Source organism: Myotis nattereri (assembly GCF_964212035.1).
Source record: "Myotis nattereri genome assembly, chromosome: 10".
Lineage (NCBI taxonomy): Eukaryota > Metazoa > Chordata > Mammalia > Chiroptera > Vespertilionidae > Myotis > Myotis nattereri.
Window position 1 is genome coordinate 22,418,354 of NC_138085.1, and position 245,373 is coordinate 22,663,726.

Genomic DNA, 245,373 nt, shown 5'->3' on the forward strand with positions numbered 1-245,373 from the left:
AGTGTACAGAAACATAACTGAATTTGTGCTGCTGATCTTGCATCCTGCGACCTTGATGAGCTCACTTATTAAGATACTAGAGGCCCAATGCATGAAATTCATGCAAGAGTAGGCCTTCCTTCCCCCAGCTGCCGGCCTTCCTTCCCTCCAGCACCCGGGACCCAGGCTTCCCTCACAAAGGGATGCCCCGGCCACCCACCACAGCCCGCTAGTTGGTGGCCTGGGCCTCCCTTTTTGGGGTGATCATGGGGCGATGGCCAGGCCCCTGGCCAATCATATCCCACCCACCTTGGCTGGCCTGGTGCCAGTGGGTGTCATAGCGTGGTCCCGGATGGTCGTCCAGATGGGACAGTTGTCTGGATGGTTGTCCCACTGTTTGGCCTGTTGGTCAATTTGCGTATTACACTTTTATTATATAGGATGATCCACATACATACTAATTCACCCTTGTAAACTGTAAAATTCATTCCTTTTTAGTATATTCACAAAGCAAGCACATATCACCACTATCTAATTCCAGAACATTTTCATCACCTAATAAAGATCCCCCTACACATTAGCAATTACTTTCCACCCCTTTCTCCTCCAGCCTTGGCAACCACTGATCTACTTTTGTTTCTGTGTATTTGCCTATTCTGAACATTTTATGTAACTAGAATTATACAATGTGTGCCCCCTGAATCTGGTTTATTTATTTCAGTCATATAACAATTTCAAGGTTCATCCATATTGTAGCATGAATCAGTGCTTCATTCTTTCATGGTGGAATAGATTCCCTTGTATGGATATGCCCCATTTTATTTATCCATTCATTGGTTGATGAAAATTTTGATTCTCACTTCAGGTTATTATGAATCATATTACTATGAACATATGTGCACATTTTGTGTGGACATATAAAAATGCTGCCGAAACCGGTTTGGCTCAGTGGATAGAGCGTCGGCCTGAGGACTGAAGGGTCCCAGGTTCGATTCCGGTCAAGGGCATGTACTTGGGTTGCGGGCGTATCCCCAGTGGGAGATGTGCAGGAGGCAGCTGATTTATGTTTCTCTCTCATCGATGTTTCTAACTCTCTATCTCTCTCCCTTTCTCTCTGTAAAAAATCAATAAAATATATTTTAAAAAAATGTTTGCTTTTAGTTCTCTTAGGTATATTCTTAGAAGCTGAATTGCTGGGTCATATGGTAACTCTATATTTAAGTATTAAAGGAACCACCAGACTGTTTTTCAAAATGGCTGCATCATTTTACATTCCCACAAGCAATTTGTGAGAGTTCCAATTTCTGTACATCCTCTCTAACGTGTGCTATTGTTTGTCTTTTTCTATTTTAGCCATTGTAGTAGGTCTAAAACCATTATTTCATTGTGGTTTTAACTTTCATTTTCCCTATGACCAATAATGTTGAGCACCTTTTCATGTCTTTATTGACCATTTGTATATATTCTTTGAGTAAATGTCTCTCCAAGTCATTTGCCCACTTTAAAATTTAGTTACTTGCCTTTCATTGTTGAATTGTAATAGTTATTTATAATTCAATAGTTAACTTCTGCATACTAGATCTTTGTCAAAAATATCTCCCATTTACTGGGTTGTCTTTTCACTTTTTTTTTTTAATATATTTTATTGATTTTTTTTACAGAGAGGAAGGAAAAGGGATAGAGTTAGAAACATCGATGAGAGAGAAACATCGACCAGCCGTCTCCTGCACACGCCCCACTGGAGATGTGCCTGGAACCAAGGTACATGCACTCCAGTCCGCAGACCAATGCTCTATCCACTGAGCCAAACTGGTTACGGCTCACTTTTTTTTTTTTATTGAGATATAATTAATATATAGCTCTGTATAAGTTTAAGGTATACTGCATAATGACTTGACTTACATATATTGCAAAATGATTACCACAAGTTTAGTTAACTTCCATCTCCTCATATAGTTACCAAAAAATTTTTTCCCTTTTGATGAGAACTTTTAGGATCCACTCTCTTACCAACTTTCAAATACACCATGCAGCAGCATTAAGTACAGTTATTATGTTGTACATTACACCCCCAGGCTTATTTATTTTATAACTGGAAGTTTTTACCTTTTGGCCACCTTTATCCAATTGCCCCCACCACCATTACCTGCTTCTGGTAACCACAAATCTGATCTCTTTTTCTATGACTTTGGTTTCTGGGCGGGTGAGGGGTTAGATTACACATGTAAGTGAGAGCATACAGTATTTGTCTTCTTCTGTCTGACTTATTTCACTTAGCATAATACCCTCAGCGTCCATCCATATTGTCCCAAATAGCAGGATATCTTCTTTTTTATGGCAGAATCGTATTCAGTGGGACGTATGTACCACATTTTCTTTATCCATTCACCTGATATTGTCCTTTGAAGCACAACAGTTTTTGGGGTTTTTTTTTATTAAGTCCAATTTATTTGTTCTTTGGTTGTTTGTGTTTTTAGAATTATAGCTTAAAACAGTGTCTAACCCAAGTCACAGATACATATGCTTATGTTTTCTTCTAAGAGTTTCATAGTTTTAGGTCTTAGATATGGGATGTTGGTGTGTTTTTTTAGTTGATTTTTGTATCACGGGTGAGGAAAGGGTCCAGTTTCATTCTTTTTGAATGTGATTATCCAGTTGTTTCTGCATCATTTGGTGAAAAGACTCTTCTTTCTTCCTTTGAATGGTCTTTGCATTTTTGTCAAAAATCAATGGATAATAGCTGTATGGGTTCATTCCTGGACTCTCAATTCAGTTTCATTGAACTATATATTTATCCTTATGCGATACCACACTGTCTTGATTATTGCAGCTTTATGGTAAATTTTGGAAATAAGAAGTGTAAGTCCTTCAACTTTGTTCTTCTTTTTCAACATTCCATAACAATTCTATCTTTATACATTGTGTATCTATCAATATGGATTTGCAATTATTGATTTATGCAATTGTCTTTTAAATCAAGTAGGGGGAAAGTAAGAAGAAAAAATACATTTATATTTTCTTTTATATTTACCTATATAGCAACATTTACTGGAATTCTTTTTCTTCAGATGGATCCAAGTTACCATCTAGTGTTGTTTTACTTCTGTCTGAAGGATTTCCTTTAGCATTGTTGATAAAGCAGGTTTGCTAGTGATGAATTTTCTGGGTTTTTTTTAAATTTGGTAGTGTCTTAATTTTGCCTTCTTTTTAAAAGATACTTAGAAATCCTGATCAGTATTTTTCATTCAGAACTTTGAATATTTCATTCCATTGCCTCTTGGATCAAGGGTTCTAATCAGAAATAATCACCTAATCTCATTGAGGATTTCGAGTATATGATGATATGCTTTTTTCTTACTGCTTTCAAGATTCACATTTGTCTTTGGCCATCAATTTTATTCTTTGAAGCAGGCTGAGATTTTTGATGTATAAATTAACGTTTTTCATCGAATTTGGGAAATTTTGAGATATTATTTCTTAAAATATTATTTGTGCCCCTTTTCTCTTCTGGGACTTAAAAAGACTCTGAAAGTCTCTGTTCATTTTCCTTCATTCTTTTCCCCCTCTATACTTGAGACTAGATTATCTCATTTGATCTGTCTTTAAGTTCACTTAGTCTTTCTTCGGCATGCTGAAATCTGTTGAGCCTTCTAGTGAATTTTTATTTAAGTTATTGTACTTTTCTATGTGGTTCTTTTTATAATTTCTCTTTATTAATATTCTTTATTTGGTGAGACATCATTGTCACACTTTTCTTTAGTACTTTATGCATGGTTTTCTTTAGTTCTTTTAACATGTTTAAAATAGCTGATTTAGAATCATTATTACCATGATTCTGGGTAGTTGGTTTTCAAGGCTGCAACAGAGCTGGGTTGGAGAGAAAGGGGGGAGGAAGAATAAGTAGAAGACAACTTAAAATGTCAGAAAAATCACTTAACTTACTCTAATTCATCTATTGAATGAACACTTGCTCTTGGGGTGCCAAAAGCTGTTGGTTAGTTTCCAAAATTCTGAAAATTTTGCCATTTTTCTTATTGTTTTTATGGAGTTTTGCCAATCCTTACCCTGCTATTTTTATTGACATTGCTTAATTTCATTGATTGCTGGTCTTATTTTGATTATTTATTTTTTCAGCACCATTTTAAATGCATCCCCAATTACCAATATATTGTATTTTATTTTCATCCAGTTACATCTATTTGTTTCCTTTGAGACTTCCTCTGTAGCCATAGATAATTTAGAATTCTGTTTTTGTTTGTTTTTTATATATTTTTGTTGATTTCAGAGAGGAAGGGTGAGGAAGAGAGAGGTAAAAACATCACTTCTTTAGGCCTCCTCATGCGAAATCTGCTGTCATTCAAATTGTGCTTTTCCATCTAAGTAAAGTGTCATTTCTCTCTGGATGCTTCAAGATTTTTTTTATTTGTCCTTAGGTTTGACTATAATGTGTCTTGCTGTAAATCTCTTTGGGTTTATTCTGTTTGTGGTTCACTCAGTTTCTTGAGTGTGTTGTTTTATATTTTTTCTCCAAGCTGGAAAAATTTCAGTCATTATTTTTAAATATGTTTTCATCTCCATTTTTTTTTCATCTCTCCTCCTAGGACTCCACTAACATGAATGTTGGATTCTTTTCACTATCATCCCACAGGTCATGAGACTGTTCTTTTTCTTTCAGTGTATTTTCTTTTGTGACCATAGTATTTCCATTATATTTATTTTTTTCTTTATTGATTAAGGTATTACATATGTGTCCTTATCACCCCATTGCCCCACCCTCACACCCCCTTTCATGCCCTCACCCTCCTGTTGTCTATGTCCAGTGGTTAGATTTATATGCATGCATACAAGTCCTTTGGTTGATTTCTCCCCCTTACCCCCACCCTCCCCTACCTTCCCTCTGAGGTTTGACGATCTGATCGAGGTTTCTGTGTCTCTGGATCTGTTTTTGTTCATCAGTTTATGTTGTTCATTAGATTCCACATATGAGTGAGATCATGTGATATTTAAATTTCTCCACCTGACTTATTTTGCTTAGCATAATGCTCTCCAGGTCCATCCATGGGGTTGCAAACAGTAGGAATTCCTTCCTTTTTACAGCAGCATAGTATTCTATTGTGTAGATGTACCACAGTTTTTTAATCCACTCATCTGCTGATGGGCACTTAGGCTGTTTCCAAATCTTAGCTACTGTAATTTGTGCTGTTATGAACATAGGGGTGCTTAGATCCTTTCTGATTGGTGTTTCTAGTTTCTTGGGATATATTCCTAGAAGTGGGGTCACTAAGTCAAATGGGAGTTCCATTTTTAATTTTTTGAGGAAACTCTGTACTGTTCTCCATAGTGGCTGCACCGGTCTGCAGTCCCACCAGCAGTGCACGAGGGTTCCCTTTTCTCCGCATCCTCGCCAGCACTTGTCGTTTGTTGATTTGTTGATGATAGCCATTCTGACAGGTGTGAGATGGTACCGCATTGTTGTTTTCATTTGCATCTCTCGGATGATTAGTGACTTTGAGCATGTTTTCATATGTCTCTTGGCCTTCCTTATGTCTTCTTTCAAAAAGTATCTATTCAGGTCTGTTGCCCATTTTTTGATTGGGTTATTTATCTTCCTTTCGTTAAGTTGTATGAGTTCCCTGTAAATGTTGGAGATTAAACCCTTATCAGAGATAGCATTGGCAAAAATGTTCTCCCATGCAGTGGGTTTTCTTGTTGTTTTATTGATGATTTCTTTTGTTGTGCAAAAGTTTTTTATTTTGATATAGTCCCATTTGTTTATTTTCTCTTTAGTTTCCATTGCCTTAGGAGCTGTATAGGTGAAGAAATTGCTTTGCATATGTCTGAGATTTTGCTGCCTGTGGATTCTTCCAGTATTTTTATGGTTTCCCGTCTTATGTTTAAGTCCTTTATCCATTTTGAGTTTGTTTTTTGTGTATGTTGGTGGCCTAGTTTCATTTTTTTGTATGTAATTGTCCAATTTTCCCAACACCATTTACTGAAGAGACTATCTTGGCTCCATTGTATGTTCTTGCCTCTCAGTGTTTATTCTTTAAAAAAATTTTTTTTATTGATAGAAGGGAAGGGAGAGGGAGGAAGAGATATAAACATCAATGTTGAGAAAGATTAATTGATCAGCTGCCTCCTGCATGCCCCCTACTGGGAATCTAGCCCACAATCTGGGCATGTGCCTGATGGGAATTGAACCATGACCTCCCAGTTCATAGGTCAACACAAAACCACTGAGCCAGTGTATTTTCTTTTGTTGTTCACATTGGTGGGTGTAAAATCTGACTCTCCATCAAACACATCCCATCCTGGTGATTCCCTGAGTACTCACCCCAGCCAACTAGTGCACAAACTGGAACCTCTCTCAGTATCTATCACTTTTAAGGTTGGCCTTGGCCTGTAGACTTCCCTGAAATTTCTGAACGGTTGACAAACCCCAAACAAGCAGTGGCTGGCCTTGGCATGCCCTGTACCTCTTGCTAGGTGGCCCCAAGCCCAACACTAGTGGCACCCAGACTTGGTTCACAGCATAGCCTCTCCCAAATGCCTCTTAGCCCAACTTTTAACTCCTACCAGGTTGCCCAAGGCCAAGCAAAGCAGCAACTGAACTGGGCCTGTACCAAAGCTCCTCCCAAGAGGCCCCAGAACAAACACACCCAGTGACTGGCTTCAGATCACACCAGAGCACCACTCAATTAGCAGCTACACAAATGATACAACCCTAGGGTGAACTCAGCAGGCATTAGAGCCCTGCTACCGCAAACCTCACTCCATGGGGTTAGTTTGTACACAACAGCTTGTCTGCAGTAGTCATAGCCAGTTCCCACAGCCAGTCAACCTGACGGTTGGTTCCACAAATGAATGTGTCGACAGCAATCTAGGGTCAGCAACAATAGAATGTCATACACCATCCACACAAGGAGCACCCCTGGAGCACCCACCTGAGGTAACCAGAGAGACTGTGTCTCTGGGCTTCACAGGACACATACTACATAAGGACAATCTGCCAAGACTGGGATATGTAGAAGACCTACCTAATACATAGGAACAAACACAGAGAGGCTGCAAAAATGGGGAGACAAATAAACATGCCCCAAATGAAAGAACAGGAGAACTCTCCACACACAAAACTAAATGAGACAGAAGCAAGCAAGCTACCAGATACAGATTCAAAAAAAATGGTTATAAGAATGTTCAAGGAACTTAGTAAGAACTTCAACAGCATTAAAAAGGGGGGGAGGGAACATAGAGGCCATAAAAAAGAACCCAGTCAGAAAGGAAAAGTTCAATAGAAGGAATCAACAGCAGACTAGATAAAGCAGAGGACCGAATCAGCAATATGAAAGTCAAGGTAGTAAGAAACACCTAATCAGAACAGCAAAAAGAAAAGAGAATTTTTAAAAATGAGAACAGCTTAAGGGACCTTTGGGACCACATCAAAAGTACCTACATTTGCATCATAGGGGTACCAGAAGAAGAGAGAGCAAAGTATTGAAACCCTATTTGAAGAAATAGTGACTGAAAATTCCCCTACCCTGGCAAAGGAAATAGACATACAAGTCCAGGAAGTACAGAGTCCCAAACAAGATGAACCCAAAGAGGACCACACCAAGCTACATTATAATTAAAATGCCAAAGGTTAAAGACAAAGAGAGAATCTTTTTATTTTATTTTTTTTAAAGATATATTTTATTGATTTTTTACAGAGAGGAAGAGAGAGAGACAGAGAGTTAGAAACATCGATGGGAGAGAAACATCGATCAGCTGCCTCCTGCACATCTCCCACTGGGGATGTGGCCGCAACCCAGGTACATGCCCTTGACCGAAATCGAACCTGGGACCCCTCAGTCCGCAGGCCGACGCTCTATCCACTGAGCCAAACTGGTTTCGGCGACAAAGAGAGAATCTTAATAGCAGTAAGAGAAAAGCAGTTAGCTACCCATAAGAAAGCTTCCATAGGACTGGTCAACTGATTTCTTAATAGAAAATTTGCAGGTCAGACGGAATTAGTACAAAATATTAAAAGTGATGAAAAGCAAGAACCTACAATCAAGATTACTCTACCCAGCAGAGTTATCATTTAGAATTGAAGGATAGATAAAGAATTTCCCAAGCAAGAAAAAAATAAAGTAGTTCACCACCACCAAACCAGTATTACAAGAAATATTAAAGGGACTTCTTTAAGAAGAAAGATAAAAAATATGAATAATAAAATGGCAATCACTATATATCTACCAATAATTACTTTAAATATAAAAGGATTAAAGGCTCCAATTAAAGACATAGGGTGGCTGAATGAATAAGAAAACAAGATCCTTACATATGCTGCCTACAAGAGCACACACAGATTGAAAGACACACAGTCAGAAAGTAAAGGGATGGAAAAATACATTTCATGAAAATGGAAACAAACAAAAAACCTGAGTAGCAATACTTATATCGGACAAAATAGACTCAAACAAAGGCTATAACAAGCAACAAAGAAGGACCCAGTAATTCCACTTCTCGGTGTTTATCCAAAGAAAACCAAAGCACTAATTCAAAAAGACATCTGCATCCCTATGTTCATCAAAGAATTATTGTATGGAAGCAACCTAAGTGTCCATGGATAGATAACTGGATAAAGAAAAGGTGGTGCATATATACAATAGAATATTATTCAGCCAAAAGAAAGAGAGAAATCTTGCCATTTGTCACAACATAGATGGATCTAAAAGGTATTATGCTAAGTAAAATAAGCCAGACAGAGAAAAACAAAAACCACATGATTTCACTTATATGTGGAATCTAAAAAAAAAAAAAAAAACCCACACAAAACCAACAAAACAGAAGCAAACTTAGGTATAGAGAACAAACTCACCCTCAAGGCCATGTGGGAAGGGATTCAGGGGTGGGAGGGCTGGATGAAAAAGGGGAAGGGATGAGGAAATACAAATTGGCAGTTATAAAATAATCACATGGATGTATAGTACATCATAAGGAATATAGTAAAAATATTGTAATAACTATGTGTGGTGCGAGGGGATACTAGACTTATCGGGGGTATCACTTCATAAGTTGTATAAATGTCTAATCACTATGCTGTATAATTGAAACTAGTATAATATTGAATGTCAACTGTAACTGAGAAAAAATTTTTTAAGTTTTTAAAAGATAAATAGGATTAAAAAAAAAAGATAAATAGGATAAATTCCCCTGCAGGAATATATGAGTCCTTATTACTAAAATTGGGACTAAAATTAAACATGAATTTATTCTAATATATCTCAAAGAATATTTTGGAGGCTGCTAGTTTCATGGGCTGTTTAATAGTATTATGTTGAATCATCATTTGCCATACTGCATTATAATTATGTGTTTACATGTCTCTCCTTCTTGTGACCTCCTTATGGGACTGTCACCTCCTCCAGAGCAGTAATTAATGACTCATTTTGAGATACTCAACATACAATATAAGGCTAGGGGTTGGCAGCATCATAAGTATTTGTTGAGTGAGCGTAGTCTTACTTCAGAAGATGACAACCAGTGTAAAGCAATGATCAAATGACACATGGTCCAACTTTTTTGTAGCATTAAAGCAACACACTATAATCTTCTCAGGCAGAGTTAGAACCACAGACTCTGAGGCCAGACTGCCAGGGTTCAAATCTATACTTTATCTCTCGCTACCAGCATAACCCAAGGCAACTTAATCAACTTCCTTTAGCCTCAGATTTCTCATCTGGAAAATGAGAATCCTAGCACCCTCTACCCATAGGCTATGTAAGGATTAAATTAGAAAGTAATGTAATATAGCTAGCACAAAGTCTCACACATAGAAAGCACTCAGTGAGCAGTGGCTATTTATGTTATTACCTTTTCTGTTTCTCATCTGCCTCCCACCACCTCCCTTACTAAGCATCAGCCAATTATCAGTATTCTCCCTTCTAGCTTCCTTACCCACCCACCCCCCTGCCTGTTACTACCACCCCTCCTCAGTGTCTATCTACCCACTTAAACCAAAAGGGCAGCATAAGCCGTCAGCATATTTCACCTTGTATTTATACCCACTTACACCTGGAACGCTTCATGCACAGGCCCAACTCACCCTCAAGGCCAGATGATATCTGAGCCTGCTCATGAAGCTTGACTAGCACTTAATGTTTCCCTTCCCTCCTACATCATTTGCCTGGTGCACATGATTTGGCACTTGGCTGTGTGCTCTCGTTGTTTCACACATGCAAGTGCTCTTCCCTCAGAAAGACTCCATTTCCTTCTGGGATGGCCTCCTAGCCTCGAGACCTGGGAAAGGACCACTGTAGAATATTTGGAGAGCAGGAGGCCATCAGACCAGCTCTGTAGATGTCTGTGGGGTTGCAGAAACTGTGCAGCGGGAGTCACACATCAGCTTCCCAGAGTCCAGGTGGCAGTTTTGTGGGTGAGATACTCAAAGTGTGAGATAACTGAACATTATAACTCAACTAGAGGCCTGGTGCTTGGAAATTTGTGCACTCGGGGGGTTCCTCAGCCCGGCCTGAACCCTCTCACAGTCTGGGAGCCCTCAGGGGATATCCTACTGACAGCTTAGTAAGCTGCAGTCTGGCCTCCCTCTGCCGGAGGCGACCGGGCAACTGATCAGGTGACAGCACCGGCTGGAGGGGCCCCGCCCTCCCCCCACATAGTCACTGCCACCTCCCCTCCCCCCATCGTCATCCTCTCCCTCTGCCTTCTGGCACGTGCTTTGGCTGGCCTGGTGCCACCTGCTCGCCAGCCCATCCCCCCACCGACTGGTCGTTCTGCCATTCGGTCGATTTGCATATTACGCTTTTATTATATAGGATGTTACCCAAAGAGGTTTGATGGTCTTGGACTTCATGAGTAGAAGAAGGGGTCTAGAACAAGAGCAAGAGCTCCATATTCTCCCAGCTGGTGTGGCTGGTGTGGTATTCCACCCTGCACACTGATGGGTTGTAGTGGCATTAGACAACCCATTAGTTGATTATAAGCACAACCAAAAGAAGGAAGCAAGGATGTTGAGTCTAGAAAAGGCATCAGAGGGTGAACAGCTAGAAGACATGAAGATATTCAGTTGAGTGTATCTTAGTGTAATGTCCTTTAATAAAGACTTTTAGAGCTTTCTCTAACCCTTAAAATCTAGCCTTGATGGTGACATCGTTATAGCAACTTAGCAGCAGGCTTTTTATCAACTTACCTTCTCTTAAAACTATTGACCAAGTGTCTTGGAAAGGAGCTTTCTCCTTTCTTTCTCCCATCTTAACTATGAAAGAATCAGCCTACATTATTCTCCTCAGATAAGGGCTTTAAGCCAATATAAACTATCACATACAAAATGTGAGGTCTGGACACCAATGGGAACAATGCTCTCTGAGCTGACTGTTCCTTATAGAAAGATGGTGGATATTGCGATGTTGGGATTATGATACTGCAGAAGTGTTAGTCTCGTCCACACATGTCTGCATGAGATCAGAAGGAAGAGAGTTAGCAGGCACAACCAATGATAGAGTTTACACTCTAAGAACTCATGATAATAAAACATTCTGAGAGATTTTAAATGTTAAAAAAGACAAAGGAATGAATAGGACCCATAAGGCAGAAAGAAAACATTGGAGAATAGAGATAATAGAGAACCAAAGAGAAATTCTGAAAATGAAATATATAGTCATTAAAATTTTAAGACTCAATAGACCAGTTAAACAGACTAGAAGATGAGGGAGAGAGAGGGAGAGAGAGAGCTGGTAGTTTGGAGGTTGGGTCTGAGGACATTACACCAAAAAAAACAGAGAAAGATCAGAAATTATGAAAATGAAATTAACGTAATCTCATGAAAAAGATGACAAAATCCATATAAATCTAATAGGAGTTCTAAAGGAGATAATAAGAGAATTAGGGAGAGGCAACATATTGAAGAGATAACAGCAGAGAATTGACCATAATTGAAGGAGGATGTGCTCAGATTAAAAAAATGCACTGGATTATGAGCAAGATAGACAACAATAAATCTACCTGTTGTCAGGTCAGAGTGAAGCTGAGGAGCACCAAAGACAAAAAATTAGGGTCCTCTTAAGAAAAGGAACTTGCTGAAACCGGTTTGGCTCAGTGGATAGAGCGTCAGCCTGTGGACTAAAAGGTCCCAGGTTCGATTCCAATCAAGGGCATGTACCTGGGTTGCGGGCACATCCCCAGTAGGAGATGTGCAGGAGGCAGCTGATTGATGTTTCTCTCTCATCGATGTTTCTAACTCTCTATCTCTCTCCCTTCCTCTCTGTAAAAAATCAATAAAGTATATTTTAAAAAGAAAAGGAACTAAAGTAGCTTACTGAGAAGCCACATCCTATCCTACCCGGTGGTCTGGTGGTCTTTTTCAGCTTCTGGCCAGAGACAGGAGCAAGAACTGAGAAATAGCCAGTTATTCTCCAAATGAAAGATAGGAAATCTGAGAGAGACATTGGGCCCAAAGAAAGTGACGGATTAATTAAAACCATGTTGCAAGGCTTCATTGTTAAGATTTATTGATAATATTAGCTGGGCTTTCACCCATTAAGTGTGTGTGTGTGTGTGTGTGTGTGTGTGTGTGTGTGTGTGTTTGGGGTGGTGTCAGGAATCATAAATTTCCTGCAATCCATCTCCTCCTTTTTAGTACACATGCATAGAAGGACTGTGGAACTGTCCTCCCAGAGCAAGGTTTTGTTTTAGTTTTTTTAATATATATAAACCTCTGGTCACTCTTTAAACCAATCCAATCTGATTTTTGTCCAAATGATTTTATAGAAACTGTCCATGATGAAGACCATCAATGGCCTTCTCATCCAATAGTTTCTTTGCAGTCTTCAGGGTACCTGAGCTTTCACTACCCAGAGCTGACCACACTTTTTCCCAAGATAATTTCTTTCCTGGCTACCATGACATCATACCCCCAACAGAAGTGGGACAGGACCACCTGGATGACTAACAAGTGTTGAGGAGGTAGGTTAAGATGACAAATTTGCATTATTCGTTTGAGGAAATTGATGGTAAAGGGGATATACCAATATAACTGCTTGGGCACACTCTGCAGGGTCAGAGGAGAGTTTTTGTTTTAAGCTATCTGGAGAGCGACATCAATGATGTAGGTAAGTATGTCATCAGGCCTTCTTTTCTTCTCTTCCATGACCTGCAGGAACGCAGCCAGGGTACCATGAGGATGTGCCAAGTGTCAGGTTCTGTCAGGTTCATCTACGACAGAGTGGCTGGTTCCCCACTCAGTTTTCCTCTAACTATGGCGTGTCCACTGCACAGCCCTCTCTCTGTAGTAATCTCGGCCCCAACTCGCATAAGATGGTAAGGCTTTCTCTTTTCAGAGAACTTTCTGGCAAAACATAAATATGACCTCTGAGAACTGCTAACCTGAACACTTGAAGGTTGATTCCAATAAGAACTAAGAATTTCTGCATAATTTTGACTTTCATAATTACAAGGTGATGACAAAAGTGGAGTTTTATAATGAGTTTTAACTATCGTCACTCAGAAAAGCTTCACTCCTGGCTGTAGAGTCACAGCCCATTGGAATATGATTGGTAAAACTGCTTCTTTCATGCGTGTGAGGTTGGACAAATCACGTAGTATTTTTGAGCTTCAGTGTCTTTATCAGTGAAATGAATGAAGGGGAGGACTGGACTTTGGGTTGCAACAAGGATTCACACATGTTCAGACCTCACAGACGACCCTCTGACTCAGGGGGTTGGACCCAGACCAACGTATGCTAAGAAGCCTCTACAGATGATTCTGACATACACTGCTGGTTACCAGCTTAGAGTTTTTTAATTCCTAAATTTATATTAACACTCCCAGTTCACTTAAAGTAAAACCTGCCCAACAATAGTACTAAAATTTCTCTCATGAAATTTTGGTGCTATAATTGCATTTAAACTGTTGTTTTTTTCAAAAGACAGTTTATTTGATGAATAATTTACTTATAATAAAGGAAACCCAAGTAGTAATGCCTCATTAATCTCTCTGGCTCTAATAAATATACTATTTATTTATTTATTTATTTATTTATTTATTTATTTATTGTTAATCCTCACCAGAGGATATTTTTTCATTGATTTTTAGATTAAAACTCAGGATTAAAACTCAGAAAGTGGAAGGGAGGGGGAGAGACAGAGAGAGAGGAACATCACACATCAGTTGGTTGCCTCCCACATGTGCCCTGGATCGAGCTTGCACCTGAGGTATGTGCCCTTGACCGGAATGGAACCTGACCCTTCAGTCTGTGGGCCGATGTTCTATCCACTGAGCCAAACTGGCTAGGGCTATATATAGGGCCCATCATTTGAATGAAACTTAAGTACTTGATTTAGGAAGAATGTTACCACAATAAATGAGGTATTTTTATTGGAAAACATTCTATAATATTCATGATAAAAAAAGGGCAGTGTAGGCGTTTCCCGGAAAAACTACCTCATTTCATCACTAAACCTTTAGTCCTGAGAAACAGAGCAAAGTTCTTATATCAGAGATGAGAACAGAGAACTGAAACTTACCATGGAATTGAGAACAGAAATGACAGGCAAAGCTGAAAAGCAGAAGAACATTATAGGGAAATCGCCCTCTGTAACAGAGCCCAGTGGATGAGTCAGAAAGAGCGGATGAAGAAGAAATCCTGGTGGATGGACTCGGAGCCTTGCTGGGCAAGACAGGAGGCAGGAGCACAGCCTCAGCCAGCGGTGAGTGAAGCCAATGCCCCACCCACCCAGGGAACAGACACAGAACCCCACATGCTGAGCAAGGTGGGGCAGGACAGTACCTCTACCGCTGCTCATGCTCCGTCAGGACAAAAGCTAGCCTCAAAATAGGAGTTGGGTTAAGTTACAAAAAAATGAAGTTGTTTTTCTGGCACACCCAAGTTTGTAGACTGGGCTCCATCCCTGCCACAGTATTGCTCTTGTCAAGACTTTTGTCATCACTATCCCTTCATTCTGGGAGCCCTTGCACCTCTGCTCTGGGGCTCAAATGGAGATCACTGACATACCGAGTCTTTCCTGCTACAAGATATCATCTCTCCTTCCGTTCACCCAGGTCCAGAGTGCCCCTTCCCCCCACCATTAAAAGTGGGAGAATGGATTCATTCATTCTTTCATTTCATTCATTTATTCTAAAAATGTCATGTGTCAGAGACCACTTGAGGCAATGGAAATATAGCAGGGAATAGCTAAGTTCCTTCTCTTATGAAGATTGTATCCTGAAGGTGAGAGACAGACGGTAAATAAATATATACCGCAGACATATAATGTAGTGACACTGCTCTGCAGATAAATACAGTAGGGTAAAGAAATGAAGAGAGACAGAAGGCATAGACGCTATTTTGGAGATAGTCAGGGGGCCTCTCTGTTGAGCTGACGTTTGCGCAGAGAGCTCTGTGAAGTTATACAAAAGCTTATACAAATGATAACGACACAGAATCAGCCAACTGGCACAGGAGGGAGACTGTTCCCTTGGCAGTGTACAGGTAAAGACAGGTAAATGCCACCTGGATGCACATCTTTACTGGAGAGAGAAACAGACCCAAAATAAAATCTGGTAGCAGCAGAAATGGGCTTCCACTTAAAACAACATTCCTTTAAACACATATAAAAGTACTTAGCAAAAGACTACGATTATGACAAAATTTAAATATCTAAACCTATCAATTAGCATTTCCAAATAGTGTTTTTCCTTACACTGTACTGACTTGAAAATGCTGAGAGGTTTGGAGTTTGGTCCCAGCCATGCTCCAAGGTTCCTCAGAGAAACCGAGAATAAAGCCAACTGAAGGCCTTCTTGCGACTGCAAGTGAGAGACAAGACCGTGAAGGGGAGACAACACAGCTCGTCTCAAAACCAGGTGGCCCTTGGTTTGAAGCTGAGACAGAGAAGCTATGTAACTTGCCTAAGATCACACAGCCAGTATGACACAAAGCCAGAATTAAAACTCAGGCAGATCTCAAGGGAATTGTGCTGAGGGGAGCAAAAAAACAATCTCAAACCGGTTATATACGGCCTGATTCTAGTCTTCAAGTAACAAAATCACAGAGATGGAGAGCAGGTTAGTGGTTGGCAAAGGTTAGGGAGGGAGGTGATAGCTGTAAGAGTAGCACGAGAGAGCCTGGTGGTGATGGACCAGCTCTGTATCTTGATTCTGACAGCGGTTACACAAATTTGCATGTGATAAAGTGCAGTGGACTAAACACACACACACACACACACACACGCGCGCGCGCGCGCGCGCGCGAATGCATTAAAACTGGTGGAATCTGAAAAAGCTTTATGCATTGTTTCAATGTTTAATTTCCTAGTTTTGACAGTACTGTAGACTATATTTCTGTGAGATGTTGCCATTGGGGAAACTGGGTGAAGGGTACCCAGGATTGCTTCCTGGTTTTATTTTTTACAGCTGCATGTGTAAAATACACTTCAAAATTAAAAGCTAAAAAAGCATCGTAGAGCGAAAGCCTAATGTGCTAGCAATCGAGAGCTAAGGCATTCATCTGTCATTTGTGCCTATCCAAAATCTTCTAGAGCAAGGATGTCAAACTCAAAGGCTAACACTGGCCAAATAAACAAGGCTGAAGTGTATGTGGGCTGCAAAGAAACAAAAGCTTCAATTTTCATGGAAACATAGGTTTATTTCGGTAAGGACATGCTGAATACAAAGGGCTGAAATAAATGAGTAATCATTAACATCAAATAATAGAACATTTTAATAAAAATATTTTTTCTTGAATATTAACTTGGCAGACACTGAATAACTGCACAAATTAATAAGGGTAATGCAAATAAACCTATTTCCTGTTGCGCGTGGCAATCAGCTGCTAAAATATTCACTGCTGGTATTAGTGGAGAGAAATGGTGCACCTGCGCATAAGTCGAGTGAAGGAAATGAATGCAACACGATTATAGTGATCAGTCATTAGCGAACGTTGTAGTCCATTATTAATAATTATGTATAACAGGATATTATAAAAATTAAGTTATGAAATTTTTATTAAAACGTTTCTTACATACCATTATATTGGCTGGACTGCAAAAATATTAGTTGTGGGCCACATGTGGCCCGTGGGCCGTGAGTTTGACATGCTTGTTCTAAAGTCTATTTGATGATTTCCTGGATTGTGAATTCACCTTCAACTGTAGAAGCCAGATCCTGCCTTTCCCAGCCTTCCTTCCCACTGCGATACAAACATTTGACGTGGGTTCCACCTGTCAGATGAAATCAGTGTGAGACATGGTGTGGACATCCCCTGCAAGAGCCCAGGGAGCCACGCTGCTGTGCGGGAGGGCAAGGCAGCATGGTTCGGGGGTCAATGCTTCTTACCAGCCTGATTCTGAAAAGGGGTTGTAGACGATGTCCCTAAAGGCTGAGCCTAATATATCCCTTCAGCCCTTCTAAGGACATTGTGATCTTTCTAATAGACGTCCTCCAGTTTAAACTAGAGCAGCGGATACAGGATATAGAAGCTGAACTCTTAGTCACGAGGACAGAGTGAGCATCATGTCTAATAGTCAAGGTGGTCTCCAGAATGAAAGAAAAAGTGAGTGAAGCAGGAAGCCAGAAGAATGGTCAAACCACCAATTTTCAGATCAACTGATTTTTTTCTATCGTTTATGTGTTTTCTATTTCATTAATTTTCACTCCTATATTTATTGTTTCTTTCTTTCTATTTATCTGCGCTTAATTTTCTGTTTTTCTAGCTTCTTAAGATGGAAGTTTACATCATTCATTTTAAACTTTTATTCTTTTCTATTGTAAGTATTTAAAGTTATCCTTTTCCTTCTAAGCAATGTTTAAGCTTCATCCCACAAATTTCAATGTCAGATTTTCATTATCCCTCAGTTAGACATACATTCTAGTTTCTCTTGTGATTTCTTCCTTGACACATGCATTATTTAAAATCTTTGGAACAGACTGATGAATCTCAGAGGGAAGGTGGGAGTGGGGTGGTGGGTGGGAAGAGATTAATCAAAGAACTTGTATACATATATGCATAAGCCATGGACATAGACAATAGTGTGACGGAGGCCTGGGGGGTGAGGGGCCGGGTGGAGGGGATCAATGGGGGGAATAAGGGGGACATCTGTTATACTGTCAACAATAAAGATAAATTTTAAAAAAATAAAATCTTTAATTTTCAAACATGTGGGGATTTAATTTTCCTGATATCTTTTTTAAAAAAATATGTTTGTATTGATTTTACACTGAAGGGAAGGGAGAGGGATAGAGAGAGAGAAACATCAATGAGAGAGAAATATCAACTGGCTGCCTCATGCATGCCCCCTGCTAGGGATGGAACCCCAAACCCCGGGCATGTATCCTGATCAGGAATTGAATCAGTGACCTCTGGTTTATGGGTTGACACTCAACCACTGAGCCACCCCAACTGGGCTCTTTTTAAAGCTAATTTCTATTTTAATTCTTTTGTGGTTGAAGAACATACTCTATGATTTTAGTCCTTGTAAACCCATCGAGGATTGTTTTATGGCCCAGCAGGTGGTGTATCTAGATCAGTGATGGCGAACCTTTTGAGCTCGGCGTGTCAGCATTTTGAAAAACCCTAACTTAGCTCTGGTACCGTGTCACATATAGAAATTTTTTGATATTTGCAACCAGAGTAAAACAAAGACTTATATTTTTGATATTTATTTTATATATTTAAATGCCATTTAACAACGAAAAATCAACCAAAAAAATGACTTCACGTGTCACCTCTGACATGTGTGTCATAGGTTCGCCATCACTGATCTAGATGAACACACATGCACATGAAAAGAATGAGCATTCTGCTCTTTGTACACGGAGCACTCTATAAACATCAATTCAGTCAAGTTTCTGGACAATGGTGTATAGTCTTCTCTGTTTTTATGACTTCTGCCTACTTTTTCTATTAAATACTGACAGAAGAGTATTAAAATCAGCACTCTACGTTTGTATTAGCCTAGATCTCCTTTCAGTTTCATCAGTTTTTATGATTTCCTTTTTATTTTGAATACTGACAACCCCTTGTATTAGTTATCTAGTGTTGTGTAACAAATTACCCCCAAATTTAGCAGCTTAAAACACCACTTACCATCAGGAATCTGGGTACAGCTTACCTGGGTGCTTCTGGCTCAGAATTTCCCAGAAGCTGGTCATCAGAGTGTCAGCCTGGCCTGTAGCCATAGTCAACTCAAGGCTCCCAGTTAGCGTCCACGCTCACTCACGTGGCTGTTGGCAGCCCTCGGGTCCTTGCTGGCTATGGGCTAGCCTTGCCCAATGGGCCTATCCACGGGGACGCTCGTAACGTGGTAGTTTCCCTCCCCCAGGGGAACACACAGAGACTTCTGTAACCTAATCTTGAAGTAAAATAACATCACTTTTGTCATAGTCTATTCATTAGAAGTGTTATTAGATTCAGCCCACACTCAAAGGTTATCGAGGGTGGTTTTCAGAAAGGTGTGAATAACAGAATGTGCAGATAACTGGAGACTATTGTAGAGGTTTCCTACTACACCCCTCAAGGTAGTTAACGAAGAAAGAAACTCAGTCATATACATACTTTGTGATACTGGATACTTTCATGGCACCCATGAAAGTGATGAGCGACCAGTCCTCAGGAGGCTGGAACCTGAGGCAGCTCCAGGGACTCTGCAGCAGAAGTTTGGGGATGGTCGGATGTAAGCTCTGCCATTTACATAACTCAGAATTTATCCTCAATGTCCATACCTCTTAGTGAAAATTTAAAGAGAATCTGATTGGACTAGACTGGGATAGGCACCCATTGCCAATCAACTATGGCAGGGAAAACAGATCATGAAGAATAAACCCATGCCCTAACTGGTTTGGCTCAGCGGATAGAACGTCGGCCTGCGGGCTGGGGGCGTCCCAAGGTACAAGGTCAAGGGCATGGACCTTGGTTGCGGGCACATCCCCAGTAGGGGGCGTGCAGGAGGCAGCTGAATTGATGTTTCTCTCTCATCAATGTTTCTAACTCTCTATCCCTCTCCCTTCCTCTCTGTAAAAATCAATAAAATATATATATTTTTTAAAAAGAATAAACCCAGGTGCCAGAGGCCCACCCCATGGGCAAGGGAGCAGTGCTCACAGAGGAGAATAGGTTCCGTCCAGGGGTCACCTGGCAATGCTCACAGCCAGCGCCCCCGCTATGAACAGACTGCAGTGATTGGAACAGAGAGTGGGCTGGCTCAGGGGTGAAGAACTGCCTTCACCAGGGCCTGAGAAGGCAGGGAGGAGCCTCTGTAGTCACCCTTGTGTCACATCCAGGTCTGTTCGTGGCCCAGGCTCATGTCCCACACATTTTTGCACACCCCAAAAGTCTCTGTGACCCGTGTTAACTACCAACAGTGCCTGAGTGCCCTGCCAGGGTCACCGAGGAGCCCGGGAAGAGGAGTTTAGCTCAGACTGCGACACAAGTCTCACATGTTGGACTGTACAAGCAGCTGTGGCCTCTGGAGGCACTCAGCCTCTTTAGGGAGCAAGAATGGGTGGTTCTGAGGTATGAGCATTATCTGCTGCCACCTTGGGCTAGTTTGGTTGTTTCCAGTATTTGCCAAGTGCAAAAATTTCCTGGGACTCAATGATTTGCTCTCTCAGGCCAGGCCTCCCTGGTCAAAGTGATGGCCTAGGACCCTTTGTCAGCCATGTCCAGAGAAACTAGACCTGGGGCTGAAGCAGCTGGGGGCCCATTATTGCATTTAAAATTTTATTATGGAAAATTCCAAGCATACCTAAAAATAGAGAGACTGGAATAATAAACCTCTATGCACCAATCATCCAGCTTCAACAATGATCAATTCATGGCTAATCTTTCATCTATAATCTTACCCACTGCCCCCACTTACCCCGTACATTATTTTGAAGCAAGTCCCATAAATATTTCAGTATGTATTTCTAAAAGATAAAGTTTCATTTTAAAAATCTATCGTAATCATTGTTACGCATCTGATAATTAACAATTTCTCATAAAAAATCAAGCCAGTATTCAAATATCCCGTTACTGATCTTTCAATGCACAAACTCTAAACATTAAAATTTGAGTCCCCCCAACTGCTTTTAAAAGCATTCATATTTCATTGATGACTATATTCACCATAAAAATATATTAAATAAGTAAGAAAAGTATGCATGATAGAAACTTAAATTTGTTCTTTACAACTCATATTCATGAGAAACTAAAACCAGTTTCCATCATCTTTTCCCAAGCTGCTGTTTCTTATTTTCCAAGAAGAAAAGAAAATAAGTTAAAGCCTGGGGTGGTCATTAAATAGTCCCGCCTACCTCTCTTCTTCCAGACACAGGAAGGGTTACACTGCCCCAGGCCCCGGAAGTTGGGTGTGGTCATATGACTGGTTCTGACCAATGAGTTGTGAGTGGAAATGATGAAATGTCAGTTCCCACCAGATAATTCAATGGCCTTTATGAGACCCACACACCCAGGACCCTCTTTCAACTTTGCTACAGTGACCCAGGTTACCCCATCAGCCGGGGTCTCAGATGAACATGTACTGGAAGACAGAACCAAATCATTAAGCCATTATATTCTGAAGTTGTTTGTTATCACAAAGAAAAATGTTATCAGATCAAGAAAAATACTAGAGGTCACCTGGGTTACCTTGACTCATGTAAAGTGCTTATGCTTGAGTACATGACCAGGGAGGTTCAGGCTATGGCTAATGTCATTTTAGTGAAACCCTTGTAAGCAATCATTTGATTCACCTCTTACCATGTCGCTGAATTGATCTGTACTGTCATTTAGGTAGAGTGGTGGTATTCTAATTCTTTTTTTTAATTTTTTTATTTTTAGAATAATAGTTTTTCCATTTCTTTTTTTTTTTTAAGTATATTTTATTGATGTTTTTACAGAGAGGAAGGGAGAGAGATAGAGAGTTAGAAACATTGATGAGAGAGAAACATCGATCAGCTGCCTCCTGCACATCTCCCACTGGGGATGTGCCCGCAACCAAGGTACATGCCCTTAACCGGAATCGAACCTGGGACCTTTCAGTCCGCAGGCCGACGCTCTATCCACTGAGCCAAACCGGTTTCGGCAGTATTCTAATTCTTTAGCCTTGACGTTATTATAAGATTAATACAATAATTATAAGAGCACTCTGCCAAATAAAACACTGTAGACATATAAAGGTATTAAGTTAAATGGGCCTAAAGATGAAACAAAAACTGAAACTCTGGCCTGGACAGTCATGCCCCTGCCCTGCGATGTCTTGCACAGGTCCCTTCACTAACGGCCTCGGTTTCCTTCTCTGTAACGATAACCATTATCGCAACAGTGACACTACTGAGCATCTGCCGTGTGCTAGGTAGTTCCATGACGCTTAGTTTATTCAGTCCTTACAATGAGCCTTCAGTAGTCATTTCTGCCACTTTTTAGAACATGAAACGGCGGCGACAGACAGATGCTGAGAAATTTGCCCACAGCGCTGGAAGTAGAGGGGACGCTATATTTAAGGTCAACTCCTTGTTCTAAAATCCTGTGGATATTTGGAGTGAAGCTATGAGTAAAATCACATTGTCAAAAAACATTTTCTCCAACGAAAAGAATAGTTCCTTTATTTGCAATTACATCTTCCATCATGTGCAGACATATTTTATAAATATCAAGGACTCTGCTATGACTGTTCCTGGCCTGTGTACTAACAAAGGGGTTCAAAGCACCAAACCTTTGTGATGGAACACAGATGCTAACCATGATGTAGGTTAACTCCTTGAGAACTTGCATAGACTATTTCTTTGATGACATTTTTTTTTTCCATTTTTTAAAGCTCTATTTAAATGAATTTATTGTGGTGACATTGGTTAATAAAATTGTGTGGGTTTCAAATGTACAATTCTGTAATACAGCATTTGTGTATTGCATTGTGTGCCCACCACCAAAAGTCACATCTCCTGCCGCTGTATTTTTGACCCTCTTTACCCTCCTTCCCTCTAGCGACCAGCACACTGTTGTCTGTGTCTATGTGTTTTTGTTTGTTTATCTTGCTTATTCAATTGTTGGTTTCAGTTTTATATCTCACATGAGTAAAATCATATGGTTCTTGACTTTTCTGCCTGATGTATTTCGCTTAGGATGATAATCTCAAGAACAAGTCAAAGATTTGTTAATTTGTGGTCATGAAGACATTTTTACCAGCCATTTAAGTGGTTATAAAATGCCGGACTTAAAATACCAAATTTAACTTGTGTTTAAAATAACAGAAATTGAAGTGATGACATTTAGAGAAAGTCGAGGTCACTTTCTGGAAAACATTGCCCAGAGGGGTGTGTGTGTGTGTGTGTGTGTGTGTGTGTGTGTGTGAGCGCGCGCGCGCGTGCTGGGATGCCTACTTTTAGGCAGTCTGCTGTTACAGTGTCCGCACAAAACAGCCAATTGTTGATTCCTCATTTAGGGAACTCACGCCAGGCTTGGCAGAGAGAACTGTGTCTCTTCCTACCTCATCTTCATCTCAGTAGTGGCCATGATTTTACTGTTGGACATTACAGTATTAGTGTTTTCATCACTTCTGGTTTCCATCTGAGCATGTTGAATATGTTGGCCCGCCCCTTTACAGACCAGTTCTGGCATTCTTTACAGCTACAAATAGCTAAATAATAGGGAGAAGTAGAAACAACTGTCCCTCAATGCACTGTTCAATTTCCTTTCCACCCTGAGTGATTTTCCAAGGCTGCTAATTACCATCCAACCATGGCATTTTAAGTGCAAATGAATGATGGTTGAAGTAGGTTGCTTTGACAATGGTGTTTGGTAAAGTTCAGAAACTTGGGACAGCCTAAAATTAATTTTCAAAGTACTTACTGAGCACTAGAGAGGACAATGGTAGGGGAGGTGGGAGGAATTAGAAAAATACTAGAGGCAGCCTCTGTCCTCAAGAATATTATTTCCCTTCTTTTAACGGAGAGACCACCAAACAACATGAACATCTCAAAAAGTCACAAGATTGTGTCTTTCCTACCTCAGCTTCTTCTCAGCAGTGTCCTTTTATTTTCTTTTTACTATCATACATTTTAGAGTTTTAGTTGTTTTTCATAATTTCTGGTCTCCATCTGAGCATCTTGATTATGTTGTTCCTCACCTTTACAGACCATTACTGGAAGTTTTACAGTTACAAACAGTTAAATAATAAGTCTTCCAGGAGAGAGGAAATTAGAGAGGTACTGGAGCCTATTGTGGAGAATTTGAAATGGCAGGCTGAAATTTTGGTTATTTCAACCTAAACTTTTGCCATGAAAATGCTAGAAAGATGAATACAGGCGTGTAGAATGTGTCCGTTGGTTTGGAAGGGAACTAGTGAATAAAACCATAGTTAATTCTGGCATCTGAATGAAATATGCTTATTAGTTGAGGGGTGTATGCGGTAATGGTATAACCATTGATCAGGCCTTAGTTCATGTGAATTTGGAAAATGCAAAGGAGTCTCGTTTTCTTGAAGACTATATGAGTAAAGAGCTTCAAATTGGATGAAATCCACAAAGGTATCAAACTCAGCCCACCACCTCACAAGCTACTTCCTTAAGGTACAGCATGGAACTGCCTGGGGCTTATTTGTCCACCCCAAACGCTACAGCAATTTACCTAGTAAGTTGAATATTCGTAAACCTGGGGCTTGTGAATTAATTTTTTTTTCTTTTTAAGAATAATAGTTGGGGAAACCTACCAGAGAATAAGGCACACAGCAGACAAAATGAGCAGAATACTCTGTGTATTGAGGAAGATTGTCAATATGCTACATTTCTTCTCATTCACTTGATTGCTGTGGGCTTTATTCATACCCTGGACTAGATGAAAGAGACAAAGAAATAAAAACAAAGGAGAATCAGTTGAAAAGGCTGGATAAATACAGAAATTGGTAGAACCCAGAGTTGCTTTCCTTTAATCTCTCTCCTCTTTTCTCCTTCGATTCACTCACTCCTATTATGTTTTGTGCATGTTTATCTTACCCACTAGATTTTAAATTTCCTTGAGGGGAAGGACTACATCTTGCTGATCTTTATCTTTTGGTCTATTTATCCATCCATCCATCCATCCATCCACCCATCCAATCATTCATTCATATTCCACAAGTGTTACTGAGTGCTTAATATATTCTAGAAACTTGGGCTACATCAGTGAACAAAAATAGATGGGGGCGGGGGGGGGGGGGTGGAAAACAGACAGTAACAATGTATAATGATTACGTTATATGGTATTATAGAAAGTAATAAGTTTTATGGAAAAAAGAAAAATGAGCACAGGATAAGGAGGACTGGGCCTTGGGCGTGGGTATATTAAACTTTAGTATTAACAGTATTAACATAGTGATCAGAGTTTGCTTCACCAAGGGGATATCTAAGCCTAGATTGAAAAGAGGTGAGAATGTAAGGCAAGCAGAAAACGAGGAGAGGAGAAAGCACTTGAGAGAGGGAAGAGCTGGGGCATAGGCCCTGGAGCAGAAGCATACCTGGTATGTGGTGAGTTCCGCTGAGGCAGACTGAGCCTGGAAGAGTGCAGTAGAAACGGAAGGCCAAGGTCACAGTGAACCAAATCATGTGCCACAGGAAGTATCCTAAGAGCTTTGGCTTCTACCATGAGATGGGAGTCCCTGTAGGAGGGGCAGAGGATGACCTGTATGGTTTTTTTTTTCACTTAAATCTTTATTGTTGAAAGTATTATATGTCCCATTCCACCCCCCTCTCCCGCCCATTGACCCCTTCTCGCCCACCCCTGGTCCCACCCCCATCCCCCAGCGCCAGGCCTTCACCACCCTATTGTCTCCATGGGTTATGTATATGCGCATTTACATTCTTTGGTTGATCTCTTCCTATCTCCCCCTCCCCCCATGTTTTAAATGGGTTATTTTAGATACAGTGTTGACAAGAGACCATAAATGTTCAAATTTATGACAAAATGTAAAGCAAAGACCACAGGGTTTCAAAAAAAAAAAAAAATTCAAGGCTGAGTATATGTACTTGCCAGGCAAGGAAACAAACCAGTGAAAAAGTTCACTAAGTAACTCATTAGTTGGGAACAGTCAAGGTTTTAAAATTTTTATTTATTAAATTTATTGGGGGGTAACATTGGTTAATAACATTATATAGGTTTCAAGTGTACAATTCTATAATACATCATCTTTATATTGTTGTGTGTTCACCACCCAAAGTGTAGTCTCCCACCACCACCATATGTATGTTTGACCCTAAAGTCTCTACCCTCATCGTCCTCTCCCTAACCCCCTTCATCCCTGTTGTCTATGAGTTGGTTTGTTGCTTTCTATTTTATATCCTACATATATAAGTGAAATCCTATGTTCTTTGTCCTTTTCCAAGTCAGGGTTTCTTAAATGCTAGAAAGAGGAGGGCGTTCAAGATGCTTATACTAACCAAGGATTGAAAATCAGCAGTCTGGATAGTTTGGGATAAAACAAGTCCTGTGTTTGCTGGACAAGAATGAGTCTCCAGTTACGTCTAACAAGGGTCTAGCCAAGGGGGTCACTGAAAGTTCAGTCTTTCATCAGCTTTAGTTTGTTTTTAACCAGCTGAGGTATAGCAGCATTCCATTTTGATTTCTCCTAGGCAAGTGCTGTAAGTGGAAAAATTTCCTTTTGCAGTTAGAAACAAGGAAAGCTGGTAGGCAGCTCCTGTAAAAATCCAGGCAGAAGATGATGGGGCTCAGTTCAGCATGTACACAGAGCTGGTGAGAAGTTGTTAGATTCTGGATGTATCTGGAGATGAATGAAGAATGGCTTCAGGGTTTTTGGCTGGTGTAACCGATGGTTAGAGTTGCCCTGGAAATAGGAAAAGCTGTGGTTGGAGCAGGTTCCAGAAGATTAGGAGTTCATGGGAGTTCAAGATGTGTATTAGATGCCTGAGTGGGGACAGCAATAGAGACTGATTGGCTGGTAAAATAAACCTGGGACTTGAAAGAGTATAAGCTGGTGCTGAATAGCAGAAGACCACATGCATTCACCTGGGGAGCCAGTGAGAGAGCTCTGGGGACTACGATAGTGTTTTCCCCACCTCGTCCCAATGTTAATTCATATATATCCTATCTAATAAAAGAGAAACATGGTAATTAGTGTACGTCCGCTAACCTTCCCATTGGCTAATCAGTGAGATATGCAAATTAACTGCCAGCCAAGATGGTGGCCGGCAGCCAGGCAGCTTGAAGCTAACATGAGGCTTGCTTACTTCAGTGACAGAGGACACCAACGTTCCCCACCTGCCTTGCTGGCCTCTGAGCTTGCAGTTTGAAACATTGTTACAAATATAGAAGCTAAACAAAACCCCAGAAACCTGCTTTCGGCCCGTCGGGATCTCAGAGCTGGAGTTGATACAGTGTTTCGATTATAGAACCCAAACAAACCAGATACCTGCTTTCAGCAGCAGAGGCCTCAGAGCTGGAGCCAGAGCTAAAGCTGGCCCAGAATAAAAATGAAAAAAGAAAAAAAGGAGCAGTTGGAAGCTTCAGTCACCCGCCAGCCTGAAAACAGCCGTCAGCCCCTCACCCAGACTGGCCAGGCACCCCAGTAGGGACCCCCAACCCTGAAAGGTGTGTGACCAGCTGCAAACAGCCATCATCCCCTCACCTGGGCTGGACAGGCACCCCAGTGGGGACCCCCACCCTGATCCAGGACACCCTTCAGGGCAAACCAGCCAGCCCCCACCTGTGCACCAGGCCTCTATCCTATATAGTAAAAGGGTACTATGCCTCCCAGCACTGGGATCAGCAGAGCTGAGAGGCCTCCCGGCACCGGGATCAGTGTGACAGGGAGCAGCACCCAAACCCCCTGATCGCCCTGCGGCTCTGTGTGTGACAGGGAGCGGGGCCACAACCTCCCTATCCGCCCTGCTCTGTTTGTGACAGGGGAAGGCACCCCAACCCCCTGATTGGCCCTGCTCTGTGCCTAATAGGGGGGTGCTCCCCAACCCCCTGATCACCCTGCAGCTCTGTGTGTGACAGGGTGTGGTGCCCCAACCCCCTGATCGGCCCTGCTCTGTGTGTGACAGGGTGCGGCGCCCAAACCCCCCCCACCCCCCACGGGCCCTGCTCTGTGTGTGACGGAGTAGAGCCATAACCTCCCCATCGGCCCTGCCCTGAGTGTGAGGGTGGCAGTGCCCCAACCCCCTGATCGGCCCTGCTCTGTGGGTGATAGAGGGCGGCACCCCAACCCCCTGATCCGCCCTGCTCTGTGCGTGACAGGGTACAGAGCCCCAACACCCCTGATGGGCCCTGCTCTGTGAATGACAGGGGTCAGCGCCCCAACCCCCTGATTGGCCCTGCTCTGTGCGTGACGGGGTGGCGCCACAACCTCCCCATCTACCCTGCCTTGAGTGTGACAGGGGACGGTGCCCCAACCCCCCAATCGGCCCTACCCTGAGCATGACTGAGGGTGGCATCGCAACCTTCCGATCTGCCCTGCTCTGTGCATGACAGGGGGCGGCGCCCCAACTCCCCAATCGGCCCTGCTCTGAGCCTGACCAGGGGCTGCACCTAGGGATTGGGTCTGCCCTCTGCCACTGGGGAGCAGGCCTAAGCCAGCAGGGCGTTATCTCCCAAGGGGTCCCAGACTGCGAGAGGGCATAGGCCGGGCTGAGGGACCTCCCTCCCCTGCGAGTGCACAAATTTTTGTGCACCTGGCCTCTAGTTTAATTATAATGAAAGTATTCTTGTAAGCCTTCTCAAATATTCTGTGGAATGATCTTTGAAAGTTTCACTGTGCCTAATACGGTGTTTTGAGAAAAGTGGGTACTCACTAATGGCTACCTTTTACAATCCCCTACTATTTGCCAAACACTATTTTATGTTTACACATTTATTAGAAGTCATTTTACAGATAAGGAAACTGAGGCCAAAAGAGTTGAGGAATTTGCCTAGGATTATACAAATAGGTAAGAAAGGCAGGGCTGAGATTTAAGTCCAAATTCGTCTGAGTCCCTTTAAACTCGCTTTCAATAGCAGTTTACTAATCTGGGTCGAGGACAAAGTGAGCAGGAGATGAGGAGTTCCAACAGCTTGTCATTCCTGCGCATATCAATCTAGCACAACAGTCTTCAAACTTGACTATCAGAACCGCCCGCTTGTGAACACACAGACTGCTGGACCGCCGCTGTTTCCCATTGCACAGGCCTGGGAAGCGGCCTGCTGATCTGTATCTCTAACAAGGCCCCAGGTGATGCTGAGGCTGCGGGTCTGGGATGACACTGAGAACCGCGGGTTTGGCAGGTTTTTCCTGATTTTGCCAGCTAAACAGTCTGCCTCCATCTGCCAAATGCCCAGGTCTAATTCCCAAAAGGGGAGGGGGGTTCCAGAGCTAGTCAGGACGTCGTCATAAGGGCCCTTGGTGATAGTTACTTCAGTGTTGACTCCGACCTCTCTTATTCCCAAGGCACATGGGTGTTGGCGGAGAGGGAATGAAGGGGTGACAGTGGCTCAACTCCGGGTGTCTTCTAACACACAATTTACCAATCTGTTTAGTAAGAGTCCTTCTTCTTTTAGCATTATTCCCCCAGCAGCCTCATCGTCCTTTCCTGGGAACTAACTTCATCATCACCCATCTGGCTGCCATTGTCCATCAGGCACAAGGGAGGTTCCAGTATAGTGGGCCCTAAAAACTTACAAGACTATTGAGGGGGGCCCTTTAAGAACAAGAATACCAGACTATAAATACACAATTAAGTGCAGGGCCTTCGAAGGAGGGGCCCTAAAGTTTAAACTTCATTAGCTTCATGGGAAATCAGCCTCCCATCAAACATGTCTGTATATGTCTAACTCCAATTATACACATATCCAAGTTACTTCCCATGGGGCTCATGAGCCCGGGGCTAATCAGAGGACGTGGTTTATTTCTGTGTAAGAGAACCTGAGTATTTCATGGTTGGGAGGTTTGTCTGCCCTGAACATGGCAAAGGGCTGCTGACTCCTTGTATAGCACATTAGCAGGTAAGCTGGGACCCAGCTCAGGCCCTCAGTTACCTTAGCTGCCTTGTGCAGTTTTCTTGTCTCTGTTGTTTTAGGTTATACAAATATGAAAAAGCCAACTTAAGAGATAATGATTATTCCTATTTCACTACATCAAGAACAAAAAGATTACTCAATTTTAACACTAATATTCAGAAAAGTAAAATTGCTTTTCAAAGTCATTAGGGTAAAGCCACTAAAATAACTTGTAAATAAAATAAATTTAAGGGCTTGCCTACGGTAGCACTTGGAGGTTCTTTTGTCTTTCTGAAATCTTATTTTCCTATATAATTTGTTCTAAGCTGTATTAAGGGTGGACTTAGCCTTAAAATTACAGAGATTCACTCAACAAATACTTCTCAGCATAATAAATGGCTCTGGAGTTGGGGGAATTACTAAAATAGTCACTAAGTTAGGAGTTTGGGAAAGTTACTAGGATGAGTAAAGAGGAACTCCCTCAAGGAGCTTAACTTAAGTTTGGAGAGAAGAGCCACGTGCACCAAGCACCTCAACCTAAGGGCATCTAAGAGGCACGAATGAAGGCGACTCCAGGGGATGGCATTTGATTTAGGCCTTGAAGGAAATCTATACTAATAAAAGGGTAATATGCTAATTAGACCGGGAGACCTTCTGGATGTCCTTCTGGACAAAGCCATGGTGGTGAGGCTGAGGCAGAGGCGGTTAGGGGTGATCAGGCCAGTGGGGGGCGGGGGGGGGAGTTGGGGGCCAGCAGGCCAGCAAGGGGGGGCAGTTGGGGGAGATCAGGCTGGCAGGGGGGCAGTTGGGGGAGATCAGGCCGGCATGGGGGCAGTTGGGGGCAAGCAGGCCAGCAGGCAGAGTGGTTAGGGGCAATCAGGCAGGTGAGTGGTTAGGAGCCAGAGGTCCTGGATTGCAAGAGGGATGTCCGACTGCCAGTTCTAAACCGGCAGTCGAACATCCTCCCAGGGGGCCCAGATTGGAGAGGGTGCAGGCTGGGCTGAGGGACAACCCCCTCCTTGCATGACTTTCATGCAACAGGCCACTAGTCCTATCTAATAAAAGAGAAATATGGTAATTGGCATACGGCCGTTACCCTTCCCATTGGCTAATCAGCGAGATATGCAAATTAACTGCCAGCCAAGATGGCGGCCAGCAGCCAGGCAGCTTGAAACTAACATGAGGCTTGCTTGCTTCAGTGAAGGAGGACTGCAACGTTCCCCGCCTGCCTGGCCGCCTCTGAGCCTGCAGTTTCAAACATTGTAACAAATATAGACGCTAAACAAAACCCCAGAAACCAGCTTTCAGACGGCTGGGATCTCAGAGCTGGAGTTGATACAGAGTTTCGATTATGAACTGAAACAAACCAGATACCTGCTTTCAGGAGCGGAGGCCTAAGAGCTGGAGCTTCAGAGCTAAAGCTGGCCCAGAATAAAAAAAAAAAAGAAAAAAGAAGCAGTTGGGAGATTCAGTCCCAGCCTGAAAACAGCCCTCAGCCCCTCACCCAGACTGGCCAGGCACCCCAGTGGGGACCCCCACCCTGAAGGGTGTGTGACCAGCTGCAAACAGCCATCATCGCCTCATCCAGACTGGCCAGGCACCCCAGTGGGGACCTCCACCCTGATCCAGGACACCCTTCAGGGCAAACCAGCCAGCCCCCACCATGCACCAGGCCTCTATTCTATATAGTAAAAGGGTAATATGCCTCTCAGCACCGGGATCAGCGGAGCTGAGAGGCCTCCCGGCACCGGGATCAGTGTGACAGGGGGCAGCGCCCAAACCCCCTGAGCGCCCTGCGGCTCTGTGTGTGACAGGGGGCGGGGCCACAACCTCCCTATCGGCCCTGCTCTGTTCGTGACAGGTGAAGGCACCCCGAACCCCTGATCGGCCCTGCTCTGTGCCTGAAAGGGGGGAGCTCCCCAACCTCCTGATCACCCTGCGGCTGTGTGTGTGACAGGGTGCAGCGCCCCAACCCCCTCACCCCACGGGCCCTGCTCTGTGTGTGATGGGGTAGAGCCATAACCTCCCCATCAGCCCTGCCCTGAGTGTGAGAGTGGCGGCGCCCCAACCCCCTGATCCGCCCTGCTCTGTGTGTGACAGGGGGAGCTCCCCAACCCCCTGATTGACCCTGCTCTGTGTGTGACGGGGGGGGGGGGGGCGCTCCCCAACCCCCTGATCGGCCCTGCTCTGTGCATGACAGGGGGTGGCACCACAACCTCCCCATCAACCCTGCCTTGAGTGTGACAGGGGACGGTGCCCCAACCCCCCCCCCAATCAGCCCTACCCTGAGCGTGACTGAGGGTGGCATCGCAACCTCCCAATCCGCCCTGCTCTGTGCATGACAGGGGGTGGCGCCCCAACTCCCCAATTGGCCCTGCTCTGAGCCCGACCAGGGGCTGCACCTAGGGATTGGGTCTGCCCTCTGCCACTGGGGAGCAGGCCTAAGCCAGCAGGGCGTTATCTCCCAAGGGGTCCCAGACTGTGAGAGGGCACAGGCCAGGCTGAGGGATCCCCCCCTTCCCCCCAAGTGCACAAATTTTTGTGCACCGGGCCTCTAGTCTATAATAAAAGTATAATATGCTAATTAGACCGTACAGCTGAACGACCTTCTGGACAGCCTTCCGGAGGAAGCCTGGGCTGGGAGGGCCGAGGCCCTTGCACTAATTTCATGCACTGGGCCTCTACTACGTTAATAAAACCTCTGAAGACAGCGTAGGGCAGCAGGGCCCCTGGACGCTTTTCTGAAGACCAACCTGCCCTCTCCCTCCAGGGTCACTGCTGCTTTACACACACACACACACACACACACACACACACACACACACACACAGCAAAGCGGGTGCAACCCAAGGGCAGGAAGAGTCCCGCAAGCGCTCCTGACACCCTGTCCTGAGGGTACAAAGAGGAACCTCGCAGGTGCCCGTCCTCCTGGCGCGCCACCAGGCTCTGGATCAGGCCCGGGCGCCCGGGAGGCCGTGGAGGGCGGGTCCCTGCGAGGGAGTTTCCGCGCGGTACCCGGGGTGGGGCCTCCCGGGGCTCCCGCACTGCAGCGTCGCGGATGCGGTCACGGGCCCCTGTCATAGCAGCTGCGGCCGCCCCAGCGCCCCGCCCCCTCGCGCCCGCAGTCCCGCCCACGGCGGCTGCGCCGCGAGGCCTGCCGGTCTCCGCGTGATCGACGTCACAGCCTCCGCGAAGCGTGCGCCGCCATCATAAGTCCTGGCGGCCGCGCCGGGCCGCCTCTCTCCTCCTCCCCGCGGGCCGTGTAGCGGGTTGGGGTGGTGCTGCCCCCGCTCCGCTGGCCGGTGAGCCGTGGGCCTGCGACAGCCGGACGAGCAGATCGGGGCCTCGGCGTCCGGGCGCCAGCCGACCGGCGGCCCCGGTGACGGCGCGCGGGGCGGTGCCCAGGGCCGCGCCCCGCCCCTCGCAGGCCGGCGCCGTAGCCGTGGCCGTTCCCGTCTCCAGTATGGCCGCCCGCCGCGCCTGACCCGCCGCCTCTGCGCCTCGCCTCCTCGCGGGCGATGTGGAGGCCGCGGCCGTGACTGACACACTCGCTCCCACGCACCCACGGGCCCAGACCCACGCCCGGAGCCGAGGCCCTGTGCCCGGAGCCGCTCTCGTCCCCGGCGCCGCCGCCCGAGCCCAGAACACGGCGCCCGCGCCGCCGCCGCCGCCGCCTCGCCGAGAAGGGCCGCGCCGGACTCGGAGCGCGGCGGCCCCCGGCCGGCAGGGATGGGGAAGCGGGCCGCAGGAGCCGCAGGAGCCGCCGCCGCCCCCACGGCCGCCGGGGCCGGTCCGGAGCCCGCGGCCGGCCGCGGCGGGGGCCCGCGGAGCGCGGCCGCCGGACTCCTGGGAGCGCTGCACCTGGTGATGACCCTCGTCGTGGCCGCGGCGCGGGCCGAGAAGGAAGGTGGGTGTCGCCGGCCCGCGTCCCCGGCCCCGCGCTGTCACCGCGCCCTCGCGGAGGCCGCTGTCGGGCCGCCACCGGGAGACCGGGCCGCGGCGTGGGGCTCTGGGCGGCCGAGGGTGCCGGGTCGAGCCCGGTCCCGAGCGGCCCGTTGCGGTCCGGAGACCCGCTCGTGGCGCTGGCCGCTCCGCGCGGCTCGGGTCCGCGATTCCTTCCTTCCCTGGTCCTGCCCGGCCGCTGTCACTGCCATGTCAGAACTTCCTGACCCCTCGGACGTGCTGGCCGCTGGGCCCGCGGGGGGCGGGGGGGGGCATGTTTTTAGACTTGATTGCTGTTGGTAGGCAAATTTCAGGACACTTGTTCCCTTGGTCGCGGTTTTAATAACGGCGTGCACACTGTTCACTGTAGAAGGTAGTAGTGACAGTCGCGAGACGGGTGGGAAGGCTTGGAAGCACAGCCGACAGCCTTTTGCTTTGACTTTGTTCGAACGCTGCTAGGGTGGGCGTCTTGTTCTGCACTTTCCCTGCAGTGTCTGTCGCTTGGACGGTCGGACCCTTCGCCAACAGTCCTCCCTCCACAATGCCATTCTGTTTAGCGCTCCAGGAAGCCGTGGAGAGGCTGTTTACATTTTTTATTTTAAGATACGCGACTGGGTGGCATTTTCTTCAACATGGAAGTTTCTAGTTTGCAAACCTTCATGATTTGCAATCCAGGGCTGGCCCCCGTTTTAAAAACTCTCGTGAGTACTGTTTGACTAGAAACCGGCACTTTCACAGGGTTAAACGTTGCTTTGTCACCTAGAAGGCCGCATCTGTCATTTGTCGATACTGCCTGTTTTTGAGCCTGGGGAACTGAGTCACAGAGTCTTCCTGGAGAAATTACTGAAAGTGAATGGTTTGTAAAGAGCGAAGCAAAACTTGCTAGCTTAGCTTTTGTTTCACACTGAACTGCCATGGCAAGAAAACTTCATGTTCCACGTTACGTACGACCAAAGTGACTTGCTTTTTATTGTTATCGAAAGCACCAGCAAATGCAAACCAAATTAATGTTAAAGTGCAAATGTGCTTCGGTTTACTGTTTATTTTTGTTCAAAACATTACATTTCTTCACTTCACACTCTAAGCAGCCTTAGTCTGGGTTAACATAGGTGGAAAGTATTCAAAGACTTGGCATCTATGGGAAGGATTAATGGGCAGATGCAAGTTTATTTCCAGAATAAAATATTGATGCTTTAAGACCAGTCAGGCCTGGAGTGGTGTAGTTCATCACTGGTTACCGAACTGTCGTGAGTTGATTGTTTTTGTGTGTCCATGGTGCCCAGCGCAGCCTAGCATGTCGTTGGTGTCCAGTAAACCTAAAATAGTACAATAATGTAATGGGCTTCTCTCCTCGAGTTTAAAGTTGTCCTTGGCAGGCATGCGTCCTTGCTTTTCTATACCTTTGCTTACCTTGCACAGTGCCAGGCACACAGTAGGCATTTAACATTTGTTTGAGTGTGTGACTTTCTTCATGGGCCATTAGCACAGGGAAATAAAAGAATGATTGAATCGAGTAAAACATTAAGTTTGTATTATCTTACTGCTTATTTTTCTAAGAGCCATATTATACATTAATTCTTTGTGTGTAGATAAGGAAAGAAATCGCTTGAGAAATATCAGCCTAAATTATATTTGCTAATTTCCCATTTATATAGTTTATAAGTTTTAGTGCACCTCTCTGATCCCCATAAATGTAAGGGCCAGGTGAGGAGAATGCCTGCCAGGATGTAAAGTATGAAAAGAAGTCATTGAATCAGCCAATGGCCCTGGCAGAGTCAGACATCTTGTGGCCATGTGGTGTCTGTGTGAACAATTACATGTACAAGTGAGCTGTTTAATATCTTGATGGTAATTACACTTACATAGCACATAGGCCTCTGCCCATCATGAATGGGTCTGGCTCTTACCAAATATTCCTGAATGTAGTTCCAAAAATGGATTTTACTTTCAACCTTCTTGCTGATCAAATTCTAGTATTGTTTCCTTTTGAGTAGGAGAAATGAGATTGATTTTCTCACACGATTGTGATACTGCGAGTTTGACATCTGACAGGGCACAAACGCAGCATTTGCCCCAAAAGGATGCTGTTGATTTTTTTCAGCAAGTCTGGGCAGATTTCTGAAGGTAACTGAGTTCTCTTTGTCCACTGACAGACACCCTAGGGATTTTTGTGCTCATTTTAGTAATGTAAACTAGTTTTCTTTTTCAAAGTTAAGATTTACCTGTAATTGTAATGATGGTCCTCTGTGTATTTTGTAAGTTTGTATAGTTTTTCTCCATTGCCGTAGAATTTCACCAAAAAACCTTAAAAGCAAAATAAAATTCCATTGTCTCCTGAAGAAAACTAGCAGAAATAGCTAGATTACCTAATGCAGATTTTCATACTTGGATTAGATGTTGTTAATTTTCTAAAGTCAGTGAGCCATTCCTTGTCTTACCATCCTATATGTCTTAACAGAACTGTATCTTAACATCGTCGTTACTGACCTATGAGGCTGTAGTATGAATAGGCCAGAGAAAAGGGACTTGGAGAATGTTTTGGTTGTGCTCTACAGTTTGTAAGGACATTGCAAGAGTTGCCAGATGTAGAAGTTACTATAATTACTACAAATAACTCGTTTTTCTGGATATGTCAAGATTTTTCTTGACGCTAAGATCTAGCTATTGAGAATCGTGAAAGCAGGTGTGTGGGTGTGTGTGTATAGTGAAAGTATGTTAAAAATATATGTGTACATATACTAAATGTATAATTTTAGTAGTATTTTGGTTTACCAATCAGCCCATTACGACCAGCAAATGGGAGCTTTTTTAAAAAAGCATCATGTTGGGGACATGCGGGAGGCTGCTGACCAGTGGTTCTCTCTCATCATGGTTGTTTCTGTCTCTCCCTTCCTCTCTGAAATCAATAAATAAGTAAATATATATATATATATATATATATATATATATATATATATTTAAAAGCGTCATGTCATGTAATATATACTCTTGTGCGTTTTTTTCTGGCATAGTAAAGAACTCTATTTCTGATACAGAAGCCACCAGTGCATGCTAGTCTTGTAACTCCTGCCAGAGTTTGGCCTGGTTGTTTTATGGTAAAAATTGTTGTTCCACTGTCTTCTGGCCTCAATACTCTATAAAAAATTTTATTTTTCAATTAAAGTTGACACTCAGTGTTATTTTATATTTACTTCAGGTGTTCAGAACAGTGGTTAGACATTCATACAATTTACAAAGTGATCCCCCTGTATGTCAGGTACCCACCTGACACCATGCTTAGTTATAACAATATTATTTGCTATATCCCCTATGCTGTACTTAATATCTTGTGACTATTTTGGACTTCTGAAATGGGTTTATGGAAGGCATGGTTGTCTTTTTATTTATTTTATTCTTAAAATTGATTTAGAGAAAGAGAGAGAGAAAAAATACAAATACACAAAAAAACATTGATGTGTGAGAGAGAAACATTGATTGGTGGCCTCCTTTAAAAACCCCGACCAGGGATTGAACTGCAACCTGGGAATTGAAGATGCCACATTTCTAAAAATACATTTTTATTGATTTTTAAAGAGAGAGGCAGGGAGAGAGAGAGAGAGAAGAGCGAAGAGCAAGACATCAATCGGCTGCCTCCTGCAAGCCCTCTACCAGGGATTCAGCCCACAACCCAGGCATGTGCACTGACTGGGAATGGAACCAGCAACATTTCAGTGCTGTAGATGACGCCCAACAGAGCCACACCGGCCCAGGCTTCTTTTAACTTATAAATAAAACGGTCATTTTATGTCTAGTAAATATAAATTTGGATAAAATTCCAGAAATATGACTGTTTTAGTAGATGATAATTTGTATTTCAATTTTGTTTTAACAAAGCATACGAACAAAGTGTTTAGGAATAAAGGCCAAAAGGAGTTAAAAACCTAATTTGATTAGGTAATTTGTTTTAGGAAGTAGAATTGATTAGGAGTGGTATTTACTTTTTTAAAAAACTCTGTTGTTGAGAGTATTACAGATGTCCCCCATTCCCCCCCAATACCCCCCCTCCGCCCATCCAATTCCAATCCAGCCCCAGCCTTCACCACCCTATTGTCTGAGTCCATAGGTAATGCCATGCATATAAGATCTTTGCTGAATCTCTTCCTGCCCCCTCGCCCCCCTTCCCTCTGAGATTCATCAGTCTGTTCCATATTTCATGCCTCTGATTCTATTTTATTCATCAGTGTATTTTTTTTCATTAGTTTTTTTCTTTTATTTTGATTTTAGATTCAATTGTTGATAGAAATGTATTTATTGCCATTTTATTGTTCATGTTTTTTATCTTGTTCTTTTTCCTCTTCTGAAAGAATACCCTTCAACATTCCATCTAATACTGGTTTGGTGGTGATGAACTCCTATAGTTTTTTCTTGTCTGTGAAGCTCTTTCTCTGACCTTCAATTCTAAATGATAACTTTGCTGGGTAGAGTAATCTTGGTTGTAGGTCCTTGCTGTTCATCACTTTGAATATTTCTTGCCACTCCCTTCTTATAGATAGGTATGGGGCATGCTGACATCAGCTACTGCTTGTTTAAGAGATTTTAGGGAAGACTGAAGCTTGGAACAGGACAGACCATTCATATGGAAAAGCTGCTGTAAACACCTTGGGTGGGGCTGCAAATTGCAAAGGGCACGTTCTCAGGGAATCACCAGGGCAGAGCAAAAAGTGTGAGCCAAGCTTATGGAAACTCAGATATGGCTTCCAGTCAGCTCTGCGATGGGGGAGGTCCTAGGACAGGAACAATGACCCCCACACCCCCAAATCTAGGAGAAAGCCACCCCCAAATTCCTGCTCCAATGCCAGACAATCCAGTTCGTCCTTGAATGTCCCAGGTTCCTTTCCAGCCACCACCCCCAGCATTGGAGTCCAGAGGGACTGAGCCTGAGTAAGTCTGCACTGGCCTTTAAAAGGAACTCCCTGGGTCTCCAGCAGCCTCTGTCACTTAGCCACAATCCCCGCTTGTTTTTACAGCCCCTAGCGGTTGGGACTTCTCTTCCCAGCACTGGGACTCTGCTCAGGGGTCTGGTGTGGGTCTGGGACCCCTTGCTTCTCATGGGAGGCCTTTGTAGCCACATCGCTCTCTTCCGATTAAAAAAACACCACACTTGGGTGTCTGACCAGTCTGTTCTGCGCCTCCACCCCTCCTTGGCTTCCGGCCCCCCACTCCCAACCAGTCTCAGTGTGCTTTCTTTACTTCTCTAGTTGTAGGACTTCCATTCAGTTAGATTTCAGGTGGTTCTGAATGATGGTAGTTCTGTATTTTAGTAATTTTGATGTGGTTGTGAGAGGTGGCAAGTACCTGCGTTTACCGACACTGCCATCTTGGTTCTTCAAAACGTATTTACTTTCTTCTAATCAATTTATTACTTTATATAAATGTAAAAGTATTTTAAAAAGTGACTTTCCTAACAGAGGTGTTTTAATCCTTTGTATAGGGGTAAAGTGGCTACTCTACTCTGGGGCCTAGTAAGTAGAATTAATATTGTTTAAAGCTGTTCGCTGCTACCAGGAGCCTTGGAATCCTGTAGTTGGAAAGTGTCCTCTCTTCCTCTTGTTAATGGCTGTTTCCTCCTCTTTATAGCCCTTGCAGGACTCAGAGACACCTGCCAAAAAGATCGCCTTTGGGGAGGTAGATATACAGTCCTCTAATTTGTTATCATCTAGAGTAGTAAAAAGCCACACTACTCTTGGGGAAAATTAAATTATTGCTGGTGCTTGATATTTTAGAAATTCTCCTCCATCTGCATGTGGCTTGAGCTTTCTGATTGTCTTTGCGAGACTGCCACGAGGCCTGCTGTCTATGGCTGCATTTTCTCTTGCTATCTGTTGTAGCAGCGTCAGGCATTGTTGATAGCTGCTTCTTGGAACTTTCTGCCTTGGTTTCTGTGACTTTGTACTTCTTGGTTATCATCCTGCTCTAGTTGTCTGTCCCTGTCCTCTAGCTGCCCTGAGGGTGTCTTCCTTCATGTGCATGTCTAGGCGCCAACACATTGCACATGTCCAGAGCAGAATTATCTTGAGCCACCTCCAGTTTCCCGGTTTTTATTAATGCCATGATTATTCTGCCTGCCACATTGATCTCATTTTTGACTCCTTCCCAGGCAGCACCAATGCCTATTAATTCTCCTGGTGAGCTCTTTCAGCTCCCCCTGCCTGGAGCACTGCAATGGGCTCTCACCTCCCACCTTTCTCCATTTCTCTTCAGTCCTGCAATCCCCTCTGAATTTGCATCATCTTTGTTACTCATCTATCATTCATTTCTAACTTAATTATGTACTGCCTTATTTAGCTACTTAAATTATTTTATGAGTGTCATTCTTTGCCCAGATTGGAATTTCTGTGGGGCAGAACCTCTGTTAGCATCTACAGTTTATGCACAACAGGCCTTCAGTTTTAGTGGAGGTTTACCTAGATTCTAGGTCCTAAAATGACCTTCTCCCCTTCTTGAATCCGAGACCTCGATTGAGGGTCAAGAGTACATGTAAAACTCCGAACTTAAGATGTAGATGTTAGGAATTCTGCTATAATTGGACATAAGGTGACACCACTTTTTCTTCCCTAAATGAGTAGTAAACACCACCTGAATCATTACTTTGTAACTTTTGGATTTTAAGATTTCAGATTCTCATAAAACTCCAATTTATAGATCATGAATCAGGCACAAAGAAATGAAGTAATACAGGCACACCTCAGAAATATTGCAGTTGGGTTCCAGACGACCACAGTGAAGCGAGATTTTTTTTGCTGGTAGAGGGTCTTGCCTTCATTTATGAAACACCAAAGCATCTGTGAATAAAATGTATTCCCAAGGCAACAGATCTGGTAGGTAGTTGAGCCAGGATTCCATTCCAGGCCATCTGGTCAAAAACTAAGCTATCTAATCCTGAATGAGTACTTAAGGTAGTAGTAGATTTTGTTGTGTTATACTCCAGCTGGAGAGAGCAGACCTGCCAGTTTGGGCAAAACCAGTGTATGCTGTGAACATTCATATTACTTCCTATCAACTTCTTAACCATTATGATGATCACAGGCCATTCTGGACCATGCACATTCTTAAAAGGAAACCAAGGGACCCCATGAACAGATAAACCAGGGAACACACTTGATATTGATGATTTAGGTACCATTGCTTAGGTTAGATTAGGCTATATTGCATTCTGTGAATACTTCTTAATTCTAGGTTGATGTGGCAAGTTTGTCTAGAAATGTAGAATATTCTCAGAAACTGGCCATGGATTGAAAGGAATTGGAGATACTTCTGAAAGCCGGCATTGACATTAGCTTCTCAAAATCTCTGATGGACTTCCATGAGAGGCCCAGGAGCTCTAAAAGTTCATTTTCTGTTGCTTTGTTCTTAATGAAGGCATTTTTGGATTAAGTCAGTGATTTTCAACCAGTGTGCTACAACATTGGTATGCTGCAAGAATTTTTAAAACATGCAATACTGACTTTGTAGTCAGGGGCACTGACTTCTTTTCTTTTAGATGGTCAGAGTAAAAAAAAAAAAATGAGGACAATAACCATCCCATGTGAATGAATCAAATTTATACTTATATTTTTGTCAGAGCAATAAAAAATATATTTTTTGGTGTGCTGAAGAATTTTAGTAATAAGTTTATGTGTGATGAGATGAAAAAGATTGAAAAGTGCTGGAGTAAGTAGTAATTAGTTTCATCTGTAGTAATAGATGAGTTTTTCTTTCATTCCTGTGTGAGTGCTTTAGAAAGATTTTTAGAAAGCCGTAACTCTTTGATTTATATTGTCTATATCACTTAGGCCAAAGGTCTGAAAAATGCCTAAGATCTAAGAGGATCTTTTACATGGTCTGTCATGATACAGGGTCAAATCTGCTACATTTATTTGGTTATTTCCATGTAATTTTAAAAACACTTGACATAAAACTTACCATTTTAACAATTTTTAATTGTACAGTTTCATAGTGTTAAGTGTACTCAGAGGGCTGTGGAACAGGTCCTGAGAACTTTTTTATTTTGCATAACTTAAACTCTGTACCCATTAAACAGTAACTCCCCATTTCTCTTTCCCTCACCTAGCCCCTGGAAACTTCCATTCTGCTTTTTGTTTTTATGAATTTGGCTAATTTAGATTCCCATATAAATGGAATCATGCTTATCTGAATTGGTGACTTGGGCTCATCTCAAGTATTGCTTCTTCTTTTTCTTTTTAATGTTTTTTCTTGATTTCAGAGAGAGGAAGGGAGAGGGAGAGATAGAAACGTCAATGATGAGAGAGAATAGTTGATCGACTACCTCCTGCACATCCCCTACTGGGGATCTAGCCCCCTACCAGACCATGTGCCCTGACTGGGAATCAAACCATGAACTCCTGGTTCATGGGTAACCACTGACCCCCACACCAGGCCTGCTGAAGTATTGCTTCTTGATTTGCAAATGGGGCATGAACTAGTGGTTAACAATACCAAGAAGTAACTTCTGTTTTCAGAGCCAGTGCAGCTGTAGCTATATTTCCCATGTAGGGGAGTTATTTTGTATTTAGAGGTTTACCTAACTTATTAGGGGCTTTTCTTGGGTTATGGCTGGAGGAGAAAATGGATTGCTGAGAATTCTGCTGAAGAGAGAAAGCGTAAGAAGAAAGAAGCAGTTTAGATTTAATTTTATTGGAATCGTACAGAGTCTTGTAAATAGAAAATATTTTCTGAATATTGTCAGTCCCTTTTCAATTGCTTCTGGAGGTTAAGGACTGGGTCATGTTCTTCCTGTCCCTACCATTTTAAGGGGTTCAGCACATTGAATTCTGTCTTGGTAGGAGAAGCAGTGAACCATAAGCAATTAAAGATGAACCAGAATAATAAAGTATTTCTGAAATGATAATATTTATCTAAGTTTGATGTTTTTACCATTTCAGGAATACATTATGTATGCAGTTATGGCCTATATTGGTAACACCTGTAATTACTTGATCATGATGGCCAATGTTTATCAAGTACTGTCTTTGTATTGATTGAACACTGTTCTAATTGCTTTGCATTATATCTCATTTAATCCTCACATTAGCCCTATGTGAGCCACAATCCTCCTTCCCTCACTCCGCAGATCAGCTTGTTCTTGGCTGTAATTCCTCTGTGGCTGTCAGTACTGCTGGGGGGTGCTTGTTTATGATAGTATAATACTCAATTTTAATCTCTAGTAAAATGAGATACTATAATATATAACAAATATTTTATTCCCTGTGAACCCTGAAAGGCTGAAGAAAATTTTTGAAGAAAATTTTAAGTTACTATTTGCTTTTCAATTAGCATTGCATTAAAATGTTACAAATTTGGAACTTGTTGACATCCTTATACAACTTTCTATTTCCCTTACACACACACACAACGCACACACACACACACACACACACAGTTGAACTGTATGAAATTGGCCGTTTTTGTAGAAATAAAATGATTGAATGACAACTGAGTGTATATATAGTATTGCATTGCGTTGCCTAGATCTTGAGAACAAAGTTAAGTAAGAGTGGTTCAAAAGTGAACTATCCTTATCTTTTTCTGATCTTTATAGGGTAAAACCTTAAGTGTTTCATTGTGATGTATGATTGTTGGATGTAGTTGGTTGAAATTAAACATTCTTGGTAATAGGAAATTTCTTGTATATTCGTTTTAGTTTTAAGAGTTACTAGGATAGATATGACATTTATCAGATGAAATATCTTATGCTCTTTTAAGTTATGATTTAGGCTGTTTGGATTACAGCAGCAGTTATCTTAAGTCAGCACCACTGAATTCTTTTGGTGAATTAATCCATTTCTCTATCCCATCTAGCAAACTTGCCCATTGATTCACTGGACAGGGGCTGCTAGCTGCTAACAGACCACTCTCTCACACTTTGACACATTTCCTCCCTGTAGTTGATGTGTTTATATTTTTATATTGTGGGGTGTGTGTTTTTTTAACCCAAAACTCTTTTTAAAGTTTTAAAAAATATACTTTAGACATTGTCAAAAGCTATTAAAAGTTTTAACAACAACAAAAAAGTAGTTTTAAGAGTAAATTTAAAAACAAGAAATGTTCAGAACTGAGGAAAACTTTAAAACATTCTTGAAGGCAGAGAAGATTTGAACAGTGAAAAGACATTTCTTGTACATGGATAGGAGAATTCAACATTATAAAGATGTCAGTTCTAAGTTAACATTAACACAATGTAATTTAAAAATACCAACAAAACTTTTTATAGAGTTAGAAAAGTTGATGTTAAAGTTCACATGGAAAAAACGTAGGAATGTTGGGGAAAGGCTGAAAAAGAAAAGTTATGAGGGGTGAGCAGCACAAGCAACTTGTTAAAACATACTCCTAAGCCATTATATAATTGAAAAAGTAAGGTATTGGTGTGTAAATAGATAAGTGGAATAGAATAGAAATTCCATAAATAAGCCTAAGTACATGTGGCTTACGCTAATCACTTGCTTTTCTTCTGGGAGTCTGGAATGTGCTGGACAGAGGGTGCGTATGGGATCAGCCCCCAATTTAAATCCTTAGACTCAATACTAGTTTCCTATTGCTGCTGTAACAAATTACTACAACTTCAGTGGCTTAAAACAACACAAATTTATTCTCTTACAGTTCCAAAGGCAGAATTCTAAAATCGAAGTGTTGGCAGATCTGTGTTCTAGAGACTTCAGGGGAGGATTTGCATTCTTGCTTTTGTGGGCTTTGAGGACTGCTGCATTTCTTGCCTCATGGCCCCTTCTTCGCCTCACTCCACTGTCTTGCTTTATTTCAACTACTTCTCTTATTTGTCACATTCTGTCCCTCTCATCACCTGCCTCCTTATAAAGACCACTGTGATTATATGTTTTGTACATCATGATTTTTGTTTAAACTTCAATGATTTTTTAAAAGAGATTTATATTGTGTGTGTGTGTGTGTGTGTGTGTGTGTATTATTAACATGTAGTTACCGTTTCTGGAGATATTCATTCTTTTTTATATCCATAGTTCTTTTGCTTGGAGGATTTCCTTTAATGTTTCTTGTAGTGTGTATCTTCCAAGAATGAATTATTTTAGCTTTTATATGTCTTAAATTGTCTTTATTTTGCCTTTGGTTTTTAAAATGTATTTTTGCTGGGTATAGAATTACAGTTTGACATGCCTTAAATGTTTTAAATTTCTTTTAGTACTTTCTAGATGTTATTTTCACTGTTTTCTCCCATTGTTTCTCATGAAAAATTTGATGTCATCTTTATCTTTGTTCCTTTGTATGTCATGTATCTTTTTTCTCTTGATGCTTTTAAGATTTTCTGTTTTTCACTTGTTTTGAGCAATTTGATGACTCTTTATATTTTTTTTTTCATGTTTCTTGTACTTAGGGTTTATTGAATTTCTTGGATCTATGGATCTATAGTTTTCATTAAGTTTGGGAAATTTTCAACTATTATTTCTTTAAATATTTTTCCAGTTCTCTGTCCAACTACAGTTTGGGGACTCCAATTATCCATGTATTAGGTATTAAAATTGCTGTCACAACTCACTGTACTATTTAGTTTTTGCATTAAAAAATGTTTTTACTGATTTCAGAGAGAGGAAGGAAAAGAGAGAGAGAGAGATAGAAACATCAACGATGAGAAAGAATTATTGTTGGCTGCCTACTGGGGATCAAGCCTGCAACCCACTCATGTGCCCTGACCAGGAATCAAACCGTGACCTCCTGATTTATAGGTTGATCCTCAACCACTGAGTCACACTGACCGGGCTGCATTTTGGTTTTATTGCTTTGCCTTCAAGTTTCTTAATCTTTTCTTTTTCGATTTCTAATCTACCATTAATCCTATTCGGGGTATTTTTCATGTCTAGAAGTATGATTTCAGTCTCTTTTATTTCTTTCTTTTCTCAGTTAACTTTTTGAACATATGGAACATAGTTATACCTTTTTATTGTCATGTCAGCTAATTTTTACATCTGTGCCAGTTCTAGGTTGGTTTCAATGGATTCTCCTCATATTTTCTTACCTTTTAGTATGTTTGGTAGTCTTTAATTGGATGCCAGACATTATGAATTTTATTTTGTTAGGTGCTGTATTTTTGTATTCCAAAAATATTGTTGAGCTTTGTTCTAAGATACTGTTAAGTTTGACCTTTTTTGGGTTTTGCTTTTAAGATTTGTTAGGTGGGTATAGAGCAGTGCTCAGTCTAGGACTAATTATTAACCACAGCTGCGGTAAGACCTTCTGAATACTCTATCCAAAATCCTAATGATACTCTGAAGACCTACACTTTTAAAAAATGTGTTATAGTTTGTCTATCATACATAATATATGGAGGTAATTTATTTTTATTTCAGATACAATTCTGATGTTAATTTTTATTGATTTTGTCACAAAATTGTGATTTGAGAATTTTCAGCTCATTATTACCTGGCAATCTATAGAAACTTCCCAAGTTGCAACAAATGTAATTTTAGGCAGGTGTCAATCTACCTTATTTTTCAGTATTTTTTTTTCTTTTTAAAAAAATATATTTTATTGATTTTTTACAGAGAAACAGGGAGAGGGATAAAGAGTTAGAAACATCGATGAGAGAGAAACATCAGTCAGCTGCCTCCTGCACACCCCCTATTGAGGATGTGCCCACAACCAAGGTACTTGCCCCTGACCACAATCGAACCTGGGACCCTTCAGTCAGCAGGCCGACGCTCTATCTACTGAGTCAAACTGGGCCAGTATGGTTTTTTTCTTAAAATCATATAATAGTATCTTCCCCTCTCTCACTTATCACAGTTACCCTCTTGTGTGCTTTGTCACTTTTTATCAGGCAGAGCAGCTGGTCACTCCTTGTGTGTCCTTTCCTGTCAGGCCTTCAGCAGTGTCAACTCCCACATGCTAATAATTTCAGTGCTCTTTGACAAGTGTCAGTGTTGTAGACCTGTGATTTTCTTCCTGTCTGTTATCCACAATTCTTTGGGAAGGGTTGTATGTACTTAATATTGATAGAAAAACTTCTCTGAGTGATTCTCACTTTCTCTTCTGTTGTATTTAACTCCCATCTTCCTTGTATGTCTAAATAAGTATTCATGGAATTCTGAATACAGAATTTGTTTAATACAGTATTTCTTCATACTAGTTCAGCTAAAAGTCAATGCATGAAAGGAATGATAATACAGAATGATAATGCAGATTTTAATTGTGTGTCCCCCCCCCTCACCCCCCCCCCCCCGCCCCACCACACAGACACTCACATTAAACACAAAACAAAGCAGGCTTTTGCATGTGTAAGCATAGTTGAAGGTCAGTAGGGTCAGTTTTGAGCAGATTGTCAAAGCCAGTGACATTTGTTTATGAATCCTCCTGCTTTGCTGCCACTGGCACACACCCCTGGGTGAAAGTGCATTAGATGTGCCCAGCATGGGAGACCAGTAAGAAGTTGGCCAAAACACTCAGCACTTTGTCCCTGTTGCAGGAAGAAGTCTGGGGTTGTCACCCTTCTCTGGCCACAGTTCTGGGACCTGGTCCCTGATTGGCTGAGCACCTGTTTTTCCACCTGGCTGGTCTCTGCCTGGGGTCTGGTGCCTGGTAAATAGATAAGGTCAAGGCTTTGCAGATGGATGACTTTTCTTCACATATTAGTTTATCATTTACTAGCTCTGTGTGTCCTGGGGACAAATTAATTAATTGTGGACTTCTCTAGCTATAAAATGGGCATACATGTGTTAATAGAGTTGTTTGACATTTTACATGTATACTCAAATGTTAGTTTTTGATATCTTTAGAGAAGACTTTCTACCACTAATTTTTTTCCTTCTTTCTCTGAGCTATTTTCTTTTTTTTCTCATTCCAACATTGAAAGAGATTTCATTTCTTAATATTCTGCCACATGAATTCAGGTTCAGTCTAAACTAAATAATGTCCTAATATTATTTATATCCTATTTTTTTATTGTTTAAGTATTACAAATAGTAGTACATATGTCTCCTTTTTGCCCCATTGACCTCCCCCCACGTTCCCCCATCTCCCGGCACATGCCCTCACCCTCCTAGTGTCTGTGTCCATTGGTTATGCTTATATGCATGCATACAAGTCCTTTGGTTGATCTACTACCACCCCTCCCCCCCCCCCAACTCTCCCCTGCCTTCCTGCTGAAGTTTGACAGTCTGTTTGATGCTTCTTTGTCTCTGTATCTATTTTTGTTCATCCGTTTATGATCATTTTATTCCACAAATAAATGACATCATGTGATATTTATCTTTCTCTAACTGGTTTATACCGCTTAGCATAATGCTTTCTAGATCCATCCATGCTGTTGCAAATGGTAAGAATTCCTTCTTTTTTACAGCAGCATAGTATTCCATTGTGTAGATGTACCACTGTTTTCTAATCTACTCATCTGCTGATGGGCACGTAGGCTGTTTCCAAATCTTAGCTATGGTAAATTGTGCTGCTATGAACATAGGGGTGCTTAGATCCTTTCTGATTGGTGTTTGTGGTTTCTTGGGATATATTCCTAGAAGTGGGATCACTGGGTCAAATGGGAGTTCCATTTTTAGTTTTTTGAGGAAACTGCATACTGTTCTCCACAGTGGCTGCACTGATCTGCATTCCCATCAGCAGTGCACGAGGGTTCCCTTTTCTCCGCATCCTCGCCAGCACTTGTCGTTTATTGATTTGTTGATGATAGCCATTCTGACAGGTGTGAGATGGTACCGCATTGTTGTTTTCATTTGCATCTCTCAGATGATTAGTGACTTTGAGCATGTTTTCATATGTCTCTTGGCCTTCTGTATGTCCTCTTTTGAAAAGTGTCTGTTTAGGTCCTTTGCTCATATTTTTTATTGGGTTGTTGATCTTACTTTTGTTAAGTTGCATGAGTTCCCTGTAAATGTTGGAGATTAAACCCTTATTGGAGATAACATTGATGGTTTCTTTTGCTGTGCAGAAGCTTTTTATTTTGATGTAGTCCCATTTGTTTATTTTCTCCTTCGTTTCCATTGCCCTAGGGCTGTATCAGTAAAGATATTGCTATTTTGCAGCCTATGGCTTCTTCTAAGATTTTTATCGTTTCCTGTCTTACGTTTGAATTCTTTATCCATTTTGAGTTTGTTTTTGTGTATGGTGTAAGTTGGTGGTCTAGTTTCATTCTTTTGCATGTATCTGACCAATCTTCCCAGCGCCATTTATTTATTTTTTATTTTTTTTAAAAAAATATATTTTATTGATTTTTTACAGAGAGGAAGGGAGAGAGATAGAAACATCGATCAGCTGCCTCCTGCACATCTCCCACTGGGGATGTGCCCACAACCCAGGTACATGCCCTTGACCGGAATCGAACCTGGGACCTTTCAGTCCGCAGGCCTACGTTCTATCCACTGAGCCAAACCCGTTTCGGCAACACCATTTATTGAAGAGACTGTCTTGACTCCATTGTATGCTCTTGCCTCCTTTGTCAAGTATTAAATGAGTATAATGGCTTGGATCGATTTCTGGGTTCTCTGTTTTGTTCCACTGGTCTATATGTCTCTGAGCTATTTTCTTTGGCTCTGTCTCTACTTACATCTTCCCACCCTTTTCTCCCAGAGAGAAAAAGTGCCTGGAGCTTTTTGTCTGTTGGATCAGTCCTTAACACCCTCATGCTTCCTACTAAGCAGTTGCTTGGGGGCAAGGACAGCCTAAGGATACACCCAATGAGGTAGTCATTCCTTTAACGTGTTATATATATTATTTGAATAGTGAATACAAATACTGCATTTTATTTCATGCTGATTCAGTAGAAAACCAATATTTCCTAGGTGGATCCTCCTGGAAGATGTCTCAGGTGTTCTACTTTTAGTTCACAGCACACAATCCTGGAAACTATTTTTTACTGCCTTCAGCAGCCTTATTCAAGTCATTTCAGTCAGCACAGAGGGCACAGTGGAATGATGCCAGTCTGTTTGCAGAGGGGTCCCTGCACTGCTCAGCATTAGAGAAGTTGTGAAAGACTATGAGGAAAAGTTGGAGAACTGGTTGATTTTGCATTACTTAGGGAACACCAGGTGGTCCAGTATAGTCCACGATCCCCTTTGGAAGTGAAAGCTCAGGAGAAAGTGTGAGGCTTTGATTTCATGGTTCAGTTTCTGTAGATTCCTACTGCATCAGTTTTATTTTTTATTTTATTTGGGCAGGTTGTCTACAGTGATGATGTTACTGAACAGGGGCCTGCCCCTAAGTGGGTCTTCCTAGGGCAGTGATGGCGAACCTATGACACGCGTGTCAGAGGTGACACGTGCACTCATTTTTTTGGTTGATTTTTTCTTTGTTAAATGGCATTTAAATATATAAAATAAATATCAAAAATATAAGTCTTTGTTTTACTATGGTTGCAAATATCAAAAAATTTCTATATGTGACACAGCACCAGAATTAAGTTAGGGTTTTTCAAAATGCTGACACGCTGAGCTCAAAAGGTTCGCTATCACTGTCCTAGGGCCAGGTCATGTGTGTTGATTCTTGATTTTGTGCAGGAAAGATTTCACAACACGAGTCCAGGTGTTCATGAGGGCACGTTTATTAAACTTGGGGACAGTGAAACAGGGAAGGGCTTAACTAGAAGAAGCAACATGAGAAACCTAGGCTGGGCTGCTTTGCTGCTCTAGAAATGTCATAGGAAGTAAGTCAAGGTGACTGCTTTGGCTCACTGGGAAATCAGAACAAAGGGGGCCTTGGAGACCGGTTCAGTGGATTAGCCTGGAAGGAGCTGCTGTTGCCCGTTGCTTCCCTGGTTGCAAGTCTCATGGGGTCCCTTAGATTTTAGGAGATGAGATCCAGTGGGTGAAGGGAAAGGTATATGTGTGTTTCCAGAGCGAGAGCACTGCAGGGTCCTTTATCTTGAGGCTTTTATTTCTCTTTTGCAGGCAGGAATCTTAGGTGAGTTTTCAGGGAGAGGGTTTCAGCAAATTATTCATTAGTTTTCCAGGTGTGCCCTTTCAGGGTCATGGTCACCACTGATTGATTGGTCAGCGCCTGGGCGGGGGTCCTTAGTCATTGCATCTGGTTCTGGCATCACCTGGTTTTACTGTTTTTCTGGAGCTGAAATACAGGTGAGGCCTAGATGTTTTCTCTAGGGAGGCAACCTTCTGTATCAGACTGTAAATTGCTGGGGCATTTTGTTCAACTACTCATCTTAGTTTCCCCATTCCACTTGCCAAGGAATTTTCCTAGCTTTTTACCCTCCTGCCTCAATATATGAATAATCGTCACCAGATGGGTATGTAGATATATGCTGCAAGATCAGGAATAACAGCCTGGGTAAAGGAGTACCAGCACAATAAGATACATTCGAGGATATCAAAGAAGGTTTAAATTGTCATTATTAGATTCTGAAAAGGGAATGTTTTCAAAAACATAAGATAGGCATTTGGGTGTCTGCCAACAGGGGAGGAAAGAGATAATGGGCTAGCAGAGGGAGTCTGTACTGGAGGAGTTGGATGAAATGGGAGGAGGGGGAGGCAGAGAGACCTAAGCCCCATGAGCTTTGCCTGAGGCCTGGAGGAAACTGGTGAAAAAATGGTTGTGTCTAAACCTTCACCCCCACCTGGACCTCTAGGGTATCTATCGGGGGCTGGCCTGAAGATATGCATGTGTACAGGTGACTTCAGAGTCTTTGTACAGTTGAAAATAAAAGTCTTAACTTACATGTTTGGTAGTCATAACACATCAACAAGTTGTATTTTAGTGAGTGAAGTTAGCTAATTAATTACCAAGTGTTGTTATATCCTTTTTGTTCTGATGGGAAGCCTTGCCTTAGAAAACTGGCTTGGGTGGTGAGCTGGGAGGTGGGTCTCATCCCCTGATGCTGGCAGCCAGGAAGCTGTCAGGTCTCTGTCTTCACCACACAAAGACAAGTGGAAGGTGTTGGGAGTCACCGTTGCTTTGTACAGGTTGCCCTGTGAGCACACACCAACACTGCTTGGCATGCTTTCTGAAGATCTATGTTTTTGTCTCAGTATCTCCCTTCTGAGGATGGACTCCATTCTCAGAGGCCTCGTTAGGGGAGATAGGAGCACGTACTGTTACTTGCATTATGCCTGGTAACAGCAAATGCTCAGTAAATCTTGACTCAGTGGGAAATTGAATGATACACCGTCGGGCTGGTGCATGACCATCTCAGTGTTTACCTCAGAACTTCATGTTGGTGTCTTAAACTGTTCGTACTTAAAACATTAAAACACCACGTAGTTGTTTTTTTTTTAAAAGCATAGACCCTCTGAGCCCTTATCTCATAGTCACATCTCAATTCTTATTTGGTCACCAGAGAAGGCTGAACATTGGCAAGCTAATTCATTGTTATTCACTGGGCGCTATGTCTTAGCCTGCGTCTACAAAGATAAAGGCCCAGTTCTGGCCCAGCAGGAGTCTCCAGTACAGTTGGGGGAGACAGACACTGAGCTACAGGTTACAGTGGTTGCCAGGAGAGGCCAGGGCAGTGGACAGGACTCTAGTGCACTAGGGGCTTGGGAAACATGAGAAAAAAAAACATTCACTATGATCCAATGCATGCATTTCTTTTTACAAGCAAAATGTTTAGCTTTGAATAAAGCCTTTGGGGTCCATAAGTAAGCAAGCACATTGTAAACTGACCTAGCTCAGAGTAAGGAACCCATTTTGGGGGTCTTAGGCTTGATGTTCTACGATGTTATGATGTGTCTGTGTCTCAAAGAGGGGGTTTGGGTTCTCTTTCCTACTCGCTTCCTCCTACCTTAAAAACAAGCCAATAGCTGTGTATGTGAGAAGACAGTGTGTTTTGATAAAATGAAAAGCATTGAGGCGCCAGCACTTACTATCTCTGTGGCCTTGAATAAGTTACTTAGGCCGAGAGAGTGCTCCTACCAAAGGGGAATAAAGGGAGAGTTGTGGCGTTTAAACTTTTGCTTCCAGAGTACTTAATCTACCACCACCTTTTCTCCTCTAGCATTAACTCTCTTGAAAAATTCCCCATTGTCAGCTTTGGATTAGCAAGTATACAGTTTTTAATTACAGGTAATTTGTTAATTGCCTATTAAAATTCCTAATTTCCATGTGATCTTTATATTGAAAGGGCGAGGGCTACACCCTCCATCTTACCCTGGATCTTCCATTTTTTGGGCAGCAGCCATTAGCCATGTGCTCAGCAAGGAGCTTCTTCCTGGAAGCCCAAGCCTCTGCTAGCCACACCTAGGATTTCTTTAAAGTAACCAATGATAATCAAGGGAAGTGCGCGCCATAGACACAACCACATCCTGTGTAACAAGACCCAGACTTGCACCTGGCCAATCGGCAGGGCCCACAGTCCTCTCTCCTCCCCTTACTCCAACCCCCCTATAAAACCCCTCTTCCCACAGGGTTAGCTCTCTCTGCCCCCTGCCGCTGTGTCGGCGAGTGTGGTCGGGGAGCTCGACTAGCTCGAATAAAGACTCTATCTGCTTTTGCATCGGACTCAGCTGGCTCCCTGGTGGTCTATTGGGGATCCTGAAATCTGGGCTTAACAATATGTTGATTTTATTTCCTTCTTTCTGCTGGTTGGTTTGTACCCAAGGAATTTAAATTAAATGGAACCCTCTCAAACCTTCCATTTTGTAGTCACATATGAGTAAATTTAACGCTGTACTGTTTTAAGTTACACATACTGTTCTCTATCAGTGTGCGTCTCTCATGCAGCCTGTATTTATTGAGCACTTTGCTGGGCTCTGGGAACATGTTTGAATAAGACATAGTCAATAGCTTCCAAGAATTTCTTGTTAGAGGGACAGACATCTATTTATATAAAAACCCTGGGTGTAACGCGTCACAACCGAGGCTCGACCAACTGGAAGGAAGTCATTCCTGCAGGGGTCATCTTGGAAATGGCTGTGCCTTCCCCAAGCTGTTTTCCGAGAGGGCGAGGTTTGAGGCAGGGACCGGCCCTCGGAGCGTGGAGGCATATCTTTATAAAGTTTTAATACATAATATTAGAGGTCGTGGTAGTACTGTTTTACCCACAGCGTCTACAGGAATTGCTGCAAATTTACTTCTCGGTGGAAGCGCCTTTCATTCCCAATATAAATAACCCATTCCATTAAACGAAACTTCAATTTCTAGACTCGATATAAACAGTGAAGTTCCTAAAATTAAAAAGGCCCAACTTCTCATTATTGATGAATGCACCATGGCATCCAGTCATGCTGTGAACGCCATAGACAGATTACTAAGAGAAATTATGAATTTGAATGTTGTATTTGGTGGGAAAGTTCTCCTGCTTGGAGGGGATTTTTGACAATGTCTCAGTATTGTACTGCATACATGCGATCGGCCATAGTACAAATGAGTTTAAAGTACTGTAATGTTTGGGGATGTTTCAGAAAGTTGTCTCTTAAACAAATATGAGATCAGAGGAATCTGCTTATAGTGGATGGTTAGTAAAACTTGGAGATGGCAAACTTGATAGCAGTTTTCATTTAGGAATGGATACTATTGAAATCCCCTGTGAAATGATTTGTAATGGATCTATTATTGAAGCTACCTTTGAAAATATTTCTATAGATAATATTAAAAATATATCTAAACGTGCAATTCTTTGTCCAAAAAATGAGCATGTTCAAAAATTAAATGAAGACATTTGGATATACTCGATGGAGTTTTTCACACATATTTGAGTGATGTTTCCATTGATTCAACAGATGATGCTGAAAAGGAAAATTTTCCCATTGAATTTCTTAATAGTATTACTCCTTCAGGAATGCCGTGTTATAAATTAAAATTGAAAGTGGGTGCAATCATCATGCTATTGAGAAATCTTAATAGTAAATGGGGTCTTTGTAATAGTACCAGATTTATTATCAAAAGATTACGACCTAACATTAATCGAAGCTGAAGTATTAACAGGATCTGCAGAGGGAGAGGTTGTTCTGATTCCAAGAATTGATTTGTCCCCATCTGACACTGGCCTCCCATTTAAATTGATTCAACGACAGTTTTCCATGAAGCCAGCATTTGTGATGACTAAATAAATCACAAGGACAAACTTTAGACAGAGTAGGAATATTCGTACCTGAACCCGTTTTCGCACATGGTCAGTTATATGTTGCTTTCTCTCAAGTTTGAAGAGCATGTACGTTAAAGTTAAAGTTCTAAATACTTCATCACAAAGGAAATTAGTCAAGCACTCTGAAAGTGTTTTCACTCCATGTGGTGTACAGGCAGATATTAGAATAAGTTTATTCACTTTATCAGTCATTGTTTGCATCACTGTTGTTTTTATATCATGTTTTTGTTGTTTTCATATCATGTTTTTACTGTTTTTATATCATGTCTCTGTTATATCCTTTTGTTACTGTTTATTAATAAATTTATATATTATTTTCATATACATTTTACTAATTTCCTTTCATCTCTCACACTTCTATTATAGAGAAAGGGCAAATAGCAATATTAAAATATTTCCGCTAATTAATTCCCTTTTAATGTGCACGAATTTTGTGCACCGGGCCATTAGTAAACAAATAATTGCAATGTTGAGTTAAACATTCATATCAAGGTTGTGTGTGCCACAGGTAGGAGTGAGGTTGATTGTATAAATAAATCTGTGTTGATCAGCTTATATAAAGGAGAGAACACCACTAGTGAGGCCTGGATCCACATAATCCAGATTTGTAGTGAGTCAAAACCCTGCCTTATACTAGGTGTACCAGTTAATAATGCAGATTTTCTAATCAAAGAAAACAATTTCAAGAGAAACATCAAAGTGTTTTATGCAAAGTAATGTCCATTGCCAGCTACACATTTCCCCCATATTTAGGTAATTTGTGGATACCGTCCCAATAGAACTTTTCTTGTTTTGAGGCACACCATTCAGAGACCCAATTTTCCACCTCTTCGTATGTTTTGAAGTGCTGCTCAGAAAGTGCGTGTGCCATTGATCGGAACAAGTGGGAATCTGAAGGAGCAAGGTCTGGTGAATACGGCGGGTGGGTTAATACTTCCCAGGCAAGATCTTTTAACGTGTCTTTAACTGGTTTGGAAGTGTGTGATGGTGCGTCTTCATGAAGCAAAATTACTTTGCCGTGTCTTCTGGCACATTCTGGTTGTTTCACGATCAAAGCAGGGTTCAAATTGATTATTTGTTGTCAGTAGCAATCAGTATTAATGGTTTCACCTGGTTTTAGAAGCTCATCATCCACCACACCTTTCTGATCCCACCAAATGCAGAGCATTGTCTTCTTTCTGAAGCGATTTGGCCTTGCAGTCGATGTTGATGGTTGACCTGGATCAACCCATGATTTTGTGTGTTTGGGATTCTCAAAATAAATCCACTTTTCATCGCCAGTCACAATATGATGCAAAAAAGACTTTCTTTCGTGCCACTGAAGCAACATTTTACTGATGACTTTTTGGTTTCCCATTTGTTTTCCGTTCAGTTGATGTGGCACCCATTTTCCCTCCTTTACAATGTTTCGCATTGCTTGTAAACAATTGGAAATTGTTTGCTGAGCAACATTTAATCTTTCTGCAAGTTGTTTTTGAGTTTGACACGCATCCTCATCCAATAATGCTTGGAATTGTTGGTCTTCAAACTTTTTCGGTTGACCTGGACGTTCTTTGTCTTTCACATCGAAATCATCACTTTTAAAGCATTTAAACCAGCGCTCACAAGCATCTCGAGATGGAGCGTGTTCACCATAAGCTTCCCGAAGTATTCAGCAGCACTTTTCTTCAAAATAAAATAATCAACTATAACTTCCCGCAAATGCTCTTTTTTTTGGCATGAAATTCGACATTTTTAAGTGTAGAAATATCTATGATGTTAACACCTTCAGCAAATTTGAGATACGAAGTTTTGAAGCTTGTTGTCAATACAACAAAATAGCGTACATATCAAATTGCATATATATCAACAGGTGTAAATCCATCTATTGAAAAAAAATCTGCATTATTAACTGGTACACTTAGTAGTTTCATTTGACCCACTCCTGCTACCCATGTAATAAAATGTGCCCTTTTTTTTTATAGTTTCAAGGCGGGGCCGGGGGGAGATAGGTGTGGCTGAATTAAAACCTGTGTGAACCCTGGGAAAAGTTTGGTCAGAGCACTCACATCTTCCTGATGAGTGACCAGTCTTGTCATCTTGCGTAAGAAGCCTGGCTGCCTATCTCCTGTGGAGGTGAAACATACAGCTGATGTGGAATACCACCTTGATTGTGACCTTGAGTAGGTTAGCTAGCCTTCATGCCTCAGCTTCCTGATATGCTTTAATGGGGATAGTAGGAGTACCTCCCTTGTAGGGTGGCTGTGGGGACAAAATTACTCATCTGTAGGGTTTGGCATGTATTAAGTGTTATATGAGTGCTAGCTCTTGTTGTTGTTACATATTCATGTTATGTTTCAACCCTGATCACTAGTGTAACACCCAGGTAGCCAGATTGAGGTTACTCTCAGACCACCTCCTTGGTCGGAAGGAATTCCATTTATTCAGCTCCCAGACATTTACTGAGGGACAAGTAGCCTGTCAGACACTAGGTTGGTCATTGAGGCCTCAGAGATGAATAGTTAGTGATCCTGTCCTCAAATAGTTTGTGCTTTTTATTTGTATTTATTCTTTACATTCAAGATCAGGACACTTACATAATTTGAAAAAATGAAGAACTAAGAAAATTAGAAAAGGATTCTCTTTTAAAGTAAAATATTAGGTAGTTTAGTAAAATTTACCCCTCCAGACCTTATTAACCACCCCAGATCCTGTGCAGGTTTAGCAGAAAAGTCAATATACAAAGTTTACATGTTCGATGTATGCACTGTCAGCCCTAGTAATCAGAAGTTTAACAACATATCCATGACTGAAATTTGTTTTATGACAAAAAAAACTATAGACACTCCTGTCAAATTAATGATGACAATTTAAATTAAAAGTTAAAATGGATAATCGCATGTCAGTTTTTCTTTAATTTCTACTTCTGCTTTTGATTAATTTTTTCTTTAGGTCTCTTCACTCTTTCTTTTACTGAATTATTCTTACATTACTGCTCTTTCCCTACATTTATGTTTTTAGATCTAGTTGAGAACCATACTGGGAAACTTGGTTATTGCCATCTACCTTTATGTGAATTTCAAATTGTATTTGCATCATTTCTTCATGGGCAGACTAAAGAAACGTAGAAGCTAGCTTTCAAAGTTAGCCTGTATAGGGGTAGGCCAGCTTACACAATGTAAATTCACTGGAGAATTTCTTTAGATTTCCAGAAGAGTAATTTTCATTACAATGGGGCAGTGATTTTCAGCCCTTTTCATCTCATGGCACACATAAACAAATTACTAAAATTCTGAGGCACACCAAAAACATACATATATATTTTGCTAATTTGACAAAAATAGGTATAATTTTTATTTATTCACACTGAATGGCTGTTGTTGTGTTGGCTATAGTCATTTTTTAAATTAGATATTCTGAAGGAAAAGAGGTCAGTTCCCCTGACTAAATAGGTATTGCATGTTTTAAAAATTCTTTAGGCACACCAGTTGAAAATCGCTGCCCTGTGCAGTTTATGAGATCAAATAAGTTGGTGCCCAGTCATAGGGTTTGTCACACCATCCAGACTTATCATCCCTGGTTTCCACTAGGTCAGTGGTTCTCAACCTTCCTAATGCCGCAACCCTTTAATATAGTTCCTCATGCTGTGGTGACCCTCAACTTCATTGTTACAAATTGAACATAATTAAAGCATAGTGATTAATCACAAAAACAGTATGTAATTATATATGTGTTTTCCGATGGTCTTAGGCAATCCCTGTGAAAGGATCGTTTGACCCCCCCAAAGGGCTCGTGACCCACAGGTTGAGAACTGCTGCACTAAGTGCTTAGCCCAGTGACTCTATAAGTGGCACTGACAGTAGGTGCTTAGTAATTGGTGGCTGTTATGTGCCAGGTACTCTACAGTAGTGCCTGTTTTAATCAGTTTGTCAGTATTTTACAGATGATGGGTTTAAAGACCATGAGTCAGGGTTTTCCCAGACTTTTCTGATAATGGTTAATAGTATCTATCTACACAAATAAAAGAGAAAGATGCAAATTGACCATACCTTCATGACGCCCACCAGCCAATCAGGAGTGAGTATGCAAATTAATCCAACAAAGATGGGTTAATTTGCATACACAGGCGCTGAGTGGCCGGGGGCATGGCAGGACGCTTGTGCTCTGCACTGCCCCAGCAGCTTTGGGCCTCTGGGCAGTGTGGGAAGGTGGAAAGGGGGCTCCAGCCGGAGCAAAGGTGGTGCTGGCAGTCATGGGAAGGAAGGTCCATTCTTGCATGAATCTTCATGCATTGGGCCTCTAGTATATACATAAAAAGCCAGCAACCAGAACACGGAACAACCGAAACGACAGAATCACTGGTTGCTATGATGCCTACTGCAGCCTGCGAACTGGCTCGATTGGGGCGGGGCCTGCCGGCCAACCTCCTGTAGCCCCACCCCAATCGATGCCCCCACCCCGATCAGGGCCCTCTTGTGTCCTCTCCCTACAGCCAGCCCAGCCCCCAGTTGGCCTCCCCTACACCAGTCAAGGGTGGGGCAGCCAGCCAATCCCTCACTGCCCAGTCCCCTGGCCTGCCCCACCCCCGATCGCTCCCCCACCCCAATAGGGGGCGGGGCCAAATGGCCAACCTTCTGTGACCCCTCCCCCTGCTGGCCCTGCCCCTGATGGGCCCCCACCACCCCATTTGGCCCGCGGCCCCCCCCCCCTGGCTGGCCCCACCCTCGATTGCCCCCCCCACTCCAATTGGGGGCGGGGCCTGCCAGCCAACCTCCTGCGGCCCCTCCCCCCGACAGGCCCAGCCCCAATCTTCCCCGATTGGTGCTGGGCCGGCCGGACCCCACCTGTGCATGAATTCGTGCACTGGGCCTCTAGTATATTTAATAATTTTGCCATTTGATAATGTCACCCTATTTTAGAGATGAATACCCTCCTCCCCAGGATTTGTTGGGTTTGAATGCAAATAGCGCATGCAGATTGCTTAGCTCAGTGCTCAGCATGTAGAAGACATTCACTGGATGGTGTTAGACGTTTTTTTAAAAATATTTTTTTATTGAGTTCAGGAAAGAAGGGAGAGAGAGAGAGAGAGAGAGAGAGAGAGAGAGAGAGAGAGAAAGAAACATCAGTGATGAGAGGGAATCATTGATTGGCTGCCTCCTGCACACCCCCTACTGGGGATCGAGCCCGCAACCCAGGCTTGTGCCCTTGAATCAAACTTGGGACCCTTCCGTCTGTAGGCCAATGCTTTATCCACTGAGCCAAATCAGCTAGGGCTGGTGTTAGACATTTTATTCTGGCTACTGTTTTTTAACGTGTTTTTCAGTCTCTGAGTGAAATATCTATATATTTCTATCTCTATCTCTATCTCTATCTCTATCTCTATCTCTATCTCTATCTCTATCTCTTATCTCTATCTCTATATCTCTATCTATCTATATCTAAAAGCCTAAGTGACTATCACAACTGAATGGATGACTGAACAGGCTGTGTGGGGCAACCAGGCCCACAGGTGTGTCAGTGAGGAGTGACCAAACAACCGAGCAGCAGGATGCATGGGGTGACCAAAAAACCGAGCAGCAGGCTGCGTGGGGCGACCAGGCCTGCAGGGGGGTCAGTGAGGGGCAATCAAATGACTGAGCAGCAGGCTGTGTGGGGTGACCAGGCCTGCAGGGGGATTAGTGAGGGGCAACCAAATGACTGAGCAGCAGGCTGCATAGGGCAACCAGGCTGGCGGGGGGGATAGTTGGGGGTAACCAGGCCAGTGGGGGGGGGCAGTTAGGGGTGATCACATAGGCAGGCAGGTGAGTAGTTAGGATCCAGTGGTCCTGGATTGTGAGAGGGATGTCTGACTGCCGGTTTAGGCCTGAACTGGCAGTCAGACATCCCCCGAGGGGTCCCAGATTGGAGAAGGTGCAGGCTGAGCTGAGGGACTACCCTCTCCCCCCATGCACGAATTTCGTGCACCAGGCCTCTAGTGTAGTATAAGGAAGAACAATCTGATTGCAGGATTCGACTTAGTCAAGGACATTATATCTTAAGTATGCATTTAACAAGCTCTGTTCTTAGTTACATGTGATTTTTGCTTCTCTCAGTAGTATTCGACTTCTTCCTAACTGTATTCCTGTGATTTGTTTGTAGTGGGACTGAATTTACTCAAAGGGAGGTATGTGACATGCATACCAATTTCAGTAATAGGAAGTAAGCAAAAGTGCAAGGAAATGGAGGTCATAGATCGACCTTGAATAAACCTAGTATAAAAATAGAATCTATAACAATTCTCCTAATTTCCTAAATTTAATAGCAGTATTTTTGAACTTATAGATGATGGTGTCCTTTATTTTCTTTTGTCTGGAGACATAGGAGTTCTGATTGAGAAAGAAAAAGAGACCTTTGACTGCAGTTGTGTGTGGTAATGGGTGTGTCGGAATTGCTATCATCCTATTTGCAGAACATTCAAGAAAGTTTGTGAGTTTTCTTGGAAGCAGGTGGGAGTGTTGTGGAACATTACTATACCTATGTCACTTTTATGTAAGCTTATGGATCAGAAAACTGGATTGAGAAAAATGTTTATATTTGAAAAGATTATCATTCTTTTTTAAAATTTAATTTTTATATTTTTTTAAATAATTCTTGTTGAAAGTATTACATATGTCCCCTTCCCACCCATTAACTCCCTCTAGCACTTATCATTTTTTCAAACATTCATTCCATACCCAAATATTTTGAACTTTTAACAGAAATTTACCACAATATATTTGCATAGAGGAAACACTCTTTTTAATACATTATTGACTGAAAATTAATATGGACTAGGCATTTTTTCACCAAAAAGGATTTATGCAGGAAAAGGAAAAGAGTGGCAGCCCAGCGTGTGCATACATGGCAAGCCAGGTGCACACTCAGCCTTATGTGCCAATTTGGAGAGGTATTTTTATACAAGGGAAGAGGAAGTTAACAGAAGGGGAAGTTAGAACCACAGAGCTTTATTATAAGCATAGAGAGTTCTTTTGTAGAGTTCTCATGTACTCTCGTGATTGCCTAGGAGACTTCCATAAGCCCTAGCTCCTTCCATAGATTCTCTGTACTGATTGTGTTTTTTTAACAGTTCCAGTTAGTCTTTATCAACATAATGTAGTACAAACATTTTCTGGTTTTAAAGTGAAAAATCAAATTATTCTAGCAATCTTTAAAATTTTTTAAGCTGACTACTTCCTGTGACCTTTAAAAAAAACATAAAGAATCGAAATAACTCCTTTTTCTCCCCTTAATACAAAGGAAATTAATAAAAGACTCAAACTAGGTGACAGGTTTATGCCTTAGGGGTATTTAGAACACATGTAGCTATAGTAATATGCACCTAAAACAGCCCTGTTTGGTGAGTGAACTTCACTGAACTTGTGCCAGCTTTATGTTTTAACCAGCTTTATTGAAGTGTAATTTGCATAAAATAAATTGACCAATTTTAAGTGTATACTTTGATTAGGCTCACAAACATACCCAGTTATTAAACCACCACCATCATAATATAGGACATTTTCAGTCTTAGAAAGTTCCCTTGTGCCTCTTTATAGTCAATGCCTTCCCCTCATACTAGCTCTAGGCAGCCACTGGTCTGCTTTCTGTCACTATAATTTTGCCTTTTATAAAATTAAAAATAAATGGAGTCATACTGTGTGCAGTATTTTATGCCTGGTTTTACTTTGCACAATGCTTTTGGGATTTATCCATGTTGCATATATAGAACTTTGTTTCTTTTTACTGTTGATTAGTGATCTTTTATATGGATACTAGGGGCCCGGTGCACGAAATTCGTGCACTGGGTGTGTGTGGGGGGGGAGAGTGTCCCTCAGCCCAGCCTGCCCCCTCTCACATACTGGGAGCCCTCAGGCGTTGACCCCCATCACCCTCCGATCGCCTGATCGGCCCCTTGCCCAGGCCTGACGCCTCCGCCAGAGGTGTCAGGCTTGGACAGGGGACCCCCATCTCCCCCCCGATCACTGGCTCTGGCCCCCGCCCAGGCCTGAGGCCTCTGGCCCAGGAATCATGCCTGGGCAGGGGACCCCCCTCTCCCTCTGATCGCTTGCTCCACCCCCCGCCCAAGCCTGACGCCTCTGACCCAGGCTTCAGGCCTGGGCAAGGGGACCATCATATTCCCCCAATCCCCGGCTCCGCCCCCCACCCAGGCCTGATGCCTCGGCCAGAGGAGTTGACCCTCATCACCCTCCAATCACCAATCACAGGATCGGCCCCCTGACCAGGCCTGAGGCCTCCAGCAGAGGTGTCAGGCCTGGGCAGGGGACCCCCAGCTCCCCGTGGTTGCAGGCTCCGCCCCTGCCCAGGCCTTATGCCTCTGGCCTAGGCATCCGGCCCAGGCAGCGGGGACCTGCAGTGGCAGCGGGGGGCGCCGCGATCGTGGGCTTCGCTTTAGGCCCAGGCAAGGGACCCCTAGCTCCTGGGACTGCCAGCTTCGACCTTGCCTAGCTCCCATCGCTGGCTCCACCCCTACTTCCTGTGGAGCTCCCATCGCTGGCTCCACCCCTACTGGCCAGGGTGGCAAAGGCGCCTGATTCTCTGATCATGGCTGGGGGGCAGGGCAAAGGCGGCCCCAGGGCCGCCTTTGCCCTTCCCCCCAGCTCTTAGCTCCCCCCTGGGTTTCCGATCACTGTCATTGGCAGGGGGCTTCTTCCTGCTTTCCCTTTCACCTCCCTGCAGTGTGCCTACATATGCAAATTAGCCGCCATCTTGTTGGCAGTTAACTGTCAATCTTAGTTGGCAGTTAACTGCCAATCTTAGTTGGCAGTTAATTTGCATATAGCCCTGATTAGCCAATGAAAAGGGTATCACCGTACGCCAATTACCATTTTTCTCTTTTATTAGTGTAGACTAGTGCTCAGTAGATGACATTTGTGCACCAGGGGGGAGGGGAGTGGGGTCCCTCAGCCTGGCCTGCACCCTATTGCAGTCCGTGAGCCCTCGGGGGATGTCCGACTGGCTTAGGCCCTGGCAGCTGGACATCCTTAGCGCTGCTGCAGAGGGGGGGAGGATCCCACCTCCGCTGCTGAGCTTGTCAGCCACCGTGCTCACCAGCCGTCAGCCTGGCTTCTGGCTGAGTGGCGCTCCCCCTGTGGGAGCGCACTGACCACCAGGGGGCAGCTCCTGCTTTGAACGTTTGCACCCTGGTGGTCAGTGCAGCATGTCATAGCAACTAGTTGTTCCACCATTCAGTCGATTTGCATATTACCCTTTTATCATGTAGGACTAGAGGCCTGGTGCACAAAAATTTGTGCACTCGGGGGGGGAGGGAGAGGGAGTCCCTCAGCCTGACCTGTGCCCTTTCGCAGTCTGGGACCCCTCGGGAGATAACGACCTGCTGGCTTAGGCCTGCTCCCGGGTGGCAGAGGGCAGGCCCAATCCCTAGGTGCAGCCCCTAGTTGGGCTCAGAGCAGGGCCGATTGGGGAGTTGGGGTGCCGCCCCCTGTCATGCACAGAGCAGGGCAGATCGAGAGGTTGCAATGCCACCCTCAGTCACGCTCAGGGTAGGGCTGATTGGGGGTTGGGGCACCGCCCCCTGTCACGCACAGAGCAGGGCCAATCAGGGGGTTGGGGCGCTGCCTCCTGTCACGCACAGAGCAGGGCCCATCAGGGGGGTTGGAGCTCCGTACCCTGTCACACACAGAGCAGGGTCGATCAGGCGGTTGGGGATCTCCCCCCTGTCACTCACAGAGCAGGGCCAATCAGGGGGTTGAGGAGCTCCCCCCTGTCACTCACAGAGTAGGGCCGATAGGGGAGTTGGGGCACCACCCCCTGCCACACACAGAGCAGTGCGGATCAGGGGGTTGGGGCGCTGCCCCCTGTCACACTCAGGGCAGGGCCGATGGGGAGGTTATGGCTCTACCCCGTCACACACACAGCAGGGCCCGTGGGGGGCGGTTGGGGCGCCTCCCTCTGGTTGGGGCGCCTCCCTCTATCACCCACAGAGCAGGGCCGATCAGGGGATTGGGGCGCCACCACTGTCACACTCAGGGAAGGGCCTATGGGGAGGTTATGGCTCTACCCTGTCACACACAGAGCAGGGCCCGTGGGGGGAGGGGGGATTGGGGCGCCACCCTCTATCACCCACAGAGCAGGGCTGATCAGGGGGTTGGGGCGCCGCACCCTGTCACACACAGAGCCGCAGGGTGATCAGGGTGTTGGGGAGCTCCCCCCTATCAGGCACAGAGAAGGGCTGACCAGGGGATTGGGGCGCCTTCCCCTGTCACGAACAGAGCAGGGCCAATAGGGAGGTTGTGGCCCCACCCCCTGTCACAGAGCCACAGGGCGATCAGGGGGTTTGGGCGCTGCCCCCTGTCATGCTGATCCCAGTGCCGGGAGGCCTGGCGGCTCTGCTGATCCTGGTGCTGGGAGGTATATTACCCTTTTACTATATAGGATAGAGGCCTGGTGCACGGGTGGGTGCCGGCTGGTTTGCCCTGAAGGGTGTCCTGGATCAGGGTGGGGGTCACCACTGGGGTGCCTGGCCAGCCTGGATGAGGGGATGATGGCTGTTTGCAGCTGGTCACACACCCTTCAGGGTGGAAGTCCCCACTGGGGTGCTTGGCCAGTCTGGGTGAGGGGCTGAGGGCTGTTTTCAGGCTGGCGGATGACTGAAGCTCCCAACCGCTCCTTTTTTTATTTTTTTTTTTATTTTGGGCCAGCTTTAGCTCTGAGGCTTGGCTCCAGCTCTGAGGCCTCTGCTGCTGAAAGCAGGTATCTGGTTTGTTTGGGTTCTATAATCGAAACACTGTTTCAACTCCAGCTCTGAGATCCTGGCTGGCTGAAAGCAGGTTTCTGGGGTTTTGTTTAGCTTCTATATTTGTAACAATGTTTCAAACTGCAAGCTTAGAGGCCGGCAGCGGCAGGCAGGGAACGTTGGAGTTGTCCGTCACTGAAGCAAGCAAGCCTCATGTTCGCTTCAAGCTGCCTGGCTGCTGGCCGCCATCTTGGCTGGCAGTTAATTTGCATATCACCCTGAGTAGCTAATGGGAAGGGTAGCGGACGTACGGCTAATTACCATGTTTCTCTTTTATTAGATAGGATAGGATAGGATTATATAGGATACTACAATTTCTGTATTCACGTGTTGATGGATGTTTGGGTTGTGTCAAGTTATGTATGATCTGTTACGATTAAGGATTAATGAACATTCAAGTAAAAGTCTTTTTCTTTTCTTGTAAGTAAATTATGTAGGAGTGGGGCTGATGAGACTTTGCTAAAATTACCTTTATAAACAACTGCCAAAACATCACCAGCAGTGTGTGAGTGTTCTAGTTGTTCTTGCTGCACATCCTTGCATTTTTGTGGATGTGTACTGGTGTTTCATTATGGTTTTCATTTGCTTTTGCCTAATGACTAACGATATGGGTACCTTTTCATGTGGTTCTAGGCTACTTATAGATCTCCTTTTATAAAATTTCTAGTTAAATCTTTAGTCTAATTTTTATTGAGCTGTTTGTCATATTAACTTTTATAAGTTTTTTAATACTCTGCATGTAATTCTTTTATCAGATATATATTGCTAGTATGTTTTTCAAGTGTATGGTTTGCTTTATTTATTTATTTGTTTATTTATTTATTTATTGTTAACCCTCACCCAATGTTATTTGTTTCCATTGAATTTTTGAAGAAAATGGAAGGGAGAGCCAGAGAGAGAAACATTGATGTGAGAGAGACACATCAATTGGTTGCCTCCCGCATGTGCCCCACCGGCCAGGGACCAAGCCTCCAAACAAGTAATGTGCCCTTGACTTGAATTGAACCTGCGACCCTTCCGTCCACAGGCTGACGCTCTTACCACTAAACACAATTGCCCAGGGTTGTTTTTTTCTTTTTTAACAGTGTTTTCTGAGAGCAATTATTTTACATTTTAAAGAAGTCTAAATTTTCAACATTTAATACTGATGATTCCATGTTATTTTAATCTTAAAATAATTTTTGCCTACCACAAAGTCACAAAGATTCCTCCAGTATGTTTCTCTAGAATATTGTGGTTTTAGCTGTTATATTTAGGTCTGTAATTCATCTTATTTTTGTATATGGTATGAGGTAGGAGTAAATATTTATTACTTGCATATGGGTATTTAGTTGTTTCAACACCATTTATGAAAAAACTTCCTTTCCTCCACTAAACTGCTCTGTATCTTAGTGAAAATCAGTTAACCATAATAGTATATGTATTACTGGTTTTGGATTCTCAATTCTATGCCATTGATTTACATAGAAGTCTTTAAGAGGCAGTGTAAATTCTCCAACTTCATTCTTTTTTAAAATCGCATTAGCTGTTTTAGTTTATTTGCATTTCCATATAAATTTTGGACTTAAGTTGTCAATTTTTTTAAAAAGGCTGCTGGGATTTAGAATCTTTAAGTGTATAGATTAGTTTGGAGAGAATTGACAACAATGTTGAGTCTGTCAGTATACAAGTATTGTACGTATTTTGTTAAAGTTATTAAATCTGTCTCATGTTTTTGAATGCTACTGTAAATGGAATTGTATTTTTATATTCAATTTTTAGCACATAGAAATATAATTGATGTTTATGTGTTGACAGTGTATCCTGCAGTCTTAATTTACTTACTAATTCTAAAAATGTCCTTTTCTGGGTAGTTTTATTAGGATTTTCTACAGACATAAATTATGTGTATGAATAAAAACAGTTTTGTACCTTCCTTTCCAGTCTGTATGCCTTTTGTTTCTTTTTTTTTTTTTTTTTTGCCTCAGTGGCTAAAACTTTTGGAATAATCTTATATAATAAAGAGCTAATATGCAAATGGTCATCGCACCCTCGCACCAGGGCCAGGGGACCTGAGGCCAAGCTGGGGGACTTGAGGCTGTGCCCCCCACCCTGCAGGGCTTGACGTGGGTGGGGCCGGCTGGGTTTGGGTCTTGCGCAATTTCAAGGTTTGCACGGGTGGGTGGGGACTTGACTCTGGGTCCCGCGGTGTACCCCAGACTCTGACAGGAGGGAAATTTTCATATATATTTTACTAATTTTCTTTCATCTCTGACACTTCTATTATAGAGAAAGGGCAAATAGCAATGTTAAAATATTTCCTCTAATTAATTCCCTTTTAGTGTGCATGAATTTCGTGCACTGGGCCACTAGTCTATAATAATAAAAGCACAATATGCTAATTAGACTGGACGACTTTCGGGATGACCTTCTGGACAAAGATGTGGTGGTGGGGGCCGAGGCATAGGCAGCTGCTGTGGCAGCAGGGGCTGAGCCCCTTGCACGAATTTCGTGCATCGGGCCTCTAGTGTTGAATAAAAGTGGCAACAATGGTAATCCTTGCCTTGTTCTCAATTTTAGGGGGAAAGCTTTCAGTATTTCATTATTATTAGTTGTAGAATTTTTATAGATGACTAGAGGCTCGGTGCACCAAATTCGTGCACGGGGGGGGGGTGTCCCTCAATCTGGGCTGCACTCTCTTCAATCTGGGACACCCTAGGGATTGGGCCTAAACTGGCAGTCGGACAACCCTCTCATAATCTGGGATGCTGGCTCTTAACCGCTTGCCTGCCTGCCTGCCTGCCTGATTGCCCCTAACTGCTTCTGCCTGCTAGCCTGATTGCCCCTTAACCGCTCCCCTGCCAGCCTGATTGACACCTAACTGCTCCCCTGCTGGCCCGACCGACCCCAGCTGCCCTCCCCTGCTACCCATCTTGTGGTGACCTTCTTGTGGTGGCCATCTTGTGACAACATCTCGTAATGCCACCTAGGCTTTTATTTTTATTATATGGGATCATACTCAAGTTGAAGAAGTTCCTTTTTATTCTTAGCTCACTGATAGTTTCCATCATGAATTGGGAATTTGTCAAATGCTTTTTCTTTATCTGTTGAGATAGTTATATATATAGTTCTTTTCTCTTTTAGTATGGTTAGTATATTTTTTAGTATGTACCAGTATAGTGCAATACATTTTTAAAATTAAGTCAACCTTGCATTCTTGTATTCTCATTTCCACATATTAATTCATTTGTTATTTATTGCTGAACTCAATTTGGTAAAGCATTGTTAAGCATTTTTGTATCTATATTAAGGGATATTGGTTTCAATATTATTTTGCTTTTTTAAAAATATATTTTTGTCTTTTTCTGGTGCCAGAATAACGTTGGCCTCATAAAATAAATTGGGAGGCATTTTCTTCTTTAATATTGAAATATTTGTATAGAATTGATTTTACTTCTTTTAAGGTGTTTCAGGAAACCATCTAGAACGTAGACAGGAAAACTATAGGTAATTCTGGAACATTTTATTGTGCCAGAAACCAGAGGTGTGCTCAAGGACTTATGGAAACACTAGAGGCCTGGTGCACGAAATTCGTGAATGGGTAGGGTCCCTAGACCTGGCTGGCGATCAGGGCCCATCGGGGCCTTCTGGCTGCCGGCTGGGGCCTCCCTCCTCCAGCTGCCGGCCTTCCTTCATTCCACGCCGCCCCCTGGTGGTCAGCACACGTTATAGCGAGTGATTGAACTCCTGGTCAAACTCCCGAGGGGACACATTGCATATTAGCCTTTTATATATATAGAATATATATAAATAGATGTCAGAAGGACATAAGCGCTGGCTTGAAGGGACTCCAGTTGGCCACATTTGGGACATTTTGAGCAGAAAACAAAAGGTAATACGTTATATTAGGAGGAAAAGTTCATGAGTCCATAGTGACTCTCAAAAATGAAGAGTGGAAGGAAATTAAAATGGCATTACCAAAAAATGTCATGTACAAATAAAATGTACGAGGAATGATTAAATTAGAAAAATCACCATTTACAGCTACCAGTGTAATAATTGATTCAGGCAAGAATCATCAATGAATGCTAAAATCATTGGTGAAAGGTTGTTGGATAGATGCACACTATCTCATTATTCTCAACTTATTAATGACAGAGGGAAAGAGACATTTTTATGAAAGAAAGATCTTGTGGGTACTACATTAACCAAGGGATTTAATTTAGCATCTCCAGTAATATCAGACAAATCGACATCTGCCTGATGATGGGATGCACAATCCTCCTATATAATAAAACCTTAATATGCAAATCGACCAAATGGTGGACCAACCAGTTGCTATGATGCACACAGACCACCAGGGGGCAGATGCTCAACGCAGGAGCTGCCCTCTGGTGATCATTGCGCTCCCACAGGGGGAGCGCTGCTCAGCCAGAGCCAGGCTCATGGCTGGCGAGCGCAGTGGCGGTGGCAGGAGCCTCTTCTGCCTCCACTGCAGGCAGATGGTAAGGAGCGAGGGGTCCCGACTGTGAGAGGACGCAGGCCAGTCTGAGGGGACACCCCTCTCCCCCAGTGCACAAAATTTCATGCACCAGCCCTCTCATGTCTATATATTATTCTTGCCAAAAATGTTTAATGTGAATCTAAATCATGAGGACACAGTAAAAGCAAATCAAGATTGCAGGACATTCTGTAAAATATTGGTCTTGGTTCTTCAAAAATATGTCATGAAAGACAAAAAAAATGAAGAGAATTTTGATTTAAAGGAGACTAAAGAAACATTACAGCCAATTGTAATGCACGATCCTTGATTAGATCTGGACTTCAAATTGGGTGGATAATTAAAACTTAAATTTCAAAGAGGAAGGAAAAGGGAGAGATAGAAACATCAATGATGAAAGAGAATCATTGATTGGCTGTCTTCTGCATATGCCCTACCGGTGATCGTGCCCGAAACCCAGGCTTGTGTTCTAACTCGAAATCGAACCGTGACCTCCTGGTTCATAGGTCAATGCTCAACCACTGAGCTATGTCGGGCTGGACTACGTATTTTTAATACTATATCAGTGTGAGTCTACATGTATGTGATAATAGAATTGTGATTGTGTTGAATGTCATTATTCTTAGAGAATACATGCTGAAGTATTTACTGGGAAATGCTGTGGTAACTGTAGCCTACTTTTAAATGGCCAGTAAACAAATAAATATATATAGAGAGAAGGAGAATGTACAAAAACAAGTTTGACAATATCATTTTTCTGTAGGTTTAAAGTGTTCTACAGTAAAAGCTTTGGCAGAAAATGTTTTCCTGTTTGAGAGTTGAGGCTGTGCAGTCTTTACCCGGTGGCTGAAGCAGTGGTTGTACAGGCTTGTCCCTCTCTCCCTCACCCCTTCCTTACCTCCAAGACATGACCTTAAGTTTTAACTTATTGAAGACAGACCCGCTGACTTCAGTTTATGTTTCTTCACCCACATGTGTCTTTACTTCAGTCTTTAGAAAGAGCATTTCCAAGGCAAACTTTCCCCCCTTCTCTTAATCCTCTGAGGCAACCACGTTATATAGCCTGGCTTCTGCTCTGACACTCAGAAACCTGTCTCAAGACTGACCAATGTCTTCCAATTGACCAAATCTGGTGACTTATTTTAAAGACTTTGCCTCCCCTCCCCTCATCCTCTCTGTATGATAACCTTTGACACTGTTGAACCCTCCTCCCTCTTGGCTTCCATGACACCTGCTCTGCTTTTCTGTTTCTCTTTCTTAGATAGTCTACCATCAGTAGCTCCACTGCTGCCTGAGGGAGATTCTGCCTTGTATTAAATTAAACTATAGGATTCACCTCTACTATTTCTTCCTTGGTAACTTTTTGTTTTGTTTTATTTTTTTAATTTGAATTTCAGTTCTTTTTAAAAAAATTATCTTTATTGTTGAACATATTACAGATGTTCCCCTTTTTCCCTATTGACCCCCTCAACCCTGCACACACATACAGCCTTAGGACTCTCCCCACCCATTCACCCACCCATCCCCACCTTCTCTCTTTGATTTGTCAGTCTGTTCCATGTTTCTATGTCTATGGATCTATTTTGTTCATCAGTTTATTTTGTTTATTAGATTCCACATATGAGTGAGAGCATATGATAATTGTCTTTCTCTGGCTAATTTCGCTTAGCACAGCGGTTCTCAACCTGTGGGTCGCGACCCCCTTTCACAGGGGTCGCCTAAGACCATCAGAAAACACATATATAATTACATATTGTTTTTGTGATTAATCACTATGCTTTAATTATGTTCAATTTGTAACAATGAAAATACATCCTGCATATCAGATATTTACATTACGATTCATAACAGTAGCAAAATTATAGTTATGAAGTAGCAACGAAAATAATTGTATGGTTGGGGGTCACCACAACATGAGGAACTGTATTAAAGGGTCATGGTATTAGGAAGGTTGAGAACCACTGGCTTAGCACAATGTACTCCAGGTCCTTCCATGCTATTTCAAAGGGCAAGAGATCCTTTTTTACAACTGCATAGTATTCCATGGTATAAATATACCACCACTTTTTTATCCACCTACTAATGAGCACTTTGCCTGTTTCCAGATCTTAACTATTGTAATTGTGCTGCTATGAACATAGGGGTGCATATATTCTTTCTGATATGTGTTTCGGGTTTCTTAGGATATATTCCTAGAAGTGGGATCACTGGTCAAATGGCAAGGGAAACAAAAGAGAAAATAAACAAATGGGGCTACATCAAAATAAAAAGCGTTTACACAGCAAAAGAAACCATCAACAAAATGAAAAGGGAGCCCATTGTATGGGAGAACATATTTGCCAATGATACATTTGAAAAGATGTTAATTTCCAAAATATATAAAGAACTCATACAGCTTAGAACAGTGGTTCTCAACCTTGGCTGCACATTAGAATCACCTGGGAATCTTTTTCAAATCCTGATTTCTGGGCCTTAGGTGATTCTAATGTGCAGTCAAGGTGAGAACCACTGGCTTAGAAGGAAGACAATCCAATTTAAAAATGGGCAGAGGACCTAAGTAGACACTTCTCCAAAGTGGACATACAGATGGCCAAGAGACGAGAAAAACTGCTGAAAAGTCACTAATCTTCAGAGATGCAAATTAAGATGACAATGAAGTATCACTTCACACCTGTCAGAATGGCTGCCATCAGCAAATCAGCAAATGACAAGTGCAAGGATGTGGAGAAAAGGGAGCCCTAGTACACTGCTAGTGGGAATGCAAGCTGGTGCAGCCACTATGGAAAACAGTATGGACTTTCCTTGGTAACTTTTTCTTCATTTTTCATCTCTGTGGGTATCTCTATTTAGATGTGACCTCTTCCCAAGTTCAGATATTGCCCTGGGACTGTCTGCATCAGCATTTTCACTTGCATACTCCATTGTCCATCTCAAGTCCTGTATGTCCAAAGTTGAATTAAGCCTTTGCCTTCATATTCCCCTTCAAATCTGGCATCCACCTAGCTTCAGTGGAAAAGACATTTACATCACCGACCTCCAGAGCATATGTACGAACGCCCAGACTGAGTCCCAGAGAATGTGATTCAGAAGGTTTAGGAGGAGGCCCAGAACCTCCATTGTACTGAGTATTCAGGTGATTCAGTGCAGGAATCCAAGGACACTACGTTGAGAATTGCTGTTTTAATGACCTGTTTAAGGGTTAGTTATTATACTAGTTCGGCATGGGATTTTTCTTCATTCAAGCAGCCAATCTTGTTGCATGACACTTCCCCCACTACCAAAGTATGGAGGATTGTTGAGAGGCAGCCTAAGCTTGAACTTTGTAGAAAAACAGACCTGAGCTTTCATCTTGACCTGCCATTTACCAGCTGATGTGACCTGGGTCATGTTACTACAAAATGGGAAAAATAGCACATAACTTATATAAGATAGCCTCGCATGGGGTATGGCTCAGCCTCTATCTCCCTCTTCAGCTTCTTTAATTCCTCCCAGTGCTCCCTAAATTTCAGACCTACTACATGACCGTTATTTTCTGAGAGTACCATCATTTCTCACACCTCTAATTCTTTTGCCTTGGGCTTTCTGGTAATGCACATCTATCTGACTCTTGCTTGCCTTCCTCATGTAACCACTGCTTGTGTAACCGAACCCAGGTTCTGCTGCCTGCTGCCACGACAGGCAAACTCGAAAGCCAATCTAGTGAGACAGGTGCTGGTACTAAGGAATGAGGTTTATTTGCGTGCTGGCATCTCAAGAAGATGGACTTTTCCCAGTCCTTAAAAACCCATCTTAATATCTCAGTGCTGGCAGAGGTTTTTAGAAGGATGGAGAGGAAAAGCAGAACAGAGATCAGCGGGAGGGGTTGTGGGCATGCCATCTCTCCCATGAGTGAAGGGAAGGGGAGCAGAAGGGAAATTTGTAGATTTACAGGGGACACCTGACCCAGCTGGTGCCAAGCAGCTCTTCTCTCCTGGAGCAGGCTGCTATAAGCTATAAAAAAAAAAAAAAAAAAAAGAAGAAGAAGAAGAAGCTAGATAAGAAGTAAAAAACGTAGGAATTTAAACACTCTAAGAAAATAGAGTTGCTGTATCCTTGAAAGAATGCAGAATATATAGCCTTGGCCACCTCATTGAAATGGAAAATCATGGTTACCCTTGGAAGCATTCGCAGCCTCTTGGAGCTGGATTTGGGGGAGCCAGTGCACCTGGAGCCCCAGTACTTCATTTGTCTGTGTCCCATCTTAGTTTTGTGAGCTCCTCGAGGACAGGCAGTGCCCAGCCTTAACCCCAAGCACAGTGCTTATGTGCAGTAGCTTCCTGTAAAAGTTTTCTTTTGTTTTTTAAAAATAAGCTACCAGAGTACCTACTCTGGCATTAGCTAACCGTATTTTGGAGGTTTAATTTTGAAAATTTCGTTCTCACTTGTCAGCATACTTGATAGCCATACCAATCGGCAGGATAAATGTATGTCCGTTTGGAGTAGAAGTTTTAGCACTTCACATTTTTTCTGATGTCTGAAGAGGCAACTTGCTTCTTGTCTTAACTTTAGGTTTGTAATTGACTCACCCCACAATGCGATGGTAAAGTAACCCTACCCCTCGCTACGAATGAGTAGCTGGTACATTCTATTTATAGTCAGAGGTTAATGCCAAAAATGGTATCCCTAGAGCTTTGAAGCAACCAGGACAGATGAGGTATAATTAAGATTTATGCGTAGGTACTAGAGGAGTGATTTTCAAATGGGGTGCCACAAACATTTTTTAAACATGCATTACCTGACTATTTAGTCAGGGGCACTGACTGACCTCTTTTCCTTAGATTCTCAAATTTAAAAAATGACAACAATCAATACAACAATAGCTGTCGGTGTGAATCAAAATTATACTTTTTTTTTGTCAGATTGGCAAAAAATATAATATACTTTTTGGTGTGCCTCACAATTTTAGTAATTAGTTTTATGTGCCATGAGATGAAAAAGGTTGGAAATTGCTGTACTAGAGAGAAAAATATGTGTAACTACATTTTTATGTTCATGTAATAATGAAATATATAAATAAATAAACTTAAAAATTTATAGTAATGCTAAAATTTATATTTAAGTAAAACATTGAGTACTTAGGCATACTAGGATTTTTGTGTGTTTTTTGTTGTTTGGAATCTGTCAAATTTGGAGTCTTATTTTCTCTTTGTAAACATCTCACATTTGTTTGAACATCTAATTTCATTTTTAAATTAATGTTGTTGGACAATTTTATTTTTATAAACTTAGGGAATAAGCTATTAAAGACTGATAGTGAATAAAATTAATTATGCATTGACAAAAGTCATGTTTAGTAGTAAAAACAATCCAGTTTACATTATTACTGAAGAAATGTTCTTTAACTCTTCTAATTATAACATTTTCTCAATTTAATATAATTTATGTTTTCACCACAATTACTATGCCCGAGAAAATTTTCCAGATTTTAATTCTTTCTTTTTCCTTTAACCACTTATGGAGTATGACTTAAGTGTTATCTGTAGGAGCTCCTTGAAAGAAATTTGAAATTTTAATTTGTACTCAGAAACTGTTTGATTAGAATATAGGAAATCACAACCACATGAGTTAAAACAAAGATTGGAATTTTTTTTAAAAAAGTGTTCTCTTGCCCTGGTCGGCACGCCCAGTGGTTATAGCGTCGACCCCTCCACCAAAGGGTCTTGGGTTCCATTCCCCATCAAGAGCACATACTTGGGTTGCAAGTTCTAACCCCAGTCACGGTCAGGGTACATGCAGGAGACGACCAATCTTTGTGTCTTTCTCAAATGATGTTTCTTTACAGCCTTTATCCTTTGCAGTCCACTTAGTGGTGGACTCTGTTTAGAGAAATTCTTCAGCCCTCTTCCCTCTCCCCTTCTCTCTCCTCTCCCTTCTCCTTTTATCTCTTCTCTCCCCCTTTCTCGCTTCTCTCTTTTTTTTTCTCTCTTCCTCCCTCCCCTCCTTGCCTTCCCTCTCTCTAAAAATCAGTGGAAAAAATATCCTGGGGTGAGGATTAGCAACAAAAAGTGTTATCTTTATAATCAACAAATTATCTGATGGGACATTGTAACTATTTCATACTTCTACTTATCACAAGCAGAACAGATTGTTGTAAGATACTAAAATGTTTGGCATTTTTTTGCTCATGGATGTCCAATTGCTCTAGCACCATTCCTTGACAAGGCTGTCTGCCCTTCCTGGGCTTCTGCACCTTTGAAATCAGCCAGGCTTATCTGTGTGGTTCAGTTCTATCTCAGGCTCTATCTCATTGATCTGTGAGTATATGCCTCTCCTGTACTAAACTGCCTGGAGTACTCTAGCCATATCGTGAGGTAGATTACGTTTTTCTTTTTTCTTTTTTAATATATATTTTATTGATTTTTTTATAGAGAGGGATAGAGAGTTAGAAACATTGACGAGAGAGAAACATCAATCAGCTGCCTTCTGCACACCTCCTACTGGGGATGTGCTCGCAACCAAGGTACATGCCCTTGACCGGAATCGAACCTGGGACCTTTCAGTCCGCAGGCCGACGCTCCATCCACTGAGCCAAACCAGTCAGGGCAAGATTATGTTTTTCCACTTTATTATTTCGCAAGATTATTTCAGCTACTAGTGTGCCTTTCTCTGTAAATTTTAGAATAGCTTGTCCTGTGTCTGAGACATCAATAGGAATTGCATTAAATCTGTATATTAATTTGGGTAGTATTGACATTTATACTATGTTGATTGCTCCAGTATGTGTGTTTATTTATTTAGGTCTTGTTTTTTAAGTCAGCATTTTGTAATTTTTGGCATACAGATTCTGTACATATTTTTGTTAAATGTATACCTAAATATTTTATTCTATTGTGTGTTGATTGTAAATGGTGTTTGGGTTTAATTTTGGCTTCCACGTGTTCGTATATAAAACTGTTACTGATTCTTGTGTGTTGATCTTATATCCTGCTACCTTGCTGAACTCACTTATTCTAGTTTTGGTGTTTTCCATAGATTCCTTTGGGTTTTCATGTCATCTGTAAATAGGGATGGTTTCATTCTTCCTTCCTAATTGGTCTGTATGCATTTTATTTGTTTTTCTTATTGCAGTGGCTAGAACTTCTAATACTATGCTGATAGGATTTGTGAAAGCAGTACCCTCACCTTTCCCCCAGTTAGGAGCAAAGGATTCATTCTTTCGCTGTTACAGATGATATAGCAATAGGTTTTTTGGTGTTTGGTTGGTTGGTTGGTGTTTTTGTTTTGTTTTGTTTTGCAGATGTACTGTATCAAGTGGAGGAAATTCCATTCTGTTCTCTCATTTTGCTGAGGATTTATCATGCATGGGTGCCAGATTTTGCCAAAAGCTTTTTCTTCATCAGTAATTTTTATCATGTAATTTTGGTATGGTGGATTCCATTGACTGATTTCCAAATATTCGTCTTGCATATACGAAAATAATCCCAATCAGCTATCTATAATAATAAAAGCATAGTATGCTAATTAGACCGGACAGCCAAATGACCTTCTGGATGAAGCCGGGGCTGTGAGGGCCGAGGCAGCCACCATGGCTGCAAGGGCTGAGCCCCTTGCGTGAATTTCATGCATCGGTCCTCTAGTGGTATATAGTTCTCTATTTTATACACTGCTAGATTCAGTTTGCTAGTTATGTGTTAAGGATTTTTATATCTAAGTTAGTGAGGGATGTTGGCCTGTAGTTTTTGTTTTTGTTTTGTTTTTTAATTTATGTTTTTGTCTGGCTTTGGTATTAGGGTAATACTAGCCTCAAAGTAAATTGGAAGTATTTCACCTTGTATTTTCTGGAATAGATTATGTAAAATTGGTGCTAATTCTTCTTTAAATGTTTGATGAAATTCTTCAGTAATTTATGCATGAAAATTTCTCTTTTGGGAGATCTTTCGATGGACAAATTCAGTGTTTTTCATGACTATAGATGCATGCTGTCCATCTGTTTCGTCTTGGTTGAGCTTGGTATTTGGGGATTTTGGTGAATTGGTCCATTGTTTTGCAAGTTGTCGAATTTATGATCACAAAGTTGTTCATGGTATTCTTTTGTTGATCTTGTAATGCTGTAGTGCTACCCCCTGGTATTGGTGATTTTTGTCTTTCCTGGTATTGGTGATTTTTGTCTTTTCTTTTTTGGGGGTATCAGTCTTGCTAGAGGCTAGTCAGTTTGCTGATTTTTTATCATTATCACAATTAATTTGTGGCAGCAGTTTGGATACCAAGCACCTATATATCCAGTACTTGCAATGTAACATAAGTAAGGAGTTTACTATTGCTTGACAGAAGGCTTTTTAAAAGAGGGTGTTTAAACAGTCACATTTTTAGAAGTTGCAAGGTGATTTTCTTTCTTGTAAACTTTATATTAGAAATATTTTTGAACTTTCAGAAAATTTCTAAGAATCAAAATAGAATAAAAAATGTTTTTACTCAGATTGACTTATTGTTGGCAGTTTGCCCCATTTGCTTTATCATTTGCTGTTGGTTCTTCTTGCCCACACACGTGCACACTAACAAGTGACTTTCTGTAGTGAAAGAACTATTAAGTCTAAAGTTCTTCTGGAGTCAAGTTACATTTTGTTTCATAGTTACAAAGTATTTAACGTGCCATTCAGGCAACATTTTAAAAAAAGATTCAGAAAATAGAGGCATCAGCAGCATCCACAGAGCATGCGAGGCATCACAGGGTGGCGAACATGGTCCTAATGGCAGGCTAGGCCTAGGGGACCCTACACGCGCATGATTTAATCGTGCCCTGGGCCTCTAGTGGTATATAATCCTCTGCATATTTTGCTGGATATAGTTTGCTTGTATACTGTTGAATACTTGATAACCATATTTATAAGAGACTAGAGGCCCGGTGCACAAATTCATGCACGGGTGGGGTCCCTCGGGGTGGCCTGTGGGGATCGGGCCCCAGCTCGCGCCTCCAGACTCACAGCCCCAGCTTGTGTCCTCAGCCTCACAGCCTGCAGCACCGCCTGGCACCCAGCTGTGGCCTGGTGCCGCCCCCTCACCTGCTCCATCATCCTGCCTGCGGGCTGATTGATCGGGGCTAGGCCCCCCTGCCCGGCTCCCTCAGTGCCTGGGAGCTGGTCGGCAGCCCTGTCCCCTGCCACCGCTGGTCGCTGTCTGCTGGGTGATCGGTCCGGGCCGGGCCCCCTGCCCGGCTTCCTCAGCTCCTGGGGGCCAGGTGGCAGCCCCGCCACCGCCGCAGGGGCGATCAGCAGGGCAATCGGGCCCCAGCTCGCACCTGCCTTGGCCTGGCACCGCCCACTCACCTGCTCCACCATCCCGCTGTGGTCCCACTCTCATTGGGGCCGGCAGTGCCTCCACTGCCATCTGCTGCCTGCACCGTGTTGCTGATGCCCGCCATGTTCTGCGCCACCCCCTGGTGGTCAGCGCATGTCATAGTGAGTGGTCGAACTCCCAGTCGAACAATTTGCATATTAGGCTTGTATGTTATGGGATACATAATCAGTAATTTCCTTTTCTTGTGATAAATTTATCTGAGTTTGGTATCATTATTAGGGCCTCATAGAATAAGTTGGGAAGTGTTTCCTTCTCCATTACTTTTTGCAAGAATTTATAAAGCATTGGTGTTAGTCCTTTTTTAAATATTTTGTAGAATTCACCAATGAAGCCATCTGTCCGTAGGCTTTTCTTTATGGCAGGGGTGGGGAACCTTTTTTCTGCCAAGGACCATTTGGATATCTATAGCATCATTTGCGGGCCATACAGAATTATCAACCTAAAAATTAGCCTGCTGTATTTGGTCAAACATTTAACTCACCCCTAATGCCTTGGCAGGGTCAGATCAAATGATTTCACGGGCCTATTTGGCCCGATGGCCAGACATTCCCCACCCCTGCTTTATGGGCAGATATTTGATTACTAATTTAATCATGTTATAGGTCTATTCAGATTTTCTATTCTTGAGTTAATTTCAGTAGTTCCTGTGTTTCTAGTTATTTGTCCATTTCATCTAGTCTATCTGATTTATTGGTGCACATTTTTCCTAGTTATCCTCTTACCCTTTTATTCCTATAAGGCTGGTAAACCCTTTTTATCTCTGTAAGATTAGTTCCGTTTCATTCATGAATTATTTTCAGTCTACCTAAAAAGTTTGTTAATTTTGTTGATGTTTTCAAGGAACCAAATTTTTTTTTATTTTTTTCTATTTTCTGTTCTCAATTTTATTCCTACTCTAATTTGTATTATATCCTTTTTTCTACTTATTTTGGGTTTAGATTGCTCTTCTTTTTCTAGTTTCTTAAAATGGTTAGGTTAGGTTATTAATTTCAGATATTTGTTTCTTTTTAATATAAGCATGTACAGCTGTAAATTTTCTCCTGAGCACTTCTTTACCTATATCTTATAAGTTATGGTAACTTGTGGTTTTATTTTTAATACAAAATATTTTCTAATTTTCCTTTTGATTTCTTATTTGACACATTGATTATTTAGGCCTGTTTTTAATTACCACATATTTTTTATTTCTCTCTATTGATTTGTAATTTTACTCCATTGTGGTTGGAGAACATGCTTTGTATGACCTCATTCCTTTTAAAGTTTTCAGGACTTGTTTTATAGCCTAACATTGTCTGTCTTGGAGAACGTTTCATGTACACTTAGTAGAATATATATTCTATTGTTGGAGTGTTCTACTGATGATGTTAGATCTAATTGGTTCCTAGTGTTGTTCGGGTTTATTGTAATTTCATTGTTGATATTTTGCGTAGTTTTTCTATCCATTTTTAAAGGTCGGATATTGAATTCTCCAAGTATTTTTGTTGAATTTCTTGTTTCTCCTTAACATTTCTGTCAGTTTTTGCTTCTTGTATTTTGGAGTTCTCTTGTTAGGTACATACATGTTTATAATTGTTAAATCTTTTTGATAGATTGATGTCTTTTGTCTCTAGTAACATTTTTGTTGTCTTTTTTTTAATGATTGTCCTGGGCATAACAATTAACACTTTAATTTATATCAGTTTTGTTTTGTTCAGATTAATACCGCCTATTCAAATATTTTTTCTACCCCTTCTTTCCTTTTCTTCTGGGACACCAATTGTGCAACTGTTGGTGGTATTCTTGATAGTATCTCATGAAGGTCATTGAGGCTTTGTTCATTTTTTTCTTCATTTTTATTTCTCAGACTAGATAATCTCAACCTATTTTCATGTTTGCTTGTTCTTCCACATTATTGAAATATGCTATTGAGTTCCTTTCGTGCATTTTTTTTCCCCCGGTGTGGATTTTTGTCTTTATTCGATGATCTTAAACAAATGACTGTGAAACATTGAAGAAAGAACCCGCCATCGTGACACCCACATCTGGGTGTCGTTGTTGACATTCCTTTGTTGAGCCTATATCCTCATAAGCTTTTTAGCAAGAATATGTGGCACACTTCCATTTCATGGTCAAGACAGGATCAGAGGATACTGACAACAGATCGGTCTGTTTCATCCCGTCTTTTTCCGTGGTTACATCTACTGCCACGTCTCCATTTATTTATTTATTTATTTTTTTTAAATTAAATCCTTATTGTTCAGATTATTACATTTGTTCCTCTTCCCCCCCCCCCCCCATAACTCCCCTCCTCCCAGTTCCTGCCCCACCCTCGGCCCTCACTCCCCACCCACTGTCCTCATCCATAGGTGCCCGATTTTTGTCCAGTCTCTTCCCACATCCCCCACACCCCTTTCCCCCCCAAGAATAGTCAGTCCATTCCCTTTGTATGTCCCTGATTCTATTAGAATCACCAGTTCATTCTGTTCATCAGATTATTTATTCACTTGATTCTTAGATTCACTTGTTGATAGATGCATATTTGTTGTTCATAATTTGTATCTTTACCTTTTTCTTCCTCTTCCTCTGCTTAAAGGATACCTTTCAGCATTTCATATTATACTGGTTTGGTGGTGATGAGCTCCTTTAGCTTTTCCTTATCTGTGACGCTCTTTATCTGACCTTCAATTCTGAATGATAGCTTTGCTGGATAAAGTAATCTTGGTTGTAGGTTCTTGGTCTCCATCACTTTGAATATTTCTTGCCACTCCCTTCTGGCCTGCAAAGTTTCTGTTGAGAAATCAGCTGACAGTCGTATGGGTACTCCCTTGTAGGTAACTGAGTTTCTTTCTCTTGCTGCTTTTAAGATTCTCTCTTTGTCTTTTGCTCTTGGCATTTTAATGATGATGTGTCTTGGTGTGGTCCTCTTTGGATTCCTTTTGTTTGGGGTTCTCCGCGCTTCTTGGACCTGTAAGTCCATTTCTTTCACTAGGTGGGGGAAGTTTTCTGTCATTATTTCTTCAAATAGGTTTTCAATATCTTGCTCTCTCTCTTCTTCTGGCACCCCTATAATTCTGATGTTGGTACGCTTGAAGCTGTCCCAGAGGCTCCTTACACTATCTTCGTATTTTTGGATTCTTTTTTCATTTTGCTTTTCTGGTTGGGTGTTTTTTGCTTCTTCGTATTTCAAATCTTTGACTTGATTCTTGTGCTCCTCTGGTCTGCTGTTGGGTGTCTGTATAATATTCTTTATTTCAGTCAGTGTATGCTTAATTTCTAGTTGGTTTCTTTATCACAACATCGAGGGTCTCGTTAGATTTCTTGTAGATCTCATTAAGTTTATCGGCAGTTTCTAGAAAATTATTGAAAGACCTTAAAAGTGCGGTTTTGAGCTCTATATCCTCCATTTCTGTCATGTTTCTTTGTCTCCGCATTTTTTATGCTTTCTTGGTGCACCCCCTTGTGGTCTTTTTGCACAATCTTGTTGTAGTTAAGCCTTGATTGTTGTAGGTAATACTGGAGTGGATTTGACCTCCAGGCCAACTGGCTATGAGAATCAGCTGTGTCTGCAGTGGGAGAACGTCTGTGCTGGATCTCTAGGGCGGTGCTAATCTAGCCTTTGCCTGAGGCTATCCAGCAAATGCCTTTGTGCAGGGCTTTGGCGGGGCGGGGCGGGTCCCAGGGGATCTACAGGGCGGACGGAGCGAGCAGTTATGGCTGCTCTCAGTCCTGGCCCCAGGGGCTCTGCCTCTCAGAGTCCCAGCAACCGCTGCAAACCTCGGAGGGAAAGCTGCCCTCGAGTTCCAACTGATGCCAGACAGTCTCGCTTCTCCCATTTGAGTCTGGGTCCCCAGAGACTTGCCTGGATCTGGAGCTCAGAGCCTGAGACTCCCTCCCGATTGAAACAGACAACCGCACCCTCAGCCGCCAGCCCGCTCTGTGTGTACTTCTGTACCTTAGTATTTGACTTCAGCACTGTGCCTCCTCTGAGTCTCTGTATGCTATTCTCTTTCCTCCTAGTTGTAGAACTCCCACTCAGCCAGCCTTCCTGTGGTTCTGGATGATGTCTGTTCCGTCTTTTAGTTGTATTTTTGAAGTTGTTGTTCAAGGCAGCAAACTCCAGCGTTAACCTATGCCGCAATCTTGGTTTCTCCGCGTCTCGATTTATCCTTTGATGCATTTTTTACTTCAGTTATCGTACTTTTAATTTCCATATTTCTTTTAAAAAATATATATTTTATTGATTTTTTACAGAGAGGAAGGGAGAGGGATAGTTAGAAACATCGATGAGAGAGAAACATCGATCAGCTGCCTCCTGCACACCCCCCACTGGGGATGTGCTCGCAACCAAGGTATGTGCCCTTGACCGGAATCGAACCTGGGACCGTTCAGTCCGCAGGCCGACGCTCTATCCACTGAGCCAAACAGGTTAGGGCCCAAATTTCTATTTGTATTTTTTTTTCTAATTGCTTCCTCTTTATTGGTATTTTCTATTTGGTGAGACATCATTCTCTTTATTTTTTTTCTTTTATTATTTATTTACTAACATACTTAAAAAAGCTTATTTAATATTTTTATTTAGTAAGAGTTATATCTGGACTTCTGCAGGGACAGTTTCTGTTTATTGCATTTTTTCCTGTGTATGGGCCATATTTTGTCATTTCTTTATGTTTCTTACACTACTTCAGTCAAAGTTGGGGAATTTCAGTAATTATACTTTTTTATTGGGTTTCTTTCATAAATCCCTTTGTACTTTTAATGTGGGAAGTAGATAAATTAGATGTATCTTACATCTTTCAGATAAGAAAACTAGCAAGGGAAGGAATAAAATTTCAATCATAAAGTATCTTTATAGAGAGGTTCATACAAAACTAGTTCAGAATGTTTAAAAAATTTTATTATTGAGCATTTTGCTGAAACAAAATCCTGAGCAAGTATAACTATGAAAGATATATTAATGTCATTAGTGATGATTAATTTTGAAGTAGTAATGCCATTATTTTATCCAATATTTCTTATCTTTCATCTTTCAGACTTTGTCCTAGGCATAGATGGCAAAATAAGCAAACCAGGAACTAGTTACAGATTGTGATAAAATAGGGCATATGAGAGAGGCTAACAGGGAACTGCTTGAAACAGTCAGAGAGGGCCTCTCTGGGGTGGTTTTAAGACTGATACTTGACGGAGAATACACCAGCCATGAGAAAAGGATTTCAGGCAAGGTGGCTCTTTGACACAGGATTTGGGGGCCCTTCCAAGTCATGGCTTTTCTTTAATCTGGTTTTTAAAAAGATTAGTTAGATAAAGACCAGGTAGGTCTGATCTTCTAGTTTGATGATGGAAATTTATGCGATGATAGCAGCCACCAAATACAGTATGTTTCCAGTACTTTCTTCTTGGTTTTCTCTATTAAATAAATGGAAAGTTTATAACTAGGAACTCCTACTTTTTGTTGCCTACATTGAGAGCATCTGGCTAGCCAATTAATTCTTAATAGTTCCTTGTGTTCTTCTTACATCAATAAATCTGTCTTCAATAGGAGTATTAACAAAAATACACTTTCTGGATCAGCTGAAATTTCAGTTTATGTTAACAGGCGAGGAAAGGGATGAGAAATGGGGGAGCTGGGCAGAATCTTCTATACTCACAGTCCTTTCTTCTGAACAGCTTATCACTGTAGAGATGTTCTTTGCACTCCAAATGTACTCTATGTCAGTAATTCCTTTGGAGTCATTAGCTCTGACCTAAGTTTGAAATTCATCTACAATCTAGGACTAGAGACAACAACCAGAAAGAGATCATTTGCACCAGTTAATGCAAATACCAACTTATACCTGAGCAAAAAGGTGGGATTTCATTCATGCACTTAATATTCATTGAATGTTCTCTGTATACTAAGAACTGGTGGGGAATGAACAGGAGTAGAACAGGTTGTATGGAGAAGAGACTGTTCTATGATGTGACAACTGCTGGACCCAGAACAGACATCACTTCCCCTAAATCCTCTCAGAAACGGATCCCTCCCTTCTGCCCAAGGCAAGCTCCTAAGGTGTATTTTCCTTACCTGGAGCTGATCTTGCTCCTGTGCCCCTATGCATCCTGTCCTGTTCTATATAACTCGTTAGCACCTGCTACAGTTTTCCCTATAATTAACATCTTCCCTTAATGTGTACTTCTTATTACAATTAATGAACCAGTATTAATACATTATTATTAAGTGAAGTGCCCATGTTTTATTCAGATTTCCTTAGCTTTTACCTAATTTCCTTTTTCTTTTCTAGGATCCTAGTGAAGATACCCCATTACATTTAGTAGTTATGTCCCCTGAGGCTCCTCTGGTCTGGGACAGTTTCTCAGACATTTCTTGTTTTTTTTTTTATGACCTTGACAGTTTTCTGGAGTGCTGGTCAGATACTTTGTAGAATGTCTCTCAGTGAGATTTGTCTGGTGTTTTTCTCACAGTGAGACTGGGGCTAAGTGATTTGGGGAGGAAGACCACAGACATAAAAGTGCCATTTTTATTATAAAGCATTTCAAGGGTACATACTATCAACATTACCTTTCACTGTGGAAGCTGACCTTGATCATCTAACTAAGGTAATGTTCTCCATTGTGATTTACTATTTTTTCCTTCCTTTCTATATTGTTTTCTTTGGAAGGAAATCACAGTGTGTATCCCAGGCTTAAAGAATAGGGAGTTACACTCCACCAAGAGTTTCTGTATAAATTATTTAGAATTCTTCAGTCTAGGAGTTTTGTCTCTTCTCCCCCACTTATTTATTTATTCACTTATTTATTTATATTAGTATGGACCCATGGATATTTTATACTTTGGGTTATAACTTTATATTACTGCTCAAGTTGTTTTAGCTTTGGCCATTTGGGAACTCTTTCTGTTCCTATGACATATTCCAATCAATGTAGGTTTTTTTGGTTTTTAGCACTTTCTCACTGTCTGGCACAACAGGATGCTCCAGTTTCATCCTGTATTTCCCCTGCCCTAGCCCTAGAGTCAGCCACCTCTCTAGGAAGCCCTGGCTCCTTTTAGTGGAGGATGGTGTGAGAAACCAAGACCTGGGTGCTCAGTGTGCTCTTTGCTCCTAGGATGCAGTTCCTTCCAGGCCTTCTCAGCGGACAGAGCAGGGAAATGTATGTGTGTACACTGACCTGTGTACATACACACCCATAAGTTTCTGTATGGGATCATCTATATCTGTATTATGCTGAACATACTGATGTTGCCAACTCTAATCCATTATCACATAGTTTATTCTAGTCTTCTTCCTTTGCTTTTGTGTAAACTCTTATCCCAACAGTGAGAAATTTAACTCCCACTATCTTCCACGTACTTAATTAATTGTTCAATTTCAGTATACATGTATCAGCATCAGAATCATTAACCCAAACCCCTGTGGGAAATAACTTTGTCAGCTAAAATATAGTGCTTATGTAGTTTCTTTTGCTTGTAGTCTTACAGATTCCACTAATTTCCAAATTATTTATATTAGCATCCTTCCTCATCCTGCCCCCCTCTAGTGAGTTGGTTTCATACATTTGTAATATCGTTAAATTGTTTTGTTACCTTCTGCATTCCAGTATGGGATCCCTTGGTCTCCATTTATGAATTTTTAAAAATCCTCACCCAAGAATATGTTTTTATTGATTTGAGAGAGGGGAAGAGAGAAAGAAACATCATGTAAGAGAACATCGATCAGTTGCCTCCTGTACAACTGGGGACTGAACCCGAATCCTGGTATGTGCCCTGATCAGGAATCGAACCTGCCACCTTTTGTTGTACGGAACAACACTCCAATCAACTGAGCCACACAAGCCATTTCCTAAATATTTTTTTAAATTGCACACACGAGGTTCACTGTTTGTGCTGTAGAGTTCTGGTTTGACAGAGGCAATGTCATGTGTCTACATTACAGTGTCATGTAGAGTACTGTAATTTCACTGCCCAGAAAAATTTGCTGTGCTTCACTTTTTCAGCCTTTTCTTTCTCTCTCCAAACCCCTACCAACCACTGATCTTTTTACCATCTGGACAGTGTTTCCTTTTCCAGAATGTCATGTACTTGGGATCATACAGTGTGTATGTAGCCTTTTCTTTTACTTCTTATCACCAACTAGTAGTTCATTGTATGGATGTGCTATCGTTTGTCTAGTTACCTGTGGAAGGACATCTTGATGGTGTCCAGTTGTGGTGATGAATAAAGCTGCTGTAAGGAATTGCATGCAGATTTTTATGGACATATATTTTCAAGTCAGTTGGGTGAATATCTAGGAACATAATTGCTGGATTATGTGGTAAAAGTGTGTTAGCTTTGTATCTTGGCTTTGCATTGTGCTCCGTTTCTTGGAACAGAATAACCTCTCTTTGCCATTTTCCTCCCCCATTCCTACCAAGCCTGTTTTGACTTTTGATCTCAAGTCATATCATCCTTCTAAAAGAGCAGATGATATAAAATGTCAGCTTATCATTTTTTGGGGAAATACAATCCTCTAGTGATCTTTGCTATGTGTTTGTGTTATTTCTAGTAATCTATCAGTGTAAATAATCAGCTACATTAGTTGAATATGACTATTTTGTTCTTTCTGGCTGTATAGTAGGAATAGATATTTTGCAAGAGGTTTACACAGCCTGTAGTTTATTTAAAACTAGTGTCTAATTGAGTTGTGCTGTTTTATTTTAAAGCATTCCATTGTTGCTAAAACCCTGAAGTATTAGTCATATTTTCCTCTTTAACTATCGCCATCAAGCAGTATATTTTTAAAATATAAAAATTGTAGCAATTAATTTCAAGGTAAAAATATTTTAAATAAAATTTATGTTTCTTTAAATGATAGTATGTTTTGTTTCCTTCACAGCATTTATTCAGTCGGAGAGCATAATAGAAGTACTGCGTTTTGATGATGGAGGGCTGCTACAGGTAATTTTATTTTAAATTCAAGAATTAATTCAGTGTCAAGCCTTAAATGATACCTGATTATTATTTTTCTTTTAACTATGTAGCTGCCTTCTTTGAAATATATTTTATGAGCTTTATGTGGGGAAAGGTCAGTAGAATCATCTATATACATAAAAGCCTAAGTGACCGTTACAACCGAACAACCAGTCAACCAGCCACTGTGACACACACTGACCACCAGGGGGCAGACGCTCAACGCAGGAGCTGCCCCCTGGTAAGTCAGTGGGCTCCCACAGCCAACCTCCCATGGCCCCTCCCCCCGGCTAGCTAACCTGTGGTCCCTCTCTCGCCCCCCCTCCCCCAGCCAGCCAACCTCCCGTGACCCATCCCCCCCTGGCTGGCTGGTCATTCACCCATGGCTCTTCCCCCTTCCCGCCCACCTCCGGCCTGCCAACCTCCTGCGGCCACCCCCCCATAGGCCTCAATCGCCGGCCAGGCCAAGGGACCCCCCACCCGTGCACGAATTCGTGCACAGGCCTCTAGTTGGTAATAATAAAAACCTCCTTAGTTGTAGGAATTATCTTTTAAATTAAATATTTCCGTGAGGGGTAGGGAGTGAGTCAGATCAGGAGCACTGGAATCTTTGTGACCTCCATGAGGATGGAGCCAGTAAGTGAAACACTGAACTCGATGTTGGCCCTCCAAATATTTATCTGGACAAGAACTTCTCTAGAGAGTATAAGTTCTATAGATTTACATCTATATCATCCTTCCACTTGCCATCTTAAGCCCATCTTTAAATATATTTTACATAAAATTAGAAAATGTAATCTGATAAAATCCTATCTTTCAGATATTACCATGAAACCTGTTTTAGTCTTCTCAGCTAAAATCAGTTCTAGAATTTCAGAGCTGAAAGGAACAATAAAAGCTGTCTAACCAGTCCTCTGGTTTTTGTGGCTGGTGTGTTTTCTGCCTCCCCCCACCCCCAAACTTTATTTATATTCTGTGCTTGTCTTACCTCCTTGTAATGATAGCATTTGTTTTTAATACCATGTTTTTTGGCAGCATAACTGATAATTTTATGTTCATTTTATATTTAAAGGAAACCAAGTTTTAGGTTAAGAAAGTTGCCCAAGATCTTGGGACTTTGTGGTAGTGGAATTGGTATTAGAATTCTGGTCTTCTCACTCTAGGTGTGATTATTAGTCTCTGTATTATGTTGTGCTGCCTATAACGTATTTACTTGTTTATAACTAAAAACATGACAAATAGTGCTGAAAAAGTATTTTCTTTAGTTGTGATAAAGGCAGAGTTCTTGACACCAAAGACTTGACACAGAAGTACAATCTCCATAAAGGAAAAATTGATGAATTAAAAATTTGCTCTGCAAAACACCATCTGAAGTAGGTAAAATGTCAGGCTGTGGACTAAGGGACAAAGAACCTAGTTCTTAGAATATATAAAGAACACTCAAAACTCCATAATAATTTTAAAAATCTAAATTAGGAGCTAGCAAAAGACATGAGCAGACATTTTACTGAAAAGGATATATAAATAACAAAAAGGACATGGGAAGCTATTCAGCATCATTATCCATCAGGAAAATGCAAATCCAAACCACACACACAAAATAGTGACAACATTAAGTGCTAGCCAGGATGGAGACAAACTGGATCACTCATAATAATATATATCCAACATGCAGGAGGCAGCCAATCAGTGAGCTCTCTCTTCATTGATGTTTCTATCTCTCCCTCTCTCTTTCTTTCAAATAAAAGGATATTATATGTATATGTATATGTATATGTGTGTGTGTGTGTGTGTGTGTGTGTGTGTGTGTATAGCTAAAATATTTTAAAGAAAATTACGGACATCGAGACATTTTACCTTCACTCAAACATTCACTTTCAAAAATAAGGACATTTCCCACATCTGCCATATATTCTCTAGGTACATTCTCCAAAATACCATTTCAAAATAATATATATTAATAGGGAAAAATAGTGCCACAACTCTCCTGTTATTTCTATTTATAATGTAGAAGCTAACCTTTTGGGATAAGTTCACTGATGGTATTTATTTTCTTTTTTAAAATGTTTTTATTGATTTGAGAGAGAAAGAAAGGGGAGAGAGAAACATCAATGTGAGAGAGAAACATTGACAGGTTGCCTTCCATACACACCCCGATTGGGGATCGAACCTGCAACCTGAGCATGTGCCCTGACTGGGAATCAAACCAGTGACCTTTCGCTGCATGGGACAATGCTCAACCAATTGAGCCACACTGGCCAGGACACTGATGGTATTTCTTAGAGTTTGGGCGTTTGCTCACACATAATTAAGTGTTTTATGTTCTTCATTGTTTGCCTCCCAACTTCTTGCTTTCTCTCATATCTTCCTCAAATCTATCCTCTACAGTAGCCAGAATAATATCTTTAAAACCATGTCTGTGTCTGTCTTACTCCCCCAGACCTCTTGTATTGCCTTTAGAATATACACAGTTCAACTTCTTACCATGGCTTCTCACCACAGCACAACATAATCTGAATCTGCCCCCTGCCTTGCCTTCCAGCCTCATTTTCCTCTCTTCTTTCCCTTCTCTCTAAACTCCAGCCAGATAGACCTGCTGTCTTTTTTTCGAACATGCAGGCTCTTTCCTGTCTGAGGACCTGTGCACATGCTGTTTTCTCCACCACCACCCAGTCTTGCTTCCACCACTCAATCTTACTTCTGCATACAGCTCTTTTTACCCTTTAGGCTTTAGTGTAAATGTTATCTCTGCAGACAGGCCTTCCCTCATCACATGTTTAAGCACGTCACCTATTCTCTGACACAGCACCTTCCCCGGATTTTCATAGTCCTTTATTCAATGTTTAAACACATTTTTCTTTAATTTTTTTTCCCCCATCACTGTTTATCCCTCTTAAACCCTCTTCCACCTCTACCCACCTCGCTCCCACTCCAATCCCCTGAGGTCTATAATGGCAGGAACTGTTGCACACCAGCACGTGGCACACAGCGGTCACAGTGAGCAGTGAGGCTCATGGAGCCTCACAAAGTGATTGTGAAGAGGACTCTTCTCATTGGAGGTGGTCTGGCAAACTTTTAAAAATCAATTACATTGCCTTGTATTATTTTCTCGTGTGTTAAAAAATGTCATCCAAATTATTCTCACACTTAAATTATAGGCTTCTATCTGAAAGCAAAGGTTTCTGTGAAACTTCTCATAAGCCGAAATGGTGTAAAGCAGAGAAGCAGTCATATCTATGGAAAAAATTTAAGTGTTCCCAGACCCAAAATTCAACACAGGCACAGTGTCTTTATTTTGTTCATCACGATCAATATGCGTAATTATGTCCAGTTTCATGCTAAAACTTAACATCCTTGCGAGTTCTCTTAGCCTTTTCTGATACCCGAAGGACACGGCTTGCAAAGGGACACACAAAATCAAGGGAGATACGGCTAGGATGCTCTGGGTTGTTTTGGGTACTGAAAGCAGGTACTAACGTAGGTGTTCTGTGAAGTGAACTGGCATAATGTAAACTACAAAAAGCAGAGGACACCTGTACATACTAGTAGTGTGACAAGTCACTTCATATGATTTGGGCATCAGGTTTAACCTGGAAATTCAAGTGAGCATAAGATCAAGATTGAAATTACAATAAAATATTTTGGATATTTCGTATGTCTCTAGTACCAAGATTTTGTTTTAGTATTTTTACCATTGTTTTCTTCCTTTCACAGACTGAGACAACACTTGGATTCAGTTCCTATCAACAAAAAAGGTAAAGAAGGAATATATATATATATTACAATATATAAAATTCAGTAGATTTAGTAAAATACTAACATACTTTCAGGTCCTTCCGGGGGATTCCTGCAATGTTCCCCATTTCTTCCCCATACTTTTTTTGATGAAGAGGGAAAAGTATATTATAAATCATACTATATCATGTATTTCAAGTCTTGTGTATGGAAAACCAGGTTTTAAAATCTGAATTTGCATGTGATGCGTTGTGTAGTATATCATCTATGAAAGGCTTTTACTCAGAGTTGAAACTTCTTGGCTTTGTCAGAGGATCAACTTTGTAACTCCCTAGAGACTTTTCTTGTGGCTCTCGCTGCCTTTTATGGACTGACCATTGCTGCCTTCAGTATCGCCAGAGGTCATTTTGTCTGCAGGCTCCTAGAGGGGGAACTGGGAGTAGTGAGAGCCAGTCCCCTGGAAAGGATGCCTTTAAAACACAGATTCTCATGACTACAGGAGAGTGGTTTTACCCTCGGGTGTTATGAGACTGTATACACGCATGTGAATTGAAGATGCCTTTCACACCTCCAAATTTTTTGGTCTTTTGGTAGCTTCTCACATCTATTATGGAGACAATATAAAGAATGATAGTGCCCGATCCCCTTCCATATCCAGTGAGGGCCTGCAGCTGGTTTCTGGAGGGGAAGAAGAGCTTTCTGTGAATGAGAGATCCTTGATACTAAAGTACATCCAGGAGTATCCTCACACCAGTGAAATTCAGATGGCATCAACAGAACATTTTATTTTGAGACAGAAGTAGCAAATATTCCAATTAAGACTAGGACAGCTAAAAACTTTACTTTCAAAATATGTATAATGAAACTCCTTCAGTAATCACTGTTTTTTGCTCTTTCCTATCTGCAGTTAAATGTCCCTGCTCCCCTATTGCTCTGTCCTTCTCCCTAATGTTTTACTTATGCCTCTTGGGACCTGATCTGCTGTGACCCGTGCCCTAAGGACATGCCAACTGCCAACAGTGAGGTGTAGACTTCTCTGCTATTATGATTATAAATTGTAATGCTGCCTTGTGTCCTTCACCCTTCCCCAAATGTTTTTGACTCTGGTTGGAATATTTCCAGACCACTGAGAGTCTAGCTTGATGTCACCTTGGCTGGACCGTCTAAGAACCGTAGAACTCTGACCCATCTGAAGCAAAATTAGTGTTGAGAAAAGCATGCCTGATATCTTGTGCTTCTTCCTCAGTCCTTTATTCCAGCACTTAGGAAATTAGCTATGGAATTATACTGGGCTACATTTATGAAAATGATCTTATTCATCATGATCATGATCAAGATCTGGGCTTTGATTTGTTTTCCTAGTATATTGAAGAATTTACATGAATACATGATATTCTGATCTCACATTCCACTTATCTATTATCTAGATCTGTCTGATGAACTACCCTGAAACTTAACTGGCAAAAAAACAATCATCCTGCTATGCTGTCAGATTCTGTAGGGCAGGAATTCAGGCAGAGATTATCAGAGACAGCTTGCCTCTGCTCCATGGTGATCGGGGCCTCAGCTGGGGAGACGCCAGAGCTGGGAATGACTCAATGGCAAGGGGCTGGAGATAGGGTTGCTCTCACGTTGATGCTAGCTTGTTACCTGGGACTTCAGCTGAGCTCTCAACTAGAACACCTGCATGTAGGCCCCTCTGTGTGGTCTTTCACAAAGCTTTGGTCTTCTTTATAGCATGTGGCTGCATTCCAAGAGTGAACATCCCAAAGAGAGCCAGTGGGAACTGGATCACCTTTTATGACCTATCCTCATAGAGTTTTTGATCACTTAGGTTGGCATGGAATTAAGGCATTGGTGGGGTGGGGGTAGAGATTTACACCTATTGATAGCGGGAATATTGGAGAATTTGTAGATACATTTTAAAACAATCATACCTCTTTTCTCTCACCAAAACAATGAATTAGATAAACATTAGGTTCAAATTGGTATGCAGTAATACCATATGGTATGGACTGGATTAGGCAGTCAACACAGGCTGCTACAACAGAATACCACACAGATTGGGCGGCTAAGCAACAGACATTTATTTCTCAGAGTTCTAGAGGTAGGGAGTTCAAGATCAAGTTGCCAGCAGATTTGGCTCCCCAGTGGGGCTCTCTTCTTGGCATGCAGAGATCTGCCTTCTCCCTTTTTGTCCTCACATGGCAAAGAGAGAAAGAGGAAGCAAGCTTTCTGGTGTCTCTTCTTTTAAGGGCCTAACCCTGATGACCTCATCTAACCCTAATTACCTCCCAAAAGCCCCATCTCCAAACGCCATCACATTGGTGGTTAGAATTTCAACATATGAATTTTGGGAGGATGCAGTTCAATCTATGGTCATATACAAGTTTAAATTTAGATTTAGCTCATACCAACCAACTAAAAATTAAAGGGCTGGCCCTGGCTGGTGTAGGTCAGTGGTTACAGTGTTGGCCTGTGCACCGAAGGGTCGCTGGTTTGATTCTCAGTCAAGGGCACGTACCTGGATTGTGGGTTCACTCCCTGGCCTGAATTGGGACACCTGTGGGAGGCCACCAATCATTTTGTCTCTCTCATACTGATGTTTCTCTCTCTCTCCCTCCTTTCCTCCCTCCCTCCCTTTTTCCTCTTCCTTCCATTGTCTCTAAAAATCAATGAAATAAAACAAACAAAGCAAGAAAAACTAAAGAGCTGTGTTTATGAATTACATTTAATAAGTCATTTGTTTAAAACATGTGACTTGGAGAAAGTATAGTCTCTGTATTTCCCTAGCAGTAATGATCAGAACATAGCTTCACACTGGAAGAATTTAGCCAGTTCTTTTTATATGTGGCTCAGTGCTGCACAGTCAAATTAAACAGTGCCTGAACTCATTTAAATATGAATAACTTTAATGGAAATGTATATGTAAAGTAAAATATGAAATGGAAATATAAAGTAAAATGTGTAGTCGTGTAACAACAGAAATTGTAAATGTATAGTTGTATCAGAATAGAAATTGTATTTTTTCTTTCAGTTCAAATACAAACTTCTATAAAAGTGTCAGAGTTTGGGTTTGAAAATTTGATGAAAGTTGTCATATAATCAGAGATTATTCTAACAAGAGACCCCAGTGGATTGTCTTGTTGAGCCCCTTTGTTTGACACATGAAGAAGCTGAGACCCATCGAACCAAGGGAAGTGCCCAAGTTTAGTTAAAATTCATTATCTTCTTTTTTTTTAATCCTCACCTGAGGATACATGTTCACTGGTTTTTAGAGGAGGAGGAGGGACATTGGTGTGAAAGAGTAACATCAGTTGGTTGCCTCATGTCTGTGGCCAACTGGGGATCGAACCTCAACCTTAGGTATGTTGCCTGACTGAGAATCGAACCCACAACCTTTTTGGTATATGGGACGACACTCCAGCCAGCTGAGCCACCTGGCCAGGGCAGAATTCATTCTCTTCTGATTGCCAGCTCAGTGTTGCCTTCTCTTTGACTATTCTTATACCAAATACGGAATTCTTCAATATTCACTATCTGTTCTCTTTCAGCCAGCATTCCTAGAAGAGGATATAGAGAATTAGTAGGAATTAGAGGGGGAAAGGCGATGAAAGAGCAGGGATGCCAGTGGAGGCATGCAGAAGGCATGCATCAGGACTTGAGAGTACAGTGCAGGGAAGAGTGTTGAAGAGAGGTGGGAGTAGGTTCTGCTTTCAGCTTCTTACAGTATCCGCTCTGTGTGGGGGCTCTGGATATACCCCCTGCTTCAGGGGTCTGCAAGGGTCGTGGAGACACCACTTCAGATGAGGTCATCAAGCATATGTGTTGTTGAAGGGACAGGATACCTGTGGAAGGAAGCAGCACACTTGGAGAGGGTATTAGAATCAATTGTGAAAACCTCAGGTTTTAGTTTAGGGGATCAAGGTATCTAAGACAAGTGGCTTAAAATACCTATTTAAAAGCTTTTTGACATCTTGTGTCATATTTATAAGGGGGAAAAAATGAACTTTAAATTACCTCACAACATAAACCACAATTAAAAAGGACAGCAGGCATATATGTAAGAGCTAAAAGCATAAAACATTTACAGTAAGTTTAGTAGAAATGTTTGCAACCTGGACAAGCTTTTTTTTAGGATACCAAAAACACATATCATAAAAGAAAAATGATAAATTGGACTTATCAAAATTAAAAACTTCAGCTCCTCAGAAGGCACCATTTCCCCCAATTATATTAAGATAGAATTGATAAATAACACTGTATAAGTTTAAAATATATAATATGATGATTCTATTTGTATATATATGCAAAATGGCATGCAGGGAGTGGGCCTAAGCCAGCAGGCGGACATCCCCCAAGGGGTCCTTAGCACTGCAGCAGAGGCAAGAGAGGTTCCCGCCACTGCTGCTGCACTTGCCAACCGTGAGGCCAGCTTCTGGCTAAGCAGCGCTCCCCCTGTGGGAGCACACTGACCATGAGGGGGCATCTCCTGTGTTCAGCATCAGCCCCTGGTGGTCAGTGTGTATCATAGTGACTGGTCATTCTGCTGTTCAGTTGATTTGCATATTAGCCTTTTATTATATGGGAAAATCAGGTCATCTGCAAATAGAGATAATGTCACTCTTTCTTGCCAGTTTTGTTGCCTTTTGTTTCTTTTTCTTGCCTGAATACTCTGGTTAGGACTTGCAGTATTATGTTCAGTAGAAATGGTGTTGTCTTCTGATCCTAGAAGAAAACTTTTAACCTTTCATGTTTGTGTATGAAGTTAGCTGTGTGCTTGTCATGTGTGGCCTTTATTATGTTGAGATACATTCTTTCTATACCCAGTTTGTTGTATTTATCATGAATGGATATTGAATTTTGTCAAATTCACTTTCTACATCTATTGAGATGTACTGTATGATTCTTACCTTTTATTCTATTAATGTGATGTATCGCATGTATTAATTTGCATATGTTGAACCATTTTTGCATCCTAGAGATAAATCATGGTGTATGAGCCTTTTAATGTGCTGTTTTTTGTATTTATATCCATCGGGATATTGGCTTGTAGTTTTCCTTTCTTGTAGTGTCCTTGATATCAGGGTAATGCTGACTTCATATAATGAGTTTGGAAGTGTTCCCTCCTCTTCAGTTTTTTTGAAAGTGTTTGAGAAGGATTGGAATTAATTCTTCTTTAAATATTTGGTAAAATTCACTGTTGAAACCATCTGGCCCTGTACTTTCTTCCTGTTCGGAGGTTTTTGTCTGCTTGTTATTTTTGTCTGCTTGCTTGTTATTTGTCTGTTTAGGTTTTCTATTTTTTTATGATTTAGTTTGGGTAAGTAGTATGTTTCTAGGAATTTATCCATTTCTTCTAGTTTTCCAATTTGTTGGCGTATACTTATTCATAGTACGTGGTCTCTTAAGATCCTTTGTATTTTTGTGGTATCCTCTTACATATATAATTTTTATTTTGGGGTCCTGTTTTTTTCTTGGTTAATCTAGCTAACAATTTGTCAATTTTGTTTATCCTGTCAAGGACTAACACGTAGTTTTATTTACCTGTTTTTATTGTTTTCCTGTTCTTTGTTACATTTATTTCTGCTCTAATTCTTCTGCTAACTTTGGGTTTAATTTGTTCTTTTTCTAGTTCCTTGTTGTATAAAGTTACTTTGTTTATTTGTGATCTGCCTTTTTTCTTGATGTATGCTTTTATTGCTCTAAATTTTTCTCTTAGAACTGCTTTCCTTTATCCTTGATTGATGTGTTTCCATTTCGTTTGTCTCAAGATACTGTTTCATTTCCCTTTTGATGTTTTCTTTAATCCATTAGTTACTCAGGAGTGCGTTGTTTAATTTCCATGTTCTAGTACTTGTAAGTTTTCATGTTTTCCTCTTATAACTGAGTCTAGTTTTATACCATTTCTAAAGGCCCAGTGTACGAAATTCGTGCACTCGGGGGGCGTGGTCTTGCAGTACGGGAGCCCTTGGGGGATGTCCGACTGATGGCTTAGGCCCGCTTCTGGCTTAAGCCATCAGTCGGACATTGTTAGCACTGCTGCAGAAGCGGGAGAGGCTCCCACCACTGCCACTGCACTCGCCGGCTGTGAGCCCGGTTTCTGGCTGAGCGGTGCTCCTCCTGTGTGAGTGCACTGACCACCAGGGGGAAGCTCCTGCATTGAGCGTCTTCCCCCTGGTGGTCAGTGCGCGTAATAGCGACTGGTTGTTCCACTGTCAGGCCGAACCAGCTCTTCGACATCCCCCAAGGGGTTGCAAGAGGGAGCAGGCCAGGCCAAGGGACCCAATGGTGCACGATTGGGGCCAGGGAGGGACACGGGAGGTTGGCCAGGTGGGGAGGGACTACAGGAGGCCTCCAGGCGTGTCCTGCCCATCTCACCCAGTCCGATTAGCTGGACCCCACCAGCAAGCTCACTTACCATTTAGAGCACCTGCCCCCTGGTGGTCAGTGCACATCATAGCGAGCAGTTGAGCAGCCTTACCATATCATTAGCATATTATGTTTTGATTGGTTGAATGGATGACTGGACAGCTGGACACTTAGCATATTAGGCTTTTATTATATAGGACTAGAGGCTCGGTGCACAAAAATTTGTGCACTTGGCGGGGAGGGGGGCCCCTCAGCCAGGCCTGTGCCCTCTCGCAGTCTGGGACCCCTTGGGAGATAACGACCTGCTGGCTTAGGCCTGCTCCCGGGTGGCAGAGGGCAGGCCCAATCCATAGGTGCAGCCCCTGGTCGGGCTCAGAGCAGGGCCGATTGGGGAGTTGGGGCGCCGCCTCCTGTCATACACAGAGCAGGGCGACCAGGAGGTTGTGATTCCACCCTCAGTCACGCTCAGGGTAGGGCCGATTGGGGGGTTGGGGCACCACCCCCTGTCACACTCAAGGCAGGGTCGATGGGGAGGTTGCGGCGCCACCCCCTGTCATGCACAGAGCAGGGCCAGTCAGGGGGTTGGGGCATTTCCCCCTGTAACTCACAGAGCAGGGCCCATCAGGGGTGTTGGGGCTCTGTACCCTGTCACGCACAGAGCAGGGCCAATCAGGGGGTTGGGGTGCAGCCCCCTGTCACACACAGAGCAGGGCCCATCAGGGCGTTGGGGCGCCGCCCTCTATCACCCACACTCAGGGCAGGGCCGATGGGGAGGTTATGGCTCTACTCCGTCACACACAGAGCAGGGCCTTTGCGGGGGGGGCGTTGGGGCGCTGCACCCTGTCACACACAGAGCAGGGCCGATCAGGGGGTTGGGGTGCCGCACCCTGTCACACACAGAGCCGCAGGGCGCTCAGGGGGTTTGGGCGCTGCCCCCTGTCGCGCTGATCCCGGTGCCGGGAGGCCTCGCGGCTCCGCTGATCCTGGTGCTGGGAGGCATATTACCCTTTTACTGTATAGGGTAGAGGCCTGGTGCATGGGTGGGTGCCGGCTGGTTTGCTCTGAAGGGTGTCCTGGATCAGGGTGGGGGTCCCCACTGGGGTGCCTGGCCAGCCTGGGTGAGGGGATGATGGCTGTTTGCAGCTGGTCACACACCCTTCAGGGTGGGGGTCCCCACTGGGGTGCCTGGCCAGTCTGGGTGAGGAGCTGAGGGCTGTTTTCAGGCTGGGGGTGACTGAAGCTCCCAACCGCTCCTTTTTTTCTTTTTTTTTTTTATTCTGGGCCAGCTTTAGCTTTGAGGCTTGGCTCCAGCTCTGAGGCCTCTGCTGCTGAAAGTAGGTTTCTGGCCTTTGCTTACAATGTTGCGATCCTGCTGGCTGAAGTCCGGCAGGTTTCTGGGGTTTTGTTTAGCTTCTATGTTTGTTACATAGTTGCTTGCAGCTCAGAGGCCTGCAGCAGCAGGCGGGGAACGTTGGAGTCCTCCGTCACTGAAGCAAGCGAGCCTCATGTTAGTTTCAAGCTGCCTGGCTGCCGGCCGTCATCTTGGCTGACGGTTAATTTGCATATTGTCCTGATTAGCCAATGGGAAGGGTAGCGGTTGTACGCCAATTACCATGTTTCTCTTTTATTAGATAGGACTAGAGGCCTGTTGCACGAAGATTCGTGCAATAGGCCCTCTATCCCCTGGCTGCCAGCACCAGTTTTCCTCTGGCACCTGGGACCCAGACCTTCACTCTGGCCACCACCTTCCATCATCGCTCTGGACACAGTCTTCGCTGCATCTAAGCCTTCAGTCTTTGCTCCTCCCTCCGGCGGGAGTCTTCAGTCTCCGGCCAGAGCTGTCCCTGTAGCTCCTCCTGCCCCCCACCCTCCCCCTCATAGCTTGATCGCTGCTTTGCCTGCAGACCTTGCCAACGGGCTCCTGGGTTCCAGGGGGTTGCCTTGCCTGCGGCCTGGCTTTCCGATCACAATCATGATCACGGGCTGCAGGCAAGGCGGCTCCTGGGTCCTGGGGTGCCGCCTTGCCTGTGCCCGGCTTTCTGATCACGATCACAGTCACGGGTCGCAAGCAAGGCGGCTCTTGGGTCCCGTGGGGCTGCCTTGCCTGCGGCCCGGCTTTCCGGCGGCTCCTGGGGTCACACATGGGGGCCTGGATGGCGGCTCCCGGTGTCCCGCCCTGCCTGCCATAGGCAAATTCGCTGCCATCCTTGTTGGTGGTTAATTTGCATTTCACGCTGATTAGCCAATGGGAGGCGTAGCGAAGGTACGGTCAATTACCATGTTTATCTAGTATTAGATAGGACTAGAGGCCCAGTGCATGAAATTCATGCCGGGGGGGGGGGGACCCTCAGCCCAGCCTGCATCCTTTCCAATCCAGGACCTCTCGGGGGATGTCCGACCGGCAGTCAGACATCCCTCTCATAATCCAGGACCACTGGCTCCTAACTGTTCACCTGCCTGCCTGCCTGGTCACCCCTAACTGCCCCCTGCTGGCCTGGTAACCCCCAACTGCCCTTCCCACCCCCCACTGGCCTGGTTGCCCCCAACTGCCCCCCCTACCCCCCACTGGCCTGGTTGCCCCAACTGCTCTTCTCTGTTGGCCTGGTCGCCCCTTACTGCCCCCTCCCCCCGCCAGCCTGGTTGCCCCTCACTTCCCCCCCTGCCGGCCTGGTCACCCCCGGCCTGCTGTTCAGTCGTTTGGTTGTCTCTCACTAATCCCCCTGTTGGCCTGGTCGCCCCACACAGCCTGCTGTTCAGTCATCCATCTGGTCGTTCAGGTCATGACGGCCCCTAGCTTTTTATATATTAGGATGATTAGAAAAAATACTTGCTATAATTTCAACCTTCTTAAATTTGCTAAGACTTGTTTTGTGGCCTTACATATGATCTGTCCTAGAATGTTGCATGTGAACTTAAGAAGAATATGCATTCTGCTATTGTTGAACAAAATGTTCTGTGTACTTCTCTTAGCTCTGTTTGGTCTATAATATTGTTCAGTTCCACGGCTTCCTATTGATTCTCTGTCAGGATGATCTAGCCATTGTTGATAGTGGAGTATTAAAGTCTCCAGCTATTATTATGTTTCTGTTTATTTCCTTTTTAAGTTAAATGTTGATATTTGCTTAAAATATTTAGGTGCCCTGATGTTGGGGTGCATAAATATTTATACTTTTTAGGTTGTCTTGATAGATTGATCCCTTTATTGTTAAAGTCTTGTTTGTGTGATATAATTATAGCTATTCCTGCTTTATTTTAGTTATTTTTTTGAAATATTTTTTTCTATCCTGCCACTCTCAATCTATATGTGTCTTTAAAGCTAAAGTTTGTCTCCTGCAGGCAGCATACCTTTGGATCTTGTTTTTTCTTTTTTCATTCATTCTGCCATTCTAAGTCTTTTGATCAATTTTTGTTTAAAGTAATGATTGATAAAGTAAGGACCTGCTATTGTCATTTTGTTAATTTCTTTCTTTTTTAAAATCCTTTGTTCCTTCTTTCTTACCTTACTGTCTTCTCTGATTTGATGACCCTTTGCAGAAGTATGGTTTGACTTCTTTATCATAATTTGTTGTGTAACTACTACAGGTTTTCCTTTTTGTGGTTACCATTATACTAAAAAATCACATTTTTAATACTCTTTTTTAAGATAATAACAACTTAACTTTGATAGCATACATAAACTTTTCACTTTTACTCCCCTCCCCACACTTTAATGATATCAAATTTTACATATACTTTATATTGTGTATTCAGTAACAGGTTATTTTAGTGTTTATTATTTTGGTACTTTTTAAAAACTTTTAAACTGGAGCTGTAAATGAATTAGCACCATAATCACAGTATTAGAAAATGGGACTTGGTGACTATGTATTTATCATTGCCAGTGAGTTCTGCACATAATTCATGTTTTTAAATGTTTGTTAGCATCCTTTTATTTCTACTTGAAGAATGCCTTTTAACATTGTTTGTAGGAAAGGTCCAGCGAAAGTGAACTCCCTTAGATTTTGTTTGTTGGGGAAGTGTTTATCTGTCCATCATTTCTGAAAGACAGTTTTGCCAGGTATAGTATTGTTGATTGGTAGTTATTTTTCCTTCAGTATTTTGAATATATTTTCTCACTCTTTCCTGGCCTGCAAAGTTGTTTTTTTGTGGGTTGGTTTGTTTGTTTGTTGTTGTTTAGAAATCCACCTATAGCCTTATATGTAATGTATCTCTTTTCCCTTGCTGCTTTCAAAATTCTCTGTCTTTGATTCGTTTTAAATATATTTTTGTTGATTTCAGAGAGGAAGGGAGAAGGAAAGAGAGAGAAACATCAGTGTTGAGAGGGAATCATTGATCAGCTGCCTCTTGCATGCCCCTTATTGGGGATCGAGCCACAACCTGGGTATGTGCCCTAATCAGGAATCAAACTGTGAATTGCTGGTTCATAGGTTGACAACCACTGAGCCACACTGGCTGGGCTCTGTCTTTGATTTTTGGCAGTTTAATTATAATGTGTTTTAGTATAACCTGTTTCAGGTCCAACCTATTTGGGGTCGTTTGGGCTTCATGAGTCTTTGTTTAGTTTGTTTTTTGTTTTTTTTTTAATGTATTTTTACTAGAGGCCTGGTGCATGAATTCGTGCGGGGTCCGGCTGGCCTGCCCCGATGGGGGCCTATCGGGCTGGGGGGGGCCAATGGGGAGGAGGGGATGCAGGAGGTTGGCCAGCTGGCCCTGCCCCAAGTCATTGGGGGGGGGGGGCGGTTGGGGGCGGGGCCGGCCAGGGGAAGGGGCCATGGGCAGTTGGCGGGGGTCGATCGTGGCCCCCATCAGGCCCGTTGGCCGCCACAATGTGCGTCATAGCGACCAGTCATTCCATCATTTGGTCACTTGGCTTTTATAAATATAGATTGATTTCAGAGAGAAAGAGAGAGGAGAAAGAGATAGAAACATCAGTGATGAGAGAGAATTGTTGATTGGCTGCCTCCTGTATGCCCTACACTGGGTATTAAGCCCACAACTCGGGCATGTGCTCTGACCGGGAATCGAACTGTGACCTCCTGGTTCATAGGTCGATGCTCAACCACTGAGTCATGCTGGCAGAGCAGGCCTCATGAATCTTTTTTTATTTTTTATTTATTTATTTTTATTTTTTTATTATTAGTTAAGGTATTACAAATGTGTCCTCATCCCCCCCATTAACCCCTAACCTCCCCCTCTTCCCCCCGCCCCGCACACTCATGCTCCCATCCCCCTGTTGCCCATGTCCATTGGTTTGGCTTATATACATGTATACAAGTCCTTCGGTTGATCTCTTCCCCATACCCCCGCCCTCCCCTACTTTCCTTCTGGGGATTGATAGCCTGATCGCTGTTTCTCAGTCTTGGGAGAGCATTATGCTAAGTGAAATAAGCCAGTCAGAGAAAGATAAATACCACATGATCTCACTCATTTGTGGATTATAGAGAACAACATAGACTGATGAAAAGGGACAGACCCAAAGGCCTCATGAATCTTAATGTTCATTTCCCTCCCCACGTTTGTGAAGTTTTCATTCATTATTCTTTTAAATATACTTTCTTTCCCTTTCTCTGCTCCTTCTGTGATTCCCATAATATTTTTATTATTTTTCTTGTTGGTATCCTGTAGGCCAGTGATGGCGAACCTTTTGAGCTCGGCGTGTCAGCATTTTGAAAAACCCTAACTTAACTCTGGTGCCGTGTCACATATAGAAATTTTTTGATATTTGCAACCATAGTAAAACAAAGACTTATATTTTTGATATTTATTTTATATATTTAAATGCCATTTAACAAAGAAAAATCAACCAAAAAAATGAGTTCGCGTGTCACCTCTGACACGCGTGTCATAGGTTCGCCATCACTGCTGTAGGCTCCACATGATTTCTTCACTTTTTTTTGTTCTTTCTTCTGTTTGCTCTTCTAACTAGATATTTTCAAATTAACTATCTTCCAGTCCACTGATTCTCTCTTCTCCTTTGTCTAGTCGATTGTTGAAGCTCTCTGGAATTCTTCATTGCATTGATTTTTCAGCACTAGGATTTCTGTTTGGTTTCTTTTTTAGTAATTTCTATTTCTTCTCATTTTGTTCGTGCATTGTTTTCCTAATTTTGTGTATATGTCTTATAGTTCACTAAATGTATTTAAGAATATCATTCTTAATTCTTGGTCAGACAGTTCGAATATCTCTTTCTTTAGGGTCAGTTATTGGAGCTTTATTAGTTTCCTTTGGTGGTATTGTGTTTACCTGGTTGTTCATAATTCTTTATTCCTTTCCTTGGTATCTACACATTAGAGTAAGTGGTGTCCTCTTTCAGATTTTATCTCTCACTTCAGCAGAAACAGTCCTTCACCACTCAGCTTAGGATGCTTGATGGGTCAGCTGGTAGTATTTGTCCATAGCTAGGGTCTCAGTTTTGCCAAGGTCACTTCCTGAGCTCTGAGTTCAGGGGTGCTTTACCTGAGAACAGTTAGGTAAAACTACTGGCTTGTACCCTGGCCAGTGTGGCTCAGTTAGTTGGGTATTGTCCTGTGCACTGAGGGGTTGTGGTTGGGTTCCTGGTCAAGGCACATACCTGGGTTGTGGGTTTGTCCCCAGTCAAGGTGTGTGTTGGAGGCAACCAATCAGTGTTTCTCTCTCACATTGATATTTCTCTCTCTGTCTCTTTCTTCCTCTCTCTCTAAAAAAGAAAAATCAATAAAAACATATTTTTTTAAAAAACACTACTGGCTCTAGCCCAGCAGTTCTCAACCTGTGGGTCGCGACCCCTTTGGTGGTCGAACGACCTTTTCACGGGGGTCGCCTAAGACCATCCTGCATATCAGATATTTACATTACGATTCATAACAGTGTATATATGTAAATTAATGAGTTAGACACATTTACTTTATGCAGTACACTTTCCCCTTGATTGGATTAAGAGTTCATGCAAGTTTGGGTTTCACAGTTAAAACTGATGAACTTTATCAGTAGTAGTATCTCTTGTTTCAAAGGAGCCAGAGTTACATCATGTCTTAGATTCTAAGACTTAGAAGGACAGAAATTAAGAGTAGATTCTGTACCTCTTGCTGCATGTAGCAGCTGTCTTGTGAGGAATTGTGCCTTCTTTGTCCCAACATCTTTAGTTTTGTGCTTTAGTACAGTATCATCTTAATGTTGGGTGTTTTTCTTCTTATTTGTGTGTGTCATTTTTGCTGTTCCCCATATGTAGAGGGATTATCAAGCAGCACTGAGGATTGCTCTTAATGGTAGGGTTAAAAACACCTTTGACTTTAGAGCCTTTAGCTCGATTATGCCACTCCTCAGACTATTTAATCTTTATAAAATTGAGTTAAAGCTAAATTTCCTACATATTTTGTATGTTCTTGTCTATTTCTAATGTATTTTCTCTGTATCTTGAATAAAATTACTGTATCATCTGAAGCTTGTGTTCCTGTGAATTGTGGTGGTGATGGATTTTGTCATCTCACAGAATGGGTTTTGTTTTTATATCACTTCTTAAAATGCAACAGAAAGAGAAATACGGACTATTTAGAAACTTTAGTGGCTGACTGAATTTCTGACTTTCTTGGTATATAAACAGATGACTGTAGTTATGTGGACTCAAACCCCAGGTCGTTTATATTTAGCATCACCGTTAGATCGTGGTGATGTTGAGGAAGTTTGCTATTCTGAAACCTGTTCTAGTGGGAAGTACCAGTATCAAATGGGATAGTTAGACATGATACTCAAATATTTAGGCCAAGATGGCATAGATCAGTGTGTTCCAGACTCTCAGGTTAAAAAGGTATTTCAGTTCTTGGAAATTTCTGTCCCAAAATTAATTTTTGTTTAGTTCCTTTGCCATTTTATTTATTTATTTATTTATTTATTTATTTATTTATTCATTCATTCATTCATTCATTCATTCATTGATTTTTAGAGAGAGTGGAAGGGAAGGGAAGAGACAGAGGGAGAGAAACATCAATGTGATAGAGAGACACATAGATTGGTTGCCTTTCGCATGCAGCCTGACCAGGGCCAGGGATCGAGCCTGCAACTGAGGTACATGCCCTTGACTGAAATCGAACCCAGGACCCTTCAGTCTGCAGGCCAATGCTCTATCCACTGAGCCAAACCAGCTAGGGCTCTTTTGCCATTTTAGTTATAATATGTATAATGTCTTCCAAGTAAGTTGTAGTTGTATTATGTATTTATAGTTCATTGTACATGTATAAAAAAATCCAAGTGAGTATGTTAAGGTATATTATTATCAACTATATCAACCAAATAAATGTCAACATTTCATCTACCTGAGCAGTTTCTGTTTTTTACATTACCTTTCAATAGGGAAATTGCTCCTCTGGTGTTGTTTTTTATTTTGTTAAAACACACATTTGCTGATATGCTCTAATAAAATAATGCACATCCCTAATAGAACATTAGACTTAACCTTTCTTAAAGATACTTTTTTGGTGACAAAATTTAAGTGTCTGACTTTGGCTTGGGAAATAGGTTATTTGAGGAATTGCTTCTTAAGCTGTTTTCTTTTTACTTACAGTATATCTCTGTACCGGGGTAATTGCAGACCTATACGATTTGAACCACCAATGCTGGATTTCCATGAACAGTAAGTTTAAAATGTTCAGACCATAGTTATTCCTTTCAACTATTACATATATTTTATTCATGCATTGTCTTGCCTTTTGCCTGTGTTATCTATATGAGAAAGTTAATGTTCAAGTCACCAGGGAAACAAATAATGTTTAATGCAGTTTACATATGGGAAGCAATATTATGAACAAAACATATAATAGTAACTTTTGAAGTTTGAAAACTACTCACATATTTCAGTCTCTTTTCAGAGACTCTTACCTTCAGAAGCAGCATAAAATTTATAGGTTACCTTTTCTGATTAGCACTTAATTTCCATTTTTATTATTTAAATGTTTCCTGTGGATATAGAAGGATATACTATTTGTTTGATACATGGGTTTTTATTTTTATTTTTTAATCCTCACCTGAGTATATGTTTTCATTGTTTTTTAGAGAGAGAGGAAGGGAGGGAGAGAGAAAGGAACATTGATGCCAGAGAGAAACATCGATTCGTTGCCTCCCATATGCTCCCCAGCCAGGGATTGAACCCACATCCTAGATATGTGCCCTGACCAAGAATAAAACCCACCACCCTTTTTTAGGTGTTTGGGATTGTGCTCCAACCAACTGAGCCACCCGGCCAGAGAGATACATATGCTTTTAAAGTACAAACTTTTTAAAAAATTGATTTGAGAGAGAGAGAAAAAGGGATGGGGGCGGGGGGGGGGTGGTGGAGGGGAGAGAGACAGGGAGAGAGAGAGAAACAAACATTGATGTGAGAGAGGAAATCAGTCAGCTGTCTCCTGAATCCACCTGGACCAGGGATGGAGCCCACAACCTCTCTGTGCATGGGACAACGCTCAACTAACTGAGCCACACTGTTATATACCACCAAAACAATAATGTTAATCAACTACAGTAAAAATATTTAAACACATGGAAGCTAAATAGCATGTTATTAACACATTAAGCGCCCTGTCTGTTTTGTCTGCCGGACGGAAAGTATAGTGTCAGTCACCGGTGACTGACAGGGCACTTAATGTGTTAAACAATGAATGGGTTACCAATGAGATCAAGAAAAAAATCAAAAACTTCCTAGAAACAAATGAAAATGGTCACACAAAAGCCCTGTCTGTTTTGTCTGCCAGACGGAAAGGATAGCATGTTATTAACACGTTAAGCCCCCCAAAATGGAGAAACTGAATTTTCATAAATCCTTGTCATAAAACCACCACATGAATATAAACAGTTTCCTAAATTTAGAACTTTTGACTATAGGAAATCAGAGGAGATGTGAATGAAAGAATTTGCCTGGTACTTTTATTTTTAATTTTTTTTTGTCTGGCAATCTTAGAGTTAAGGTTCATTTTTATGAAACTTGAAAGTAGTTTAGAACAAACAAAATGAATTGTTTTGCAAAAAGTACATTATCATTGAGTCAGAAAGTAACTGATTGCTAAAGGAAATCAGAGATGTGTTTTAACACATATCCTCTTTTTAAATACGTTTGTTTTTCACCCTCAGAAACATGAAACTTAGTTGATTGAAAGTTTTTCCTTCATGGACTACTTTTCTGTTTTTGCCTGAAAGAATCCCTGCTCTTTCTTAAATGAATATTAAGTGGAAAAAGAATTATATTAGGATACCTTAGTATAGAATGGCCCATCTTTATATCTCCATGCCAGGTTAGTCACCATCCACCCCACCCTGCATTTTTGTTCATACATTGCCAGTTTATTTTCCTCTCCCCCCCCCCCCACAGTTATCCAGCCCTTAAGATAAGTGACCCTGTTCCTAGCTCAGTAGTAAATCCTGATTAATCTGCGTCAGCTGTAATAATCCTATTCTTGTTTGTGATCAATTCAGAGATGGATGTGACTCGATTTTACCCAACATAATGAGGTCTGGTCTACTAATGGATTTCTGGGGAAGCATTTTTTTTCACTCTAAAGGGGAGATAGATACAATAAAGAAATACCCCTCTTCCTTGCTGAGGATTGTCTGCATGTGATTCCTAAGGTGCCATGGCAACTCTCTTGTAATCAGTCAGAAGTGCTAGCCTGAGGACAAAGTCAGCGAAGTTTGTCTGTCAGAGGAGAAAAATGGAAAGAACTTGTGCCCTTGACCATATTGTCAAACTGCTGAATTAATCAACCCTGGAACTGCCTGACTTCAGGTCTTTTAGTTAGGTAGCACTTACTATTCTTGCTTTCTTGCTCTATTGTGGAGTACATGGCATTGCTGACCTATTCTTCCCTCTCAGCTCTTCTCCGCCTCTACCCTTGTGAACCACTGTCTGTGTTCTCCTCCTGTGTCTAAGGCTCTATTTTCTTAGTCGCTTTCAGGATTCTGTTCTTCTATCTGTCCCTAACTGGCTGCTTCTGTTTCCTCCACACTTGTTACCTGGTGATCTCTTTCGAACCTTTGTTCTCTGCCGATGCTTTCCCAACCTGTACTGCCCTCTTCGCCCACCATCACTCACCTTCGTCCTCAACAACACCGCAACCTCAGTGTGTCCTGCTCTTGCTTCTGTGTTTCCAATCTCTATGAATGGGGCCAACCAGTCAGCAAAGCCTGAGTCGAGGCTTCCTGGTTCCTCCTTTCCCTCAGAGTGCCCCATCCCTTTTCCCACCAAATCCTTACCAGAATCCTGTCGGTTTTTCATGTCTGCTCCTCTCCCACCTTCATTGCCCACTCTTCTCCTCTTAAATCACGCCTTTGTCATTTCTTACCTAGACTGTGACCACATGCCTGCCATGTTCCAGTTTATGATGTATACTACCAACAGAGAAATCTCTGTACCTTCAAAATCAGATCATGTCATTTTCTGTACTCCCCCTCCCAAAAAAATCCTTTAATGGTTTTCTAATGTCTTCAGGATAAATATTAAATGTCTTAACATCAGATCTGTCCTTTATCTTTCTTATATGCCATTCCACCCTAAAAGTAGGTTATACATACTTTAGGAGTCTCCATATAAAAATAATGTTTTTGGAAGCCTTTATATAGTCACAAAAGTATAAACAACAGATGACGAATGTACTGTTAGCCCAAATTCAATAACGAACATTTCTGCCACATTTTACCTCACTTTTGTTGATTTTGAATCATTTGAAAGTGGCAGACAATGACATTTCATTCCTGTGTTCTTCAGCAGACATTTGCATATATAAGGACATTCTCCATAGCTGCAGTGCCATTGCTGGTATTGTAAGACAATTAGCAGTCATTACACAGTGCCTTTAATTCCTCTGCTTTGGTCAGTGCTATAGTTGGTTTTAAGGGATAGAAATCTCACTGAAACTAGTTGAGGCAAAAATGAGCATACATTGCAAGGAACTCTGAGGACAGGAGTATGCCTAAGGAAGGTCAGAGATGTAGCTGGGACCTGGGGACAATGACCCACATTATCCCTTGGCTCCAGGGCTCCTCTCTGTGCTGCTTATTTCTGCCTCTCTGCATTGGCTTCTTCCCATTACCAATATTTCTTTCCTACAATAACAGATTCACTGACTGCTCTGCAGATGCCCATTCTGTAGCCTCCCTCCATCTGGGAAGAAGAGCTTTTTTTTTTTAGTTTGAAAAATCTCAGCGTAGTGCAGTGATCACCTTGACTTAGATTAGATGTCTACCCCACCAGTCAGTTTGGTAGTGGACGTGTCTTCCAGGTGTTGTCCCTATGTTTCACCCAGAGAAGAGAAACCATACGGTGTGGGCAACTGCTCAAGCCATTTGCAGTCAGTTACAACTCCTTGGCCTATTAAATCCCTAATGACCTTCACTGCTATGGAGGATGGCTGTCCTCTGTGAAGCAGGCCTTCCCCATCTTCTCTGGCGGAGGTAGAAACTGCTTTCTCTCTGCTCCACAGGTTGTGTTCCCTCACAGAGCTGGGATGGATCCCCACCCAAAATTAGCTCCAGAAGTCAGGACTGATGACATCACATGCATGCACACCGAGAGAGTATGAAAAGGTTTAACATAATGAATGAGGCTTTCTGGGGAGAGCTGCGTGAGTTCCCAAGCAGGTCTGAAAAATGGCTTGAGAGCGGAGAAAGGAGACTGACTTGGCTTTGATTGTGGCTAAGGGAGGAGTAGTGGACTTGCATGGTTTGAACTTTTCACTAGATCCAAGAGGGAGAGTATGCAGGCTTTCTTACTGGCTTGCTCAGGTGTGGAGCATAAGGTGAAGGGACATTTGGGGCTTGAAACTGTCAATAATCATACATGGAGTTAGAGCAGTGGTTCTCAACCTTCTGGCCCTTTAAATACAGTTCCTCATGTTGTGACCCCCAACCATAAAATTATTTTCGTTTCTACTTCATAACTGTAATGTTGCTACTGTTAAGAATCATAATGTAAATATCTGATATGCAGGATGGTCTTAGGCGACCCCTGTGAAAGGGTCGTTCGACTGCCAAAGGGGTCTCGACCCACAGGTTGAGAACCATTGAGTTAAAGTCTTCATTACTCATGACATCTACTAGCTTCTGTCAGTGCACTGGTGATCGCCCTGATTGTTTTGGTATCTGCCTTCCTTACCAGGCCAGGCTACTGAGATAAATACATGTTGTTTATCTTTGTACCTCTGGCACATATTTCACATTTAACACTTATATACAATACATTAAATCCAACAAGATTTCCTGCTGATTTATTTTGCTTCAGTTAAATTAGTTTCACATTTTCAAGTGTTTTTGCTGGACTACACTAAATATTTGCTATACCTTTTCTTTTTGGTCAGCAATTTACTGGTTTAATGCCATGCTATAAATATTTCATTGGCTTGATATGTATAGCAGTAATTTTAGAACTTCGGAAGTATCCTTAACAGAACACTTTGTAATATTTTTTCCAAAAATTTTAAGTGCAGTTGTCGTTGCTCACTACCTTGACTGATGCACTGAAGTTTTGTCTTAAGTATTCTGTGACCCTTTTCCAACTGCTTGTCATTTTTGCTAAACCAGAGTCACTCTTTAAAAAAAAAAAAGAATAGTTCATTAATTTTTAGAGAGAGAAGAGAGAAACAACAATGTGAGAGCATAACTTCATTCCCCTGCCTCCTGCATGCTGCCTACGGGGGATCGTGCCCACAAACTGGGCATGTGCCCTAACGGGGAATCAAACTGAGCCACACTGGCCAGGGCCAGAAGTCACTCTTAATTTAAGATGCCCTTTGCAGTGTCTGGAGCTTTACGTGAGATGGAATTTAACACTCCAGGTAGCATCTGGTTGCCATGCAGGGCCTCCAAGAGGGCTTCAGGCTCTTTAGCCAGGAAGCAGCTCTAGTTCCCTGGCCACTTTCTAGACCCCCTGTATTGGCTTCTCTCACTGCTCTCTCCAACTTCTTTCACAGTAAATTAAACTAATTTTTGTAAAAAAATGATTGACTGTCTTCATCCATTTTGTTTAAATTTATTCTTTAGTTCTTCTTGTCCCCCTTTCCTCTGCCTTCTTTTCTTTTCCTCCACTCTTCTCCTCCTTTCTTTAACACTTGGCTGGAATAATCTGGGCATCACGACCTCTTACCTTCCTCCTGACCCCCCTTCAGTTATTTACGCCAGTCCTGTTAAATATTCTCTTTTTCCATAGCTCTTTCTTTCAAACATTTATTGTAGACTAAAATATGTTTTGGATGGAAACTTGGTTTACTGAGTTCTTTTGGTTTATATCATAATTAAGAGCAGAAAATCTTGATTTCAAATCTAAGGCTTAAAATGGAGACTTATGCAGATTGAATAGACTTGCTAAAAAGGGAGGTCTTTATTGTCAAGTTAAATTCCGTTTATGAAAGGCATTTCTCCCTTAGCACATTTTGGTATTCCAAGAAAATCAAGCAGGCCCTTTTTTCTAAAGGCATGTTTGTTGCCTTTAGCTTTTTTATTTCTAGCTTTTCCACCAATACCCTAGCTAAACCCTCAGTCTAAAATGTGTTTGAGAAGATGGTCGGGTGTGTGGTAGTTGAGTGGTACAAAGTAGTACATACTGATTTGGTGCAATTTCCTGCCAAAAGTTGTGTTAGTAAGAGTGCTGTGTCACTGTCATTCATAAGATTTGTCTCAAGGCAGTTGCGCAGCCATCTTTTCAGCTGTTTCCTGGCATTGCATGTCCTCTTTCTGAGGCATAGGAAACTTGCCATTGACCACAGAATTGCAACTTGCTTTCCAAGCTAGTTTCTAATTCATAGCTGCTTCTTCCTAATTCTTTGGAGCCTTAGACTCTTCTAAAGTATGAATAGTTAGTAGCTAGCTCTGCATTCAGGGAACAGCTGCATATTTGATTCAGCTTGGTTTATCTATAAATAATTCACACTATCCCCTTTGGCCCAACTTCTGTCTTTGAAGCAGCTCATAATGGAAATAGGACAAGCACCGGTAGACACTTGAAAATCTTTGTTTTATTTTTAAATCTACCTGTCTAGCCAAGCAGTCACACATACGCTGCTTGTGAGAGGCAGAATTCTAAGATGGTCCCCATCTTCTCCCAGTTGTATTCAATCAAACACTAATTTCGATGTTGCTGTAATTGATTTGATAATATTATTAAGGTCCAAAGTCACTTAATCTTTAAGATAGGGAGGTGATCTGGGGGCCTGACCTGATAACCTGAGCCCTGGCTGTCGCAGACAGAGACAGAAATGTTGGAAACTTGAAGCGTGAGAGGTGTTTGACGCAAGGGATTTTCTTTGTGCTGGTTTTGGAAAGGGAGGGGGCCATGTGGCAGGAGACTGAGAGCATCCTAAATCTTGTCAACGACCTGAATGAGCTTAGAAGAGGACTTTGAGCTTTGATGAGTTAGGCCTTGAGCAGATAAACAAGGCGTGCTCTTTTATGCATGCTGGACTTTTGCCTTACAGAATTATAAGATAAGAAATAGGTATCACTTTAAGCTTCTAAGTTTGTGGTAACTTGTTACGTAGCAGAGAGCTAATGCACTACTTAATTATAGTGCATGTATTAATTGGCACTTGACCAAAGTTTTCCATGGTGTAATGTGACCTTTCTCTCTCTTCAGTCTCCCACTTTATCGTGGATTCTGCTCATATCACCAAGGGAACTGGGAAGAGAGCATGGCAGGAAAAGCTGTTCGTAGGAGGTCTTTAAGTAGGTCTGGCCAAGGAGTGCTCCTTCTGCTTCCCGGGGTGTGGACTGCCCAGAACTGCAGGGCGCCTGCTGACACTCTTCCTGAGACCTTCCCTCTGTTCTTGTTACTCCAACTTCTTTGAACAACATAAGTCGATGACCCTTCTCATCTGAGTAAGGGTTAATTTTTGTAGGGTGGGGCCCAGGGCCTTTCCTCTGGTCACTTAGAAAGGGCAGGGCAGCCTCCATGGCCTTGTGCAAATCAAGCATTCTGAGGCTCCTAGAGCCTCCAGACTTGTTTCCTAACCCCAAAGTTTTCTCCTGCAGGGGGCCATCTTTCATCTGTCTTCTTGAAGGATTGTCCTGTCTTTTTTATCTTAACTAAGGTTGATTGCATAGAGGTCGCAGGAGGAAAAACATTTAGTACGAATTCTTAGGGAGATGAATGACTAGTTGTCAGTTTGCCTACAGGACATTTGAGTTGTAAAAGAGCACATTTGTTGAAGGAAGCACATAATTGGTAAACTTTCAGGCTGTAGGGAGGACATTTTTATTTCTGTATACTGTTATTCTACTTGTCTATATAAAGCTTGAGGAGGAAGAATCTATCTTCCATACTGTCTTTATACAGCTTCTTCCTACAGCATCATGGCCATGACTTGAAGTCCCAGCTGGATCTGTACCCACTTCCCTAATTGTGTTATGATCCTGGGATTGATGAGTCTGTTGGGTGAGGGATACAGCTCCTGAGAAAGGCTGCACCCCCAAGCAGGAGGGATTTCACACATTGGGGGCTCCTGATTGGAAGAGCTCATAGATTTCCCTCTGGATTCCCTCTGTCCCTCAGGACCCAAGGCCTGGTTCCACTTTTGGGCTTTTTCCTAATGGCTGAACAATATTGGCCCTCATGTTGGCTGGGCTATAGGCCATGGGATGCTGTTGGACAAACTCTGGCAGGCATTTGAAAATCTTTGTTGTATTTTTAAATCTACCTATCTAAGCAAGTAGTCATATCTGCTGCTTATGACAGGCAGAATTCTAAGACAATCCCCAAATTCCTGGCCTGTGAGATGCACATACATCTTCTCCCGTTGTATTCAATCAAGTACTAATCTAGATGTTGCTTCTCTGGGTAGAGCAGAGAATGTCTCCTGTGGGATCCCACCTTGCATGGGCAGTCTGGGCACAGCCTTCCAGTGACAGCAAATGCAGCCAATCATCTGCTCCCACTTTTGCAAGAGGTGGTAGCATCTGCAGTGATAAGTTCTCAGAAGACGGGTAGGACTTGGTTTGGGCCTTAAAAGCACTAGAAAACATTTAACCTTAACAACAGCAAAACTTTATGTCAGCATTATAAATTCTCAAACTGATGGAAAAATAAACAGCAGAGCAAACTGTTATGAAAACCTTAAAAAAATGCATTAAATGTTTACAAAAGACAGTGGTAAGTTCTTATTTACATAGTTTGTGGACCGTAAGCCTATGAACCTGACTTTTGGGGGTAATATGGGAAGAAAATATTGTTACTCTAGTCTAGAAGAGAAAAACGTTTAAAATAATCCAAGACAGTACCCATGATTCTGGGATTGATGAGTCTGTTGAAGCTGTATAGGAAAATGAGTAAAGTTCTGGTAAATTAGATTTGATGTTTACATGATATTGACACTTCATAAAGCCTTACAATCAAGAATTATTTCAGCTTTTTAAAAATTTTGGGTTTGGCTCATTATTTTTGTTCATATTCTTCAAATAGTTCTACATTTCAGTTTTCAAATATTAACACTTCTAGTTATGGCCTACATATCCCCATTTTCTTTTTGATTTTATAGCTCTGTCTTAAAATATTTTAAATATGTAAATAATATTCTTTCTTGATGAATACTGAAGTAAATTGTCAATCTGCTTTTCTGACTCAGTAATAGATTTTTACATATCTGTCCTATCTGTTGCCTTTATATGTTATGTTATTATACTAAGATTTTCTTTCGTTTTCTATGATTTCTTGCTTTTTCCTAATATCTTGCCATATCTCCTTAAGTATATTACCTTATTCTTATTTTTAATTCTTGGTTCAATTTTTCTAGCTTCTGGTCTGCATTATTCAGCCTTTATTAGATGATGCTGTGACCACAACTAAACCCAAAATCTCACTGGGATTTAGACTGAAAGAGCACTCCTCTCTGGGAAATGCCACTTTCTTGGCAGAGAGAAAAGAAGCAAGAAGGCTCTTAAAACTTAATGATGGTTGTCACTTTTGCTCACATTACAGTGGCTAAAGCAAGCCATAAGACCAAGCCTAATGTTACTAAGGTGGAAAAGTGTAACCTCTCATAGGTTCAGAAGCAAATGGGTAACATTGCAGCCTATGATGGCATAGTATGTTTTTTAGTGGATTGCTTTCCTCACAGATCCTGTTATTTTTTGGTGTGAACTTAGGAGCTCCTGTCTTGTAATGCATATTGAGGAAGGAGAGAAGGCCAGGCCTTGGTCTTTATCACTTGTGAATTTAAGAAGGGAGATGATCCCCAAGGTGGAGCCCCAGTTCCACACATAGACCACTGAGTGTGCGTTATATTTATCCCTTGAGAGGAGACAGTGTGTTAGAACATGAGCTAAAGCTGGATATGACTTTGGACAAATTAATTAAATTTCATGTGCCTCGGTATCCCCATCTGTAAAGTGAGGATGATAATAGCCCCTAACTCATAAGGCAGATCTTCTCACATAACTGCCAATTTCTCCTCCTAAATTGAAGAGCATGTATCAGTGGAATTGGGGAAGAAGAGGACACAATTCAAATTAGTAGGAAGGCAGAGTGGTTTTACAGAAAGAGATAAAAGGATCTGACTATTTTGTTTCCTGCCTGCTTCCTTACAACACTGCAAGCTTCATCCAAGTGGAGACTTGCTTCATTATTTTCCAGCACCTGGCTCAATATGTGTCATATAATTGACACTCAAATATTTGTTGAATGGCTAAGTGCATCTTTATGTGTAACTTTAAATATAAATTAATTTAATAAATTGTTTTAAACGTTTATAAATGTATTTGCCTAATAACTTTAATGTTTGATTTTTTCTTTTTTATTGAATTTATTGGGGTGATATTGCTTAATAAAATTATATAGGTTTCAAGTGAACAATTCTATAATGAATGCATTATCTGTATATTGTATTGTGTGTTCATCACCCCAAGTCAAGTCTCCTTCCATCACCATTTACCCCCCTTATACTCTCCTTAATGTTTGATTTTTTTAACAACTAGAAATTAACTCAGCAGCTAGAAATGATCTTTGAAGCATTTGTGACAGTAATTTTCTTTTCTTTTTCTTTGTTTTGTACAGGCCAGTTGGAATGCCAAAAATGGAGAAAGTTTACTTACATAATCCTAGTTCTGAAGAAACTATTACTTTAATATCAATATCTGCTACAACATCACATTTTCATGCATCATTTTTTCAAAATAGGGTAAGTCTTTCTTATTTATAGCAGATTTTTATTGAGTTTGAAATGTCTAGAATTTTTAAGCATATTTTTAAATTTTTTTTGGAGGGGGGCGGGTTAGAGAGAGAGACAGAGACAGAGAGAAACATCAATTGGTTGCCTCTCATACACACCCTGACTAGGAATTGAACCTGCAACCTGGGCATGTGCCGTGACCGGGAATCAAACCATCAACCTTTTGGTGCACAGGATGGCACTCAACCTCCCGAATCACACCAGCCAGGGCTATGTGTATCTTCTTTATTCATTCATCTAATGGTGGACACCTAGGTTGCTGCCATGTCTTCACTATTGTAAATAATGCTGCAAGGAACATAGGGTACGTGTATCTTTTTTAATTAATGTTTTCATTTTCTTCAGAAAAACACCCAGAAGTGGGATTGCTTGGTCATAGAGTTATTTTATTTTTATTATTTAAATATTTTTATTGATTTCAGACAAGAAGGGAAAGAGAGAGAATCATCGATCAGCTGCCTCCTTCGATCGGCTGCCTCCTGCATGCCCCTCAACCCGGGCATGTGCTCTGACTGGGAATTGAATCGTGACCTTCTGGTTCACAGGTAGACAATGCTCAACCACTGAGCCCCACTGGCCTGACCGTAATTTTATTTTTAATATTTTGATCAATCTTCCTACTGTTTTTCATAGTGGCTGCACCAGTAAGCAATCCTACCAACAGTGCATGAGGGTTCTCTTTCCTCCACGTCTTCGCCAACACAGTTGTTTGTTGATTTATTAGTGATTGCCATTCTGATAGGTGCGAGGTAATATTTCATTGTGGTTTTGATTTGCATTTCCTTAATGGTTAGTGATGTGGAACATCTTTTTATGTGTCTGTTGGCCACCTGCATGTCTTCTTTGGAGAAATGTCTGTTCATGTCCTTTGTCCATTTTTTAATTGGGTAGTTTGGAGTTTTTGGTGTCTTTTTTGTTGTTGAGTTGTAGGAGTTCTTGATATATTTTGGATATTAACCTCTTACAGATATCTTATTTGCAAATATCTTTTTCCATTCAGTTGGTCGCCCTTTCGTTTTGTTAATAGTTTCCTTCACATTGCAAAAGCCTTTTAGTTTGATGTTATGCTGTTTGTTTATTTTTACTTTTGTTGTTTTTGCCCTAGGAGACATACAAAAGAAACCCCACAACACACATTGCTAAGATTGCCCTGGCTGGGTGGCTCAGTTAGTTGGAATGTCATCCTGTGCACCAAAAGGTTGCAGGTTTGATTCCCAGTCAGAGCACATACCTACATTGCAGGTTCAATTCCTGGTCCAGTGTGTGTGTGGGAGGCAACCTCTCCATGTTTCTCTCTCCTCTCTCCCTCCTTCCCCCCTGCTCTTTCTCTCTCCCTCCCTTCCTCCCTCTCCTCCCCCCTCCTCTCTCTAAAATCAATAAAAGATATTCTTAGGCGAGGATGAAGATTGCTAAAATTGATGTTAAAGAGTTACTACCTATGTTTCCTTTATTTATATAATTTCATGTCTCATATTTAAGTCTTTAATCCATTTTGAGGGTTTTTTGTATATAGTGTAAGAAATTAGTTTCTTTTTTTTTTTTATGTACTTTTCCAGTTTTGACAACAACACCATTTATTGAAGAGACTGTCTTTATTCTTGTCTCTTTTGTCATAGTTTAATTGGTCATGTAAGCTTGGGTTTATTTCTGAGTTTTCTATTCTGTTCCATTGATCTATGTGTCTGTTTTTGTGCCAGTACCATAGTGTTTTAACTACTGTAGTTTTGTAGAATAGTTTGAAATCAGGGAGCATGATACCTCCAACTTTGTTCTTTTCTCAAGATTTCTTTGGCTATTCAGGGTCTATTTTGCTTTATCCTCACATGAGGATATTTTTTTCCATTGATTCCATTAGAGAGGAGAAAAGGGAGGGAGGGAGGCAGGGAGGGAGGGAGGGAGATAGAGATAGAGATAGGAGAGAGAGAGAGAGAGAGAGAGAGAGAGAGAGAGAGAGAGAGAGAGAGAGAAAGAGAGAAATATCGATGTGAGAGAGACACATCAATTGGCTGCCTCCCGCATGTACCCTAACCGTGCTGGGGATCCAGCCTGCAACCAAGGTACATGCCCTTGATCAGGAATCAAACCAGTGACCCTTGGGTCCATGGGCTGATACTCTACCCCAACACTCTAGCCACTTAGCAAACCAGCCAGGTTATATTCAGGGTCTTTTGTGGTTCCATATAAATTTTAGGATTGTTTATTTTAGTTCTATGAAAAATGCCATTAGTATTTTGATAGGGACTGCATTAAATATGCAGATCACTTTGGGTAGTATGGACATTTTAATGATATTAATTCTTCCAATCCATGAACATATCCCTCCACTTATTTCTGTCTTCTTCAATTTCTTTCATCAGTATCTATGGGTTCAGACTAAAGATCTTTTACCTCCTTGGTTAAATTTATTCCTAGGTATTTTATTCTTTGTGATGCCAATTGTAAATAGGATTGTTTTCTTACTTTCTCCTTGTGATCATTCAGTATTAGTATATAGAACCATGACAGATTTCTGTATATTCATTTTCTATAATTCAACTTTACTGAATTCACTTATTAGTTCTAATAGTCTTTGGTGGAATCTTTATGTTTAGTATCATGTCATCTGCAAATAACAGTTTTACTTTTTCCTTTTTAATTTGGATACTTTTTATTTCTTTTTCTTGTCTGATTGCTATGGCTACAAATTTCAATACAATATTGAATAAAAGTGGCAAGAGTAGATATCCTTGTTTTGTTCCTGATTTTAGAGAAGAAACTTTCAGCTTTTTATCATTGATTATTATATTAGCTGTATGTTTGTCATATATGGCCTTTATTATGTTAGGGTATGTTACCTCTATACCCACTTTGTTAGAGTTTTTTCAATAAGCAGATGTTGAATTTTGTCAAGTGCTTTTTCTGCATCTATTGATAAGATTATATAATTTTTTGTCCTTCGTTTTGTTTATGTGGTGTATCAAATTGATTGATTTGTGGATATTGAACCATCCTTGTGTTCATGCAATAAATCTCTTTTGATCATGGTGTATATTTAATGTACTGATAAATTTAGTTTGCTGATATTTTGTTAAGGATTTTTACGTCTGTGTTCATCAGGGATATTTGTCCTGTAATTTACTTTTTCTTTGTAGTGCCTTTGTCTACAAGGTTTTAGTATCAGGATTAAAGCTAGCCTCATAGAATAAATTTTAGGAGCTTTCCCTCCTCTTCAGTTTTTGTTTGGAATAGTTTGAGAAGGATAGTATTATCTCTTATTTGAATATTTTGTAGAATTCATCTGTGAAACTGGTTCTGGAAATATCTGTTATCTAAAATATTTCTTAAAATGAATTTCCCTCGAGTTATTCTTTGTTGTTACCTAAAAGCTGTTTTCAAAGTTTTTATAATTATACTAGAGGCCTGGTGCGTGAATTCCTGCACATTGAAAGGAAATTAATTAGAAGGTGGTCTGTGGGGCAGGACGGGGCCAGACGGGCTGGATATGCCCTAGAGCCAACCTCCCGTGGTCCCTTCCCAGTTGGCCACACCTGGGGTGGCCCTGGGGCTCAAAGGGCATCTGTGGAGTGAGCGGGGTCCCTCTGACAGGTGGGGTCCCTCGGCCTGGCCTGTGGGGATCGGGCTAAAACTGGCAGTCTGGCATCCCCTGAGGGGTCCCAGAGTGCGAGAGAGCACTCCACAAAGTTGTTGTCACTCAGCAGCTCCTGCGTTGAGCATCTACCCCCTGGTGGTCAGTGTGTGTCATACCTGTCGGCCAGTCAGCCTGTTGCTTAGCCTTTATATATATAGATTAAAAAAAATTTTTTTTCCTCACCAGAGGGACATTCTTAGCAATTAGAGAGAGGGAGGGAGGAAGAAGGTTAAGAGAGAAAGAGAGAGAGCGGGGAGGACCAAAAGACCAATGTGAGAGAGAAACATTGATCGGTTGCCTCCTGCACATGCCCCAATCAGGGATCGAACCCGCAACCATTCAGTGCACAGAGGGTCACTCTAACCAACTGAGCCACACATATGCATATCATTTTTATATGATATCCTAATTGTAATATTTTATATGATATCCAAAATGTAATATTAGCAGGACTATAAAATTTCTTAATGCAATAGTTCTCTCAAGTTATTTTCTATATCTTTACCTATAAGCCTCTTTTGCAATTTTTTTTTATCAAAGAACTAATGGTCTCAAATGATAGTCTCCCAATGCTGGGAGAGACCTGTGTATTCATCTAGTCCAGCACCCTTATTGTAGAAATGAAGAGCTAAACCATCAAGGGGTTTGCCCTGGTGAAACAGTTAGTGACAAGTGGCAAGGGCTAAGGTGAGGGTCTGAGTGTTCTGTTGGCCTTACCCAGTGATTTGGATCATGGTAAGGTACAGTTTGTGGCATGTACCTTACAACTTGTACATAGAGATGCACATATGGAAATCACCCAGCTGTCAGGCATTCAGACATGTTGGGTTAAAGGCAAAATAATGAAGTGCAAATAGAAACAGTTTTAAAATAGTTCACAACTGCCTACAGATTTATTGTTAACTTGTTAACTGTCTTTGCTAATTCAAACAGTGTCTTGCTTCTAAACTTATCCAAGCTTCAGCCTTATTAAAGGTGAGGGTTTTTACTTTTTTCATGGTGCTATCACAATACAGAGACTAGAACAATAGTTCTAAACACAGATTCTTCATGTAGGCAATATAAATAAGTGGGAGTGTAAGTCCACGTGCAGTTCTTCGAATTTTCCAAAAAGTCAGAAATAGTCATTTTTATATGATATCCTAATTTTTACATATTGACAGTGAATTCAACTTTAGAAAGACAGGTAGTGTGGACCATCAAAACAAGCCAAACGTCAACCATGTGCCTTTTTAAAAATATTTCTTTATTGATTTCAGAGTGGATGGGAGGAGAGAGAAATAGAAACATCAATGATGAGAGAGAATCATTGATCAGCTGCCTCCTGCACACCCCCTTCTGGGGATCGAGCCTGCAACCCAGGCATATGCCCTTGACCGGAATCGAACCTGGGACCCTTCAGTCTGCAGGCTGACACTCTATCCACTGAGCCAAGCCCGCTAGGGCCCATGTGACATTTTGACATGAACTAGGCTCTCGCAGGGACTGACTTCTATCTATGCATCTTACACAAAGAGAATAGTTTTTCTGAAAATTCTTCAAAAGACAAGTAAATGTGTATATAGTCAGAGAACAAGTTAAAAACCAACCTGTTTTCCATTCCTCACAATACAGAGACTAGAAGATTAAGATAAACTTCATTTCAATCTGTGACTAAAATTAAAGTGTTTAGGCCCACTTATTTTAGTATGCTTAATATAATAAACTAGAGGCTTGGTGCACAAATTCGTGCAACGGTGGGTTCTGGGCTGGCAAGGGGCGGCAGGACACAGGAGGTTGACCAGCCAGCCCTGCCCCTGATCGGGGGGCGGGGGGAGCCATGGGAGGTTGGCTGGCTGTTCCCACCCCTGATCGGAGGGAGGGGCTGCGGGAGGTTGGGGGGGGAGGGGCAATCGGGGGACCGATCGGGCCGGTTGGCTGCAGCAGTGTACGTCATAGCTACCAGTCATTCTGGCATTCCAGTTGCTTGGCTTTTATATATATAAATAATCTCATGGGTTGAAGGTCATTAATGAATGTTAATGATTACTTTTAACTAGAGGCCTGGTGTGCGAAATTTGTGCACCTGGGCGGGGAGCCCTCAGCCCAGCCTGCACCCTCTTGCAATCCGGGACCCCTCAGGGGATGTCCAACTGCCAGTATAGGCCCGATCCTGCAGTTGGACATCTGGCAGTCAGACATCCCTCTCACAATCCAGGATCCCTCTTGCAACCCAGGACTGCTTGTCCCTAACCACTCGCCTGCCTGCCTGCTCGCCCCCCTGCCTGCTCAGTGCGCGTCATAGCAACCAGTCATTCTGCCTTAACGTTCGCTTAGGCTTTTATATATATAGATTAGATGTAGAAGCCTGGACATTATTTTATTTCAGGTTAAACTCTGACATCCATGCGTGTTATTGGGAATTGACAAAATGTAATATTAGCAGTAGTATGGAGTACTATGGAGATAATAAAAAGAATGAATTAGAACTGTTCTGTTTATATGAAATAACTAGAGGCCCGGTGCACGGATTCTTGCACTGGTGGGGTCCCTTACCCTGGCCTGCGGGGATCGGGCCGAAACCAGAAGTCCAACATCCCCCGAGAGGTCCTGGATTGCAAGAGGGTGCCAAAGGACCCTACTGGTGCATGAATCCGTGCATCGAGCCTCTAGTATGCATATAAGATCTTTGGTTAATCTCTTTCCACCCTCCCCCTTTCCCTCTGAGATTCATCAATCTGTTCCATGTTTCCATGCCTGTGCGTTGAGCATCTGTCCCCTTGTGGTCAATGTGTGTCATAGCTACCGGTCGAACAGTCGAATGGTCGCCTAGGCTTTTATAAATATAGATGTGCTATGGTATATATGTTAATATGTAGTAAAGCACATTGTAGAGTAGAATATGGTACCATTTTTATAAAATAAAATTTCTATATATTTGGATATCTTAAGAAGAGTCAGAGTAATGTATTGTATAGACAGATGCACAGGTTAACTGGATAACCTGAGAAAGGAGAGAGTGAGGAGGGTTGGTGGCATTAATTTCATAGACAGCGGGGCCTTGACTTAGGAGTTTAATTAGTTCCGTGACGGAGCTCGTAACTCAGATTACTCGTATGTCAAATCAGCAGTGAACGAGTGAGACACGTGATGCTGGGCTGATGTTGTGGCGTTCACTGTGACATTCGCTGCGCCAACTAGCGGTGGGGTATCTGAAGCTGGCTCGTAACTCGAATTTTAGCTCGCAACTCAAAGCAAAAAATCGGCCAAGAGACGGCTCGTATCTTGAAAAACTCATTAGTCGGGACACTCGTTAAGTCAAGGCCCCACTGTATCTTTACAAGGTATCACCAGGTGAAATAAGCACTTACTACTTTTGAAATTTAAAACATAAGAAAATGTAAATTAAAAAAATAGTTTGCCATCTGTGTGGAAGTAGGAATTAATTAATTTAACAAATATTTGTTGAGTGCCTACCAGTTTCCAGGAACTTTGTATTTATCAGTGACTAACAGAGGTTCTTTTTATGATACTTACCTCTGGGTAGGGGGAGGAGCGGGGTATGACAGCAGCATAGGGGAGGCAAGAGTTGTAAATAAATAAATTTTTTCCCGAGACATTATTCACTGACAGCTTTATTCCCCAATAAGTAAAATATAAAAGTGGGTCTGAGAGATGGGAGAAGTACATTTTACATCCTAAATATAAAACAAAAAAAGAAAATTCAATTAAAAGAGCATTTTGAGTATCAGTTACATTCCTAGTTGGCAGCATTCTATAAACTGTGAGGAGATACAAGAAACCTGTGTGGCCCCTAGACATCAGGTAGTTTACAACCTAACTGAAGACTGTATAAGGCTCTCCAGGAAGAGTTGACAGAGAACGTTTAACAGGCTGAAATGAGTGTTACAAACATTCAGTCTAATGGGAGTCAATGGACAGAGACCTATGCAGGCTGGAGGAAGACTCCATAGAGGAAGACAGGCTGGGAGGATGTGAACAGGCAGAGTCCTCGACCCACAGGGCCTTCTCTCCCAATGGGCCACCATCTGAAGGCACCACGCCCCTTGGCCAAGGCCTGCTTCACTGTGTTACAGGCCCTATTGCAGCGGTTCTCAACCTGTGGGTCGTGACCCCTTTGGGGGGTCAAATGACCCTTTCACAGGGGTCGCCTAAGACCATCGGAAAACACATATATAATTACATATTGTTTTTGTGATTAATCACTATGCTTTAATTATGTTCAATTTGTAACAATGAAAATACATTCTGCATATCAGATATTTACATTATGATTCATAACAGTAGCAAAATTACAGTTATGAAGTAGCAACGAAAACAATTTTATGGTTGGGGGTCACCACAACATGAGGAACTGTATGTATTACAGGGTCGAGGCATGAGGAAGGTTGAGAACCACTGCCCTATTGTATTGCACTTATCAAGGGTTGGCCTTTACAGAGGTCAAAAATAACTCATTACCAGCATTCTGTTTGGACCATAGTCAACGTATGCTGACGAGGTTTATGAACAGCAGACACCATGCCACTTCTCACACCCCTGCTTCCATTGCATCCACAAAAACACCCTCATCCACCCCAAACCCAGTGAAGGCTGGTTAGTCTCAGGACACCTTTCTGACCTGTCACCCTCAGCAGCCACCCAGAGGCCAAGTCTCACACCCATCTGTCCTCTCAGAAGCTCACATTCTATGCTAATTACTACTTCTCCCATCTCTCAGACCCACTTCTGAACTCTCATGTTTTTCCCCTATCTTTGGGAAATTCTGTCTACAAAGTGATTTCTTGGACAGTTGAGTCCATTTTAGTCCTTCAGCATTTAAGTTCCTGTTCTTTGCTAGCACTGTGAGAGGCCCCAGTCCTGCAGGAGGAATAAGTAAATTTTATAAGATGTTAGGTGATGAAACAAACTGAGAAGAGATGAATTAATACAGTGAGGGTGTGGTTCATTTTTTTCTTTTAATTTAAGATATAATTGACATAACATTGTGTAAATTTAAGGTACATTGTGTAAATGTACCTTGAATTGGAACATTTATATGTTGCAACATGATTACCACCATAGGGTTTGCTAACACCTCTATCACATAATTATCTTTTTTTTTTCTTTTTTGTGGTGGGACCGTTAAGATCTAGTCTCTTAAGAACTTTGAAGTTTATACTACAGTATTGTTGTCTGTTATCACTATTCTCTGCATTAGATCTCCAGAAATTATCTACTTATTTGCATATTTGTACCTTTAAACAACATATATCCCCAATCCCCTCTCCTCCAGCCCCTAGTAACCACCATTTACTCTGTTTTTACAAGTTCAACTTTTTTGATTCCACATAAAAGTGATATCATTAAGTATTTGTCTTTCTCTATCTGATTTATCTCACTTACCATTATGCCCTCAAGATGCACCTGTGTTGTCAAATGGCAGGATTTCCTTTTTTCATGCCTGAATAGTAAACCATTGTGTTGTATCACAATTTCTTTATCCATTCATCAGTTAATGGACACTTAGTTGTTTCCATATTGACTATTGTGAATAATGTTGCAATAACTGTGGGTGTGCATATATCTCATTGATAACTGTTTTTATTTCCTTTGGATATATGTACCCAGAAGTGAGATTGCTGGATCATATGATAGTTCTTTTTAATATTTTGAGGAATTTTCGTAGTTGTCCATAATGAGTGCACCAGTTTACATTCTCACCAACAGTGTATAAGGATTCCCTTATCTCCCCATCCACAATAACTGTTACCTCTTCTTTTCTTAATGATAACCATTCTAAGAGGTATGAGGTGATATCTCACTGTGCTGTGTTTTTTTTTAAATATGTTTTTATTGATTTTTTATTTTGAGGAGGACAGAGATAAACATTGATTGGCTGCCTCCTGTGTGCCCCCTACTGGGGATCAAGCCTGCAACCCAGATATGTGCCTCAACCGAACTGGCGACTTTTTGGTGCATGGGTCGACGTTCAACCACTGAGCCACACCAACCAGGGCTCACTGTGATTTTGATTTGCATTTTCCTGATGATTAGTGATGTTGAGCATATTTTTATATACTTGTTGACCATTTGGATATCTTAATTTAGAAAAAAATGTCTATTTAGATCTTCTGCCCATTTTTTATTTGGGTTGTTTGTTTGTTTTTCTGTTACTGAGTTGTATGACTTTTTAATGTGTTTTGGATATTAAACCCTCATTTGATACTAGGGCCCAGTGCATGAATTCGTGCACCTTGAAAGGAACTGTGGGTCACGACGCTGTGGTGGGTACAGGGGCGGCTCTCAGCCCATCCTCCGCGTCCCCATCTGACCCCTCCCGCCCTGGCCCCCGGTCCCATATCTACCGGCAGCCCCGCTCCCACGTGCTGATGGTGTGGAACAATTGGGGCCAGCACTAGCAGCGGGTGCAAGCGGGACCAGCGCCGGCAGCAGGTGTGAGCACTGGGCAGGACTGCGGCGTGCAGGAGCAAAGAATTTTCAGTAATCACCAGAGGCTCGCCCCGATGATAGCAACTGGCTCCCCGCCTTGGTCTGGCACCCCCACTCACCTGCTCCACCATCCTGCTGCAGCCAACACTTGCCATGTTCTGCGCACACCCTCTGGTGGTCAACACATGTATAGCAACCAGTTCAGTTGTTCCGCTGTTCAGTCTATTTGCATATTAGCCTTTTATTATATAGGACTAGAGGCCCAGTGAACAAAAATTTGTCCACTCGGGGGAGGAGGGGGTCCCTCAGCCCGGCCTATGCCCTCTCGCAGTCTGAGACCCTCGGGAGATAACGACCTCTGGCTTAGGCCTGCTCCCGGGTGGCAGAGGGCAGGCCCAATCCCTAGGTGCAGCCCCTGGTCGGGCTCAGAGCAGGGCCAATTGGGGAGTTGGGGCGCCGCCCCCTGTCATGCACAGAGCAGGGTGGATTGGGAGGTTGCGATGCCACCCTCAGTCACACTCAGGGTAGGGCCGATTTGGGGGTTGGGGCACCACCCCCGTCACACTCAAGGCAGGGTCGATGGGGAGGTTGCGGCGCCACCCCCTGTCACGCACAGAGCAGGGCCAATCGGGGTTGGGGCGCTGCCCCCTTTCACGCACAGAGCAGGGCCCATCAGGGGGGTTGAGGCTCCATGCCCTGTCACGCACAGAGCAGGGTGGATCAGGGGGTTGGGGCGCCGCCTTCTATCACCCACAGAGCAGGGCCGATCAGGGGGTTGGGGCACCGCCACTGTCACACTCAGGGCAGGGCCGATGGGGAGGTTGTGGCTCTACCCCGCCACACACAGAGCAGGGCCTGTGCGGGGGGGGGGGGGGGGAAGGGTTGGGACACCACACCCTGTCACACACAGAGCCCCAGGGCGATCAGGGGGTTGGGGAGCTCCCCCTATCAGGCACAGAGCAGGGCTGATCAGGGGGTTGGGGTGCCTTCCCCTGTCACGAACAGAACAGGGCGGATAGGGAGGTTGTGGCTCCGCCCCATTACACACAGAGCCGCAGGGCGATCAGGGGGTTTGGGCGCTGCCCCCTATCACACTGATCCCGGTGCCAGGAGGCCTCTCAGCTCCGCTGATCCCAGTGCTGGGAGGCCTCGCGGCTCCACTAATCCTGGTGCTGGGAGGCATATTACCTTTTACTATATAGGATAGAGGCCTGGTGCATGGGTGGGGGCCGGCTGGTTTGCCCTGAAGGGTGTCCTGGATCAGGGTGGGTGTCCCCACTGGGGTGCCTGGCCAGTCTGGGTGAGGGGCTGAGGGCTGTTTTCAGGCTGGCGGATGACTGAAGCTACCAACTGCTCCTTTTTTTCTTTTTCTTTTTTATTCTGGGCCAGCTTTAGCTCTGGCTCCAGCTCTGAGGCCACTGCTGCTGAAAGCAGGTATCTGGTTTGTTTGAGTTCTATAATCGAAACACTGTATCAACTCCAGCTCTGAGATCCCGGCGGGCTGAAAGCAGGTTTCTGGGGTTTTGTTTAGCTTCTATATTTGTAACAATGTTTCAAACTGCAAGCTCAGAGGCCGGCAAGGCAGGCGGGGAACAGTTGGTTTCCTCCATCACTGAAGCAAGCAAGCCTCATGTTAACTTCAAGCTGCCTGGCTGCCGGCCACCATCTTGGCTGGCAGTTAATTTGCATATCTCGCTGATTAGCCAATGGTAAGTGTAGCAGACGTACGCTAATTACCATGTTTCTCTTTTATTAGGTAGGACTAGTGGCCTGGTGCACAGATTCGTGCACAGTGAAAGGAAATTAATTAGAAGAAAGATTCGTGTGGTAATTACGTTACTGCACCATCAACAATGACAGATTGAAACACACACGTGCGATTGGTGCCAGTGACAGCTCTTATATGTATCACGCAAGTGCGAGTCAACGTTTATTTTTAAATTGCCAGTGTGCATCATATGTACTGGCCAGTTGGTCAGTTGGATGGATGGATGGTCAGTCAGTCAGCCTTTTATATATATAGATTATTATATAGGATGTGGTTTGCAAGTAATTTCTCCTATTCTGTATATGGCCTTTTCATTTTATTTATTGTTTCCTTTGCTGTGCAAAAGCTTTTTAGTTTGATACAACCCTACTTGTTGGATTTTGCTTTTGTTGATTGTTCTTTTGGTGTCAGATACAAAAAATTCTTTCCAGCACCAATGTCAAGAAGCTTCTTCCCCTATGTTTTGTTCTGGGAGTTTTACAGTATCAGATCTTACATTTAAGTCTTAATTTTCCATTTTGGTGAGTGGTGTAAGATAGGGTTGCAGTTTTACTTTTGGCACGCAGTCATCCAGATTTTCCAACACCATTTGTTAAAGAGACTATCCTCTCCCTGTGGAGTGTTCTTGCCTCCTTTGTCAAATATAAGTTGACCGTGTATGCAGGGGTTTATTTGGCAGCTCTCGATTCTGTTTCATTGGTCAATATGTCTATTTTTGTGCCAGTACCATAGTTTTAATTACTATAGCCTTGGAGCATAGTTTGAAAGGCTTTGTTCTACTTTCTCATGATTACTTTGGATATTTGGGGTCTGTTGTGGTTCCAAACAAACTCAATGATATTATTATTCACTTTGTTTAGTGATTTTGTTGTCAAGTAGAGTTTAGTTTATTGTTACCTACCATGATTTAAACCCAAACATTCAATTATTTTTCTTGCTCCAGGGAACATGAAAATTAAGACCCTTGTAAAAATAAAAAGGGGGGGGTTGTCTAAAAAACGGTTTTGAGTAAATCTGAAAAAGTTTATTTTTTATTACAGTATATTTTCAGTAAAATTCATCCATTTTAGTGTACAGTCAGTGTACGTCATAACATTCATAACTGACTACATTTTGTTCAATGATGGACCACATATACAAAGATGGTTCCATAAGATTGTATTGGAGCTGAAAACTTCCTATCACATAGTGACATTGTCAGAAAATCATAGCGCAGTGCGTTACCATTTTCTGCTTTCTCAGGGCTATTGGCCCAGGTGAGTTTCCCATAGACATCTCCTCTTTCTACACCAGTGTTATGACTGGACCACCCTGTGATTCTTAGAAATGAGTTTATTTCTGACAGGCCCTAGGAGCATACAAGAAACTACCTAAGAGAGAGCGACAGGAGCCTGGTGTTTTGCTTTTATTGGGGTTGAGAGCGGGGGCCCATGGTTTTGTGGGCTCATCTTTATTGGTGAATTTAAAATACCATAAGAGGGAATTTAAAGTACAGGAAGAGAAAAAAACAAGTAGCCCAAATGATCAGTTATACCAACCAGGATCTCTAAAACAAAGGAGCATCAGTGGGAAGAAGGCAGCCTGCCTCTTTATCAGGTCATGTGTCTGGCAATGCTTTTGTTGGCTTTGAAGTAGATGCCTCTGCAATCAAAGCTTAAGTCGGGCACTTGTATTAAAAAAGAAAAGCTAGTTGTTGGTTCTCACACTACGGTTACTTGTTTGTGGTAATGCTGGTATAAACAAACCTGTTCCAGTCCTATAAAAGTATAGCACATGCAATTACAATAGTAGGTTGTACCATCTAGGTTTTGTGTAAGTGTACTTGCACAGCAAAATCACCTAACCACGAATTTCTCAGAATGTACCCCCTCATTAATCAGCTTGTGACTGTAGAGTTCTGAGTTTTAACAAACTCATAAAGTCATGTAATCAACAACTCAACCAACTGTAGCCTCTGAGTATCGCCTATTCCAGAAGCTTATATAAATGGAACTGTACAGTGTAGAGCTTTTCAAGTCTGGTTTCTTTCATTTCACATTGATCCAAGTAGTTGGATGTTTCAGCTCTTTGTACCACTTCATTGCTGGGTGATAGTTTACTGGAAGGCTGCATTGCCGTTTTTATCCATTCACCAGTTAAAGATATTTGGTTGTTTCCAGTTTGGAGTTCTTAAAGCCATTATAAACATTAATTTATAGATTTTTATAGGAACATAAATAAAAATTTATGTCAGCATTCCAGTTGCTCAAAATCTTTATTACACTCCACTATTACATTTGGGTTCGTTTTTTTTATTTTAGTCACTCAAAGAAATGTACACTTTTTTACTTTAGTTTACATTTACTAATGACTAACGATGTTGAGCATCTTTTCATTGACAAAGTTTTCTTTATCACATGTGTGATTGACAGATCTTTTCTTTTTTTTTCCTTAATTAAATCTTTATTGTTCAGATTATTACATTTGTTCCTCCTTTTCCCCCCCATAACTCCCCTCCTCCCAGTTCCCGCCCCACCATCTGCCCTCACTCCCCACCCACTGTCCTCATCCATAGGTGCACGATTTTTGTCCAGTCTCTTCCCGCATCTCCCACATCCCTTTCCCCCCCAAGAATAGTTAGTCCATTCCCTTTCTATGTCCCTGATTCTATTATGATCACCAGATTATTTATTCACTTGATTCTTAGATTCACTTGTTGATAGATGCATGTTTGTTGTTCATAATTTGTATCTTTACCTTTTTTTTCTTCTTCCTCTTCTTAAAGGATACCTTTCAGAATTTCATATAATACTGGTTTGGTGGTGATGAACTCCTTTTAGCTTTTCCTTATCTGTGAAGCTCTTTATCTGACCTTCAGTTCTGAATGATAGCTTTGCTGGATAAAGTAATCTTGGTTGTAGGTTCTTGGTATTCATCACTTCGAATATTTCTTGCCATTCCCTTCTGGCCTGCAGAGTTTCTGTTGAGAAGTCAGCTGACAGTCGTATGGGTACTCCCTTGTAGGTAACTGACTTTCTTTCTCTTGCTGCTCTTAAGAGTCTCTCTTTGTCTTTTGCTCTTGGCATTTTAATGATGATGTGTCTTGGTGTGGTCCTCTTTGGATTCCTTTTGTTTGGGGTTCTCCGTGCTTCCTGGACTTGTTAGTCTATTTCTTTCTCCAGGTAGGGGAAGTTTTCTGTCATTGTTTCTTCAAATAGGTTTTCAATATCTTGCTCTCTCTCATCTTCTGGCACCCCTATAATTCTGATGTTGTTACGCTTGAAGCTGTCCCAGAGGCTCCTTACACTATCTTCGTATTTTTGGATTCTTTTTTCATTTTGCTTTTCCGGTTGGGTGTTTTTAGCTTCTTCGCATTTCAAATCTTTGCCTTGATTCTTGCGGTCCTCTGGTCTGCTGTTGGGAGTCTGTATAATATTCGTTATTTCAGTCCGTGTATGTTTAATTTCTAGTTGGTTCTTTATCATAACATCGAGGGTCTCATTAGATTTGTTGAGGATCTCATTAAGTTTATCAGCAGCTTCTAGACAGTTCTTGAGAGACCTTAAAAGTGTGGTTCTGAACTGAATATCCTCCATTGACAGTTTTGTCCTGTTTCTTTGTCTCCGCATTTTTTATGCTTTCTTGGTGCACCCCCTAGTGGTCTTTGTGTGCAGTCCTCCTGTAGTTAAGCCTTGATTGTTGTAGTTAATACTGGGGGGATTTGACCTCCAGGCCAGCTGGCTGTGAGAATCAGCTGTGTCTGCAGTGGGAAAACTTCTGTCCTCTAGGGAGGTGCTAATCTAGCCTTTGCCTGAGGCTATCTGGAAAATGGCTCTGTGCAGGGCTTGGGCGGGGCGGGTGGGTCGCTCGGGCTCGGGATCAACAGGGTGGGCTGGAGAGAGCAGTTATGGCGGCTCTCAGTTCCGTCCCTAGAGGCTCTGCCTCACAGAGACCCAGCAACCGCTGCAAACCTCGGAGAGAAAGCTGCCTTCGAGTTCCGACTGAAGCCAGACAGTCCCGCTTCTCCTGTTTGAGTCTGGGTCCCTAGAGACTCACCCGGATCTGGAGCTCAGAATCTGAGACTCCCTCCCGATTGAAAGCACCAACCGCGCCCTCCGCCGCCAGCCCGCTTCGCGTGCACTCCGTACCTGAGTATTTCACTTCAGCACTGCGCCTCCTCTGAGTCTGGGTATGATATTCTCTTTCCTCCTAGTTGTAGAATGTCCACTCAGCCAGCCTTCCTGTGGTTCTGGATAATGTCCGTTCCGTCTTTTAGGTGTGTTTTGATTTGGTTGTTCAAGGCAGCAATCTCTGGCGTTAACCTATGCCGCCATCTTGGTTCTCCTGACAGATCTTTTCTTTCAGGCTGTATCATTTCTTTACAGTCTCGTGTAGAAGCTTTCAAAAAACAGAAGTTCTTAATTTCCGTGAAGTCCACTTTATCAAATTTTTGTTTTATGGGTCATGCTTTTAGTGTTGTAGTAAGAACTCTTTGCCTCAACCACAGTCACGAAGATCTCCAGTTTTTCTTTCAGATGTTTAATAGTTTGAGATTTCACATTTAGGTCTGTGCTGCATTTTGAGTTAATGCTTGTTTATGGTATGGGATATGGATCAAGAGTTTTCTTTTGTTTTGCATATGAACATATAACTGTTCCCACACCATTGGTTGAAAAACCTGCCCTTTTTCATTGAAATCCCTCTGCATTTTGTCAAAAATCAATCGGCCTTGCATGCGTGGGTCTGTTTGCTAGACTCCATTATGTTGTAATATGTTTACTCTTTCGCTAATTCACAGGGTCATGATTATTATAACTTTTTAGTAATTCCTAGAATCATGTAGTGCGAGTCCTCCAATTTTGTTTTTCTTTTTCAAAATTGCATTGTTCTTCTCATTCCCTTTTCTTGCCATCTAAATTTTAAAATCAGCTAGTCAATTTATTTTTTAATCTTGCTGCAATTTTTTATTTTTAATTAACTTTAAATGTATAGAAAAGTAAGTACAAATAGTCTTCATATATCCTTTATCCAGTTTCTCCTAATGCTGATATCTCAGATAATCATAGTACAATGATCAAAACTAGGAAATTAACATTGGTGAAATATTTTTCATTAAAAACCTTGTATGGCTTTCATTAGTTTTTGTACCAGTTTACTTTTTCTATTCCAGGATCTTATTTCGCATTGCATTTTCTCCTCAGACTGAAATTTTTATGGCAATTGCATTGGATATATTAATACTTTAACAATATTGAGTCTTCCATCTATGAACACAGTATTATCTCTTCATTTTTAAAAAGCCTTCTTTCATTACTTTCAGCAAAGTAGATGTGCATGTTACTAGACTTATCTATACTAATAAAAGGGTAATATGCAAATTGGTCACGACACCCTCAGTCATGCTAATTAGTCACGACCAGTATGCAAATTGACCATCACTCCAACACAAAGATGGCCGCCCCATGTGGCCACAAGATGGCCTGTAGGGGAGGGCAGTTGTGGGCCATCAGGCCAGCAGGGGAGGACAGTTAGGGGTGACCAGGTCAGCAGGGGAGGGAAATTGGGGGCAGCCAGGCCTACAGGGGAGGGCAGTTGGGGGCAGCTGGGCCTTCAGGGGGGCAGTTGGGGGAGACCAGGCCTGCAGGGGAGGGCAGTTGGGGGTGACTAGGCCAGCAGGGGAGGGCAGTTGGGGCAACTGGGCCTTCAGGGGGTGCAGTTGGGGGTGACCAGGCCTGCAGGGGAGGGCAGTTAGGGGTGACCTGGCCAGCAGGGGAGGGCCATTGGGGGCCACCAGGCCGGCAGGGGAAGGCAGTTGTGGAGGACCCAGGCCTGCAGGGAGGGCAGTTGGGGGCGACCCAGGCCTGCAGGGAGGGCAGTTGGGGGGAAATAGGCCTGCAGGGGAGGGCAGTGAGGGTGACCAGGCCTGTGGAGGAGGGCAGTTAGGGGCAAACAGGCCAGCAGGGGAGCAGTTAGGCATTGATCAGGCTGGCAGGGGAGTGGTTAGGCGCAATCAGGCAGGCAGGCAGGTGAGCGTTTGGGAGCCAGCAGTCCTGTACTGAGAGGGATATCTGACTGCCCGTTTAGGCCCGATCCCTGATATGCTAATTAGCCATGCATGACCAGTATGCAAATTGACCATCACTCCAGCACACAAGATGGCTGCCCTATGTGACCACAAGATGGCCGCCACAGATGGCCTGTAGGGGAGGGCAGTTGGGGGCCACCAGGATTGGGCCTAAACGGGCAGTCAGGCATCCCTCGAGGGGCCCCAGATTGGAGAGGGTGCAGGGTTGGCTGAGGGAAACACACACACACACTCCTGTGTATGAATTTCATGCACCGGGCCTCTAGTACCTTAATATTTCTTTCTGTGTGCATGTTATTATTCACGAAATTCACGCACATTAAAAGGGAATTAATTGCCCTAACCAGTTTGGCTCAGTGGATAGAGCATCGGCCTGCAAACTCAAGGGTCCCAGGTTCGATTCCGGTCAAGGGCATGTACCTTGGTTGCAAGCACATCCCCAGTGGGGAGTGTGCAAGAGGCAGCTGATTGATGTTTCTCTCTCATCGATGTTTCTAACTCTCTATCCCTCTTCCTTCCTCTCTGTAAAAAAACAATAAAATATATTTTTTTTATAAAAGGGAATTAATTAGCGGAGATATTTTAATATTGCTATTTGCCCTTTCTCTATAATAGAAGTGTGAGAGATGAAAGGAAATTAGTAAAATGTATATGAAAATAATATATAAATTTATTAATAAACAACCAGTAACAAAAGGATATAACAACAACAGAGGCATGATATAAAAACGACAAAAACATGATATGAAAACAACAAAAACATGATATAAAAACAACAGTGATGCAAACAATGACTGATAAAGTGATTAAACTTATTCTAATATTTCCCTGTACACATTACGAGTGAAAACATTTTCAGAGTGCTTGACTAATTTCCTTTGTGCTGAAGTATTTAGAACTTTAACTTCAACGTCACATGCTCTTCGAACTCGAGAAAAAGCAACATATAACTGACCATGTGGGAAAACGGGTTCAGGTACGAATATGCCTACCCTGTCTAGAGTTTGTCCTTGTGATTTATTAATAATTATCAGAAACGCTGGCATCATGGGAAACTGTCGTCGAATTAATTTAACACATTGTTTGCAGGTAGTTTTTGCGCACTAACAGGTGGCATGGGCCATTTTTGCTAATTTTTTGCGCAAATGGCAACGTTCGGTAAAATTACAATAACTTTAGTTTAGGTATTTATACATTACCCGCATTCTATCACTAGTCTATAAAAAATGTATTAATACGTGTCCCACACTCTACTGCTAAGGTCAACGTAAAACGTATAAATATGTTTCCCACATACAATGTGTTAAATGGGAGGCCAGTGTCAGATGGGGATAAATTAATTCTTGGAATCAGAACAACGAGCTCTCCCTCTGCAGATTCTGTTAATACTTCAGCTTCGATAATGTTAGGTTGTAATCTTTTGATAATAAATCTGGTACCATTACAAAGACCCCATTTACTATTAAGATTTCTCAATAGCATGATGATTGCACCACTTTCAATTTTAATTTATGACACAGCATTCCTGAAGGAGTAATAATATTAAGAAATTCAATGGGAAAATTTTCCTTTTCAGCATCATCTGTTGAATTAATGGAATCATCACTCAAATATGTGTGAAAATCTCCATCGAGTATATCCAAATTTTCTTCATTTAATTTTTGAACGTGCTCATTTTTTTGGACAAAGAATTTCATGTTTAGATATATTTTTAATATTATCTATATATATACTATTTCCAAAGGTAGCTTCAATAATAGATCCATTACAAATCATTTCACAGGGGATTTTAATAATATCCATTCCTAAATGAAAACTGCTATCAAGTTTGCCATCTCCAAGTTTTACTAACCATTCATTATAAGCAGATTTCTCTGATCTCATTTGTTTTAAGAGACAATTTATTGAAACATCCCCAAACATTACAGTACTTTAAACTCGTTTGTACTATGGCCGATCCCATAGCATGCGGTACAATACTGAGACATTGTCGAAAATCCTCTATAAGCAGGAGAACTTTCCCACCAAATACAACATTCAAATTCATAATTTCTCTTAGTAATGTGTCTATGGCGTTTATAGCATGACTAGATGCCATGTTGCATTCATCAATAATGAGAAGTTGGGCCTTTTTAATAGTTTTACCAACTTCACTGTTTATATCGAGTCTAGAAATTAAAGTTTCATTTAATGGAGTTGGACATTTATATTGGGAATGAAAGGTTCTTCCACCGAGAAATAAATTTGCAGCAATTTCTGTAGACGCTGTGGGTAAAACAGTACCAACACAACCTCTAATATAATGTATTAAAACTTTATTGTGGGGAGCCGCTACAGTGTTTTGGTCAGGTTCAAGCCTTGGACTGATGAGAGGGCACAGTCTTCTCATTGCCACGTGCAAGTCCCAGCTTGGAGGGCAGGGCCCTCCCAGCACAATTATAGCCAACAACTATAGTTGTAAGCTTGAACCTATGGTCCATACACATGGCCCCACGTGCCTGAGTGATGTAGGCTTGATAGAGTTCAGGTGCATGTAGTTGAGTAGGATTGAAACCCAGGAGAATGTTGTAAACATCTTGGTCATGCCCTTACTTTGCCTTGTGGCATCTGCTATAAAGTAAAGACATGACTGTGGGCGTGATCGCTGTCTCGGAGAAGCAGCATCCCACCGAGACCCAGATTTCATTCTCTTGTCTGTCTTTTCTAAGCCTTTTAGCTGCCCCCACTCAGGTTCACCCTTGGCCGTGCTGGCGCGGCACACTTTATAAAGATATGCCTCCACTCTCTGAGGGCGGGTTCCTGCCTCAAACCCCACTCTTACAGGAAACAGCTCCAGGGGGAGGGCGCAGCCGTTTCCAAGACAACCCCTGCAGGACTGACTTCCTTCCGCTTGGTCACGCTTCTGGCTGTGATGTTACACCCAGGGTTTTTATATAAGTAGATTATATGTTTTTAAAAATTAGAATTCCAGCATTAATTGTTGGGATAGGGAAATACAATCAAACATTCCTCCAACTTTGTTAAACTCTTTCATTAGTTCTAAGAGCATCTTCTAGGATATTTTGGGGATTCTTTCTATAGAAATCTATGTTATCTGTGAATAACAACACATTTTTCTTTCTTTCAATTGGGTATGCCTTTTTTTCTTGCCTCATTGCACTGGCTAGTACTTCCAATACAATGTTGAATAGCTGTCATGAGAGAGGATATCGTTGCTTTGTTTCAGAGTTGGGGGAGAATGCATTCAATCATTCACCATTGAATGTGGTAGTTCTAGATGCCCTTTAACAGGTTGAGGAAGTTCCCTTCTATTGACCTACTTTACTTAGATCTTTAAATCATGAACGGACATTGAATTTTGTCTAATTATGTTATACTAGAGGCCTGGTGCATGAAATTCGTGCACTTGGGGGTATCCCTCAGCCTGGCCTGCACCCCCTCACAGTCCGGGAGCCCTCGGGGTATGTCTGACTGCCAGCTTAGGCCCGCTCCCCACAGAGTTCTTAGCTACAACACTAAAAGCATGACTGGCTCAAGGCTTCTGGCTGAGCGGCACTCCACCTGTGAGAGTGCACTGACCACCAGGGGGCAGATACTGCATTGAGCATCTGCCCCCTAGTGGTCTGAGCATGTCATAGCAACGGGTCACTCCTCCGTTCAGTCTATTTGCATATTAACCTTTTATTATATAGGACTAGGGTAAAATTCCAATAATAGCAGAAAGTAATATTTGCCTTTAAAATTTGAATGGGAAAGAAGAAAGGAGGAGGAAAAGGGTTAAACATTTTTTCTTTTCCTAATTTTCAATCAGTAGTTTCCTTCTTGTTGTTTTGAAAAATGAGCCAAATGTGCACCTGACTAAATATTAACATATTTTGGCTTTTAAGAAAGCTTAGCTATGTTATGCTACAGCTTCAACTCCCAGCCTTCATTTCTGTCATGTAGTTTTATTAAGCAGAATCATAAGCTTGCTTTTTTGAAACAGCAAATGCCAACTTTCTATTTGAAGCTATCTACTAGACAGATAGGTAGATCTATATATAGATATACAGGGTGTCTGTCTCAAAAATGTATACTAGTACACACTTTGAATAATTATTAATTCAAATGGGTTAAATCAGAAAGGAAATAAACATCAATTGAGCTATCAAAAACTGTATGTGTATACATTTTTGAGGGGACCTATATGTGTGTGTGTGTGTGTGTGTGTGTGTGTGTGTGTGTATATATATATCACTAATTTTTAAGGATTATTACTAAAATATAGTTTTGATTCAAATTCCATATAGGATAACCATAAATTGATGATTTTTGCTGTGCCCATTAAGAAGAAAAATTAATTTTATTTGAAAATGCAACTGAAACATGGGAAGGCATACATATCGATGCAATCATGAAGAAAGAAGCTTACATTGTCAGTGCTGGCATGCAGTTGATACCAAACGGAGCTAAATCCAAGAGTTCCTTTTCAAATTAAAAGGGAAATTTTAATTGCCAGAAAGTGGAAAAAATGTTAGGCCAAAAGAAACTCTAGTATTTACAGTTGCACTAAGTAATGTAACCTATAAGAATTACATAAAGTTTAAAGATCAACTTTTGCTAGAACGTTAATTTATCAAATTATATTTATAACAGACTGTTATGTGTATCAGTGGATGGATGGATGGATATCAGGTGAATAGATGGATGATGGATGGTTGGGTGGATGGACAGATTAGGATCTCAAGACCTGGACTATTTCAAATATTCAATATTAATAAAAGAATAAATAGTATATACCCTACCTTCTGAACACCAGCATCATGTTTCTGTCGAAGTTTAAGCTTCTCTTATGACATTTAGCTTCTATCATTTTGGTTTTCATGTCCAACTTCAAGGAAAATATTTCAAAGGTGTTCATAATTTGCTTTTCCCTTTGGCAAAAATACACAATTAAAATAACTCTAATATGAAAGAGAATAGTATTTTTCCACTTTTACCCTAGAGCTAGAGGTCTAGAAATCACATATATACACAAACATGTTGGTATTACTTCCAAGCTAATTAAAAATCTTTCAAATAAATTGTACCTGCCCTACCCAGTTTGGCTTAGTGGATAGAGCATTGGCCTGTGGACTGGAAGGTCCCAGGTTTGATTCCAGTCAAGGGCATGTACCTTGGTTGCAGGCACATCCCCAGTAGGAGGTGTGCAGGAGGCAGCTGATCGATGTTTCTCTCTCATCGATGTTTCTAACTCTCTATCCCTCTCCCTTCCTCTCTGTAAAAAACCAATAAATATATATATATATAAATTACTAGAGGCCCGTTGCACGAAGAGGTTCGTGCAATAGGCCTTCCTTCCTCTGGCTGCCGGCACCGGTTTTCCTTCGGCACCCAGGATCCAGGCCTGTGGTCCAGCCACAGCAGAGAAGCCAAGCCTCTTCAGTCTTCAGTCTTTGCTCCGTGCCTGCATAGGCAAATTAACCGCCATCTTTGTTGGGTTAATTTGCATAGTTGCTCTGATTGGCTGGTGGGCGTAGCGCAGTGACACCGATTTGTATGTTTCTCTTTTATTAGTGTAGATACCTGATGGGTAAAGTTGACACTACTAAATATGGATTTATCAATTATACCCCCCCCCCAAAAAAAAGTCATTTTAAAGTGGTATTTTGCTGGTATTTTGATGTTTATTATTTCCTATCTGAGAAAGTCTCTATTTAACCATTTTACTTTTTGCTTTTCTTATATCTATGTGCTCCTTTAAAAATATGTTTCAACACCCTGACCAGTTTGGCTCAGTGGATGTAGTGTCAGCTTGCAGACTGAAGGGTCCCAGGTTTGATTCCGGTCAAGGGCATGTACCTTGGTTGCGGGCACATCCTGAGTAGGGAGTGTGCAGGAGGCAGCTGATGGATGTTTCTCTCTCATCGATGTTTCTAACTCTCTATCCCTCTCCCTTCCTCTCTGTAAAAAATCAATAAAATATATTTAAAGAAAAAATATGTTTCACCAATATGATAGTTTGAGACTGAATGTCCATAAATATATGGCTTATTACTGATAAACACACTTCTCTCTCCAGGTGTCATAGACCCCGATACCCTCCAGGCAGTGACTTCATCTCCTTTCGAGCACTCATTAACTCCCATCCTGCTCAAACCAGTACCTAATGCACAATGTTTGCAGCAAAACTGTAACCAATACTTGTTGATAATAATACGTGTGTCTTTGAATTAAAAGAATAATAGTAACTGGTTTTAAGAACAACATAAAATTGGTTTTCTCAACTATAAAAGTATTGGACCACCTGATTTCTTATTGTTTAAAAGAATATGCACAATAGAGTCTGACAGACCTCATTTCTAACTCTAGTTCTAATCCCATTATGTATTAACTAGAGGCCCAGTACATGAAAATTTGTGCACTTGGGGGGTGGGAGGAGGTGGTGTCCCTCAGCCCGGCCTGTGCCCTCTCGCACTCCAGGAGCCCTCACTCCTTACTGCCTGCCTGCTAGCTGCTCCTTACATCTCTGCTCGCTGCTCCTTAGCACTGCCACAGAGGCAGGAGAGGCTCCTGCCACCACTGCCACTTAGCTCTCCAGCCATGAGCCTGGTTCAGGGCTTCTGGCTGAGCAGCGCTCCCACAGTGGGAGCGCACTGACCACTAGGGGGCAGCTCTTGCACTGAGCATCTGCCCCCTGGTGGTCAGAGTGTGTCATAGCAACTGGTCTTTCAACTGTTCGGTGAATTTGCATATTACCCTTTTATAATAGAGGATGTATCTATTGAAATTACCATATGGTTTTTCTTCTTTAGTAAGTTGATAATATCAGTTACATTGATTTGATTTTTTAATGTTGAACTAGAATTGCATTGTCAAGATAGAAACTACTTGATCATAATGTATTATTCTTTTTCATTTATTTGCTAGATGTAGTTTGCCAGTACTTTGTAGATGATTGTATGCCTACGTTCATTCATAAGGAATATTAGCTTATAGTTTTCTTACCAACTCTTTGTCTGGTGTGGGTACCAGGTTAATGCTGGACTTATAAAATGAGGTGGATAATATTCTCTCCTCTTCTGTATGTTGAAAGTTTATATAGATAGGTATTATTTGTTTCTTTAAATGGTTGGTAGAAAATTCTTCTTACCAGTGAAACTATCTGAACTTGGTCTTTTCTTTGTGGAAGGTTTTTTTATTTTAACTTCTACTTTTTCAATTACAGTTGACATACTATATTATATTAGTTTCAGGTGTACACATAGTGATTAAACATTTATATAACTTACATAGTCACCCCAGTAAGCCTAGTACCCACTTGACACCATACATAGTTATAATATTATTGACTATATTCCCTATGTTGAACTTTACATCCTTGTCTCTCTTTTTGTATTTGTCAATTTGTTCTGTGGAAAGATTTTTAATTACAAATTAAATTTCTTTAATGGATGTAGGACTGTTGTAGTTACCTGTTTGATTTTGAGGGAGCTTTGTGAGATTGTGGTTTTTAAATTTTTTTAAAATCCTCACCTGACGATATATTTTTATTGATTTGAGAGAGAGAGAGGAAGGGAGAGGGAGAGAGAGAAAAAAAATCAATGTGAGAGAGAAACATTAATCAGTTGCCTCCCATACATGCCCCACTGGGTATCAAACCGACAACCTGAAATTGAATCTGAGACCCTCCAGTGCACAGGACAATGCTCCAGCCAACCGAACCACAGCAGCCAGGGCAGATTGTGGTTTTTAGACAATGTGTCCATTTCTTCTAGTTATTAAATTTAGGGACATAGAGTTGTTTGTAGTATTCCCTTGTCATCCTTTTTACACGTAAAGGATATACTATACAACGTCCACATTTCAGTTTCTTTTACTTTTGTCTTCCTTTTTATTCTTGATCATTCTGTCTAGGGTTTTATTAATTTTTTGAAGAATGAGCTTTTTGTTCTGTTGATTTTGTTTGTTTGTTTACTTCATTCATTTCTGCTCTAATCTATTCCCTTTGATGTTTTGGGTTTAATTTGCTCTTTTTCTAAGTTTTTTCTTTTCTTTTAATCCTCACCAAAGGATGTTTGTTTACTTTAATCCACACCTGAGTCTATGTTTTATTGATTTTCAGAGAAAGAGGGAGAGAGAAACATCATTATGAGAAAGAAACATCAGTTGGTTGCCTCCTATACACACCCTGACCAGGGATTAAACCACAACCTTTTGGTGTATTGGACGATGCTCCACCTAACTGAGCTACCCAGCCAGGGTTTTTTTTTCTAGTTTTTTAAGGTGGAAACATGGATTATTGATTTGAGGCTTTGTTTTTTTAAGTACTAGCAAGTGTGTAATACTGTAAATTTCCTTCCAAGTATTGCTTTCATTGCAGCCAACAATTTTTGATACGTTGTGTTTTCATTTTCAATTAAATAAAAATATTTTATAATTTCTGTAGTGACTGCTGCTTTGACCAATGGATTATTTTGAAGGTGTTGGCTTCATTTCAAATTATTTAGGAATTTACCAGATACTTTCTATTACTGATTTTTGGCTCAGGTGTGGCCTCCACTTAGTGTCTATAGCATCCAAAAGTTCTATATTCGTATTTTAGCCCAAACTCAGCCCTTAGCAGTGTGTAAACATTTTAGCTGAATTTATTTTACCCTCTTGGTGGAAGCCTCATCTTCCCATTCTCTGCCATGTGTGAGCCAGTACTCACATTCCATCTCTCCCTGGAGATGCTTGTCTCTCCTTAGATTCTGGGCTAGTTGATACACAAAGGTTATTTTTTTGTTATTGATAATGCAGGAGAAATGTGCTTCATAGCTTTGTACATGCTAAGGTGAAGTCAGAAGTCTCAATATCATATTTTAAGCTATAATTTGAGGAGTATTTTAGAATTCTAGACATAGAGGCAGAATGAGCAAGGTTGATGACTTCATTATAATGCATTTTAAGGCTTTGTTGCAGACAGAACTGCATTCGCAGTCTCTCGAACTTCTCAAGCAGCCCTGTTGTTTTGTTGTAATAATTTTTTTTGCTAACTACACTGACATTCTCAATTTGTACAAGATAACAGGAGTAAGTTCTTGCACATACTGTCCCCCCTATCTTCTTTCCTTAGTGGAAAGTGCTGTATGTTTTGTGCCTTGTGTGAATGGGGAGCAGAGGACAAGGGGTTAAGGTCTGCGCTTATTTCTTTGGAATAGCACAGGTTGCTGCTTCTTAGGAGTAACGTATATAAAAAGTTCAGGTTCAGCTCACTCCTGCTTGATTGTGTGATGAGGAACAGCAGCCTGTAATGAGGCACTGCATTGCAGCCCCGTGATTGCTGAATGAACAGAATCCAGGGAAACCTTCTGTTGTGTGGGGTTTTAGACTGGTATTTTCAAAGATATGTGACTAAATCTCCATTCTGAAGACATCTTTTTTATTATTTTCCATTGCAAAATAGTTTGGCTAATTTACAGCTTAAACGGGGGGGGGGGGGTGGGGGGGGCGGTGGAGTTTATGGAAATTATCCTATCTAATAAAAGAGTAATATGCAAATTAACCATCACTCCAACACAAATATGGCAGCACCCATAGCTACAAGATGGTGGTGCCCAGTCCTCTCAGCCCCACTGGAGTCCTCCAGTCCCAGGGGGGCGGCCGCTGAGAGCAGGGCCTGCTTGGCCTTCGCCCGCAGCGACCCGGGAGCACCAAGCAGGCCCCGCAGACACCAGAGAACCAAGGGGAACCGGCCTATGCAGTCAGTAGGTCATCCCCTGAGGGCTCCCGGATTGGAGAGGGTGCTGGTTGGGCTGAGGAACTCCCCCTCCCCCGCCCCACCGTGCACGAATTTCATGCACCGGGCCTCTAGTTTTATATTTGTTTTAGAGAACTTTAGCTATCTAATTGTGATTAGCATGATCTGATTTTTTGGTTACTAATTTATTTATTGCTGTTCTTTTACAGAAAATTCTTCCGGGCGGAAATACATCATTTGATGTAGTTTTTCTTGCAAGAGTAGTAGGAAATGTAGAAAATACTTTATTTATTAATACATCTAATCATGGGGTATTTACCTACCAGGTAAGAACCAATATTAAAACGTTCATGTGTTTTCTAAAATATAGTCATCACCTTCGACCTATAACATGACCAGCTTTTACAATACAATCTCTCTTCAATAACTTTTAAGGATAACAGAAAATGTAAGAGTTTTGACTTGAAACATTTGTATACCTATTGTTGTATCTGTGAATATACCTGTTCAAATTAGATTGAACAAATGAATAAAGCTACTGCTAAAGTGTTAATGTAAGATTGATTGACAAAAGAATCATAAAAATATTTTCACACTAAATTCTTTTCAATTTTTGCATACTTGTGAAACATACTCAATAATAGTTTCAAGATTAAAACATACATGTCTGCTTTTCTTAGTAAATGTATAGTTTTACATTTTTTTAATAAGCTTATTTTTTATGTACAGTTATTCAGGTTATTAAAAAAATACCGTTTTTTGAATCAAAATTTTTGTAATCAAGTTTATCAAGATTTTTAAGAAGTCCTCATACTTTACATACACTTCTGCCTGTGTTATAGATACTGTTATTCTCAATTTTTTAGATAAGGAAGCTGAAATGTATAAAGGTTTTTTAATTTGCCCAGATTATGCTATTAGTAGGTTGTTGAGCAGAAATTCAACCCATGACTTTGTAACTCTGAAGACCAGTCTCTTAGCCACTGTGCTATTGCCATGGAACTCAATGTTTCATTGTTTTACTTGACAGTTTTTGTGATTTTGTTTTTGAACATTTCTTCTCCAGTGCCCAGAGCACTTGATTTATTTTGAAAACTAGTATCAAAGTAAACATTCCATTCAGTCATAAGCATATATTGTACTTATTTAATGAAAAGAAGTCTTTAATGGTTGTTTAGTAGGCAGTCAATAAACTTTTAAAGGCTTGTATAGATAAATAGCCATGGTGCTTTATAGATGACACTCATATTAACACATTGCAGACCAGTAGTTTTATTGCTAGCTTTACCCAGTGGCCAGATAAGTTTCTATTGAACGAGTACAAAAAACGTTTTACATATATGTTAAAGGCACGCTTTAAAATTAAATTGCCCATTGCATTTTGAAGTTATTTATTACATGTTCTTTCAAGCTAATACCTTTTTAACCCCTAGAGTGCTGGGGAGCGCAATTGCGCTCCTCCTGTCTTTCGCCAAAAGTGCCGGGAGCTCTATCTAAGCTTCGAAATGGTGTCCAGTTCTAAGTCTGCTTTTATTAGTGATGATGATATTGCTAAATATGTCAGTGTAGTAAAGGTTTCCTTAAGTTTTTGAATATGTAACTTCATTTACTTGCGATTCATAATTTTTTTCCTAAACTGCTGTAAAATCAGCAAAAATGCCTTGGCAATTTTAGCATAGTTCCTAGGATATTTGGTTGGCACTCAAAGAATTAAAGAATTCTCGTGACTGGCCATAAGCCTTAGAACAGAAAACATGAGAATTCTCGTGATTTGTCCGCAATGTGTTAACATGCACCTGTGGAGTAAATAAAAAGACTGTCATTAGAATATGAAGACCTTTGTCCTGCAGAGGCACCCCAAGTGGCCTTGGTGTCATGGCCAGTCTGGACTAGTTGAGTGTCATGATCAGGTTGTTCTCAAGTGAGCCTCAGTGGCCAACTGTCTGTCTTTACCTCAGTCTTCCTTCTAAATATCTATCGATTCTGTCTATCTCCCTCCTATTCACTGCCATCTTCTAAGCCAGGGGTGGGGAACCTTTTTTCTGCCAAGGGCCATTTGGATATTTATAACATCATTTGTGGGCCATACAAAATTATCAACTTAAAAATTAGCCTGCTGTATTTGGTCAGACATTTAATTAACTCACCCCTAATGCTTTGGCAGGGCCAGCCAAATGATTTTGTGGGCCTTATGGGGCCCACAGGCCGGATGTTCCCTATCCCTGTTTCAAGCTGTCATTACCTCTCGCTCTATTACACAGTAGCTTCTAACTGGCCTTCCATTCCGCCCCAATCCCTGTAGTCAGAGTGGTCTTTTTTTTAACATAAATCAGACCTAGTTGACTTCCCATGTACGTCCTTGGGTCTTCCCATTGCTCTTAGAGCAAAGCGTAAACTGCTGGCCAAGACCTACACGGATCTAAGAGCCCGATTCCTATATAGATCTCCTACCTCATCCCATTTACCATGCTTCTCTTTTTCTTCCTGATCTTCAAACTAGCCAGGCCCTTTCCTGCCTCAAGCCTTTGCCTGTGCGCTTCCCCTTGCCTGGAGCCGCTCCCAGTGCTGGCTTTTATCATCTTTCAGATGACAGCTTATGTCACATGCACCCCCCCCCACCCCGGAGAAGACGACCCTGACCACCCTCTGTAGAAGTCCCTCCTTCCTTTAGCCAGTTGTTCTATATCACATTTCCCATTTTTTAAGCCTTCTATTGTTACGTATTCTCACGCATTCTAGAATGTACGTTTCATGAGAGCAGGTGCATTATCTGTCTTGTTCACTATTCAGTTATTCACTCCTGTGTTTGTTTGTGTCTAACACATTGTAGGCACTTTGTAAATATTTGCCATTTGAATGACTGGCTAACACTGATTAGTCAACCCAGGACCTCCCATGTGGGCATGACCTGGGGCTGGGCTTGGTATTTGAGAGATTGTCTGGGCCCTAGATTCATCTTTTAAGGGTTGGAGTAGGGAAATCTTTTGAGGCCCTTATTTTCTTGTCTATCCCACAACTTCATGAAGGACTGCTGTCATTTTATTTCCAGTATATCATATAAATTATTCCAAATGCTTGTATTTGTAGTAAATCAAATATGTAGCCAAATCAGATATAGAAACCACATGTGTGCTCCTTTTAAAGGGAGTTGAAACTTTTCTCATCTGTGTTAGACTCACCAGTTTTCCCTAGATCAATCAATCATGACCTATAAAAATGTTAGTTATACAAGCAACTCATACTGCTTTTTTTCCTACTTTGAAACAGGTATTTGGAGTTGGAGTTCCAAATCCTTATCGATTGAGGCCATTCCTTGGGGCTAGAGTCCCTGTGAATAGCAGCTTCTCACCTATAATAAACATACACAACCCTCACAGTGAGCCTTTGCAGGTGAGTCTGATGGTGATTTTGGTAGAAATTAATGCTTAGCTTAAAATCTCCGTTTTCAAGACTTTAAAATAATGGGGTTTTAAAGATGTGTTGAAGAGGGGTATTTTTATGCATCTTGCTGTGGCCTAAATTTTGAATGTCAGCAGTCTAGATACTGGATTTTTGGAACCATTACAATTATGGCTTCTCTGGTATTACAATTTAGGCAGCTCTGCATTTAATTTAAGAAGAGTTTTCCACTATACAAGGCTTCTACTTTTCTTGCATATAATCTCTTTCTGGTCCAATATAAATTTTTAAAAACACAGTTTATACTTTTATTTTTATTTTTATTACCTATTTTTTGATAATAAGTTTTTGGTGATGGTAGTCTGGAAATTGAAGTCTAAGAGAAGGGTAATAGAGAATCATGATTAAAAGCAACTTTATTTTTATTTTGTTTTCTTTGTTAATTCTCACCAGAGAATGTTTTTTCCATTGCTTTTCAGAGAGAGTAGAAGGGAGTAGGGGAGAGACAGAGAGAAATATCAATGTGTCTCTCTCACATCAACCAACTGCCTCCCGCACATGCCCCTGACCAGGGGACAGAGAATGAACCCGCAGCCCAGGCAGGTACCCCTGACCAGGAATCGAACCCGGAACCCTTTGGTGTGTGGGCTGATGCTCTAACTACTGAGCATACCTGCCAGTGGGAAATTTTTTTTAATCTAACTCTTTATCTTATCCAATCTTTTAGTAGTAATTGTTTTTAAATTTGAAATCTCTCCTCACTGGTTCCTTGTCTCTTCCACAGTGAGTGTGGCTGGTTGTGGCTTCTTCAGATATTTTCCCAAGCCCCACCCACATCCCTAGTGACTTCCAAGTACAGGACATTTGCCACCGCTATAGCTTATCTAGTTCTGTTGTCTGTGTTGGATGGAGATGCGGTTGCTTTCCAGAGTGGTTCCTAATATCTACACCCAGAGCCCCCAGAGTTCGTTAGGACCAACCCTGCAGGACTTACAATATCTTGAAAATGACAAGTGGAGGGAAATACTATATATTGTGGTGAGCTGGTAACCAAAATGGTTTTTATCATCCAAGAGCCCTCTGGTAGACATGTTCATAAACAATGAAAGGGGAAATGAGGAAGAGGACGAGATTTTCAGAGCTTGAATTGTGAAGTGCTTAGGAATCCTGTGCTGAAGTAGTAAGAAAGCAGTTTCTCCCCAGCACTTGCTGACACTGGCTGAGGAGAGCTACTAATAATACTCTGCCCGGAGTTTAACTTTTTAAATTTATCTTTATTGTTGAAAGTATTGCAGTATTGCTTTTTTTTCATTAGATATCTTCATCACAAAAGGAAAAATCTTGTGTCCTGCTTGCTTGTACATGAAAAGTGTTCTCTCTTCATCACCATCACTCTGTTACTTCTATCCTTTTACGCCTTTAGGTAATGATGTATTTTCCCTGCAGAAACCTCGTAAATTCTTGCTACTTTCTTGTTTTGACTACTTTTAGTCAAAGACATTGAAACAAAAAGCTTGTTCTTCTTTCTGTCAGACCCTGCTGCAGGCGCTGCCCGCACTGCCACAGGGAGGTGACAGAGCTCCCAGGGCGCCCCCTCTGGGGCGGCCGGAGCGGAAGGAGGGTCCTGGACTGGGCAAGCGGTGGGCGGCCTACTGTTGTTTAAGTGGCCTTACAGCCTGTGCCTTTTCTCCTCAGCCTCAAGCCATCAGGCTATCAGCTAGAACAGTTCCTTCTCTGGATTCAATACTGACTTGTTTTCTTTGGTTCATCTATAGTCTTTTTCTAGTTAAACATTTTAATTCAAGAAGATTTAGCTCAATAGACTTTTTACCACACACAAGAGAGCAAATAAAAAAACCAAAGCTGTCTTCTTAAAACCAATGTAGATTATCTGGAAAGCATTCTTCTTGAGGGAAACATTTTTTTTTAAATCCAAGTTCCTACTTGATGGGCGTTTTAAAGATTGATATATAATTGACATATAATATTATATTAGTTTTAGTTATACAACATAATGATTCCATATTTGTATACTAGTATATTGTGAAATGGTCACCACAATAAGTCTAGTTAACATCCATCACCATGCATGGTTACAATCCTTTTTTTCTTGTGACAAGAACTTTAAGATCTACTCTTAGCAACTTTCAAATATGCAAAACAGCATTATTAGCTATAGTCACCGTGCTGTACCTTTACATTCCCAGGACTTGTGTATTTTATAACTGCAACTCTGTATGGAAGTCACCTTAACCTAGTAGTTCTATCATATGTTATACTGTCATTAGTCTTAACCTTAAGACTTTTTCTGCCCCTATTTCCCCATTTATTTCTCTGTTATCAGTAGTGTAGCTTTCAATCTTCTGTTTCCAAACTTTGTTACACTTATTTTCTTAATACCTTACAAGGTTAAATGAAATAATATGTAATGTTTTCTATTTTGTTTTGTATTTTTGGTTTTTGTTTGTTTTTGTTTTTTGTTAGGGTTTTTTTGTTTTTGTTTTCAGAAAAAGTTCCATAGTTACCCCATCAGTTAAGCTGTTATTACTTACAATCAGTGTAATAATACTCAGAAAAAATCCCAACTCACTAGTCTGCCCAGTGCATTTCTTTAACAGTACCACACTCACCAAAAACCTTTAAGCTTATACTAAAGTATTACTGTTTTCCTTCTTGGTTCTTTTTCTATAAGCCCCTGGAGGACTTTTGTAATAAAACTACTGAGGTTTCCATCCATTCTCTTATTACTTCACCCCATATTTGCATAATTAAATGTACTATTTCTTAGGAGATAGGGTTACCTGTCATTAAAGGAAAGTCTCCTACCACAGGACCTGTTCTGTTTCTAGCTCTTTACTAAGAGAAAGGAAAGCAGACGTCCATACACAGACTTACAAATGCAGTGTTCATAGCAGCTTATCTGTAATGACCAAAACTGGAAACAACCCAAATGTCCATCACTAGGTGAATGGGTCAAAAATTATTGCATAATCCACAAAATTGAAAAGAAATGACCTATAAATACATACAACAACATGATGGATTTCAAAATCATTACACCAATTAAAAGCAGCCAGACACAAGAATACAGACTTGTGATGCCATTTATATAAAACTTTACAAAATACAAACGAATCTAGAGTGGACGAGAGCAACTCAGTGGTTACCTGGGATTGGAGGGGGTCTGAGAGGGGCAGGTGGGTTGCAAAGGGCATGAGGAAACTGGGAGGTAATGGGTATATATCATATCTTAATTGAAGTGGTAGCTTTACACTGTCTTCCTATGTCAGACAGAATACTTCACCTTGTATACTTTAAAGATGTATAGTTTATTGTACACCAGTTATACTTTTAATGAGTAGTTTTATTACAAACCTCAGTAGTTTTATTACAAAAGTTTAAAAAATCATGAGCATAGGTATAAGCCACAGAGGCATTAACAGCACCTGTGATTTTGCGGCCAGTGGAAACCAAATGTTTTCTTACTACATTAAAATTGTTGTATATGTCTCAGAATAATACACTCTTCTCTGTTTCACAATTATAGCAGCTATTAGGTCCATTGCTGGGTCTTATTATAAACTAGGGGCCCAGTGCATGAATTCATGCACCTTGAAAGGAACTGTGGGCTGCGAGGCTGCGGTAGCACAGGGGTGGGTCTCGGCCCATCCTCCGTGCCCTCGCCCAGCCCCTCCCGCCGCAACCCCTGGTCCCCTGTCTGCTGGCACCCCTGCTCCCACCGCCACCACTCCCACATGCTGATGGTGCTGGCCCTGCTCACACCCACTGACAGTGCAGAGCAATTGGGGCCGGCACCAGCAGCAGGTGCAAGTGGTGGCTGCTGCCCTGATCGCTCCTTGGGAGCAGGAGGAGGTGGAGAAGCCCTCAGGGGTAATCAGGGCTGCAGCCGCCACTCATACCCACTGATGGTGCCGAGTGATCAGGGCTGGCGCTGGCAGCGGGTACGTGAGCCAAGCTGGACCATGGTGCACAGGAACAAAGAATTATCAGTAACCACCAGAGGCTTGCCCCGATGACAGAAACCGGCACCCCTCCTTGGTCTGGCACCCCTGCTCACCTACTCCACCATCCTGCCATGGCCAACGCCTGCCATGTTCTGCACATGCCCCCGGTGGTCAGTGCACATCATAGCGACCGGTTGTTCAGTTGTTCCTGTTGTTCCATTGTTCAGTCTATATGCCTATTAGCCTTTTATTATATAGGATGTGTGAATAAAAAAGAACTTGTGTTACTATAAGAATTTGTATTTCTATAATTTGATCATTTTCATAAACTGTAAATGTCCTATGGATGGATTTTCGAAAATTCAGTATTTGAGACACCTACACTGTTTCACAGTTTAATATTTCAAAGTCAACTTGTTTTTGTTAAAACTACCACCATTGTTTACACATATGGGGCACTGACTCTGGTGGTATTACATGACACTTACCCTACATTTATATTTGTAAATGTTTTTAAATCTTTTCTGATAAACAATTAGGTTATCAAACTTATTTCCATATAAACAGCAAGTCACATGCATTGAGGATATGATTTTGAACTTAACTGCCATGGCTCTTTTGTCGCAGGTTGTAGAAATGTACTCTAGTGGAGGAGATCTTCACCTAGAACTTCCAACAGGTCAACAAGGAGGGACCAGAAAATTGTGGGTGAGTGCTAACCCCTTTTCTTCTCACATGTGGTCGCACGAAACCAGTGATTTTCTTAAATACACCAGAAAAGACTTAATTCCTTATCACCTGAAAAAATATGGGTGACGTTTTCTTAATTGCTATCTTAATATTACATTTATATCAAATATATTTGAAAATTGGATGAGAGAGTGAGAGAAAAGTAATTTTTGGAAAGAGCAGTGAATAAAATTGGTGGGATCTTTAATCCACTGTGGAAAGGAAGAGATTTTATATTGGTAAAGTTGTCTCTGAATCTAATTGCTTATAATTTGCTTACTCTAAGATTTATAAATACAACCCTGTGGGAAGGTTCCATTCGATTTTTGAAGGTAGAGAATTGACCGGTCAGACTTATTAGAGGAGATGACATTTACAGAGGAAACATAGTCAAGCCTTTTATGATGACTTGGAAATTTTTAAATTCTTAGGTGACTTATGTCCACCTTTAATATTGTTGAATATTTAACAGTAGTTTGTGTCAGTGCATAGAAAACCACTTTTCCTTAGAGAATACTACTAAATATTAACCAAATCAATGAATATGTTGTAACTACCTTACTTGTAAAGGTTCCTGCCATAAGAGAGTTTTGGGTTTTAATGTCATCTACCGTGCTTTAATCAAAGGGGGAAAAGGTGTAAGTAAATGCAGCTTTTGTACCAAGGCCACTCACACTGACGGTGCCACTCTGAGTAAGTTCTGAAGATCAATGTTTCTTTATGAATTGCACTGTTAAACACCAGTCTCAACCAGGGAAAGGATATGTAGGGCCTTTTTAGGACTTAAACATTTATATGCAAATTTGTCAGTGATCAGCTAACAGCTAAGATATAGAAACATACAGTGGGGCCTTGACTTACGAGTGTCCCGACTAACGAGATTTTCGAGATACGAGCCATCTCTTGGCCAATTTTTTGCTTTGAGTTGCGAGCTAAAACTTGGGTTACGAGCCAGCTTCAGATACCCCACCGCTAGTTGGCACAGCGAACGTCACAGTGAACGCCACATCAGCCCAGCATCACATGTCTCACTCGTTCACTTCTTAATTTGACATACAAGTAATTTGAGTTACGAGCTCTGTCACGGAACGAATTAAACTCGTAAGTCAAGGCCCCACTGTACTATCAGGTAGTAATACATAATAGTTAGTCCATTTACTAGTATATCCTTTCTGTAAAATATTTTACCTTATAGTTATTATTTGAAAAGCCTTTGAGAGAAATAGTGTATAAAAACAATGCTTCAGAAAATTAACTTTATACAGTATTAACTTTGTATATTTATCTAGATAGAAGAACTAAGAATTTTCTATGAAATACAATTGGTATCTAATAAACATAAGAGGATTCAGGTTTCTAATTAAGAACTATAATGAATGTAGCAGAAATTACGTAATGTTGTAATACTCCCAGTGAGTACAAGAAAAGATAGAGTGACTCTTAGTCCTACAAAGCTAGAGAGAAAAATGTCAGTTGGCCTTGACCTACCCCCAGCTCATTTTCAGTTCCTTGAAAATCCAGAGACCACGCCAGCTCCCAGAGATGGGCAAATGGGATGAGTGGATGGTCTCGCTCTCGTGGCCCCAGGAGGGTTCCAGTTGCCTCTGTCCTACATTAAAAAGTTGAGAGTAAGGTGATTGAAGAAAATAAAATGTAAAACACAAGGATTTCCTAAAATATGCCAAAAGGTGCAGAGAAATTCTCATCATCCCTTGGAAGCCAGATTATTCTAAAACCAGGAAAAGAATTACACTTCCCAAAAAAGCCTATTTTTTTCAATGTCTTCTTCCTAGTGCCTGAAAATTGGTGCTGTCTTCCATGACTACAGCCTTCCAGACCACAGTTGGCAAACTGCAGCTCTACTTAGAGGCTTTGTTTTTGTTAGGTCTTAAAGGAGAGCAGAAAGGAAGCTCTCTTGGTTATCCATATAAAGGCTCCTTCTATAAAACCTTCCTTCTGATGGTGACATTTCTGTTGGTTAGAGAATTTCAGGACTGAATTATACACCTAGGCACCACCCATACATTGAAGAACAACTGATTTTATGGATTAATTCTACCTTTTAATGGTTATTTTGAAAGTGGCAATGTATATTTTTGACATTTTAACATCCTCCCAAATTGGAATGTATTTTATAATCAGTGGAATATACTTAATTATCATTGTATTTTTTCTTAGTAGTTATCCTATATAATAAAAGCCTGATATGCTAAGTGTCTGGTCGGCCATTCAACCAACCAAAGCGTAATATGCTAATGATATATGCTAAGGCCTCTCAACCGCTTGCTATGACATGCACTGACACCAGGGGGCAAACAGTCGACCAATTGACCAGTCACTATGACCTGCACTGACCTCTAGGAGGCAGACAGTCGATCAGTCACTATAACATGCACTGACCACCAGGGAGCAGATGCTCTGACCGTGTTAACTTGCTGCTGGGGTCCGGCCGATCAGGTCTGAGCGAGACGAGCCAAACACGTCCTGGAGCCCTCCCGCAGTCCCTTCCTGGCTGGCCAACCTCCCACATTCCTCCCCAGCCCCGACCCTGATCCCGATCCTGCACCAGTGGCGTCCCTTGGCCTGGCCTGCGCCCTCTCGTAATCCGGGACCCCTCAGGGGATCTCAGAGAGCCAGTGTTGGCCCTATTCCACAGGCCAGGCCAAGGAACCCCACTGGTGCACAAATTTGTGCACTGGGCCTCTAGTATAAAATAATTATGCATCTTTTGGTCGATGTCATCTTATTTAATAATCTAGTGGCTTTGGAACATTACAAAAGGTGTGCTACATTATGGTCTGTTAATTTTTTGTCAGGAAATTCCTCCTTATGAAACCAAGGGAGTGATGAGAGCCAGTTTTTCCTCCAGAGAAGCCGATAACCACACAGCTTTCATAAGAATAAAGACTAATGCTTCAGACAGCACAGAGTTCATCATTCTTCCTGTTGAGGTTGAAGTTACAACAGGTTTGTGGAAAACTGAAGGCACTGCAAGTTTGTTTGTTTGTTTGTTTGTTTTCATTGCATCTGACTCTGGCAAAGTGAAATATAATTGTTTACTTTTCTTCTTTCCAAGCTCCTGGAATTTATTCCTCAACAGAAATGTTAGATTTTGGTACACTGCGAACACAAGGTAAAAAAAGAGACAGTGTCTTTATAGGTTTTAAAAAAGCCTGTTCAGTACTAAATGGTTCTACTTTAACCCCTTTGTAATTCAGCTATGAAAGTTCCTTCTAGTGCAGTGGTTCTCAACCTGTGGGTCGCGACCCCTTTGGCAGTCGAACGACCCTTTCACAGGGGTCGCCTAAGACCGTCCTGCATATCAGATATTTACATTACAATTCATAACAGTAGCAACATTACAGTTATTGAAGTAGTAATAAAAATAATTTTATGGTTGGGTCCAACATGAGGAACTGTATTTAAAGGGCCAGAAGGTTGAGAACCACTGTTCGAGTGGGTTGTATGATTTTGTACAAATCTACTGTGGGGAACTGAGAATCCTTGCAGTTTATACCCATTTCTCTGAGGGACACCATTGCTTACCAGATGGCAAAGGAAGGCCATGGGATACCTTCAGAAAGGTTTTCTAAATGGAAGTTGAGGCATAAAGTAGCATCCCTGTGTTGGAGTCCAGTTCCACACCAACTTCTAGATTTTTGTTTAGATATTGATTATTTAATTGCATTATACTGATATGATGTTAAAGATGAGTCCAAGATGGTCAGAGAAAGAATTCAGATTCTAAAATTGAAAACAATCAAGTTAAGGATTTTTTAAGGAAGAAGTGAGAGTGTAGTTGACCATTGAACAATGTGTTTGAACTGCTCAGGTCTGTTTATATGTAGATTTTTTCAATAAATATACAGTTGTCCCTCTGTATCGCAGGTTTAGCATCTGTGATTCAACCAACCAAGCATTGAAAACCGTATTTTCAATTTGTGTTTGGGAATCTGTGGATATGGAGGGCAGATTGCATTGTTCTGTACCTTTTTATATAAGGAGCTTGAGCATCTGCATATTTTGGTATCTGCTGGGTGTCTTGGAACCAATCCCCCTCAGATACGGAGAGGATGTAGTTAAGTTTTAAGAGGGTCAAAAGTGATATGTGGATTTTCAACTACGTGGGGATCTGTACCCCTAACCTCTGTGTTGTACTTGTAATTTGGGATGTCTGCGGACCATATGTGATTAAAAATTGCTTGTTTGAGATTGAAGATCCATTTTTTAATATTAGATTCAGTTTTAATATGATGATTTCACATTGCACATTTTTAATTTGCTTCATTGTGCTTTGCTAGAAAATTACAAGCTTTAATGTCAGCTTCACTAAAAAAAAATGTTTTGTTTTGATTTGGTTTGTTGAGGTGGGGGAGTTCTTTTAACACTCACTGTGTTTATGAGTAAGGTGATTCTACCTAATTTTTTTTTTATTAATGTGATGGCCATTTTATTTCACGTTCTAGAATAGATTCAATTTGATATCTAATAAGATTCTAACTTGCTATAAAACACACCGTTTTAAGAAATATTTCTTTTCCTCAATTTTAACAGATCTACCAAAAGTTTTAAATCTTCATTTATTAAATTCAGGAACAAAAGATGTACCAATAACAGTAAGTTTTTACTTATCTTTTTTCTAATTTATATATTCTTTGTGTTTAAACTTATGGCAAAGTTAAAAATAATTAAATTCTTCCTCTAAAAGAACTTTGTTCTGTGGTGACCTGGTGACAGCTTGATTCTAAGTATGATGTGAGAAACCTATTCTGCCTTAACCACCAAATTTTAAGAATGAGAAAGGAAAGTAGGCGGTCTTCTCCAAGTAAAGTTTGAACCGAGGTTTATGAGGTTGACAGAATCATATAAAAGACGTGGATTCTGGTAAATCCTATATGGCATGTACAAAGAAGACAGGTTATACGGATTCCGTCAGGTTTGGTTGTTAGCCTTAATGTATAGAAAGGTAAAAAGAGAGAGAAAAAATTCAGATGTGGTGGCAAGAGAAATCATGAAGCAAAGAATTATGGTAGATAACAGTAGAATGCTGTTAACATTTGTCACAAGTGTTCCTTGTAGCTGGCAGCTCTAGTAATTACCCTAGGTAGCATACTATAAACTAGGCCCCCACTTCCCCTCACACATATACACAGAACAGATGACTTTTATGCCTTATAGTGGAATTGGCATGCCATTAAATGGTTGTAGGTATGAAAAAAAAGGACAGGGATATTCATATTTTGTGGTAGGCATAACCTCACCTCTTAGTGAGGTCTCCAAGATACATTCATAGGGGAAAATGGAAAAGGAAAGCAGTACATTTTTATTATAACATGTGCTGATTGTTAGAAACCTAAATTTGGAGAACTCTGATAAAATGAGGGAGAATAGATAGGCTGGAGACTTAAGGGATGGCCAAATCCAGAGTTTACCACCAGGTGGTAGAGTAGAGACCAAAGAGAGGAGAGTATACAAACCCAAAATGAGGAAGTGAGAGGTTGTCATCCCAGGTAACCACATTTTAATGCCCTAGTAGGATCATAGGCAGTGTCTTTCACCTCTGACTTGTATCTCTTCCTGCTAAGTGGAAGAATTGGGGGAGAGGGAGCAAAGGAAGTGGGGTCTGGTAGAGAGCTTCCCTTGTATGCACAGGGGCTGAAACCACCCCACCTGGGGTTCCTGTCCCTCCAGTGTTAGGCAAGTTGAGAGAGACCTGTGATGCCATTGGCTGTGTATACTGCCATACTCCTGGGGTGGGGGTTCTTCATGGGCCCAGGACCTTTCCATTGATGACCTGGCCACCCTACCATTGAAACAAAAACACCAGAGCAGTAAGCAGCAGTATTATGTCTCTTGTTCTTGTTATCTTTCTTCTTAAATAGTAACCGTAGTGTATATCCTATATAATAAAAGGCTATTATGCAAATCGACCGGACAGCAGAACGACCGGTTGCTATGACACACACTGACCACCAGGGGGCAGATGATGCCCCCGGTGGTCAGTACACTCCCACAGTGGTAGCACCACTCAGCCAGAAGCTGGGCTCATGGCTGGCAAGTACAGTGGTGGTGGCAGGAGCCTCTCCCGTCTCTGCGCCAGCGCTAAGGACCCCTCGGGGGGATGTCCGACTGCTGGCTTAGGCCCAGGAAGTGGGCCTAAGCCAGCAGTCGGACATCCCCTGAGGGGTCTCGGACTGCACGAGGGAGTAGGTTGGGCTGAGGGACAGCCCCCCACCCTCCGGGCCCCAGTGCACAAATGTCATGCACCGGGCCTCTAGTATTTTTATAGACTTGCTTTCAAAAATATATTCATTTTAAGTGTGTGTATGTTTTAAATACCCTTTCTAAAAAAGGGCTATGCTGCAATAACACTCTGTTTCTTTGTTTGACCTTAAAATAGCTGTCACGTTATGAATAGAGGTGTGTGTGTGTTGTTGTTGGGAAGTGTTTCCTCCTCTTCTATTTTTGGTAAGAGTATGTAAAGGTTTGGTGTTAATTCTTCTTTAATGTTTGGTAGAATTCACCAGTGAAGCCATCTATCTAAATCCAGGCTTTTCTTTTGGGGAAGTTGAAAATTTACTAATTGAGTCTCTTTATTTGCTACTAGAGGCCTGGTGCATAAATTCTTACACAGGTGAGGTCCAGCCAGCCCTGCCAAACAGGGCTGGGCCGGCCAGGTGGAAGGGCCACGGGAGGTTGGCCAGCCGGCCCCGCCCCCCACAGTGCGTGTCATAGCGACAAGTCATTCGGTCATTCGGTCGTTCTGGTCATTCCAGACGTTTAGGGTTTTATATACATAGGTAGGTATATTCACATTCTCTTTTTCTCCTTGAATCAGTTCTAGTGCTTATTCTTCCTAGGAATTTTTCATTTTATCTAAGTTATCTAATTTGTTGGCATACCATTGTTCATAGTATTTTCTTATAATACTTTTCCTGTGAAGTAGGTAGTAATGTCCTTTTTTTTGTCCTTGATTTGAGTAATTTAAGTCTTCTCTATATTAAAAATTTTTTTTATCAATCTAGCTAAACGTTTGTCAATTTTATTGATCCTTTCAAAGAATTAACGTTTGGTTTTGTTAATTTTTCTATGACATTAAAATACCTTTTATTTTATGAATGAAAGTAGTAGGAGGAGGAGATTCTCCTTCCCCCATCACCAATATCCTCACATTCACAAAATAAAATTTAGAAAACCTCTCTTAGACTTCCCTCCACAAGCATAAACACATGCACATTCTAGATTTTACCAGTCAGTGAAATTCAAAGGCCTAGGAATCACTGCTGTATGTTAACATTTTCAAATCTTTCTTTCATCCAGAACTGTGATTGTTTTTTTTAATACTTCATTTTTTATTTGTTTGTTTTTAATCCTCAGCCGACGATATCTTTCCAGTGATTTTTTTTCTTTAGAGAAAATGGAAGGAAGGAGGAGAGACAGAGAGAAACATTGATGTAAAAGAAATTCATCGGTTGGTTGCCTCCCACAGGCACCCAAACTGGGGCCCGGAATTGAGCCTGCAACTGAGGTACGAGTCCTTGACTAGAATCGAACCTGGGACCCTTCAGTCCTTGGGCCGATGCTCTATCCACTGAGCCAAACCGGCTAGAGCCAGAACTATGGTTCATTTTTTCAAAATTTTATAGTTTAGTATACCAGAATTTCCTGTCCTTCTGCTAGATTTGTCCTGGTTGCTTTGGCCCTACTTACTTTCTCTGAACTTGCTAATGCTGGATTTCTTCTTTAGCCTATTGTTTACATGGAGCAAATTTATCCCATACCTTGTAACATAGCCACACTCCCTTTGACAGAGGGGCATGAAGAAGCACAACTTCCTAGCAGCATCCAAGATTCCTCTTCAGCTTTGAGTAGCAGTGTGAATGCCAGTGGACCACTCTGCTATTGCCTCTGTTTGAGATGTCAGATCATTTGTATTGTTTGTGTGTTCTGCATGCTTTTTGTCTGATACTGGTTTTTTCAGTGTGTGGGGGGCCATTGCACAGAGAAGGGTCAGAGTGGGAACTTTGGTGCTTGTTGGACAGACTTCAGGCCTGCCATCACTCCTCCCATGTGAGGGTTTAGAGTAAGCATGTCCGCAAGTTTGACATGCTTGGTTTAGAGATTTGATGGGAAAGTGCCTTTACATAGCCCAATCTGGTCCAGGTTTTTACATACAGTGAATGGACCACAGCAAATGTCTTTTTCAATAAACATATCCTAGAAAAATGAAATGAGCAGTTAAGCCTAAGAATGTGAATTAAAAAAAGTTAGTGTTCAGTACATTTATGATGCAATTAAATAGGCCCATGTACCTCCTTTTCTCTTTTATTTGCTCCATGAGAGGTTCTTCACAGGGATTACCTTATTTAATGCAACAATTCTATAAGGCGCATGGCTTTTCCAAATAGTGAAAATGAGTCAGGGTTGTTTTTTTTAATTCTCATCTAAGGATTTTTATTTTATTTTTTAGAGAGAGGGAAAGGGAGAGACAGAGAAATATCAGTGTGAGAGAAACATCAGTTGTACCTCCTGTACATGCCCCAACCAGGGATCAAACCTGCAGCCTTTTGGTATTTGGGATGACACACCAACCAACTGAGCCACCTGTCCAAGGCGGAGTTAGAGCTTATTATTATTATTATTATTACTAGAAGCCCAGAGCACGAATTGGTGCACCAGTGGGGTCCCTCAGCCTGACCTGCAGGATCAGGTTGAAACCGGCTCTCTGACATCCCCCAAGGGGTCCCGGATTGCAAGAGGGTGCAGACCAGGCCGAGGGACCCCATCGGGGCGGGGAGGGACATGGGACGTTGGCCAGGTGGGGTGGGGACTGCAGGAGGGCTCCAGGGCATGTCGGCCCATCTTGCTCAGTCCCGATCAGTCAGACCCAGCAGCAAGCTAACCTACCAGTCAGAGCGTCTGCCCCCTGGTGGTCAGTGCATATCATAGCGACTGGTTGACTCTGCCCCCTAGTGGTCAGTGCACATCATAGCAAGCGGTTGAGCGGCTTTAGCATATCATTAGCATATTATGCTTTGGTTGGTTGAATGGACAACCAGACACTTAGCATATTAGGCTAGTATTATTATTATTATTATTATTATTATTATTATTATTATTATTAAAACAAAGTATAGGAAAGCAAGCAAGAATTTATTGGCCACAGCAAAAACATACATAGGAAGGACATAGAAGAAGCAACAGAAGAGCCTAGGCTGGGCTGCCTTGGCTCATCTGGGAAGTCAGAGAAGAAGGGGCCTTAGAGACAAGTTCAGGAGGTTAGCCCGGGAAAAGCTGCCACTGCCCACTGCTCCCATGGTTGCAAGTCTCATGTCCCTAAGAGGGTAGGGGGTAGTGCCTCTGGGGGAAGGAGAGGGAGATGGGAATGGCACAGGTGTGCTCCCTGGAGGGAGAGTGCCAAGTGAGAGCATTTTTTTTAAGTGACTTATTCAACTAAAAACTCAGAAATTACATGAAAGTATATTAGGCATATAATGACATTTAAGTCTGTATGAATATATCATTTTAATTTCAAATTGGTATTCTATTAAAAACCTATTGATCTGCCCTAGCTAGTTTGGTTCAGTGGATAAAGTGTCGGTCTGCGGACCAAGGGGTTCCAAGTTCGATTCCGGTCAAGGGCATGTACCTTGGTGGCAGGCTCCTCCCTGACCCAGGCCCTGGTCAAGGTGTGTACAAGAGGAACCAATCAATGTGTTTCTCTCAACATCAATATTTCTCTCTGTCTTTCCTTCTCTCTTTCACTCTCTCTAAAAAATCAACGGAAAAATATCCTTGGGTGAGGAGTAAAAAAATAATAATGAAAAAAAGAAATAAATATAAACCGATTGATCTATATATATGTCTGTATATCTCGTCTGTATCTGCCTTTGTATGTATTTTTTCTAATATCCAAAGCCTACAACCAGCCAAGTGTTTGGATAGATTTGTGTTATTTCCTCATTATTTATTTCTTCATCAATAAATATTTTATGAACATCAATTATATGCCACCTCCTGTGCTGAGTACTGAGAATACAACAGTGAATCAGACCACCAAAGTTATACAACATCATTGTAGATCAAGCCCAGTTCTAAGAAAGAAAGAAGTAGAATGGCATGTGAGGGTAGGGGATGGTTCAGATAGGGTTGTCACTTGAGCTGACATTTGTGGTCATAGCTGAGGATTAAGAAGTAGGCACCCATAAGAAAAATTGGTAGACAAGTGTTCCCAGCACAGATAGTGGCAAGTACAAGGGCATGAGGCAGGAACACCTTTAGATGTCATGGGAGGTGCAAAGGTTGAATGTAAAAGGTGAGGGCAGGAGAGTCACAGGGCTGCTGGGGCTCTGTGGTGTGTTAAGATTTTAAAGTGCAGTGAGAAATTACAGAATTTTAAGCATTTATGTGTTGTAAAAGGTCACAGTAGCTACTCTGTGGAGAATGAACTCCAGAATATTAGAAATCTTTTGCAGTGGTCCACTTGAGATGGTGGTAGCTTAAGACTTCTTACCTTACCAGCCAGAAGATGATCGCATGAGTTTTATGAGAGCTTCCTAAGGCTTTTCCTGTATTTTTCTGCGTAATAAGCCAGACTTCAAAATTGATGCATTTTAGGAGGGCCTCTGCCCTCCTCCATTTCACAAATATGTAGCTTTCAGGGTAGTCTAGGCAGGGTTGTGTGTGTTTTTTAATTTCCCTTCAGGGAATTCAGTCTCTGAATTATCTTTATAGATAGAGGACTGTTGAAGCAAGCAACTCCAAATACAGGTCCCCCACCTGTTAGTGGGCAAGATGTACAGGTCACACCTTCCTGACATTGATCGTCTATACTGCAACTTTGGGAATATTTAGAAAACATTCATGGAACATTAATGTTATAAAATCTGGAGTAAGTTTGCTTGAGATGTTCTAAGAGGAACACTTGCCCGAAGTTTCCATACTAATTTAATTGATGAGTAAGAGTCACAGGTGTACTCATTCATTTTACCAATATCAACTTGATAGGAGCCTTAGCAAAGTTGTGTTACTGTTTTATACAGTTAGTAGATACTGCAAGGTTATTTTCCTTGCTTGCTCAAATGTTGTAAATTTCGTAAAGTTCTGGGACCTTGAGTCTCACTTGAGAGTTGGGTACGAGCGCTGTGAGAAAAGACTGGAACTCTATTTAGAACCTGGGGGAGCCTGCCTTTCCTTGGAATCTTGCCACATTTTTTTCCGCTTCTTGGTTGTCTTTAAATAAGCAGCAGCTATTAACTGATACTGTAACTGATGTTAGTGTAAATATGCTTATTACAAGTTAGTAATAACGTGTTTTTTATTTAAAGCCACCAGTATAAGCCAACTATTTCAGGGTTTGGTTTTGTTTTGTTTGTTTCCTTGGAAAATGGGTTTTAACTGATTTAGGGTTTTTTTTAATGGCAACAATTCAGACTACTTATATAAAACACATCAACTGAATATTTGTTAACTATTAGTGCAACATATTTTAAAGTAATAATATTGAGTATAAAATTTTTCTCTGGTAAGGAAAACCTTAGCAGTGGTGTTTCATATGAGAAGAACGGTTTTTTTTCACCAGCTATCCTAAGCTCCTAGCATGTACAGTGACTGTGTTGTAATAGACATCATCGTGTAGCTGTTTCCCACGTGGCGCTCTGCAGGCTGACGGCACTCAGAAGTGTTGTGGCTGTTCGTGCTCCGTGTAGTCTGGAAGCTTGCCTGGCACAGTCACGGTCCCCTTGCTGCTCTGTCCTAGTCAGTCAAGCAGGTGAGAGAGTTTGGAGCCATATTTGTGAAAGTCCTCCGCAAAGCTTTGTAAGATTGTCTCTGACAATCTTGACCTCAGGATGAAACTGGCTAATTTGAAAACACAGCAAAATTAATAGAATAAAAAATATTGTAGCTAGATGGACTCTTGGAAGATATCTAATCCAAACCCCTAGGGTTTTACAGATGGAAAAAATCAGGCCCACAGTGGATGGGCAGCTTACTCAGTCCCACACTGGTCACTATGGGATTGTCACATGTGCTCCTGTACTGCTTCCCTTTCCTTCAGAAGAAATACTAACATAGTAGTACGGTGTAATGGAACCAAATGAAACGTTACCCAGTTTTTGTTCATCTTACAGTTCAAACTGCTTTGAGCACACACACACACACACACCCTTCAAGGAATGAAGAGACTTGTACTTTTTAAGTGGTTGCTAATTACAGTAAGCTTATTGATAATAAATATATTAATACTAGAGGCCCAGTGCACGAATTCATGCACAGGTGAGGTCCAGCAGGCCCAGCCCCAATCAGGGCAGATCAGGGCAGGGCCTGTCGAGAGGAGGAGATGGCAGGAGGTTGGCTGGCCACCCACACCAATCAGGGGCTGATTAGGGCCAGGCCGGCTGGGGGAAGGGGCCCGAGGGCGATTGACTGGCGGCCCCCCCCCCCAAATGGGGTGGGGGGTGCCAATCGGGGTCCAGCAGCCTAGGGGAGGGGCCATGGGTGGTTGGCCAGTGGCCCTGCCCCTGATTGGGGTGGGGATGGAGGCCGGGCAGGGGGAGGGGCTGCAGGAGGTTGGCTGGCTAGTCCCACCCCCTATTGGGGTTGGTGATCAGGGGCAGGGCTGGCTGGGGAGAGGGACTGTGGGCCAATCAGTGTGGTGGGGGCCCATGGGGAGCGTGGCCCGCTGGGGGGAGGAGCTGCAGGAGGTTGGCCAGCCAGCCCTGCCCCCTATTGGGGTCGGGGGTGTGTGATCAGGGGCGGGCCTATTGTGGTAGGGCAGGCTGATTAGGGGCGGGGGTGGGCGGGGGGAGGGAGGGGGCATTTGGCCAGTCGGCCCCACTCTTGATCAGGATGGGAGAGTCCCATCAGTGGCGGGCCAGCAGGGGGGGCTGGCTGTAAGGTTGGCCTGCCGGTCCCACCCCCTGATCAGCCTGGTTCGCTGGCCACAGTGGGCGTCATAGCAACCGGTTGTTATGGTCGTTAGCTGTGAAGATTTCAGGCACAGAAACTACAGAGCTACTTAGGGCCATGATTCCAGGCCCAGTCAAGACCTACTGATGACTGAGTTACCAGCAGAGGGCCAGAGATGCTCTGCCTGTAGGTAGTGGAAAGCAGTGTGTGTAGTGATTATGTTAGTGCATGTTTGGGCATGGGTGTCAGGTGAAGAAGGGCCCCGGACCAAGTCGGGATCCTCGTTTCCAATTCTGCCTCTTGATGCCTAGCTACTGAAACATCACTCAGTACTGCACAGTTCTCTTCACCTCTAAACAGGGAAAGAAGGTGGAATCTCTAAAGTTCCTTCCAATGAAAAGTGCTTCGTGTCAGTGAGGATCATCAGTTAAAAAGCTACTTTTTATTAAGTTTAAAGAATTCTGACCTCTTCCGATTACACATCCCTGCGATCACGTCACTGCTCAGTGCCACAGCTGGGAATGAAACCCTGCCCCTGGCCAGCAGCACCTCGCTTGCACAGCACGCCCTGGAGCACAGAAAAGAGCGTTAGGAGTGGCTCTGCAACGCCTTCTTGCCAAAGGGGCAGCAGCCCCCAAATTCATGTTCATTGTTCATCTTCATATAGCCAGGATGACAAATTTTTGTATTATGGATTCTTTCAGAGCGACTCTGTCATAAATCTTCATGTCTCCCTCTCTTTTTTATGACTTAGGCATTCACTTGAAAAAGTAAATACCTTTTTTTCTGTTTTATGTACTCAACACCCCATATACTAGTTTGTCTTTAGATTTTTATCTATCATACATTTTTCTTTTGATCATTTTATTTCATAAAGATATTCTACTGAAATTAATTTGACATTTTATTAGTTTGGCTTACTCCATTTTAAAGGGACCACATAAAGTTTTAAAATTTTGATTCTGCCTTACTTTTCCAGTATACTTCCCAGTGTAATGTAACTGAACAGTTAGACTAAAGCATTACTATCTGTATTTTTCTCTTTGCAGAGTGTTCGACCCACACCCCAAAATGACGCTATAACGGTACACTTTAAACCAATTACCTTAAAAGCTTCAGAAAGTAAATATACCAAAGTTGCAAGTATTAGTTTTGATGGTAAGTATTAAACTTTTTCTAACACAGTGGTCTTATTTTGATAAACAAAAGGCCTCTGTATCAACATCTTAATTTAGAGAACATCAAGAACTCTTACGTGGCTGTTTTATGAAAGGCAAGATAACTTTACAAGCCTAAATTAGTATTGGCAAATACAGTAGAATTAAATTAAATTGAATTAAATTAAAACTGGGCTCTCCTCTATATATCCCAGTTATGCTTTGTTTTAATTATGAAGTCATTAATTTTTATAGTTAGGTGATAATGTATTTGAATTTTGGAAACATGTTTGAATTTGAGAGCAAAAATATTCTCTAATGTTTTTATATATTGGCTTTTATAAGCACAGCATACAGTGCTGCCCAAGCTAAAATAATAACTTTTGTGATAGAATTATTATGCTGTATATTTTGATACTTGAAATGTTAACTCAACCTCGACTACCATATTTGAGTAGTATGTTTTTATTCATTTTTTCCCACTTTACTAGAATATTTTTCAAATAGTGACTTAATAGCTGCTTAACTATATGTAATTAGATTTAATGAGAACTGAAACTTGCAGTGGGGCTTTTGTCTACGGGGCCCATCAAAGTGAGCATCCCTGAAGCTTAAACTTTAGCTGTATGATAAAGCCATGTTTGCTCGCAGTCCACATTTTACAGCTAAGCTCCTCATCAGAAGAGTGTTTGATCAGTGAGTAGCCTTCTGCATGTCGCAGAACGCTGGCACACTGCACAGTGTGAGAGCACCGTGCTTGCTGCTTGCACGTGGAGGATTCTCAGGAGGGTTTGGACCAATGCACTGGCTGGGTGCCACCTTCAGTCCTCATCCCATGAGCTCAGAGAAAACTCCAGAGGAGCTCAAGATGAAATATGTTGCATACTATCATAATCCAGCTGTCAAATAGGATTATAGAAGGTTTTGATGCCACAATTATTTCCAAGCCTGTGATAAACTGTCTCTGTGTTGCTAAGATACCACAATCACGACCACCAGTATCAGTTTTAGCAGGTACATTCTCTTTTCTTTCCAAGAGAGAGAGCAGCCAATAGTAATTCCTGACCCCTGAGAGCCCTGAGAACCCACCCTCCTACTAAGTCCTGGGAATGAGGTCTGCATCAGGGCAGTGCTGTTCCTGCCTCCCATGTCCTCAAGCTCCTGGGCTGGCACCCAGGAAATGTTTCCATTCTTGAGATGAATGAATGTCAGCGATGTTGGTTCTTCTGAGATCATGGGCTCTAAAATAAGTGCTGCTTAAAGAAATTGTGTAAAATTAAATACAGAGGCAAAGGGGGAAAGCATTGTTTAAAGCAAGTGCTATATTTCTTTATATGTCGACTTAAGAGAGAGGAAGGGAGAGAGAGAGAGAGAGAGAGAGAAACATCAGTGATGAGAGAGAATCATTGATCGGCTGCCTCTTGCATGCCCCCAACTGGGGATCCAGCCTGCAACCCAAGCATGTGCCCTGACCAGGAATCGAATTGTGACCTCCTCATTCATAGGCCCACACTCAACCACTGAACCACACTGCAGGCACAAGTGCTATATTTATTAAAGTCTATTTCTGTCTGATATAAATATTGCTACCCCAGCTTTTTTTATTTGTTTCCATTTGTATGAAATATCTTTTTCCATCCCTTTACTTTCAGTCTCTGTGTGTCTTTTATTCTAAAGTTGGTCTCTCTCTTTTTTTCTAAGGTTGGTTTCTTGTGGAATATATATATATATATATATATATATATATATATATATATATATATCTTGTTATCTATTCAGGTACTCTAAGTACTTTTTTTTTCTTAATTGGAGAGGTTTTATTTTTTTAATGCTTTCTACATTGAACCTCAGTGAATTAAAGCAAAAGGTTATGAATAAAAAGTCCAGAAGTCTAATTCAGAAAGCAAGATGAGTCAACATTTGCAAAATGTTTATAGATCCTTGCAAATATCTATTCCAATTATACGTCAAATCATATTAGAGTCGGCACCAGGACTGTAGAACGTGCTCTTTGTAATGGAATTTTATTTCACTTTTTAAATTTATTGTTGAAAGTATTACAGATGTCCCCTCTTCAAGCCTCCCCGCACTATTATCTGTCCATGGGCTATGTACATAAGTTCATTGGTTAATCTCTTCCTGTCCCTACCTTCCCTCTGAAATTCGTCAGTCTATTGCATACCTCAATGTCTCTGGATCTTTTATGTTCATCAGTTTATTTTGTTCATTAGATTCCACATATAAGTGAGATCATGTGATGCTTGTCTTTCTCTGACTGGCTTATTTCACTTAGCATAATAATCTCCAGGTCCCTCTCCCTATGTTTTTTGATCGGTGCATTTCATCATATGTCTGTTATCCTATATAATAATCCTATATAATAAAAGGGTAATAGGCAAATCGACCAAATGGCGGAACGACTGGTCGCTATGATGTGCACTGACCACCAGGGGGCAGTTGCTCAACACAGGAGCTGGCCCCTGGTGGTCAGTGCGCTACCACAGGGGGAGCACCGCTCAGCCAGAAGCCGGGCTGGCAAGCGCGGCAGTGGCGGGAGCCTCTCCTGCCTCCACAGCAGTGCTAAGGATGTCCAACTGTAGCTTAGTCATCAGTGGGACATCCCCCAAGGGCTCCTGGACTGCAAAAGGGTGCAGGCTGGGCTGAGGGACCCCACCGCCACCCCCAGTGCAGGAATGTCATGCACCAGGCCTCTTGTGTGTTTAGAAAAGTGTCTATTCAAGTCGTCTGCCTATTTTTTAATTGGGTTGTTTGTTTTTTGGTGTTGAGTTATTATCAGTTCTTTATAAAATGTATCACTGGTGAATATCTTTTCCCATTTAGTAGGTTGTCTTTTGGTTTTGTTGATGATTTCCTTTGCTGTGCAAAAATGTTTTAGTTTGATGTAGTCCATTTGTTTATTTTTTTTCTTTTGTTTCCCTTACCCACATAGATATATCAGAAGAAATATTGCTGAAATGACAGAGATTTTACTTGCCTATGTTTTATTCTAGGAGTTTTATGGTTTCAGATATTCACATTTAAATCTGTAATCCATTTTGAGTTTATTCTTGTATATGGTGTAAGAAGTTGATCTAGTTTCATTTTTTTGCATTTATCTTTCCAGTTTTGTCTACACCAGTTATTGAAGAGACTGTCTTTACCCCATTGTTTATTCTTGCCTCCTTTGTTGTTGATTAATTGACCATACAGGCCTGGGTTTATTTCTGCACTCACTATTCTGTTCCATTGATCCATGTGTCTGTTTTTATGCCAGTATCATCCTGTAGCCTTGTAGTATAGTTTGATAATCAGGTAGTATGATACCTCCAACCTTGCTCTTCTTTCTCAGGGTTGCTGTGATTATTCAGGGTTTTCAGTGGTTCCATATAAATTCTTGGATTTGCTTTAGATTTGTGAAATATGCCATTGGTATTTGAATAGGAATTGTGTGGAATCTATAGATTGCTTTGGATAATATGGAAATTTTTTTAATATATTTTATTGATTTTTTACAGAGAGGAAGGGAGAGGGACAGAGAGTTAGAAACATCAATGAGAGAGAAACATCGATCAGCTGCCTCCTGCATACCCCCCACTGGGAATGTGCCCACAACCAAGGTACATGCACTTGACCGGAATTGAACCTGGGACCTTTCAGTCCACAGGCCGACGCTCTATCCACTGAGCCAAACCGTTTAGGGCATAATATGGAAATTTTAATGATGTTAATTCTTCCTATCCATGAGAACAGGTATATGCTTCTATTTATTTGTATCTTCTTCAGTTTCTTTCTTCACGGTCTTTAAATTTTCTGAGTACAGGTGTTTTGCCTCATTGGTTAAGTTTATTTTTAGGCATTTTAGGTTTTTTTGTAATTGTAGCAGGGATTGTTTTTTCAGTTTCCCTTTCGGATACTGTTATTTTCTGTGTATAAAATGCAACTGATTTCTGGATATTATTTTGTATCCTACTACTTTACTGAATTCATTTATCAGTTCTGGCAGTTTTTTGCTGGAATTGTTGTGGTTCTCTATATACAGTATCATGTAATCTGCAAATAATGATAGTTTTACTTCTTCCTTTCTAACTTGAATGCCTTTTATTTCTTCTTGTCCAACTGCTATGACTAGTACTTCGAATACTATGTTGAATAAGAGTGGTGAAAGTAGACATCTATGTCTCGTTCCTGATCTCAAGGGAAACACTTTTAGTTTTTCCCCATTAAGTATAATTTTAGCTGTGGGTTTGTCATATATGGCCTTTTTTATGTTGAGGTATGTTCCCTTTATTTCCACTTTGCTGAGAGTTTTTATCATAAATGGGTGCTGGATTTTGTCAAACTGTTTTGTCTGCATCTATTGATGTGATCACATGATTTTTCTTCATTTTATTTATATGTGTATCATGTTAATTGATTTGTGGATATTATACCAACTTTGTATCCCAAGAATAAATCCCACTTGATCATGGTGCATGTTCTTTTTATTGTATCACTGAATTCAGTTAGCTAGTATTTTGTTGAGGATTTTAGCATCCATGTTCATCAGAAATATTGACCTATAATTTTCTTTATTTGTAGTGTCTTTTTCTGGTTTTGGGATTAGGACAATGCTGGCCTTGTAAAATGAGCTTAGGAATCTTCCTTCATCTTGAATTTTTTGTGCTACTTTAAGGAGGATAGGTGTTAGTTCTTCTTTGAATGTAAGGTAAAATTCACCTGTGAAGGCATTCAGTGCAGGACTTTAGTTTGTTGGGAGTTCTTTTTTATTATTATTATTACTACTTCTGTTTAGTTGTAATCAGTCTGTTCAGATCTTTTATTTCTTCTTGATTCAGTTTTGAAAGATTGTGTGTTTCTAGGGATTTATCCATTTCTTCTAGATTGTCCAATTTGTTGGCATCCTATATAATAAAGAGGTAATATGCAAATTGACCATCACGCCCTCACACAAGATGGCCACCCCCATATGGCCACAAGATGGCCGGTAGGGGAGGGCAGTTGTGGGTCATCAGGCCTGCAGGGGAGGGCAGTTGGGGGGGGGGGGACCAGGCCTGCAGGAGAGGGAGGGCAGTTGAGGGGGACCAGGCCAGCAGGGGAGGGCAGTTAGGGGCGACCAGGCCAGCAAGGGAGGGCAATTGGGGGTGACAGGGCCGGCAGGGAGGGCAGTTGGGGGCAACCGGGCTGGCAGGGGAGGGCAGTTGGGAGCAATCGGGCCAGCAGGGGAACAGTTAGGCATTGATCAGGCTGGCAGGGGAGTGGTTAGGGGGTGATGAGGCTGGCAGGCAGAAGCAGTTAGGGGCAGGCAGGCAGGCAGGCAGTCAAGCTGTTAGGAGCCAGCAGTCCCAGATTGTGAGAGGGATGTCAGACTGCTGTTTTAAACCAGCAGTCAGACATCCCTTGAGGGGTCCCAGATTGGAGAGGGTGCAGGCTGGGCTGAGGGACATCCCCCTCCACACCCCCCCAGTGCATGAATTTCATGCATCAGGCCCCTAGTATACTTATAATATTTTCTTATAATCCTTTGCATTTTTGTGGTGTCAGTTGTTACTTCTCCTCTTTTATTTCTGATTTTATTTATTTGAGTCCTCTCTCTTTGTTTCTTGTCAGTCTTGTTTTTCTTTTCAAAGAAGATCTTGGTTTTATTGATCTTTTGTATTTTAGACTCCATTTCATTTATTTCTGCTCTGATCTTTATTATTTCCTTCCTTCTACTTGGGGCTTTTTTTGTTGTTCTTTTTCTAGTTCCTTTAGGTATAAAGTTAGATTGTTTGAGACTTTTCTTGTTTCTTAAGGTAGGCCGATAATGTTATGAATTTCCCTCTTAGGACTGTTTGCACTGTGCCCCATAGATTTTCTGTTCTTGTGTTTTTATTTTCATTTTTCTCAAGGTATCTTTTGATTTCTTCCTTGATCTCGTTGTTTACCCATTCATTGTTTAGTAACATGTTATTTAGCCTCCATGTGTTTGTGTGTTTTCAGTTTTTTTTCTTGAGATAAATTTCTAGTTTCATACTGTTGTGGTTGGGGAAGATGCTTGATATGCTTTCAATCTTTTTGAATTTAAGACTTATTTTGTGTCCTAACATGTGGTCTATCCTAGAAAATATTCCATGTGTACTTGTAAAGAATGTATATTCTCCTTTTGGTTGAAATGCTCTGAAGATATCAATTAAATCCATCTGATCTAGTGTGTCATTTAAGGCTGCTATTTCATTGTTGATTTTCTCTCTGAAAGATCTATCCCTTGACGTCAATGGGATGTTAAAATCCCCTACTATGACTATTACTGTCAATCTCTCCCTTTACATCCATCAGTATTTGCTTTATATATTTAGGTGCTCCTGTGTTGGGTGCATAAATGAAGGTTATAGTCTGTTATTGGATTGATCCCTTTATCATTATGTAATGTCCTTATTTGTCTCGTATAGCCTTTGTTTAAAATCTATTTTGTCTGATATAAGTGTTACTATGCAAATGCTATATTAAAAGTGGTTTTTATTATCATGGACAATTCCTCCAACATTCTACCTGCCACCCCAGATCCCAACACAAAATAACACTGGGATTGCTGTGAAAATCAGCAGGAAATATGTGTTTTATTTAACTTTTAATATTTTCAGAAGACACCGTATATATCAACCCTGTGGTGTTGACTTACCAAGCAAGCATCTTTCTCATCAAGTCACTATTCTTTAGGATTTTTTAACTGAATTTTCTTGAGGTTTTTAAAAACTTTATTTGCTAAAATATAACTTGATAAGATATCATGAAATGCCTTAATTATGGCCCTTATGATCAACTTAAGATCAAAATAAATAGTGAAAAATTAAGAGTACCCAGGAGTGGCTAAAATAGCAAGCAGAAAGAAATGAGGCTTAATAGGGATTTTAAAAATCTAAGTCATCACCTGTGCATAGCCAGCCACACAGTATATATCATACCTTTATATATTTTTTATTATTTTTATTTTATTTTATTTTTTTGCCAAAGTTGGATAGCACCCATTGCAGAGCCCACCTGTAAATCCTTCTAAGTGGAAGCGCTTCTGGAGTACTTCAAAGGGGATAAAGATAGGTGGCTTTATTTGCTTTGAAAGGAACATCCTATAGTTACTCAGGTTGGATCCAGCCGAATCTACTTCTATAATTCCAGTGAGAAACGTAGAACAGAATTTAGAGATGGGCATTTATAGCAAGACTCTGGCCACGCAAGTAATGTTTCTTTCTCAGTGTGGCTATAAACCAGTGGCTCTCAGTCGGGCAGTTTTGCTCCCAGGGACATTTGGCAGTACTACAGGCATTCTTGATTGTCACAGCTGGGGGTGCTACTGATTTAGCAAATGGAGGCCCGGTTTGCTGCTGACCTTCCTACAGTGCACAGGACAGCCACCCCACCCTACAACAAAGGGTTACTGTGGCATAAAATGTCAATGGTGCCAAGGCTGAGAAAGCCTGCTATAAATATAAGCAACGCTGGGGGCAGGAGCGGCCAGTAGAGGTCAATGGGGGGGAAGAGGAGACATGTAATACTTTCAACAGTAAAGAATTTAAATTTTAAAAATTAAAGAAAGAAAGAAATATAAGCAAAACCAAAGCTTATGGCTGTAGAGCAGTAGCTCAATCCTCCCAAATTGTGTTTATTTGCTAATTCCTTATTTGTCCCATTACAGGAAAATTAAAACATTATTTTTTATGAAAAATGTGATAATTTTATTTAAAATACTGTAAAACTATTCAATTTGAAAGCTCAGTTTTCCTTTTAATATTTTTTCAGTCCACATAGTCACTCTCACACTTCTGTGTATAAACTCTTTGGAGGTAGCAAAAGGTAACAGATTTTCTTGTGTGTGTGTTTCCTTTCAGCATCAAAGGCAAAAAAACCATCTCAGTTTTCTGGGAAAATCACTGTTAAAGCAAAGGAAAAAAGTTATTCTAAACTTGAAATACCATATCAAGCAGAAGTATTAGATGGGTGAGTTTCTCTTTAAATAAGCTTTGTAACTTTTTTACTAGTCAGTAAATTCTGTTTTCCTGTTAATTGACTTTAGCAAAAACATAGTAGCTAAATTCTCATAAACTCATGGAATTATTGTTGAAAAGAACAACTTGAACTATAGTTATATATTTTACTTAAAAGATAAAAGTAAATGGGTTGATGTGATTTGGGCTTAAATAAAGTCTTGATGACTCAGTAATGCAATAGAAACAGGAATCTATGAGCTTTAAATAATGTTTAAGTCAGTTGAACTGTTTCCTTTCTGTAAATTCCTTTTGTAACATGGAAGTGGTCATGGCTTGTTACTAAAGTATGTTGTCACTTGAAACAGAATCATATATATACTCCTTTAAATAAACTCATATGCACTGTTCTAGAATTACAACTTTTTGTAAATGGGTGATAATATATATAATTCATTTACTAATTATACTGTAACCCAGCAATTTTCAACCTTTTTCATATCATGGCACATATAACTAGTTACTAAAATTCTGGGCACACCAAAAAATTTGTTTTTGCAGATGTGAAAAAAAATAGGTATAATTTTGATTCATTCGCACTGTTGTTGTGTAGCTATTGTTGTATTGGCTATTGTCCTTTTTTTTACAAGCTAAGGCAGCGGTTCTCAACCTGTGGGTCGCGACCACTTTGGGGGTCGAACGACCCTTTCACAGGTGTCTCCTAAGACCATTGGAAAATACATATATAATTACGTATTGTTTTTGTGATTAATCACTATGTTTTAATTATGTTCCATTTGTAACAATGAAATTGGGGGTCACCACAACATGAGGAACTGTATTAAAGGGTCGCGGCATTAGGAAGGCTGAGAACCACTGAAAGGGAAAAGACGTCAGTGCCTCTGACCTCTAAATAATCAGGTGTTGCATGTTTTAACAATTCTCGTGGCACACCTGTTGAAAATCGCTGCTGTAACCAGTAAGTTAATATCCAACTTGGTGGGGACAAAGATGGTTATAATTTAATGATAAACATTTTTTATTAGCTTACAACTCTTTCTGTTAATATGTTCTTGGTTTTAACTTTTTGATTACATATAATTCAGTTGAAAATAGTTCTTTAACGTCAATATTTTGCATTTTGTTTTAAATCATGTGGTCAATCACTAAAATATTTATAGTTTTAATTCTCTAATAACAGCCCCTTAGTGCTAAACATAAATTATTGCTCACAACAAAAGAACTTGGATTTTAAGTTAACACATGGAAATAAAAATGATTTATTTTGTTGTTTTTTTTGTCTCAAATAGTTATTTGGGATTTGATCACGCTGCAACATTGTTTCACATCCGAGACAGCCCTGCTGATCCTGTGGAAAGGCCAATTTACCTTACTAACACTTTCAGTTTTGCGATCCTCATTCATGATGTGTTGCTACCAGAGGAAGCCAAAACAATGTTTAAAGTATGTCTGGGACCCTTCTACTTTAACTTCACTGATCCACCAGCTAGGAGATACTAAGATGTTTTTTTCTCTCCCATCATTTCCTAGGTTCACAACTTCAGCAAACCAGTCTTAATTCTTCCAAGCGAATCAGGATACATTTTTACCCTCTTTTTCATGCCATCCACATCATCTGTACACATAGATAACAACATTTTACTCATTACCAATGCTTCCAAATTTCATTTGCCTGTGCGGGTATATACAGGCTTTTTAGATGTAAGTATGTTATCTGCCTTTAAATTTTAAATCCCTTCCCCGTTTTCTGTGTTTTCAGGTATCATTAGGCAGTCACCATTATTAGGCACCCTTGCATTTTGCCGTTTACTGTGCTTTACAAGTAAATCTAATTCCTCCCTCGTCTGTACTTTAAGAAAAGGGGTTTTTACCCTTCCCAGCAGCTGTCTCCCCTCATGAAACAGTTGAATCTTCTAGTTACAGTCTCCACTCAGATCTTCTCCACATTCTGCTTTCTCTTGATTTTGCTTTTAAACTGTTATCATCATGGGGAAGCTAAAAACAAACAAAACGGGAAATTCATAAGGGGGGGGGGGATAAGGAGGGTGGAGCGGGAACTATGTAGGGAAGAGACTAGGAAGCATCAGGGTGAAGAAAAGACCCAGGTAGTAACGAAGAAAGGAAGGTGATAAAGACACGTAGTTGGAAGAGTAATCTAAGCAAAAGTTTAGCATATAAGCCTTCCTACTACAGAAAATCAGACAGAAAAAAAATCCAGTGTCCTGAAAGCAGTTGATGAAAGTTTATAAAATAAATGAAACTGATAGGAAGAGAAAAAGAAAATGAGGACAGAAATGTAGCTCTCCAGAAAGCTGGCATCAGTAAGAATATTGGAGCTGGAGATCTTCATATTATTCTGCTCTTTCATTTGTTTTGCTTGAATGATTATGTATTTGTAGCTGCTTTCGTGATGTGTAGTGTGACCGAGACCAAGGGCTTTCTGCCTGTCTTCTGGGGCTCTTTCCACTTACCCTCTCCCTTTCCCTTTTTGCTGCTTTTATGTGCCTTTAGAGGAAGAAAAGCTGTTCAGTAGAGGCCAGGAGTGTTTTCATTTCGATTACTCATAATGTTTTCATTACATAAAGTTTTTAATCATATTTTATGTATGTATATATGTATATTTACATGAAATATAGAAACCTTAGAATATCTTAATGTAGTCACTTTTTCTTGATAACTACATATAATTTAGTTCTTTTATATCTTTTCAGTACTTTGTATTACCCCCCAAAATAGAGGAACGTTTCATAGATTTTGGCGTACTGAGTGCTACAGAAGCGAGTAATATTTTGTTTGCAATTATAAACAGTAATCCAATTGAGGTAAAAAAAATCTCTTTTTATTCTAAATCACATTTAAGTATTTTATTCTAGTGCTGCAATAATCACTTTCATATCTTTTTCTTTTTTAAGTTGGCTATAAAAAGTTGGCACATCATAGGAGATGGCTTGTCAATAGAACTCATAGCTACTGAAAGAGGCAATAGAACGACAATAATTGGAAGCCTTCCAGAGTTAGAAAAATCCTCTCTATCAGACCAGTCATCAGTAAGTAAACCTCATTGTTTCCTTAAGTGTAGATGTATGTCTAAACACCAGACAAAAGACTATTGCTATGTCACATACTTCAACTCATATTTTCATGAGATTCATAATAGTAGTGGTTACTTGGTTTTGAAAGGACCTCATTGGTCATTTACTTCAAGCCCCTCCCTTTATGATGAGAGCACTTGAAACCCAAAGGGGTTCTACCTTGTCATAAAAAGTTCTGTAGTAAGCAAAATTTAAATTATCCTATATAATAAAAGCCTAATATGCTAAGTGCCCGGTTGTCCGTTCAACCAATCAAAGCATAATATGCTAATGATACGCTAAGGCCTCTCAACCGCTCTCTGTGATGTGCACGACCACCAGGGGGCAGACGCTCCAACTGGTAGGTTAGCTTGCTGTTGGGGTCCGGCTGATCTGGACTGAGTGAGACGGGCCAGACATGCCCTGGAGCCCTCCCGCGGTCCCTCCCCGACTGGCCAACTTCCTGAGTCTCTCCCCAGCCCCGATCATACACTGGTGGGGTCCCCAGCCTGGCCTGCGCCCTCCTGCAATCCAGGCTGAGGGACACTTCTCCCCCACTCCCCCCACCCCCGCAAGTTCACACATTTCATGCACTGGGCCTCTAGTCCTTTTATAATACAGGTGTCATTACAGGAGAAGGTCCCATAGGTACTAAATTAATCCTGTGTTCAGTGATACAGTAGTTCTGGTCAATTTTCTGCACTGATTAGAAGAGTTCAATGAGGTAAATATTGTTTGATCTCTACCCATGTACTTTTTCTGTCTTATAAATATAGATGGCTGGAAGCGCAAAACAAGAGAAAGTGGGTATAGTAGTATTAGTCTAAGCCAGAGGTTCTCAACCTGTGGGTCGAACGACCCTTTCACAGGGGTCGCCTAAGACCATCGGAAAACACATATTTTCAATGGTCTTAGGAACCGAGACACCACTCCTCTATCCGTCTCCAGGCGGGTCCACCCACATGCAGTTATGCCCACATACAAGTACCCGGCATATTAAAGGGTCGCGGCATTAGGAAGGTTGAGAATCACTGGTCTAAGCCCTCCCCACTGCTAAAAAGGGAACTTGGAGTTTACACCTACTGGGAACAGAATTAGGATCCCCTCTCATGAGAAGAACCAAAACTGACTGCATCTGTAGGTGCAGATAGAACCTCTTGCAGCAGTTTTATAAAAGGAAAATCAGATGCCCTAATGCAGAGATTGAGGACAGATACACTTTCAGGGAATGCCTTAAGTTTTAAAAACTGATTTAAAAATTGTCTTTAAAACCAATGGAAGGATCCCCCAAAACAGTGTTTTCAGAGGGCAGTTTGGCAATATATACCTCTCCTAGAATTCTTTCCATGCAAGCTACTTAAGAGCCAAAAGTTGTGAGAATGAAGATGTTTATAATAGCATTATTAATGATTCTAAGCAACTGGAGATAGCCAAATGCATAAAAGAAATCATGATTTTATAATTAAGTATTGAAGCAAACAATTATAAATATGATTGTAGAAACTTGGAAAAGGATTTATGAAAAAGTCGGAAACTACTAAATAATGTATTCTAATTGCAACTATGTAGCATTCAAGCTGCATAATTGGATATTTCTGAATAATGGTGGATTTATGGGTATTTACATTTTAATAATTTATAATGTTTTCAGTTTGGTTCAGAAATAAAGCCTCTTTTTAAAACAGAAAGACATGTTAATGAGAGGTAATATTTGTCACTCCAGCTTAAATTTTATTTCTAATACAAATAAAATGCTGAAGAACTTTAATAATGAGACCAGCCATTAATATGTTCCTTCCAACAGTAAAGTTCGAGTAAAATTGTATGTGTGTCTAATCCCAGATGGTTGAATTATACTGTTTCCTTTATAAGACATTATAAATAATTTTAGAAATCTGGATTATTTCCTAGCAGTAAATAGCATATGTAACACATACTATTTAAATTTGAGAGATCCACTTAACAACATAAAGTCTGTTTGACAATTTAGGGTTTTAGAATTTATTTTTAAATAAAACTATAAATATAGCCTGGCCTATGTGGTTCAGTGATTGAGCATTGACCCATGAACCACGAGGTGAGGTTCAATTCCCAGTCAGGGCACATGCCCAGATTGCAGGCTCGATCCCCAGTGTGGAGGGTACAGGAAGTAGCAGATAGGTGATTCTCGTCATTGATGTTTCTACCCCACTCTCCTCCCTCTCTCTGAAATCAATAAAAACATATTTTAACCCTTTGCAGTCCAATATTATTTTTGGAATTCAAACAGTCTGGTCCAAAGTAATTGATGGGATTGAATGTTGAACTTTTTAATGTTCTTATTGCTCGATGTTGGATCTGCTAGCGCCTGGTCTGTCGAATCAGCCTCAAGGTTGGACTGAAAAGGATTAAAAAACAAAACCAAAAATTTTAAAAACTATAAATATAAGAACAAGGGATAAACAGATCATTTTGATGAACCCTGACTGTTGTGCTAAGGTGAACTTCAAAATAGAATCTCCAAAAATGACTTTTTTAAAGTTTGTAATGCCTAATCTTTCAACTGTTTTCTAAAAAGCCAAACCTGTGAGCTAAATTAGCATTCTGTACCTTATAAAACACACATTGCCAACATTCTCTGCTCTTCAGACCTGTGTTCTGACTTGGGTAGTTATAAAATCATGATGAAAATATTAGAATCACAGAAAACCAACACAGAAATGCTTCTAAAAATGGGAAAGTGAATATATTTGGTCTATCAACATTTGTTGTCTTGATGTAAGTACAACTACTAAGATCTAAAATATAACTTCACAAAATGAATTTCATGGTTTAGTTGGGTGTTTTTTGTTTTTTTTAATTCCACAATTGAAAAGATTAAGTGTCAGAAACGTCAGTAAATAGCTTGAGCAAACAAAGAGGGCCCCCATTCTTCTTCCAAATTTGTATTGCGTAACTCTTCCTTTCCATGGTATTTGATGTTTTTATATAACGCAATCTCGTTTGCTCTGAAGACATGATTATCATCATGGCAGAACCAACTCTGTATGTACCTGGGCCCTAATGTGGCTGAAGGCTGTGTCCCTCTGCTCCATGCAGGCACCTGGGGAGTGCCTGCAGACCATTCCCGGCCCCACCTTGGCAGTTGGGACTCTGTTCCTCAAGGATCCAGTTTTCTAAGTGGCACATGGAATAAATGTAGATAAAAGCCAAGGATGGGCATTGTTTTAAGATATTTATACATGATATGGTAACTCAGTGTCATCCTTGTATATGTTAGGATTCAGAAGTCAGTTTATCACTATAATCTTTTTCATTTTAACAGGAACTTCAACTAGCAAGACTAATGAATAATTGTCATTTCTGCTACATACAGGTGATACTAGCCCCAGGCTATTTTGCAGTGTTCAGAGTCAAGCTTACTGCGAAAAATCTGGAAGGGATTCATGATGGAGCCATACAGATCACAACAGATTATGAGGTAAGGACTTTATGAGTGCTTTCAGAATCATTGAGGGTTTTTGTTGTTTTTATATAAACAGAACTATATTTACCCATAAAGTTATAGTTTACCTGTTTTATACCTTAAAAACTGAGCTTTTGAGAATAGTTGAGAGCAGCAGCCACCAACCGGTGGTCTGTGGACCACTGGTGGTCCGTGAGGGCCTAAAGGTTGGCGGCCACTGGTTTAGAGAATATTCGTCTCATGAGTGCTTATATGAGTCATTCTACATCACAGACAAAGTTTTAATGTATGTATTTGTGCCAGGCCTAAATATATTAATTTTTAACATTGAAACACTCTTTGGGAAGTTGTGCATTGCTAAATTCAGTGTATTGCTACCCTTGTTCTCCTACCTGTTTTCAGCACATTCAGCCCCACAGGAAAGAAAACTAATTGAGAATAAATATCTACACTAATAAAAGAGAAAAATGGTAATTGGCGTACGACGATACCCTTTTCATTGGCTAATCAGGGCTATATGCAAATTAACTGCCAACTAAGATTGGCAGTTAACTGCCAACAAGATGGCGGCTAATTTGCATATGTAGGCACAATGCAGGGAGGCGAAAGGGAAAGCAGGAAGAAGCCCCCTGCCACTGACAGTGATCGGAAACCCAGGGGGGAGCTAAGAGCTGGGGGGCAGGGCAAAGGCGGCCCTGGGGTCGCCTTTGCCCTGCCCCCCAGCCATGATCGGAGAATCAGGCGCCTTTGCCACCCTGGCCAGTGATAGCAGGAAGTAGGAGTGGAGCCAGCGATGGGAGCTGGGCACAGTCGAAGCTGGCAGTCCCAGGAGCTAGGGGTCCCTTGCCTGGGCCTAAAGCGAAGCCCATGATCGCGGGGCCACTGCAGCTGCGGGTCCCCACTGCCCGGGCCAGACGCATCAGCCAGAGGCATCCTGCAGGGGCAGGGGCGGAGCCCGCGCGATCGCGGCGCCCCCGGCTGCCACTGCGGGTCCCCGCTGCCCGGGCCGGACGCCTAGGCCAGAGGCGTTAGGCCTGGGCAGGGGCGGAGCCTGCAACCGCGGGGAGCTGGGGGTCCCCTGCCCAGGCCTGATACCTCTGCCGGAGGCCTCAGGCCTGGTCAAGGGGCCGATCCGGTGATTGGTGATCAGAGGGTGATGAGGGTCAACTCCTCTGGCCGAGGCATCAGGCCTGGGCGGGGGGCGGAGCCGGAGATTGGGGGGATATGAGGCGTCAGGCTTGGGCAGGGGGTGGAGCAAGTGATCAGAGGGAGATGGGGGTCCCCTGCCCAGGCATGATTCCTGGGCCAGAGGCCTCAGGCCTGGGCGGGGGCCAGAGCCAGTGATCGGGGGGAGATGGGGGTCCCCTGTCCAAGCCTGACACCTCTGGCGGAGGCGTCAGGCCTGGGCAAGGGGCCGATCAGGCGATCGGAGGGTGATGGGGGTCTACGCCTCTGGCCGAGGCATCAGGCCTGGGCAAGGGGCAGAGCCAGCAATCAGAGGGGGCTGGGGGCAGAACCAGTGATGGGGGGAAATGAGGGTCCCCTGCCCAGGCCTGACGCCTCTGTCAGAGGCGTCAGGCCTGGGCAAGGGGCTGATCCTGCGATTGGAGGGTGATGGGGGTCAACGCCTGAGGGCTCCCAGTATGTGAGAGGGGGCAGGCTGGGCTGAGGGACACTCCCCTGCCCCCCACACACACCCAGTGCACAAATTTCGTGCACCCGGCCCCTAGTTTAATAATAAATGATTTGTTAGGAAAATATCAAATTAAATCTATGGAATTCATGTTTATCACTCATGATAGAAATAATTATATTTCATGGCTAAGATAAGTTTTTGTTAATATGGATGAAAATAAAAATTAGGAAAAGTTACCTTAGACAAATATCTTTGTGAGTTACAAATGAGTGTGAGTTAAGATTCAAAATCTGGAGTGTTTAGCCCTGGCCAGTGTGGTTAGAGTGTTGGCTGGGAGGCATCCAGTCGATGTGTCTCTCTCACATCTCTTTCTCTCTTCCCCTCTTCTCCTCCTTCCCTTCCATTGTCTCTAAAAATCAATGGGGGGAAAAATATCCTCGGGTGAGGATTAAAATTTTTTTTTAATATGGAATGTTTAACTCATTTTTTATATTAGGTTATGTTAACTTATTACTATATATGAAAAATATAAAGGTGTATAACTCTAGAAAACACTGGATTTTCCATGCATTGTTTTAGGAGTACAATTTGACTTTCCTTTTTTAATTATTATAATTTACAAAATAACCTGTATTGTAAAAAAAAAAATCTATTCTTTATTTCTTCTCCATTGTTTGGTCTTGTTTACCATGTTTTTAATGAATCACTGTGAGATACATGGAAATTGATTGTATTTCAGTGCATTTTATAGAGTACATTGGTCAGATTAAACAGTACCATAGTGGTTTTTAATATTGCGTAAGAGTTGGTTATTGCTAATGTAAGTCCCAAAATGAGTTGTTTTAATACCAAAAAATAATGCAGTAACGGTCAGGATCAACCTCAGACTTAAATACTTCCTTATGGTCTGCCTTTCACTCCCCAGATCCTAACGATTCCTGTGAAGGCTGTGATCGCTGTCGGTTCGCTGACTTGCTTCCCAAAGCATATGGTCCTTCCACCATCCTTCCCAGTAAGACAATTAATTTAATGACGTTTTCTTGCTCATTTTTTTTCTTTGTCTTTACCTCTGTTCCTCAAATTCAACAGAAAAATTATTTATTCTCTATTAATTGCTTATTTTAAGGTAAGACTTTATACCAGGTTTTGTAGGAGATTCAAAGAGGAGTCTGAAATGGTTCCTTCTCAAGAAGCTTTCCATTTAGAATAGGAAATGGGCCCATGATTCAGAGATGTGAAGCAGGATATAGAAATTGCTCTAAGAGGTGTAAACATAAAACACCATGAGAGAAACGCATACCTGATGGATGAAGGTGCTGTGTGAACCGGCTCAGATCGTCTTCTGCAGGGATAGGTCAGGGGTGGCAAGAACTTGCATTCAGGGCTCAGGGAACACCCTGGTAAAGATAGAGCAGTAAAGTCCGAGAGAGCTTTAGGCATTCGTCATTTGTCTAGTTTGACAAGAGTAGAGATGGAATGTTATGTTGGAGTGATAGTAAAAAAAAATTAAATAAAAATGAGTACCTTTAAATTCATAAAAATCTGAAGTTTTTGAGCAGAGGATTGACATCATCAGAGCTGAGCTTTCAGGATTGGCTCTTTGTCAGAATACATATGGAAGTAACAATATAGTGCCTGGAGGCCAACCTTAGACTGGCCAGAGTCCACATGAAAGTATGGAGGGGAGATGTGGCTGTTAGTCTGCCTTCAAAGAACTTCTTATCTTTCCAGATTCAGTTCTCTTGTCATCTCCTCTCTGAAGATGTCTTGACTCCACTAGACAGTACTAGTTGTTGTATGTGTGATCTTGGAATGATTTGAAATTACCTCTCGCAGCAAGCTTCACATTGTGCTATAAATATTGCCTTTGTGTTTGTCTCCCCAATGAGACTCTAAGATGCTCTAGGAAAGGAATGGAGGGATCTTTTATCCCCAGTAGTAGGCACTTAGTAGGTGGTGGGTGAAGAAGGAGCAAAATGATGGAGAAGAGAACATAGGCAAGAATCATTTGAACTATTCTTTAATATCCTAAGGCAGTGGTTCTCAACCTTCCTCAACTCATGTTGTGGTGACTCCCAACCATAAAATTATTTTTGTTGCTACTTCATAACTGTAATTTTGCTATTGTTATGAATCATAATGTAAATATCTGATACGCTATGTGTGTTTTCCGATGGTCGCGACCCACAGGTTGAGAACCGCTGAGGGGATTAACTGAAGCAAATGTGGGTAGGCTGGCAGATAGAGGAGTCAAAAATATGACTTAGAGTTTGAGCCTGGACAATAGGAGAAAAGGGATGCAAAAGTCAGGAGATGACCACTGCCTTTTGCAGGAAGATGATTCAGTCAGTTCAGGGCACATCAGGGCAAATGTGTGTATTTTATTTTGTGGTAGGAGACATGGCAGGTTAAGAAAACAGTACATTGTAAAAATCTTAATGCGACGTGAAATAACACTTAAATTCAGATCTTAGCTGCTTAAAAATACAATTTTTGATTTAAAAGGTTCAGCACATTTACGATTGGGTCTTACTTAAAAGCTTTATTTTGTCATTCCACTTTGCACTGACTGTACAGAACTCTTGAATTCATTACTTATCCAAAAGGATCAGTTCCTTCAGTTGCCTTTTCCATCAATGATCTCCTTAATCAGTACATAAATCCTGCAGTAAATGAGAAAACATCTGTATAAAAACAAGGTGCTGGTTTTGAACTACTTTAGATTAAGCTTTCAGATATCTATCTTCAGGTGGCTTACAAGACCAGCTAATTGCTTGAAATTACCAGTTAACTTGATATTACTGTGTTACTTGAGCTCCTATAACAAATTCCATAGACTGGGTGGCTTAAACAACAAACATTGATTTCTCACAGTTCCAAAGGTTGGGAAGTCCAAGATCAAGGCACTTAGAAGGTCCTCATACTGTGCAGGCCTCTTCTTGGTTTTGCTGATGGCCGTCTCCTCACTGTGTTATCACTTAGCCAAAGAGCAAAGAGGAAGGGCAAGGTCCTGTCGCTCCTTTTAAGTCAGGGTGGGGACGTCTGGCCTGGCCCTGCCAAGGCAGTATGGTGAGTTCATTAAATGTTTGACCAAACACAGCAGGCTCATTTTTAAGTTGATAATTTTGTATGGCCAGTGAATGATGTTGTAAATATACAAATAGCCCTTGGCAGGAAAGAGGTCCCCACCCCTGTTTTAAGGGCACTAATTCCATTCATTAGATTTCTACCCTCATGACTTAATTGCATCTCAAAGGCCCCATCACCAAATACCATCACATTTGGGGGTTAGCTTTCAACATAAATTTTGGGGGTGACACAAACATTCAATCTATAACGATTACCAAATGCTATAAAGTCTTTCATCAGATGGAGAATACAGGAGCTAACTGAAAACAATACTTAAGAATAAACATTTCAGCCCTTGCTGGTTTGGCTCAGTGGATAGAGTGTCAGCCTGTGGACTAAAGGGTCCCAGGTTCTATTCTGGTCAAGGGCACGTACCTTGGTTGTAGGCTCCTTCCCAGCCCAGACCCTGGCCAGGGCATGTGCAGGAGGCAACCAATCAATGTGTTTTCTTACACATCAATGCTTCTCTATGTCTTTCCCTCTCTCTTCCCCTCTCCCTAACAATCAATGGAAAAATATCCTCAGGTGAGGATTAACAACAAAAACAAAAAATAAATAAACATTTCCAATAACTCATAGTTTAATTCTTAGTATTTGAATACCATTGTTGAATACCATTGTAAAATGAACTTTTGTATCTGCTATTTTGATCCTCAACATACCCCTGCAAAACAAGACATGGACATGGGAGAAGTAGTTCTTACAGGGACTGGAAGACTAGGTAACTGCCTAGAAGACCCAGCTGATTAGAGGCCAAGCCAGGACTCAGCAGCATTCCTGCCCTCTAACATCTTTCTACTGCATTTACTCTGGCTAGACTTTAAATGATGAGTATTAGTCTTAAGTTTACCATCGTCCAACTCTTTTTCTGTGCATCCTCTTAACTTCTGTGTCTTTTAATACCAAATATTAGACCACTGGGTAAGAACATCTTAGATCAGTGATGATGAACCTATGACACGCGTGTCAGAGGTGACACACGAACTCATTTTTTTTGGTTGATTTTTCTTTGTTAAATGGCATTTAAATATATAAAATAAATACCAAAATTATAAATCTTTATTTTATTATGGTTGTAAATATTAAAAAATTTCTATATGTGACACGGCACCAGAGTTAAGTTAGGGTTTTTCAAAATGCTGACACGCCGAGCTCAAAAGGTTCGCCATCACTGTCTTAGATCCTTCTTTAAATAGCTAAGATTTAGTTTATAAGAATAAAAAATTCTGTTTTCAAAAAAAAGAAAGTAAAAGACTATAAAATGATTCTAATTAAGAATTATTTAAGAAAAAAATCAGTGGAGGGAGAAACCAAGATGGCAGCATGGGAAACACCTGAAATTGCTGCCTCGCACAACCACTTCAAAAATACAACTAAAAGACAAAACGGACATTATCCAGAACCACAGGAAGGCTGGCTGAGTGGAAATTCTACAACTAGAAGGAAAGAGAAAAGCACACTGAGACTCAGAGGACATGCGGAAGTAAAGTGCAGAGGTATGGAGGCGTGCGCGGAAAGGGCTGGCAACTGAGGACGAGGTTGTCTTTTTCAATTGGGAGGGAGACACAAGCTCCTGACTGCTCTGAACTCCAGTTCCGGGCGAGTCTCAGGGGACCCAGATTCATACGGGGAGAAGCTGGACTGAATGGCATCGGTCAGAACTCGAAGGCGGCTTTCTCTCAGAGGTGCTTGCAGCGATTACCCGGACACTGAGAAGAGGGGCCTCTTAAGGCAGGACTGAGGAGCAGCCATAGCTGTTTGCTCCGCCCTGTTGATTCCCTGAGACCCCACCCCACCCAAGCTGAGTGCAGAGGCTTTTGCATATGAATGGCCTGGCCCTTTGCAATCTAAAATTACCTAACAAACTGCAGCTGGGTCAGAGAGACCCAGAACTTCCAAAAGAAGGCCCAAGGCCCCACAGCAGCTTCCATTGCTTCACAGCTGGGCCTCATCTGGGCACCTCCAAATCCCAAACAAAGAAGAGGAATCTGCAGATCTCTGATCTCTCTGTAGCTCCTGCTGGGTAGCCTCAGGAAGAGGCTAAATTAGCACCTCCTTAGAGATCCATGAGCCAGTGTACCCAGTGGTCAGAGTGGGACCATCCAGATTACAACTCCTCAGATCCATAAGGGACACACTCAGGGGGCAAACTCAGTGAGCACCAAAGCCCCACTGAAGCAAGTCTTGCCCCATAAGGGTGTCTCCAGCACAGAAGTTCTCCCACTGCAGACACAGCTGATTCTCACAGCCAATTGGCCTGGAGGTCAATTCCTCCCAGTGATACCTACAGCAATCAAGGCTTAACTACAACAAGACTGTGCACAAAGCCCACAAAGGGGTGCACCAAGAGTGTCCACCTCATGTAATTGGGGAGGCTGAGCCCCTGGGCCCTATAGAACACCTAACACGGAAAGCCACTCTATCAACACAGGGAAGCATAAAAAATGCGGAGACAAAGAAACAAGTCACAAATGACAGAAATGGAGGAAAGCAAACTACTGGATATAGAGTTCAAAACCAAACTTACAAGGCTTTTCAAGAATTTTTAGAAACCGCCGATAAATTTAGGGAGACCCTCAAGAAATCAAGTGAGACCCTCGAGGATATGAACAAGGACCAACTAGAAATTAAGCATACACTGACTGAAATAAAGAATAATATACAGGGATCCAACAGCAGACTAGAAGATCGCAAAAGTCAAGTCAAAGATTTTAAATACGAAGAAGCAAAAAACACCCAACTGGAAAAGCAAAATGAAAAAAGTATCTAAAAATATGAAGACAGTGTAAGGAGCATCTGGGAAAACTTCAAGCGAACCAACGTCCGAATTATGGGGGTGCCAGAAGATGAGAGAGAGCAAGATATTGAAAACCTATTTGAAGAAATAATGACAGAAAACTTCCCCTACCTGGTGAAAGAAATAGACTTACAAATCCAGGAAGCGCTGAGAACCCCAAACAAAAGGAATCCAAAGAGGACCACACCAAGACACATCATAATTAAAATGCCAAGAGCAAAAGACAAAGAAAGAATCATAAAAGCAGCAAGAGAAAAACAGTCAGTTGCCTACAAGGGAGTACCCATACGACTGTCAGCTGATTTCTCAACAGAAACTATGCAGGCCAGAAGGGAGTGGCAAGAATTATTCAAAGTGATGAATAGCAAGAACCTACAACCAAGATTACTTTACCCAGCAAAGCTATCATTCAGAATTGAAGGTCAGATAAAGAGCTTCACAGATAAGAAAAAGCTAAAGGAGTTCATCATCACCAAACCAGTATTATATGAAATGCTGAAAGGTATCCTTTAAGAAGAGGAAGAAGAAGAAAAATGTAAAGATACAAATTATGAACAGCAAATACACATCTATCAAGTGAATCTAAAAATCAAGTGAATAAATAATCTGATGAACAATAAACTGGTGAATATAATAGAATCAAGGGCATAGAAAGGGAGTGGACTGACTATTCTCGGGGGGAAAGGGGTGAGGGGGGTATGAGAAGAGACTGGACAAAAATCGTATACCTATGGATGAGGACGGGGGGGGCGTTGGGGGGGGGGATAAGGGCAGAGGGCAGGATGGGGTGGGAACCGGATGGAGGGGAGCTTTGTGGGGGGAAAAGAGGAACAACTGTAATAATCTGAACAATAAAGATTTAATTTTAAAAAATTATTTAAATTACACAATTCTTTACTTAAAATCTGGTACCATATCATAGAAAGAGGCATGCTGCTGATAAGAGCGCGATTATAAATTTAGGGAGTATCAAGTGATGAACATTCTAAATGTCCTCTGAGCTTTGGTTTCCTAGAGAGATGTCTATTGGCACTTAAGTGTATGTTGTAAGAAAGTCCAACCATATACAAATGACTTTGTTTGTTTTCTTCCTTCAGGGGAAAGTAGTTCATCAGAGTTTAAGTATAATGAACTCCTTCTCACAGAAGGTAAAGATACAGCAAATTCGATCTTTGTCAGAAGATGGGCGGTTTTACTACAAACGATTACGGGCCAATAAAGAAGACTTGGAGCCAGGGAAAAAATCAAAGGTTTGACATGTTCTAATTAAGAATTCCCATTCATGAGTGTTTTATTATGACCTTCTGTGGACTTGGGATTCATGAATCTCCTGTGCTTCTTCATAGATTGCAAACATTTATTTTGATCCTGGACTGCAGTGTGGAGATCATTGCTATGTTGGCTTGCCTTTTTTGTCCAAATGTAAGTTACCTTGCTGTTTCACTATCCAGAAAATATTCTTTTTCTTTATTTCTTTTTTTCCTTTTTTTTTGTTTTGCTAATCCTCACATGATATTTTTTCCATTGCCTTTCAGAGAGAGTGAAAGCAGGGGGGGTTGGGAGGGAGAAAAACATCAATGTGAAAAAGACATGGACTGATTGCCTTCTGCATTCACCCCAACTGGGGGTAGGAAACAAACCCAAAACCCAGGTACATGCCCTTGACTGGGAATTAAACCAGAGACCCTTCGGTGTGCTGCCTAACACTCTAACCATTGAGAAACCCTGGCCAGGGGCACAAAATATTCTTTAATGAAGGCTGCCATTTTTAAAATCACTCTATGTATTGGGCTGTAGAAATCATTTGAAGGAAAATTGGCAAATGGATTAGATATAGGGTGAGTATGTCATACCACTGTCCCTGGCTAGTGGTAGATCAGTTGATTAGAGCATCCTGATACACCAAGGTTGCAGGTTCAATCCCCGGTCAGAGCACATATAAGAATCAACCAATGAATGCACAAATAAGTGGAACAACAAATCAGTGTTTCTCTCTCCCCCCCTCCTTTCTCTCTAAAATTAATTAAAAATTAATAATAATAACTTACGTTCCCTGTTTTAGCTGAACCCAAAGTGCAGCCTGGGGTAGCCATGCAGGAAGATACATGGGATGCGGACTGGGATTTGCATCAAAGCCTATTCAAAGGATGGATGGGAATAAAGGAAAACTCAGGTCATAAGTGAGTGGTTTTGCTTTAAGTATTTTGACTACCTGTACAAGTTCAAAGCGTCTCAGTTGATGTTACTTCCTAAATATTATTTTTATATTAGGTTATTTTACTTTACTATAGCTAAGAAAATATTCTAATCTTCAGAAAATTATTAATGAGGCATCTTGAATTGCCATTTTAATTGTATGTTGCTTAGAAATATACACACTACCATTTTTCTCTTTACTCCATCATTCTAGATACTTCAAAGAAACTATTTGAAGTTGTCTTTATGTAGGATGACAACAGTGTTCACTTCAGACACATCCATTTGCATAAGAAAGTTTTTGTCTACTACTGACCTCCATTAAAGGCAAGGAAAACATGTTCTCGGTTTAATCCCATAGTAGGAGACCGAGTGTGTATGTGGTCATAGTGGAAAGACCACCTTTTGGAAATGCTGGGCTGTTAGGGGTACACAAGGCCCAGTTCCAGTGGGCTCAGCATGTCTTCGGCAGGTAGAAAACATGCTAATTGCAAATCTCCTGCACCTGTATTCAAAAACAGACCGTATAGAAATGTGATCTTTTCAGTTACTTCAGAAGAGAATTTGACTAGAATGATGATAATATGACAACTGATGAAAACTGTTATTCTCATTTGGCTAATTTGAAATGTATCAAGATATTGCAATTTATTGTACTATAACATTTTCAAACCACTAACAGTTAAATCTGAGGCTTCTGATTATCTGAACTATCTGCTGTAAAAAGTTTTCTTAAAGCAAAAAGTTAAATTTTTACTTTCATATGGTTAAAATAAGTACAGAGAGACAATGAACTCACTAAAAGAACACTGATTGAAACACTTATTGGTCTCCTAAATTTCCGTAGTGGACATTGTAATATACAGGCAGTCTCCAAATTAACATTCAGTTATGAATTAGTAACTTAGAGTGCTGCCCTAGGCTCAGCTGACAAGGAACCTCATTGCCTCCCACCTACTGACACCCCTTGCCTTCCTCTTTGTGTGCACAGCATTCCACTGCTAAAGACCTGGGCTCCCTGTCTCCCTGTGCCTCCAGGACCCAGGTGCATAGTAGCAGGGCATGCTTCCTGCTCCTGCCTCTGTGGTACCTTGTTAGTGTGTACGTTACAGAGAATTTCTGTTACTCGTCTTTTTTTTTTTTTTTTAATACTTTTTTTTTGATTTCAGAGAGGAAAGGAGGGAGAGAGAGAGAGAAACATCAATGATGAAAATCATTGATTGGCTGCCTCCTGCACGCCCCATACTGGGGATCGAGCCTGCAACCCTAGCAGCATGCCCTTGACCAGAATCTAATGTGGGATCCTTCAGTCCACAGGCCGACACTCTAGCCACTGAGCCAAACTAGCTAGAGCTTTGTTACTAGTCTTATAAAACCTATGCCCTTACCAATATTGCAATGCCATAATTTGGTATTGTTTAGGGTTAAAATAGGCTTCAGTGTTTGGGCTTCAGGGACCTTAGCCCCATTTATGCTATTGTTTGCTTAGGAAATGTGTTCTGAGCTCTAAACAGCTTATTGACAAACATTCATGTGTAGGGAAATATTCAAATGAGTCCCGAATGTTGCTGATAACATTACATATATCTGCACAAAGCCCTCCTATGGATTACCTTGCAACTGATGTCTTCATCGCATGTAGGGTTTTGATTTTTATCTCAAGGGAGGGAAACTATATGCCAAGCAGTGTACTGCCTTCTCACTAGTTCTACTAAACTTGTTCTTAGCACCCTGCTCTTAGTGTTCAGATCTTCCCGCTCGGCAGGCAAGACCCTTTGGGATCCCCGTACATCATGTTATCTGCCTGTCTTTTTCTTTACATACTCAATGAAAAAGCAGTACAGGTGATCAGTAGGACATATTTTGGCAGCTCTTTGTGCCAAAATAGAAACAACTTTATACATCTCTATTAAAGCATAGTGAGATGTTAGAGCAAATAAAGCCGTGTTTATCCAGAGCCAGAATAAAATTCCTCAAGCACACAAGCCTGATAGAATTTCTTTTAGAGAACTCATACTTCATTTTGATCCAGTGGCTTATAACATTGTTTTTTCTAGATTGAGTGCTTTATTTGAAGTAAATACAGACCTTCAAAAAAATATACTATCAAAAATCACTGCCGAGCTCTCCTGGCCTTCCATACTTAGCTCACCCCGGCTCCTGACATTCCCACTCACCAATACCAACTGCTCTTCAGTAAGTATTCAAAGCAATGTCGGGTTTTGGAAGTACATAGTAGGTTTATAAAATATCGACTCTTTTAACTATGGATTTTTCATTTACTGTTTGGTTACTTTATTTAAGGAAGAAGAGATTACTTTAGAAAATCCTGCAGATGTTCCTGTTTACATTCAATTTATTCCTCTGGCTTTATATTCCAATCCTTCAGTCTTTGTAGATAAGTTAATATCAAGGTAAGCACTTCTTCAGGTAATCAAAATGTTTGATTGAATACTCAGCAAACATAGAACTTGCATAGAAATACTCACTTTACCAGCTCATCCAGTAATAGATTGGGCTTAAAGAAATTGCGGGTCTGTAATTAAAGTTGAGAGGAGATTCTGGGAAGAGAGATTGGTACTATGTTAAGCAAATGGAAAAATTTTCAGTTTTTTGTGTTTATTTTTTTAAGTATACAACTTTTTTTTTTTTTAATCCTCATCCGAGGATATGTTTATTGATTTTAGAGGAGGGGAAAGAGAGAGAAACACCAATATGAGAGAGACTCTAACATCAATTGGTTGCCTCCTGTACACGCCCCAAATGGGGATCAGACCTGCAACCTAGGTATGTGCACTGACCAGAAATTGAGCTTCAACCTTGTTTGTGTACGGGAGCTCATTTCAGTTTAAGATAAGAAAAAGCAATGTAGAAGGTCTTCCTACAAAATTATAAAGAAAGCAAATGGAACCTTTGAAATATTTTACTTTTAAAAGTGAGCAAAACATTGACTGTAAGTTGTGGCTATTAATTTTTAAAGGCTATTAATCTGATAAAATAGTGATCTCAAATCTTCCAAAAGATAATTTGCAAATAAAGCACAGACTTGATAATTACTCTGTCATCCATTTAATTATGATGCTGCTTACACAGAAATATGTATACATTTTTATTTTAGGTTTAACTTGAGTAAGGTGGCAAAGATAGATTTAAGAACACTAGAATTCCAAGTCTTCAGAAACAGTGTAAGTATTGAAACTTTATTCTATTTCACAGAAATATTTCTGTAACGTGATCAGTGTTCATGTGAAGGAAAACTATTACCTATTCAATTTGGCTGAAGGGCAAGTTACCTAAGAAGTCAGGATAGTCAGTAATGGTTCTAGAGGTAAAAACACAGGCAGAATAGGTAGGATTTAGATCAACGTGAAGCACACTGGGTAGAAGATTCCTGTTTGTGGTCATTGAACATTAAGGCCATGATTATTTATAATAACAGCTACTAGAAATTCAGAGACTCTATTGATGAAGTGTGTGTGTGTTCTCTGCACCAACTACTGCTGACCCCATGGGTGAGTGATGTCCGTCAGGTCCTGTGCTCAGTGCCCTGCTCAGCTTCTGTAGACTCAGCCTACGCTTCTTTTATGGAGTCAGTCTATCCCATGCTTGGTCTTCCTCTTTTCCTGCTGCCTCTTTTCCCAGCACAATTGCCTTTTGCAAAGAACCCTGTCTTCTCATGATGTGCCCAAAGTAGGTCAGCTTCAGTTGTCATTTTTGTCTCCAGTGATGTTTCAGGCTTAATTTGCTTTAGAGCCCACTTGTTCGTCTTCCTGTCACAATATCCATAGTGCTCTCCAACACCATATTTCAGATGAATCCATGGTTTGTTTGGGGGTTTTTTAAAATGTTTTTATTGATGTTTCGAGAGAGAAGAAGAGAGAGGGATGTAGAGATAGAAACATTGATGAGAGAGAAACATCAATCAGCTGCCTCTTGCACGCCCCCACTGGGGATCGAGCCCACAACCTGGGCATGTGCCCTGACCAGGAATTGAACCATGACCTCCTGGTTCATAGGTCAACATTCCATCACTGAGCCACATTGGCTAAGCTCCATGTTGTTGTTGTTTTTTATCAGCCTTCTTCACTGTCCAACTTTCACATCAGTACATAGTTATTGGGAATATGAGGGCTCTAATGGCGCATCTTTGCTCTTGGTGATCTAATGCTTCCATTGCTGCCCTCTGAGTCTCAGCCTTCTCTTGATTTCTTGGATGCATTGTCTATCTTAGTTGATGACTGAACCAGCAAAATCTTTTAACAATTTCATTGTCTACATTAAAGTTGTATATTTCTTCTGTAGTTATCATTCTTGTCTTCTTGATGTACAAATGTAGTCCTGTTGGCACTTTCTTCTTTCACTTTCATCGAAAGTTGTTTCAAATCGTTACTACTTTCTGCCAGTAAGTTGGTATTATATGCATATCTTATCATTTCTTCCACTGATTTTCACTCCTCCTTCCTCTGAGTATAGTCCAATTTTTCGTGTGATATGTTCTGCATGCAGACTAAACAAATAGAGCAATGAAGTGCACCCTTGTTTGACACCTTTGCCTCTAGGAAACCATTGTTTCTTTATATTCTGTCCTTAACAGTGGCTCCCTGTTCACAATACAGGCTTATGCATCAGACAGTGAGGTATATGCTAGTACATAATATGCTTTATTAAACCTCAAAATATTGTGCATGGTCATTTAAATGTTTATTTTGGATAATTGCTAATAAAATTCTAAGCTCCATGAGTGCCAGACCCATGGCTGGCTGTATTTATACTTTAGCACAATAGTATGCATAGTTTTCAATCAATCTTGAATTAATAAATTTTTACATAAACTGATTTGTTCCAGGAACAAAATATTCTCTGTCATACAGGTCAGGATACACAGCCACTAATCACTCATGTTGTAAGGCCTTACTGTACAGGGTATATATCAGTCAGGAGATCAGCACGTGGAACTAAAGCCTTCTGCAAACTGTGAAGTCTCAAGCCTCCATGCCTTTCATTCTGCCCTACCACATACCACGTCCCCCCCTAAACATCCTGTTCATGGCGCCCTGCTGGCTGGGAAGCCTTCACTTTTGAAGCTGTCCTGATTCTCCCTAACTCTTCCCTTAGCACCCATGCTAACTTTACTTTTTGATCTCTTTTTGATGTATGATACCTTGTTTCCAAAATCTGCTCATATCCTGAAATTTTATCGTTGGCAATAAATACTTCAGTTGTTTTCCCTGAAGGGACAAAGGCACTGCATTTTCGTGAAAATGTCTACCAAACACCCCATCTGAATAACCATAGTTTGCTTGTCAAGTCATTTTCTCAAAATTAAATGGTGTTCCATGAGAAAAGCAGTGAGTTCAGTTTACATCTTAAACACTAGCTTTTCAAGACAATGGAGAGCCTCATGCAGCAATTGTACTTTATACAAACTTATCGTTTTATCCCCCAGAATGTTACAAAGACATGTGTCTAGGGTTGAGATTTAATAAGATTGATATTTATTATTGCTGAATCCAGAACTTGCTTCTCTCTCTTTTTTCTTTTATAATATATTTTTATTGATTTCAGAGAGGAAGAGAGAGGGAGAAAGAGATAGAAACATCAATAATGAGAGAGAATCATTGGTTGGCTGCCTCCTGCATGCCCCCCACCGGGGATCAAGCCCGCAACCTGGGCATGTGCCCTTGACCGGAATCGAACCTGGGACCATTCATTCCTCAGGCTGATGCTCTATCCACTGAGCCATACCGGTGAGGGCAAGAACTTGCTTCTCTTAACTACAAGTACACACAGGAAAGAAGACTGGCTTCTCAGAAAGTTTGATACTACTGCCGCCTTGCCTTGTGCAAAAGGGTCAGCAGGTTTACCCACCATTGCTTTTGCTGACTTATCAGTACAGATGTCAAAACACTGAAAAAGTCTGCTAGTTCTGCCAGTATTAGGGAAATAGTTCAGACACTAGATACCCTGAAAGATCTCTGAGCATCCCAAGGGTCAGTGTTGTCACTCTGTGAAAACCACTACAGTGGGGCCTTGACTTACAAGTTTAATTCATTCTGAGACCGAGCTCATTAAGGAGCTCGTTAACTCAAATTACTCTGTCAACTCAATGAAAAAAATCGGCCTAGAGACAGCTGGTATCTCAAAAAACTCGTTAGTCGGGACACTCGTAAGTCAAGGCCCCACTGTACTACATAATGATAGAGAATGTTGGAGGCCCTTAACACTGTCTCTGAGGCATCACAACATCCTCAGGTTTTCCCAAGTCCTCAAAGTTTATATTAGCTAATGTTTGTTGGGAATATATCTATATAATAAAAAGCTAATATACTAATTAGACCGAACAGTGGAACGACTGTCTGGACAACCTTCTGGAGCAGTGGTTCTCAACTTTCCTAATGCCGTGACCCTTTAATACAGTTCCTCATATTGTGGTGACCCCCAACCATAAAATTATTTTCATTGCTACTTCATAACTGTAATTTTGCTACTGTTATGAATCGTAATGTAAATATCTGATATGCAGGGTGTATTTTCATTGTTACAAATTGAACGTAATTAAAGCATAGTGATTAATTACAAAAACAATATGTAATTATATATTGAATATGTGTTTTCCAATGGTCTTAGGTGACCCCTGTGAAAGGGTTGTTCGACCCCCAAAGGGGTCGCGACCCACAGGTTGAGAACCGCTGTTCGCCCCTTGCACAAATTTTGTGCATCGGGCCTCTAGTGTATAATATAAAATGTGTCAATCAATTACCCAGAAGAGTTTATTTAAAAGGAACCTGTTTGTTTACCAACCATTCAGGGCACTCAGAATATTCTGTTGTCTAAGTAGACATTAATGGAAAAGAATGTTAGACACAGGAAAAAATTAGCCCTCAGATGCAAGAGTTAAAAAGTAGTGTGCTGCATTAAGTCATTGACTCTAAGTTATGTTTGAGGAATCCTTCCGATGCAAGTAGGTGGATCTGCATGTATTAAACCTAACTGCCAAGTAGAGTAGAAAAAGCCTACAAAACTCACTTTCCTTTCACACAGTACAGAGCCATGAAGCTCACAGACGCTTCCTACAGAAAGCTTAAACTTAATGTTGCTTAAACGTCAGAGCAGAATATTCTGAAATGTGAACTATGATTTTTTTAATAATCTGTAACTGGCTGTCAAGAAGTCATATTTTGATTATTAAACTAAGCTATTCTTTAAACTTAAATCATCAAGTGTTTATGAAACAGTAATTATGTGCTTATATTAGCTTTCAGAATAAAAGTCAGAGATTAACATGAATTGGAAATATTTTCACAAATAAAATATAGGATGCAACCTTAAGACCCTTCAGCTGACACCTTCAGAGGGAGGAGCAGGACAGCAGGGATGGCAGGCGGGGACGGCGGCAGCAGGACCTGCAGTGCTGGTGTTGGTTACACAGCTGCTTGCTTGCTTTTAAAACACTGAGTTATTTATTTTAGGTTTGTGTAGTTTTCTGCATGTGTGTTATATTTCAAAATTAAAAGATCTCTATATAAAAACATGCCTAGTACAAACATGAAGAGTTTAGACACCTGTCCCTGTCAGTGTCCTGGGGAACAAAGCCCATTTGGGGGCTGAATGCACTGGCTGCCCAGCTCTAGTGTTTAAATTGTGGCAGGTAATGTTTACATATTTAATCAATTCAAGAAGCTGGTAATACTGATACTGGGCTGTAGATGGGGTAAAGGAAAAAACATTTTTCCAGAGACTTGACTAATGACTGCCATTTGTTACCCAAGGCTCATCCACTGCAGAGTTCAGCTGGGTTCACAGAGGGCCTCTCTCGACATTTCATCTTGAACCTCATTTTAAAACCTGGAGAGAAGAGGTCTGTCAAAGTAAAGTTTACTCCCGTTCACAACAGAACTGTTTCCTCACTGATCATAATCAGGTACGGCCTGGGATGTGAGTGCGCTGTGATTTTTAGCACTTCTGTAGAAGTTGTTACTTGATTTGTGTCCATATGAGTTTGCATATTTATTTATGGATATGTTTTTTGGCTTTGTCCAAGACACACAACGGCTGATGAAAGTTACTTTATGATTATGTTCATAGCTAAAGACCTGAATTGTGCTTACTGTGCATGTATGGCTTTTAAAAATAAAAAACCCTTGCTTTTCTTTGTGGAAATATTTTTTAATTCTTAAAGTATAAATGTCTCACTCTTAAATTTATTGTATTAATTTCCACATGGTGGTTTATAAAATAATAGTAAAAATTATGGATCAAAATATTGTGTGAATATAATAGGAGAAAAATCTGTAGTTCTTTACTTGATCTTAGCCAAACGGCCAAGAAGTGATGAAAAATCTGTAATTCTTGTTCTTGCATAGAAATAACCTGACTGTGATGGATGCTCTGATGGTCCAAGGACAAGGAACAACCGAGAACTTGAGGGTGGCAGGCAAGCTTCCTGGTCCAGGGAGTTCTTTACGCTTTAAAATCACAGAAGCATTATTAAAAGATTGTACAGATAGTGAGTATTGCTAACAGGTCCCGGGCACAAATTTCAGCATTTGCTTTCAACAGTAAATAAGTCCAAAAACAAGAACAGTATTTCTGTCGGTGCACATGTGCATATTAGTGATGAATACTTCAGATTTTTAAGAAAACATCCTGACTTGCTTTCAGGGTTGTTTGATTTGGATTTTAAAAGATTTAAAGTACCAATATTCATTTCATGCCTTGGATGACGTACTCTGATGTAAAAGATAAGCATGATCAAACTTTGGCATCTGAAAGGGCCTGTGAGTGGAGAACTTCCTGCGGAGTATGGCAAAGCTGGGCTCCGGCACGAGGAGGTGCTTCCTGGGCACCAGACGTGTCCGGGGAACTTGCTCATTGTTTGGGCCTGGAGCACGTGGCCGCAAGAGTTACACTCACTCCCCGTACTTCTCCCCTTAGGTTTGAAGCTGAGAGAACCGAATTTCACATTGAAAAGAACATTCAAAGTAGAGAATACAGGACAACTTCAAATTAACATAGAAACCATTGAAGTCAGTGGGTACCCATGTGAGGGATATGGCTTTAAAGTTGTTAATTGTCAAGAGTTTGCACTAAGCGCCAATGCCTCTAAAGACATAATTATATTGTAAGTATTTTCTGATAAGGTATAATGAGTCAGTAGCTTCTCATTAACTTTTTATACTGGAGTTATTCACACTTGGTGCAAATATGTTTTCATACTTACAAAAAAGGGTCTTTATCCACAAATGTATTTACTTGGTGTTTTTGTTTTGTTTTTCACTTAATCTTTGTTTAAGTTATTTTTTGATAGCTTGGTTTCAAAATTGTGAAACTTCTAACCCCAGAGTGGATGAGATAGTCTTAGAAACCAGTTTCAAAATTATTTTCCGGCTTGTGTTAAAGCAGAAGGTGTTGGCGGCCTCAGCAACAAAGCAGACACATCATCCATGCCGTTTTCCATGTTGTACCATGTATGAACATGTGGGATTTTTGTCAAGACAGTTTCAATTCCTGTGTTGGTGATGGTTGCAGCGTATTTTAACTAATTGATAAGTTGTCATGTTGTAAATTTTATGTAATAAAATATAACCTGTCCCCTTAATTGAATGACAATGTCATGATCTTGAGTGGACATTGTCTTAACAGGGAACTGCATTCATCACTCTGAGTAAGGCACAGTGCTTGGCACTGACAGGTCCAGTGAGGAATAGCACACCTTTCCTCGGGTGCACGTCATCTGGTTGGGGAACATACAGTTAACAAAAATAAAAATACAATAATTGGGCAGAAAGCCGGACTGCAGGAGACAAAGAAAAGATCACTGGGGCTTGGACAGCATTTTTTAAAAGCATCATTGGGAATGTATCCTGGGAAAACTGTGGATTTAGAGAAAGAAGAAGGGAAGGGAAGGAAGCTCAGAAACTACTTTCTGAATTAATAATTACAGGAGCAGGTTGTTACTGTTTTTATGTTATTTCTCCTTATCCACAGAATATAGTTGTTATTGTTATTAAACTCATGGGAAACTTTCTCCATCTTAAAATAAGGAAGGTGAATAAAAGTGTTACACTGAAATTCTGTGTTATATTTCAAAGGCGTATGGGACTGGTAGTATATTTAAACTGCTTGCAATATATTAGTAAAATTTGATCTTAACTGCCGTTATTCTGTTTTAGGTTTACTCCTGATTTCACAGCATCTAGGGTTATTCGTGAACTGAAGTTTATAACAGCCAGTGGCTCTGAATTTGTGTTTATATTGAATGCATCCCTTCCGTACCATATGTTAGCAACCTGTGCAGAAGCCCTACCCAGACCCAACTGGGAGCTGGCTCTGTATATCATCATCTCAGGAATAATGAGGTACTTGTCTTCTTTCCAGGTTGGTATTCAGCATCACTGGGCATTGTTCAAGTGCCCACCATGTGCCAGTCGTGTTCTGAGTGTCAGGGGTCCTCCATGAACAGACAGGTCCAGCTTACGTACCTGCTAACACAGTCCAGCTTATATATCTGCTCCACATCTAGTAGAAGCAGTCAAAACTGAGCATTTTTTGGTGGCATATACCAAAAACAACAGTCTTTCTGATTTTGCAATTCACTATATAAATTAAGTGCATGTTAATTTCTTAAAGGAAAAAAACACTCCTAATATATCAGTTATGTGACTTGGGCATATGTGATTTACCCTACAGTGTATTCTTCTGGAGTCTCACCTAAGCAACAGAAAACTGATTAGAAATTGTTTTTAAATCCTTAGCATTCTTTTCTTCCCCCAGTATATTTCTTTATGTGTTTTAAGAATCAGATATAGTCTAACCCACATATCCTTTAAGGGAATAGAGTTGACCTAGAGTTAAAACTAAAAGAAAAGATAAAACCTGCTTTTGGTAAAAGGAAAGTATCCTTTAGTGACTGATCTGATACAAATAATTACTTCCCCCTTATAAGCCTTGTGTAAATTGGCATTCTATAAAAATTTGGTACACAAACTTTTATCCATAGTGCTTTGGTTTTTGACTGGCCCATTAAAAACTTTCATAGGCATCTTTGTCTTTTATATGATACTAGAGGCCCGGTGCACGAAATTCATGCACAGGTAGGGTCCCTATGCCTGGCCAGCTATCAGGGCTGATTGGGGCCTTTTGGCTGCTGGGCAGGGCCTTCCTTCCCCTGGCTGCCAGTTGCTGTCTGGGGCCTTTCTTTGTTCCGTGACGCCACCTAGTGGTCAGGCAACGTCATAGCAAGCTGTCGAACTCCCAAGGGGACAATTTGTATATTAGCCTTTTATTACATAAGATTGTACTTTGCCAAGAAATTCTGCCTTTAATGTCAAATTGGATTACTCTTGCACTAACACATGAACCCAATTCTCCCTCTCTGTCCCCGCAGTGCCCTGTTTCTTTTGGTCATTGGAACGGCCTATTTAGAAGCTCAAGGAATTTGGGAGCCATTTCGAAGACGGCTGTCCTTTGAGGCCTCAAACCCACCCTTTGATGTGGGAAGACCATTTGATCTCAGGAGAATCATTGGTATTTCATCTGAAGGAAAGTATGTTCACAGGCTGGAAATAAATTCTCTAGAATGTATAGATTTGGCTGATGTAATTAAATGAAAAATGCCTTTTATTTTTATTTTTACCCAGGGCGGAGGGGATCTTAATTCTAATTACTTAATATGCTGCATGTAGCTCTCAGTTACTAAGAACTAATAGCTAGTAATCATGTTTTCATTATATTGGTGAAGGTTAAAATATTCTTAGACCCTGACTTGATTTCTAAATTTTTGATAGAACAGACCATATAGAGTTGTGAAAAGTATTCCTATTCTTTTTTTTTCCCATTGATTTTTAGACAGAGTAGAAGGGAGGGGAGAGACAGAGAGAGAGACACATCGATTGGTTGCTTCCAGTACCATACGTGGATCAAGCCTGCAACCGAGGTACATGCCCTTGACTGGAATTGAGCCTGGGGCCCTTCAGTCCGCAGGTCAGCGCTTTATCCACTGAGCCAAACCAGCTAGGACGAGTATCCTTATTTCTTGTTGTTTTTAGAGTATTTATACTGTGATGGCTTTACCGATTAAATAAATATTTTTAATCTAAGAATTTGTAGGTTGCTATTTACTAATTGCAGTTCCTCCTTTTTTCAGCTTGAACACACTAAGCTGTGACCCCAGTCATAGCCGGGGGTTCTGTGGCCCAGGGGGCTCGTCATCACGACCTGGTGCAGGAAGTCATAAGCAGTGTGGTCCGTCAGTCCATCCACATAGCAGTCACAGCAATAGAAACTCAGCTGACATGAACAATGTCAGAGCCAAAAACAGCACCAGTACCTCTAGCAGGACTTCTGCACAGTCTGCTAGCAAAGCAGGCACCCTGGTCCTTGACTCCAACACAGTGGCCCAGGGTCACGCAGCAGGCAGAAAGTCCAAAGGAGCAAAACAGAGCCAGCACAGCAGCCAGCACCATGTCCATAGCACGCTGGAGCAGCACTCTCCCCCTCCACCACCACCAGTGCCTCAGCACCAGGAGCCACAGTCTGGAAGGCTGTCACCCACCCCACTCATGCATCCTTCCCACCCAGAACATGCCAGCAGCACAAGGCACAGCTCAGAGGACTCAGACATCACCAGTCTCATAGAAGCCATGGACAAAGATTTCGACCACCATGACTCCCCAGCCCTAGACGTGTTTACAGAGCAGCCACCATCACCACTGTCAAAAAGCAAAGGTAAGTACTATTCTCACTGTGGGAACAGCACACCACGTGAGGGGGAAGCCAGTGCATGTCTCAGGAGCTATTGTGGTCAGAGGTGAGACTCACAACTAATTCAGTAGGTGCTCAGATATTTCTCCAACATTGGACATCAGCTCTTCCTTGTCAAAATGCAAATAGAGGTAGCCATTTGTCATAAAAGATACTTGTGTTTCTTAGATTACTGGCCAAATTGAGAAATTTATTAGACATCTACTGTTTTCCTTTTAGCTGCCTGTGTTATTATGATAGATTGAGTTTGTTTTCAATTATTAAAATAATTTTTAAAACAATGCTAAAATGGAGATCATTTTAACTCAAAAATAGTATTTCTGTACAGCCTGCTCTTTAGAGCAGGGTTTGGCAAACTACAGCTGGTGAGCCAAATCACTACCTATTTTGTAAAATAAGTTTGTTTTTTGTTTTGTTTTAATATTTTTATTGATTTTTTTTTTTTTTTTTACAGAGAGGAAGGGAGAGGGATAGAGAGTCAGACACATCGATGAGAGAGAAACATCAATCAGCTGCCTCCTGCACACACCCCCACCGGGGATGTGCCTGCAACCAAGGTACATGCCCTTGATCGGAATCGAACCTGTGACCCTTCAGTCCACAGGCCGATGCTCTATCCACTGAGCCAAACAAGTCAGGGCTGTAAAATAAGTTTTATTGGCACATAGCCGTACCCATTCGTTTATATATTGTCTTTGGCTGCTTTTGTGCTGCAACAACAGAGTAGCTGCAACAGAAGCCATAGGCTCCACAAACTTGAAACTATTTACTGTATAGCCCTTTCAGAAAAAGTTTGCTGACCCCTGCTTTGGAGTTCTGCGTACTCTGTTAGTTGTCTTTTGCATGGTAACAGAGGATTCTCTCATAGTTCCTATGGGTCAGGCATCGGGGTGCAGCTCAACTGGGTTCTCCAGCTCTCACAGAGCCGCAGTCAAGGTATTGGCCAGGACTAAAGTCATAAGATTCAGCTGAAGGTGGATCCGCTTCCGAGCTCACTCAGGTGGTTGATGGCAGGATTCATTTCTTCACAGCCTGTTGGACTGAGGGTCGCAGTTCCTTAATGGATGTGGCGAGCAGCCTGCCATGGGTCCTCTCCTTAGAGCAGCTCAAAACAGTTGGCTTCCCCAGAGCGAGCAAGCAAGAAGGAAAGAGAGAAAATAAGCTGGCAGGACAGAAGTCTGTATCTTGTGACCTACTCTTGGAAGTGACATCCCATCGCTTCTGCAGTACTCTGGTCATTAGCAGTGTGGTCCAGCCCACAGTTCAGGAGAGGGAATTCCATAAGAACACATATACCAGGAAGTGGGGTCCCTGGGAGCCATCTTAGAAGTCTGCATGTCACACATACATGCACAGGTAGACTAATAGGTAACTTCCAAAATCAAATGTAAAAAGCAATAAATGGCCTAGCTGTACTTACATTAATCCTTTATATCCTGAACTCTTTTGCATCTTCCTTTCCTATGGCAGCCATTCCAATGCACATTACTCCTAGCCTATTTAAGTACCTCCCTCACTAATGTACCAAGGAGGTTTGCTTTTGGTTTACATAGGGAATAGGGAACTCATAGCCCTAAGAAACCTGACATCCCCACAGTCCAGGAGTTTTCTTACAGAGAATTTCTTATCGCAGTGATGTGGAGTCCTCTTAGAAGTACATGCATTTAGGACATCAGAATTACAACTAAACTATAGAACAACAGTCACTCAGAACTGCCTGAAATATAGCTGAAATGGAAGTCCTACAACCAACAATACAGAAAAGAAGCCACATAAAGACTGCTAGCAGGGGCAGAGACAGTGAATGAGTTAGTCCCACACCCACATGTGGTAGATAAAAATCGGGAGGGATATCTCGGCAGTGGAGGTCCCCAGAGGAGTGAGGGGTCCCAGCCCAGGGTTCCAGAGCCAGAAAGAGAAGTCCCTATAACTTCTGGCTTTAAAACCCAGCAGGGATTGTGAGACAGAGGGCTGCTGGAGTCCCAAACAGTTCCTCTTAAAGGGCCCATGCACGGACTTACTCAGACTCACTCTGTCTAAGCTCCAGCACTGGAGCAGCAGGTCAAAAAGCACCAAAGCTACAGAGGGAGGAACTGAATTGTCCTGCATCAGAGTGAGAGCTGGAGGGGCAGCTTTCTCCCAGAGAGAAGTACTGGCATAAGCCGTTGTTCCTTCTCTGGTCCCTCCCCACCACAGAGACAGCAGGCAGGTGCCATATCTGAGTCTTCATTAACCTAGCTAACATTGTTCAGCCCGCCCTGTTGATTCCCTGAGACCCCACTCCACCAACTTGCAGGCCCATCCAAGCTGTTTCCAGTAGCTTTTCCATACAAATGACCTGTCTTGGCTCATGCTTCAGACTTTCCTAAAATCTCTCAAACAAGCAGCATCTGAGGTTGTTGTGCCCCATAACTCTCACTCAGTGGCCCCAGGCCTGGCATTAGCAGTAACCTTGGTAACCAGGTAGCCTCTCTTGGGTACTTCTAGTAGCAGTACCATCTGCACAATGCTTTATAGATCATTTCTGGAGACCCTGGACAGAACACAGGCAGCAGTTGACCTTGGACTGCGCCTCCCAGGAGGCCCAGAGCCAATACACACAGTGGACAGCTTCAGATCATGTCTATGGCCCACCCAACCACCTCCACAAGTAACACACTCATGAGGCAAACTCAGAGGGCACCAGAGTCCTGTGCCATGGGTGGGCCCTGCACAGCTAATCCTCCACCATGGTTCCAGCCAGTCCTTGAAGTTGATCAGCATGAGGGTAAATTCCTCCTTTTGAGGTGCCAACAGCAATCAAGGCTCAACTACAACAGGATGGTGTACAAAGCCCACATGGAGGGTGGTATACCCAGAGAACCCAGCCCTGGAGAATGGGGAGGCTGTGCCACTGGACCCTATAGGACAGCAGTCACCAACCGGTGGTCTGTGGACCACTGGTGGTCCATGATGTCTGAAAGGTTGGTGACCACTGGTTTAAGGAAACCTTTGGAGCAGCGGTTGCCAACTGGTGGTCCACAGACCACTGGTGGTCCATGAGGTCTGAAAGGTTGGCGACCGCTGCTATAGGATACTTACTATATTAGGCCACTATATGAAGCCTGGGAGATATAGTAGTTCTACCTAATATATAGAAACAAACTCAGGAAAGTAGCCAAAATGAGGAGACAAAGAAACAAGTCCTAAGTGAAAGGACACACACAAAAAAAAAACTAAATGAAGTTAATAGAGTTCAAAAACCATGGTTATAAGGATGCTCAAGGAACTTAGGGAGAATGTCAATAACATTAAAAACATGAAAACCATAAGAATGAACCAGTCAAAAATGAAAGATACACTAACTGAAATGAAAAATAAGGTACAGGGAATCAACAGTAGAGAAGATGAAGCCTAAAATCAAATCAGCGATTTGTAATATAAAGAAGCAAAAAATACCCAATCAAAACAGCTAAAAGAAATAATCCCCTCAAAAAAGTGAGGATAGTGTAAAGAGCCCCTGGGACCACTTCAAACATGCCAACATTCACATAATAGGGGTGCTGGAAGGAGAAGAGAGAAAGCAAGTAATTGAAACCTATTTGAAAAAATGACAGAAAACTTCCATAACCTGGTGAAGAAAATAGATATTTAAATCCAGAAAGTGCACAGAGTCCAAAGCAAGATGGACCCAAAGAAGCCCACACCAAGACACATCATAATTAAAATGCTAAATGTTAAAGACAAATAGACAATCTTAAAAGCACAAGAGAAAAAGCAGTTTGTTACCTACAAGGAAGCTCCCATAAGACTGTCAGCTGATTTCTCAACAGAAACTTTGCAGGCCAGAGGAGATTGGCAAAAAATATTCAAAATGATGAAAAGCAAGGGCCTAATACCAATGTTGCTCTACCCAGCAAAGCTATCATTTAGAATTGAAAGACATATGACGATTTCACCAGACAAGAAAAAGCTAAAGGAGTTCATCACCACCAAACCAGTATTACATGAAATATTAAAGAGTCTTCTTTAAAGAAAAGAAAAAAGATAAAAAGTATGAATAAAATGGCAATAAATACGTATCTATCAATAATTGAATCTTTAAAAAAAACAAAATAAGTGAACAAGCAGAACATAAACCAAAAAAATCTTTAATCCATTTTGGTTTAATTTTAGTGAGTGGTGTAAGATATGGGTCCAATTTCATTCTTTTGCAAGTGGATATCCAGTTTTCCCAACACCATTTATTAAAGAGATTATCCTTTCTTGATGGAGTTTTTTTTAAAAGTGCTTGCATTTGGAGTTATAAAACAATAACATGTCTTCAGTATATTAGTTTCTTCCACAGAAATCTTTTTCTTGTTATCTCAGTAATAGAACTTATGTATTTTAGGGTAATTGTTATAGTAATATTAATAGTTAAAGTTTTTAAACTAGATCAAGTTACCTAATGTGTTTTTCCCCTATTGAGGGAATGAATAAAATAAAAGGATGTTATCTTTCTTATCACAAGCAAAGAGTTGAATAGTAAAATTGAATCCCTTGCTGCCTTTGTCTGAGATAGTCTCTAACCCGAAGGATAGGACTGTTCTCACTTTCAGGTTTATTCATCTAGAATGAGTAGGGAACGTCTGACCTGCAGGTCGAATAAGGTCTGGCCCTGCCAAGGCATTAGGGGTGAGTTAATTAGATATTTGACCAAATATAGCAGGCTAATGTTTAAGTTGATAATTTTGTATGGTCCATGAATTATGTTATAAATATCTAAATGGCTATTGGCAGAAAAAAAGGTTCCCCACCTCTGATCTAGAACATAATTTTAAAATTAAAGACTGTTTTTTAATTTTCACAGTGGTCATAGAGCTGATCTACTAAAAGATACTTCCTAATGAAGCATTACATTGGTGATTCCACAAGGACACAATGATCACAAGCTACACATCAGGGAATGGCAGGAGAGAATAGGAGATCAAGGGCTGGGGCTTCAGAAGGCACCCCAGGTTAGCTTTTCCAACTAGCCATATGAATGGATGAGAATGGCCAACCTGTTTGGGCAGGGGTGCACCAGGCCTCTTCTTACCTCCTGGAATCAGGACATGAAGACAGGATCCAGAGAGCTTGTCACATAAGCACTGGCCAACCAATGTCAGAAATTGTCCTAGCTGATTAGAATAGGCATGTCTTTAGCAGGCTTAATCTTTTCATTTGCTGTGGTAAATGGACTTAAAACCAAATAATTGTTGGTGATCAGAATTTCACCTGTCAAATGAGTATCCTCTCTTCCTTCCCCCCCCCCCGCCCCCCTCCAATTTAGGCAAGCAAATTACTGATATATATTTCTAAAAGCACCAATAGCCTAGGATTCATAGATTATATAAAGAAAATAATAGTGGTAGCTGTGCTAAAAAGAAGAGTGTATGTTCATAGATTATGGAAAGCAGCATGTTTTCTGAAGCAGGACAAAGCCATAAAAACAATATAATGCACACATCCTTTGAACCTGTGAGCTCATATCCGGAAATTTTATATCAGGAAATAATCTTACATACATTATACTTTATAATAGTGGAAAGTGGAAACTGCTTATATGTTAAGAACGGGGTTTGTAATTACAATAAATTAACTTAGGGCAGCATCATACAAAATACTTATACCTAGAGTCTGTCTGTGATACAGGAATTTGACAGATCATTGTCCACTTCCCTAGCTAGTTTCCTGTTTCCTTGCTGATGCAGTGGGGTCTGGCAGTGGTGAACATTTGTAAATCTCCCATTTTTCTCAGACAGGATGCTAGAATGAGAAATCCAGTCCTTGGCACATTGAGAAGAAAGCTGGAATAGAACTTGGGAGGATGGCTTTTAGGCCAGATGGGCCTCTTCTTTGCATGAGAAAAAGTGTGGTTAGCTTTTTAGAGTAAACAGCACTTCATGGTTCTAAAGAATGAGCACACTTGACAAGCATTAGTCTGCCTGAGGATGTGCCACAGCTTGGTCACGGTGCGCTTTTGGGGACTCTGCTTTTAAATGTAAATGAGACATTTTATTTTATTTGTTATTTTATTAATTAAAGCGAGATTACTGGTACAAAGGGAAAAGGAAAGTGTCAGGGTCAGATCTCTAGGGGACAGCAGCACCGATGGAGCGTCGGAGGACTCACTGTGCCAGGGGCGGGCACGAGGCTGGACAGAGGGCAGGAGGAGCGTTCCGTGGCATCCAGGAGAAGAGGCCTGTGGACTGAGGAGTGCTAGAGTCGTTGGCATTGACAGTTAAGGGGTCATTGCTCACCTTTTCAAAATAGCATTATTAAGGTGCTGGGGCAGAAGGCCAAGTGCAGCAGGTTAAAAAAGATGAATTTGTAGGTAAAAAGTATAAACTACTCTTTCATGAAATAATTTTGTGCCCAAGTTTTCAACTTAACTAGTGATTTATTAAGTATTTTCTTTTGTGTGCCCTGGCTTCAAGATTTGAGTGCAGTAAGAAAAAATACATATATCACTTTCAGCCCTTTCCTATTTATTAGGAGGTTTCAGGTTATTGTAAATACAGATTATTTCTACACAGAGCCTCTCACCCAGTGAACCTAGTCATGATAAAATGGTCTAACGGCAAGTGGGACATTCGTATCAGGGCTTGACCTTTGTCACATGGGGAAGACTTAAGGACTCAGTATCAACTACTGAACCTACAAAATCCAGAGTCCTGGGGCTAGTGGGGCCAGGGCAGGACCGTGCCTTCCCTCTGCCCAGGCTGAGGGGCGCTCCAGCTGTTCCGGGTGGGCCAAGGCTGGTACAGTTAAACCAGCTGGCCAATCCTTTCAAGACTTAATGTCCCAGTTAATGGTTTCAGTCTCACCTCCAGAATCAGTGGCAAAGTAGAGGACCAAGTGGCGTTTCTAAAAGTCAGAGCCTTACTGCTTTCCTAGGCCAGGCCCAGCCCTTTTTCTGTAAAGGGCCCGATGGTACTTATTTGAGGTTTGATGTGCCACAGACTGTGTCTGTCACATATGCTTCTTTGTTTTGTTTTTTAAACCCTTAAGAATATAAAAATTATTCTCTGTTCACAAGGCCTAGAGATCAGGCTACCGGTCAGATTTGGCTGGTGGCTCATAGTTTGCAACCTGTTCTACAGGCCAAAGTCTGAGTCTCAGGCGCCTGTTAACAGTGGCCATAAATAGCCTTTAAAGATGCTGTATTAAGTCACCATTGTCAAAAGGGTATATTTAGCAGTGATGAGTACAGAATGGGTTAGCCTGTGGCTCGGGCTCCTATGGCTTTCCCCAGCCTGCCCGTCCGCCCAGGTGGTCCTGCCTGCAGCACAGTCCAAGCTGCGGGAACCGGGATTTCTCTCCACGGTCGATTCAGGCAGGAACGAAGCTCCCGGAGGACAGGAGTGTGCTGCTGGTACTCACCGCTGCGTCCCAGGACGTGGCACAGTGCCTGGGAGACAGTGGGCACTCAGTTATGTGTGATGGGTTGATTTCTTATTTGTCTTGGGAACACCACATCTTTTCAAATATGGGCTTTCTGTAGGTGTGTTGTATGCTCTCCATGTGTGACATCATGAGCTATCTGCGTGCCAGGCACTGTTCTAAGGGCCTCACATGATTCTTCAGTTCAACCCCAGGAGGGCCGGCCTCCCCAGCTTACAGATGCGAGGTCAACATCGCGCGGCTGGGCACGGAAGAGCCAGGATTTGGACCCAACCAGCATGCCTCTGCCCTGGGGCTCTTGGCACCCCTCACCTAACACATGGGCTGCTCATCCTGTCACCATAGACTTTCATCTCCAGATGGATTTAAAATGATCTCTGGTGTTTACTTCTGTGACTTTTCAAAGCTGTATCGCCCTCTGTGGTCTAAAAAAGTATTCCAAGACAGACAGACAGATTGTCAGAACTACCGAGTTTACCAAAACTCATTGAACTATACACTTAAAATGGTTACATCCTATTGTACAAAAATTAGGCCATAAAGTTGATTTTTAAAATATTCTAATCTACAAGCCAAACATGATTTGGAAAGCTTTAATTACAAATCCTATATAATAAAAGGCTAATACGCACATTGTCCCCTCAACCGGGAGTTCAACCAGGGGGCAGGGCTGGCTGGCAGGGCCGGCTGGCCGGCCAACCTCCCACCGCCCCTCCCTCCGCCAGCCCAGCCCTATTGGCCCCGACCGGGCAGGCCTCTAGTAAATAATAATTCTCTAAGGAATGAAGTAGAGAAAGAAGCTTTATTAATAAAAAAACAGTCCGACCTCTTTAAACAAGTTTTAATGGCTTAATATTCTAAGCTGTTTAAAAATAAAGAGTTTGGCCCTAGCAGGTTTGGCTCAGTAGATAGAGCATTGGCCTGTAGACTGAAGGGTCCTGGGTTCGATTCCAGTCAGGAGCACATGCCTGGGTTGTGGGCTCGATCCCCAGTGGGGCCGGGGGGGGGGGGGGGGGGGCGGGGTGCAGGAGGCAACCAATCAATGATTCTCTCATCATTGATGTTTCTATCTCTCGCTCCCTCTCCCTTCCTCTCTGAAATAATAAAAATATACTTTTTTAAAAAAATGAAAGAGTTTGAAATTTTACTTTGATTTTTATCCCCAGGGAAAGGAAAACCTCTTCAGCGCAAGGTTAAAGCACCGAAGAAGCAAGAGGAGAAGAAGGGAAAGGGAAAGCCTCAGGATGACGAGCTGAAAGACTCGCTGGCTGACGACGACAGCTCCTCCACCACCACGGAGGCCTCCAGCCCCGACACAGAGCCCCTCCTGAAGGAGGTGAGCAGGCCGCAGCGCGCTCAGCGCGGGTTCTCCGCAGGACCAGCGTGTTCCGGTAGTGTGCGCTCGTGCCCTAGGATTAGCACGCAGGTTCACAGGCATGTCTAAGCAGGAAGCAGTCACAGCTCTGGGACACATTTCCTTTCCCCCGGGGAAGGACATGGGAAGCATGTTAACAAAGTAAAATAGTAAGAAGTTGGAGACACTGCTTAAAAGTTAGGGGCTATCTGGAATAACAGCTACTCTGACTTGTGAAATTTGTTTCAGATTTTAAGTATCAGAAGAGAATGAGAAGGAATTGTACCATTTTAATTAGACTGACTTTTCCTGTAAGATCAGCCCTGGCACAGGCTTCAGCAAGCGCGGTGCCCACAAGGTGGCGGTCACCCAGGATGGGGCTGAGCGAGCTCCGCACAATCAGTCCGTTGAGAGAGCCGCCTGTCCCCGGTCCTCAGTCCCCAGCATCAGGAGCAGCCCTGCGAGTGCCCGGTCCTAGTGGGCGCTAGGAAACAGGCGGGGGGCGGTGGGGTGGGGAGGTACCTGTTGTGATGTGTCTGAGGGTCTTGAGGTACAAGCTGTACACAGAAAAGGTAAAGCGGAATTCTGTTTTGGCATTCTTATTTTTAGATAGCTATATTTCAAAAGTAAAACATGCTAATATAGACATTATTGTAGACCAGAAGTTTTTTGTGGGTGTTTTTGTTTGTTTGTTTTCAGTTTTAACCTAATGGCTAGGGAACCATTTCTTTTTTTCTTTTTTTTAATATATTTTATTGATGTTTTACAGAGAGGAATGGAGAGAGATAGAGAGTTAGAAACATCGATGAGAGAGAAACATCAATCAGCTGCCTCCTGCACACGCCCTACTCAGGATGTGCCCGAAACCAAGGTACATGCCCTTGACTGGAATCGAACCCGGGACCTTTCAGTCCATAGGCCGACGCTCTGTCCACTGAGCCAAACCGGTTACGGCGGGAATCATTTCTTAAAAATATACAGTAGTGTCATCTACATATATTAATTTTTAAATAACATTTATATGTAACTGTTTTTCTTAGCTGCCTTCCCCTTTGCACCCTCACATTGCACAGTGCTCTGTGCACCTCGGCAGAGTTGGTAGCGAGTGTTGGACTTTGTGCTTTATCTCCTAACGCATGACTGCCGGGCGTAGAGCAGAACCCAGCAGTTTCAGTGACAGCGATGAGCACGCGGAAGGCACGTCAGCACACACTTTCTTCACAGCTGGTCCCCCTTTCCAGCATTTCTCCTCAGTGACCCCTCCAGCTACCCCGACTCCCAGCATTCTCACTGCACTCACTGCCATAGTTCCTGCCTCTCTGTTGTTCCCTGTCATTTGTGTCCGTACAGACACGGCCTCCATGCCTGTTCCCCTCTCCCGCTGCTCAGGTGTATCCCGCCCAACACTCTCTTAGGGTTCCTGTGCTCTTCCTTCTTTGTGAATGACCCATTTGCCGGCTGCATGTAATTTCTTCCCCCCTAGATTACACACTCCTGTGTTGATTGCAATTGTATCCTACTCATTTATTCAACATTCTGTACTGAGTGCCTAAGCGCCAGGTGTTATGCTGGGAGCTTGGGAAACAGCTGGACAAAGACCAAGTTCTTGTCCTCAGAGAGCTGAGTCTCCATGTTCTTGACGAGTCAGGTGCTCAGGAAGTGCTTCCTGAAGAACGCAGAGGGTGTTCCGCCCTTTCTCTGGTTATTTCCTCTTGACAGTTAAACGGTTGACTTGGTGTGACTTTTTAAAATCCAGGCTCCTGCCCTAACCGGTTTGGCTCAGTGGATAGAGCGTCGGCCTGTAAACTGAAGGGTCCCAGGTTCGATTCCGGTCAAGGGCATGTACCTTGGTTGTGGGCACATCCTGAGTAGGGGGTGTGCAGGAGGCAGCTGATAGATGTTTCTCTCTCATCGATGTTTCTAACTCTCTATTCCTCTCCCTTCCTCTCTGTAAAACAATCAATAAAATATATTTTAAAAATAAATAAATAAAAATAAAATCCAGGCTTCCTTAATAAGCACACACTGTGAGGCTGGACCCTGTGGGGTTGACTGTCACTCCCCATGTCCTTGTACCTCCCCACCCACAGCTGTTCCCTTTTGCTGCATGTCCCTCTCCTGTCTGTCCCCTTGTTAGTCTCAGTGCATCTCAAACTATCTTTGATGAAGAACCAGATTTTTAAAAATTGTGTATCTGTCATATACATTGTCCTGCTATAGGTGTGTTACGCACCCAGTCCATGTGCCACTCCCCAGGCAAATTGAGCAGCACCTGAGCAGACACATGCCATGTCCAGGAGACAAGACCCCCGGTTGGTGCTTGGACACCGCCAGTGTCAGGTTACTGTAAAAAAGTGTGAGTGGCTTCTAGACGTACCTGGTCACAGACCCGAAACAGCAGTTGCTGGGCCAGTCAAGCAGCACAGCTGTAGGGGGCAGTGTAGGCATGGCCTTTTCAGTCTGGGCTCCACACGCGAGCGAGGGAAGCAGCTCTTCTGTGCTACAGTCGTGGTCGCTGAGCATTTCCATTGTATCTCCCTCCTGCTGGACCTCCCAGCCCTCAGCGGAAGGGCCTCGGCCCTCTTGGTAAGCCCTTGCCTGGCACCAGGCGGGTGACCAGTCAATGCTGAGTAAGTGAATGAGTGAGCCCTCCCGTTTATGGTGAGTAGCAGTTAAATTAACTCATGACTCTATGGACAGTCACAGTGTCACTGTGAACACTCAGTGAATAGGCGTGAACACTTGTGTTCTTGGCTCAGCATTGAGCACATTGCCAGAGTGTTTATATTATAGTCCCAGCTGAACTTTTCTTGTAAATAAAGGCAAGGTTTTGCTCCCTAAGTCTGAAAAGTAAGATGTTGTCAATTTTCTGCTGCCAGTACCACCACACACCTCTGTCAGGATGTGGGTATAAATTAAAATCACACTCTTTATAACTCAGGCTCACAACAATACGTTTATAAAAGGTCAAAGGCTGAAAAACTGACAGAACCACATGCTTAAAATAGATTTGAAGAAAGGAGTTTATTGTTTTTATACATATGACATATACATCTGCTGCATCTTCAGTTTTGTATGCCTACCTTCAAATAAGACTGTATCAGTTATTTTTATTAGTCCTTCTCAGCAATTAAGTGTACTTTTTTTTTTACAGGATACAGAAAAGCAAAAGGGAAAACAAGCCATGCCCGAGAAACATGAAAATGAAATGTCTCAAGTAAAACAAAAAAGCAAAAAACTTTTGAATGTTAAAAAGGAAATCCCAACAGATGTGAAAACCAGGTGAGAAAAAGAAATGAGTGCAGAGAAATAAAGAGTAAGAGAAGTTACTGGTAAAACTAGGTAACGTGTTTGCTTGCTTGGTCTTTGGGGGTGCTTGCAACAAAAGCCCTGTGCTGTATCGCATTCCTCTCGCTTTTCTCTGATGCCTGATGGGCACCATTAGGAATGGCCCCATGCTTCTGATGTCAGAAACATAGAGTCTGTTTTACATACTCACACCTGTAAACCTACTTTTGCCCCACCCTATATACACATTTTTTAAAAAGAGATATCATTAAAAGGCATATACTATCACTTCCTTTTGGAATCTTTATCTGATTGGAAATAAATTTTTTATTAGGCAAAAAGTTGATCGTCTGATATTAATTAAGCCTGTAGTTTTAGCTCATTTGCTTTATTTAAAATTAGTCTTTAAATAGTATCAGTATTACAGGAATATCAGTATTACAGGAATCATCCCTGGGCCAGAACACCCAAATAGTATCAGTATTACAGGAATCATCCCTGGGCCAGAACACCCAAATCCTTAAATGCTGGAGCACTTGTTTTCCTCTGAGTCGGTCATGATGAAGCCAGAGGGATGTCTCGGCCTCTGCCTGCAGCCCCTCCTGCTAGACCCCAGGAGTCGACGTCACAAAAATCAAGGAGGTGGAGCGTTGGGCGGCGTGGCAGAGCTCGGGCCCAGGCATTCTTCAGCTTCACGCCTGCAGAAGCGGCCTGTGGCCCTGACAGTCCGAGGTGCCAGGGAGGAATTGGCTTCTAGAGAACCAGGGAGGCCCAGGGAAACCCTGATTTAAGATATCAGCTGTTGATCCTATTGTTTTCCAATTGCTTCTCAGCACTTTACACTTAGGGAGCAAATGTAATAACCTAACTTAGTACAGTGTTTACTAGAATAATTGTACTCTCATAATCTGCTCCAATAGCACACTCCCCTCAGGGCCTTTGGCGCCACATGGCACACACTAGCCTCCAGATCTGTAGGCACAGGGGAGCCCTACCCTTGCCCTCGGCTTCCTGCCTCCCTGCCTGGGGATTACCATGTATTACGTGAGTCAAAATAAAGTCTGGCGTCTGAAATAGCTTTCTGGTTTTTCCTTTTAGAAAGAATCGCTTAAGTTGGGTCTCACCCATTTATTCAGAAGCTTTAAAAAAGGTTTCTTAATGAAGATCATTTGGCTTAATTTGGAAAAGTATGATTCAGCAAAAAGAAATTAGTTGTCTGGCACCTTTTTTCTTAAAAACCAATTTTACAGTGGCACAGAGTCAAGCTTTGTATAAATGGACAGCCCTCATCCTCCACATTTATAAACCACTTACTTAAAAATAATTCACAAGGGTGTCTATGTCATGGGAGCTTTTGGTATTTCAAAAGATGGAGTTTTTAAATAACCCTGGCAAAAGTGGAAGGAGGACGGAAGAGTTATAAAGCTGTAGCATTAATAGTCTTACCCATAAAGGGTGGATTTGTTCATGTCATTTTGTTATCCTTCCTAATTCTGTTTTGGGTTACCTAAGACTCACTGGATTTTTGCTTAGTCATTTTACTAATTCAAAATGTAATACTTAATTCTGAGAGAAAATTTGTGAAATATAGAGAACAAAACAAGGTAAATAAAATGACCTTTGAGCTAGTACCTTACAACATTTTTGTAAATAGCCTTCATTAGAATGTATTTATTTGGTTATGAGATGATACTTTATTCTGTCATCTGCTTACTTTGGAGAAGGAGTGTGCCGTTGAATCTGGAAGGTTGAACCATCCCTGACCTTTGAGATCTGGTGCAGATTGGCTGCCTCTGGGAGGGAGACTGGGGTGACAGCAGAAGGAAGGCCATATGGTGCATAAGGATTCTGAAGGTGGCCAGAGAGTCCTGAATGGTGGCACACCTCGAGGGGTTGCACTAAGTAGGAAATGCCATAGACATATCTCTTGTAGCCTGTCTAGGTCAGATTTTCAATGAAAAGCAAGCTATGAGCTCAGCCTTGAACTGACAGCTCTGCGGCCATCGCCAGGAGCATGGTGGGGGTCTCTGATGATGCTTGGAAGAATTCTCATAAGGGGCCACTGGGCTCTGGGCTGTGGCCAGCCTAGTCCCATTGCTCACAGGCTGGTTTATATGCACTATCTACCCAATCCATTTCTCCTAGAGATCGCTTCTTGCCCATTAGACTTGAAGGTTTTTTGTGTGTGTTTTTTTTCTGTCAGGCTGTGGAAACTTAAAATAGTTCATCATGCCTCCCATTTCACCTTGGCAGACAGGAAGTTCAGGGCTGATTAATTATCCTAGTTACAGGTGTTTATGATGTTAAGCTTACTGCTAAACCTTTTAGAAAGCATATATACTCTAAGTAAAGATTGTATTTAAATGTTTGTCTAGGTTTACTCCTGAATTTCAAGAATAAAGACAGTTCATCTCTTCCCACTCACCCTAGGCAAATACAGCAGTTCTTCTACTCTGCAATGGGCTCTGCAGTTTTATAGATAGCCCAGGAGTTCAGCCTGGTTCATTCCATAGTTTCTACTACAAATGTCTTCAAAGTTCTGAATAGCAGAACCTTGAATCTCCATATTCAGGAACCCCACAAGTACTATAGCTGCAGGGAGAGAGTCAACAGCCCACAAATGGCAAGTTCCTGCTAATGGCTTTCTGCACATTACCTGCGGCAGGTGCTCTAAGAGGTGACTGCAAGTGCTGAGCTGTCTCCTGCGCAGCCTCAGCCTCAGGATGGGGCAGATAATGCTTCAGGAGCCAGATTCATAAAACACGCATTGAAAGTAGAGTAGTCAGTGACTCCTCTGCTCCACAGCAAAGGGACAAACTTAATTTTTTCCTCTATGCTTGTCTTTCAGTTGCTTAGAGCTACCATACCCTCCCCCATTGGAAAGTAAACAACGGAGGACCCTCCCAGCCAAGATCCCTCTTTCAGCTGCGCTGACCAGCAGCTCCAAGTCTCGGAATTCCCAGAAACCAAAAGGTATTTCCCTGATGGTTCAGACAGACACTTCTGTTAACAGTTGTTAGTTGTGAATTACCAGAGATACTAGTTAGTAGTCATGTGAAAGGCTGTGGTTGTGTTCTCTCCTCATTAGAAGGGTCATTGAAGTAGACCTGAAAGAAAGGAGTTACCGTTCATTAACAACTTTCTTTTCTCCTTTCTGTGCAGGTACAAATAAATTAGTGGATAACAGACCATCTGCCCTAGCGAAATTCCTCCCGAATAGTCAAGAGCTAGGCAACACCAGTAGCTCGGAGGGTGAGAAAGACTCTCCCCCGCCAGAGTGGGACTCTGTGCCGGTCCACAAGCCTGGCAGCTGTAAGTGTGGGCGCTTGGGAATCACTGTGGGCTTGACTACTCAGCAGGAACATGCTGCTTTTTTTTTTTTTTATTCTCACCCAAGTACATGTTCTTACTGATTTTAGAGGGAGAGGAGGGGAAAGAGAAAGAGAGCAACACCTATCGATGCTTCCCATATGTAGGAAATGGGCTCTGTGATCCATCTCCAGCACGGTCAGCTTTTGATGCAAACAGTTGCTGAATTTCCTCAGGGCAAACAGAATGTAGGGAGGAGGGAAGAAGATGTAAGAGCAAGGAATGGGGACGTGGGCCAGCATCATGGTGGAAACCCCCGAAGTGTCTGCCTCAGCAGACGGGGAGGTGGAGGCAACTAGAAAAGACCTCAGCCCAATTTTTTAAATGGCCCAATGGGAGAAAATAAGACCTAGGAGATGGATAAGGAAACAGGTGACCCCAGAGTACGCAGCCAATGAGGAACTGGAGGAGGGACTGAATAAACAGGCTGTGTTCCTTACCCCAGGTGTGCCTGTACAAACGGACACCCTCGAAAATGTATTAAAAGGCTTGTTTTCGCCATGCTTCTGTTTTCGCCATATTTCTCACACATATACACCCCAACTGGGGATCAAACCCACAACCTTTTGGTGCATGGGACGACACTTCAACCAACTGAGCCACCCGGCCAGGGCGGAACATTACTTTGAAAGGAGACCCAGTGTTTGGTTTCCTGGAGCTGGCTTCTACCAACCAGCAAAAGCCCGTTGTTAAACAGTCTGCCAGTTGTTATATTGTTGTAGTTTAATTGGTCATGGTGAGAGTATCCCCAGAGAAAATGCATTCTCGTGGTGTCACGAGAAAAGAATTTCAAGGGGCACATGCGTGGGAGAACTTTAAGTGTAGTGGCAAGATTTATTGGGGTGAAAAGAAATAATATGCCCTTGGAAATGTAGAGTGTGGGCAGGCTCAACAGCAGCTGCCCCTAGGGCCTTCCTAATCCTCCATATGTTTTCTAGGTTTCAGGAACAAGCGGGCTGTCTTTCAAACCATCCAACTCAATCTGTTTCCTAGTGTTTTTCCAGGGCTATACTGGGCTCTCCCCTGTCCAATCCCTTTCCTGAACCTTCTGGGGTTGCATGCCCTTATCCTATCCTTTTCCCAGGCTAGATTCCTCCCCATTTATAGTCATTATTTTGGCTTCTACTGCGCACGTCTCATAGTTTTGCTTCGCGTCATCTAGCTACTGCACAGATCTCCCCTTACTGGTTCTCCCTTCCCCCATATGGCTGTTGTTCCTGGGGAGACTGGAAAGCTGGTCTTGCTGCCCGGTTGGGAATTAAGTCCCCCTGGGGAGTCTGTGAGGCTGCAGCTTCTCCGTTCTTTGTTAATAACTACCTACCTTCTGTAATAAGAGTATGTGTGTAACCAGAGAAATAGCAGATGATTCAAGTCAGGTCTTTGTTTCCCAGAAGCTGGTGTACCCGCACATCACTGTCCAGTGTCCAAAATGGGAAGACCTATTTGGATTGGGCAGTCATTCCAAACAACTGCTTCTTTATGAGAATATTAATTCCACATTTCTTTTTTTCTTTTCTAGAATATATTTTTACAAATGTAAGACTTTTAATAATAATTATTATTATTGTTATTATTATTATTACTAAAGGCTCAGTGCACAAAAATCGTGCACAGGGGTGGGTGGTCCCTCAGCCCAGCGTGCACCTTCTCCAATCCGGGACCACTGGCTCCTAACCACTCGCCTGCCTGCCTGCCTGATCGCCCCTAACCACCTCTGCCTGCCAGCCTGCTCGCCCCTAACTGCTCCCCTGCTGGCCTGATCACCCCAAACCACCTCTGCCTCAGCCCCCACACCTGGGACGAGGTTTCCCTCAGGACCCAGGCTTCCCTCCCTCTGGCTGGCCACAGGCCCGGCTTTGTCAGGAAGGATGTCTGAAAGGTAGTCTGGAAGATGTCTGTTCTAATTAGCATATTGCCCTTTTATTAGTATAGATCATTATTACTACTAGAGGCCCAGTGCATGGATTTGTGCACCGATGGGGTCCCTCGGTCTGGCCTGCAGGGATCAGTGGACCTCCGTGCCACCGCAGCCTGGCCTTACCCGCCAGCGCAGCAGGCGGCCAGGGAGGAGCTGGAGCCCAGGCTGGGCACCGCACTGCTTCCGCTCATCCCGTCCCACTGCACCTGCCACTACAGCTGCGTTCACCAGCCGTGAGCCTGGCGTCTGGTGCCCATCTGTCAACTGAGTGGCACTCCCACTGTGGGAGCACACTGACCACCAGGGGGCAGCTCCTACATTGAGCGTCTGACCCCTGGTGATCAGTATGTGTCATAGCTGTCATCCAGTGGCTTAGGCTTTTATATATATAGATTTTAGGGAGAGGGGGAGGGAGAGAGAAACATTGATGTGAGAGTAAAACATCAATCAGCTGCCTCTGCCACAACCCCCAACTGAGCCACATCAAACAGGGCAATTCCACATTTCTTTACCTGTCTTGTTTCTCATACAATTATAGTGTAATCATTTTCTAAAAATTCAGTTTACTCTCTACTCACATCTTTTGCATAAACAACCTACTTTGAAAATTATTTTCCTCACTAGCTTTTTTACCTTGTTCTCAGATTTCCCCTGCATTCAGTCATGACAGCAGCATCGTCTACTAAAATAAGGTAGAGGTCCTTGCCTGAAATGCAGTCTAACTTCATCTCTCAAACGTCTCCCATCTCGAACAGTTCAGTTCTCAACCAAGTTGTTCACAGAAACTATGTCTTCATTGTCAAACCAAACTTCAGTTTTTCTAGACCTGACAACCCTTTATAACAAAAAGCATCTCTCGGGCAACAAAGAAAGGAGAGAGTGCTTTTGTAACACAATTTTAAACTTATCTGTTTATTGATAACTAGAGGCCCAGCACACGAAATTCGTGCACAGGTAGGGTCCCTAGGCCTGGCCGGTGATCAGGGCCAATCAGGGCCTTCTGGCTGCCAGCCAGGGCCTCCCTTCCCTGGCTGCCAGCTGGGGCTTTTCTTTGTTCCGCACCGCCCGCTAGTGGTCATTGTATGTCATAGCGAGCAATCTGTCTCCTGGTTGAATTCCCGTGGGGACAATTTGCATATTAGGCTTTTATATAGAGAGATAGCCATTCTGACAGATGTGAGGTAGTATCTCATTGTGCTTTTAATTTGCACTTGCCAGATGATTAGTGATGTTGAGTATCTTTGTCTATTGGCCATCTGTGTGTCCTCTTTAGAGAAGTGTCTATTCAGGTCCTCTGCCCATTTTTTAATCCAGTTTTTTGGTGTTAAGTTGTGCAAGTTCTTTATATATTTTGGGTATTGACTCTTCCCAGATGTATCATTAGCAGATACCTTTTCCCATTCAATAAGTTGTCTTTTCATTTTGTTGATGGTTTCCTTCACTGCAGAAAATGTTTAATTTGATGTAGTCCCATTTGTTTATTTTTAGTTTTGTTTCCCTTGCCCAAGGAGGCATTTCCAAAAAAATACTGCTAAGACTGATATCACAGTTTACTGCTGACATTTTCTTCTAGGAGTTTTAATGGTTTCAGGTCTTAAACATTTAAGGCTGTAATCCATTTTGGATTCATTCTTATATATGGTGTAAGAAAGTAGTTTAGTTTCATTTTTTTCCACGTATCTCTCCAATTTCCCAAATAGCACTTTTTGAAGAGACTGTCTTTACCCATTGTACATTCTTGCCTCCTTTGTCATATATTGACTATATAAGTGTGAGTTTACTTCTGGGCTTTCTATTCTGTTCTATTGCTCTATGTTTTTATGCCAGTATCATGCTGTTTTAATATCAGGTAGCATGATTTCTCCAAGTTTGTTTTTTCTCAAGATTGCTTTAGCTATTCAGAGTCTTCGGTGGTTCCATGTAAGTTTTTAGATTATTTGTTCTAGTTCTATGAAAAGTGCCACTGGTATTTTGATAGGGATTGCATTGAATCTTTAGATTGCTTTGCATAGTATGGACATTTTAATGATTATGTTAATTCTATCTATGAGCATGGTATAGCCTTCCATTTATTTGTATCTTCTTTAATTTCTTTCTTCCGTGCTATATAGTTTTAAGAATACAGGTATTGTATCTCCTCAGTTAAATTTATTTCTTGGTATTTTATTATTTTTGATACATTTGTAAATGGGATTGTTTTCTAAGATAGTTTGCTATTCATGTAAAAAAAAAAACAATTCTGAATGTTAATTTTGTATCCTGTTACTTTACTGAGTTCATTTATTAGTTCTAATAGTTTTTTTGGGGGGGAGTGGAGGGGGCCATATATAGTATCATGTCATCTGCAAATAATGACTGTTTTACTTATTTATTTACAATTTGGAGGCCTTTTATGTCTTTCTCTTGCTTGATTGCTCTGGCTAAGACTTTCGGTACTATGTTGAATATAATCAGTAAAAAGTAGACATCTGGTCTTGTTCCTGATCTTAAAGAAAAAGCTGTCAGCTTTTTACCATTGAGTATGTTAGCTATGTGTTTGTCATATATGGACTTTATTATGGGAATGTTCTCTCTATCCTCACTTCGCTGAAAATTTTTATCGTGAATTGATGTTGGATTTTGTCTAATGCTTTGTCAGCATCTATTGATATGATCATGTGACATTTATCCTTCATTTTGTTTATGTGGTGTATTATATTGGTTTGTGAATATTAACCAACTTTGCATTCCAGGAATAAATCCCACTTGATTGTGGTGTATGCTCTTTTTAATGTATTGCTTAATTTGGTTAGCTAATATTTTGTTGAGGATTTTTGTTTTTATCAGGTCTATTGGCCTATAATTTTCTTTATTTGTAGTGTCTTTATCTGGTTTTGGAATTAGGATAATGCTAGCCTCCTAAAATAAGCTGTTGAGTCTTCCCTCCTCTTCTATTATTGGGAATCATTCAAGAAGGATAAGTGTTAGTTCTTTGAATGTTTGGTAAAATTCAGCAGTGAAGCCATCCAGTCCAGGACTTTTTGTTGGGAGTTTTTCTTATTACTGATTCAGTTTTGTTGGTGGTAATCAGTATGTTTAGATTTTTGTTTCTTCCTGATTCAGTTTTGGAAGATTGTATGTTTCTAGGAATATATCCATTCCTTCCAGGTTGTCCCATTTGTTGGCACATAATTAGTCGTAGAATTTTCTTTTTTTTTTTTTTTTTTAATACTCACCTGAGGATATTTTTCCATTGATTTTAGGGAGAGTGGAAGAGAGGGAAAGACAGAGAGAAACACACCGATTGGTTGCCTCTTGCACGTGTCCCAACCAGGGCCCGGGCTGGGAAGGAGCCTTGCAACCAAGGTACATGCCCTTGACTGGAATCGAACCCAAGACCCTTTGGTCTGCAGGCCGACGCTCTATCCACTGAGCCAAACCGGCTATGGCCATAGTATTTTCTTACAACCCTTTGTATTTCTGTGGCCTCAGTTGTCACTTCTCTTTCATTTCTGATTTTATTTATTTGGGTCCTTTCATTTTTTTCCTGATGAGTCCATCTAAAAGTTTAATTTTGTTTATCTTTACAAAAAGTACAGCTCTTGGTTTCTTTGATTTTTTTCCCCTGTTATTTTAGACATTTTTTATTTCTGTTCTGATCCTTATTTTTTTCCCCCACTACTCACTTTGGGCTTTGTTTGTTCTTTTCCTATTTCTAATTTAGTTGTAATTTTGATGTGATCATGGGGGGAGGCGAGTGAACATGGTGTTTACCTACTCCACCATCTTGATCAGAAGTGGTGATAACTTTTTCTGATAAAGGTGTTATATGTGTTTCCATTTAATGAGTGCAGAAGTATTATTTCATGACAATTTTTGTTTTAAGTTTTTTTAAATAGCTGTGTAGACATTACCCTAGAGGGCAGCAGGAAGATATTAGGAGTTTGTATTCTTGTAAACCAGGGACCAGGAACAGCACCTTACTCGGTGTGCCAGATCACGGGGTATTGTATGATGAACTGGCGGGGGGGGGGGGGCGCGGGGGGAGGCGGTTGCCACAGTGATTTCACCTGCCACCCCTGAGGGACGGGGGAGACGGGAGGAAGAGCAGACCGGTCCCTGAGGTCCTGCACAGCTCAGCAGAGACAGGCCTCACTGGTGCTTCTGGGAGCTCCTGATGCAGAGAGAAGCTCCTTCCCTTGTTTTCTTTAAACTTTGAACAGAACACACAGAAAGGTTTAATTATGTTTTTCTTTGTAGGAGCACTTGAGTTCTGCATAGTATCAGATGGAACACCAAAAGTAACTGATTTTGAAGAGTAAAGATATCACATTAATGAGACCTTTTATTTTTACTTTCCAGCTACCGATAGTCTTTATAAACTTTCTCTGCAAACCATCAACGCAGACATTTTCTTAAAACAACGCCAGACCTCACCAACACCTGCCTCTCCGTCTTCACCGGCGGCACCGTGCCCGCTTGCATCCCGCGGCAGCTACAGCAGCATCCTTAACAGTAGCTCCAGCAGGTAGGTTCACTGGTCACTTCCTAGACCTTGAACAGGAAGGCTCACTCCCATTAAGTGGAAACGTCTATAGCCACAGACTGCTGTCCTGTCTCGCTTCCTACATCTGTCGACAGCTCGCCCTTGCCCTGGGGCGGTTCCCCTGGCTGCTGTCGTACTGTTGTCTGGCCCGGCAGTGCCTCCTTCCATCCCTGGGCTTTCTTAACCCAACAACTGGAAAAGCATCATTTAACTTACTACAATTATGTTCTAATTCAAGAGTGAATAAGCACACTGACATTAAATGAAGATCTACAGATGTCCTTTGAGTTGAGGAAATGGCTTTGTGGCCCATTTATTTTGCTCTATGGCAGTTAGCTTAGCAGTTAAAAGGGCAGGATCTTGAGGAAGTCAGCTATAGTAGGGGACGTGCGCACAGAGGCAGCCTCCCGACAGGCAGGTGGGACACCTCAACTGGTGCTGCTCACTAGAGGCACAGCCACACTTGTGTTGGACTGACTTTCAGGGGAACAGTCACCTCAGTGGTCACTGTAACCCCCTGTCAGTTCTTACCTTGCGCCAGCACTGTTCTCGGCACCACGCAGTGCTGCGTTTCGTCCTCCCGGCAAGCATAATTGGGTCCTGTCCCCACCCCTGCTTTCCACAGGAGGCAGCGCCTGCCGGGAGCTGCAGTGCACCTGCACAGTTTTTAGCTCTTGCCCAAAGAGGCAGCATCCAGAGTCTGGGGAAGCCACCCTGCCTGGGGCCCTTGTCACCATGAGCTCCTTAGCCTGTCCTGATAGGGGAGGACACTTTCTAAGAACCAGTTTGTCATGTGTTGTCACCTTCCAGGACCTCATATTCCACTCCTTGTTCACTGCCTAATGGCTCCCTTTCTCATGCCCTCTAAAACAGTCTTTCCAGTCCCTAAATTGTGACCCTGGTCTCTTAGACCAGTGGTCGGCAAACTGCGGCTCGCGAGCCACATGCGGCTCTTTGGCTCTTTGAGTGTGGTTCTTGCACAAAATACCAACTTCTGCGCATGGGCCATGAAGTTTCAATCGCACTGTATGTGCGCGCCCGCACGTGGTATTTTGTGGAAGAGCCACACTCAAGGGGCCAAAGAGCCGCATGTGACTCGCGAGCCGCAGTTTGCCGACCACTGTCTTAGACTGGCCTGTATTCTCTTACCTTTCCCCCACAACTTTCTTATTTTCCATCTGGCTGCTCAGTTGTAGGTCCCAGCTCATTTACATGAGGACAGGTTGTGCTCCATGGGCTGCCCTGGGCTGGCCACAGCCCTGAGGCAGTGCGCCTCCAGGCCTCCAGCAGGCAGTGCTGATGAGGAATCAATTACTCTTCCTTTGCTTCTGTCTTCAGTGACCCAAAAACCAAGCAGCCAAGTGGAAGCAAAAACAAATTGACAAAAGCAGCCTCCCTCCCCGGCAAGAACGGCAACCCCACGTTTGCTGCAGTCACGGCCGGCTACGACAAGAGCCCAGGTGAGTGGCCGGTGGCGGAAGGCCTGCCTCAGCGGCTCAGGCATGGTGGGATTACGTTGGCTGGTTTGCCTTTGATTGATTCAGAGTCCATTGTTACAGGTGGCAATGGCTTTGCTAAAGTTTCTTCAAACAAAACAGATTTTTCCAGCAGCCTTGGCATTGCACACACTCCTGGTGACAGCGACGGCTCAGACAGGTACAGTAGACCATTCTTACTCAGGAGAAGGATGGACAGGGTTCTCAAGTCAGGTTAGCATCTGTTGTCCATCCACGTGTTCCAGGCATTTCTCCCCCTAGATCCGTGGTCGGTAAACCGCGGCTCGTGAGCCACATGCGGCTCTTTGGCCCCTTGAGTGTGACTCTTCCACAAAATACCACGTGCGGGCGCGCACGTCCAGTGCGATTGAAACTTCATGGCCCATGCACAGAAGTCGGTATTTTGTGGAAGAGCTAGTTTTTTGTGGAAGAGCCACACTCAAGGGGCCAAAGAGCCGCATGTGGCTCGCGAACCGCAGTTTGTCGAGCTGCAGTTTGCCGACCACTGTCCTAGATTACAAGTAGGCATTTGTCAGAAGTGGTCCAGGCTTCTAGGGACTTTTGTCTGCTGGGTAGAAGCAGAGAGCCCGGTTGCTGTGCTCCCCCCCAGCTCCCCTGACAGAGGGGAGGCGGTGCACACGACCTGTATAACCCAGTGGAGAGGGAGGCTTATGACCCCATTTTCAATCTGTTCTCATCCTTCTCTGTTACCATGGTCTCCTGTGGGGAAGGATGTGATCTGGTAATTAGATATAGAAGAACAAACATGTATTTGAGAGGAAAGAAATTGGAGCAAATACTGGATAATTTATACTAAGTTAGTGGACATGCCTCTTTCTTGACCCAGAGCACCCAGTGGCATGCAGCCAGTGCCTCGGTTTATCTTCCCAGATAACTGACAACAACAGTAATAATAAAGGCTGTCAGCAAGCAGAACCCAATTTTACCTGCGTGGCACTAAACGGAAATGAGTCCTGGATTTTAAATCTTTCTTTATCAAATAGTAACCCTAAAGAAATAAATCTCTTTTTACTGCAAAACTTGCTTTGAACCAGGCGCTCAGCTTTTTTTTTTTTTAATGTTTTTACTGATCTTAGAGAAGGAGGGAGGAGAGACAGAGAGAAAGAGAAAGAAACACCAGTTGGTTGCCTCCCTGGAACCTGGGCATGTGCTCTGACCCAGAATCAAACCAGCCACCTTTGGGTGCAAAGGATGACACCAGCCAGCAGAGCCACACCGGCAGGCAGGCTCTCGGCTTGGAGGAGGAGGAGGAGCCCTGGAATTCTCCGTGCCTTCACTCCTCTGTGGTTTAGAGCTGTTTTCAGTTCTCCCCTTTCTCTTTGTGTTTAATACTTGAGCACCCCCAGTGTCCCCGCTTTGTGAAGCCGTGCTTAATGAATCTGTTCTGCTAACCCTCATCCATTTTGTGTTGCTTTTTCTTTCCTCTTGTAACATTCAGCTCGGGTTTGTGGAGTCCCGTCAGCAACCCCAGCAGCCCTGACTTCACACCCCTCAATTCGTTCTCCGCCTTTGGGAATTCTTTTAACCTAACTGGTGGTAAGTGTTTAACACTAGACCTGTAATTAATAAGCCTGTGGATGAGGAAGGAAGGAAAATGAAGTCTAGTTTTATGTGTGAAGAAACACTGAAATGGAGAAGAAAGTGTGATTGTTGTTAGTAGACATTTTTTAAAATAGTGGTTCTCAACCTTCTGGCCCTTTAAATACAGTGCCTCATGTTGTGACCCAACCATAACATTATTTTCGTTGCTGCTTCATAACTGTAATGTTGCTACTGTTATGAATCGTAATGTAAATATCTGATATGTAGGATGGTCTTAGGCGACCCCTGTGAAAGGGTCGTTTGACTGCCAAAGGGGTCATGACCCACAGGTTGAGAACCGCTGTTTTAAAAGCTGCATTTCTTTGTACCTGCTGTCAGGCACCAATAGACATAACCTATGTGGGCTGACCTTGGGAAGTGTATCTGGCCTTGCTGTTCGGACAGGTGCTTAGGGGCCCAGCACAAGGCTCTAGGATGGGTCCCCTCCCACTCTCTGCTCAGCCCAGAGGTGCCGTGGAATAGGCTTGATGCTGGGAGTCTCGATTGGGTTGTGCTCCGCAGCAATTAGCTTAAGAACTTCTGGGAAGGATTCTGTCTGAAAAGTGATTCCTGGCCATGCTGGGGCACCTTATGTTTTCTTGCTGCACAGAAGTAGAGACCTCATGAGAGTTCCGCACCAGCTGATTGGAATGGTGGAGTTGGGAGGTAGTTGCATTTATGTCATCCAGGGAAAGTATTCCAGTGGTGTGCTGTACGCCTGAGTTCCTGGGAATATCCCCCTCCCTCTCGGGACTGTGTGGGGAGCTAATGAACTAGGTGTGAGGACTCCCAGGTGACAGCAGTGCGATGGGGGCCACTAGATGAATGCCCATCCTGTCCCAGTGAGCCTGACAAAACAAAGTACGGATTTGAAATTGTGTTCTTACTTTCAGAAGTTTTCAGCAAACTCGGGTTATCTCGGTCGTGCAGTCAGGCCTCACAGAGGAGCTGGAATGAATTTAGCAGTGGCCCTTCCTACCTGTGGGAATCACCAGCGACAGATCCCAGCCCCTCCTGGCCAGCCAGTTCCAGCTCGCCGACCCACACGGCCACGGTCAGTACTCGGGGCTCGCTCATCACCACCGCCACAGTTATAAGCACAGAGAATGGTGTGGGCAGGTTGGGATGTACTGTCAGTGTCTGTCTTGCTGTGTCTTCACATCTGCCAAAGTGGCCCATCAATATTTGCCAGAGCCACTGTAGGCAAGAACTTACGGGAGCGGAGGCTTCTGGTCAGGGTGGTGGAGTAGGTGAATGTTGTGCTCGCCTCGTCCCAACCACATCAGAATTAACCAAATCTTAGAGCAACATCACTGAGAACCACCTGAAGACCAGCTGAAGGGAGTCCTGTAAGGAAGGATATGAAGAAGCCGCCTCCAGACGGCGGAGAGGTGACGGGACAGGACGGCAAGGGCTCTCCTGAGGAGGGAGCGGTCCAGCCCCACGTGGGCTCCTCAGCCTGGAGCACCAGTGCCAGGAAGACGAGTCCCCAGAGCATGTCTGTGCAAACCAGCGGGATTGCATCTAAGAGAGACACAGCTCTTAAAGGGCCTGTGCAGAGACGCACTCACCCCACACTCTAGCACAGGGGCAGCCGCTCAGAAAGCACCAGGGATGAAGTGGGAGGGACTCAATTGACTGGCTCTAGGGGGAGGGGGGACAAGGGGGAGGGGGAAGGGGAGGGGCAGCTCTTTCGGAGACAGAAGTGCTAGCAGATGTCATAGTTCCTTTGTTGAGCTCTCCCCCCAGCCAGCCAGCCTGGCACCAAATCCAAGCCCTTCATTAGCCTGGCTAACAAGGTTCACCCCACCCTGGTGATTCCCTGAGACCCTGCCCCACCCAGGTCTCCTGCGCAGCCAAACCTGTTGCAGGGGCTCCTTCACACAAGCAACCTGCTTGGCTTGCGCTACAGACTCCTAAAACCTCTCAAAGATCTTCAAAACCCCATACCAGGAGGCGGGCTTTGATATACCCAGTACCTGCACAGTGAAGGAAGCCAACGAAATGAAATGACAACCTACTGAATGGGAGGAGATACATCTGAGAAGGGGTTAATATCCAAAATACATAACTCATACAGGGAGGGGCAAAAGTAGGTTTACAGTTGTGAGTACAGAAATAATTATTAATTATTGTATTATTTCCCATACAAACAAATGTAAACCTACTTTTGCCCCTCCCTGTATAATTAACACACACACACACACACACACACCAAAAAATATCCAATTTAAAAATGGGTAGAGAACACGAAGGGACATTTCTCCAAAGAAGACACACAGATAGTCAACAGACATGTGAAAATATGCTCAACATCACTAATCATCAGGGAAATGCACATCAACACTACACACCTGTCAGAATGGCTATCAAAAATATTAGAAACAAATGTTGAAGATGTGGAGCAAGGGGAACCTGCATGCATTGTTGACGGATTGTAAATTGGTGCAGCCGCCATGGTAAATACGATGGAGGTTCCTCAAAAAAATTAAAATTGGAACAACTATACAGTCCAGCAGTTCAACATCTGGGTATTTATCTGAAGAAACCCAAAACATGAATTCGAAAAGATATATGTGGCTGTGTGTTTATTGCAGTATTATTTACAATAGCCAAGATATGGAAGCAACCTAAATGCCTATCAATAAACAAATGGGTACAGATGTGGTACATATATATACTGGAATATTACTTGGCCATAAAAAGGAATGAAATCTTGCCATTTGTGACAGCATGGATGGACCGAGAGGGTGAGAGTGCTCAGTAACTCAGAGAAAGACTCCATATGATACCACTTATCTATGGAATCTAAAATACAAAATAGCCCAGCCGGTATGGCTCAGTGGTTGAGCATCGACCTATGAACCAGGAGGTCACAGTTCGATCCCCAGTGGGGGGTATGCAGGAGGCAGCTGATCAATGATTCTCATTAGTGTTGTTTCTATCTCTCTCCCTCTCCCTTCCTCTCGGAAATCAACAATATACTTTTTAAAGAAAATACAAAATAAAAAAAAAAAAAAACACACAGAAATAAACTCAGATACAGAGAACAAGCAGGTTGTCGGTTGGAGGCATTGGCTTTGTTCTGAGAAGCACATGTGCCCTACGTGAGCTTCCTGGTGTGCATTTGTTTGATTTTCAGTAAAATTCTTCTGCAAAAATCATGTTCTAGAAAAGCAGTCTCACTAAGGGAAATAATTATTGGTCCCAGCTTTCACAAAATTCTGGTAGAAAAGCATGATCCCACTGTGGTCACTCCTTCATCCGCAGGAGAACTAGAGAGACAAGAGGGTTTATCGGTGCCGATTAACTAAATGGATCCTAAGGTGTGTCTCTACTTGTCATTGTTTGGCTTTAGGTTTCCAAGCATCTCAACCTTCTTTAAACGGGTCAGTAAATGTCTTAGGCTTTGTAGGTTGTGCTGTTGCGGTCGCACCTGTTCACCTCTGCCATAGCGCGCCCAGCAGCCAGGGCAGTACCTGAGCAGGGGGTGCGGCTGGACTCCAGTGGAACTTTCTCTACGGAAACAGGCAGGGCTCGACTTGGCCCCTGGCTTAGTCAGCCAGTCCCTGTTGAAAATATCACAACCAAGCTCCCACTCCCACCCTCCTCATCTTCACAAAACAGACGTGAGCAGGGCAGGCTTGTGCCACTCGCTGCTTTCAGATCCTTCTTGCCCTGGCCGGTGTACTAAGTGGTTAGAGCATCAGCCCATGCACCAAAGGGTCGAGGGTCCAATGCCAGGTCAAGGGCATGTATCTGGGTTGTGGGTTCAATTGCTGCCCTGGGCGGGGTACCTGTGGGAGGCAACCAGTTGATGTCTCTCTTTCTCTCTCTTTCTCTCCCCGCCCCCCCATCCCTCTCTTCCTTCTACTCTCTTTAAAAAAAAGCCAATGGAAAAAATATCAAGTGAGGATTAACAAAAAATAAAATACCACAGTCATCTGCTCAGATTCTGGATGGTTATACATATAACACATTTATAATAACATGACAGATGCCGATGGCCCGGCCCCTGTCCCAGCAGAGCCGTCAGCACTTGGCCGCCCCTGCCCTTCTCAAGCCTGACGCCCTGTTGTCTTTTCTGTTTTGCAGTCAGTCCTTGGCAACACCAGCGGCTTATGGTACACCCCTCCCTTCAGCAGCTCGATCTGGTCCAGCAACCTGAGCAGTGCCCTCCCTTTCACCACTCCAGCAAGCACGCTGACCAGCATCGGCCTCATGGGCACAGAGAACGCTGCTCCTCACGCCCCTTCGGCCTCCAGCCCAGCTGATGATGTGGGACAGACCTACAACCCATGGCGGATATGGAGCCCCACAATTGGAAGAAGAAGCTCTGACCCGTGGTCTAATTCACACTTCCCTCATGAGAATTGAAATTGGGCAAAAAAGAGAAAAAGTGCAGGCCCTCGTCTAGATCATGATCTGCCAGTTTCTGAGACATCTTTCTAAGGCTCTTCCTGCTGTAGCTCCCCACCCCCCACCCTCCTCATCTTCACAAAACAGACTCGGGCAGGGCAGGCTTGCACCACTCGCTGCTTTCAGATCTTTCTTGCAATTATGATCATGAGATTTGCTGTTTGCTTTTAGAGAAAAGTCTGGACTCGGCCACAAACTTCAGTAAGACCTGTACATCTGAAACCTTAACTGCTGTCAAGTTGCCACCGCCTGTCTGTCTTCTTCCATCCTTTATCTGTAGGAACACAAATCTGACATCACAGCTGAAGAAATAATTTGAGTTGATTCAGAAGTCCTGGCATGTGACAATTTTATTAAACTACCAGGGTTGGTTTTTTATAATTTCACAATATTATGCGCCAAGATCTAATTTTAAAAATGTATGAGGACTTTGTGCTGAAAAATACAGAGTATTTTTTTAAAATAAGGCTGTCCTGGCTTAAAAGCAGATTACAGAAATGTGAGTCAAGCTGAAGAACAGAGAATGAATGTAAAAACATTCAGTAAGACCATATGCATTTTCTGTGCTATTTGTACTTGAGGTATGTAACATTTGTATACCTGAATTTATTTTAAAGATAAACTGAAATGCACATAGCCAAGTCTTGAGATACAAGATTGAATGTGTATTTCTTAAAAATACAACTTTGTGTTGTACTTTGAAATAAATGATGCTTTTTTCAAAAGCCTTGAATTGTTGTGTGCCTTTTTTTACATGCAAGATGTATTTATTTGCATTCTCTCACACCCAGGTAAGTCATGCTATCATTTACTTACTCTGTAGAATTTGATTTGTCATGGCTGGAACCCTGTGCTCTACTTAAATTCTGAGTATTTCCATGGTAGTCACCGAAGGAAGGTCCTTGATAGAAAAAAGTTTACATATTTAAAACTTACTTTTCCTTTCAACTGGAAGTGTGTTCACCCTTTTCCAATCTTAAAACTCCCATAACTCCTCCACATGGTCTTGTCGAGGCTACCGGTGTGTCGTGGCATCAGTGTGGTTTGATCTTCCAGGGAGTCCTGCCCAACTTGCTTTTCTCCTCTTTCATTTCCAGTTTAACACCAACCTGGGGACATACAGCCTTTGCTGGGTAACCAGGAGACACAGCATAAATGTCCTATTTGAGGTCAAGTACATCCTGAAGAACTCCAACCACCCAAGGTCAGGGTGGTTTAGTTGAAACCTTGTACAGAGTGATGTTGAGTCGGACCTTTTCTCTGCTTCCTACCAAAGTTCAGTAAAGCAGCTTCTCTACCCTGTGCTCTGCCCTCAGGGACACCAGATTCCCCTAAGGTCGCTCGCTGTTCCAAGCCCTGGGGGCCTGGTTGCACCAATGGGGCCTCCTGTGTGCACTTGCAAAGCCAGGACACTCAAGGCTAGAGATTCTACACTAAAGCAAAGCTAAATGGGGGCATCATATTAGCCCTCATGACAGAAAAATGCTGGCAGGTTTTCCCTGCATACCTGTCTCAGGCTCCTCCACTCACTCCTTTTCTTCAGGCCCAGCTCCCCCAGCTCCTCTCAGCACGGGAACCTCATACGCTTGGAAAGGGAGGAAGTACAGGTAAGCCTCAGGGTAGGTATTCTAGCAGCCTAGGTTTGTTTACCTGTGTGTTACTTCAGAGTGAAATGTGTTCCCAGTCGATAATGCACGTATTATTACTCTATGACATAATGTATAATCAATGCATTTGTAATGCTACTAGCAAATTCTCTCTGGATTAGAATAGTTTTAGTGTTTCAATTAGCTGCACAATCTGTAATACCAAAGGGAAGTATTTGAACACTATTAGAATTATGTGTACCAATTGGGATTTTGGTAAAATGTTTTTGGCACAGACTACAAAATGAAACTCCTACTAACTATGTAATGAATGTACCACCATGGTCCAACAGTAAATGGCATCATATTATCATATTTCACAGAAGATACCAGCATTCCACATGCCAGATTTACCTATGTATTTTTTTAAAGTGTGAAAAGTATTTTTAGCAGGTAATACGCGTATTAATCTATTACATAACTACTAAAAGAAACTCCTACTAACTATGCAAATAACAACATGATCCACTAACAAATGGCATTAAAATATTTCACAGAAGCCTGGCCGGCATGGCTCAGTGTTTGAGCATTGACCTAGGAACCAGGAGATCATGGTTCAATTCCCGGTTAGGACACATACCTGGGTTGCAGGCTCAATCCCCAGTGTGGGGCGTGCAGGGGGGCAGCTGATCAATTGATCAATGACTGTCTCTCATCATTGATGTTTCTCCCTCTCCCTTCCTCTCTGAAATCAATACAAATATTTTTTAAATAAATAAAATAGACAAAAACACAAGGGAAAAGAAATAATGGACAGAGAAAACAAAAGATAAAATGACAGTAGTAAGCCCTGAATATATCACTATTACCCTCAATGTAAATAGAATGAACTCACCAAAAGGCACTGACTATGTAATGAATGTACCAACATGCTCCACCAATAAATGGATGGACTAAGAAACAAGACCCACCTCTATGCTGCCTTTAGGAGACCTATCTCAGCTACAAAGACAAACAGGCTCAAAGTGAAGGGGAGAATAAGATAATCCAAGCAAACGGTGACCAAAAGAAAGTGTTTTGGCAGCCATAACAGTAAATGGAACAATCCATCAAGAAGACAGAGCCCTGGGTGGTATGCTCAGTGGTTAGAGTGTCGGCCTGCACACTGAAGGGTCTTGGGTTCAATTCCCAGTCAAGGGCATATACCTGAGTTGCAGGTTTGATCCCCAGCCCTGGTCAGGGCATGTGCAGGAGACAACCAATCAAGACAACCACCTCTCTCACATTGATCTTTCTCTCTCCCCCTTTCTCTAAAAATACCAATAAAAACATGTACCACCATGGTCCAACAGTAAATGGCATCATATTATCATATTTCACAGAAGATACCAGCATTCCACACGCCAGATTTACCTATGTATTTTTTTAAAGTGTGAAAAGTATTTTTAGCAGGTAAAAATTGGGTATAGGTTGTTTTTTTAAAAATTGGGTATAGGTTGTTTTTTTAAAAATTTCTCATCATAAGGGGAAAAATTTTGTAACTATGTGCAGCGCTAGATGTTAACTAGACTTACTGTGGTGGTCACTTCTCAATATATACAAATACCGATTCATTCTGTTGTGCACCTGAAATTAACAGAATGTTATACACCAGTTATATCTCAATAAAGAAATTTTTAAAAATAAATGGCAACACTTCTTATTCTTATTGGTCACTGTGGTAAATTATTCCAAGGGCATTTCAAATGTTAAGCCTTTGAAATGCAAACTTCCCAGGGAATCACACCAATATTGGCCGAAGGGATGCGGCCACCGACAGGGGGCACCCTGAGCTCCTTGCCACCTGGCTTGGCCCCTGACCCCTCCACTAGCCACCCCGAACCACACCAGGGGGTGTGCCCTTCGCTGCAGCCCGCGTGAGGGCACACCCTGGGAGCAAGCCCAGGGGGACGTTCCCTGAGGGACTGCGCTCGGATAAAGTGTCTGCTGCGGCCTCTCCCTCCTGGCCAGACCCCCTTTTCTCAGGAGAGAGGAGGCTGCATCTGATCTCTATGCCCACAAACCCTCCCCTTCTCCAGTCAGTCAGGGGGGGCTGCAAGCTCTCTTGCCCTCGGCATCCTTCTGAAACAAGTCTTTTGCCCTAAGCCACTTCTGAATGTGTGCTCACAGGCACGCCTTGGCTGCCACCACTGACATCTGCAGCCTGAGCCCTTGACATCACCCCACCCTAGGATCCCCTGGAGCCTGCCCCATAAGTGTCCCCTGGGGAACAGTGCCTCCCACCTCCCCCCTGCCTCCATTTCCCTCTCCCTTCTCCCCAAAGGCAGGCTAGGGCACATGCCCTTCTAGCCCCCCACTTTCAACAATGTTTTTATTGATTTTTTAGAAAGAGAGGAAGGAAGAGGCTAAATAGGAAATGTGGAGTCACTGTGAGTAATACTTCCTTTCAAACTGCATTCCCAATCGCATCCGTCAAACCAAACAAGGATCAGCGCGTTCTCGTGGGCTCCTGGGGAGGAGGCAGCAGGAATCTATGAGAAATTTTATATAAAGCTGTTCATAGAAAATAAAATTGGACTTTACAGTGCTATGAAACTGTACATTTTATAGAATGAAAATTGTATTTGAGAAGTGGCATGAGCTCGTTTATAACAATGGGCAGGGCAGGGGCAAAAACGGCCCTAGGCACGCACCGTGTGTCTGTGTCAGACACAGCACAGTGGCCACCAGGGGTCAGTCTAGTACAATCATCAATGAGAAAAAAACAGAAAAAAACGAACTGTGCTTCCTAGACACTACCCAGCTTTCACCAGGCCAGCCCACCACTGACTTTTCGTGGCCGCAATCATGTTTTCTTAGTTCTCGCCCCGCGGCCTGTCAGGGAGAAGGGCTCCTGGAGGCTGACTGGGCTCGCCAGTCAGGGGCCTCTCACACAGACTGGCCTTCGGGGGAGGCCTGCACTGACCCGCCCGCCTGCAGGGCTGCTGCCCCCCCCCCCCGGGCCAGCCCTTATACACGGCGTCCTGGAACCCTACCCCAACCAAAAGGACGGAGGCTTTCCCCGTCCGATCAGAGCTGCACAGCTAGCCTCCTCTTCATTAACCAATCAGAACAGCTCCATTCTGGCCAATCAGGAAGGTGCTTATTGGATCAATCAAACTGCAAGGACTTTGAGCCTTCCTTTGCATGAGGACAGACCAATTAGACATGCGGGGTGGGAGCTTCTGTCTATATAAGCCAGCTCTCCTCTGGCTCTGGGCCTGTACAGGCAGTCCGCAGGTTAGGAGGGGCTCGACTTACATCGTTTAGAGGTTACTTCACCATCTCCCATTTACAGTATTTATTAAAAAAAAAAAAAGTTCTGTCATTTTATCATATGTACATATGTGCTTTATGTTTGTTATTATTCACGAGGGGCCCAGTGCACAAATCCATGCACCTTGAAAGGAATTGTGGGCCGCGAGGCTGCCGTGGGCACGGGGGTGGGTCTCAGCCCATCCTCCATGCCCCCGCCCAGCACCTCCTGCCACAGTCCCCTGGTCCCCAGTCTGCCTGCAGCCCAGCCCCTGCCACTCCCATGTGCTGACAGCACGGGCCCCACTCACACCCGCTGACAACGCGGAGCTATTGGGGCTGGTGCCAGCAGTGGGTGCAAGCGGTGGCTGCTGCCCCAATCACCCCTCAGGAGCAGAGGGAGGTGGAGAAGCCCTCAGGGGCATTCGGGAATGGCAGCTGCCGCTTGCACCCGCTGACAGCGCCGAGCAATTGGGGCCAGCGGCAGGTGCGAGCAGTGGCTCCGGTGCTGGCAGCAGGTGCAAGCGGGGCTGGTGCAGGGCGGGACCACGGCACGCGAGAACAAAGAATTTTCAGTAACCACCAGAGGCTCGCCCCAATGACAGCGCCCGCTGCCCAGCCTTGGACTGGCACCCCCAATCACCTGCTCCACCATCCCGCTGTGGCCCACTTCCTGCATGTTCCGCACGCGCCCCCTGGTGGTCAGTGCACATCAAAGTGACCAGTTGTTAGGTTGTTCCACCATTCAGTCTATTTGCATATTAGCCTTTTATTATATAGGACTAGAGGCCCAGTGCAAAAAAATTTGTGCACGGGGGGGGGAGGGGGGCCCCTCAGCCCAGCCTGTGCCCTCTCACAGTCTGTGACCCCTCGGGGGATGACCACTTGCTGGCTTAGGCCTGCTCCCTGGGGGATTGGGCCTAAGATGGCAATCAGACATCCCTCCGGCAGCCCTCGGGGGATGTCCACTTGCCAGCGGGGAGCAGACCTAAGCTGCAGTCAGACATCCTTAGCGCTGCTGAGGAGGCAGGAGAGGCTACCACCACCACTGCTGTACTGGCAGCCATCAGCCTGGCTTGTGGCTGAGCAGAGCTTCCCCATGTGAGAGCACACTGACCACCAGAGGGCAGCTCCTGCATTGAGCGTCTGCCCCCTGGTGGTCACTGTGTGTCATAGTGACCAGTCATTCCCAGTCGTTCTGCTGTTAGGGTCAGTTTGCATATTACCCTTTTACTATATAGATTAGAGGCCTGGTGCACGGGTGGGGGCCGGCTGGTTTGCCTTGAAGGGTGTCCCAGATCAGGGTGGGGGTCCCGCTGGGGTGCCTGGCCAGCCTGGGTGAGGGGCTAATGGCTGTTTGCAGCTGGTCACACCCCCTTCAGGGTGGGGGTCCCCACTGGGGTGCCTGGACAATCTGGGTGAGGGGCTGAGGGCCGTTTTCAGGCTGGCAGGCGACTGAAGCTCCCAGCCTCTTCTTTTTTTTTTTTTATTCTGGGATTTATTTACCTTCTATAATTGAAACTTTGTTGCCGTCACTGGTGCTCCCAGCTCTGAGGACGCAGCCTGCTGAAAGCAGGTATCTGGGGTTTGTTTAGCTTCTATAATTGAAATATTGTTGCTTCCGGAGCTCAGAGCCAGGCAGCAGCAGGCGGGGAACCTTGGCTTCCTCCATCACTGGAGCAAGCAAGCCTCATGTTCACTTCAGCTGCATGGCTGCCGACCGCCATCTTTGTTGGCAGTTAATTTGCGTATCGCCCTGATTAGCCAATGGGAAGCGTAGCAGAGGTATGGTTAATTACCCTTTTGTCTTTTATTAGATAGGATTTACCACAAGTAACGGTCAGGAATTTTTATCTTTCTTTTAAAAATTTTTTCTATTTCACTTCATTACTGCTGTGTATGTGCTCCATGTGAGTGACATAGGTGCATATGTAGGTGGGTTCTGACTTATGGTGAAAATCGAGTTACGTTGCGCCGTAGGAACGGATCTCCGACGTAACCTGAGGACTGCCTGTACCCTCCCTTTCCACTGAGGCCTGGAAGTGACATGGACCCCAGCTGTGCTGAGCCCCAACACCAAGGACGTCTCCCTCGTGCAGCAGAGCAGAGCAGCAAAGGCCAGAGGAGACTGGCACAGAAAACGTAGACCCGAGCAGCGCCAGCAGACAGACCAGTGAGGAGCAGAGCTGTCTAGCCTGGCCCCTGGGCTGCCTCACAGCCTTTTCACAGCAGCGCTTTTCACAATTGAGCTGTTTTGCACTGTATAAAGTTTCCTTCTTCACTACACCCCAAAGTGGGATTCCTGTTGGTGTTGAATTGGTGCCAATGATTATCAGTTGACACACATCACGCGAGGAAAGTCAGAACAATAATAAAATTCAGAAGGAAGAAGAGCCTCTTCTTTATCAAATAAAACTGGCTTTAAATTTGCCAAAAAACTAGCAGTTTTTGATCGTTCATTACAAATACTATACCAACACATAAATTATAAGGAATCGGTCCCCCACCATGGCTAAATTAGGATTGATGCCATCACCAACCTTATGAACAAATATTCCCAACATAGCCATTGCCCTGGATTAATAAACTGTAGAAAAACAAGATGCCTGGGCCCAGAGTAGGTGACTGTAGATGACTGTGCACTATGGAGATGTGGAGGGTCAAGGGGGAGCTGTATATCTAATGCTTTACCACCCTCTCATTATTGATCAACAGGTCACCTATTCATTTGGAAGTTTCTCCTTTGATGTTTTTCAAACCTGCTTCTGAGGTCTAGGCTTCAGGCTCCATTGCAAGGACTAACAGTCACTTTGTACCTGACAACTGCCTGCATAGAGCTGGCAGATCTAACCTGTCCACACTGCCACAGTTCAACAAGCCACGCAACTGTCAAGGGGGGGTGAGCCTGAAGTAAGAACAGAAGGTTCAGTAGACACTCTTCTGACCACATTCTCTCATGTTTTTGCTATGAAATTCACAATTTTAACTGTTTAAAAGTGTACAATTCAGTAATTTTAAGTATTAAGGCATACCTAATTTTATTGTGCTTCATAAATATTGCACTTTTTGCAAATAGCAGGTGTTGGGAAAATTGGACCAAATAGATGCAAAAAAAAAAAAAAAGAAGAAGAAGAAGAAAAGAAAAAAGAAACTAGACCACAAATTTACACCATACACACAAATAAACTCGACAATGGAGGGAAAGGGACACATATATAATACTTTAAACAATAAAGAATTTTTTAAAAAGAATAAACTCAAGATGGACAAAAGACTTAAATGTAAGGTGTGAAACCATAAAATTCCTAGAAGAAACCATAGGCAGCAAAATCTCAGACATCTCTCATAGCAATATGTTTATGGATACATCTCCTAGGACAAAGGAATCTAAGGAGAAAATAAACAAATGGGGCTACATCAAAATAAAAAGCTTCTACAAAAGAAACCATCATCAAAACGAAAAGGGAACCCACTTGTATGGGAGAACACATTGGCAATGATACATCTGATAAAAGGTTAATATCCAAAATAAATAGGGAACTCATACAACTTAACAAAAAGAAGACAAACAACCCAATTACAAAATGGGCAAAGGACCTAAATAAACACTTCTCTAAAGCACACATACAAATGGCCAAGAGACATATGAAAAAATGCTCAAAGTCACTGGTCATCAGAGATATGCAAATTAAAATGACAAGGAGGTATCACCTCACACCTGACAGAATGGCTACCATCAATAAACTAGAGGCCCGGTGCATGAAATTTGTGCACTCAGGGGGAGAGGGTCCCTCAGCCCGGCCTGTGCCCTCTCACAGTCTGGGAGCCCCATGATGGATGGCCCCGCAAAGGGAGGGCCGGGGCTTCGTGATGGATCACCCCCGCAGAGGGAGGCCCTGTGGAGGCCCCACCCACCCACCACAGCATCACTGTGGGGTAGCCTGGGCCTCCTTCTTTGGGGCGATCGTGGAGCCCCTGATTGATCGATCACCCTGCCAGCTGGTGGACTGGGCCTCCCTCTGCAGAGCGATCATGGGGCGATGGCTGGGCCCCCGACCAATCGCATCGCACCCACCTTGGTTGGCCTGGCGCCAGTAGGCATCATAGCATGGTCATCCAGATAGTCATTCCACTGTTCAGCCATTCAGTCAATTTGCATATTACGCTTTTATTATTACAGATAATTTCATCAGTTTATTTTGTTCATTAGATTCCACATTTGAGTGAGATCATGCGATACTTGTCTTTCTCTGACTGGCTTATTTCACTTAGCATAATACTCTCCAGGTCCCTCCATGCTGTCTCAAAGGGTAAGAGATTCTTCTTTTTTATAGCTGCATAGTATTCCATGGTATAAATGTACCACAGCTTTTTATCCACTCATCTATTGATGGGCATTTGGGCTATTTCCAGATCTTACCTATTGTAAATTGTGCTGCTATGAACATAGGAGTTCATACATTCTTTCTGATTGGTGTTTCGGGTTTCTTAGGTTATATTCCTAAAAGTGGTATCACTGGGTCAAATGGCAGTTCCATATTTAATTTTTGAGGAAACTCCACACTGTTTTCCATAATGGCTACAAGTCTGCATTCCCACCAGCAGTGTACTAGGGTTCCCTTTTCTCCTCATCCTCACCAGCGCTTGTCATTTGTATGCTCTTGCCTCCTTTGTCAAATATTAATTGAGCATAATGGCTTGAATCAATTCTGGAATCTCTGTTCTGTTCCATTGATCTATATGCCTGTTCTTGTGCTAGTATCAGGCTGTTTTGATTACAGTGGCTTGGTAATATAGCTTGATATCTGGAATTGTGATCCCTCCAACTTTGTTCTTCTTTCTCAAGATTGCTGCGGCTCTTTGGGTCTTGTTGTTGTTGTTGTTGTTGTTGTTACAAAGGCGTTTAGTTTATTCTCATCAGTGTCACTGATGTTCTCATGTTCACATTTCCCAGTGTGCTCCTCTCCTTACAGTAGTTAATGTGCAATCTCACAGGCTGAGGTGAGGGGGGTTGGCCCAGAGAAGGGTAGGTGTTGGCACTCCATGTGGTCATAACAAGTGGCCTGTCCTTCGGGAACAGGGGCAGCTAGAGGAGGCCTCCGGTCTTTTTTTGCATTGGTTGGTGATTCTCCATTCATTCGGGGTCTTTTTTGGCTCCATATAAATTTTTGGAGTATTTGTTCTAGATCTGTGAAATATGCTGTTGGTATTTTAATGGGGATTGCATTGAATCTGTAGATGGCTTTGGGTAGTATGAACATTTTTAATGATGTTGATTCTACCAATCCATGAACACAGTATACTCTTGTTTATATCTTCCTCTATTTTTTCAAAGTCCTATAGTTTTCTGAGTTACCTCCTTGGTTAAATTTATTCCTAAGTATCTTAAATTTTTTGTTATCGTGGTAAATGGGATTGTTTAGTTTCTCTTTCTGAGAATTTGTAATCGGTTTCTGGGTGTTAATTCTGTATCTTTCTACACTGCCAAATTCATTTATTAAATCTAGTTGTTTTTTTGTAGAATCTATAGGGTTTTCTATGTACAATATCATGTCATCTGCAAACAATGGCAGTTTTACTACCTCCTTTCCAATGTGGATGCCTTTTATTTCTTCTTTTTTTCTGATCACTGTGACTAGGACTTCCAGTGCTATCTATATATATGAACACCTAAGCAACTGGGTGACTGGACAACCAGATGACCAGACGGTAGCTATGATGCACACTGACCAGCAGGGGGCAGACGCTCAACGCAGGAGCTGCCCCTGGTGGTCAATGCACTCCCACAGCGGGAGCACCATTCAGCTGACAGACGGGCGCCAGACGCCAGGCTCATGACTAGGGAGCACTGCTGTGGTAGTGCCAGCTTCTCAGTGGACACGCCCCCTGCGCGCTGGAGCAGCTGTGGTGGCAGGCTCAGCAGGCTCAGGATGAGCAGGAACAGTGCCTCGCCCAGCCCAGGCTCGGGCTCCTCCCCAGCCACCTGCCTCTTCGCACTCTACTTCGTGCTGTGCAGGATCGATGCGTACAGCGGGCTGGAGCACGATGAGCTGGTGGGTAAGGCCAGGCTGAGGCGGTGCGGAGGTCCACTGATGTTGAATAAGTGTTGAATAAGAGTGATGAAAGCAGACATCCCTGTCTTGTTCCTGTTCTTAGGGGAAATGGTTTTAGTTTTTGCCCATTGAGTATGATGTTCGCTGTAGGTTTGTCATATATGGCCTTTATTATGTTGAGATATGATCCCTCTGTTCCCACTTTGCTGAGGGCTTTTATCAAAAACTAGAGGCCAGGTGCACGACATTCATGCACTGGGGATGGGGGGGGGGGGGCGGTTCCCTCAGCCTGGCCTGTGCCTTCTCACAGTCTGGGACCACTCGGGGGATGTCCGCCTACCAACTTAGGCCCACCTCTGCCAGCAGTTGGACATCCCCCGAGGGGTCCTTAGCACTGCCGCAGAGGAGGAGGGAGAGGCTCCCACCACCGCCGCTGCACTCACCAGCCATTAGCCTGGCTTCTGGCTGAGTGGCACTTTCTCTGTGGGCGCGCACTGACCACCAGGGGGCAGCTCCTGCATTGAGCATCTGCCCCCTAGTGGTCAGTGCGCATCATAGCGACGGATGAAAGTAATAGCTCGTGCATATCTCTGAAGGTCACG

General features: G+C 42.1%; 1 protein-coding gene across 1 annotated transcript; it reads left to right on the plus strand.

Annotated features, from left to right (window-relative positions):
- Positions 1–33,646: 33,646 nt before the first annotated feature.
- On the plus strand, positions 33,647–234,566 carry TMEM131 (transmembrane protein 131; the record flags this gene model as incomplete). Its single annotated transcript, XM_081100672.1, has 41 exons — positions 33,647–33,824; positions 88,324–88,385; positions 92,112–92,152; positions 107,041–107,109; positions 117,499–117,622; positions 145,496–145,612; positions 148,554–148,676; positions 153,278–153,358; positions 156,196–156,346; positions 156,456–156,512; positions 157,934–157,995; positions 167,338–167,446; positions 175,308–175,416; positions 176,714–176,867; positions 176,955–177,125; positions 178,136–178,246; positions 178,337–178,471; positions 181,851–181,955; positions 184,502–184,588; positions 190,600–190,752; positions 190,849–190,924; positions 191,565–191,682; positions 193,756–193,894; positions 194,003–194,112; positions 194,817–194,883; positions 199,468–199,619; positions 200,062–200,204; positions 200,633–200,819; positions 201,871–202,056; positions 203,085–203,243; positions 203,844–204,424; positions 213,034–213,203; positions 216,376–216,503; positions 219,358–219,482; positions 219,672–219,821; positions 226,138–226,303; positions 227,660–227,781; positions 227,881–227,977; positions 229,277–229,374; positions 230,313–230,473; positions 233,515–234,566. The coding sequence occupies 41 exons, from the start codon at positions 33,647–33,649 to the stop codon at positions 233,794–233,796; spliced, it is 5,616 nt and encodes a 1,871-aa protein (XP_080956798.1). The 3' UTR covers positions 233,797–234,566.
- Between the last annotated feature and the right edge of the window lie 10,807 nt (positions 234,567–245,373).